General features: G+C 40.1%; 7 protein-coding genes and 2 long non-coding RNA genes across 23 annotated transcripts; 3 read left to right on the forward strand and 6 right to left on the reverse strand.

The window, feature by feature from the left end:
* Positions 1-2,944: 2,944 nt before the first annotated feature.
* LOC124877422 (chondroitin sulfate N-acetylgalactosaminyltransferase 1-like) lies at positions 2,945-28,975 on the forward strand. Of its 3 annotated transcripts, none has more exons than XM_047380569.1 (11): positions 2,945-3,074; positions 4,696-5,261; positions 5,354-5,454; positions 5,542-5,720; positions 13,765-13,981; positions 14,477-14,578; positions 16,018-16,199; positions 16,457-16,551; positions 16,636-16,717; positions 26,851-27,204; positions 28,775-28,975. In XM_047380569.1, exons 2-10 carry the CDS (start codon positions 4,899-4,901, stop codon positions 27,129-27,131), a joined length of 1,602 nt encoding a protein of 533 aa, XP_047236525.1. In that variant the 5' UTR covers positions 2,945-3,074; positions 4,696-4,898; the 3' UTR covers positions 27,132-27,204; positions 28,775-28,975. The 3 variants fall into 3 exon arrangements, with proteins under 3 accessions (XP_047236525.1, XP_047236527.1, XP_047236526.1); XM_047380571.1 differs by lacking the exon at positions 28,775-28,975 and adding an exon at positions 26,626-26,687 and having other exon boundaries at positions 26,851-26,970; XM_047380570.1 differs by lacking the exon at positions 28,775-28,975 and having other exon boundaries at positions 16,636-16,713; positions 26,851-27,070.
* A 2,995-nt stretch (positions 28,976-31,970) lies between these two features.
* Positions 31,971-42,587, forward strand: LOC124877421 (phospholipid phosphatase 1-like). Its single transcript, XM_047380568.1, has 7 exons — positions 31,971-32,089; positions 32,276-32,433; positions 35,300-35,451; positions 35,534-35,814; positions 38,543-38,600; positions 39,208-39,384; positions 42,081-42,587. Exons 1-7 carry the CDS (start codon positions 32,064-32,066, stop codon positions 42,204-42,206), a joined length of 978 nt encoding a protein of 325 aa, XP_047236524.1. The 5' UTR covers positions 31,971-32,063; the 3' UTR covers positions 42,207-42,587.
* A 7,507-nt stretch (positions 42,588-50,094) lies between these two features.
* LOC124878487 (ATP synthase subunit alpha, mitochondrial) lies at positions 50,095-55,947 on the reverse strand. Its single transcript, XM_047382448.1, has 11 exons — positions 55,793-55,947; positions 55,250-55,325; positions 53,835-54,004; positions 53,522-53,695; positions 52,895-53,061; positions 52,504-52,804; positions 52,183-52,407; positions 51,987-52,094; positions 51,757-51,901; positions 50,397-50,547; positions 50,095-50,301 (listed from the first exon to the last, which is right to left on the reverse strand). The coding sequence occupies exons 1-11, from the start codon at positions 55,850-55,852 to the stop codon at positions 50,223-50,225; spliced, it is 1,656 nt and encodes a 551-aa protein (XP_047238404.1). The 5' UTR covers positions 55,853-55,947; the 3' UTR covers positions 50,095-50,222.
* A 3,676-nt stretch (positions 55,948-59,623) lies between these two features.
* On the reverse strand, positions 59,624-61,531 carry LOC124877675. The gene is made up of 2 exons (XR_007040586.1): positions 60,862-61,531; positions 59,624-59,859 (listed from the first exon to the last, which is right to left on the reverse strand). It is a non-coding gene; the product is annotated as an uncharacterized LOC124877675 (long non-coding RNA).
* rnf165b (ring finger protein 165b) lies at positions 59,857-75,691 on the forward strand. 6 transcript variants are annotated; one of them, XM_047381073.1, is made up of 9 exons: positions 59,857-60,673; positions 61,539-65,739; positions 65,891-66,218; positions 66,344-66,475; positions 67,857-67,986; positions 68,163-68,267; positions 68,562-68,657; positions 69,154-69,257; positions 70,785-75,691. In XM_047381073.1, the coding sequence occupies exons 2-9, from the start codon at positions 65,667-65,669 to the stop codon at positions 70,900-70,902; spliced, it is 1,086 nt and encodes a 361-aa protein (XP_047237029.1). In that variant the 5' UTR covers positions 59,857-60,673; positions 61,539-65,666; the 3' UTR covers positions 70,903-75,691. The 6 variants fall into 6 exon arrangements, with proteins under 6 accessions (XP_047237029.1, XP_047237031.1, XP_047237030.1 ...); XM_047381075.1 differs by having other exon boundaries at positions 66,347-66,475; XM_047381074.1 differs by having other exon boundaries at positions 61,601-65,739.
* Positions 75,692-77,480: 1,789 nt separating this feature from the next.
* Positions 77,481-140,521, reverse strand: loxhd1b (lipoxygenase homology PLAT domains 1b). 6 transcript variants are annotated; one of them, XM_047380376.1, is made up of 43 exons: positions 139,818-140,521; positions 137,651-137,765; positions 137,476-137,487; positions 137,086-137,166; positions 136,771-136,955; positions 136,582-136,680; positions 136,325-136,473; positions 129,844-129,967; positions 129,502-129,611; positions 127,676-127,816; positions 127,460-127,595; positions 118,581-118,741; positions 118,418-118,504; positions 114,754-114,889; positions 114,510-114,664; positions 112,526-112,686; positions 106,208-106,284; positions 105,936-106,132; positions 105,584-105,776; positions 103,344-103,504; positions 102,923-103,247; positions 101,525-101,676; positions 98,360-98,493; positions 98,065-98,204; positions 97,859-97,963; positions 97,640-97,768; positions 97,369-97,533; positions 94,422-94,603; positions 94,218-94,334; positions 93,870-94,032; positions 89,106-89,260; positions 88,826-89,035; positions 87,540-87,666; positions 85,706-85,914; positions 85,278-85,463; positions 85,055-85,182; positions 84,198-84,315; positions 83,038-83,215; positions 82,693-82,878; positions 82,282-82,452; positions 82,067-82,199; positions 78,375-78,530; positions 77,481-78,298 (listed from the first exon to the last, which is right to left on the reverse strand). In XM_047380376.1, exons 1-43 carry the CDS (start codon positions 140,062-140,064, stop codon positions 77,818-77,820), a joined length of 6,777 nt encoding a protein of 2,258 aa, XP_047236332.1. In that variant the 5' UTR covers positions 140,065-140,521; the 3' UTR covers positions 77,481-77,817. The 6 variants fall into 6 exon arrangements, with proteins under 6 accessions (XP_047236332.1, XP_047236333.1, XP_047236334.1 ...); XM_047380377.1 differs by lacking the exon at positions 137,476-137,487 and adding an exon at positions 137,367-137,428 and having other exon boundaries at positions 139,818-139,844; XM_047380378.1 differs by lacking the exon at positions 139,818-140,521 and having other exon boundaries at positions 137,367-137,487; positions 137,651-137,767.
* A 7,539-nt stretch (positions 140,522-148,060) lies between these two features.
* LOC124877553 lies at positions 148,061-155,366 on the reverse strand. The gene is made up of 4 exons (XR_007040561.1): positions 155,248-155,366; positions 155,016-155,146; positions 148,376-148,491; positions 148,061-148,294 (listed from the first exon to the last, which is right to left on the reverse strand). It is a non-coding gene; the product is annotated as an uncharacterized LOC124877553 (long non-coding RNA).
* A 10,503-nt stretch (positions 155,367-165,869) lies between these two features.
* On the reverse strand, positions 165,870-179,582 carry ptger4a (prostaglandin E receptor 4 (subtype EP4) a). Of its 3 annotated transcripts, none has more exons than XR_007040823.1 (3): positions 178,387-179,580; positions 167,129-170,130; positions 165,870-166,949 (listed from the first exon to the last, which is right to left on the reverse strand). XR_007040823.1 is itself a non-coding variant. In XM_047382573.1 (3 exons), the coding sequence occupies exons 1-2, from the start codon at positions 179,161-179,163 to the stop codon at positions 169,558-169,560; spliced, it is 1,350 nt and encodes a 449-aa protein (XP_047238529.1). In that variant the 5' UTR covers positions 179,164-179,582; the 3' UTR covers positions 167,129-167,252; positions 169,521-169,557. The 3 variants fall into 3 exon arrangements, 2 of the variants coding, with proteins under 2 accessions (XP_047238528.1, XP_047238529.1); XM_047382573.1 differs by lacking the exon at positions 165,870-166,949 and having other exon boundaries at positions 167,129-167,252; positions 169,521-170,130; positions 178,387-179,582; XM_047382572.1 differs by having other exon boundaries at positions 165,870-170,130.
* Positions 179,583-197,653: 18,071 nt separating this feature from the next.
* On the reverse strand, positions 197,654-209,742 carry mrps27 (mitochondrial ribosomal protein S27). Its single transcript, XM_047382685.1, has 11 exons — positions 209,585-209,742; positions 209,329-209,406; positions 208,750-208,820; positions 208,612-208,670; positions 207,967-208,081; positions 207,242-207,320; positions 205,035-205,150; positions 204,816-204,918; positions 204,551-204,693; positions 199,830-199,991; positions 197,654-198,020 (listed from the first exon to the last, which is right to left on the reverse strand). Exons 1-11 carry the CDS (start codon positions 209,709-209,711, stop codon positions 197,772-197,774), a joined length of 1,302 nt encoding a protein of 433 aa, XP_047238641.1. The 5' UTR covers positions 209,712-209,742; the 3' UTR covers positions 197,654-197,771.
* Between the last annotated feature and the right edge of the window lie 7,186 nt (positions 209,743-216,928).

Here is a 216,928-nt window from a genome sequence, read left to right on the forward strand (position 1 = left end):
CACAAATGTGGCGACACTTGCAGGTGAAATCGTGCAACAAGATGTAGTTAACCTTTTGCACCTGCATGACCAATCATAAAAATACAAGTGTATAAAAGGTTACTCAGCACATAACGTTAAGATATTAATATAATTTTTACATTATGTCCCACATTATAAGAGGTTTGTTCTGACTGATGCTGTAAAACAACTAACCCTACCCATCATAAGAGACCTGCAAAGACCTGAGAGAAGAAAACACCTTTAAAATAATATCTTCACCTTTTTAAAACACATACGTTGCATTTGCTTGAAATGTCTGTCACCAACATTATAAATTAAACCTCTGCATGTTTTATTGGAGGGAAATACTATTTTTATTGACATTTGTATTTTGTTTTTATTAGTGTGAGCTCACATTAAAAGGCAGATGTGTGTGGCTTAGTGAATGACAAAGCTAATAAAGTTTTTTTTCTTCTTAGTTTTCTCTATTTTCTGATTGGGCACTGTTAGGATAAAACAGGATGGCTGGAGCGGCAGTTTGCTTCTTGTGCCGTGCCTCTATAGATCTGGTGGTGGAGCATTTCAGGTGACCAAAATGTATCAGATTTGCTTTGCCTCAACCTCCGAAGGAGCAAGGTTCTTCAGTACAGATGAAAATGTTGGAGCTATTTGCTTGAAGGCCAGTTTCTGGTTGGGACTCTATGCTCACTAAGCCATAGAAACCTCACTATTGCAGCAGCACACAGAATGCTGCGGTTGTCAGTTGTTTGACCGACAGGAGGCTGTGATGTCAGGTGTTTCACCCTTCCACGTCGTCCACAAGGTCATGCTAACAATGAGCTCCTCATAGATGCACCTCCCTTGTTGTTGACCGAGTATGCTCATGATAGGCCAGTGGATGATATTTAAATTACTTTTCAATAAAGAAAAATAAAGTTAATTTATTGGCTCTTTGTCAATTTGGCCAACCTTCTGTTTCTTTTTGTAGGAAAATACATGTTGGATATACTTGTATATTAACAGAAGTACAATAGCTTGTCATGAGGTCCGGACATTTAAAGGATCTTGTTCTATTGCTTGTTTCAGAAATGAAACATATAAAGATTTAGTTGAAAGTATTTTTTTCTTCCTGAGAAATCAGGTAGGCAAAAGAAAACATCTTATGGTCAAATTTTCCCAAGGATGAGTTTTTGGTTTTTTAAGAAAAGGCTATTTTTCTTTTTTTGAGAGAGTTTTGTAAAGTAAATTAATAAATTAATAAATAAATGCCCTAGTTTTCTTTTTCCTGCCTTTCAAAAACAACAAAAAATTTTATTTAAATTTTAGGGTAAAAAAAGTCTTACAGTCTTTGAAAATAAAATAAATAGCCTGGTTTTCCTTTTTTAAACTTGCATTTCAAAGAAAAAAAAGCAAACAAAGTTCTTTAAATGATGGGGGAAAAACTATCCTATAGTTTCATGTGCACAAGTATGCGCCTTAATTTGTGGTCCAAATAACAGACAGAAGTGCGGGAGCCACATAGTCCAATGAACAGAATGTAAAAACAGGACAGGACAGACTTACTGGTGGGACACAAAGACAGCAAGAAACAAGAAACCAGGACAGAGTAATGGAAGGAACCAACAATGAACAATGAAAACCAGGGAGATTAGATACTGAGGCAAGAGTGAAGAATGGAATTGGGACCAGGTGAGCTTAATCAGGGGAATGTGCAACAGCTGTGGAGGAGAGTGATGAGCAGGGGAACTGAGGGAAGGTGAATAATAAACACTGTGAGAAGAAAGAGGGTGCTAAAATAAAACACAAAGGAAATACAAGACTAACACTAACATAAGAGAATGAACTAAATTGGCACCAACAGTACCTCCCAAATTAGTAAGAAACTAAATACAAAGGAATGAACTAAAATGACATGAGCTAAACAATTATAATGAGCAAAGAAACAAACACACACAAATGAAAAACCAAACCCCTAACTCCCATGGACCCTGGCAGAATGAATGAATACATGAATAAATAACACGCCTGGTTTCCTTGCTTTGTAAATAAATAAATAAAAAACAGAAAAACTCTTTAAAAACTATGAAATATTTGTCCAATAGCGCCTTAAAAAATTAAAAACTGCTCTAAAAAAAAGCTTTCAAAGAAAAACCTTGCAAAAATGCTCCTTAAACTATAGGGAAATATATTTACTAACTAATAAACAAACTAACCAAATAGATAAATAACAAAATAGCCAATGCATTCAACAGAAAAAAGAACATTTGTTCAGCTTGAAAACGTTGTCAGGATAAAATGTTTTTGCTTTTCTGCCTTTTTTCATAGGATTTAAAAACAAATAAAACAGAATTTAAATAACATATGGAATTTGGTCAGATGTGGAAATTGTGTCAAAATTATTGTTTATTTAATTCCTCCCCCAAGACGTTTTAGGGCTCCCATACTTTCTGCATTCTGTGATCTAAAATATACTTTTAGGTCAGATTTTATTTCCTCTTGACTTTGATCCAAATTTATTTATGTAAAGTCACATTTCCAGGATTTAGTTTGTTATAATTATTATTAGTATTGCTGCATCTGCACTTTTTATTGCAGAGAAACATTAAGCAAGTGTATGGCTGATAGCAAGGACCATATGTAATGCATGCCCCACTAAATGTTCTTCCTACAAGATCTGACTAGGACCTAATTATTGCTTCAAAACAGATTGCAGATGAGAGAGAGAGAGAGAGAGAGAGAGAGAGAGAGAGAGAGCATTGCAGTATGAAGGACATTTCTGGTCATAGTTTGCTTCTAGCTAATTACAGTCTGAGTGAAACTAAAAGTGAATCAGGAATGAAAGCAGATGGTTTGGGATCTTCCAGAGATGAAGGAAGTGAGGAATGGAAAACAGGGAAAGAAGGGAATTGGAGAGGGAGGCGCTGGAAAAAGGTGGAGATTAAGAGGAGGGAGGATCATGTCACTTCAACCTTTACTTTTACAGAACTGCTTCATCATTTCCTTCTCAGCTGTACCTTTTACTCTATTAATTTCAAAGATAAGTTGTTTATGACTGTTGTTGTCCAAGTGTGACTTCTATTTCGGAGAAGTTGGTGAGTACAAATTATTTTCTCTCTGTCATTAATTAGAGGTTTGCAGAGTAAACACTTTGCTATGTTTCTATCTTTGCATGTTTCACTTATGTCATCATATGAGAGGGTGGTCCATGGTTTACTGCCTTGAAGTGTATTCAGTTTAGGTTTCTGGTTTCTTTAAACACTTAAAGCTTATTCTGAACAAATAAGGAAGAAACTTTAAAACCTTACAATTTCAGGAGAAAAGTATCGAAAACTATGAACTATTTGCAAGTGTTTCAGTCTGTCTATGACAGCATGAACACTTGTATGAATCCGTCTTCATCCACACACACAAACACACACACACACACACACACACACACACACACACATGCATACATATGAACGGCCTTTGGGGAAACATAGGCAAGTCTTTCATGAAAATGGCCATTACCTGAGCCATAAAGAACCAACTGTGTTGTGAATAAACTGATTGTGACAACACACACTCATACACCCACAGATGAGGTGCAGAAGCTTACAGAGAACTGCTTGTTTCTGTCCACCTTCAGCGTTGTGGCACGTCAGGTCAGGCTGTTTCTCTGCATGTTACAACAGCCAAACTCTAGCAGTCAGACTTACAATTAAGACACATACGGACATAATTAGTAGTTGTTTTTTTATTGCGACTTGAGATGAGAAGAAATGGCTTCACTGCAGACCTCCGTTCACCCTGTTTGTGTTGCTTTTTCTGTAGAGAGTTAAAGATTTATGCGAATTTTTACTTTTACTGGGGGTTCCTACACATATTTGAGTCACTATTTGTCACTTTTATATATATTTGTTTTTTGCGGCACTAGAGGCCTTTATTTTTCCATTTTTTCAATAGTAGGTAGACAGGAAAGAGGAGCAAAGAGAGGGGGAGACATTTGGCAAAGGTCGCCGGGTCCAGGACTCAAACCCAGGATAGCTCCACCAAGGACTGTAGCTTAACCCCTACAACACCAGCGCCGCCCAATTTGTCACTTTTAAAGCCTCAAATTTACGGAGTGTAGTATGGTATATATTTCTGCAGGAGACAGGCTTTAAATATGGAACCTGCAAAAGCTTACTTGATTGAAGAATAATGAATGGATGGTGGATGAACGGTCGAATAGATGGATGGTTAAACAGATGGTTGAATAGATGGATGGATGGATGGATGGATGGATGGATGGATGGATGGACGGACGGATGGATGGATGGACGGATGAATTGATGGATGGTTACACAGACGGTTGAATGGATGGATGGATGGATGGATGGATGGATGAATTGATGGATGGTTACACAGACGGTTGAATGGATGGATGGATGGATGGATGGATGGATGGATGGATGGATGGATGGATGGACGGATGGATGGATGGATGGACGGATGAATTGATGGATGGTTACACAGACGGTTGAATGGATGGATGGATGGATGGATGGATGGATGGATGGATGGATGAATTGATGGATGGTTACACAGACGATTGAATGGATGGATGGATGGATGGATGGATGGATGGATGAATTGATGGATGGTTACACAGACGGTTGGTTGAATGGATGTTAAACAGCAAACAGAATACTTTAAAAACTAAAAACATTTTTGTCATTTAATTAATTTCAGAACTCATCATGGATCATCACTCACCATGACGTAGATGTGATGAGCAGCCTCATGTGAAGATGTTGCCAACCAGGATGATACAAAAGGGCATAATGAAAAAACTAGTGGACTACAACAGCTGCACAGGAGCAATGACCTTTATGTTACAGATAGGTGTTTTCTATTCCTCTAAGTGTTTCTAAACATTTTAGAGACAATCCAGAATGTTCAGACGGTGGCTGCTGGCTCTGATGGCCCGTATCAGTCTCATCACATTGGGCCTCTGCTGCTTTCTGCTGCTCTTCTACCTCCTGGCCTGTAAACCTTCATCTCACAGCAAACACCCTTCTCTGCTGTGGTCTGGAGGAGCCACCAGTAAGGAGGGGTACATGGCCTTGCTGCAGGAGGGAGAAGACTCTCACAGACACTACATTAGCAGTCTGACGAAGCAGATAGCGGAGCTGAAGGAGGCTCTGGAGGAGAGGACTCAGCAGCTTCAGGAGTCCCTGGAGAAGGCTAAAAGTAAAGGGATTCTCCCTCAGGGTCTAGAGAGTCTTCACAAAACCCCAACAAAGTCTGACCTCAAGGTAAAAAAGCCCAAGTGAAGATGATTTGTAAATGTGAATTAATAACATAAGAAGGAAATATGTAATGTTATATACGGCGTGGTGTCCTTCAGGAGTTCTTCCGCTCCCAGCTGAACCAGGCTGAGGTGAATTCAGGTCTGGAGGTGCCCAATGAATATGCGCTTATCCCTTTCGACACATTCACCCTGCAGACGTGAGTACAGCTGTGCCGCCAGGGTCTTCATTAGAGCCACCCAAGCCCTGTCTATATAAAGAGTGAGGTGTTTGTGGTGCTGCTCAGGGTTTACCAGCTGGAAACGGGGCTGACGAAGCACCCGGCTGAGAGGCCCATGAGAAGAGACCACAGAGACGAGCTAATCGGGACAGTGGAGATGGCTCTGCATGTCCTCAATGGACCCCAGCAACAACCAGGCAACCCCAGGAGGAAACGCTCGTACTCCCCTTCAGACTTCATACAGGGTGAAAAACAGTTAGCTTCTTTTATTGGTTATAAATTTAAAACATTGGAATAAAACGGGAGACACAAGGAAAATGTGAAACACAACCAGACACATGCTGCAAGTTACTTTATACCTGCTTTCTCCTAGTTATCTGACTTGCAGTTATTAGTTAGAAGAAGAAATATTGCCATGTAAAAAAAGAAAACATTGCAAGTTTTCTTTTGTATTGAAACCAAATCTGATATTAAAAGTGGTGTCTGGTGAAGTTGTCATGATGCATGCATGCACTGATCTGATCCACTTGGTATATACAGAACAAAGACCGGCGGTTTTCAAATTGCAGAGTAACAGTGTCACAAAGTTATTCAGTTTCTACATAATAAACAGCAACATTTACAGTTTACAGCTTCAAAAGCACACATGCATGGGGAAAACATGCAAACTCCATGCAGAAAGACCCCAGGCTGGGTGTTGAACCCTGAACCATCGTGCTGCAAGGCAACAGTGCTACCAATGGGGATACCGTGCAGCCTGCTTGGGGTTCTGATTTCTATAAGTAGAACTCTCACTTTGTTTGGTATTAGGCGCTGTGGTTAGCACTGTTGCCTTGCAGGAAAATGGTCCTGGGTTTGAATCCATGATTTTTCTGCATGGAGTTTGCATGTTCTTCTCATGCATGCTTGGATTCTCTCTGGATCCTCTAGGTTCCTTTCAAAGTCCAAAAACATGACTGTTAGATTAATTGGACTCTAAAATGCTCTTAGGTATGAGTGTGTAGGTGCCTGGTTGTTTGTCCTGTGTGTTTCTGTGTTGCTCGGTGATTGGGTTTCATGGGTGTACCATGCTTTCGCCTAACTTCTGGTGGAGACAGGCCCCAGCATTTCTTTATTTTCTATAATCTGAGGCAACGCCTGGACAAAGTTTTGAAGTATATTGTTTTTAACCTTCAAAATTATTTGAACAACATTAAGGTCTGCTAATCCTGAAAACTTAAAGCTATTTATATTAAGAGGTCTGTTTTCAGTGGGAGCATGGTAGTCACTTTTGTGAACAATTTTCATTGAATTATTATTTAATTATTTTTTTATATGCATTTCTCCAAACTTCAGGACAGTAAGAAAGTAAGTGTTTTATACAATTTGCATAGAGAGTATATTACATTTGTAAAGACTTTTGTTTAAGTTATACTTGTAGATCAGATGTTATTTTAGGCTACAAGGATGACACAGCTGTTAGATGCCTTGCTTTGCATCGAGAAGGTCTGGGGTTTGAATCCCATGTGTGTGGGTGTTCTCTCCATTTATTCCACATCCTTCAACAGCCCAAAAACATACACGTGGTTTAATGGCCACTCTAAAACGACTTCTGATTGAAATTTTGTGTGGAGGCATTGTGTGTCTATTATTAATTTGGTAAGTTATTTAATATAATGAAACTAATGACCATAAGATAAGAAAGATGGTATCCTTATTAAATATTTGATTGCCGCACCAACAAGAAATATCTGTAGATTGCAATAAACTTCTGCATTTGCCAACAGTTAGTTTGGCCTATTCTATTTGAGCAAATGGCTCACAGTGAAGAGGATTCATCACCACATTTCAGTTTTTAGACATTTCTATGTGTTCAATACAACTTTTATATTGTCCCCATTTTCCACTTGATTAACCTTTAGTTGCATTTCCTCATCTGCCCAAGTCCTGAGGTTGGCTATAGTCATAATTTGCGGAGGAATTGCACTAAAGTTCAGATATACACATAGATGTCTCATATTGAGGGTTTATTGAAGGAAAAACTAAAAAATGCCAGGAACAGGCATGAGAGGAATTGGGAAGCTTCTGTCAGGAGCCAACAAAAGCAATGGCGACAGGCGTACCGGCAAACCGGCATGAAGGTTACAGATAACAGAAGGATCTGACAAGTGAAACAGACTCACTTTTAACTGATGTGGAGGTGATTAGTAGGGCAAAGGCTAGAAGAGACTAAAGCCATGGTTATATCTTCATGCACCAACTGTCTGTGTTTGGCCATAAAGATTGTCCCTTTGGCTTTTATACCTTTAGCTTGAGGCGCTGCATTTCTTTTCTTTAAATGAGAGGAGGTATACAGATAAAATTAGCTTTTTTCAAAAACTAGTAACAAAAGAAGTCTAAAGAGTAAGTGCATTTTTCATACAACTCTACCTACAAAATCTGACCATGTTTGTGTACTTTATAGCCATTTTACCAGTTATTAGTCATTGTGGAATATTTACTCCTGCTGTGTTCAGATTCAACCGCTTGTATGCTTGTAAAAAGGGAAGTTCTTTGCTGTTCTTCCAGTTTTCTGGTCCATGTTCACTATGATACCAAACTAAAGGTTAAAGAGAACTGTAAAACTGATTGAGGTTAAACAATCTGTCTAAGATTGTTATTCACGCTGGCAGTAATGACACCCGGTTACGTCAATCGGAGATCACGAAAGTTAGTGTTGCTTCGGTGTGTAAGTTTGCCAAAACAATGTCGTAATTTTCTCTGGTCCCCTCCCCGATCTGAACAGTGACGACATGTTTAGCCGCATGCTGTCATTCAACCGCTGGCTGTCTAGGTGGTGTCCAGAAAATAATGTGAGTTATATTGATAACTGGCGAACATTTTGGGGAAAACCGGGTCTGATCCGGAGAGATGGCATCCATCCCACTTTGGATAGAGCAGCTCTTCTTTCTAAAAATCTGGCCGAATTTATCAGTTCTCCAAAACTCTGACAACCCAGGGTTCAGACCAGGAAGCAGGGTCGTAGTTTAATACTCCTCTCTGCTGCTTCTGTACTGCTACCCACCCATTACCCTATTAAGACAGTGTCTCACCCATGGTCAAAATTGAATAGATTAAAAAATAATCTAAAAGGAGGACATTTTTCTCGACGAGAAGACAGGGATCGGGAGAGCCCACTTCCCTGGACGGGACATTTTTCTCCGGATACACGATGGACTCCTGGCAGAAGTGGAGGATTGTGTGTCTGTCGATAATGTCAGTCGAGGATGTGGAAGATGTGTATATAATTGGATGTTTGATATCAGGATTTCTGCTTTTTGGAGTCAGCGGTTACCTGGCATATCGAGAAATTCGGAGAATGTCAGCAGCTGTTCTGGCAATTGTAAGACTGCCTGGCATGTGTGATGGGATCTTCAGAGCGATCAACACTCAGACTGAGATGTTACGTGAGCTGAATCACAGACTGGATGTGATCCTTACAAAGGAGTCCCTGGAGAAGGCTAAAAGTAAAGGATCGCAGGCAGGTTGCGGTTCCTGGACTCAGGGGTGAAATGGGATAAATCTTGGAGAAAGTTGTTCGCTTGGATCTGGCAGAAAGACCAGGAATTTGGCTGTTTGGATTCGCCTTTGAGAAGCACCAGCGAGACTCTCAAGGCTGACGGAAAATTAAGAGTCAGCCTAACCCAAATAATTATTGTTTTTCTGAATCTGGCTCCCCTGCACGGCCTTGATGGCTGGCTATCTTCAACTTCTCCTGGAAGTTATGTAAACATGACGCTCTGCTCCCTCTGCCCCCTCCCTTCCCTGAGGACATCTGTGGACCTGCTCAGAACTTGGCCGGTTGATGTACATTCCAACGAACCATCAAGGACAATGGCCTCTGTGACAGTGCTTCATGAACTTACTTGCACACACACACATGCTCAAGATAAACATATGCACCCCCTCACACCACCTTCACTGTTCCCAGCATGATGTTGTTTTGTCAACTTGTTGCTTCTTTGTGCTGAGGTTTTTTGCAATCTCAAACTGTATCCTGCTAAGGATAAAGTGTGAAATATGATTTTTTCCCCCCTCTACTTACCTAATGTGGCCTCTTTTCTCATCTAGCAAGGGCAGCCCCTGTGAGTGGACAGCAAAGCCTCGGTGACCCGTACCCCCATTGTCTTGTGTCATGATGTATGTTTGGATGGGTTGTACTGGAATTCTAATTTTCCCTCGGGGATCAATAAAGGATCTTTGAATTGAATTGAATTGAAATCAGGAAAATCTCATAAAAATAAACACAATTCAGACCGAAAAGAAAAATAAAACAATTAAATGTGGCATACTGAACATAAGATCTCTCTCTTCAAAGACATTGCTAGTTAGTGATCTGATTTGTGACAATCAGATTGATTTATTTTGCCTCACAGAAACCTGGCTGCAGCAAGAGGATTATGTTACTATAAATGAGTCAACTGCTACTAATTATTTAAATTTTCACATTCCTCGAAATACTGGGCGAGGAGGAGGAGTAGCAACCATCTTTCAGTCCAATTTACTGATTAGTCCCAGACCAATCAATAGCTGCACCTCTTTTGAATATTTAATCCTTAGTTTTCCTCATCCAAATTGCAAAGCACTAAAACCACTTCTGTTTGTTGTTTTGTACCGTCCACCAGGCCCTTACTCTCAATTTTTAGATCAGTTTTCAGACCTTTTATCTGATTTAGTGTTAAATACAGATAAAGTTATTATAGTGGGGGGTTTTAACATTCATGTTGACACTGAAAGTGATAGCCTAAATATAGCGTTTAATGTTATCTTAGACTCAGTTGGCTTTGCTCAAAACATTGACAAACCTACCCACCTTTGTCTTCATTCTCTGGACCTTGTGCTGACATATGGCATTGAGTGTAAAGACATAACAATATTTTCTCATAACCCTGTCCTGTCTGACCATTTCTTAATAACCTTTGAGTTTAATTTAACCGAGTACTCCACACCTGAAAGAAAATTTCATTATAGTAGATCATTATCAGGCGATGCTGTAACAACCTTTAAAGAATCTGTTCCACTTTTAATTTCCTCATTATCACTGAAGAGCACAATGGAGGGCAATAATTCTGTTTCTGCCCCTTCACAAATTGATTCTTTTGTTCATAGTGTTTCTTCATCATTGCGTGATGCATTCGACAATGCAGCCCCTTTGAAAAAGAAGGTAATCATTCATAGGAGGCTAGCTCCTTGGTTTAATTCAGAGCTGCGCACTTTAAAGCACAATGTTAGAAAATTGGAGAGAAAATGGCGCTCTACACACCTAGAGGATTCCTACTTAAACTGGAAATATAGCCTACTGTTGTATAAAAAGACACATCGCCAAGCTAGAACAGCTTATTTCTCATCATTAATAGAAGAGAACAAGAATAATCCTAGGTTTCTCTTTAGTACAGTTGCTAAACTTACACAGAGTCATAGCTCTGTTGAGCCATCCATTCCCTTAGCTCTTAGCAGTCATGACTTTATGGGATTCTTCTTAAATAAAATTGATTCTATTAAAAAGAAAATCTTTGATATACTCCCGAAGATGATTACTTCATCCTCAGCAAGTGAGACAACATTGGAAATAACTGCAGAACCTGATTTGTGTTTGGACTGTTTTGATCCTGTGGAGCTTCCTGAGTTATCGGAAATATTTGCTTCATCTAAACCTTCAACTTGTATGTTAGACCCAATCCCATCCAAATTATTTAAGGAAGTGTTCCCTCTGATTACCAGCTCCATTTTAGATATGATTAATTTATCCTTAGTAAATGGATATGTACCACAAGCTTTTAGGGTAACTGTATTTAAACCTTTACTTAAGAAACCTTCGCTTGATCGAGATGACTTAAAAAAATTACAGACCTATATCCAATCTTCTTATCTAAAATTCTTGAGAAAATAGTTGCTAATCAAATGTGTGAGCATTTACACAGCAATGACCTGTTTGAAGAGTTTCAGTCAGGTTTCAGAGCTCATCATAGCACTGAAACAGCTCTGCTGAAAGTCACTAATGATATTCTTATGGCCTCAGATAATGGACTTGTGTCTGTACTTGTCCTCTTAGATCTCAGTGCTGCATTTGATACAGTCGATCACAAAATTCTCTTAGACAGGCTGGAATATGCTGTAGGGATCAGGGGAACAGTGCTGGTTTAAATCTTATCTGTCTGACAGATTCCAGTTTGTTCATGTAAATGATAAATCATCTTTAAACTCCAGGGTTAATTGTGGAGTACCACAGGGTTCAGTACTTGGGCCAATTCTCTTTACTATATATATGCTTCCAATAGGTCAAATTATCAGGCAGCATAGGATACATTTTCACTGTTATGCTGATGATACTCAGTTTACTTATCCATAAATCCTGATGAGCCCAATCATTTAGATAGACTACAAGCATGTCTTGAAGATAAAAAAACTTGGATGACTTTAAATATTTTGCTTCTAAATTCAGACAAGACAGAAGTTGTCGTCTTTGGACCGGAGCACTTCGTTCTCAGACTCCAGGTTTACTGGTGGTTCCTAGAGTCTCTAGAAGTAGAATGGGAGGCAGATCCTTTAGTTATCAGCTCCTCTCCTGTGGAACCAGCTCCCGGTTTTGGTCCGTGAGGCAGACACCCTGTCTACTTTTAAGGCTAGGCTTAAAACTTTCCTTTTTGATAAAGCTTATAGTTAGAGTGGCTTAGTTTATCCTGAGCTATCTTCCTTATTTTTTACCTCCGTCTTCTTCCCTCCCTGTTGGATGGATTAAGGGGGAGTCAGGTTTAGCCTAAACCGGCTCAGTTATGGTTGAGGTGCAAACACACCCTCTATTTCTGCTACCTGTATGACCCCTTCTCTTTTCTAATGGTTGTGATCAGTCTGACAGAGAGAGGTATCCCAATCCTTGTACTTTTTAGTATAACAATGACCATCAGTGGGACCCTTTGTGGGGTGCCTTGAGATGACATTGTTGTAAATAAGTGCCGTTTAACTAAATAATCTGAACTGAAACTATCTGTGTAGTTATGCTGCTATAGGCTTAGGCTGCTGGAGGACATAACGACCACTTTCACCCTCTTCGCTACATTCTCACACTACTCTCCAATTTGCATTATTTGCTGTTATTTCAGCTTTTAACCTTGTTCTCTCTTTTCTCTTCCTAGAAGCTACACCTGGCCTGACTCTGTGTCTACCTGTGACACATTTCTGGAGGGGGGCATCATCCGAGCTTCTGCTGGCAACAACTTAATGCTCACCCTCTACCGATGATCCACATGGCCCTGTCTTTTAGTGTTTAACCCTTTCTCTCTCCTAGACATGGCGATTGACTGAGCTTAACTGTAACTAATTATATTTGCTCTCTTTCAGACTCTAACCTTGAAAACTGGCTCAGAGTGTATCTGTTCTTTCTTTCTAGGTGAAACGACTAAAGGAGCTACATCCATTAACATTTACTTTTCCTTCCCATAGAAAGTACTCCTGTGCTTCTGTGTTCTTTGTGTGTCTCTGCTCTGTTCTCTCAAACCCCCAGTCGGTCATGGCAGATGGCCGCTCACACTGAGCCTGGTTCTGCTGGAGGTTTCTTCCTGTTAAAAGGGAGTTTTTCCTCTCCACTGTCGCTACATGCATGCTCAGTATGAGGGATTGCAGCAAAGTCAACGCCAGTGACTGTCCACTGTCTCTACATGCTCATCCGGGAGGAGTGAATGCTGCAAGTCACTGACTGGAAGCAATCTGCTGGGTTTCCTTAGACAGAAAAACTTTTTATCCAATTTGAATAAATAACTGAATCTGACTGTACTGTTCAATGGTTAGGATTAATTGGAATGTATGTACCTGACTGTTGTGAAGTGCCTTGAGACAACATGTGTTGTGAATTGGCGCTATATAAATAAAACTGAATTGAATTGAATTGAATTGAATCGAATCGTGACTATTATGCAAGGATGAATACGCATTTTAGGGGAACCAACAAATCTTTGTTGATTAAACAAAAATAATTCCTTTTTCAAAGTTGTATTTATTTATTACATACTAAAGGCATGCTGGTATAAATCGGACATATATACATTTTTGAATGACTTTTTAGGAGAAATTAGGCTTTAATGGTACAAACAAATCTGTCTGGATCTGTAGAATCCAATTTGGTCTAAACTGAATTCAAACCATTCATTCCAGTCATACAATCAGATCCAGTCACATACAGTTAGATTCGATCCTGTGCTATACAGTTAAACTCAGTTGATTTTTCATAGCCTTTAGGTGAAAAGTGATCTAAGGATATTCTCTTTTCTGACCCAGGGTTGACTCGCACAGAAAGGAGCAGAGGGACTGTCTATGAGCTGATGTTCAAAGATGACAGCCCACAGGATTTCGCTCAGCTCGTCCTTTTCAGGCCATTTGGGCCTTTGATGAAGGTGAAGAGTGACAGTGTGAATACAGCCAGCATTATCATCAACATAATCGTCCCGCTCTCCGGGAGGGTTTATGCCTTCAGGCAGTTTGTCAACAACTTCAGGTAACATCTAGAGGTGGACGAACAGAGCTCTGGTTCTAAACTGTTGATCTTAGAGACAAGTCTCCAAAATCTTGGTGAAAGCTCATCTTTAAAACCTCTGGAATCATAAAAACAGAATGAATGAAAAAATTATTTAGTGAAAAATAGTTTAAACGATGTGGAGGGCCACTAGCCACAACCTAATTAAGCTGGATACAGTTGAATTTAACAAAGCAAAGCAATAATTTCAACTAAATGCGACAATTATTTATTCATTCACATGTTTCTTTGCCCTTCATTCATGCTGATTTTTTATTTTCTGTAAATCTCTCCCGGATCCCTTCCACCATCCCTCTAAATATGACCAATTGTTAATAAAAGTCATGAAATTGCGGCAATAGTTTTTGGTTTTGGTGTGCCACTCCAAGATTATAAACGTAGCCTCGATCTGGCCATCCATATTTTCCAACCACGTGGTTTAAATATGTGCTTATTTTGCTTGTGTGTTTTGTTCAGAGAAGTTTGCATCCAACAAGACGGCCAGGTTCACCTCACTGTGGTCTACTTTGGTCGGGATCAGATTGACCAGGTGAAGGCTGTGCTAGATCAGACCACCAGGTAACGCAAATACTGTCACAGAGACTGAATGTGACTAAGAACCTTCTATCAGCTCCATGTTTGAGAGTATTTAGTGCTTTTCCCATAAGAAAACACCAGAAACTAAATCTAACAGGCAGAAATGAGCAGCTGGTCTCTGGCAGCTTATTTACTAGTTAAGCAGAACAGTACACCAGTGACATGGGTGTCTAGCTTGTTTAGTTTATAATAAAATCAAACATTATTTCAGAGACAGTTGCAATAAGTGCATTTCAGGCTGTAGAACATTGAAAGGCAGGACTGTGCAAAAGTATCCTGTTGCCCATCATTTCATATTTCTTTCCAAGGAGACAGGTTCCAGCTCTTTTTTAATTACTTCTGGTTTCTGGAGGTCTTTCAATGTTTTTCTTTCGACTTTTCTGACTTTCTTTGATTATTTTTCTTTCAGTCCTGACCGTTTTTAGAAGACCGTTTTTATTCCTGTTCGTGTTTTCTCAATGATACTGCTTTCTGTCACTGTTCATCAACTGTTATTTAGGCTTGAAACTTCTTTTGTCCTCCATCTGAGTGACAAATCACCCAAAATTCAAAAGTCAGAAAGCCTCAGATAAAGCCTCGATAAAGATTTAAATGGAGGTCTGGGGCATTTATTGCAATGATGATACAAATGCAAAGTGGTCTAAAACGTTTGCACAAAATTGCTACAATTTAATCTTTGGACCGAAGTACCCTTCAAAGTACCCCAAGGTCAAAATATCTAAATTCTAATAACAATAAAAAAATAATTTCTGGTGCATAGCTTTACTTAGAATTTGTTTGCCTAATTGTTTTACAAATAATTTTTTTTAAAAAACAACTAAAACTGCCAACAGCATCCAGCATGAAAATCCTGCATGAGATCCTGACCTTTAAAGCCTCAAAATATGTGATTTGGACTCACCGAGACATTACACACACCAGTCAGCATCTTTACTGGAACTTTAAATTAGGCACTGATATTAAACACTATGGTTATAGAAAGAGCTGCGATACACGGGAAAAATTACAGAATAACACCCACCTTTGCTCTTCTATAAATGTGACAATCCTATTGCACTACATTTGACGGGCATTACCCAACATACTAGTAATACTAATAAAAATAGAAAATAAATCATTATCAAGTTGTCTGAAGTCGAAATGAAATCAAAAGATAAACCTGATTTTATTTTGGGTTTCCCAACATGAGGGATTTTCTAAAATGTACAGAAACAAGACCATAAATTAAAAAAGCATGTTATTCAATGTTTTTAGTCTTCCCTTACAGAAATTTCTCCATGCTGAACTGTGTATATCATGTTGGCATTCAGAAACTAATTAAAAAGAAAGAGAAAACACGAGTATGAGAAAAAAGCCAAACTTAGCAGCTGGGTAATTAAGAAGAGATGACAGTGGTCCATTGTTCTGCTTCTGTGTCTCAGGGAGACTCGGTTCAGAGGTTTCACCCTGATCCAGATGAATGAGGAGTTTTCTCGTGGCCGAGGCCTTGATGTGGGTGCCAGGGCCTGGAGACAACGGCAGAACGTCTTGCTCTTCTTCTGTGATGTTGACATCCACTTCACAGCAGACTTCTTGACTTCTTGTCGTTTGAATGCAGAAGCTGGTGAGAAGGTCCCGAAAGCAATTTTTTCTTTTTGAAATCCCAATTTTTCTTTGTCTGAGTTTCTTCTGGGGACTTGCACTTCTGAACACGTTCTCGTGATTTTATCCTTATTAAATAACCTGTAAAAAAACCACATCCCTTCACTCTGCCTTACAGCTTTAATTAGGTCAATGCTTTTCCCAATTTAGCACTATGTAGATGGGGTTTCTTACTGACTGCTTAATCTTGTCACGTTATTGCATCGCTCATTCTTTTAGGTAAAAAAGTGTACTACCCTGTGCTCTTCAGCCAGTACAACCCATCCATCATCTACAGTAATCACACACTCCTACCTTCTATAAAACAACAGCTGGTGGGTAAATGAAACATGTTTCTGGTTCTAATGGGAGAATATAATCATATTGAGGCTGACTTCAGGCTTTTCCTTCTGTTTCAGGTGATAAAAAAGGAAAATGGATTCTGGCGGGACTTTGGATTTGGCATGACATGCCAGTACAGATCCGATTTCATTAACGTTGGTAATATAGGCACAGATTTTCATGGAATACTTACTTTGAAGAAATAATACTGTTAGATACCTGCTAAATGTAACTGTTCCATCAACATCTGCTAATTTGAAAAAAAGGAGTAAAACAAAATGTATTTTATTTTAAAAACTGTTTAGATCAAAACAGCAAGAAGACCAACTAGTGAGTAAAAATTAAACAGGCCTATTTACAGTTTCATTGACTACACAAAAATACTACTGTCTGTGATATGTTGATAAAACTCTAAATTTCAGTCCATCAAGTGGCAGATATATCAGGTCTCTCTTTAATATTAACTTATGTTTAATCTTAAAAGCAGGCATCCCTCCCCATGTCTTTTATTCTCTCTGTCTGTCCCTGTCTCAGTGTGTTCAAAACATTTATACAGCGACACACCAACATTTCTACTTACAAATGTGCTGTCACTCTTGCCTTTTCCCTATTTGCTCCAAAACCATCAAGGACAGGAGCTTCTCCTGCTCTCCTCTGCAGACACTTGTGTTGGATTTGTGCTTCACAAATGTTTGTTGAGCTGCTTTCATTTTCAAGATATTAATAAAAGTTTAAGGGTAGATATTCAACGGTCAGCCAGGCTCCTGAACGTTACCTAACTCCAACAAAAAATTGTGTTAATGGTTTCTGCTGCAAAAGTTTAATTTATAATACATTAAAGTATAAAAGAAAACAGGAAAACAATTGGGAAGTGCCTTTACTCTGTAACCACCAGGGGGGGCTGTAATCATTGGATGACCTTTATTCTTTAATAGCTCCAAAATTACAAGACTTATGTATCAAAAACAGCACAAACCACTGACACCATTTTTGTTTGAGTTGGGTAATGTTATGGAGTCTGGATGACCTTTGATGACCCATCTTTAACTTTTGTTAATCTATTTGAAATGAAAGTGACATAAACGGTTGACACACTTTTTTGGTTAAAATTAAAAAACTTCAGTCAGGTTTGTAAGAATCTGCCAGCTACAACGTCATTAGCCAGGTCCTCTTGCTATGATGCGCGTCACTGGTCACCATGGCAACATGTTCCCTGGGTAGTGCATAAGTCCGGGTTGCAAAAAAACTATATATAAAATATAAATAAAATTAATAGAATCTGTCATAATACACAAACATTTTATTCAAACCCATGTCATGTAGTTCCAACTATAAAAAAATATGTACCAATCTGCAAATTTAGAGTGAAAGGAAGAACAAATCCCTGGTTCTCATCAAAACTATATGCCCTAAAATGTGAAAGGGATGCTGCGCAGGCAAAAGCCAGGCAATCTTAATCTCAGGAAGATTGGCCTGAGTACTATCTTTTAAAAACAAACAGAATTTCTGGTAGGTGATTAAATCTACCCACATGAAACAAGCATAAATGATCCACCCCTGACTATCAATGATGGTAGTCATCTGGTCACAGATGAGACCACAGATGAGACAGCAATTGTTGACTGCTACTTTGTTTTGTTTGATTACTTGTTTGACCAGACAAGACAATCTGATTTAGGAGAACAGGATTTCCAGTCAGTACCTCCCCCCTCTGCCCCTGAGGGTTGCATCTTCACTGCTCTTACTGTGTCTGAGGTCTGTAGAGCTTTCAAAAACATCGACACAAGCAAACCTGGAGGTCCTTATAAACTTGATCCATCTTTTCTCAAGGTTACTGCAGATATCATCACAGAACCATAAACTTTTATCTTCAGTCTGTCTTTTACCAAGAATGTGATTCCTAAAATCTGGAAGTCGGCTTTTGTTCTTCCTCTACTGAAAAGTGGTGATTGCTGTGTTGTTGATTAGAGCGCAATATCTAAGTTATGTGTCCTAGGAAAGATCTTGGAAAAACAAGTTTGTGAGCAACTTCTTTTTGGTATGAATGATGTTTTGTCAATTCAGACCATCAGTCTGGATGTAGGAAGCAGCACAATATGACTACAGCTTCTGTCTAAGTGGTGAATGATATCATCGAGTCTTTATGCCTGGTTCACACTGCAGGATTTTTATGCCGATTTTTTGCCCCGATCTTCCCCTTCCGACATGCCCCGATTATGCTGATGGCTCTTAAAATAATCTTATGAGATAATCCTGCTGTGTGATGTGTTAAGAGTGATCTAGTCTGTTCCGAAGGACGTCGGGGCGGCCCCGACTTAAAATCTGAGATATTCAACTTGTTGGATTGTTATGGGGTAAGATTACTGTAAAAAACCGTATGCTTAGGTGTCCAAATTTGTAAATTTAGGTTAATAAACATGAATAAATTTAAGATTTGTATTTGTGCCTTGTCAACTTATACATAAAAGTGACATCAAATCTGTGATCTCACATTCTCACATCTATGAGAATACAAGTTTAGATGTTACGAATACAAGTTACAAAGTCACAAATCACAAATTTACGAGTACGAATCTACGGAGCCTTGTCAGCGGGTAAGAAAAAACAAATTCGCGCTCATGCTTTACAAAACTTTGCTCTCAGATTTGCAATCTGTGCGCACAGATTACTAAACTGTGCTCTCAGTTTCTGCAAGCCGTGAGCACAGATTACACAGTGACATTTGTCGAGAGTTTGGATGCATGGCACACACCTGCGAGTACGTTCAGTGGCTCTGTTGTCATATATTTAAAGCACTGCCACGTTTTAATCAGCACACTTCACTGTTTGTAATATGACTTTATTTTTGTTACACTAAGGCCACGTCCAAACTCTCGACAAATTTCACTGAGTAATCTGCGTGCATGGATTGCAAAACGGAGCGCACAGTTTATCAAACTGTGCAGACGGATTGCAGAAACCGAAAGAACAGTCTTGTAATCTGAGCACACAGATTGCAAAACTGAGAGCACAGTTTAGTAAGGCGTGAGCATGGATTTCCACCGGCTTTTTAGCTGCTGTTACTTGCCAGCATCCATTCGAATCAAAAATTTACAAGTACAAATCTAAAAGCTATTTTTTTTTATCCACGTCTTAAATCCAAGAGGGCAGCAAAAAAACATTACCTCCTTCCAGTCTTTCTTCTTTCCTTTCAAAATAAAACCCTCTGATCTGTACTGCTCTTAACATGAAGTAATAAAAATAACAGGCAAATCAACAAACATGGGTTACATATCACCCCTTGAGAACATTCCCCAGGCCTCCAAAAGGTAATATATATGACAAGTGATATGTGAGCCCAGGTTCCCTTTGCAAGTCCAGCGCAGATTGGACTCGGTAAGGCCCTTTCCAGTAAGTAGCAAGCTTCACACGATCCTCTGTTGGATTATGTAACCATACCAGGACCCCTTAGCATATGGCTGGTGGCAAATCACTCTATTATGGTACAGCTTTTGCTTGTCATGAGCCTCAGCACCTCCCTACCTGACACCAAAAAATGCAGATTGACCAGCTGACTCGACAGCAACACAGCAACTGGAACACGAACTTCCTGACCATGCGTTAGGCAGTATAGCGTGTGTTTGGTGGATGCATGAACAGATGTGTTATAAGCAAAATCCAGCTCTTTCAGATAAGCGTCTCACTCACCACCAAGGGCGAGCAACGATTTGGCAAGCTGGTCAATGAGTGCGCAATTAAACGTTGAACCATCCTGTCAGACCTGGGATTAAAAAGTGCAGTGTGTGTCTTCTTAATCCCCAGAAGCTGACACAGTCTTTGGACCATCTCAACTTCGAACTGGCGACCCTGATCACTATGGATTGCCTCAGAAATAACGTGCACCAGCACATAGTCTTCAAACAAACTGTGCTACTGAAAGAGCTGTTTGATTCGGGAGAGCATACAGATTTACAAATTTGGTAAAGTAGTCTGCTACAACCAACATATACCTGTTACTCTTAGAACTTCCTGGCAGTTCCAGAATGTCAGTGGCCACTCTCTGAAATGGCCTGGTGGCTTGAACACCCCCCATTGGGTCCTTCTGCTTAGGTACTGGGGCATTTCGGGTTTGACATGGAATGCACTGTTCACACCACCGTAGAATGTCTTTGAACATGAAGGGCCAATAACAAGTTTGCCCATTCCCATACCCGTTCCACTGAGAAATGGACTGATGCAAAACCCCCATGCAGATGCTGTAGTACATTAGAAACAAGTGAAGAGGGAATGAAAATCTGACAGAGAGCATCGCTAGTGAAGGGAGAGTTCACTGCCCTGCAGAGTATTCCATTAATAACAGATAGGCAATGGTACTTCGTCCATAATTTTCAAAGTCCTCAGGAGCTGGCTTCTTAGGTGGTTGGAAACTGCTCCGCTCAATCCAATCCAATACCTGACTAGGAATACCTAGGAACCACCATCTCTGAGGACCTGAGATGGTCCTCACACATAGACACTGTTTGGAAGAAGGCCGAACAGCAGAGACTGTACTTCCTGAGGCAACTCAAGAAGTACAACCTTCCACAGGAGCTGCTGGTTATCTTCTACACTGCCATCATTCAGTCTGTCCTGTCTTCATCCATCTTAGTGTGGTTTGGCTCATCCACAAAACAGGACAGGTCCAGACTACAACGAATAATCGGGGCTCACTTTCCCTCCATCCAGGACTTATACAGGTCTAGGGTCAGGAAAAGAGCTGCTAAAATCTCTGCAGACCCCACACACCCTGCACATAAACTGTTCAAAGCTTTACCTTCAGGCCGTCACTACAGAGCACTGTTCACTGAAACCAGCCGCCACAGAGACAGTTTCTTCCCCCAGGATGTTTCTCTGATGAACAATAGAGTACCAAACAACCTCATACTGAAGTTGCAAATGCACCTTTGTATATATGAATACAGAACCTTGCGAAAGTATTCGGCCCCCTTGAACTTTTCAACCTCTTTCCACATTTCAGGCTTCAAACATAAAGATTTAAAACTCTAATTTTTTGTGAAGAATCAACAACAAGTGGGACACAATCGTGAAGTGGAATGAAATTTATTGGATGTGTCAAACTTGTTTAACAAATAAAAAACTGAAAGTGGGGCGTGCAATATTATTCGGCCCCTTTACTTTCAGTGCAGCAAACTCACTCCAGAAGTTCAGTGAGGATCTCTGAAGGATCCAATGTTGTCCCAAATGACTGATGATGATAAATAGAATCCACCTGTGTGTAATCAAGTCTCCGTATAAATGCACCTCCTCTGTGATAGACTCAGGGTTCTGTTCAAAGCGCTGAGAGCATCATGAAGACCAAGGAACACACCAGGCAGGTCCGAGATACTGTTGTGGAGAAGTTTAAAGCCGGATTTGGATACAAAAAAGATTTGCACTGTGCAAGCAATCATATTGAAATGGAAGGAGTATTCGACCACTGCAAATCTACCAAGACCCGGCCGTCCCTCTAAACTTTCATCTCGAACAAGGAGAAGACTGATCAGAGATGCAGCCAAGAGGCCCATGATCACTCTGGATGAACTGCAGAGATCTACAGCTGAGGTGGGAGAGTCTGTCCATAGGACAATAATCAGTCGTACACTGCACAAATCTGGCCTTTATGGAAGAGTGGCAAGAAGAAAGCTATTTCCCAAAGATATCCATAAAAAGACTTGTTTAAAGTTTGCCACAAGCCACCTGGGAGACACACCAAACATGTGGAAGAAGGTGCACTGTTGAGATGAAACCAAAATCGAACTGTTTGGCCACAATGCAAAACGATATGTTTAGCGTAAAAGCAACACAGCTCATCACCCTGAACACACCATCCCCACTGTCAAACATGGTGGTGGCAGTATCATGGTTTGGGCCTGCGTTTCGTCAGGTGGGACAGGGAAGATGGTCAAAATTGATGGGAAGATGGATGGGCCAAATACAGGACCATTCTGGAAGAAAACCTGTTGGGGTCTGCAAAGACCTGAGACTGGGACGGAGATTTATTTTCCAACAAGACAATGATCCAAAACATGAAGCCAAATCTACAATGGAATGGTTTACAAATAAACGTATCCAGATGTTGGAATGGCCAAGTCAAAGTCCAGACCAATCGAGAATCTGTGGAAAGAGCTGAAGACTGCTGTTCACGAATGCTCTCCATCCAACCTCACTGAGCTTGAGCTGTTTTGTAAGGAAGAATGGGCAAGAATTTCAGTCTCTCAATGTGCAAAACTGATAGAGACAAACCCCAAGCGACTTGCAGCTGTAATTGCAGCAAAGGGTGGCGCTACAAAGTATTAACGCAAGGGGGGCAAATAATATTGCACGCCCCACTTTTCAGTTTTTTATTTGTTAAACAAGTTTGACACATGAAATAAACTTCATTCCACGTCACGATTGTGTCCCACTTGTTGTTGATTCTTCACAAAAAATTTGAGTTTTATATCTTTATGTTTGAAGCTTGAACTGTGGCAAAAGGTTGAAAAGTTCAAGGGGGCCGAATACTTTCGCAAGGCACTGTATATATTTAAGGACATAAAGATCTATGCATAAATATATCTTATAACACATTAAAAAAAAACAAGAGAGCAAAGTGTACTGGAGTCAAATTCCTTGTTTGTATGTATGAACTTGGCAATAAAGCTGATTCTGATTCTGACTAATATCAGGATCGGCACGCTGCTGCTCCTTTAACTCATCTGGTGGTAGTACATGCATGGAGGACAAATCAAGGGCTTCACTGTCCCCCTCGGTGCAATGCTCCTCTTTAATATGTTCAGAGGTCTGAGGGTTCACAGTGGAACCTCTGGACCCTCTGTTCAAGTCAACGACATGCACCTGTATGGTTGCATCTTGTATGTTTATGCCTGCCCCCCTGGGCTCTGGGATCTGAGGGTGCCGTGAGAGTGCATCAGCATTAGCATGCTGTTGCCCACCCTTGTGTTGTATTGTCCAGTTGTAAGGGTCTAATTCCAAAACCCATCTCACCCTAAGTCCTGTGGGATCCTTGTCAATAGACATGTTGTGCAGGCCCAGCAGAGGCATGTGATCAGATATAATCACAAAAGCAGCTGATCCCACATAATGTCTAAATTGGCGTATGGCCCACACTATGGTCCACAACTCTTTGTCGAATGTGGAGCAGCGCCTTTCTGTGGAAGTTAGCGACTGGCTAGGAGATTCTACCACCCTCTTTAGTCCATCCCTGTCTTGGACAATAACTGCCACCATTGCTTCATTGGGGGCATCAGTGTACACTTTAAAGGGAATGTTAAAGTCATGGACTGTAAAATCGGTGCAGATGAGAGGACCCCTTTTAGGTACTCAAAAGCTGCATTACAGTCATCTGAAAGGTGTTTCTTTGTAGGTGAGGCGGTGCAATGGAGATGCACGCTGGGCAAAGTCCTTAACAAAGCATCTGTAGTAGGAGCACAGGCCTACAAATGCTATCACTTCTGTTGGATTTTGCGGAGTGGGCCATGTCCTAACTTTTTCTGTGTTCTGGGGATCAGGCTGTAAGCTGTGTCGAGAAACTCCACGTCCCAGAAACATTATATGATCTTGAGCTAGGTGACATTGTTTTGAATTCAGCCTAAAGGCAAGCTGACTGAATTCTGGAGAAAACTTTGCATAGACTTGAAGGTGGCACTGTAAATCAACACATCAAGATACACCATCCACACCTGCCATGGAAGTCCTCTCAGTACCAGCTCCATCATGCGCTGAAAAGTTGCAGGTGCATTGGTGAGACCTATTGGCATCGAGCGCCACTGATAAAGGCCCCAGCCCGGGGGTGTTTTTTGCTAGGTCCTTCTCAGCAATCTGCCAATAGCCATTAGAAAAATACAAGGTACTAAGCCTGCTAGTGCATCCACGATCTCATCCTCTCTTGGGAAGGGATGTGAGTCTTTCACAGTTATGCTGTTCAGGTGACGATAATCAATGCAGAATCTCCATTCACCATTTCTCTTTTTACAAAGACAACAGGTGATGCCCAGGGGCTGCAGCTCTCTTCAATTACTCCGTCAGCCACCAGAGCAGCCAGTCTCTCCCTTCAATGTGTTGGAGATCTCCTGATATTCTACCAGCAGTGCAGTGAGTTGTGCTTTCTGCTGCTAATTTGCGGGAGTATCCTCCCATAATACAACAGGCAAATCACTAGATAAAATGATGGGGAGAGTCTCAGTTGCAATACGTGAGAGGGGCACAATTTATGAATAAAATACACTTTGTCTCAATACAACGTCCTGCTGAAATCTGTTTGTGTGTGGTGTGTTGTGCTCGCCGTGCGGCTGGACACCACACACTGTAGGAGCGAACCTGTTATACCTACGATTTTTTATTGTCATATGTGGGGTCTCTCAGGATTTCAAATCAGCCAACAATTTGAAAATCCTGCCGTGTGAACCAGGCATTAGATTGTAGGAAATGTTGTACTACACAGTTGATCGATCTGTCAAAAGTATATCACACAGTAGATCTGAATATTCTTTTACAGTGATAGGAATAAGGGTGTTAAAGCAAATGGCGTTACTAACCCCGTTACTTTTTTCAGTAACGAGTAATCAAACGAATTACGTTTTTCAGCATTACAACGCCAGAACCCATCGACAATTAAATTGGGCACGGTATAAACTAAAGCTCTTATCATCAGTCGTGGCTAACAGCGACAGGAACTACGTTTTTTTTTTTCTTTGGTGAAGGGAGGACCAAAGGGCGAGACAATTCATTCATTGTAAGCCAATCAGAAGCAGTGTTCAGTTTACACACAAACTGCAAATGCACACAGCAGCCCTGCTCAGGCAAACTAGCAGATGTAAGTTGCAGCAATGGTGGGTCTGGAGGGAAAGATTGCGAAGTGGAAGTACAGACACTACTTTATTCTCCTTGAGGTAAAAGACAAGAACGTACATGTGAGGTAAATATTAAATGTTTGGTGTAAGTAAGCTACTTGTCTATGTAATTCCACTTTATGCAACTGGCTTCTGAAACCTTAGAAAAAATCTAAATTCTTAGACATATTTAAACCTAAAAAAAAGTCACGCAATAGTTGCTTTCCCTGTTAACTAGTTGCTTTTATAGTGGAGTAACTCAGGTACTAACTTAGTAACTAGTAACTAAAAAAGTAAGTAATTACTTTTTTTAATGTAACATGCCCAACACTCTTTTAACAAGGCCTTTGCAAATAGGCTCATCTGGCCTGGCTGTTAGTTGGGTCAAGAATTATCTGTTTGAAAGATGCAGCATATACAAATGGCAGGATCATGCTCCTCACTTCTCCCTATACCTAAGAGTGTATACTGGGAATGCTTCCCACTTACCTGAATGCTTTAATGAATACACCCCAGCCCCGATGTGGACTCTGCTCCCAGGCTTCTTATCATATCTTTGTTCCCAGAGTTAGAACAAAACTGGGTAAGGGTAACCTGTAACCTGCAATGATTTTCAGCAAGAGTCCAAACTGACAGAGCTAATGACCCTTGGTGAGCCAAAAGCACCACTGAAGGATCACAAAGCAGGGAGCTATTAACTGCATTTGCTTTTGAGCCAGTCATGTTTTCATTCGTTGATTTTTTTTAAAATTATTTTATATTTTGATGGTTTAAAACTGGGCTGGCGCAGTTGGTAGCACTGTTGCCTTGCAGCAAGAAGGTCCTGGGTTCAACTCCAGGGGACTTTCTACATGGACTTTGTATGTTCTCCCTGTGCATGTGTGCGTTCTCGCCGGGTACTCCAGCTTCCTCCCACAGTCCAAAAACATGACTGTTAGGTTAATTGGTCTCTCTCAATTGCCTTTAGGTGTGAATGGGTGTGTGCATGGTTGCTTGTACTGTGTGTCTTTGTGTTGCTCTGTGATGGATTGGAAACCTGTCCAGGCTGTACCCTGCCTCTCGCCCGTAGACTTCTGGAGATAGGCACCAGCTCCCCCGTGACCCTGTACGAAAGAAACGGGTATAGAAAATGGATTGATGGTTGGTTTAAAACTATATGAATGTATGTCACTGTATGAATCCAATTGTTGATATTTGTAAATTGTGCTGCTGTCTTGCCAGATCCCTCTTGGAAAAGAGATTTTAAATCTCAGTGAGGTTTATCTGGATAAATGAAGGTTTATGTATGTCCTACAAAATGTATAAAAATATATTTATATTTTATAATTTGATTTAATTATTTCTATTTTATAATTTAACATCACTAAGTATATTTTCTTCTCTGGAATATATATTTAAAGCGCTAAATTATTCTAATCTTCCTGCTACCTGTCCACGGACTCACAGGTGGGTTTGACCGCAGCATCAGAGGCTGGGGGCTGGAGGACGTCCACCTGTACAGGAAGTACCTCCACAGCAAGCTGATGGTGGTTCGAGCTCCGTCCCGAGGCCTTTTCCATCTGTGGCATGAGAAGAGCTGTGCAGATGAGCTTCCTCCAGACAAGTACAAGATGTGTATGCAAACCAAAGCCATGAGCGAGGCCTCGCACGGCCAACTGGGGGAGCTCTTATTCAAAGAGGAGATAGAGCTCCATCTGAACTCCCAGAAAAAGATCAAAGAGATCTGATGAGGACCATCAGACAACAGGAAGCTGTAATCAAATGTGTTTCAGTAAAGTAGAATTTGGAATTAATGTTGTACAGGTCCTTCTCAAAAAATTAGCATATTGTGATAAAGTTCATTATTTTCCATAATGTCATGATAAAAATTTAATATTCATATATTTTAGATTCATTGCACACTAACTGAAATATTTCAGGTCTTTTATTGTCTTAATACGGATGATTTTGGCATACAGCTCATGAAAACCCAAAATTCCTATCTCACAAAATTAGCATATCATTAAAAGGGTCTCTAAACGAGCTATGAACCTAATCATCTGAATCAACGAGTTAACTCTAAACACCTGCAAAAGATTCCTGAGGCCTTTAAAACTCCCAGCCTGGTTCATCACTCAAAACCCCAATCATGGGTAAGACTGCCAACCTGACTGCTGTCCAGAAGGCCACTATTGACACCCTCAAGCAAGAGGGTAAGACACAGAAAGACATTTCTGAACGAATAGGCTGTTCCCAGAGTGCTGTATCAAGGCACCTCAGTGGGAAATCTGTGGGAAGGAAAAAGAGTGGCAGAAAACGCTGCACAACGAGAAGAGGTGACCGGACCCTGAGGAAGATTGTGGAGAAGGGCCGATTCCAGACCTTGGGGGACCTGCGGAAGCAGTGGACTGAGTCTGGAGTAGAAACATCCAGAACCACCGTGCACAGGCGTGTGCAGGAAATGGGCTACAGGTGCCGCATTCCCCAGACCTGGGCTACAGAGAAGCAGCACTGGACTGTTGCTCAGTGGTCCAAAGTACTTTTTTCGGATGAAAGCAAATTCTGCATGTCATTCGGAAATCAAGGTGCCAGAGTCTGGAGGAAGACTGGGGAGAAGGAAATGCCAAAATGCCAGAAGTCCAGTGTCAAGTACCCACAGTCAGTGATGGTCTGGGGTGCCGTGTCAGCTGCTGGTGTTGGTCCACTGTGTTTTATCAAGGGCAGGGTCAATGCAGCTAGCTATCAGGAGATTTTGGAGCACTTCATGCTTCCATCTGCTGAAAAGCTTTATGGAGATGAGGATTTCGTTTTTCAGCACGACCTGGCACCTGCTCACAGTGCCAAAACCACTGGTAAATGGTTTACTGACCATGGTATCACTGTGCTCAATTGGCCTGCCAACTCTCCTGACCTGAACCCCATAGAGAATCTGTGGGATATTGTGAAGAGAATGTTGAGAGACTCAAGACCCAACACTCTGGATGAGCTAAAGGCCGCTATCGAAGCATCCTGGGCCTCCATAAGACCTCAGCAGTGCCACAGGCTGATTGCCTCCATGCCACGCCGCATTGAAGCAGTCATTTCTGCAAAAGGATTCCCGACCAAGTATTGAGTGCATAACTGTACATGATTATTTGAAGGTTGATGTTTTTTGTATTAAAAACACTTTTCTTTTATTGGTCGGATGAAATATGCTAATTTTGTGAGATAGGAATTTTGGGTTTTCATGAGCTGTATGCCAAAATCATCCGTATTAAGACAATAAAAGACCTGAAATATTTCAGTTAGTGTGCAATGAATCTAAAATATATGAATGTTAAATTTTCATCATTACATTATAGAAAGTAATGAACTTTATCACAATATGCTAATTTTTTGAGAAGGACCTATATGTTAGAGTCCCTAAACCTTTGTTTTTCCTAATAAAAAGTAAAACGCTACACAGATTTTTATTTACTGTGTTAGGAGAAGAAGTGGCTTACTATAGGTTTCTACTTCTTTCCATTCCTTTGAGTAGGTGAATATTGTATATTAGTACATATTGCTATCTGTAGTTACGTTCAATAAAAATTTTAAATGAAATGAAATGAAAGTGTTATTCCTGTTATGGTTTGTGAGATATAGGACCCCAGAATGCAGACCAGAAGGCAGCATGACGGTAAGTGCAAAAGATTTAATAACAAAAAACTCACTCACTACAGGAGGCAGGAGCAAAACAAACGGGCAGGCAAGACAGGCATGGCATGATCAAAAAAACAAGACTTGAGCATGAAAAATGTTTCTGCGAAGAACAACTGAACAGGAGTGTATATGTGTAGTAAACCAGGTGGAGCTAGGAGACAGATTAGTTTGGGAAGGTGAACCGAATAAACTTAATTGACAGACAGAACAAAACGTGGCTGCGGCAAAAACAGACTCTCGAACACAAACTAACAGAAACTAGAAAAAACATGAAGCAAAAGCATAACCAGATCCGAAAACCAAACTTGACAAAACATGAACAAGACGACAAAGCTAAAGCATGACCAGGAAAAACAGAAGCATGATTCAAAACCTTAACTGTGAAAAACATAAGAAAAAAAACCAAAAACCAAACAACCCCAAATCATAACAATTCCTTTATTATCTCCTTAGACTTGAACTAGATGCATTCTTATTGTAACAGCAGGATTTCTAGAAGAAAGGATTATACAAAAGGCATGAATCATTCAACAACTTTCAGAATGCTTCTGAAATATATAAATTTTTACTATCAGTGTTTCACAAGTCTAAACATCTGCAGTGTTTCCCCTAGAACCTGCTGTATTTCTGCATTATAAAACAGAAATGTCAGTAAAAACTGGTTGTTTCTCTGGGCTGTTTTATTTGCACATCCAATAGAGCGTCATTCCCTCTGTCTTGTCTTTTACAACATCACAGTGGGGCAGATAAGAAATCGATCTGAAGGCCTGCATTAAAAACTAGACAAGCAAAACGACAATTTCTCTCTTTTCAGCACTGGTGAGACCAAAATGTGTGGTATTATCATTTATATTGACAATACGATGTCAGACATAGAAGCTGGTGAAAAAAACTTGGAAAAAAAAGTAAATCAAGTGACGCATCAAACAAAGGAAGCAAAACCAACCACAATAAGCAAAGTGCTCGAGCTTTTACAAAATTTAAAAAGGAAGTGGCTATAGATATGTTGCAGAAGAGCTGAAGAGTATTGAGGAAAATACAGAAAACCTTTTAGCTTTTAACGGTTTTTCCTCAAGCTCATAATATTTTTGGGTTATTTACAATCCGTTTTGGTGGAATTTCTTAAAACTTAGTTCAAATACATAAATGAATAAATTACATTTTTAGCTGTATTTTATTTTTAAAAATAAGGCTAAAATCCTCACAAAAAAGTTTTGAAAAAAAAAAAAAAAAACATAATTAAAAATCAAAAAATATTTATTTTGTACATTTTATACATAAAACAACACAATCTGCTCTCTATTTAAGATACAATCATAACAGAAAAACACACAGTATAGCAAAAGGCATATCCACACAATGTAGTACATTGTTTCTTTTATTAGCTTTATGCAGTGTACACTGAATGCACATTGTAAAACACAACATTTATAAAGAATATAAATGTTACAATCAAAGCACGGAGATGTCTACCTTAAACAATAACATTAATTAAAACAATATCTATTTTGTAACCAACAGCAGACACACATCTGATCAACATGTTCCATTAATAGGGATTGATGCCTTAATTCCGCAGCAGAGGGAGGGAGGAGCACACCTGAATCAGCCGACTGCTGACGTAGCGACAATGTTGGCACCCGATTTGCTAGTGACTCATATTTACTTTTCTTCTTCCTGAGATGCCTTCAAAGACAGCTTGGAAAGTCAAAGAGAAGAAACGGGAAGCTCCCATGAACATGAACATGCTGAAGCGAAAACTTAGGAAAACATCCTCTGATTGTGTGAATATAATTTCACTAAATAGCGATGATTATATGATAGTTTATTATATAAGTTATTATATAAAACATTTTATTATAAGTTATATATATAATGCATGTTAATTTATACACATAATTTAGTGTCACTCTGCAAACTGATTTAAAATGCACTCATAGTTGAGCTGTTGTATGTGATTTAAAACATGTAAAGTATACCTACAGATGCATGTATATGTAATATAAATATGAAACGCCCTAATATTAAAATGTAGTATTTACAAATGTAACTAGTGTGTGAGTAAATCAATAATTATCATAGCAATTCTTTTCTTCTACAAAATATAAATGAATGAAATGAATACACTTCATTACAAAGGAACATCATCCCAGTGTGTTATCTGTTAATATATTCAAAGAAGATGTGCTACTGGAGGACGATTACTTTTAAGCATTTTAAGAGTGTTATAAGAGAGGTGTAACACTATTATGCATATTAAATAAAATGGTTGAAAATATTGAATACTTAAAACATTCACAAGAGTTATATGTTACTTTGATGAATTTTATATTTGAGAAACACCTATATTATATTATATTATATTATTTTATATTATATTATATTATATTATATTATATTATATTATATTATATTATATTATATTATATTATATTATATTATATTATATTATATTATATTATATACACCTTACTCCTTGCAGGGTCGAGTGGGGCTATATTATATTATTTTATATTTTATTACCATTAATAACTAGTTATATATTATTTGTTATTAATGCATCTGTTTTTGCTATAATACCTACTATAATCACCAAAATGCAGTTAATCAATAAATTAGAACATATTCAAACATGTAATAATTGAAATAAAATGTATATTTTGTGATAATCTTTTAAATAATGGAAAAAACATATATTTACTCAGTTGACATACAAATTTACATACATAGGTCTACTTACATATTCTTAACACTATTTAGATATTTCTTCATAATTTTAATTTATGACTGACACATTGAAGTGAGCGTTACAAGTTGTTTTCTAAGTGAATTGCGCCACTTTTAGACCTCCATACCCAGGCCCTAAATGAGTGACCTTCAGGTTTCCGAGCTGCCCGTGAAGGCATCGTTAATCAGAGCGCTCTCGGAGAGGCTGGATAAATGTGTCATATGCTGACAGGAAGGTATTTTCTAATGAGCTGAAGGAATCCCGCTGAGGTATGATGGTCGGTGAGCAGCAGGAAGGGTGAGCGGCTCTTCACCTTGTCTGTTACTGATTTTAGTTTTAGCTTCACCCCCAGGTAATCAGCCTTAGAGGGCATGTTAAAGTCCCCCTTTTTCCTCCCCTTAAACGCTCCGTGGTAGATTTACAGCAGCTCGGACGCTTCCAGAGACAATGACAGTGCTGTGTTGTAACTGTGTGCTGGAATAGAGACACATGTGCGGCAGAAAGGCTGCGCCTCGTCTCCCCACCTGAAAGCAGCAACCTCAGGGAAGCTTTAACTGAAAACAGAAACCCAAGAGGAGCGAAGATGTTTGAAGCCTCAGGAATTCCTCTCATCCTGCTCGATCTCGCCTGCCTTGTACTCGGTAAGTAAACTTTTCCCTGACTGGGTCTTCAAACATGAATAACACCTCTTCAAAGTTTCAGAGCTGAATTAAAGAGCTTGTGCTGGAAGATACATTTAGTGTAAAATTATTCTAAGGTTATTTGCATACAAGCTATTTGTATACTCGAAAGGAGGTTTGCGGTTTCAGGAGTCAGACAGGAAGATGGAAAAAGTCCCACCCTGTATGTTTTCTTTTCTTTCTCTCCCTCTCAGATATGTATTTTGAGCTCCCTGTATGGAATATGATCATAGCAAAGGCATGCTGCAGAAGTAATTATAGAAATAAAACAAACGGGCCTTGGCAGACAGGGTTTTAGTTTTTATATGATCAGACTTGAGAGCTCCAGAAAGCTTTCCCCGACGATGTTCCTGGCTGCTTAGTCACTGTCTTGTGGTTGGCTGTGCTGCTGACTGTTCACTGCTCCTCACTTTTTCCCCTACAAGCTCACGCTAGTTCCCTTTAGGTACTTATTTGGACTCTAAAATGCAGTGTGAAGATGAGTAATGCATACCACTTTACAGCAAAAGTGCCTAGATTAGAATAGAATAACTTTATTGTGTCCGTAGGGAAATTGGTCTTGCTGCCCAGTGGAAAACATATAAAACATTACACACCAGTGTAACCAGTCACTCTACATTACAAGAAACAATCCAACTAAGAATTACACAATCAATCACTTTTTAAATTTGAGTGCACTTCCGTATTTTTCTGTGTTACAACCTTCACACTTCAATGAGTTTTATTGAGATTTTAGGACCAGCATGGAGTGGTGCATAATTGTAAGGTGAAAGGAAAAGGATAAAAGGGTTTTATACAAGTCAACATTTAAAAAGTGTTGTTTATATGTATTCAGACCCTTTTTCTTTGATATCTCTAAATACAATGTAGTGCAGCATTTGCCTTCAGAAGTTGCCTAACCAGAAATGTGGTCCATCTGTGTGTCATTTAATCTGATTATAAATGCAGCTGTACTGAGAACAAAGAGAACAAACAGCATCCTGAAGACCAAGGAGTACAGCAGGCAGCTGTGGAGACATTAAATCAGTTATTGAATTTTTTTTTTTTTTTTTACCAATGCAGTACAATACCACATAAAACTAAGAAGTCTCTAATTACTTTTAAAGTTTGCATCAAGAAGCCAGACTATCCTGTATTAAGGTGGTCTTCAGCAGCAGTGCTTCAGGCTTACAAAGTTTTTCTTTGGTCTTGGTCTGCTTTTTAAAACTCATTCAGCCATTTTCATTATAACACATTTTGTTTAAGGAGCAGAACTTTGACCAGTGGACCATTTGGGCTCAAAGAGACTTAACTTTAGGGCTAACCCTATGTTGTCTCTGAACAAAACACACGTTGAAGGGCTTTTTTATTTTTCAAGATTTCTGATCTTTTTAAAAGGGCCTTAGAAATTCTTGTTTTTTATTTATCTTTTACCAGCAGCCTGTGACAAAACATATTTGTGACAATTTAAGCGGAATCTATGAAACCAAAAACTGTATGATTGGAAAAAAAATTAAAAAGTATTTTAGCTCCAGCAAGGTGATTCCCAAAGAACCAGAAGTTTTTTTTTTTTAAGGCGCACACTATAGGGAATGGTGTCAGGTACAGTATATTGTGCGCATCGAAAGAGCTGCAAAGGCCTTTTGTAAGGGGTGAGTGAAGAAAAGCCTGGTCAATCCTGTAATGGTAATTGGTTCCAAATTTGTTCTGTTGTAACAGAACATTAAGTTGCCTGAGGTGTTGTAACCAAACGGCTCAGGCAGTGTGGTTGAGTCATTATGAAACATTTGGCAATGCAGAAGTTTTGCAATGACTACACCTGATAACTGATTACGTTTTTTTTCTTGTCAGGAGAATGTAATTTTCTGTCGATGTCACAAGCATTGATTAAAGCTGAGTGGCTCTTGCACCGTAGATGCCCTCGGGTCTGTATGATAATCAGTGGATGTGAGCAGCACCATGCAAGTGCATTCACAATCCAGCTCACAATACCTGCACGGAGAAAGCGGTGCTGCGTGCAACTGATTAAAATGACATTTAGCTTTCTTATAAAGCAACTTAAGTTTGGTGACCTGAGACCTTGCTTCTGGCACCAATGTTCTGTTTGGTGGCAAAAGATTGGCAAAGAGAACAATGCAAAATTACATTCTGTAAGGTTTGGATTATGGGATATCAAGCTGTGAAAATATGAAACTGACATCTTTAACAAGTATTCATAAGAAATGTCCACCAACAAAGCATGTCCCGTACTTTTCTCAGAGAAAGGGGCTAAAGGAATAGCAACAAATGACCATCTAGATGTGTTTAATATTGCACTTTGACACATCATGCTAATACTCAGGCGTGTACTGAAGCAAGTTTGACTCTTACATCGTTTGGGTGAGTTAGTTAAAATACAACAAAATCTCAAAATGACAGTTTTGATTCAAAATGGCCGACTTCCTGTAGGTCCAGGGCATTTAAAAAAAAAAAAAAGAAACTTTAAAAAAGTTTTTGGTTTGTCCGACCTAACAAGTTATACATTTATTTATACCAGGTTTCGTAGGTGAACGAGTCAGAGGGGCTGCAGTTTAGGGGTTGCTATTTAGTCGTTTCATCACGCCCCTTTTTTTCCGACTCCTCTTTTTTTGACTCCTTTGAATTTTCAGCAAAATTTATTGATTTGTGCATGTTTAGTCCCATCAAAAGTCATGTAATTTATCAAATTAGCCCACCTTTTGTGCTCATGCACAATTAGAAAGGTTGCTCATCAGTTGTGGGAATTTACTAATTTTGAATAAATTAAAATCTCACTAATCTCACTAAAACCTGATCTGTTACTTATCTGCCCGGCTTTTCATTTTCACAGTTGGACTTCCGTTTTTCATTCTTACCCCTAAACACAACCCCTTCAAGCGGGGTTTCTTCTGCAACGATGAGTCCATCAGATATCCATTTAAAGAGGACACCATATCCTACCAGCTGCTCGGAGGAGTCATGATTCCCTTCACTATCATAGTTGTAAGACAATTTATTTTAGGTTTAAGATTAAAATCCTTTTCCTGTTATGCCTTCCATCATTGCTTGTTTTCTTCCATCCTAGCTCACCTGCGGTGAGTTTTTATCAGTTTACCTGTCTCGCATCAAGAATCGGCCTTTGGGAAAGAAATGGGTGTTGTGCGTCTATAAAGCTTTGGGAAGCTGCTTGTTTGGAGCTGCTGCCAGTCAGTCTCTGACTGACATTACCAAATACTCCATCGGCCGACTGCGCCCGCACTTCCTGGCTGTATGCCAACCAGACTGGGATCGGATCAGCTGTAAAACAGGAGGATACATAGAGAACTTCACCTGCACTGGAGACAATTTTCTGGTGGCCGAAGCCAGGTGAGGTTTCACCTCTGAATCTTATCTGACTGAATGAGATTCATAAAAATACTGGTATGGTTGCAAAGTATTTTCAGTTCTAAAGATTTTAAAGTTGTAAATTCTTAAAATGGTTAGAGCTTCTTAAAAGTAGACATAAAATTAGTTTTGTGGTGAAAGAATTGGCTAGGTCTGGTTTTTATTATTCTCAGTGGTCTTTAGCCTCATTGAATCCAGTTGAGTTGTTTTTTTTTTAATTTTGTTTTTGGGAACAAAAACAGTAACTTCTGTTTTTTCTAAATCGAGCTTGATGAAATTGTGAGCCATTCATTCATGGGTATTTGGGACATTGACTCGGTCACTGTAATGGAAGGTGGTGGTAATAATAGATATTATAAAGTTTAATTGTAAGAAATGTGGTAGTTCATGATGAGAGCCTGGAGAATCATGTAAATATCAAATGAAAGTGGCCCGCGAATTAAGCCGTGAGGATCCCCATGCCTGATTTATTTTTATTTTTTTCCCCAAAGGACCACAGCGCATACAAAATCATTTGTGTACATTTTGGTAATTTGACAAACCATGGCCATATGAGATAAACCTTGCAATACGTTCCTTGGAGAAATTGCAGTTTGGAAACTGCAATTTGAATCGCAAACTAACAGATGATGAAATAATTATCCCGATTTATTCTTCAAAGAATATTTGCCTAACCCTTAATCACAAATCAAGAGCTCACCAAAAATCTTTCTGCTCTAATAAGCAGAGAAAAAGAATCAGGTTCTTCAGTATTTGCCCTGCCAATCACCGATCGAGGGCGATCGAGGTTGGAAATTGGCAGATTTCAATCACTGGCTTATTGGTTGGTGCATATCTATAAAAAATATATGGTAATCAATAGTGTTCTAAAAAATAAACTTCAAAATCTTAAATGTCTGGTTTTTTTTACCTATCAATCAAAGCTATGTTGGTAGATGTTAGTTATATTGTGCATGATTATTGGTAACTTTATTAGTTTGAGACGGTGAGAATTTGCTAGCTTAAGTGGTTCTCTGCTTTTTTAAATCATGACATGGTGTAATGACAAAGCCCCTGAAAAGCTAACATAAACTCACAAATAACTTCTTCCACAATTATTGGCACTTCTGTGTCACAGGTTCAAAGATAGATATGTGAATGTCATATAGGAGTACATTTTGATTACACAAGAGATTAGACTGTAAACTAGGTGGTTAGGGGGTCAGTTACCAGCCCTGAAATGTAGTTTTGTCATAATATGCTGTATTGCCATAATATTTTACCATAGCAGGCATGCAGTGTTTGTGTAAAACAAACAGTGAAAAAAAGCAGCTAAAAACATATTTTAGAACTGGTTTTACTGCTGACCATCTGGAATAGTGTAAACTTCATCGGGGATCTGGACTTTACCCGAGGACGCTGTCAACGTCACAGCGACTGTTTTTCAGATGAGATGCAGCGTCAGCGCACACAAACACACACACACTCTTGTTTTACTATATGTTGTGAGGACCTTGCATTGACTCTCATTGACTTCCATTGAATTTCATTCATTTTCAACCCTTTCTATGGCCTAACCCTGACCCTACAACCATACCAAACCATTACCAGGAAACATACCATGGGCGCTTGCTTGCTCTACTGCTACACCACACAATGTCCCGGGGACATGAATTTTACCATAAGTCTTTAACCCATTGAAAAAAAACCTTCAGACATGTAAATTAGCATAGTCACAATAATCTGGCATAAGGATTTAGAAATCGTTTGAGTCGGCTTCACATTAATTTAAGAGTGAAATTGAAGTTTTAACTGATCAGAAACTTTGTCAAGTAGAAGGAAAGTCTGGACTGTTTCTTTTTTCTCAGATTTTAATGTGAAATCTGTTGGATTGATTGGAGTTTATAAATAGCTAAATTAATTTTCTGCTACCCGTCAGTGGGAATATACACATCTTAAAAGGTGGGAAATATACCAGTTGCATTTCAAATTGTATCTGAAAATAATTGACATTGACAGTTTAACTCAACTTCGCTTTAATATAGTGTTCAAAAATCATGTCCAATGGGGCTTCTGTATAGGAAGCTCTTGCTATGCTTCTTTATTTCTTCTCTCTATGTAGAAATACATGTTTAACACTGAGGTTCATTTGAGTCGAAACAAAAAATGACTTTCTAATAGCAATGGACACATTTTGCTTTGTAGAGCTGATCTGGGAAACAAATTTGATTTGCCTACACCCAAATGTGGAAATGAAGTCAAAGGACTCTGATCCAGGTGATAAAGGTTGTGTAGACAATCGGCAGCAGAGGGTGCCGCAGCAATTAAACCAGCCAGGTAGAAGGGCGGGACAGATCAGTAAAAGGCGTTTGTTTCAGAATGGTTAAGTAGCAAAGACATTTTTCAAATAGAAAAAACTAAGTAATTGGAGACCTTCTAAACAAACTGCATGGACATGGAGGCATAATGGTATTTATGCAAGAGGAAACTGGTTATGGTTGGCAGCTGGCCATCTTACTCCAAAACACCTCTTTCCACTTATCACACCAGGGTAAAAACACAAACTTCAGGTAATCAGTCAGAATCTGAGGGCTTGACAACAAACTCGCACTGCTTTCGTTCAGCTATAATCACAATAAAACAAGTTTAAGTGAAAATATTGTTTTGTTTCCACTGCAGAATGTGTATTTAAAGAAAAATAATTAAACTAAAATCTTTTTTTCTTTTATAGAGTGTCCTTTTCTTCTGGCCATGCGTCCTTCTCCATGTACTGCATGCTGTTCCTTGTAGTAAGTACATATTATTTTAAAAGCTTTAGCATCCAAACAAATTTTAGTCATTATGCAGCTTTGCAGCCCTCTAACTTCAGTTTGGGCATAGAATACATTTAATAACCCTTGAAAATGATCATTATCATATGAAGGTAAGCGTTACCTAACCTAAGAGCTCTAACTTAGGTATACAAGTTTATTGAAACAAATGCAAGCCCAGATTTTGATTTGATTAGCTAAATATATGTGGCCCTGACTTTATATAGTTCTAGGACTACTTACAGTCATGATCATGGCCCTGATTAGAAAACGATGGCACACAGATACTAAGATAATGCCCAAAGAAGTTATCTTCAAGTCTGAACAGAGCTTGAACTGCATGTTCACATATCAAGACTTAAAAGTGCCAGGTGTATCTTAGTTTTTTTTAAATTTCTATTTTATTTGAACACTTTTAAGCATAATTGTTTTCCTTTTTTTAAATTAATTTCTTTCTTTTTTTTTATTCCTATCAAAAAAACACTAGTCAAATTGCTTTTGGCCTGTAACACAAATATTGATCTTAACTGTGGAATTTGTACAGAAATGTGTAACTGTACATTTTTCTTTCCCTTGACTGCTGCAGCTGTACCTTCAAGCCAGAATGAGGTCTAAGTGGGCACGGCTTCTGCGTCCCACCATCCAGTTCTTCCTGATTACCACGGCGGTGTATGTTGGTCTGACCCGCGTGTCTGACTACAAACATCACTGGAGTGACGTGTGCGCTGGCCTCCTGCAGGGCGGTTTGGTGGCTGTTTTCACAGTAAGTTTCCTATAATGTGGTTAAAGGATCGTTTGTAGTGCTATGATCTCGATATATTTATCCCGTCTAACATCTACTTTTAGACGGATTTGCCATGAGATTTTTCTTACATTTATAGTTTGCGAGAATGGAATTACTGCATCAAGCCTCCTTGACATATTTCAAATACTTGTATTTGGGTTTAAGGCTGATATTTTCATGTGGAATACACCTAAACAAGAGAAGGAACCCTTGATCATAAGACTGCCCAAAAGATGATGGTTCCATGACATAATCTGCTGTTCTCTTGATGCTCCAATCATTATATGTAGTAGTACAATGTGTAAAAGAAGTATGGAATGCATCACCAATGAATATATTATCAAAAGAGCAATACCAGTCCAATCTAGTACACACATGTACAGAAATCTAACCAGAGATGTCCACTATATGTAATGAAATGGAATGACAGGAACAAGTATTGAACATATGAAGACAGGGAGGTTCAAAAAGACATGGAAGGTCATGAAACTACCTGCTTCAGAAAGACCTGTAATTAGAAAGTACAATGTTTCACAGAAAACCGTAAGTAATGCTTAACCATCATTGCCTCTGTGCATGGTCCCTATATGCAAGACTCCACGGCTGAAGAAAAAGCATCTTGCGGTGTGTTTAGTTTGCTGAAAAACATTTAGTCAAGCCAAAAGCCATTGCATATCACCCAAAAACAGCATCCCAACAGTGAATTTAGGAGGTGGGGGCATTATGGCATGGGACTGTTTTTCATTATGCATCACTGGCAGAGTTCATATGACTAAAGAGAGAATGAATGAAAAATTGTTCTTAGACAATATAATACTATCTGTCATGATGCCAAAGATAAAACATGGGGGGCATTTCAGCAAGACCATGTTCCCAAATGAACAGTGTAGTAAACTCTCAATTGGCTTCCGAAAAAGGAAATAAGCTCTTTGAATGGCTCTGGTTATTATCTGACTTGAATCCTAGTTACTTAGTTATGGAAATAACTAAAGGTCTGGGTTCATTGAAGTGCTTCACTGAAATTTGAGGGTCTGAAGACTGTTTGTGTGGAAGACTGACTAGGTTCTCAATACAGGAGGAGTTTTCACCAACAAAGGCTTTTGTATGATGTATTGTATTTCTTTACAAAAGAAAATTCAATACTTTTCTCCTGCGTTATTCCATTTTCTTAAACATAGGTTAATCTATGGACATCTATAGTTTGATTTCTTTGTATGTAAGAACTAAATGGGTTGTTATAAACATCTGGTAAGAATTTCATGTCATTAGCGCTTTATTTATACATTTACTTGGTCATGTTTCCTATACTTATTTTAATTGCTTAATATATCTAGTTTGGCATAAGTTAAGGTTGGCATTCAAGATGATTTTCTTCAGGCTACATTTCTCCATTGAAGATGACGTATCACCACTGTCCTACCGAATTCTAACAAAACCTTGAGCAGATCTTGATCTGATTGTTGTAGTTTCAGCAATATCATCTGGAGTTTTTGGCATTTGATACACATGTGTATCTGCCCCTTTCCTAATTGGCCAAGTTGTACTTCTGCAGTTCAGTTTGTCCACATGACATTTTATACTGGCTATGTATGAACTCATGGCTACCTTGGGAGCACTGCATGCAATGTTAGATAACTAGAAATCTGTTTAGGTTAGCAGTTTCTCATCCCTGAAATAAAAACCGCAGGCTTTAAAGTAGATACCATGTTACTTGAGGAAAACATTATTTGTTTTTAGATACTTTACGTTTCAAGCCATACAACTCTAACCATGCTGTAACATTAAGCTTGGAGTTTGTTCATTTATTCGCAATGAGTTACATGTTGATAGTATGCATTGAAATTGGTGTCATCTGCATACATTTGATACAAAAAGAACAATCATTTAAAAGATATGAAATATGAATGGTAGTCTAAGGATAGATCCTTGTGGAACACTTTTAGACAGCTTCATAGCAGATGTTCCATGGTTTTTCTATGTGGGCATCTTGCATTGGATTTGAAATTAACAGGCACTCAGGAGTAGGGTTGCACGATATATCGGCATTAACATCGGTATCGGCCGATTTTAGTCATTTTTTAAAAATATATCATATCGGTCTGATTAGTAAAACTGGGCCGATATTAAAAACCAATATTTACCACCATCTTGTTGCTGTTTGTGCGTGTATTTCAGAAGAGGGAGGGGTGGCGGTCGGCCATGTGGTATTTGTTTAGGCATGTGGCAGTCATGCAATGCAGGACAGTAGGGTAATAGGTTCCAACTGTCTCAAATAGGAATCAGAACCACAATTAATGAAAATGGGCTATTAGAGAAATATTCAAAAAGTAATACACATTTAGAGATTTGAGCATGTTTTATGAAGAGCTAAATCTGTTTATGAAATTGCACCGACCTAGAGAAATATCAGCACATAAGTATGGATATGAAATGGGTACAGTATGGATGCAGGTTAGGACAAAGTCATTTTTTTCCTTGCAAATACAGTAAAATCGTTTTTCCTTTCTCATACTGTGAGTTATACTGGCCCATACCAGTATAACTCACAGTTATACTGGTTCAGTTATTCTAATTTGTTGAATACAAATTTTAAGAAATCAATCAATTTGATTTATTCACATTGCAATTGTAGCTACATAGTTTAATGTGCCTCCCATTTTGTCTGTCATCTGCAGGTGTTCTGTGTCTCCAACTTCTTTTCACAGCCAGTGGAACCAGTGGTCACGCAGGAGGAAGAAGCCCCTCACACCAGCTTACAGGAAAACCCCAACAATGGTAACCACTACGGCAGCACTGAATGACGCTGGTGACTCAGAGACGTTACTCTGCTCAGCCTCCATTGCAAAAGGACCTTAGAATGGACCTAAAACCCATAAATAAACAGCAAGTCTTACAAATTACTTGCTGCCTGTTGGGATGCAGGTCCTGCGTCTGCTTTGTTTACATGGGGCCATTTCCTGCTACCTGGTGTAGCTTCAGCTGCAGACACAAGTGCACAACGCAGGATACTTGTTGCATATACTTGTCTGATTTGCCACCTTGAATAAAAATTCCTATTTTTGAAGAATACAGGTCCTTCTCAAAATATTAGCATATTGTGATAAAGTTCATTATTTTCCATAATGTAATGATGACAATTTAACATTCATATATTTTAGATTCATTGCACACTAACTGAAATATTTCAGGTCTTTTATTGTCTTAATACGGATGATTTTGGCATACAGCTCATGAAATCCCAAAATTCCTATCTCACAAAATTAGCATATTTCATCCGACCAATAAAAGAAAAGTGTTTTTAATACAAAAAACGTCAACCTTCAAATAATCATGTACAGTTATGCACTCAATACTTGGTCGGGAATCCTTTTGCAGAAATGACTGCTTCAATGCGGCGTGGCATGGAGGCAATCAGCCTGTGGCACTGCTGAGGTCTTATGGAGGCCCAGGATGCTTCGATAGCGACCTTTAGCTCATCCAGAGTGTTGGGTCTTGAGTCTCTCAACGTTCTCTTCACAATATCCCACAGATTCTCTATGGGGTTCAGGTCAGGAGAGTTGGCAGGCCAATTGAGCACAGTGATACCATGGTCAGTAAACCATTTACCAGTGGTTTTGGCACTGTGAGCAGGTGCCAGGTCATGCTGAAAAATGAAATCTTCATCTCCATAAAGCTTTTCAGCAGATGGAAGCATGAAGTGCTCCAAAATATCCTGATAGCTAGCTGCATTGACCCTGCCCTTGATAAAACACAGTGGACCAACACCAGCAGCTGACACGGCACCCCAGACCATCACTGACTGTGGGTACTTGACACTGGACTTCTGGCATTTCCTTCTCCACAGTCTTCCTCCAGACTCTGGCACCTTGATTTCTGAATGACATGCAGAATTTGCTTTCATCTGAAAAAAGTACTTTGGACCACTGAGCAACAGTCCAGTGCTGCTTCTCTGTAGCCCAGGTCAGGCGCTTCTGCCGCTGTTTCTGGTTCAAAAGTGGCTTGACCTGGGGAATGAGGCACCTGTAGCCCATTTCCTGCACACGCCTGTGCATGGTGGCTCTGGATGTTTCTACTCCAGACTCAGTCCACTGCTTCCGCAGGTCCCCCAACGTCTGGAATCGGCCCTTCTCCACAATCTTCCTCAGGGTCCGGTCACCTCTTCTCGTTGTGCAGCGTTTTCTGCCACACTTTTTCCTTCCCACAGACTTCCCACTGAGGTGCCTTGATACAGCACTCTGGGAACAGCCTATTCGTTCAGAAATTTCTTTCTGTGTCTTACCCTCTTGCTTGAGGGTGTCAATAGTGGCCTTCTGGACAGCAGTCAGGTCGGCAGTCTTACCCATGGTTGGGGTTTTGAGTGATGAACCAGGCTGGGAGTTTTAAAGGCCTCAGGAATCTTTTGCAGGTGTTTAGAGTTAACTTGTTGATTCAGATGATTAGGTTCATAGCTCGTTTAGAGACCCTTTTAATGATATGCTAATTTTGTGAGATAGGAATTTTGGGTTTTCATGAGCTGTATGCCAAAATCATCCGTATTAAGACAATAAAAGACCTGAAATATTTCAGTTAGTGTGCAATGAATCTAAAATATATGAATGTTAAATTTTCATCATTACATTATGAAAAATAGTGAACTTTATCACAATATGCTAATATTTTGAGAAGGACCTGTATAATGAGCCTCTATATCCACGCTCCAAGCAGGCTTGTAGAGGTCAGGTGGTACCTGTTCATGAGGACTGTCTTATAAACAGAAACTTAATTCCAAAATAATATATTTTAAATTGATTTCTGCCTTAGATTTATGCTGCTGTCAGCTTCTTCCCTAATGTAATTTTTTATATGTAAGATACAATCTTTTTTGTGGAAAACTGCTGATATTTTTGTTCGTAAGTTTTAAAATATGTTTTTCAGAGAAATAAAGTGGCTTTTGCTATCTTGATACAAAGCGAATTGTGTTTGTTTGTTTTTTTGGAAAATACAGAGCTGATGGTGTAAAGTAACTGCAGAATAGAATCTGATCATGCCTAAGTAAGTGGGAGGACTGTGATTGTAAGTAATGGAACAATTCAGGAAAGATTCAGACACTAGACTGTTGCGATAATTTACCCAAGTAAACATTTCATGTGGTCGGTCCATAATTCAGGTATGTCAGAAAGCTTATATCGCATAAAGTTTTGATTGCTTTCACCAACTTATTTCTAGACCATTTTGCCAAAAAAGTTGGATTATATTTTCTTGCTGCATTATTGTGTAGAGGAGAAATTATGCATTGTTTTAAAAATTTTTTTAAAGATTGACTGTGGCCTGTATTTGTAATCAGCTCTCTTTACTCTAATGCCCCCCAAACAAAATCCAGTGCAAAGAGTTGCCTTCCGAAGTCACCTGGTTAGCAAATAGTCAAACTGTGTGTGACTTACCAGAACACGCCATCCCTGTGATGACACACGGCAGTGACAGCATCATCCTGTGGGAAAGCCTTTCTTCAACAGGCACAAACAAGCTGGTCGGGGTCTATATGAAGGTAGATGCAGCTAATTTTCAGAAGTGAAACCTGTTGGAGGCTACTACACACTTCAGTGGACATTTGACCCTAAACATACAGACACAGGGTGTTTAACTGAAGCAGAGAAGCAATGTCAGCAGTATTGTTTCTGTGTCGAAAGGGTAGGAAAATATACCAGTTATCTGGCATAACAGCAACCTTCAACAATCATCTCATCTTAAACATGAATAAGAAGGAGATGATTGTAGATCTTAAGAGAAACAGGAAAAGGCCAATCACTATTTGGGAAAAGAAGTAGAGGAGTATAAATACCTCAGTGTTCACCTGGACAACAGACTGGAGTGGAGATGCAACCGTGAAGCCGTCTAAGAAGGGACAAAGCAGGCTGTACTCTTTGAGGAAGCTTAGGACCTTTGGTGTTTGCAGCAAGATCCTGCATGTCTTCTATAAATCTGTTGTGGAGAGTGTGATCTCTGCCATGATCTGCTGGGGAAGCAGCATCAGAGCCAGGGACTTAAAAAAGCTCAACAAGCTGATAAAAAAGGCTGGTTCTGTTCTGGGGACTTCTCTGGAACCTCTGGAGGTCATTGTGGAAAGAAGGATTCTTCATAAAATACAGGAGATCCTTCTTGCCCACAGTCATCGGGATCTACAGCGGCTCTTTGAAGAAACCTGCATAATATGAGCTACAACATTTAATTTCCCTTAATAATCAATAAGCATTTTTTAATTGAATTGGGCAAGTTTTCTATTGCTTTTATGCATGTGCATGCAATGGAGAGCTTGTTCCTCGCTGCTCTTTGCTGAGAATAGGGAGACCATTATGCACTTCATTTAATCCCACACCAGAATTTACAATATTTCTTCCATTATGACTGGTTTAGGGGACAGCAGAAGGAGAGGCTAGGCCAGGGTGCCAATCATGCAAGAACTGCTGCTGGTTGTTTTGCCAGAAGATATATGAAAAGTCTTGCAAGGGGCTGACACAGAACCTGAGAAATACAGAATGACAAGCTTTTACCTAGTGGCCTTTTGGAAATCCCCTTGTTACTAAAATACTGTCAGAATCACTTCAGGTAAAGAATTGTAACAGACCGCTTGCAACATCCCATTGAAATTTATTTCTTTGCTTTCTTGTGTACACAACACTGGTTCACATATTCAACTGATCATGCTGGACATGAAAATGTCTTGCAACTTATGACGTTGAACATGAACTAATGAGGTGCATATTTGAAATTAATCTCATCGTGTTTTTTGACTAACTTCTGACTCCCCTGCTGGGACATTTGATTGAAAAGTTAATAAATAATTCTGCTCTATCTAGCAGTGTTCTTTAAAAATAAATTCCTTTTTAAACATTTTAAGAAAACACAGATCTGCTGTGTGGGTGGGCCACGCAAAGAAATAGCTGGGGTGAAATATTGCTTTAAATACATTACCCTGAAATTCTTCTATCAATTGAAACCCATTGGAATGATCAGGAGCTATCCATTTCCAAATCTAATTTACTGCTGAAAATCTACCCATCTTCTGATCTGTCATTGTTTGTTATCATCTTGTCTTTCAGCAGCACAGAGCTCTCTCTTATTGTCACGCTGACGCCAACAATAGTCCCCAGTGAAAGAAGCTCCACTTGCTCTCTGTCACATGTCTGACTTTACCTCACCAGGCAACCATGGTGCTGCAGAACCACGCGACTCAGAACACAGCGTGTTCTCCATGACATTAAGTTTCAGATGAATGAACAGAAAGACAACGGAGTCTTGTTCTCAAAAAGGCGTTGGGAAGAGTAGTGAGAACATATGAGCAGGATCACTGAGAATGGGCAAACTTTTTTTTTGTGGCCCCTGACAATTCTGGAATGGAGCACATCTGGCCTCCAAGCACAGGCGGTTAATGCAGGACACTTTTTTTTATCTTTTAGGAGGACATTTTGACAGACAGATCACATTTTCTTAAAATAAAAAAATTATATTAGGTGCAACAAAATAATTATTTTTCACTTATGCATACATGTTAATTTCATAGTAAATAGAACCACTAACATGCAGCAACTTTTACTTGGAAGCCGACTCCCTCCCCCATTAATAGAGCAAGAGTGACCCGTGTCTCATTCTTGTTTCTTTGCCAGTGCTTTTCCCCTAAAATAATCTGTTCCTCTTCCATGACCCCAGTGTATCTGCCTCACCAGTGTGCTATCCACTAACCCTAACCTCACAGGACTCATACCTAAACCTAAAGAACTTTGGAAACACTATACGGTGTAATACATGTAGCGCCCATAGTGTAACACCAGTGCTGTCACCAGTGGAACAGATTATTTCAGGGGAGCAGAATTTCACAAATGCTGCACGGTGGCACAGTTGGTAGCACTGTTGCCTTGCAGCAAGAAGGTCCTGGGTTCAATTCCCAGCCTGGGGTCTTTCTGCATGGAGTTTGCATGTTCTCCCTGTGCATGCGTGGGTTCTCACCGGGTACTCCGGCTTCCTCCCACAGTCCAAAGACATGCCTGTTAGGTTAATTGGTAACTCTAAATTGCCCTTAGGTGTATGAATGAGTGTGTGCATGGTTGTTTGTGTGTTGCCCTGCGATGGACTGGCGACCTGTCCAGGGTGTACCCTGCCTCTCGCCCATAGACTGCTGGAGATAAGCACCAGCTCCCCCGCGACCCGCTATGGAATAAGCGGTAGAAAATGACTGACAGAATTTCACATAATTTAACAGAGAGCTTCACTGCTTCCTAGAAGTTTTATCGCTTCAACTGATCCTCCCGTGTGAGACAGAAATCTGACACCAGTTAGTCAAGTTGCTTCTGGGCTCATTTGCATAAAAACGGTGACTGGGAGTTTACAGGAGGTGGAGGCTCTCTGCTGACTGCAGACAGGAGATCACTTACAGCCGGCCCAGCCCATCACACAACACAGAGCGGAGGGGACAAGGAGATGAAAAAACTTCTGTCTTTTAGCATATTTGATCTGAAGGGGTAAGGCATTTGTCTGGAGGGGGGTGGTGGCCCCTCTTGCCCCTGCGTATAGACGGCCCTGTTCTGACTTAAGACAAAAAAAAATCTTCTAGCCCAAAAAAGACAGCAATCAACTGAAAAAAAATTGGAGACTGTATGCCTGTCATATATATAACACATTCCCAAAAGACACTATGTTTTATACCGACAAAGATTTACAGATCACTTTCATACAAAAATCCCCCGAATATTATGTGGTTTCCAAAGCTGAAACCATATAATATAGAACGTAATAAATACTGCAGCTATTGTGACCAAATTATGTTTATTTTCTTCCAAATGTGGTTGGGAAAATCACATTCTCATAAGATAATTAAAAAGTTCAATTTAATAAAGTTTTTTTCACAAAACAAGAAGGAAACTATTTAATCAAGTGAAAGATTTATAGGATTAGAAAAAGCAGGTATTACCTTTCTTTTGTATTTTATATTCAAATATTATTTTTAGTTAGAAATTGAAGACCCTTGTTAGTGGTAGAAAACAAAAACTTCAGCTAAAAGCTGAGAAGGTCCATTTAATAGATATCTAAGGTCACCTATTGGACATGAAGGGAACTGCACAGGAACTCTTCAGCACAAATTTTTAAATGTCAAGGTTAAAAGATTACTCAAAAACAAGTTTACTGAAAGTAAATCGAGGAAAAACAGTAAAATAAAAATTTAGGAGAAAAATATCATTATTATACATGCTTTTTTTTTTTTTTTTTACTCAAAGTAGTTTTTTGAACTAACAAAAATGCACAAAACAAAAGTCCACCCCATCCAACTCAGGGAAACTAATACATCAAATGGTTGCTACTGGTCTGTTGCCTGTACATCTCTGATCTGCCACACCCCAAAGGTGATTTGGTGACTGTTGAGGCCACTGGAGAACAGTTAAACCACGTAGAAGATTATTTGAGCATTGTCATCACCAATTCTAACCCTACTATCTGAATGTCGCAGCTAAAATTGAGGCTCGTCAGAACTGGTAAAGTTTTGTTTCTCTCAGTTATTGTCCAACTTTGAGGAGCCTTGTGAGGTTTTCTGCTCCCTATCCATGCATGGTGGATCCAGACCTGATGCTCTGCATACTTTTGCTGTAAAAAGGGATTATTTGAGCTTCTGTTGACTCCACCCACCCATTCTCTGAACTGGATATTATCACACTCTCTGTAAATCCAAGAAATGGTTGAGAAAATCCCAGGACTCCAACCCATCTGGTGTGTTCAGTCACTTGAATCCCCCTTATTCAGATGCTCAGTTTGATCTTCAACAAGTCCATCCATCTTTCATCTAAAGCCACTTGTCCTTGTAGGGTTGTGGGGAGCTGGTGCCTAACTCCAGTAGATATTAGGCAGGGTAAACTCTTGCCAGTCCATCACAGGGAGACACACACAAAGGCAAAGAGACCTGTTATCCTTACAGTGATGTTTTTGGACTGTGTAAGGAAGCTGGAGTACCAGGAGAGACCCCACATGCATGGGGAGAACATGCAAACTCCATGGAAAAAGAATCCCCAGGCTGGGGTCCAAACCCAGGGCCTTCATTCTGCAATACACTGCTACCAACTCTTCCAGTATGCAACCCTCATTAAGTCTATATGCCTAAATCATGCCTGATGTTTTTTTTTTTTTTTGCAACGTCGATAATCTAGGTGTTCCTAGACTAGCAATGCATTTCCCAAAAAAAAAAAAAGCTTGCTAAAAAAGCCTATTCTGTCCATCTCATTTGGCCATTTATCTAAATAAGGTACCTTGTTCTCATCTCATAACAGGCAAAAATAAATTTCATTTGAGTTCTTTCAAAAACATATGATCTAGAATAAATCTAGGTAAAGCCAAAACATTTTATACAGCCTGCAAAGAAAAGACAGGACAATATTTTCTGACAGTGTCACAGCATTTATTACTACTGTATCAAACATTTGTAACCCTTCAATTCATCCACAGGCCAACTGGGGTTTACAGCTCCTATAGTGACACCAGTCAAAATTTATTTAAACCCTTTCTTCTGGTCTATCTGAATATAGCTCTAACTTATTGCAGTTAAATGTTTTATGAATGTGGAACACCAGAAACAAACATTCACAATCTCACGTGATGAGTTGATGGTTGGCCCACCTGAATTAAAATCTGCTGCAGTCAAGCACACAACCAGAAGAGTTGCACAGCACTGCAGAAGGTTGTAAAATTTTATTTGGAGAAATCTGTACATGGAGGTTTTGGCCTTCAGTGTGTTCACATCTATAAGCGTTATTAGGACATAGACAAGTAGCTCAACTGAGGATAAAGAGAAGTGCAATCCATTACTCAAAACTGGACAGGAAGTTCAATACAATCTGTTTCAGTTTAGCATCTGATGCCTCCGAGATCTTGCCATCAACCCTGGAAGATGAACAAAAAAAAAAAAAAAGTCCAGTTAATCAAACCATTAAAAAAAAAAAAAAAAAAAACAAGACAGAGGAGAAGTTTTGTCTTACTTAATTGCAGCGAGCAGGTCTTGTTGCTGACTGAGGATGTGCTGCAGGAAAGCCTTCTCAAACCTTGTGATCTTGCTTGGCTCCATCTTGTCCAGGTGTCCTCTGACACCAGCGTAGATGACGGCTACCTGCTCCTCAATGGCCATGGGAGCTACAGGGGAGAGCCCGGTACATAAATCAGTGCAGAACTTCTACTTAAAGGGATAGATCAGGATTTAATTGGGTTGGTGTTAAAAAGTCACAACAAGTTAATCTTACCAGCGTTAGATAACTCGTGGGTGTCCTCATTTAATATGAAACCAGAATAGATGAACCCTGAAGCTGAACCTAAAGGCTAGCCTAAGAGGAATCCAAACCTTTTCCGGTAAATTTTTTAACTCGTCATACTGGTCTGTATTTTAAATCAAGAAAAACTAAATGTTAAATTAAGGAGGAGCGGCATGTTTGAGGTGTGTGGTTTATCCAGACTATTTTTGCGCTGCCACAGTACACGTCTATGTAATAATGCAACAAAAATACACAGGGACTCAATTTAGACTCCTACAACAACTACATTTTCAGCCAAAGGCTCCTACTGAATAAAGAAAACTTATGTGAAGGCTAAATTAGAGCATATAAAACAAATATATAAAAATGGCCGACAGGTGAATGGCCATCAGTGGCGACCCGTTTGGGCCCAGGTTCCTTTGTGTGCAGTGTGGGTGTAAAGGTTAAACTGAAGGTGTAGTTAGGAGGCAAATTTAACCTTGATCCAATTAATTGACCTTTGCATTGGGTGGATAATTATAGAGCCGGTGATCATTACACAGGAAGTGAAGGTAGGAGGCTGTGCGCCACCGATGATCTTCCTTCTATTGAGGAGTTTCTCATCAGAGTAACTGATATGGAGGTAGAGTGCTGTAAAAACCAATAAAATTATATACACTCTGCTTTTACACAGCCGTAGATTTTAATCAGTTACTCTGATAGGAAACGTTTCACACAGGAAGATCATTGGCAGCTCACCACCGCTATCGCAGTTATTATCGGTTTAATTTTATTAAGTAATAAGCAGTTTCTGTGTCAATAACTGACAAATGCAAACATGAAGGTAAAATAATTACTAAGTAGCATTTGCATATACCACGCTGACAGTTTTAAGACTCAAGTCATTTTCGGACGGTAAAACTCCACTTTGGTTTTAGCCCCCGTCAGGCTAACAGACAGCTGCAGCCTCTGGGCCTAAATAATCTGGATTTATACTAAATAGAGAAGCCAAGAGTGTCATGTACTCAAGGAAAGATATTAACAGTTTATCATCTTTTTAAGGAATCCTGAACGACCCCTTTAGGAGATATAAGCTGTACACATCAACACTCACAGTACTGTCCCTGCTTGAGAAGCTCAGTGAGCCTGACGCCCCTGTTGAGAAGCTGCTGGGTGGCAGCGTCCAGATCAGAACCGAACTGTGCGAAGGCAGCCACCTCACGGTACTGAGCCAACTCCAGCTTCATCGTACCAGCCACCTACAAGGAAGGCAAGCTGAATTTAGTGGATTCAATTCTGCTTTAAACATAATGAGGGCAAATTCTAACCCCAAACTGGACCAACCTGCTTCATGGCTCTGGTTTGGGCAGCAGAACCCACTCTGGACACAGACAGACCCACATTGATGGCTGGGCGGATACCCTTGTAGAACAGCTCAGTCTCCAAGAAGATCTGCCATAAACAGGATGATACAAAATGAAACAAGGCAACAGCAACAAAGAGTATTTAATGAACAGCTTTAATAAAACCAGTTACCGACCTGTCCGTCTGTGATGGAGATCACGTTTGTGGGGATGTATGCAGACACGTCTCCGGCCTGGGTCTCAATGACAGGCAAGGCAGTGAGGGATCCACCACCAAAGTTGTCGTTCATCTTGGCTGCCCTCTCCAGCAGACGTGAGTGCAGGTAGAACACATCACCAGGGTACGCTTCACGACCCGGAGGACGACGCAGCAGCAGAGACATCTGACGGTAGGCAACAGCCTAAGGGGAGAGTTTAGTAGAAAAATGTGTCCATATGCAACATTTTTTGGGGGTAAAAACATTTGAGAGTTTAAGACTGGGGCAATCTGAGCTCACCTGCTTGGACAGATCATCATAGATGATCAGGGCGTGTTTGCCGTTGTCTCTGAAGTATTCTCCCATGGAGCAGCCAGAGTAGGGGGCGAGGTACTGCAGAGGAGCAGCATCTGAGGCGGTAGCAGAGACCACGATGGTGTACTTCATGGCATTAGCGTCGGTCAGCCTCTTCACCAGCTGAGCCACAGTGGACCTCTTCTGGCCAATAGCAACATAGATACAGTACAGCTTCTTCTTCTCATCAGTTCCATCATTGAAGCGCTTCTGGTTGATGATGGTGTCAATAGCAATGGCCGTTTTGCTGAAGTAAGATTTAATGCCGTTTACAAACATCAAAAAGGAACTGCATTTTCTCTAAAGTCAATAAATCTAGCACTCTGAATGCAATTACCCAGTCTGCCTGTCACCAATGATCAGCTCACGCTGGCCTCGACCAATGGGCACCAGGCTGTCCACAGCCTTGATTCCAGTCTGCATGGGCTCCCTCACAGAAATACGAGGGATGATACCAGGAGCCTTCAGACCCACACGCCTACGGATCTTGGAGCCCAACGGACCCTGAAAAGAGAACCATGCAGCTTTATTTATGTTTCTGGTATAAATTTAAGATAGAACTTATGAATATTAGAGATGACTGATCAATGGGCCAGAGATTGAAACCAGCAACTTCCCTCTAACTGGAAAGTCAAATGCTGGGAAGAAAAGAGCTGCTTTCACCTTTTCAAGATATGCATCAAAAACCTAAGAACTTCATCACCTTTTAGTTTATAAAACACGGAAATCTTTAAAACATGTTTGATTTTAACAATAAAATATATATATTTTGATAATGCTGTAATTCCTTTTCTGCTCAAGAGAAAAACAAGCAGAAACTGCTTTTGGTTAGGAAAAATCTGATCAGTGCATTCCTAATGTACGAAATTTTTAAGAAAACTGTTTTTAAAAAATATCTTATGTAGGATACTCGATTATTTTACTTTCTGCTTTATAATTTCTTCCATCCAAAACTTCAGCTAACCTTTCCATCAATGGCATTTCCCAGAGCATCGACCACACGGCCGAGCAGCTCCTCGCCCACAGGAACATCCACAATGGCTCCGGTTCTTTTCACAATGTCACCCTCCTTGATCAGCTTGTCGTTACCGAACACCACGACACCAACGTTGTCAGGCTCCAAATTCAAAGACATGCCCTAGAAAGAAGATTTTTTTATTAGTAATAAGCTTCATGGTTTCTGCTTCTTTTGAATCAAGGCAACACCTGACCACAACCAGAAAGCAACTTTAACATGAGTTTCACTGTTTTTGAAACTCATTTTTTAACAGACATACTTTGAGGCCAGAGGAGAATTCCACCATTTCTTCGGCCTGGACATTCCTCAGCCCGTACACTCTGGCGATACCGTCACCGATGGACAGCACACGACCCGTCTCCTCCAGGTTAGCAGAAGTGTCAGCACCCAGGATCTTCTCCTCCAGGATTGAAGAGACCTCAGCTGTGCCTTTGAATGAATAAGAGAAACATACAGTGTTGCAGGTTTTTAAGACGGAGGTAGTAGTTTTCCTCAGAAAGAAAATTTCAAATTCTGTAAAAAATCTAAGATTTAGCACCTTTTGACTATTAATAAAAAAAAATAAAAAATGTTGACAGATTATTTGATGACCAAAATAATCGTTAGTTGCAGCCCTAGTTTAGATGGTGTTAAAGAACCTATATACAAAAAGAAAATAGTCTCTTTAAGATCTAGATTTCAAAGATTGGAAATACTTTCTCCCAATTTCAGAATTCATCTATAAGATTTTTTTAAGAAGCTGAAAATGTCTTTTTGCTTCATGATTTAATATTCTCTGATGCCGTTTTTAAAATGGCAAAACTCTATCCCACAATAGCATAAGGCTCTTCTGAATGAATAAAAGACCGTTACGAAATAATTGACATGATTTATTCTGACCACTCAAAAGAGATGATTTGTTGAATGTTCCCAATAAAAAAAGTTTGATGTATTTTTTATTATTCTTGTGATTTTTGGAGACCCAAAAAATCATACAAATTTCTTCTAAACTTTAGCTTTTAATATGATGTAGCCTAGAACTACATACATGACCTCGGCATCATCTGAAAGCTCCTTAAAGTTCTTCTCAAAAACTTTGATTGGATTCAATAGTACTACCTCTTAGTGAACTTACAAACAAATACAACAACCACAAGGGAACCCTGTCTGATGCAGCTCTACTATTTACACATCGAAGCGTATGCCATTAAACTTCATCTGATCTTCTTCAGGGTGCAGATAAATTGTGGGAATTCTTAAAATTAATGTTGGGGGGGGAAAACCCCCCCAGATTTTTCTGCCTTTGACCTCGTTGGTTGCTGATCAGTCCGATTAAGAGAAAACTGGCCACCTCCAATGTTCCGATTGATTGGTATATCTCTATTATAGGGCAACGTTTACAAGACATTTTACGATTTAGAGAGGCAATGTTTCTGGTAACTATCCAAAACATGTGTTTTGGTTATAGTGTAGCTCAATCTCACGTTCCTGCCATAAATAACATAATGACAACGCTATTGTAATGTTTAATAATAGATCAAGTCTAACAGGAATACATAGTGATGCTTACTGAACAGTTCATATACAGGAGCTTTGAGACAAAAACATGAATCAAGAGTTTGTGCAGGTATACATAAATTATGAAGAAGAGCTGACAAACATATTGAAGGACAAAACGGCGTTTGGTTGTCTCACCTGTCTTCTGCAGCCATGGTCTCTGTGTGTGGATGTGGCTGACCCCAACGCAGGCGGCCGGGAGCGTCTTTGACACCTGAAGTCAAGGACAGGCGGATGTTTTTACTCGTCCAAAGCAAACCATACGACATTCTGACAGATGTTAGTGCTGACATTAAAAACCTATGAGCTGCGCAGGTTAAAAACTGCGCATCGAAGAGGACATGCGCCGTCAGGCTTCCTGACCTTCAAGCGTGGCTCAATGAGCAGTTAGCGCGGCGTTAGCTTGGATGCTAACTTTAGCCGCAGCAGGACGAACACCGCGTCTTTGCAAGGACAACTCGATAAAGCATGTTTAGCTCAGTAATATCAACACCACAAGGCTAAATTATTACCGACAGCTGACTGCTTCCGTTTAGAGATACTTTTATAGGCTGGTGGTGTATAAGCTAGCGGCCTGTAGCGGTAAGATCACCCTTCACTTTCACAAAGCTCACAAAATAATACCGAAAATGTTTGGTGCTACTACTACAGTATCTGTTTGTTGTTTAATGAAATACTTACAAATCCAGCTCTCTTAGGCAGGCTCCTGACCAAAGCTGCTGCAACTCTCACGGATAACATTTTGTCGTGTTGCTAATGACCTGTCCTCCACTGAGCGGCTCCGACCTGCCTGAGTGAATGTAATGGATGAGTGAACGCTTCTTCAATGTTTTGCATCGATGTCAATTTGCCTGGTTTACCGCTCAACTCTGCCCCCTACCGTCAAGGAATTCTTCTTCTTCTTCTTCTGTGTTGTTTTTTGGCAGTTGGCAAATAACTTGAAGATGTGCATTACCGCCACCGACTGGTATGGAGTGTGGTTCTTCATGGTTTTAAATCTTATTTACTATTACAACAATCAAATTTTATTTATTAATTTAGTGCTTTTGAAAAATCTAATTATAATTTGAATATGTTTGCTACCTAAACTTCTTTGCAAAGTATCTCTCAATATAAAATTTTCTTTAATACCTACAAATTCTCTCCTTAAAATTGTTCTTTCTTGTTCATATTTCTGACACTTCAATATTACATGTTCTATTGTTTCCTCCTCTCCACAATAATCACATTTTCCTGTATTATGTTTCTTTATCTTGAACAATGTAGAATTAAATCCTGTATGTCCTAGTCTTAATCTTGTAATTAATCTTTCCTCTTTTCTACTCCTTCTTCCTGTTCTTACTTCTCCTACTATCTTGTTGATTCTGTAAAACCATCTTCCTTTCTTTTCTTCATCCCACCTTTTTTGCCACTCTTTCCTGATTCTCTGTTTAATTATATTTCTTGCCTCTGACCTACTAATATTTATTATAAAGCTAATGTTGTTTTGTGTTGCCTTCTTTGCCATCCTGTCCGCCATCTCATTCCCTCCAACTCCTACATGTGCTGGTACCCATAAAAACACTAATATTAATCCCATTCTTTGTATTCTAAATAAAGTAAGTTTTATTTCCAACAAAATGTCTGGTCTACCCTCTGAATGATTATGTTTTAAACTTAATAATGCTGAACTTGAGTCTGAACAAATGATTGTTTTTAATGGTTTTATATCCTCCACCCACTGCACTGCTAACAATATTGCTAATAATTCTCCTGAATATACTGATAATCCATCTGTAATTCTTTTTCCTACTTTTATTTTAAATTCTGGTATTACAAATGCTACTCCTATTTTTTCATCTGTTTTTGATGCGTCTGTGTAAATCTGGACATAATGATAGTAATTGTTTATATATTCCTGTATTATACTTGAATCTAATCTACATTTTGGATCCTTTTTCTTTTCCATCAATGCCATATCCACCACTGCTTCTGGTAACAGCCACGGTGGCACTACTGGCAAAGGCAACATTAAACTTATTTCTTTTTCATATATTTGAAATTCTTCTGCTATATTATTGATAATCCAACCAAAACTCTTAACTTGTTTTTTTTCTTTTTCCCAGCATGGTTTTAAAATATCACGTGTGGGATGATCCGGATTATTGCTTTGTAAGTTTATCCAGTAATTTATTGCTAACTGTTTCCTTCTTAGATCTAATGGCATCTCTCCCATCTCTACCTGAAGTGCTGCTATTGGACTGGTTCTAATTGCTCTTGTACAAATTCTTAAAGCTTGATGTTGTATATTGTCTAATTTTATAAGATGAGTGTTTGCTGCTGATCCATAAATTATACTTCCATAATCAATATTTGATCTAATTAATCCTGTATAAATTCTTTTTAATGATGTTCGATCTGCTCCCCAATCAATACCAGCCATACATCTCATAATGTTTAATATTTTTTTGCCGTCAAGGAATTGACAGTGGGCCGTTTCTCTACCCTGCTCAGTAAAAAGATTATTTTAACTACAAGAATGTCAAGAATGATTTGTGTATAGTTAAAAAAACATATCATAAATGACTTAATTAAATTAAGTTTTATTTACATTTATTCATTTGGCGTCTAATTTACAACAAAATGGCACCTTGAGGCACTTCATAAAACAAATGGGCCCTATTCAACCAAACATATGCAGGTCAGACAAGGGAAAGGAAACATTTATGATGGATAAATGTTAAAATTTCTCTTCATCAGAGTAAAACTTTCAGCCACTTAAAAGATTTTCACATGAACTTTCTTTTAACAAGACAGTGAGGTTGTTTTCTTTCAAATTTTGAAATATTCTTCATTGTCCCTTTAATAGGGAAATTCAGGTGAACCAGCAGCATGCAGATTACCACGAAGATTAATTTTGGAAACAACAAAATCAGAATAAGAGACTGTTCAGTACGGGCATATTTACAACATATGAAAAGGATGTTGTACAGTTATTATATAAAATAACATTAAAATGAAAAGAAATGTGTAACTAAGGAGTGTAATTTAAAAAATGTACAACATTTCCAGGTATATTTGCATAAAAAACAGCAGACCATTTACAAGAAATGAAGAAACTTTGCAAATAGTATACAACTTACATAGCCATATTTGCAGGTTTTTTTTACAGAAAGATGAAAAGGAAATAATGACCTTCTTCATGGTTTGATTTATTTGTTAAGCTTGAAAGTGAGAAACCTTTCTGAATGGATTAATCTATCATACAGTCACAGTGAAAGATTAAAATTAACAAAATTTTATCAAAGTTAGGCAATAATTAACATAAAAACATCTATCCAACAACTTGTGCTAGATGAAAACAGCTGGTACTATGCCGGAGAGGCAAAGGTCAAACAGAGGTTGTGCCGAGATTCCCCTGTCTACTGAGCAAATAAATGGATCGCTCAGAACTGCAGATACAAGAACCCAGTCTGGTTTATTAGAAGAACAGGACTAAAAGTAAGGTATTTTCTCATCAGTTTATCTAAGGCTGTTTTCTTGCTTCGGAACCTGCCAAACACTAAAGTCTTTCTTCCTTCCTTTCTTTCTTTCTTTTTCAATACCTTCAACCTCTCCCCTTTTTTCCTCTGATTTAGGTCAGTTATGAAGAGTTCAAAATGATGCGCAAAACCCTGGATTTGCATTTTAGAGAGAGAGTAAGACCTTGATAGAATGGGATAGATCCATTACCTGGCAATAGTCTGAATGTTTATTATTTGTTCCTTTTGTAATTTATTTTAAAATTGTTTTATGTTTTAGAATTGATTTGAAGCTGCTCTTACTGGTATTTAAAACTCTCATTGGCCTTAGCCCATTCTATTTCAGATTTTATTTTGTCCTACAGGCTCTTCAGATCTCTCAGGTCTTCTGTTGATACCTAATGCGGTGTTTCCCTTACTATGGCCCTAAACTGTGGAACAGCTTTGCTGAAAACCTGAAAGTTGGGATATTTTTAAAAGCAAACTAAAGATACATGTATTGAGTCTGACTGGGACTGATAAGAATTTTTAGTGCATAAATATTTTTAAAAAGTCAAAATGACCACTGTGCTTACCTTGACTAGTCACAACAACATTGCAAAATTACTGTATGCAATATAAACATCGCAAAGAACCGCTTGGATTTTTTTCCTGTGGCTGGATAGACTGCGGGTTATCTGAGGTCTATGCTTAGAATGAGCCCAAAGCAGAAATACATTAATAGTATTTAGTTAATTATTTCCTTATCATTTATAGTCATATCCTCATTGCGACATTAACCAAAATTATCACATATTTTCTACCTACGAAAAGCATAGTCAAATCAATTCTAATTATATCAGAGTGCAAAGTCAATGCTAATTAGTAAAAAGTTACAATTTATGACTTATAAGATCTTACGAATTTGTAAATAATTATACAGGATTCTTATTTTAATAATAATTTAATCATTTCTGATGATTATGTATGAACTGGTTTTGCTTTTCATAAACACACTGTAACCTCAGGTTGATCACCGTATAGCAGCCTTTATTTTTTACTGTGATTGTTTGCAAACAAAACAATACATTTTCCCCTCCTACTTGACTTTACCAAGTCTATAATGCTTGCAAGGAGTGTGATCCCATACATCCATTCATTTTTTATATCCGCTTCTTCAGGACAGGGTCACAGGAGAGCTGGTACCTATCAACGGTCTGTGGACGAGAAGCAGAAAACACCCCGGACAGGTCGCCAGTCCATTGATACCTAAGGGCAAAATAAAGAGACCATTTAACCTAGTCAGGTTGTTGGACTGTGGGAGGAAGCCAGAATACCCGGAGAACATGCAAACTCCTTGCAGAAAGACCCAGGCCGGGTGTCAAACCCAGAACCTTCTTGCTGGAAGGCAACGGTGCTACCAACTATGACACAGTGCAGCCTGCTTGGGGATCTGATTTCTATAACTAGAACTCTTTCATACTGATCCAGAAGGGAGGTCAGCTTTGCCCAACCTTCTTACATATCTCAACCACAAACATCCATTGTTTACCAGACTGATGTTCATTAGCAAATCCATGTCTGTGGTTTCCTTCACTGAAGAAATACAAGTCGTGCAAATGAGTAAATGGATTTCCCAATTAAATGCATTTCCTTTTCTAGACACTTGATACTACTCCGGCATCTTAGATTTGCACATTCTGGTCTTATTTTGTTTAATACATTTTGTTTTAGAGTCACAATCATGGAAATGACGATGAAATGTCAGGTTCGGACAGGATAACCTTGAGATACCTCCAGCTGCAGTAGAGCGCTGCAACATCGCCCTCTTTTGCTCCGGACTAAAAATGACATGTCTGCTTTTGTCAGCGACAACCAACCCAGTCTGACAGTCGCTGGTTCGCCTGTAGTATTTGCCAGCGAGCCAGTCAGCCAGCCGCCTGAATGTAGATCCGCATGGGCTGCTACCACTGTTCCATCTCTCTAAAAAACCCGGCGGAATCATAAGATACGGATCCCAGGATGGTGTTAGTGCATGTAGGATATCTGGTTCTTCCCGTATTCGGCTCAGTAAGAAACAGAGGTACGTTATTAGTATTCACATCGATCCAAAACATGTGCCCTGTTAATCTTAATATTCACTGCAGCTGTTGGCTAGCCGTCGCGCTAGCTCCTGTTAGCTTAAAATGAACGGGTAAGCTTTTCTTGACAGCGAACCGAACCGTGCCGGTACTTTCATCATTTAGGTCGTTGCAGATCAGCGAAACTTACCGAACGATGTTATTTTGTCTGAGATAACTCTGTGGCTTAAAATAGATAAGAAATGCCCTTGCTATAGATAAGCTAGCTGTCTCGTTGGCTCTGGCTATACCCTGGAACGGAAACATTTGCTACAAAGGTTTCCACATACTTCGAGAGTGCGGCTCGAAATGCGTTAGATCTGAAGCACGTTTCTGCACAACCAGCTGCGTCTTATAAAGCTTTTTTTTTTTTTCAGCTGCTTATACAATTTGTACGGGTATCACGACCAAAATGGTCGTGTATTTGCAGTGTGAAAATACCGCAAAATAGACGTAGCCTCTCCAGCCAGTCAGCTTATCTGTGCCTGGATGATGTCATTTGAAGATCATCCGCTCCTGCCGGCGCTAACAGATTTTTACACCGCGATTCGGCTAATTGCTACCATTGTTAATTGGTCAGCGTACAAATCAATGCGTGGAGACAGCATAGCTATCCGATCAATCAACCCTGTCCGCCGTTTCTTTTGATTTGCTAATTGGCAACCCAGCAGCTGCTTGTCTGGACCTGCAGAGCTGCAAACATACACCCAAATCTGCGGTCATAGTGGTGAAGCATTTATAAAGCTACAGTGTAACATTAATTTTACAACAGTGGCATCAGTGATTTCATTGTGCTTTTATTTCTGTTCTTATTTCCCTGTTTCATAGTATGGAGGCTGGCTCTACATTCTGCATTTATCAGATCTTTGTCGTCCCCCCCCATTGTGTAGCTAATGATCATCTGCTGCTGTGTGGTGTGGCGTGGCCTCTGCCTGTTCTCTGCATTTAGCTGTATTGTGAATCCCTTCTTCATTTCCTCTTTCCATCAGAAGACGACATTGGTATTAAAAGCACCCTTCCCAAGATGTATTCAGCCATAGACTGTTTCATGTTAAGCAGACTAAAACTATCGCTAACACCTAGAACAGAGCACCTTGTTTTGTCTTTTTTTCTGTCAAATTGCTGTAGCACTAAGCATTTTAGTTCCTTTCTAGATATCAGTTGAATGTCATTGTGTACCTCCCATCCAGTCTTGTTAGACAACATGCTGTAAATTCCTGTAAAGTGGATACATTTTGCATGATCTCAAGTACTGCACTTGCATCATTGAACACCAGAATTTGGCTCATCCTTCTCTTCACACAAGGTGCAATGTACATTATCAAACCGACCTACTGATTGACAAGAAACAAAGCAAATATGCTAATTGGAAACATGTGCATGCAATTTTTTTCCTGCTATGTGACTTAAGGTACACTGCACCTGCACACAACAACCTACCATAACTGTCTCCATTTTTTGTGTAATATTTTTGTTCCCCTTTGCAAAATTTCAAGCTTTGAATCACACTGAATCGTCAGGACCCACTGTGGGTGTATTCAATTATTTAAATATGAAGTTGGAAAACAGGCTCACTGGTGGTTCATCACTTTCCAATTTACCCCACTAACATAGAACCAAAATGCTATCCATTTCACAGGGATGCCTATATTTTCCTGCACTGCTAAAGAGATCCTCTTATTAGTAATAACGTCTTTATTGTTTGGTTGTGGTCTCTCTTTACCTTTTGTTCTGATAATAGTACTTTCAGTGCATGGTCACATTTATGATTCATAATTATTTTTGTTATTTTTTTTCCTACATTGACTAGTAAAAATCCAATGTAATCTTTCTGTAGTAAAGATGTACCCTTGCTGTACTGAAATCATGTGCTGTAGCCAACACGTCTGCTCATTGGATGCTGCTTTTGTTCTTTTTTTAACCCTATATGGAGCATGGTGGGCCTTGCCTTCAATCTATGTTGTTTAGTTTTGTTGCATGGTTTGATACTATTATTACAAACAAACAATTAAAAAAAGAAAAAAAAAATACACAAATTTCACATATACTAATATTTTTCAATAAAGAATATAGTGTTTATCCTAACCTTCAGTGTGCTTCTTGCTGATTTCCATTTATCCCTCCCCCCATCCCCCCTTTGCCATGTCCCTACCAGCCCCCCTCCCCTCCACCCCATCCCCTCAACCACCTCCTCTCCTGCTATGACAAAGATAGACAATTTCCACGCTTCCTCCATCACAGGGCCTGAATGAGTCTATCTGCTGTCATTCATGGTGATCGTTTTCACTGAGCCGCTTGAAAATGCAGTGTGCTTTTTGCAGTCTAGACTCGACCCACGGCAGCGAGTTCAACCTCTTGTCTGCCTGGGCGTACTGATATACGACTAAGAAACAAAGATGTACTTTCCAGAGGGCTACATTGCTTATGTTATTTTAAACTCAAGCTGCATTTTTTTTAAAGCTGGCTGTCAGTAAATGCAATGTAGACCTTGCCTGTTTCATATTAACTTTCTCAAAAACGTCTGTGTTTTCTAAAAGAAGAAACATGTAATTTCTAGTAAGTGCAAACTTTCATTTTTCTTTGTTAATATCAAGAAAGAGGCAGTATATTTAAATCCTGCTCCACTACGGGCAAACGGAAGCTGAAATTATCCTAATCAAAGCTAAAATTATTGCTGCAATTTGTACTGATTCAAAAATGGGTTTCTTTACTTTAGGCAGAGAATTAAAACCTTATTGTGTCTCAACATAAGCTAGCCTGCAGACAGCAGTCTGTTCCCTGCAGCTGCCAAATAGCTGTGGTGGGAGAGCTGGAAAAAGGCATTTAAACTATTTCCTCTTAACTCCTGAATGGAATAACAATATAGTCATACTGGAAGTGTAACACAAAGAAGATAGGACAGATTCTATTAAAGGACACTTGCAGTGTGGAAAATCAGTATTGATCATGTTAATGTTTTTCATGGTAAAAATATTTTAAATTTAGTTACTGACATGAAGTTTACACCAAATGTCTATAACAACCCACGTAATCCAAATTTTCAAAGAAATCTAAATAAACCAGCCCATATCTTAAGGTGAGCATCAGGAACAGTGGCGGTTCTTGCACGAATTGTGCCCTAGGCAAGCATCACCTTCTGCTGCTCCCCAACCAATAAGAATGCAGGAAATCTATGTTCTGAGGTGGGAAAGCAGCTCAAGGCGCTACTGACAGAAGTTATTTTTTATCTAGTATTTTTATACCTCCTCTTTCTAATGCTGCCTTGAGAAACTGCCCATATAGCCTATAGTAAAAACTGCCACTGCCCAGGAAACAACTATTGAACCTTAATTTATTGAAGGGTATGACAGTAATGACGTCTTCAAGACACCTCAGTTATGTAAATAATAGTGACATTCTTAGGGGGTGACATTTCCCATTTTTCCTCTGAATTTCTTCAAATCTTGAATGTTCTTTTGGCTTTCGTGTACTCTCCAATTGCATGTCATTTCTGTAAATTTTCAATTGGAGTCAAGTAAAAGCTGAACCTTGCTATGTTAATATTGTTAAACATGCCAAAGATATTACTTCCTCACTTTCCTCACCCCTCTTTCTCATCTGTTATGATGTTTTCAGCACTCTGACCTTTATCATCTATGTCAGATTAGGGCATTTACTGCAGTGTGACACATCATTCAACGCTAAATATATTATTGCATACAGCCGGGAATTCCTGACACTGGGTATAATGATGAAGAAATTGGAATATATTGTGCTGCTCTAATTCAAGCCAGGTAATAGACTGGACTATTGAATGGCAGCTTTTTTTTTTTTTAGAAAGCCATTTATTGTTTTGATGGCTGTGTATCTACGATTATTTTGCTTAAAAATCCACTCACATTTTATTTTCAGTTTCTTTTCAAGTAAGTAAAAAATGTATCTGTTCATCCTTCCTTTATTAATGTGAAGTCTGCCAGTGCTACATGCGAAAAAACAAACCAGACTATGTTCTTTTATTGACTTGCCCAAATGTTCTGCAGCCAACTCTGAGCTTCAGCACGTTTTTCTTCATCAGTGGAGTCTTGTGCAGTAAATGTGTATAGAAGCTATTGTTATTGAGGGCATTACTAATCGATTTCATGGAAAAACCGTTCCTGCTGATTGCTCTTGTTCAACTCCTCTGATTATTCATTTGACTTTGTAAGATAACTTTTGAGTGCTTACTGGAACATTCAGGATTTTAGAAATACCTCTGCAATTAATGCCATGAGTATTATTTTAAACATGATTGCAAGAGTTTTGAGAAAGCTCTTTGTTTTTACCCTAGCTTTGGCCATAGCTTGCTGATAAGCGTTTTTATTGGTCATCAATTAGGACTAAACCAGTGGTATTAATATATTATCCAATCAATGGGAAGGACTGAGTGACAGATTTTAGCTGTGATGGCATGTGGTGTTTCTGGACCCTGGTTTGTAAATTTTTCAATACTTATTCGCTGTGTCATTCCACTTTTTTTTAATGCACAATTTATTTTAAGGACTAATTTGTTTTAGCTTTTTATGTGTGGATTACTTGGGTTGTTACTAAAATTTGGTGTGAGTTTCATGTCAATAGGCCAATTAGAAATATATTTCTTGAGGAAAAACATCATATTTAATAGTTATTTTTCCTACTGTGCATTTACAGCAGTCTTTACCTGGGTAAGTTTAGTAGAAATATTCTAAAAGGATTACAGTGAGATTGGCACAGAAATACTTGATTGTATTTCCAGAGGGTCACATTGAGACAGACAGGTAATGATGTTTTATTGAGTTCGCTAACCTGATGTCTGATGCAGAATTTATGCAAACTGAAGACCTGACTTGTACACCAGTAGAGTTCGTCTCTTCCCCTCTCTGAATCAGAAGGTCAGGAGTTGATAACAAGAGCCGGCAGTAGAGTTAAAGAACGGCTCGCGTTTTCTGTGCAGGACCAAAAATGGGTCGTCATTTTCATGGTACTTGTGGTAACCATCATTTTTCTGCCCACCCAGAAGTATTTTTCACCCTAGGTAAGACGTAGGGCTTCATTAACATGCTATATCATACACACATGCACACACACACACACACACACACATTGTGACACCACATTTTACCCACAATTATTTCCAAGTTGTTTCTTCCTTTTGACTCCTGACAAGTTCTCCATCTCCTCCACAGGATCCCATTTTAATCGGCAGCAGCAGCAACAGCAGCAGCACAGCCATGCTACCTCTTGCAGGCACTTCCAGTTAGGTCCTCAGGCCCCGCTGCCCATGGACTTCCCAATGCCCCATCCAGGGCAGCCGCAGTCAGGCATAAACCCCCACCTGGCCCCTCCTGGCCACCAGCACGGTCCTCCGCTCCACCCACCTCTCAACCCTCTGCCCACTCCGCAATTCCAGGATATCCCCGGCCCTCCTTTCCTACCTCAGGCATTACACCAGCAATACCTTCTCCAGCAGCAGATCCTCGAGGCTCAGCACAGACACATTCTGCCACCCTCCAGGTATCTACAGAATCTTTTGGAACAAAATAAAAACAATGGATTCTGAGCGTAAGAGAGAGACTACATGAATTATATGGCCTTTTTTTCCCCTAGGATGCTTTCAAATGCTTGGTTGTTTGTTTTAGTAGACGCACCCCAGAGAGAGTCCCTCACCAGCCTCACAGACTGCGACCAGGCTATGAGTTTGGTCCCCCTCTCCATGTCCCCCCTCAGCCTGTGGTACAGCAGCCTCGCTACCTGGCTGAAGGCACAGACTGGTGAGCAGCGCATTACTTAGTTTGCTTAAAAGGTTTAAAAACAATGTAAGGTAAGGCAGATTTATTTGAATATCACCATTTACTGCCTGAGTAAAGATGTCTAAAAATCCTGAAAAATAAATGGTTGTTATGGAGACTTGGTTGTTCCAGGGTTGTTCTAATTATAAATAGTTAGGTAAAGAGCTTTTTGAAGCTATTTACTGATGTACGAAGATCAACACACATATATGAAGGGCATGTTCTCTTGTCTTTCCCATTTAGAAGAGTAGCTAGAAAAAAATCATTTATATTTGTTCCTCATTAATAGAGTAAGTAGCTACTAATTAAAAGTTGGTAGAGATTCTGTTTAAAAAAAGTATAAATATTTATTTTGTTGCAATTATTTAACCAATAATTGAGTTTTTCCCCCACCAATAAACCTACTTAGAGTAGAGAGTTTTTTTTTCTAAATTGTGTGGTTTCAGATTGAGCTACTACAAAAAACTATTTATTTGATGGCCCTTTGAACATGATTAAAAATGTAAGTTACTGTAACTCAAGAGTGCTTTACTGAAAAAAGATAAATTATATTAAACCATTACCAATTACACCTTTCGGATTAAAAATATCAGATCTTTACCAAACTTTCCCCATTACACTTTGTTACCTCAGTGTTTATTAATTATTTATTCATTTCTTTATAACATTTTAGCCATTACTTTAATGTGTTTTACCACGTTCAGCCATCTTTCTATTACCTCTGACTAGAGCTGCATGTACTGTCTGTTAAGTCGTAGCTGTCATCACGGTTATCAGCATGTGCAACATTAGGATTGCAGGAAATTGCTTGGAAGCAATAATTGGTTGGCTGTATTTGATCTTGGCCAGCCAGCAATGTATTAGGGGGAGGTGGATTCACGACCCTTTGTGCCCACATCTGATCTAAACAAGATGCTAGTCTTGTACACATGTCCATCTTGATCACACCACTTGAAAAGGAAATTATTAATCTTTATTAGTTTTTCCATGGTTTAATAAAGGTTAAATATATAAATAAATAAAAAAACAAACGTCACACGTGAGGTGCAAATATCTTGATGACAAAAAAGAAAGCAAGTTGTGAGGAAAATGTGGGATAATTGCGATCGATATATCTATCTGAATAATATTGGATTCATGTTTTTCCAGTATCATGCAGCCCTATTCCTTTAGGTATCTGTTCTCTTTTTTGAGTCAAATTCTGTAACAATCAATTTAAACTGAAATATTTGAACTTCTTTCATTATATTTTAATATATCACAAACAGTGTGTGGAAATATAATTTTAATCACAAGTGCTTGAGACCTATGAAATATAGAGTTGGTTGCCGGTAGTGGATTTTGCTTTTTCTTTTTTCTTCAGGGATCTCAGTGTGGACGCTGGGCTGGCCCCTCACCAGTACCACATCCACCCGCTGCCGCAGCACTATCAGCACTACTTGACCTCCCCGAGGATGCACCACTTCCCCAGAAACAATGCCTCAACGCAAGTGGTGAGAACCCCCTCCCCCCGGTCTCTGTGCAATAAATCACGTCCGTCTCTATGAACCTTTGCAGATTGTCCGTTTGGTTTCTGAGCTTACTTGTCGAAGCTCGGCGGCCGGGTAGGACCCAGGTCTGATTTCGGCTGTGGAGCTGATGCCAGCTCCTTTTATCTGTCACTTTTTAGGTCGTCCATGAGATCAGAAACTACCCATATCCCCAGTTGCACTTGCTGGCTCTGCAGAGTCTCAACCCCTCCCGGCACGCCTCTGCCGTCAGAGAGAGCTATGAGGTCTGTGTAGCTTTTTCCTCTTCCTCTCTTCCACAGATACACTCTACAGTAATTAATCACTGTTTTTTCTGTAACCAATAAGCTGGACAGGCTTCAGTTTGTAACAGATTTTCTTGTTTTTAATTATTCTGTTTTTTATATACTTTAAACATTACAGATGCCTTTAATCTCATGTAATTCATTTTCCTTTGACAAAACTTTTCTGGTGCACACCTTTGCATTTAATACTTTTTTGTTACTGTCTTTGCTTATTTTGTTTATAATAATCATCCATTTTCAAATGTTTCTTCATAGGAGCTTTTGCAGCTGGAGGACAGACTGGGCAGCGTGAATCGTGGAGCCATCCAAACCACCATTGAGAGATTCACTTTCCCCCACAAGTACAAAAAGGTAAGACTGGAGGCTTTCTACAATCTTTTTGGTGGTACTGACGAAGCACTGGGACAGAAATAAGTCAAGCGAGATGTGAAAGAAGGGAATAGCAATGAAAGAAAGGCAGTGCAGTTGGTCGGAAGGATCAAAGAGTGAAGACGAGGATGGACAGAAAAGGTCACAACTCTTACAGTAGTTCAAAGGTCAACCCAATTTCTGTTTGAAATTTAATGAGACGAAGCTGCAGCATTCATAATTTAAGGCGAGGGGGATGAGTCATCCAGCTGTCTGCATATATGAGCGTGAAGTGAATTTAAAGAAACGTCTACACTGAGTCTGACCCAAATGCTGTGGGAAAAGTGTCAGAATATTAGATTTTTTTCTTCTCAGGGAGCTATGATAAGGTGACTTAAAGAAAAACAAATCCTGGCTGACTCGGACACCCCTGTGGCATCAATACTGCATCCTTGAAAAAATTAAAGTCTGTTTGTGTGTTCCTTCCTTTGCTTTGCAGAGAATACCGCAAGACCTGAAGATGTGTCTGGATGACGAGGAGCTGGACACAGATGAAAAGTGCACCATTTGTCTGTCGATGCTGGAAGACGGAGAGGATGTAAGGTACAGGGGGGGGGGGGGGGGGGGGGGGGGGGGGGGGGTGCTTGGCTTTTACTGCACAAAAATGGGTGTTTGGACTTTTAAAAATTCCTTCATGCCATTCATTCCATCTCTGTTTTTTGTAGCTTTCATATTTAAAACAAGATAATGGTTTTCATTGTTTATTTATACTTTAAAAATGAACACAAAGGATGGGTAACCCTGGAAATTAAAGACAGAAGGATGGAATTATGACATGGAAAATCATTAGGAATCCTGTAAAAAAACACTAATATGGTTTTATTAGTTTGTGCTTTAATGCAGACTGAAGTATCTCTGCAAACATTTTGCATTGTTTTTCAAAGGTGCCTCACTTACCTTAATGATGAATGGCTGCTAAGTACTTTGTAAGCTTGTCATTTGTATGTGAATTGTTACCAGGTGAAAATCTGCATCAAGGTTAAATATTTTATTTTTATATATTCATATTGGGTTTCACATCATACCTTCAACAATGAGGTGGAGAAAGACTGTAGTTTACAGCCCTCAGACCTTATTGATATTCAAACTGGATACAGCAGTCAGGTGGTCTGAGCAGTTTTTAAGCCTAAATTGGTTCTGCCACCCAGCTTCAAAGTATCAGGTATTAAAATCCCATCACAGGATTTCTTTTTCTTTTTTTATGGCATCATGTCTTGAAAATGCTGCCCACAGGCAACATAAGCATTTCTTGTGATGTGTGTCCAGTAGGAAAGTGACACTGCAGTTATTTTGCTTTTTAAAAGACAAAAGAGAGGCACATCTTACTACATGTATGAAACTTTATTTCGTTGTATTTCTAAGAAAATTGAGTTTATTTTTAACTATACTCTCCAAGCATCTCAGAACATCTTTAATTGGGTATTTCCTGGTGGTCAGTTTTTTTTCTTTAAATACAGCCAGAATGTATTCAAAATTAGACTTTTTTAGCCCATATAAGCTGTCCAAGGATTTGCTCATACAATCCAAACAATTTTTCAACGCACATTTAGATTTCAGATGAATGTTCCAACTCTATTTTTCACAGGGCCTGAATAATGGAGCAACTTCTCCCCCATTTTAAATGTAGGGAACCAAACGTTTTTTTTATTTTGCTTCCCTATGTTTAAGTTTAAAGCTAAAGTTGAATCCCACCCTCCTTCACCCCTGAGTTGGCTTGATCCAGCTTACCATGCCTGAAGTAGTGACATGCAACACACGCTTGTTGCACCCCACAACCAGCAGAGACCAGCGACTGTTTTCAAACAAAACCCACTTCCAAGCTCCTTGAATTGGGTTATTGTTTAACATATAAGTTTCATTGAAACTTGAGCTTTAAAAGGGAGGAGTTCTTGCTCTCTAAGCCACAAAGGGGATATGCCATACATTGTTCGATCTATACGAGGACCGTGTACCGAGTGGGGGGGGGGGCTTTGCATGATGTTTTCTGAACTTGCTCCCCATTTCTGGACATCATAATCACACACCCATGCTGTTCTTCATGTCCTGACTCTGTGTTTCTGCTCTCTTTAGGAGATTACCCTGCATGCACCTTTTTCACCAGGCCTGTGTGGATCAGTGGCTAGCCACCAGCAGGAAATGCCCCATTTGCAGAGTGGACATCGAGACCCAGCTGACGCCTGACAGTTGATGGCTCCTGTCGACGCCTGCAGCTTTAGACGTGGTCTTGTTATTTCTCCATCGTCTCCCCCAGTCCCTGGGGAAGTCCTGCCAAACACCCTTCTTCCCTACTGCATCACTCAAAGAGCCTGCCTTCTGAGACAGTCGTGACAGAGGGATCAACAAAGCACACTCAACGTACAACACAACGAGAGACTGGGCGGTTGATGCACAGGTGGCTGGACTGAACTGAAGGTCAGTTCAAGGGAGTTTGCTGGATGTGAAGGGTAGGAGCAGAGACACGTATGGACAGATGTGCTGAGGCTTCACACAACTCTGTCAGATCGTGTACTCCCACATACATTTCTTCATACAGATGCCGAGAGAGGATGCTCTTGACTGCCAACTTCCCAAGCTCAGTGTGGTGTTTTAGGGCCATTTCTCTGCCAGTATATCCAAGCCCTCTCTGCCCTCTCCCTTCTAGGCCTGTGAAAAATCCTTTAAGCTGCACTCTGCCCAAGCCCTGACTCAGCACATCTGTACAGAACATTGTCAAATGATTAGCATGAGGTTGTTTGGTGTGAACTCTTGTAGCTGAACGCTTGTGGTGTAATGGAGTATAGTACTGAATAAGTATTTACAGAGTAACAGTGTTGTGTAGCAAGCAAAAAGCCTTTTGGAGAAATATGTTTGTTAAAAATAATCCCGCAGAGAGCATGAATACGACTCTATTGAGTATTCAGCAACAAGAGAAAGAGCTAACAAAAACAAAAACAAACAAAAAAAGGCCAAATATCCCTCATTCTTGTCTAACATGGTTTTGGATTAACAGTTAGTAGACGCCATCAGAGTTGATGCTGAACCCGCTAACTGCAGGCATGGCTTTCAGTGATGTGCATAGTGTCGTAGCGGGGCCTCTATAACCTAGAGCGGAGGCCTCGGATGTGCATGCTGTATGGCAGGCTTGGGCTGCGTCGTTAATATTGTGGAGCAAGTAGAAACAGGAACTGTGTCTGTGCATGTGAACCGTATATTCTGATCATTCATAGAGGAGGACAAGAATGCACCCAATCGCCCCACACCCATCCCTCACCCTGTTACTCATCCTGAGTAGACCATGCTTGCCTTTAGACGCTGATCTCACACTAGCGTGGAATTTCTCTCCTAATCACCATGGTTAGGATTCAAAGATCTGCCGATGAATCTGGGTCTAATGGCAACTCCTCTCCATAGCCTCCGTCGTGAAAAGGCATGGGCCGGTAGATTCTCACGGTATAATAATAGTAAGGAAAAATGTCATGGTTTCTTGGTTTAAAAAACGTTTAAAACAATCTAATTGTTTTTATTCAAGAACATAAATGCGACTACTATTTCAACTGCTGCTATTGTCACATACTCCCATAGTATAATTATAATAACTAATAATATTTTTTTATGAAATTGAGCTATTGTGATGCACATATGCATGTAAACACGGAGAGTGAGTGAACACACATGTGTAGACATTCACTCATCTCCTGAAGTAGTCAAGAATGTTCAGATTCAATTTAAAAACCGGGCCAGTACGCCATTTAAAAGATATTAACATAACTAAACAGCCATAATTTAAAAACCAGTGTAAAATATTTTACTCTTTGTTTGACTTGTCCATATTGTGCTTTCTGGCATAAATAGGAAGCTGTGCAGCAGACGTGTTGCGCCTCATCTAATAACGCCTGTCAACAGTTCCCTTTAAAACACTTTGGCCTCATTTTGCTGAAGTGCATCGAGACAGGACAAGTTACTGGACTCCAAAAAAATCTATTTGATGATGTTTGCAAACCCCATAAATTATAGAATGACTGGGAATGTTACATGTGCAGTTGGAACTATTTCGTCACCATTGGTTTCATGGGAGCATCAGTAAATGTGTGTTTCACTGTGAAATTAAACACATTTACTGTGTACCTTTTAGTAGAACAGTTGCACTAATAAATGGCACTAGTGTAGCACAGCCAGCGTATTTATAGAAGAATATTAGTTTCCGAGGGTCTAACTGTGTGCAGTGATAGATTTATTGACAAAAAGCGTTTGAATTTTTAATTCGTTTTATTTTCAATTTGATCATTTTTCCACAAATATTTACTGTAGTGCACTACAGTTGCTTTTTGCATCTCTGCTACTTAATTTCAGTACATCTCACTGATCCTTAATAAAAGCTAACTTCCTGACTAAGTGACTGCATCCGTACCAAATGAGGTTGTTGTCATGTCTGGGGTTTTCACTAATTGGATAATTTCTTGATGCATCTCAACTCTTTGCTGCTCATTTCATAGACAAGCCTACTTTTTTAACCTGGAGAAAGGTTTAAGAGAATTCCTACTCTATGCTCAAACATCGCCATCCCTGGCATCTCAGAGAAATGGGTTCAAACCTCAGGTATGGTACGATAAACATTTTTTGTTGTATTGAAACCGTGACTTTTCAAAAAGCGTTATATACCGTAAAACCAGAAACCTTCCCATGCCTGCTCATGTCTTGATGGCACTCACAAGAGGCTGATGATGCAGTGCCTGAGTCTTGCCATTTGAGTAACATTTCTATTTCTTATTACCAGAACCTTATTGCCTATCAAACAAGCACATGTGATTACTATATACAGGTAAATCACCTCTGTTATGTATCAGCTCCTTGCATTTCAATCGTAGTTGCTCTGGCTGTTTGAAAACGTATAAAGAAAAGACTGTGTGGTGTTACAGGGAATATCCGAACTAGTCTGCCTGTGAATTGTGCTAGAATGTGTACGATTGTCCCCCACCAGCTCTCCCTCATGGTGATTGTGTATGGTTTTGCTAGAACTGTGAGATGTTCAGTGATAGAAGCTGTTTCTCTGTATCATGCATGAACCATGTTGGCATATTTCACTTGAAGGAAGGTGAAGGGAGGAAAAAGCCATCCATTTGAAAAATACCAAACAACTGTTGTTAACATTAGTTTTATTTTGTCTTTTTTCTTCCATTTCTTTTCTTTTTTCTTTTAATCGTATGTTTTCTTGTTTTGTTTTTTGCTCACCTGCCAATTGGGACATGGTACTAATAATACACCAAATCTTGTCCATTTTAACCATCATGAAAAAGAAGCGGCAATGCTGCAAAAACATATTTATTGTCGTTCCAATGTAGCTTGTGTTTTGTAAATGCACTATAATATGGCGTTGCCTGATATTTTGTTTTGGTGGTGTGGGTACTTCTCGTCTGAGGTTTTGTGTTCTCTTTTAGTTCCAAGTATTTTCATGCTTCCTTGTGTAATATTGGAAGGTAACTTGACTGTTTGTGTTGCATTTTAATTTTATTTTATTTACATATGTAACCTCCATCCAAAAAAAAAAAAAGACAAACACATGAAAATGGAGGTTTTGCTAGTCCACATAGAATGCTGTGATTAAAGATGCCTTAAGTATTTAACAATCATTATTTATTACTAACTGTAGCTAGCTAGCTATTGTGGTGGAATATTTAATGTCTCTGTCTCATAACTTTGCAATTTAATCAATATATTTATTTAAAATAACACAAAATATAAATAAAAAAAAATACCTCATTATGCATTGGTTGGTGGGGATGCTTGTGCATGCCGTCTGTGTTTTCTTTTTCAAAGGACGAAAATTAGAAAAGGTGAATGAGGGACTAACCAGCATGGTGCTGTTGATCTAGATTACATTCCATTTATGTCATTTATTGATTTTATTGTTGAATGTTTAAACATCAGATTTTTCTTTTCTTATATCACTCCTGCTTCCATCCACCACAGATGTCAGGGTACAACCCTGTTTGTCTTAGCTTGCTTTTGCTTTGCTCATAATAATCTGTGATACTTTATTTGACCTTATAATGATAACCGTCATGATATCCCTCATATTGACATGTTGTTTTAGTGCTTATAATTTAGAAACCGCATCCGTTGGATTATCTGTTACTATGTATTGCTGGGAGATGCTTCGTGTGGGATTTCTGGGACTTATCTTACATGCTACCTTGAGCCATTGATCTTTTGAGCAAACTTCTGGTGTACTGTGGTTTTACAATATAGATGTTTCACACCTTGGTATGATAAGCTAACTGCGTTTTTCGGTGTGCATTTCTTATTAATACTCTACTAATCTTGCAAATTATTCTAACATGTATTGGATCGGAATGAAGCTGACTGGTCTTACTATTATTTCATTTCGTGCTCTCACTGGCCTTACCCCGTGCCCTCCACCGCGTACCCCGGTAACTCCAGACTGAACTGGACAGTAGCCATAGTATTAACTCAAGCTGATGAACCGGAATGAACAGTAGAACTCAAAGCACAAGCTTTTTAATGCATGTCCTTCTCAGGTTTTCCTATGTGTATGTGGGAGTAGCTCTGTAGACGTGTTTATTATGATGCTGTACCTTCTTGAATATTTCAGATGTTTCTTTGCTGCTGATAAAAATGTTGATTTTTAACCTGCCAGTGAAAAAGGGAAGTGGCCATCTTTGTACAACATACTGCTGTTTTGCTGTAACCGCGCAATGTTTTATGATCTTGAGTATTTTATAGAAATGTAGAAGTATGTATCAATAATATGAAAGCAATAGCTAAATCTTAATGAAGAATAACATGATCAGTGAATATTGTGGAAAATCTTTAGATTCACTCTGGGTGGATTTTGTACTGTATTTATTACTAATGATGATGCAAAAAGTTGCATAGCTTAACCCAAACTGTTCTGTCTCTTTTTTATTTATTGTCTTGTATATGATCTTTTTGTATGTGTTTTTCAAATAAACTGCCGAAAATGCTGACAACTAATCAAACATGTGATGTTTTTTGGTTCCTTTTTTGTAAAATGAAAATCTGATTAAGCACAATTTCTAAGCAACAAATTATTAAATTTTACTTACATGTTTCTTATGACTGGAAGTAATAATAAACGTTTGGAGCGGCCTAGCCAAAGTCCCAACTTGAATCTGATGGAGAATATATATTCACATATTAATATTATTGTCTCCCCACATGACAATTTAACAACGTTCTCACAACTCTTATAGTGTTTTAAATGATAGAACTGTGTGGTTACTTTATCAGATTCACAAGTACACTGTAAACAACACAACATACCAAAAATCTTTAAAGTGGCAGGAAGAAGTGTGTTCACTTGTAAAGTTGTTCTACACATTACAATTTATGGGTGAGTTTTGAGCTTTTAGATCAAAATCAACAAATTAAAGTCATCCTACATTAGAAAGTTCTGTAAGAATGACAATTTGTCAATTTATCACAGTCCTGCACCTAAACATCCTTAATCTTTGCATAACATTTCCTATGCCTACATTTGTGCACATTGTAAGAACAGGCTGGAGTCTCTTTTCCATTGCATTTTATCCATGTCCATATAATGATTGCTAATTTGAATAAAAAAAAGAAAAAGATAAAATATTTGGCAAGAATAACTTATTTACAATTCACAACTAAAATGTATAGTGAAAGAGGGGTTCTGTCAGTTGCTTATTGGCAGTCAGTATCGTAAGCCCAACGTTATTTTTATTCAACCAAGAATACAATAGGTCAGTTTCAGCTGATGCACTTCTTCTTTTTGTTCTGATGTTAAATAAGAGAGGCATCTCTCAAAACTTAATAAAACAATGTAAAAGATACCAGCATTGTTTTTATCTGTTTTATTTACATTTTTGTTGAAAATAATTTATATCGTTCTCAATGATCAGTGGAAAACTCAATTGGTATTATTGTAATCAAACTCTTCTTATAACTGCACAGTGGGGCAGTTGGTAGCTGCCCCACTGTGTCTTGCAACAGGAAGGTCCTGGGTTCAAATCCCAGCCAGGGGTCTTTCTGCATGGAGTTATTCATTTAATATAAACAACATGGTTTTTGGCTCATTTTGATAACTCACTCAGGCCCCATTGGATCAAAATGAAGCTCACAAACATTTTCCCATTCAATTAAGACTATAAAATGGAAATTAAAGTTGTCCCTAGAAAGTGACTGTAGTACTACACAAGTAGAAATCTCAGCAACCCAGTTGTCAAGTTGGATGACTGACACCTCCATCGAGCAATCAGAGTCAGGAGAGGAAAGCACACCAACTTTTATAAAATTATAATGAGCCAGAAGGAAGAAAATACCAAGGATAGTGTCTTAGGAAGAGAACACTCTTCCTTCTAAAACCCTCTTTGTCTCTACGTAAGCAAATGGGACCTTTGTAATTTCATGTAGAGCTAACAGTCATAGGAAGATAACTTTTGATGACATAAGAAAAAACGCTATGATCTTTATCTACTAACCTGCTGAGTTACCACATGGATGGAAGAAAAATCTTTGTAATAAGAGGAGTGTTTTTGTTACATGACCACACAATTTCCTTTGCTTTCAATCGTGTTTAATTTAGTAGACAGTGCTTGGTGGAGGCTTTTAGCTGAGTTTCTCCCTGGTATTTGCATATGCTGGATGTGGGGATTGGTCTTTCCACTTTTCAGAAAATTTAATCCTTACTCTACGCATCTCACTGCAGCCCCCTGGAGAACGGGCTGTCATGCCACATGTTAAGTAAAAAAACCAAAAAACAGAAACCTGAGACTTCAAGGATTATTTATCAATTACAATTTTTATTAAAAAACAAACATTTTTCCAGTTTGTGCTGAGTGGATTTTTTTGGGGTGTGTGCAATTCCTCATTTGTGCAGCAACTTCGATGTGAAGAAAAAAAGCAAAAAACATGAATCAAAGCATGAATTAAATGTTTATTTGGTTGTGTTATTTACTCTATTTATTTGACTTATCTATAGTTTCTCATTAAGTTTTAAGAGGTAAGGTCTCATCATTTGGCACAAAGAGTTACCTTGATCTATGGTAACTGCAACCTTTTTATAAGACACTGGATGTAAAAACAATATGAGTACAAAGGAGCACCCCATCTGTGCTTTCTAATATCTTGGATAAAGCACTCTCTGTATCTGGCCATCAGCCTTTTTAGCATCCAGCCACTTTCCACACTGGAAGATTGTTGTGACAGAGTTAGCCGTGTTGGTCACCTCGACACACTCTAAAAACCACCCACAGTTCCACTTGCTGCCGTCGTGCTCCACTTTGACCCTCAGCAGCTCCCCGAGGTCCAGCATCTCCACAACGAACCGGTCCATTTGCCCTCGCTCAAAAAGGTTACGGAACTTCTGCTTTAGGTGACGCCTGCCGGAGTCCCCGTTGACTCCATAGATGGTGATGAAAACATTTGCATCGGTTCCGGCCCCTTTGACATCCCCGGTGATGATGATGACTTCATACTTGACGGGGACCAGTTTGCGAACTTTGCTTGCAAAGCTCTCTATGGATTTATAGCACTCGAATGTCTGGAACTGGTCCTTTTTGGCTGCCAGAGGGATTTGGGCGTCACAGTGAAAGAAATACCTAACAAAAAGAGAGTCATCAAAGGCCTTTTTTCTTTTTACATAACATAACGTAGGTTATGTGAGATTCCACTCACTTGTTTCCCAGCTCCTTTTCTGTCACCACCACCTCCAAAATGTGCCAGAAGACTTCTTTCTTCACCTTCTTTGCATCCTTTGTTATGTGGCCGAGGCAGATGCTGGCGATTTCCCCCAAGTGTTTGGACGAGAACTCAAACGTGTCAGTGGCACCGCTGTGAAAGTTAGCAGAAATTAGTAACTCTTTGGGGACTTTGTGCAGAGGGAGATTGTGTACAACAAAAAAGATTAATAAAGTGAGAGATTTTTCTGTTGTGCGCACTGGGATTATCTCTTCTGAGAAAAGAGACTTGGGAGAGGAGAAAGAGATGCTAGAAGATAAAAGAGGGCAGAAAATGAAAGCATGAATGAGGGGAGATTATGTAAGGCCACATACATTCACACTTCTTTAACATTTTCACATTTGCTGTTAAAACCACAAATCACTATGTATTAAACTGGGATTTTAAGTGATTGACCAACAAAGAAGTGAAATTATGACAAATAAATATCTGAAAATTGAGGTGTCTATTTGTATCCAGCTCTCTTTATTCTGATACCCCCAAACTTAAATCCACTAATGAAATGATCTTCAAGTATTATCACAATACTTTTTTCTGTATTGAATGTTTTCAATAATAATCAAAATATGGTTTTAAATTTATAGGACTAATTTCTGTTTTAATACAAGCTTAAAGAACAAATTTACTCGTACTCGTCGTCTTCCGCTTCATCCGGGACTGGGTCGCGTGGGCAGCACACTCAATATAGACACCCAGGCGTCCCTCTCCCCAGACACCTCCTCCAGCTCCTCCGGGGGGGCCCAAGGCATTCCCAGGCTACCCGAGAGACATAGTCCCTCCAGCGTGTCCTGGGGCGTCCCCTGGGCCTAGTCCCAGTGGGCCGTGCCTGGAACACCACCCAAGGAAGGCGTCCAGGAGGCATCTGGTATAGAATCCCGAGCCACCTCAACTGGCTCCTCTCAATGTGGAGGAGCAGCGAAGAGGACAAGCCACCCTTTTCCAGTTGAGAACCATGGCCTCGGACTTGGAGGAGCTGGGAACTGCCCCAGCCATGCTGTAGGTCTTGGCTAGAGGGGACCAGCAGGACCACGTCATCTACAAAAAGAAGAGACGAAATCCACTGGTTCCCAAACCAGACCCCTTCGGCCCTTGGCTGCGTCTAGAAATCCTGTCCATAAAAGTTATGAAAAAGACCGGTGACAAAGGGCAGCCCTGCCAGAGTCCAACATACACTTGGAACAGGTCTGACTTAGCAGTGGCAATGTGGACCAAACTCCTGCACCGCTTGTACAGAGACCGGATGGTCCCTAATAAAGGGCCCCCAACTCCATACTCCTGGAGCATTATCCACAGGGCACCATGAGGGACAGTCGAATGCCTTCTTCAGGTCCACAAAACACATGTGGACTGGTTGGAGAAACTCGTATAAACCCTCGAGTACCCTGTAGAGGGTATAGAGCTGGTCCAGTGTTCCACAGCCGGGACGAAAACCCTACTGCTCCTCCTGAAGCCGAGGTTCGACTATCGGCCGGGCTCTCCTCTCCAATACCCTGGCGTAGGCCTTACCACAAGCCAACAACAGCCAATAGGACTCCTACTTCAGCTTGAGCATCCCTTACTGCCGTTGTCCACCACCGGGTTCGGGGTTTGCCACCGCAACAGGCACAGCAGACCTTATGGCCACAGCTACGGGGAGCACCATAGACAATAGATGTGGAGAACACGGTCCACTTAGACTCTAAGTCTCCAACATCCCCCGGAATCTGGTCAAAGCTCTCCCGGAGGTCGGAGTTGAATATATCCCTGGCCGAGAGCTCTGCCAGACGTTCCCAGCAGACCCTCACTATGCGCTTTAGCCTGCTAAGTCTGTCCGGCTTTCTCCTCTTCCAGTGGGTCCAACTCATCACCAGGTGGTGATCAATGGACAGCTCAGCCCTCTCTTCACCCGAGTGTCCAAAACATGCATCTGAAGGTCTGACGACACGACAACAGTGTTGATCATCGACCTCCAACCTAGGGTGTCCTGCCAAGTGCACTGATGGACACCCTTATGCTTGAACACGATGTTCATTATGGACAATCCGTGACTAGCACAGAAGTCCAATAACGAAACACCACTCAGATTCAGATCAGGGAGGCCATTCCTCCCGATCATGCCTCTCCAGGTGGGTGTTGAAGTCCCCCAGCAGAATAATGGAGGCCCTGGGAGGGGCACTATCCAGCACCCCCGACAGGGACGCCAAGAAGGCCGGGTACTCCGCACTATCGCCCGGCCCGAAGGCTGAAACGACAGAGACCTGTCCCCAACCCGAAGGCGCAAGGATGTGACCCTCTCATCCACTGGGGTAAACCCCAACACGAGATGGCTGAGCTGGGGGGCAACAAGCAAACCCACCCCGGCCTCTTCCCGTGGGCCACTCCAGAGTAGAAGAGAGTCCAGCCCCTCTCGAGGAGATGGGTTCCAGAGCCCACGCTGTGTGTGGAGGTGAGCCTGACTATTTCTAGTCGATATCTCTCGACCTCCCACACAAGCTCAGGCTCCTTCCCCTCCAGTGAGGTGACATTCCACGTCCCTAGAGCCAGCCTAAGCATCCGGGGATTGGGCCGCCGAGGTCTCCACCTTTGTCCGCCGCCCAATTCTCTTTGCACTGGTCCCTCTTGGTTCCCCCTGCAGGTGGTGGGCCCACTGGGGGGTGGCCTCGCGTCTCTCGTTCAGGCTTAGCCCAGCTGGGTCCTGCGAGGAGCAACCCAGCCACCAGGCCTGGTTCCGCCATACCGAGTGACGTCATATGCCTCGATTTTGTGGTCCTCATGAAGGTGTCTTAAACCGCTCTTTGTCTGACCCGTCATCTATAGCCTGTTTGCCATGGGAGACCCTGCCAGGGGCATTTAAGCCCCAGACAACATAGCCTCTAAGATCATTTGAGCACTCAAACACCTCCACCACGTTAAGGTGATGGTTCAAGCTGGGGGAAGAAATTTAATAAAACTTTAATAATAACTAATTAGATTTAGTTTCAAAACACTGAATTCCCTGAATTTGCCCTGCGATGGACTGGCAACCTGTCCAGGGTGTACCCTGCCTCTCGCCCATAGACTGCTGGAGATAGGCACCAGCTCCCCCGCGACCCACTATGGAATAAGCGGTAGAAAATGACTGACTGACTGACTGACACTGAATTCCCCTAAGAATTGCTGGACTTTATTTATTATTACGACACTTTCTCAACTAACAATATATTGACGTACAAATCCCATTTGCAGTACTGTTTAAAATTTTAAATATGTTTGAGTACAACCAGAAAATAAAGCAAATCAAATTCATGGTACTGTTTGCAATCTGTTCTCCATCTTGTAAAAATGTCTGTTAGACCACATGTAATATCTGTCTTACTGAACCGTAAGCTTACCTTTATCATTGTTATCAACATTTGCTGTTTCTCAATTAATTATTGAAATAGTTTTATTGCCCAGCACTAATGCCTGCCACACTTTTTTGATACATATTTGTAAATAAACCTTTAAAAACCGTGTATACTTTTGATTCCACTTCAAGATTGTGAGCTACTTTGTGTTGGTCTATCACACAAAATCCAGATAAAATGAATTGAAGTTTGTGGCTGTACTTGTGGCTACAAGTATTAAAACTAGTTCTGCAGGGTACAGTATAAGTGTTCTTAATGTCTTGCCTTAAAAACTTCTTTTTCTTATTTTCCAGAATGAACTCCTTGGATCGAGCTTTTCGTCCCTCCAACACAATCCAGGCGTTTTCTGAGGTAGAGGCATCATCTGTGTTAGCAGTTGTGGTGGAAATTTCATATTCTGTGACAAGACAGAAACAGTCATCATTTCTCACGTGGCTGTAATAAGCACCTGTCGGTATAAATTTTTTTTTTACACTAACTGGTTTTGTCGCTGAGGTCTATAGAGTCATTGTTGGCACAAGCCAGCTCCCTAATAATTTGCCCGTCATCTTCATTTTTAGCCAGCCAGCGGTCGCAGGGGAACCTGAAGGTCTGGTCCATGGCCTCGTCTTTCACGTCAATGTACTCTAAGTGCCACCCGGGCGCCGGGCCTGTTTACAGCAGAGTCATTAAAACTTACACAGGTCTTAGCATTTCTTTTGTTAGCTGAAGACATTTCTATATAGTATTTCAATCAAGAATTTTGATGCATTCAACAATGCTTCTCTAAATGGTTTAAACAAAAACAGGTTGTACAGGCCTAGAAATGCATAAAAAGTTTTAGTTGTGCATAAAACATTGTATGTAATATATTAATCTAATATTACACCCAGCAGGCTTCCTCTTCTCACCTTTGTTGTCATGCCACACTCGGACTTTGGACAGCTCACCCAGACTGAGGATGTCTGGAAACCTAAACACGTCCTTCATTTTCCGCTCAAACTTGTTCCTGTTGGTGTTCTCCTTCAGAGGCAATGTCCCAGTGTCACCGTACTCCCCAAATACAATCAAAAACACATTGGCATCGGTACCGCCACCTGAAATTTTGCACCAAATTTCCAAAAACAGTGTCATAGGAACATGAAATTTAAGATGTTGCACAAAAAACTATCTAGAACTTAGAGGCCAGCATGGCATTACTGGTACTAATTTAAAAAAACTCAAAAGCAATACTGTCTAAAACTCATGCAACATACCTCCGACATCGCTGGTCTGCACTGTGATGATGTACGTTGTTCTTTCTACCATCTCCTCATCATCCACGACTGCTGACAGTTCACACACCTTTGTCCTTTTTGGCCCTTGAGTCTTGGACAGCCAGTTCTCGTAGGTGAACAGATACTCCTCCTCAGTGGTCAGGTTCCGCATGAGGACCTAAAAGTGAGCATTGAATAATCAAGTGAGTAAATAACAAGAAAAAGAACCCCAGCATCGCAGGATTGGATTTAAAGGAAGCTAATGTCAACAACGTTTGAGATGGACAACCTTAGAAAATAACTTAACTGCAGATTCGGCCCCTAAATGTTTGTAAATGTTGCTTTAAAAATGTTTTTGCCCTCAAAATTCTTCTCTATTTGCTTTTTTGTCACTCCTGAATGATTTAGATAATCAACTAGCTATCCAAACCAACCTGGAACAATGTGAACATGTAACTTCCCTCCTTATTACTAATGAAGCTGTGATTAACCACATTTTTACTGACTGCCTGACCTGTACAATCACTAAATCACTTAAACAGGACATGTCTGACAATATGAAGTAGGAAAAAAACATCTCATAAGGCCCTGATCTAAAAGAATTCAAGAACGGAGAAAAAACAACGCCATTGAGATCCTTCAGTCAGGGTTCAAGTCTATTCTAATGCTTTGGAACTCCAGTGAACCACAGGGAGAAACAGGATCCATAATGGAGAAACTATGGAACAGTGTTAAATCTTCCCAGGGGTGACCCACCTACTAAAAGAACCAATAACATCTAAATCACTGAATATGAAGGTTTTGAAATGGCCTAGTCAAAATCTGGACTTCTGACTGAGATTCTGTGGCTCGATCTTAAACAGGCGGTTCATAGTCAACGCCCCCAATATGACTGAATTAAACAATTTCTCCGAAGAAGAGACGACCAACAGTCCACCACAATGATGTAGTTGACTTATTGCCAGTTATCACAAACACTTGATATTAAAATGTGTTTTGATGATCTGAAACATTTAAATGTTACCAGAAAACCCCACTCCGGAATAAATCAGTTTGAATTATGATAGCAAACATTGTGTGCCAGATAAAATCAACTTTATGACCCCATCACTTTCTTTTATTTCAATTTTAGCCAAGGACACAAACGGTTTTTACATTACCCTGTCAAGAAACCAGTCTGGGCGGCTCCCAGTGCCATCGATCCGAACTCTGATTTTCTTTAGAGGAGCTATGTCATCTATCTCCAGGGTAAACATGTCTTCTTGGTCTCGTTCAAATCTGCATTGAATGAAAAACAAACACAAACTCTCAGAAAGATAGTTGGTAAAAATAAAATAGAATAAAATCACTAATGTACATAATTAGACGGAGTTTGAATGAGCAAAGGTTGAACTTAGTTTAAGGTTTTGATGACCTGCAGGCTGACATGTAAAGATCCAGTGTATCATTGTAAAAAATGCAGACTTTAAACATGTTGGGGTGGCCCCGGCTTGGCCCACCTTTATTACACTGTAACATCATTGGTTCACTGTTTCAAGAGGTATTTGAAATATGAGAGAAAGTCTTCCTGCCAATAATATTGGGTGGAGATTTGTTGCAAGTAAAAGATACATTTGTCTGAAACTCAGTTTCTCAAAGGGAATTCTTTGGTTGTGTCTTTCATCTTTTTCAAATTCTGCTCTTCTGTCTGAATTTGTCACAACTAAGCTTTGGTTTGTTCTATTGTGACTTCTGAGATTTCTTCTGAAAGTTTTAAGAAACTTTATAAAGGACTATTATGAAGTCAAAGATAACGGTGCTCAGACATTTCACAATAACAAATTGCATTACCTCAGCTTGGACAAAGTAAAGCATCAGGGGACTTTTTATTATGCAAACACCAAAAGGAAAGAAACCAGTAGATATTTGTAGGAACAATTTAGCTTTTTCTAATAAGACAGAGAATCAAAGTCTTTCCGTTTCTCCCTCATTCCTTTAATTATAGAGAGTTGTATTAGAGGATCATTATTGGACTGACCTATCCCGGTTTTTCGGCAGTAATATTTCCTCTGTGCCCCCGTTGGCCCCGTACACAGTCAGAAAAATGTTTGTATCAGTCCCTGCATACTGAGTGTCTCCTGTGACCACCGTGACTGAATAAATAACCTGCAAAAATACAGAGAAAAACAGGCATGCATGAGAGGAATTCTTTTTTCAGGAATGCTTTCCAAAAGATCATTATTTTTGGTACGATGACTCACTTTGCGGATAATGTTGATCGTGTTGGAGTCCAGCACATTTAACAGTCTGACAGTCAAACCATCGCCCCTGTCTTTGGCCAGCCAGCACTTACATGGAAAGATGTACTTGATACCTTTGGTTGGCACAGCAACCGACAGCTCATCAACCAACCAGCAGCTCTCCGGTGTGACACCGTTATGGCCGAGCTGAGCAGCAGCAAGGGAGAAATAAAAAAGAGAAGGCAGAGACAGGGAAAAATGAGTTGAAAATTCAGAAATCATTTGATTTTGTTTGATCAACGTACCATGAATTGCAGCTAGAGTTAATTATTCCTGAGCTGGAAACTCATTATTTGTAATCTATAACATCACTGTATCTGAGAAGGCAGCAGCAGCAGAGGAGAGACAACTTTACAGATTTAGCTACAGACTCTCTCCCAGATTCTCACTTCCACCCTCTTGATCTCTCCAACGTCAGCTCCATAACACACAAAGTGCTCCATGCCGCCCGCCGTGAAGGATTTCTTCCCTTCTGCCAGGTCCAGCCACAGACGGTCCGTCTCGGCATCATTTGGGCCGATGATGATGACATAAACCCTGGCTGTGGTGCTCGCGTCCCGGTCAATCCCAGTGGACAACGTGAAATGATAAGAGATGACTGCATGAGGGAGAACATTGGATTAAATATTTCCCTTCCTTGTTTTAAAATTGAGTTACTTAAAAGACATAATGTGATATTTTACAAAAGCTCTTTCTAAGAGCTCTTTCCAAATCAGGATAAATGTTTTAACTTTATTTTTTAATAAATTATTAATAATATTAATACTTATAATGTATGTGAGTTATTACTAATAATTCAAGGCCCAGCTTTGTAATGTTTTATTTATCCTAAGAGCATCTATTCCTGTTTCAAATATACGGTTGAAACCAGATATTTACATACAATGAATAAAAAGACACATCCTTTGTTTCCCACTGTTTGGCATGACTAAACCTTTCCTTTTTAGGACAGTTAGGATTAACAAAACTTTTCCTTAATGGCAGAATAATAAGAAAAAGAGATGCTTAATGGATGGGGAAGCCCATGTGATGATGCCAAGGCTTTGTAAGTTTCTGTTAATCTACGACATTTGAAGTAAGTAGATGTCTTTCAAGACAAAACCTCCTGCGTTGTGTAAAATCATAGGGGAACCTAATTAAATAAGGCAAGGTATCAGGAAGAGAATTGTGGACCTCCACTAGTCTGGTTCGTCCTTGGGTACAATTTCCAGATGCCTGAATATGCCACATTCATCCGTTCAAACAATTATATACAAGTATAAACACCAAATGAATGTCCAAACAGCATACTGTTAATGAAGGGGGCAAGTTCTCTGTTCCTGAGTTGTACCGTGTGAAATGTGTATAAACCCCAAAACAAAAATAGAAGACCTTGTGGAGACGCTGGCTGAAGCTGGTTAGAGCGCCTTATGATCCACAGTGAAAGTGTGGTACTGATACGGGCTGGTGGGCCACTCAGTGAGAAAGACCCCATCACTCCAAAAGCAACATAAAAAGCCAGGTTACATTTTGCCAATGCACTCAGGGAAAAATAACTTAATTTTTGGAGGCATTTTATGTGGTCTGATGTAACTAAAATTGTAGAATGTAGCACCTCACAGGATGGAGCGCATAATGAGAAAAGAACATTTTGTGGAAATATTAAAGCAGCATTTTAAGATAAGTCAGGAGGTTAAAGCCTGGGTGCAAATGACCCAAAGCATAGTGTCAAGGCAGCCCACCAAGCACAGGAGCAGTCTCCAGAGTCTGCACAAAGGATAAGATCACAGCAGCATGCGTTCCCATTGAAAATTAATTTGCCTCTTGCAGATATTAAATAAATATTCAGTTTATATATCATGGGGCTGTAAGCATCATAAAGATAGTCTAATCTTAGCTGAAGCTCAGGTGCCACAGTAATCCCATTTTCATTAGTTGTTAAATGCCACCACCTGCTCTGCACACCTGTTCTGGACTCATGCCTCTCTTCTCCTCAGCATTTTTGTCATTTCCCAAAGGGATCTGCAATCCTAGACTGTTTAAAGATCCTCAGAAGCCATCTTCATAATGCAGCTTTATTTACCTTTTCATAAACATCACGCATTTCCCAATTTTTTTACATAGATATGTGCAACCTATGGATGATGTGGGCCACTTATTTCTGCGAGTTTGATCAGATGAGGCTTACTGCTGGTGTCATAGCTATTTTTACTTGATGTAAACAATTTTTAGTGGTTTGCTTACTTGGACCTTCTTCGGCCACAGACACCTTTTTCTTCTTTTTCTTCTTGTTGGCATTTTTATCGAGTCCTTGTCTGGACTGGGCCATCTTCACGAAATATGGATCAGTACTTTTTTCACCCTCATATCCCTGTATCGGACACACAACGAACAAATTATGGTAATGCAAAGCAAAACAGAAGAACATTGTGTAAGAAGGAAAATGCTCATTTAAAAAATACTGTACTGCTTCTTACATTGACTTTCACTTTTAAACCACAGCAGACTTTAGAAACCCAAGAAAATTTTATAACATAAGTTGTATTTAATCTCTTTCTACATTGAAGGCTTTAGGCGAATAAACCCATAGCTGTTTGGGGCAATCATTGATGAAGAAAAAAATAAAAATAAAACAAACAAACAACAACAAAAAAAACAAAAAAACAGAACTTATTTTAAAGCTAATTTCAATTATGTTAACATGTGATTTTAATGGTTTAACAGATGGGCGGATGGGGATTTGTGGTAGATCTGCTCCGATCTCCTCTGTGTGTGGGGGGGCAGGTCTGTGCCTCCTCACACCCGCTACTGAATATTATGATTAAACACTCAAGCGTGCTCACTCATACATCCACAGGTGTTTGGATTTAGGTGTTTACAGATACACAGATATATAGATGTATATCATATTGACCTGTGGCTGCCACCGCATTCATCTTGTATTAATTGGTACCATATTCTTTTCCGTGACGTTGTTGTCATATACAGTATGCATTTGTTGTTTGTTGCTGTGGTTTTCTCTCTCTTTCTGCAAAAGCCTTAATGCTTCATTCATTCATTCATTCATTCATTCATTCATTCATTCATTCATTCATTCATCTTGTATAATGCTTATTGCATAATGCTTCAGTGAAACTAAATCTGTTTCTGCTTGACAATAATTCTGAGTGATACTCTGCCAGACAGGAAACAAACAAAAAGAGGACCATGTCTGGACATATCCATGTGAGACTGGGACATGTTCAGAGATGTGATAATCTGGCGCGGTTATTGTAACAGACAAAAAAAAAAAGGAAATTTAGCTGACTGAAAACCAATTAGGCTTACTTGAAAAAAAAAAGCTCACTAAACGTGACGAGGTACTAAAACACACCGCTTTACTTCAGCTGCTGAAGTAAAGCAGCAGCAATAGCAATGTACAAATAAATTAGGTTGCGAAGACATAACCGGACATTTCTTAGGATAATATTAAACTCTGAATCATCCTGTCTTTAGTCATTCTTGTTGACTAAAGACAAAATTTAACAAACCTTGACGTAGAAGATTCTATCTATCTGTTTGTCTTCTTTCTTTTTTGACAGCCAGCGCTCACACAGGAACATGTAAACTTCCTCTGTTTCCACATCATACACCTCCACCTGGTCCAGGTACCAATGTGCTCCCACCATAGTGTTGTCATGACGAATTCGAATCTTAAACACCTGCCCCAGGTCCACAGCCTCAATTGTAAACCTGTCCACCTGAAGAACAGGGAAATTACAGAGTTTAATGTGTACACCGGCGGGAAAAGACATCAAACTTTACGAATACCTCTCCTCTCTCGAACATGTTCTTGTTATTCTCTGATTTGGCAAGTTTGCGTTCCCCGGTGTCTCCCAGGTCTCCGTAGATGGTGAGAAAAACATTGGCATCAGTTCCTGCGCCGTACCTGTCACCTGTCCGCACAGATACGTTGTATGTGTGAGCTGTGAAGGAGAAGAATCAAACTTTGAATCATGTGGACTCAACGCTTCTTTGCACCAAGGTATGCAACTACAAAAGTACACACTCCTGTGTGTATTTAATGTGATACAAATCACATTTGTTTACACAGACTACACAGACGAGTTGCAGCTTGACAACACTTTCTAGCCATCAATAAACTTCTGGCATAACTTTGGGTGGATATATGTTTTTTTAAGGGGTTTCCATTAGATGCCATTACTTGGTACCAGTCCCTTTTTTAGCAACTACTCGGTCGGGTTTCCAAGCGAGTCAAGTTGATCTGAAAATGTGACGCCAGGATAATATTCCCAAACACACATCAGAACTTAAGCTTCTGGAATGGGCCGACCTCAACCATATTGAAAATTCATGCTTTATGCTTAATAGTCAAGTCTGTGCCAGGAAGCCAGACAATTTCAATTAGCTTTCAACCTTCTCGATCACCTTGGGATGAATTAGAGTGGAAGCTGCAATTTTGGTTTTCTCATCTAACTATGAACACACTCCTAAACCTTGTGTAAGATATTTAGAGAATATTTAAATGTGTTATTGCTGGCAAGGATGGTCCATCAACAAATTGGTCCTTATGGATTAAGAATAGGATGTCATCAAAGTTCATGTACATGTAAAAGTAGACAGTTAAATACTTTTGGCAATATAGTATATATCTGTGAATTAGGTTTTTCTACACCTACACAATGGAAGTCTAAACATCGCTCTGCTCTTACTGACACACATTTGGAAGAGTTGCTTTCAGTAGCCAAAACAGAGTACTAAGGACAATTGTGGAAAATAAAGCCTGTCGGGTGTCCCAGTAAGCCTTAGTGACTGATGTCCTGCTAAAGTAGGAAAAATAACTCACAAAAACTTTTTGAGTGAGCAAAGTATTATGAAGCAAATCTTTCAATCGCTGTTGATGTGCTCAGAGGTGAGGAAGTAGCCAAAATGTGTATTTAAGTAATAGCAGCACTGCTTCAAAGTTTTTATATTCAACTGAAAGTAAAAAAAAATGTCATCCAAAGAATTACTCAAGTAATAGTAAAAAAAAGTATTCAGAAAAAAGCACTAAGTACTTGAGTAGTGCTTATCTGATTGAGTAGTTTAATCTGATTTAATTTATAAAAATTATGTAATCCTACAGACAAAATATAAAATTATGTGTAGGTACTTAAAATAATTTAAAACAAAATCACATTATTGCCTTGCCCTCGCGGTGAGGGTGCTTGGAGTGGGACAGTGTGGATGTGTCTTCATCGGCTTATTAGGGGTGGAGCTCATCTGTGGGGGTGTGCCCCTGTGGGGAGCGAATTCATGGCATTTGGGTTTGGGGCCATGGGTTCCACATCTGTGTCCTGTTGGGGGTGGCCCTGTGGGGAAATTCATGTGGGAGTCCATGGGGGGTGGGAGACTCATGGGGTTGAGATCGGAATTCATTGGAGGATTGGAACTGTTTCGTTCTGAGACAGCTTTGGTTGACGGGCTCGTTTGGACCAGGTGGACCCCTCTTTTGTTCATGGCACCCTCTCCGGATGGGGACGGGGGTCGTTGGGTGCTGGGCTCGGAGCAGGGGGTCAGGTCTGGACCGAGGTTGTTTGGGTTCAGATGGCCCCTCATCAAATGTGGGGGCTATTTCCTCCCTGCCACACTTGCTGCCAGTGGCTCGTGCCTCTGCCCGCTGGTGAATTGGTGGTTTTTCGGAGTCTGGGGCTGAGTGCTTTGGTGTGTGTCGGCTCATTCCCGGTCGCTGCTTGCCAGGGTCTGGACCCCATGGCTTTGACAGTCCTCTGCTTGGGGGTGAGGTGCCCTGGGGTCTCTGGGTTCATGGCTGGATCTACTCCCGCATAGACGACTGCCGATGGGCCTGTGGAGCTTATAGCTGCAGCTCTCTGGGGCTTCTACATTGTGGCTGCTGGGTGGTCTCCCGGGGCTCTCCTCTGCTCTTCTCTGAGGGGTTGCGGTAGTGGTCCTCTCTGGGTTTTAGTCCTCCGGGGGTCTTTGGATGTCTGTGGCTTGGATCTCCTCTGTATCTGTCTTGGGTCCAGGGGGGCTAGTCTGTGGGTCCTCACACTCGCTATTGCATATTTTTATGGAGAAACATTATATACACAAGCGCACTCACACTTACACCCACAGGTTTTGGATTCAGGTGCTAACAGACAGATGTTCTATATTGAGCTGCAGTTTCCAGTAAATACATCTTGCATTCATTAGTACTGTGCACTTTTTGGTAACAATGCTGTTTTTATATATGCGTTTCAGTACTTGTGAATGTAAATCTGTTGGACTTCTTCTTGGCACTCAGACAACAATTCTGATTTCTACTCTGCTGTACAGGACATATAAAAATAGAATTACTCAAGTAATAGTAAAAAATATATTGAGTAAAAAGGCCCGAAGTACTTAAGTAGTGCTTATCTGATTGAGTAGTTTAATCTCATTTAATTTGTAAATGAAGTAATCCTACAGACAAAATATAAAATTATGTGCAGGTACTTAATAAATAATAATAAAACTACTTTTAGTGACAATATCTACTGATTACTGCATGTTCACCTGACCTCCAAATGGCACAGCCAAGAAATTAAGTGATTAATTAGCATTTTATTGCATGACACAGGAATTAATACATCAAAAAAAAAAAAAAATTATATTTGGTTCCGAAACCTTTGTTTGCAATTACAGATCAATTCTTCACTAAGTAAGCACACACTGCAGCAGGGATTTTGGAACACTCCTCTATCCCGATTTTTTTCTGGTTCTTCAGGTGTCGGGCCTGTCGCTGGGCAATATGGACTTTCAGCTCCTTCCAAAGATTTTCGATTGGGTTCAGGTTTGGAGACTAGTTAGGTCACTCCAGGACCTTGAGATGCTTCTTACAGAGCAACTCCTTACTCCTCCTGGCTGTGTGCTTCGGGTCGTTGTCATGCTGGTAGACCCTGCCACGCGACCCATCTTCAGTGCCCTTACTGAGGGAAGGAGGTTGTTGGCCAAGATCTCGAGATACATCGCCCCATCCATCCTCCCCTCGATACGGTGCAGTCGTCCCGTTCCCTTTGCAGAAAAGCATCCCCAAAGAATGATGTTTCCATCTCCAGGCTTCATGGTAGGGATGGTGTTCTTGGGGTTGTTCCCATCCTCCTTCTTCCTCCAAACAGGGCGATCGGAGTTTAGACCACAAAACTCTATTTTTGTCTCATCAGACCACAGGACCTTCTCTCATTCGTTTCTTAGGATCATCCAGATGGTCGTTGGCAAACTTCAGACGGGCCTGGACCTTGCGTGCGCTGCAGCATTTTAATCCGTGGCGGCATAGTTTTACTAATGATCTTCTTTGAAACTATGGTTCCAGCTCTCTTCAGGTCATTAACTAGGTCCTGCTGTGTAGTTCTGGGCTGATCCCTCACCTTTTTCATGATCATTGATGCCCGACGAGATGAGATCTTGCATGAAGCCCCAGACAGAGGGAGATTGACCATCATTTTGAACTTCTTCCATTTTCTTATAATTGCGCCAACAGTTGTTGCCTTCTCACCAAGCTGCTTCGCTATTTTCCTGTAGCCCATCCCAGCCTTGTGCAGGTCTACTATATTATCCCTGAAGTCCTTACACAGCTCTCTGGTCTTGGACATTGTGGAGTTTGTTTGATTGAGTGTGTAGACAGGTGTTTTTTTATACAGATAACAAGTTCAAACAGGTGCAGTTAATACAGGTAATGAGTGGAGAACAGGAGGGCTTCTTAAAGAAGAACTAACAGGCCTGCGAGAGCCGGGATTCTTATCGGTTATTAGGTGATCAAATACTGATGTCATGCAATAAAATGCTAATTAATTACTTAAAAATCACATAATGTGATTTTCTGGATTTTTATTATAAATTCCACCACTCACATTTGAAGAGTACCTATGATAAAAATTAAAGACTTCTACAAGCTTAGCAAGCAGGAAAACCTGCAAAATCGGCGGTGTATCAAATACTTGTTCTCCCCACTGTGATAACATTAGAACAATGAAGCTTAAGTCTCACCGGACGTCTGTATGTGTCTGGCGTGTTTTTTTTTTTTTTTAAACATGTTTGTTCATCATTCAGTGTAGTAACTCAAGGTGTGTGCCGTAGCCAGAAAGTAAGAGTAGCATTACTTCAAAATAGTATTACTCAAGTAGAAATAAAGAGAATGGTGCAGTAGGACTACTTTTAGAGGTTTTTTTTCAAAACGTTACTTAAGTAAATGTAACTGAGCAAATCTAAGTTGTTGCTACCCACCTCTGAATGTGTGGCTCTTTGAAGTGATAAAGGATTTTATTGGGTTCTTTATACTAAACTAGTTTGCCTCCCCTGCTCTACAAGGATTTATCATAAACATGAACATTTCCTCTTTTAATTCATTCTATAAATTGTAATTATGAACATTTTATTTTTGACCATTTTGAGACCCCTTTGAGTATGCAGTGTGTTTTAAAAGACTTTCACAACTGATGTTGATGTAAATGTAACAAAATGTATTTACATAGAGATCGATACCTCAAGGATGAAGTGAAGATTTTAAGTAAAAAACAAAATCCACTTTATCCTCTAAATCTGAGTAAAACTTACTCTCCAGAGCATCCTCCACCTCAGTTTCAGTTGTCTTTAGCGTCCCATCCCTGAGGAGCTTCTGTGTGATGATGTCAGAGGCGACCAGCTCCCTCACCGTCTCCCCATCATCTTCGGACTTGGCCAGCCAGCGTTCGCATGGAAATATCGTGGTGTCTGAACCCTGTCATTATTCACAGACAAATGGGCCCAGTCTAACATGAAGGTCAGTAAATATGACTCTGAGAGGAGTATGCCCCAAAAATTTTATAGTTCTAATCTGCTAATAATTTAATTGGTCTTTAGAGAAAGAAACTCTAAATCATTAAATTATCTATGCAAGTGTAGTCTCAAGTGGATATTCAGTACCTTCCCTTTCCGTAGCTGTCGCCTTATCTCCACCCTGTCAAGATGCCATCCTGGGTTTGTGCCTCTGTTGTCGTGTCCAATCCTGATTTTCTCTATCACATCACCGATGTCCTCCAGCTGAGACAAGAACAGCTGATTGTTTACAAACCAACAGCAAGACAGCAAGTAATAAATGATCTTTGTTCTAAAATCCAACTTGCTCACCTCAACAATAAACATGTCCTCTGCTCCTCTTTCAAAGTACAGCCGTCGCTCTCTCTTGTTGACACACAGGTGCTTCTGCAGAGTGCACACCCCGTTTTGTCCATACAAGACAATAAACACATCAGCGTCTGTCCCCGCTGCAAACACATCACTGGTGTATATCTTGATCTCATAAGGCACAACTAGGAAAAAGAAACAAGGAGGTGATTAGATGCATGTGATGTGATATGTAAAACTTGACACTTTGATAGTTTCTCATGTTTAGATCTAAAGAGGTGAAAATGATTTATATGAAAATGAAAGGAAAGTTGGACTGAAAACGTAACTAACAATGTTTAGATGGCACAGTCAAAGGCCACTCTAAACAAATACGTTTTTAATCTTGATTTAAAGCAACTTAGGGTTTCAGTACTTTTACAGCTTTCTGGGAGTTTATTCCAGGTTAGAGGAGCATAAGAACTGCTTCTCCATGTTTGGTTCTGGTTCTGCAGAGTAGATTTGAGCCAGAAGACCTGAGAGGTCTGGGTGGTTGATACACTGACAACATGTCTGTAATGTATTTTGGTGTTAAGCCATTCAGTGATTTATAGACTAACAGAAGTATTTTAAAGTCTATTCTCTGAGCTACAGGGAGCCAGCGTAGGGACTTTAGAACCGGGGTGACGTGCTCCACTTTCTTAGTTCTAGTGAGGACGCGGGCAGCAGCGTTCTGGATCAACTGCAGCTGTCTGATCGACTTTTTAGGCAGACCTGTGAAGACACTGTTGCAGTAATCAATTCTACTAAAGATGAACGCATGAATTAGTTTTTCAAGGTCCTGCTGAGACATTAGTCCTTTAATCCTGGAGATGTTCTTTAGGTGATAGAAGGCTGACCTTGTTACTGTCTTTATGTGCCTCTGAAGGTTCAGGTCTGAGTCCATCACTATACCCAGGTTTCGAGCCTGACTGGTGGTTTCTAGCTGTATTAACTGAAGCTGTGGGCTAACTTTTAAACGCTCTTCCTTTGGTCCAAAGGTTATTAGTACAGTTTTGTTTTGATTCAGCTGAAGAAAATTTAGGCCCATCCATGCATTGATTTCTTCTAAGCATTTACCCAGCGGTTGAATGGGTTCATGGTCACGTATAGCTGTGTGTCATCTTACGTTGTTGTTTATTAAAATCTGAGTTAGGGGGAGCATGTAGATATTGAATAGGAGGGGCCCTAAGATGGACCCTTGGGGAACGCCACATGTGATTTTTGTGGTTTCTGATGTAAACTTACCTACTGACACAAAAGGGTCCCTGTCCTTCAAGTAGGATTTAAACCAATTGAGTGATGTACCACAAATGCCGACCCAGTTTTCCAGGCGCTCTAATAAAATGGAGTGATCAACAGTGTCGAATGCTGCACTAAGGTCCAATAATACCAGCACTGTGGTTCTTCCACAGTCTGCTTTTATACGGATGCCATTGAACACCTTGACAAGAGCAGTTTCTGTACTGTGGTGAGCAGAAAGCCTGACTGGAAGACATCGAAGCGGTTGGTCGTTGTTAGGAAGTTGTTCAACTGCTGAAACACAGCTTTTTCAATAATCTTACTGATGAAGGGGAGGTTTGATATAGGCCTGTAGTTCTGTAGTAGCAGCTTGTCCAAGTTGCTCTTTTTCAATAGAGGTTTGATAATTGCTGTTTTCAGGGCCTTGGGGAAAACACCTGAAAAAATTGACGTGTTTATTATTTGTGTTAAATCAGATGTTATTACAGTCAAAGCTTTCTTAAGGAAAGCTGTGGATAAAACATCAAGACAGCAGGAAGAAGAGCTTATTTGCTGTACGATTTCTTCTAAGAGTTTGCAGTTTATTTGGTGAAATTGGGAAATTTTGTCAAAATCAGTTCTAGTTGGAGACAACATTGGTACTGGAGTTGATGTGGATGTGCTGACTGCCCCTCTGATCTTTTGGGTTTTTTCAGTGAAGAAGTTAGCAAATTCATTGCAGGCCCTGGTAGAGTGGAGTTCAGATGCTACAGTTACAGGAGGGTTTGTTAACCTGTCGACCGTGGCAAATAATGCAAGAGCATTGTTAATGTTTTTGCTGATGATCTCAGAAAAGAAAGATTCCCTTGCATTTTTCAGTTGTAGGTTATATCTGCATAGTCTCTCTTTATAGATAATATAGTCAACCTGGAGTCCAGTCTTTCGCCACCTGCGTTCAGCTTTTCGACACTCCTTTTTTTCACTTCTGACTGGTGGAGCACTTCTCCATTTAGACATTTTCTTCCCAGAAACGACTTTCAGTTTAATTGGAGCAATTGAATCAATGATGTCCGAGATTTTATAATGAACGTTATCTACCAGCTCATCTACAGTGCTACAGGGTAAAGTGGAGGTAGAAGAGTAACTCTGGTTAAAGGTTTCAGCAGCACCGTCCTTAAAGATGCGTTTTCTTATTGTACATGTTGAGTCAAACCAAAATTTCTAAGAGTTTCACATAGTTCTATTGCACTTCTGTCTTCAGGATTGTCCATGTGAATGTTGAAGTCTTCCACAATAATTAAACAGTCATAATAAACACATATCACAGCTAAAAGCTAATTTAATTAACTGGAAAAGTTTGTTTTGGACTTAGGAGGCCTGTAAATATTCAAGAGAATATGTATAAGAACTAGTTTTGTAATGAGAGTATAAACAAAGTTTTGAATACTTTATAGCTTTTAATTAAACTTACTGACATAAATATAGTTTGTGAATAACTTTGACCTGCCCAGATAGGACTTTTTCATTTGTAAGTTTGTTGTTTTCTCTCTTATACTTGTATTAGTATGCTGTTTATTCAGGTTGTCAACCCAGCCCTTAACAGATTTTACTGCCTTTTTCCCATTTGGTAAAGTATTTTTTTACTTCCGCACATTTGCAAAAAACTACTCCCACTAAAGTATTTATTAGTATTACTTACTAGTTTACTTACATGGAGTGTAAATTTCAGTCTGTAAGTCAGCAGGATAGAGATCCCTAACAATCGCACCATCATCCTCTCCTTCATCCAACCAGCGGCCACATGGGAATCGTAGTCTCTGTCCCTGAGAGGGGGCATCAATCTCAACCCAGTCCAAGAACCAACCAGATGAACCTCCTGTTGAAAAAAAGTATCACATATTTTCTCATAATTTATCCTCATGTTAACAATCTATTTTATTCTATTTTATTTTGTTTAACAAAGGATTTTTTCTTTGACTCACCTGAGTTGTCGTGTCCAATCCGAAGCTTCTCCAGGTCGCCCAAGTCTACTGCCTCCACAATGAACTCATTGATCATCCCCTGTTCAAACTTGTTCTTATAGTTTTTACAAGCCTTTAGGTTGATGAGCCCTAAATCAACAAGAGTTTCAGATCCCAGTTAACCTTTAATCAGGATCATCTGGGCTGCCACAGCAATGCTGGGACTGCGATCTGTCTCACCCGTATCGTCTTTTTCACCGAACAGGATGGCAAACACGTTGGCATCAGTTCCAGCATATTTCTTTTCCCCAGTTTTTATTTTAATAGTATAGGTAGTAGACATGGCTGTAAAACCAAATGACATCTCAGAGGTTAAAATCATATTATACTAACTTATACATGCTGCTAATACCAGACTTCTGTTGATTAAAGAAAAGGAACTTTACATTTTTGCTCCAGTCCCAGAGTGGCACCGGCCCCCTCCTCATCCTGCTTCATAAAGGCCTCGTCAACAGGAACCAGCTCCCTTGCTATCTGCCCGTCATCTTCATCCACTGCAAGCCAGCGGTTACAAGGGAAGTAATACCTACAGAACCCCCAAAATACACTAATCAGAGCTACAACTCAAAGATGAGAGTGCATTTTTCTTAGTTTTACTGCTGCATAAAACTGTTAATTTTTACAGTTGTACCATATCTTTAGTCACAAACAGAGAAAAATGCATTTAAACGTTACACGTACGTTATATCTTCCTTCGTGTCCACTATCTCAACTCGATCCAGGTACCAGGCTGAGTAAGGCTGTGTATTGTCATGACGGATTCGTAGCTTCTTCAAAGTGCCCAAATCAATAGCTGTCACAATGAAAACATCTTCCTGCAAAATTACAGAAGAGACATGTCTTTTTTCAGTTAGATTTTTGGGTACATCATTCTCAGTTTATGAAGGGGGATCCCAAGGAGTTCTCCAGGCAGAATAATCATTTAGTCCCTGCAGTGAGTTCTGGGTCTTCCATGGGGTCCAGTAAGTTTTGGAAATATTTTTACTTTCCTCACCATTCTCACTGTGAGGTGGTGGCAAGATAAACTCAGGTTCGCATTTAGCCTTGTTAGTCAAGGTTCCTATTGTTTTAAACATTTTAATTATTGCCCTGATAGTAGATTTGTGAAAGGACCAGTAACTAGTTGGTTAAAGATATTTACTGAGTTATTAAAAAACAGCAGTCTTTCCTATTTTGAGGAGTGGTAAGAGGAATGGACCACTGTGTCAAATTATATTTCATTGAAGGTTTGTCCATAGCTGCATGCTAGAGCATTGGTTATCGCTGTTGCCTGTTAGCAAGATGGTCCTGGGTTCAAATTACATCCTCGAGTCTTTCTGTATGGAATTTCCATTCTCTCCGAGTGCAAATGCGGGTTCCCCCTGGGTACTCCAACTTCCTCCCACAGTCCAAGGACATGACTGTTAAGTTTATTGGTTACTCTAAATAAATTGCCCTTAGGTATGAGTCACTAATTGTGACACAGGGTTATTTGTAAAAAAAAACAACAACTCTATTTCACTAAAATATAACTTTTTAAAGGTTGTTTTTTTAATGTTCAGTGTGAAACTGTCCTGCTCCGATAAAAGACAAAATTGTTTTTATGGGTTTTTACACATCTTTACCAGGGCGATCCCAATAAATTTTGAGGGGCCCCTGAAGACATCTGATGTACTGAAAGTGTAAATCGAGGACATCAGAGGCTCAGCAGTTCAGAGCCTCATTTGTCACAAGCATTATTCCGTCTTGTGAGTTGTGTGAAATAAAAGCAGGCCAGTTTAACAAAAAGACCCATAATAATTGCAGGTTGTTGTTTGGCTTTGTTTTGCTGAAATGGGAAAGGGCTCTGCATACAAAAGAGATTGTCTAGGTGGCAGTGGATGTTCTCAGACACCTACACATCTTTCATTATTAATAGCCCCTTGTGTAAGTTACCCATGTGCTTTACACCTGGCATTTCATCATGAATGCTGGGTTTTTAATCAACAACTTTGTGATTCTTTCTGTTTCATGGGTAAAACATTAACCTCACAAACATGACTTTCTCTTAAAATGTCTTCAGAAATATTTTATGAACTGGTTTCTGTCAGATATTTATGCATATTTATTTCTTGTAAGTTTATCAATGAAAGAATGACAAGAATGGCAGTAAAAATTGACTATTCCTGTTTGATTTGTGGGTTAGAAATACCGAACTAAACGCGTTTGTCACCAGCTGTAACATAGAGATGAATAATTCACAGGTATGGATGAAGTGGGGAGTAAAAGTAGGACAGGTTGAATGACATGGAGTACTCCTCGGAGCTCCTCTCAGTCACAGCTGGCTCGCCTGCAAGAGATCCTGTAATCATAGCAGAATACACTCCTACCCACACCTCAGTGCAAGGCTCAAGTTGCCTGGAAGTCATTGGGTTTTTCAGTAAGAGCTGAAAAAACTGGTGCAGCCCTGATGGAAATAAATGGGAGTGATTTTGGGTTGTCTAGTGTTGGAATGAGAATAAATACTTTTATGAACTATGATGTTAACCTGTCAAATAGTTGTTCTTAAAGTTCACACAGGTCTATAATCATATTTTAGAGACAAAAAACCAAAAAATCTTAAAAGAAGGCAACATAAATAAATCAAAATCTACCTTTTTATGGGTGTTTTAAGCAGACAAGTAATTTTAAAACAAATTTTTCTGGAAAAAGAATAGACTTTTGAGTCGCGTCCACTAAAACAAATAAGGACTACCATATGTGGAAGATCATGTGTCTATAATGGCACTGTATGAAAATCTCTGAAGGTAATTACTCAACGGACTGTTTTCTTGACAAAAATTACCTTTCTAATGGGAATATGTTAAATAGATGTGCAGCCGCTTATTGGTGACAGAGAAAAACGAATGTAGGAAGCTCTGTTTTCTCAAAGACAATCTACACAGCAAACATGGGTGAGAGGATGGAGTTCACCTTACTCACAAAAACAGTCACCATCAGACACATTTTTTTGCAACAGGAGCATGAAACAATTCAAAACTTAGATTTAGTGGAGGGAAAAACTTGAATCTAACAAAAAACAACACAACACAGTTTATGCCATGCCTGCTGCAGAAAGCTTGATAATGGTCAACAGCCAGGTCAAAGTACAAGATTTTCAGGAAAATGCTTTTTTTATTTTAATGAAAATTTTTATTTCTAACCCAAATGAAAAGAGAAAATTTGACCGCACACAATGTGTTTGTTTTGGGTAAATTACCTGCAGATGGAGTCATAGAGTTTGAATTTTGACACCAAATCACTGTAGTACTGCCAAAGCCTCATGAGCAAAATGTGGACTGTGCATCTGGATAAAAGTGAGACCCACACATCCACTACATGAATTGTTAATAAAAAGTTTGGCTATTCTGGATTCCAGGAATTATTTTAGTGTTTTGAATTTCAGTTTGTTTCAGACTGGCTCAAGTGCTTTTATATCCCTTCATAGAGTGCAGGTTTGTTAGGTCTCCAGACTACTGCTGACTTCTTACTGCTGGATGAATAAATATAAAAACAAAAAACTCTATGAAGGTGATAACTTGCCATCACTTGTGTAGTGCAGACTTTGCTATCACCGCTTCTGTCTTGGTCAGGCATTGATGTCCATCGATCAGACTTCCAAATGTAATGTTATCCTTCTTTTGCAACTTTTTGCTGTATTCTTGGCTGCCTTGAGTTCACTTTTTTGTCTTTCACTCTTTTTTAAAACATGTTTAATTTAGGTCATTGCAAGGAATATAACTACTGTGAGTTACCATTCTGAACACAACTGAGAAGGAGAACTTGGAAAAATATATGCCCTTTAAAGTTAACAAAGTAGTTGGTCAAGCTTCGTTGAACCCATCTTACCTGCCCTCGCTCAAATTTGTTGAGGTTGTCAGAATTACTCAGGGGGCGCTCACCGGTGTCTCCATTTTCCCCATAAATATTAATATAGACGTTGGCATCTGTCCCAGCTCCCATCATGTCACCCGTGAAGACACACACTTCATAGGTGTTGACTGTCAGACAAAGCAAGGGATGAATTATTCACACCTTCTCGAAACTGTCGCATATGTTGGCAAGGATACTGTGTCAAATCAAACTGTGCAAATCACACATCAGTTCAAGATGCAAATGTGCCCTAAATGGTATAAATAGTTTGAGCTAAAAAAAAATCTAAATGTCTAAAGCAACACATCAGATGTTAGCAACATTTAATGAAGGCTGGTGCTTTCAGAGAAATAGGCATTTGTTAGTACTGACAATAATGATTCTTTTATAAATTAACATGAAAAATGTATTTTGTTTTACTTATTACAGATTGTCTGTGGTTACACTTTCATATTTGTAAGTAAAATAAAATGTAACTATTATTCAGTTTATTGTATGCGGTCTAGTTTATCTGCTTGAATCACAGTTGGTACATCTGTCGATAATTTTACTTTCCTGACTTCACTGAAGACTTGATAAAAGGCAGCAGCTGCACAGCAAAGAGAATAATGAAAGTAGCTGCATGCTCAGCAAAAGCACTGTTTGATGCTTGTTTTAGTGCTGCCACAGTTCAGTTGAATACGTGTATGAAAAGTATTGATTTTATCAATGGTAACAAAAGCAGACGAGCAAAGGAAATCCAATAGAATATCTATTGTTTTAAATTAGTCATTTTTGCAAGTGCAGAACATTTTAATGGTGGATTTCACCTCAGATGTCTACATTTTTAGGTAAGAAGAAAGTCATTATGCTTACATACTAAGTGTTGTAAAAAATAATTTGAGGATGATGCTTGTGCAACAGGAAATAAAGCTGGATGTGGCTTTGTTAAAGCGACACAACATTAAAACCTGCCAGAATCTGGATAGTCTCTGCAGGTTTTTGGATTGGTCTACTGGGGTGCATCAAGAACTGATTGCCCTTCAACCTTGGCGTGATGGAGCGTGAGAGTTCCCAGACATGCACTAAACTTCTGTAAGAACATGGCGATGGCACCATGTCAGGGTCCTATGTGTGCAGTGGAGGAGACTGGTATCAGCAGCAGAAACGTAGGAGGTCAAAAAGAGGCCATGGCTCCACAGCACCAAGTGGCACGCTCATGCTGTGGAATGAACTAGAAACCCCCTCACCAGCATTCTGTCAAATTGCCGATAAGCAGATGAAATACTGATAATGTTTCCTCCTCTACATAGTCAAGACTTAACATGAACTTAAAGGTTGAAGTTTACCAATCAAATGTTCATCGTCTCTTTATGTTTTTGGTCTGCTCCGTACCTTCTAGATCCTCCTCTGCATCCTCAGGCAGGAGCTCTACCACAAGCTCTCCATCCTCCTCACCGCTGCTCAGCCAGCGTGAACAGGGAAAATGGTACGTGAGTACCACCTCCTGCATCTCCTCTCCTCCATCTTCCTCCTCGTCCTCTTCGTCTTTCTTCTTTTTTTTCTTCTTTTTTTTGTCTTCTTTTTTCTTTTCTTTGGGGACCAGGACCATTATCAGATGTTTAACATCGACTGCCTCGAGGAACCAGCCAGATCCAATCCCGGAGCCATCGTGACCTATACGTATTTTGAAGATCTTTCCCACATCTTTGGCCTCAAACTGTTAAGATGTTAGAAAGCTTTTGCATTAAATGTGAGTTTGTTTTCTCTGGTAATCATCTTGAGACACTGAGAAGATAAAATACAACTTTGATACCTTAAATATTTCAGTTGTGTTCCGCTCAAAGTTGTTGGATTTGTTTTGAAGAGTGATAATTTCTGTCTTGCCCTTCTCCCCATAAATCTGGATGAACACTCTGGCGTTAGTGCCGGCAAACATCACATCTCCGGTTACTACTGTTATCTCATAGTTCATCACTAGAAATCAAAATGATAAGTAAAAAAAGAACAAACAAGTGAGTTATAGGTCAGTAATAGGATCCCTGCGTGTATTACATTTATTCAATTTTGTGTAATTAATGCATAAAACTTGATGCATAATGCATAATGTTTGACAAAGAAAGGATTTTCAATAATTTAATTCTGAAAATCAGTAACTAATGAAAAAGGAGGCCAAAATAGCTTAATAAGATTCAGATTTTTATATTATACTTCAAATAAAATAAATGATAAAGATGTGCACATTCCAGCTGACATGTTATCAGAAAATTGTAGAAGTGTTATTAACTGCGTTCACCCAGTGTTGGTCCAGGATGTTTGTAAGGCTATACTGTTTGTACTCAGATGAAACCAATAAAAAAAGAAACCACAAAATAATTTCTCTGTGATTATACAGGTCCTTCTCAAAATATTAGCATATTGTGATAAAGTTCATTATTTTCCATAATGTCATGATGAAAATTTAACATTCATATATTTTAGATTCATTGCACACTAACTGAAATATTTCAGGTCTTTTATTGTCTTAATACGGATGATTTTGGCATACAGCTCATGAAAACCCAAAATTCCTATCTCACAAAATTAGCATATTTCATCCGACCAATAAAAGAAAAGTGTTTTTAATACAAAAAACGTCAACCTTCAAATAATCATGTACAGTTATGCACTCAATACTTGGTCGGGAATCCTTTGGCAGAAATGACTGCTTCAATGCGGCGTGGCATGGAGGCAATCAGCCTGTGGCACTGCTGAGGTCTTATGGAGGCCCAGGATGCTTCGATAGCGGCCTTTAGCTCATCCAGAGTGTTGGGTCTTGAGTCTCTCAACGTTCTCTTCACAATATCCCACAGATTCTCTATGGGGTTCAGGTCAGGAGAGTTGGCAGGCCAATTGAGCACAGTGATACCATGGTCAGTAAACAATTTACCAGTGGTTTTGGCACTGTGAGCAGGTGCCAGGTCGTGCTGAAAAATGAAATCTTCATCTCCATAAAGCTTTTCAGCAGATGGAAGCATGAAGTGCTCCAAAATCTCCTGATAGCTAGCTGCATTGACCCTGCCCTTGATAAAACACAGTGGACCAACACCAGCAGCTGACACGGCACCCCAGACCATCACTGACTGTGGGTACTTGACACCGGACTTCTGGCATTTTGGCATTTCCTTCTCCCCAGTCTTCCTCCAGACTCTGGCACCTTGATTTCCGAATGACATGCAGAATTTGCTTTCATCCGAAAAAAGTACTTTGGACCACTTAGCAACAGTCCAGTGCTGCTTCTCTGTAGCCCAGGTCTGGGTAATGCGGCACCTGTAGCCCATTTCCTGCACACACCTGTGCACGGTGGCTCTGGATGTTTCTACTCCAGACTCAGTCCACTGCTTCCGCAGGTCCTCCAAGGTCTGGAATCGGCCCTTCTCCACAATCTTCCTCAGGGTCCGGTCACCTCTTCTCGTTGTGCAGCGTTTTCTGCCACACTTTTTCCTTCCCACAGACTTCCCACTGAGGTGCCTTGATACAGCACTCTGGGAACAGCCTATTTGTTCAGAAATTTCTTTCTGTGTCTTACCCTCTTGCTTGAGGGTGTCAATAGTGGCCTTCTGGACAGCAGTCAGGTCGGCAGTCTTACCCATGATTGGGGTTTTGAGTGATGAACCAGGCTGAGAGTTTTAAAGGCCTCAGGAATCTTTTGCAGGTGTTTAGAGTTAACTCGTTGATTCAGATGATTAGGTTCATAGCTCGTTTAGAGACCCTTTTAATGATATGCTAATTTTGTGAGATAGGAATTTTGGGTTTTCATGAGCTGTATGCCAAAATCATCCGTATTAAGACAATAAAAGACCTGAAATATTTCAGTTAGTGTGCAATGAATCTAAAATATATGAATGTTAAATTTTCATCATGACATTATGGAAAATAATGAACTTTATCACAATATGCTAATATTTTGAGAAGGACCTGTATTTGTTTGTGATTCAGGCAATTAAAACATCGCTCTTGGAGATACAAATTTTAGTTTTTTTATTAAAAACATGACTGGGTAAGGGTGTCACCTACATTGTTCAATGTCCAGGATCTCGCTTGGGTAAATCTCTACCTCTGTTTTCCCATCAGCCTCGTCTTTGCAAAGCCAGCGGTGACTGGGGAACATGTAATTTTTTCCATGGACTGGAACCATAATTTGAACGCTGTCCAGGAACCAACCTGCACGCAGGCCTTTATTAGTGTGACCAATCAGCAGACGGTTGATCTGAAAATGACCAAGAAAATGAGACTAGTTTAAACGGGTTGCACCACTCAGGTACCTTAAGGTACCACAAAGGCAGAATTATTTTAGTCTAAAAATGTTGTATCTAAGACTTCAAAATATCACAAGAGCATAACTTTCATTAACACCAAATGGGAGAACCTGTCCAATATCAAAAGTTTCCACTGGGAAGATGTCAATGCGGCCCGTCTCAAAATAATTCCCCAAGTTGTTGGTAGAATCCACCAGCAGCAACTTGCCGGTGTCTCCCTTGTCTCCATAAAGCTTGACAAACACATTGGAGTCTGAGCTTCCTCCGGGAATGTCGCCCGTCTTCACTGAGATCTGATAGCTGATATCTGACACACAACATCAATGTGAATTTCAGCGACATAATAAAATGCTCAATAAGTGCACGGCCTCATCCGACTTACTGTACAGGCGCTGTCCATCTAAGAACGGCACTAATTCTCTGGTGATCTGTCCATCATCCTCGTTGCGGTCTAGCCACCTACAAAGCAGCACATAAAGAGAATGAAACTTCTCATCTCAGGTTCTGATAACTGCTTATTGTGCACACAGAACATTTAATAAGCAGCAGCTGCTTCTTAATGTTTTTATTAATCAGAGACTAATGAGACAGCAGCACAATGTAAGAAATTATACAAACGAATATCAAGGGCTATAGTTATTAATAACATTAAATGGGAATAATTTTAAATTTAAACCACAGTTACAATGTTGATGTCAGATAGGATCTATTACATTTCTCAAACTACTGTAATATGAATACATATACGTTTTTAGCATGATCCTAAATCAAATAAATAAATAGATCGTCTGGATCAGCTTTGTCAACACAACCAGTTTTTCCACTTCTGCTGAGACATGTCACAGATGGTCGTGTCTGAATTAGACATCAGCAGCATGAATCTTCGTGCATCACCTCTCATGTGTCACTAATGTTTTCTGGCACAATTTGGCTCTCCTAATGCCTATGTCATACTTTAGAATAAAGTTGCAGACATTGTTTTGTTTTAAATAAAAGCTTTGTCTTACTTCTCTGGTAAAAAAAATCTCTTTATGGTTTTAAATTGTTCCCATTGTTAACAACAACCTGCCCAGGGACTACACGTAGAAATTAGCTTTTACTGCTATAACCTGGTACCGTGCATTTTCCTTTGTTAAGGACAATGAAATGTTGTACATTGTCTCTGTAAAAATAAATTCGGTCATCATCATCATCATCATTTCATTACTATGTTAATTTTATGAATGACAAATCTATTTAGAGCAGAAATTGGTTCAGCAAATGAGTGAAAAGTAGGGATTTGTTTTTCCAACAGCACCACAAGATCTCAAGCAAGCAAGGGCAGCATCCCACTTTTGTGTGTCTCAGGGTTAAAGGAAATAGGAGTGTGGAATCCATATCATCAGAAACACATACCCCTATATAATGCTCAGGCAAAAGTATTTCAACCTCTCTGGGGTATCGGTACCTGGCCCTGGGAGTATAGAGTATGTATGGGGAGTGTGGGTGAATGTATGACATCCATTGTTGTGTGTCTTTACGTTGGGTGTGTGGTTGTGATTGTTTTATGTGTACGCATGAGGGTGGAGGGTGGAAGGTACACCTGGCCTGGCTCTGTGTCTACCTGTGACACCTTTCTGGAGGGGGGAATCGTCCGAGCTTCTGCTGGCAACAACTTAATGCTCACCCTCTACAGATGATCCACATGGCCCTGTCTTTCAGTGTTTAACCCTTTCTCTCTCCTAGACATGGCGATTGACTGAGCTTAACGGTAACAAACTCTATGTGCTCTCTTTCAGACTCTAACCTTGAAAACTGGCTCAAAGTTTATCTGTTCTTTCTTTCTAGAAGAAACGACTAAAGGAGCTACATCCATTAACATTTACTTTTCCTTCCCATAGAAAGTACTCCTGGATCAGTGCTTCTTTGTTCTCTTTGTGCCTCTGCTCTGTTCTCTCTAACCCCCAGTCGGTCGTGGCAGATGGCCGCTCACACTGAGCCTGGTTCTGCTGGAGGTTTCTTCCTGTTAAAAGGGAGTTTTTCCTTTCCACTGTCGCTACATGCATGCTCAGTATGAGGGATTGCTGCAAAGTCAACGCCAATGACTGTCCACTGTCTCTACATGCTCATCCAGGAGGAGGGAATGCTGCAAGTCACTGACTGGATGCAATCTGCTGGGTTTCCTTAGATAGAAAAACTTTTTATCCAATTTGAATAAAAAGCTAACTCCGACTGCACTGTTCAATGGTTAGGATTAATTGGAATGTATGAACCTGACTGTTGTGAAGTGCCTTGAGACAACATGTGTTGTGAATTGGTGCTATATAAATAAAATTGAATTGAATTGAATTTAAATGTGTGACTGCAACTGTGTACGCCTATTTTGGGTCAGGTTTGGTCTTGGGCTGCTCCCTCTCTTGGATCAGCTTAGCCACCCCATCAAATGTGGGCCAATAGTATATTGGTGGTTCTCGGTGTCCAGGACTGGGTGCTTTGGTGTGTGCCAGCTCAGTCCTGGTGGCTGATTGCCAGGGCCTAGGCCCCTTGGCTCTGTTGGGCTTCTTCTGGGGTGTGATGTTTCCCGAGGTCTCAGGTCTCTGGGTTCATGGCTGGATCTGCTTCCTTAGATGGCTGCCGACAGGGCCTGTGGGCTTGTAGCTGCAGCGCCTTGGGGCTTCTGCACTGTAACTGCTGGGTGGTTCCCCTGGAGCTCTCCTCTGCTCTTCTCTTCTCTGGGTGTTGCGGTAGTTGCAGGCTGGTCCTCCTGGGGTTCCACTGCTCAGGGGGCCCTTTGGATGTCTGGGGCTCATATCCCATCCATGTCTGTCTCAGGTCCAAGGGGGCAAGTCTGTGGCTGCCCCCCTGACAAGAACCAAAACAAAAAACTACCAGAACTGAGCGGGCGGAGGGGACTCAGTAGGAGGGCAGGAGCAAAGAGAAAAAAAGAGTTCATGAGGAAGGCCGGAAGACTCTCAGGAAGGAGCACCAACAAAAGACCACCTTCGAGCAGGACAACACCCCTTAACTTACAGTCAGAGCTACAATAGAAGGATTTGGAACAAATCATATTTATGTGTTCGCCCCTGAAAGACTAATGCAGTGAATCGGCCTCTAAGCAGCCATGTTAGAGTATGTATCCCACTACTGCCTGTTAATGCAAATTCTACACATTCTGAACACCGCCATAATTACTATCTAGGGGAGTGGTGGCCTAGTGGTTAGAGTGGAGGGAATTTGCATCCCAGAGAGGCCACAAGTACCCTGGTTCGAACCCCACATCCTGCCACATTCCAATTAATCCTAATTATGCCACTCCAGATCCCGGAGTAAGACACTTAGCCCCTCAATGCTCCCAGGTCGCCGTACAATGGCAGCCCACTGCTCCCTAAGGGATGGGTTAAATGCAGAGGACAGTTTCTCCATTGTGAGATCAATAAAAGTCTCTCTTTATATATATAAATTTGCACATACTAATTTCTATTATTTATGTACATCTCAAAAAAGTAGAATATTGTGTAAAAGTGCAATATTTTTTGCCAGTCACCTCAGAAAGTGACACTCATATATTATGTATGTAAGAATTATGATTGTTGATTAATTCATATTTATCAAGAATTATAATTTAAAATCATAATTTGAAAAAAAAAAGAATTTCATTACTTAAGAATCAAAATCATGATGTCCTCTGGTGTTGTAATTATGGCTCAAGGCCCTTGATAATTACAATTATTAAATTCTCAGTAATAATTGATAACTGTTACTTGATGTCACTGTTTAATCAACTGCTTCACCGAAGGTGGGGGAACATTTACCTTATTTTGACTGACAAATCACTCTTGCTCAAAATACACACAAACGCTTTCTCTTTATCTACGTGAATATCTATTAAATCAACAGCCCTGATACACCTCGCTATTCTGATTCAATAATCTTCACCTAATCAAGCATGCAAACATTCTACACAAAAGGGATAGAATAACTAACTAAACAAGATAAAACAACATTGAGTGTCTATGAAAGTCAAACCAGCAGTTATGGCAAAAACAAGGGAAAATATGGTGCTGAGCGAAGCTTTGGGAGCAGCCTCCACCAGACTGCAGTCATAAAACCCCCAAAGTTGGAGCTCAGTGAAACACAAAGGGTCATAAAACTTTTAGGCGGCAACCAGTGAAAAAACACTAAGAGTGAAGACAATGAAACAGTGAGTGTTCCACCATGAGGTTCTAGCAGTCCAACTTTAAGTTCACCTGAGTCTGCGCTCAGGTGTTCAAACACAGTGAGACACGCACAGCTTCAAAGCGCGGTGGCTTTCAGAGTACAACAACAATCAAAGTTTCAATAAGACATGGCATGCAGATACAACTTTGAACACATCGGACTATAAATGGCGATTCTAAATCGCTCTAAAATTCTACTCTATTCTGCCCAAGCTATTTCTAATAGAAATAAAAACATAACGGGATTACTTGGTGGTGTCTGCTCTGGAGCAGAGGAGAGGGGGGAGTTTATTACGCATCCGTAACAAACTCAAAGACGGCCGGCCTTCCTCCTTTGGCAAAAGGGGAAAAATATGACGGACCATCAGCAGTTGACTGGAACAAAACCAAAGAGGAAGATTTCGTCTCCTTGGAAAACCTCCGTGGGTTTTTCTTGGGTTACGTGTTAAATCCACGCCTTCGATTGGTAAAGTAAAGTCTACTGGTCTTCTTATCCCAGAAAACTCTTCTCATGAGTTTGGCCAGTGAGGAGCATTAATGAAAACTCACGTGTGGTTTCTTCTCCGGAATGATGCGCATCCGTTGCGTGGTTTCCAGCGGGAGAAAAGCAAAGGTGGGGCGTCTTCCGTGCCTTTATATAGCCCACTGTGACATCAGAGCTGCAACGCCCCTTCCTATCAGCTGCAATTCCTACTGGGAGTTGTGGTAGCAGACCATACTGGGGTGCATAGTAGCAGGTGACACTGGGAGGTATAGTAGCGAACAAATGGTCCAACATATAGAATTATTGCACATAAAGTGATATATTTCAAGCCTTTGTTTCTTGTAATCTTATGATTGTGCCTTACAGATACTGAAAACCCAAAATTCAGTGTCTCAGAAAATTAGAATACTCTGAAAAAGTTCATTATTGGAGACTCATAGTGTCACACCCTAATCAGCTAATTTACTCAAAACATCTGCAAAGGTTTCCTGAGGTTTTAAATGGTCTCTCAGTCTGGGTCATAGGCTACACAATCATAGGGAAGACTGCTGACTTAACAGAGTCATTGACCCTCTCCACAAAGAGGGTAAGCCACAAAAGTTCATTTCTATAGAAGCTCGTTGTTCACAGAGTGCTGTATCCAAACACTAGCGAAATCCATTCAAGAATAAGAATGTGGGGAAGCTTCTCAAGGACTGGACTGAGGCTGGAGTCAGTGCATCAAGTCTCACCACACAGAGACAAATGGGCTTCAAACGTTGCATTCCTTGTGTCAAGCCACTCCTGAACCCGAGACAATGTCAGAAGCGTCTAACCTGGGCTAAGGAGAAAAGGAACTGGACTGATGCACGATGGTCCAAAGTACTGTTTTCAAATAAAAGTAAATTCTGCATTTCATTTGGAAACCAAGGTCCCAGAGTCTGGAGGAAGAGTGGAGAGGCCCAGAATCCGTATTGCTTGAAGTCCAGTGTGAAGTTTCCACAGTCAGTGGACTTGGCACTTGCCCACACTGCCAGAAGTAGCAAAACCTAGTTCAAACCCCCTGACCCCATAGAAGCCCAAGAAAATCTCAGGGCTGTTGTCAAGAGGAAGATGAGAGACACCAGACACAACAATGCATGTTACCTGAAGGCAGCTATCAAAGCAATCTGGTCTTCCATTACACCTTTGCAGTGGCACAGGCTGACTGCCTCTATGCCACGGTGCATTGATGCAGTATTTCATGCAAGAGGAGGCCCAGCCCAGTATTGGTTGCAAAGAAATGGGCATACTTTCCAGAAGCCTGACATTTGTGCTTAAAAAAATCTTTTTTTGATTGATCTAATATTCTACTTCTACGACACAAAATTTCGGTTCTCTTTACCTGTAAGCCATAATCATCAAAATTACAAGATATAAAAGCTTGAAATTAGAATGGCCCTGTCAAAACAACCTGATTGGACAAAACCAACGTCAACAAGTTTGAGAAAAGAAACACGGGTACATTCTACACATTATCTTAAAATTAAACCGTCATGGAGTGTTAAACAATGTGCACACAAGGGTCTGCAATGACTGATGACCAAAACAAAAAACTGTTCTTCACACTCTCCATCTACTATAACTTTTTTGCAAAGAAGTGCTGGCAAATACTTTGGTCTCTAGATATGCAAAGCTGTTAGTGAAATACTCCAAAAGCAGGTTCAATGTCAGGAAATAACTAATAACTTGTGGACTAAATATAAATGCACCATAAATTGCGAAACATATGAAAACCATGTATAATTTTTCTTCCACTTCACAATTTTTTGCTACCCTGTATTGCCCTATTGAGTAAAATCCCAACAAAACACATTTAAACTCGTGGTTGTAACCTGACAGTATGTAAAACGTTTAAGTCGTAATAACACTTTTGCAAGGCACCGTAATTATCCATCCATGAATATGTATAGCACTTTATCAAGTCTGAGAACGCCGAAGAGCTTTATACTACAATCAGTCATTTACCCATTCATACACACATTCACACACTATATATTACCTGTTGCAGAGGAATTCTAGAGCTTTGGCTTCTGCCTTTCCTTCTTCCCTTACAATCACTTTGTCGAGAAACCAGCCGCAGCTGCCGCCTTTTCCATCATGTCCAATCCTCAACCTGCGTATCTGCCCAATGGTCACCGCCTCAACTATAAACTCATCCATCTGGAAGGACAACACAACAGCAACATAATGTGGATGGATTTTATTATTTTTTAACAAATTATTAAACTATAAATCATTCAAATGAGCAATAGTATAGGACAGACAATTTCTGCAACTGGTTAACGTTTCTGTGGTTTATTTAAGACAAGCGGCAGCGACCATTTCAATACAAAGAGCCATTTTTGTCCTGGCTTTTAGTAAAAAATGATTTTAATATATATATATATATATATTTTTTTTTATTTGGTCAACGGTAATCAATTCAATTCAATTGAATTCAATTGTTTTCATATAGCGCCAATTCACAACACATGTCATCTCAAGGCACTTTACAAAGTCAATTCAATTGAATCTTTCAGATTTCAAGTCAGGTACATACATGCCAATTAATCCTAACTATCAAACAGTGCAGTTATTGAGTTTATTATTCAAACTGATTAAAAGGTTTTTCTATCTAAGGAAACCCAGCAGATTGCATCGACTTGCAGGGACTTGCAGCATTCACTCCTCCTGGATGAGCATGTAGTGACAGTAGACAGCCACTTGCATTGACTTTGCAGCATTCGCATACTAAGCATGCATGTAGCGACAGTGGAGAGGAAAACTCCCTTTAAACTGCAAGAAACCTCCAGCAGAACCAGTCTCAGTGTGAGTGGCCATCAGCCATGACCAACTGGGGGTTGAATCTGTTTAAACTGACTGACACTGCTGAGAAGTTTGGAACTATTGAGAGCTACATGAACCACGTGACCGCCTATCGGCGAGTTCAAAGAGTGTCGTAACTCTCTCTTTCTATGGCGCTGGATTCACCATACACCATTGGACGCGTCAGATGGCTGTTTGGACATCAGCTGATTTTTCTCCAGCATCTGTAAGGTTTTCATCCTGCTTGACGCTGTTTCGGGTAAGTAGTTCAGTTTAGTGTAGATCAAGTTAATGTGTGTACCTTACTGCTGTTGAAAAACGCTGACCTAACATTTAGGTTTGGTCCACATTTCTTTAATCATAGTCACTGTAGCTGCAGGAAAAACCTATAACAGGCTTCAGAGATGGCTGGGAGTCCTCCCTGTTTTGTTTTGATGTCGCATTGTGTTAGGCGATGCACTGCAGCGTTGTAGGCTGCATTTGAATATTCTGCATGTATTTGTTTGGTATGCATGCCTACCGAATCCAAAAGGCTGTACCGAATATTTTGGGTAAGAAATTTGTGTACTGATACACCCCTAATAATTACCATATAAGATGTATGTGTTTTACAGCTAAATTAAAAAACAGAATAACAATGAAAGCACTTGCCTCAAGTTGTTAAAATGCTGAATCAGTGTTAAGAGCTTGCTTTTATCAAATACAACTTATTTTATTCATCTATTTTGTGTTTATGTTCACTTAAGTAAAATCCTAGAGACAAGCAAAACAATGTTATTTAGTTGTATTAATTTAACATCAAAATCGCAATCAATATATCTGATTAAAACAAAACAAACACAAGCATTTTATTTTACTGAAAATTCTATGCTTCTGGTTTGGAGCCTAAAATATATTGCTTATTCCACTAGTCTCACTCTCTTGTGGAGTTTCTATGTAGGTACTGACCCAAACCACACAGAAAAATTGCCTTTACTAAAATGTATACCAAAAACACGCTGCTCAGTTTTACACAGTGTTAGCCCAAAATTATGACGAGCCACTGTGGAGGGCCTAAGGAGCCATGCGCAGGTCCGGAGCCGCAGACCCCTTATTTAGGCTCAGTGTGACCCTTTTATGCAGATTGTTTGACATTTTGTAATGATTTAATCTCTAAATGATTTGTAGAATGTACCCACGTTTCCTTTCTCAAACTTGTTGACGTTGTTTTTGCAGTTGATCAGCTGCCGCTCTCCTGTGTCCCCCTGGTCTCCAATAAGGTTGATGAATATGGATGCATCTGTGCCGCTACCGCCAACATTACCCGTGCAGACTGTCAGCCGGTATTTAAGCACTGCAGAACAGAACATCACTGATGATCATTAAAAAAATTGTATAAATAAGCAGTTTTTTGTATGTGTTTGTATTTGTGTAAAGACATGCCAGGCAGTGGCTCAGCAATCAGCTCTCCACAGGCAGGAAGCTCCCTCACAACTTCGTTGTCATCTTCGTTAATGTCCAGCCACCGCTCACATGGAAATGTGTACTTCTCCTTTGTTAATGTCTTCATCAAAGTCGCCTAAAATAAATTAGACTGAGCTTTGTTGCTATAGTTTAAAATAGGGTATACACATAGAGATTGTCAATATTATTGATGGTTCAATATATTCAGTGCTAAAAAAATAATTTATTCATCGATACTCATTTGCGTTAAAATTACCCATGCACATTTGCCCCAATTGTCAGGTTTCTTTCGGCTGCAACAACAGAGACACTCAGCTCTTCCCCTCCCTGCAGCCTGACCCTGACCAAAACAGTGAGCTGCTGCTGAAGTTTTAAACTCTGCTAACATGGCAAGTACTGTAGAGTAAAAAGTTTTTATTAGCTAAAGTTTATGCTAGCTTTTATAGTTTAGTAAGTTTCAGCATGCTATTTAGTTTTGATTATTTTTTAAGACATGAAAAGACTTTGTGACTGTGTCTATACTGCTTTTAGTGAGTGGTTGCAAGGATGAGGAAGTTAGCTCTGCTCTTAGTGAGATGAGGCATTTTCCGTTCTCTATGTGATATAATTTAAGCTTACTGATGAACATATCTTCTAAGAGTGTTTAAGGATAAACAGACACGAGTAGAGGTAGAAATTCTTCTACATTCAGACTACCGGAAAAAGCATGACTGTGCAGCAGATAAGCAGAAGGTTATCTATAGAAGTTGACTGCTGGGAGAATAGGAGGAGGGCCTGAACATCTGATGCAGAATCAATGACAGCTTTGAGTGTCGGAGCGCAGGACGAGACACTAAACACCACAATGGGTGTTACAGCTAGTAGACTTGGCCACACCCCCACTTTAGTCATCAGATAGACACATTTATCAGACTGCATAATGCTAAGATCAGTCACCTTTTTCATTTGTTGAGCTGGCTCATACACCTGCGAGTGACACTGATTCCAGTGGAGTGAAAAAGGTCATTTGTATGCATACATCTTATGTTAATCTACTCTTTTCTGTTTTATTCAATATAGCTTGAATTTGGGCCTAAGCCAGGGTGTTGGAAAGGAGAGTCTGGCTTTTGATAGTCTAACCTTGGCTCCAGCAGGAGGAGTGTGGTTTTTTCCCGGTAGTGGAACACTAGATGAACTCTACATCCTCTACAGGGTTCTCGAGGGTTTGTGGGAGTTTGCCCAACCGGACCACGTGTGTTTTGTGGACCTGACCAGTAGAAGGCATTCAATGCTCTGTGGGGGCGCTCTCTGTACAAGTGTAGCAGGAGTTTGGTTCGCATTGCCAACACTAAGTCAGCTGTCCTTTATCACCAGTCCTGTTCATAACTTTCATGGACAGGATTTCTATGCGCAGCCAAGGGCCAGAAGAGGTCTGGTTTGGGGATCAGTGGATTTTGCTTCTTCTTTTTGCAGATGACGTGGTCCTGCTGGCCTCTTCTACCCAAGACCTACAGCATGCACTGGGGCGGTTCACAGCCAAGTGTGAAGCAGCTGGGATAAAGATCAGCTCCTCCAAGTCCATGGCCTTGGTTCTTGACCAGAAATGCTGGCTTCTCCTCTTCAGGTTGGAGGGGAGGTCCTGCCTCAAATGGAGGAGTTCAAGTATCTCGGGGTCTTGTTCACGAGTGAGGGGAAAATGGAGCGTGAATCGACAGACGAATCGGTGTGGCCGCAGCAAATATGAGGACGCTACTGTGATCTGTTGTAGTGAAGAGAGAACTGAGCTGAAAGCGAAGCTGTCAATTTACCGGTCCGTCTACGTTCCTACCCTCGCCTATGGCCATGAAATTTGGGTCACGGCCAAAAGAACGAGATCCCATATAAAAGCAGCTGAAATGAGCTTCCTCTGCAAGGTGTCCGGGCACTTCCTTAGAGATAGGGTGAGGAGCTTGGTCATCCGGGAGGAGCTCTAAGCAGAGCCACTGCTCCTCTACATCGAGAGGAGTCCGTTGAGGTGGCTCTGGCATCTGTATCAGATGCCTACAGGCCACCTTCCCCGGGAGATATTCCGGGCAAATCCCACCAGGAGGAGTCCCAGGGGACTATATTTCTCGGCTGGCCTTGGAACACCTTGGGCTCCCCCCAGAGGAGCTGGAGGAGCATCTCTACTAAGTGCGCTGCCCCCTGAGACCTGGTCCCAGATAAAGCCAAAGACGACGAGTACAAGCTTGCATTTAATGAAACTTGGTGTGATTGTGTTAAATCAAGTGAAGTCTTCTTTAAAGATCAGTTGAACACGCAGTTAAGAAAAAAGCTGAAGTAAATTCTTTCTGAACAGTACAGCCAGAAAAAAAACGAACGTTTTTCAGACGTACTTCACGGAGTCAGACTGAGAGGAAATGCAAAACGATGACACATGCTAGTTGCTCTAACGCTACAAGCTAATGCTATGACACTGATATTAGAGAGCAAATGGTTGGCAAAGGTCCTGTATCTGCAACACGGAAGTAGTAAACCTCCCAGAAGACAAACGCTAGCGCAGTCTGTTTAAATATTTGCTTCACGGATACAGACAACTCAACATCCACTTCCAGGTGTGCAGTTCTGCATCACATAACGCTCTCTGTGCTGGTGCGGTACCAATTAACGCTAGAAAATGTTAAACAGCTGACGGCTCAATCAGCTGCTAAATAGGGAAGCAACAAAACAAACCTGTACCCCCTCTCTATTACCCCTCCTTTAGTTGTAAATGCATTGGATGCTAATGTGGCTAATAATGACACATTATGTTGACGCCAGATTGAAGCTTACAATTACGGGAGAAAAAGTAAGAACCTGTAGCAACTTTCCCTGATGCTGTAGATGATCACTGAAGAAAATGTCATGAGAAAGTACCAGGAAGACAGAAATGTTACAGGGATGCTCATACATTCAGTTGCATTAGCCAGATCATTGTTTATACTGTAAAAAATATGTTTTGTATGCGCCAGATCCATCTTTATTTTGAAACACTATTTAGAATGATCCTTTATTGATCCCTCAATAGGAAACATTTGTGTCAAAAGCAAATTGATAGGGTGACACACAGTGACACACTAAAGATGAGGAATTATAAGAGAAAAATAAAATAATTGCAGAACTTAATCAAAGGTGCACACTTCCATAAAGGATATTAACACCTATACTGTTATCTTCTATCTGTCTACTATTTTGCCAAAAAGCAAAGGGACACTTTTAAATTATATACTTTTTTAAACAAGGGGTGAACTGTCCCCTAGTTATTTGTTTTGCTCTGACTAAGGAGGTTAAAATATTGTCTAACTAAAAAGAACGATGCTTTCAGAAAATGTTGCCGTGTTGTCAAGTATTTTTTAGGTATCCGTATCTAGTTTGAAATTTTTGTATTGTGACAACCCTAATACATGTGGGTTGAAATATCAACTGAACAGTGCAATAGGCGAGTAGAGTAATTTAGAAATAATAAAAGAGATAAATACTAGGGCCATAAGGTATCTTTTTAGGGTATGATGCTTAAGATGTTGCTCATCCTTGAAAAGATATGGACTAAAACAGAAAATCTTATCATAAAAATAAGATACAAACATACATTAATGTTCAGAAATGCTATAAAATGAGCTGGATAATTAGATTTGAAAAATATCACCTTGCTCAAATGCCATCCTGCAAAAGGACTTCCCTTCTCTTGCCAGATACGGAGTTTGGTCAATTTTCCCAAATCAGGCAGCTCAACCTGTAGGATAATAACATTATCTGTCACCTGTCTTGCAAATTTAAATCTATTTATTGTTAAATTATCTCATACTTACCATGAACCTGTCAACCTGACCCTGTTCAAAGTTGTCAGACTTGTTGTCCAGTCTAATCTCGTCTGATTTGCCCTTCTCTCCATAAACCTGAAAAGAGATATCTGCATCGGTGCCAGCATTGGGCAGGTCCGTAGTCCAAATCCACAAGGACCAGGGGTGCTCTGGAGACCGACAAAAATGAAAGAAAACAAATTTCTGTTATTAAATATATTTACATAAGTAAGAATTAGTAGGACTGCAGTTACATAAAATGTTTGACATGGAAGTGAAAAGGTCAAACAAAACTTTCATTCTGCAACAGACATCATAGTGGAAGAATAAGAAATAGTCTCTGAAGTTCAGGGTTCCTACATATCACTGAAAAATTGGGAAAAGTGTGAAATTAGATTTTTTTCATTTTCCAATAGTGAATAAGTATGGAAAAAATAAAATGTAATGTAGAAAAATAGTTGTGTTTTTATATATTATTGCATGCATCAGAGTTATGTTTTCTGCAAAGTCTCATTGATCATTTTTGCTTTTGAGTTACTGACAGAAGCTCCAGCATTCGTTAAAATAGTTTTGAAAAGGACAATGTTGCAGTTATGTTTGGCCTCTAGATGATCTACATCAGGAGTTTACATTGAATCTGTGGTTAAAGTTTTGAAATGTCTTTTCTTGTTGCCGCAGATCACTAACTGTTATTAGTGTTGGGTGATTCAGTCCAGCTACAAATCTACAAATCTCAGATAAATCTATGCGTAATAGATTTTGAAATAGAGCAGATTTAACTTAAATAACCCTTTACTTTATGGAGCCCAACATTAGCATCGTGTTGTTTCAAGAGTTGTGAAACCTGAGATAAATTTTTTGTACTCAGATGTCCAGAATGGAGACAAAACCTTAGAATGGAAAAGTTAGGAATTATGAAATGAAAAGTTTGTAGATATGCTGGAAATTCATGTTTCAAAAGACTATCTTTCTAAGAATTAAAGTGAAAGACACCTGCAGGAACAGAAAGAAAAAGTGGTTGTGAAAATCCCAGACAGTCATGGTGTGAAACAGCAGAAGACTACAATACTCGGTGGAATAAGAGCTGGAAAAGTACACCTAAATTCAACCGTCTACATGTATATTCTACACTTTTGTTCAGCTTTTGTGATAAACTTAAAACAACAACAAATAAATATTCAAAATATTCCACGTTATGTTATTTTAATTACTTGAATGTTTTCTGCTTTAATAAAAGGGACTAATCATGCAATGATTTTATGTCACAATTTTTCTGCACAGCTATGCTTCTCAATTATGAATGCCCAGAAATCATCATTTCTGTTGCTGAAACTAAGTAGGACATATCTCTTTCCCTTCACCTGCCTAGAAAGAGTTGAACACATAAACTCAAACCTTCTAGGGCAAGTATAAGTCAACAGTTTTCCAAGATACTTTGGGGTAAGTTATTCTCGACTGCTTTTGCTCCTTTGATGTTTCAGCAGAGCCCAGGAGAGGGCATTTTTTGCTTGTTAAAATATCCTCTCAGGGCAGAGATTCCACTGCTGAAGTGAGTGCTGTGGACAGCTCCCAGCTGGGAAACAGGGTGACCATGAAGGAACATGAAGCCATACAGAAATGGAAAACTCATTTTACAAGGTAAGGTGAAGCAAACTTTAATATAAACCGTAATGTTATATCCACATTTGTAAGTCGCTTTGGATACAAGTGTCTGCTGAATGCATAAACAAAAAACAAATATAATCCTGCTAAATATTTTGTTATAGCCATTGCCAGACATTTAAGATATATTTAACCATATTTAACAAGTAAAGCATTGCTTTAAATTATGTTGCATAGTTTTTAAAGCCAAGACCTACAGCATGTGCTGGGGCGGTTCGCAGTGTGAAGCGGCTGGGATGAGGATCAGCTCCTCCAAGTCCGAGGCCATGGTTCTCGACCGGAAAAGGGTGGCTTTTCCTCTTCAGGTTGGAGGGGAGTTCCTGCCTCAAGTGGAGGAGTTTAAGTATCTCGGGGTCTTGTTCACGAGTGAGGGAAGAATGGAGCGGGAGATCGACAGACGGATCGGTGCGGCTGCCACAGTAATGGGGGCACTGTGCCGGTCCGTTGTGGTGAAGAGAGAGCTGAGCCAAAAAGCGAAGCTCTCGATTTACCTGTCAGTCTACGTTCCTACCCTCACCTATGGCCATGAACTTTGGGTCATGACCGAAAAAACGAGATCCCAAATACAAACGCCTGAATTGAGCTTCCTCCGTAGGGTGGCAAGGCTCTCCCTTAGAGATAGGGTGAGGCGCTCGGCCATCCGGGAGGGGCTCGGAGTAGAGCCGCTGCTCCTCCACATCGAGAGGAGCCAGTTAAGGTGGGCATCTATACCGGATGCCTCCTGGACGCCTTCCTCAGGAGGTGTTCCAGGCACGTCCCACCGGGAGGAGGCCCAGGGGACGGCCCAGGACATGCTGGAGGGACTATGTCTCTCGGCTGGCCTGGGAACGCCTTGGGCTCCCCCCGGAGGAGCTGGAGGAGGTGTCTGGGGAGAGGGATGTCTGGGCGTCTCTGCTGAGTCTGCTGCCCCCACGACCCGGTCCCGGATAAAGCAAAAGACGACGAGTACGAGTGCGAGTGCGAGTACGAGTGCGAGCGCGAGTACGAGTACGAGTGCGAGCGCGAGTGCGAGTGCGAGTACGAGTACGAGTGCGAGTGCGAGTGCGAGTACGAGTACGAGTGCGAGTACGAGTACGAGTGCGAGTACGAGTACGAGTGCGAGTACGAGCTTTTAAAGATAAAGCCCGTCTAAAAATCTGGTCTTTATGTAATATATGGTCTAAAACTGATTAGAACTTACCTCTAGTGTACAGAACCCCACATCACAGGTTCCACAAGGTTTTTGTCCATCATGTATTTAATCATGTATTTAATCACATCAGATATTGAGGGGCTTGTGCTTAAATAAAAATTAAAGTGGGCAGGTGAAGAAAAATAGTTGAAGTGACTTATCTTGCTGATGTTAAAACACAATTTTTAACCTGTCATAACCTGTATTTAATGTTTTACATTTTTCATAGATTTAGAAATGAAACAAATGGGAGCTTTGTAACAGGTTGCTAGTAACAAAGTGTGTAAATATCCAATATAGAGAGCAAATATAGTTTACAGACAGAAAATTGTCAGGTCTATAAAATAAATCATAAGTAACATATCTGTGTTTTTTTTTAAAGCAGTAACTTTGACCTCTTAAACCCGCTAGGCCACGCCCATTTTTGGCGGCCAAGGTAAAACTAAACCAATTTTTTTTTCCTGAAATGTATCGCAAGAGGAGGCTTAATCTTCACAAAACAATTCCTGAAATGAGTTTTGCACAAATACCTTTTAGTTTTACAGCAACTTAAACACAGGCAATGACGTTTTAAGGTCCCTCAGTCATTGCTGACTCTTTAAACAAAACGGTACAAAAAACACCTTTCTCTTTGCAGCACCGCCACATCACATATCATAACAAACTAGAGACACTCACCTTTCTAACAAGGCATAACTTGTCTTTCTAGCACCTTCTGGTGATGTAAGTTGCTCACATATTACAGTCTGCTTGTTGCTGTCCGCCGGCTGCTAACTTGCGCGCTACTCCGTTAGCTTCCAGTTATGTTTGCAAATGTACATTTTGATGATACACAGAGTAAATGTCATAACCAAAGGCTATGTCATATGTCATATGCAGAAGGACTCCAACAATGGAAATTAGCACTTTTATTTTACCAGAGTCCCTTTTATTTCCTTTTTATGAGGTGAAAAACACATTTGGGAAAGTTTTGGCACCCTTTGGCTAACTGACATTTCCGCCTGGCACATTGCCCTCTAAAGCTTTTGTGGAACATATACGCCTCAACTTATTCAGTCCAAATTTGCTGCAGTTATAGTGAAGATGTGGATGAATGCAACCTGGGGGTTCTCCTAGGAATTCCTAGGAAATTTTCATTTACAAAAAACGTTTGGCGAGGCTCAAACATTTTTATTTTTTTCTTTGTTTAATCACAATTAAATCAGACGTAGTAACAGTTACAATAGTGGTTCCACTGGAAAAATATTATTTTATGTCTTACCATTACGCAAGTACCACAAGTACCAAACGTTTGCATGTAGACCTTATAACAGTGGAGCTATACTTGATTTATTTAAGGTATGCAATTTCAGGCGGAAAATGCTCTAAAACCTCTTAGGACTTAACAGGTTAAAATGCACTTTTCTGATACCAAAAAGCATCTTTAGGACCATGCCTCTTTAAAACAGAAAGGCACTATCATATATGGATAAGTTATTTGGAACCGTAAACCACATCTGCTGTTGTGGTAAACAGAAAATCCTTTGTTTTCTAATGACAATATGTTGAAAAGATCGGTGGCTACTTATTGTAAACAAAAGAAAAAAGGATGGAATGAGCGTTTTTACTCTCTTCAAAGATCCTTTGCAGGAGAAGTGGCTGAGCTTTGTGAAACAAAATAGGTGAAGAGGACAGAATTCTCATCATCTTCCAAAAAACGTCTATCAGTTAAAATTATTTTTTAGCTTCAAGGGAGCCGAAGACATAACACAGTTGTTCTTTGTGAGCATAAGGTTTCTTAAGCAGGGAAATGTTTCGTTTTACTCTGCTTCAAGATGGCGCCGCAGATGGTCGCCTCGGCGTGTTGGTGCGCATTGCTTTGTTTTGTTTTTTGCTTTCAAACGGTCTTCTGTGATGGTACCCGGAGCTCTCTCACCAGAGAAGAACTCATGAACATCAGGGCTACTACACCAGAGGAGTTATTTCCCACCTTTCTGCCTACTGCTCTGGAATATTTTGACATTCTGGTCAAAGGTGCGCTCACCTTTGCTCACGCGGTGAAACGCCGGAAGAGAGGGAAACGGGCTGGGGTGCTGGTACGTCTTCGCCAGCGTGGACTACGAACACCGTTACCTGGAATATTTATCTCTAACATGCGCTCACTTCCCAACAGAATTGAGGAACTACAACTGCTGTTGGGGAAAAACAGGGACTTTTATTCATCGGCAGTTTTGTGCTTCACGGAAACGTGGCTGTGTGGATTAATACCGGACTCTGCGCTGCAGCTGGCAGGATTCCAGCTCTACAGAGTGGACAGAGACACGGAACTCTCCGGCAAAGCGAAAGGTGGAGGAATCTGTTTTTACCTCAACAGTGGTTGGTGCAACGACGTGACAGTGATTCAGCAGCACTGTTCTCCAGACCTGGAAGCCTTCATCATAAACTGTAAGCCTTTCTATTCCCCCTGTGAGTTCGGTTCGTTCATCCTGGTCGGTGATTACATCCCGCCGCAAGCTAACGTGCAGGTCGCACAGCTCATGCTCGCCGACCAGATACTGAGTGTGGAGCGGACCAACCCGGACTCCTTAGTTATCGTCGTTGGCGACTTTAACAAAGGTAATCTCACCCACGAACTCCCCAAATATAGACAGTTTATTAAATGTCCGACCAGAGAGGACAACATTCTGGATCACTGTTACACCACCATCAGAGACGCTTATCACGCCGTCCCACGTGCTGCACTGGGCCATCCGACCACATTATGGTCCACCTGATTCCTGCATACAGGCAGAAACTAAAGCTCTGCAAACCTGTTGTGAGGACGACAAGGAAGTGGAGCAGTGAGGCTGTGGAGAATCTCCAGGCGTGTTTAGGCTGTACAGACTGGGATGTGTTCAGGACTACTACCAACAGTCTGGACGAGTACACAGAGGCTGTGACTTCCTACATCAGCTTCTGTGAGGACAGCTGTGTACCATCATGCACCAGGGTGAGTTACAACAACGACAAACCTGGTTCACAGCCAAACTCAGAAAGTTAAGACTGGATAAGGAAGAGGCCTTCAGGAGTGGGAACAAAGACATATACAGAGAGATGAAGTACAAGTTTGGCAAGGCAGTGAAAGAGGCCAAACGACTGTACTCTGAGAAGCTCCAAAACCAGTTCTCAGCCAACGACTCTGCGTCTGTGTGGAAAGGGCTCAGGCAGATCACCAACAACATGCCGAAAGCCCCCCACTCCATCAACGACCGACGCCTCGCCAACGACCTGAACGAGTTCTACTGCCGCTTTGAAAGACGAAGGAACAGTCCTGCAACCATCCCCCACGACGCCCCCCAACACCTGTAGCCACAATCCACCTACCCCCACTTCCCCAACCTCAAGAGGGGCCTTGGCACCTCCAACCCCCACCCTGAAGTTCCCCCCCACCAGCCCCCTACCCACGCCGGGGACGGGGATGGCTCTTTCCATCCAGGAGAGGGACGTCAACAAACTCTTCAGGAGACAGAACCCCCAGAAAGCTGCTGGACCAGATTCTGTCTCACCAGCCAGCCTGAAGCACTGCACTGATCAGCTGTCTCCAGTCTTCACAGACATTTTTAACACCTCACTGGAGACATGTCATGTGCCAGCCTGCTTCAAGTCCTCCACCATCATCCCTGTTCCCAAGAAGCCAAGGACCACAGGGCTTAATGACTTCAGACCCGTCGCCCTGACCTCTGTGGTGATGAAGCCCTTTGAGCGCCCTGTGCTCTCATACCTAAAAGACATCACCGACCCCCTCCTGGACCCCCTGCAGTTTGCCAACAGAGCCAACAGGTCTGTAGATGATGCAGTCAACCTAGCCCTTCACTTCATCCTCCGGCACCTGGACTCCACAGGAACCTACGCCAGGATCCTGTTTGTGGATTTCAGCTCTGCCTTCAACACCATCGTCCCAGTTCTGCTCCAGGAGAAGCTCTCGCAGCTGAGTGTGCCCGACTCCACCTGCAGGTGGATTACTGACTTCCTGTCTGACAGGAAGCAGTACGTGAGGCTGGGGAAGCACGTCTCTGATTCCCTGACCATCAGCACTGGTTCCCCCCAAGGCTGTGTTCTCTCTCCTCTGCTCTTTTCCCTGTACACCAACAGCTGCACCTCCAGTCACCAGTCTGTCAAGCTTCTGAAGTTTGCGGACGACACCACCCTGATCGGACTCATCTCTGATGGTGACGAGTCCGCGTACAGATGGGAGGTGGACCATCTGTTGGACTGGTGCAGCCAGAACACCCTTGAGCTCAACGCTCTAAAGACAGTGGAGATGGTTGTGGACTTCAGGCAGAACCCAGCCCCACCTGCCCCCATCACCCTCTGTGACTCCACAATTGACACTGTGGAATCTTTCCGCTTCCTGGGAACCATCATCTCCCAGGATCTCAAGTGGGAGCCAAACATCAGTTCCCTCATCAAGAAAGCCCAGCAGAGGATGTTCTTCCTGTGGCAGCTGAAGAAATTCAACCTGCCATAGACTATGATGGTGCACTTCTACACAGCCATCATTGAGTCCATCCTCACCTCCTCCATCACCATCTGGTACGCCGCTGCTACAGCCAAGGATAAGGGCAGGCTGCAGCGTGTCATTCGGTCTGCTGAGAAGGTGATTGGCTGCAGTCTACTGTCGCTCCAGGAACTGTACACCTCCAGGACCCTGAAGCGGGCAGGGAAGATTCTGGCTGATCCCTCCCACCCCGGTCACAGACTCTTTGAGACTCTCCCCTCTGGCAGGAGGCTGCGGTCCTTCCGGACCAAAACCTCACGCCACAAGAACAGTTTTTTCCCATCTGCCACCAGCCTTGTTAACAAAGCCCGGAAACCACCCTGACACTCTCTCTTTCCCCCACACCCCCCTTTTTTGCTGATAGGACACTTGTAACTCGCAACTCTATGCGTTACATTAACGTTCAGCTTGGACTCTTGCTTTACTTGCACTGCCATACTTGCACACTGATCATCTGCACTGTTGTATTGCTCTCACACCCAATACTGCTCTATATTTACTCTCACTCACTTAAAACTGTGCACATATATTTATATTATATTGTAGATATGTTTATACTGTTTAATTTGTATTGTATTGCACCGACTACGCCAAAACAAATTCCTTGTATGTCCAAAAACGTACTTGGCAATAAAGCTTTTCTGATTCTGATTCTTATTGTTACTTTGTATGTGTCCTTTGTCAGCACTTAAGATCTCCGTCCGTCCATCCATCCATCCATCCATCCATCCATCCATCCATCCATCCATCCATCCATCCATCCATCTTCTACACCTGCTTTATCTTTCTTAGTGTCCGATACATCAGGAATCAGTATTTTAATTTCCTTTCCCTTATTAGGTCTTCAAACTAATGCTCTCAGACCTGATTTCCTAGTCTTCACTGGACACGTCAATCAAGATGTAAATCTTCAACTTACAATGGAGGTCAAGCCTTTGCCATCACTACTATTCTCTAAGGTGGCCATTATGTTATGTTCTGGTGTTATATACGTAGGATTATGCTTTCGCAACATTAGTGGGTGCTTTCTTCTCACCTAGTCTTTTTCCTACTTTTTCTTTACCTATTTCTCAATTTGGAATATGTTAAGAAATAAACAAGCCTGAACACAACTGCAAAGAAAAAGTTGTAAAAATTATGATATATACTGTTCAAAGATTCTTACCTCCTCAGATGTCTGCTATGTGTTGACACAATCTGGTTCATCCTTTGAGGCTAAGAAGCCATTTCATCAAAATATGATTTATAAGTCAAAGTTAAATGACTTAAACCAATGAAAAATGGTTTCAAATGGACAGCTACTGGAGGGAAAATAACTAAAAGAAACAGCCGAAGTCCAAAGAAAGGCTTTTAAAAACTTCACATCAGAAAGTATAAAGCAAATGTTGATCAATACCATTTTAAAATATTACAATGAAGACAGGCTTTTTGGATGCAAACAATATAGAATTTATGAAAAGAATTACTCAAGACTTTTCCACACTACTATATGTGAAAAGACTGTTGTTGACAGGCTATATTAAATCACATTAAACTCACTTTTCTGCCTCCTTTGCCTGAGAGAGACCATCTCATACAGCTCTCTTTCTATCAGCCCGTCCCCCTCCTTCTCATCCAGCCATTTACCACATGGAAAGGTCTGCCCCATTCCCGTGAAAGGACAGTACACAACAACCTGTGGAAGGACTTGATTCAGCTGAGCTAATTCACAGTAAACCATCATCTGTAGTGTTTACACGCGAGTGTGTACTTTACCTTCTCACAGTACCATCCGGCGCTAACTCCATCATTGTCGTGTCCAATCGTAACTCTGCTAAGAGGACTGAGGAGCGCAGCAATTTCAACATTAAAGATGTCTGTTAAACCACGCTCAAATTTTCCTCCTTCCAGAAATACCTGCAGGAACAGGAAACAGATTTTACTTTTTATTAAAATACCTAGTGAGAGGCTGGAATTTTAAAGAAAAACACAATTGGAAAAGAAATGTGATGTGGAGCAAGTAGGGACTGTACATGTGTGTGTAATATTGCTTATTCCTGAGCAATATCATTTTTGTACACCTTTTCTGTCCAGTTTTTCTGTCTAAAATCCATCTGTGCATTACTGTTCATGTATTCACCAAATACTCATCTACTTTTACTTATTTACTTTATTATGTACATACCTTGCAAAGGTATTCAAACCCCCTAAACATTTACACATTTTGTCTTGTTACAGCCACAAACTTCAACATCCATAAAATCAGGGTACGCAACACACCTTCTAACAAACAATGGCCAAATCAGATGCTGCACAGCTAAAGGGCAAACTTTGCTTTTACAAACTTCAGTATATTTTATTAGGATTTTATGAGACTATAGCTATAGACTATAGAACCATAGCTAGTGGTGGAGTCTGTTGACAGGACAACTATTAGTTGTACAATTGATAAATTGGGTTTTTATATAAAACTGGCAAGAGGAAAGCCAATACTAAAAGAAGGCTGTAATAAGTCTGCCCTGAAGTTTGTGCAAGCCATGTCGGGGACAGACAAAAGTGGCTGAAGGTGCTTTGATTGGATGAGACCACAACTTCTCCAGATGCAAACCAACCTGTGTGGTGGAAAACTAAAGCTGCACATCACCTCCCATGGTGAGAAATGGTTGTGGCAACATCATGCTGGGTGTTTTGCCTTTCTTCAGCAAGGACTGGACAGTTTGTAAGAGTTTATAGATGAATACAGAGCAATCCTGGAAAAAAAACTGTTAGAGATTGTATAGGACTTCAAGCTGGAGGAAGCCTAGCCCCTCCAAAAGACCTTAAACATCACAAACAACTAGAGCTACAGTACATGGGTGAAATTGTGAATGGCCTGCACTTGTATAGCACTTTATCAAGTCCAAGGACTCCAAAGCTCTTTACACAACAATCAGTCATTCACCCATTCATACACATATTCACACACTGACAGTGATAAGCTACAGTTGCCGTGGGGCAGAAGTGGGGCTGCCATACAATCTGTGCCACCTGGCCCTCTGACCACCATCAGCAAGCAATACGGGTCTTCCCCAAGGACACAACGACTGAGGTGGATGGAATGACAGTTCGAACTGGCAGCCCACTGGACAAACCCCTACCCATTCAAAGTCCAGATAGAAATGTTACTGAGAACAGGAGACAGACTTTAGAATTGCTCTTCACAGACGCTCTCCATCCAGTCTCATTGAGGTTGAGCTATGTTGCAAAGAAGAATGAAGAAACCTTTAGTCTCTAGACTGCAGCTGTAATAATGAGCTAAATACCCATGGACATTACACTTTACAGTTTTGTTTAAAATTTTGAAAAGCATGTATCATTTTCTTTTTACTTCACAATTATGCCCATAACATGTTGGACTATGATGTAAAATCCCAATAAAATACAAAGTGTGTAGTTATGTGACAAAATGTTCAAGGGGAAGGGATTATTTTGCAAAGTGTTGTAGCTGTAAAGCACAAAAGACAATAGTGTCTGATTTCATTTAACACTGCTTTGTAAAAAAAGCGAACACTGCTGTTCTGTTCATCATTTGGCATCCGTCTCTGTTTGGGTTTTCCCGTTACCTTTCCACTGTTCCTCAGGCCTTTCGTGCCATGCATCACTATGTGGATTTTGGAGTTAGTCCCTGCACTTCGGATGTTTCCTGTCACAATCTGAACGTTGTAGATGATACCTGCGGGATTCAGTTACTTGTTACTTTATCACATCTAAGGTCAGTGAGCCACTTAGGTTCACTGCACCCAGGTCTGAGGGGGGTGAGCAGGAACAAGATTACTTAGATGTAAACATCAACTGCCTAAGCTATTTAATAATTATTACAAGGTTATCTGGAAAGCTTTGTATTCGGTTTTAACATTTTCACTGAATGCATTCTTTCTTGCTTTAAATGTTGTTTTTGTCATCACCTGTTGGCTGGTTTGCGCCCACCAAAATGTCCCTCTGAATCTTCCCGTCATCTTCATCCAAGGCAAACCAGCGATTAACGGGGAATTCATACACTACTTTGTTTCCCATATCATCCAAAATCACCTGCAGAACAAACCAAAAAAGATTCAGTATTTTTACCTGTTTGCCACAACTCTAACACTAATACGTTCTAGCAGATACTACAAGCATTAAGCAGAAAAAATATGATGGCATTTTATCACACTTTTATGTGCCATTACAGTTTCATTTCATACAAAATTGTATTTTCATTTTGGTATAGATCAGGTATTCCTCTGCATGAGTTACACATTTATTGATTTCCTGATAAAGATACACGGCCTGGCCAGAAAAAAAGTCGCCACCTGGATTTAACTAAGCAAATAGGTACGAGCCTCCCATTGGATAATTACTACATGGTCGATTATGTTTCAGATGGCAACAACTTATTTAACCCCAACTGGTGCACTGAGTTGCTTCTCATTTCTTAAACAACCATGTCGAAAGACACATCCCGTGGTTTGTAGAAAAGATGTCAGTCTGTTTCAGAGGGGTCAAATCACTGGCATGCATCAAGCAGAGAAAACATCTAAGGAGATTGCAGAAACTACCAAAATTCTTGTGACTGCACCGGGGCGGCTGGCGGGTTGTGCTTGGCCTGGAGCGGTTGGCCTGCATCCCTCTCGTGGACTGGTGGGCTGGGGCTGCTGGCGTTGTCTGGGGCGGTTGAGCGGGCTTGGAGGTGTGCTGCTCTGCTGGCTGTCGTGTCCGAGGGGGGATCGGGGTGGTGGGCTGGGGGTGGCGTGGAGGGGCTGCAGCCTGTGGGGTGGAGAGGTTATGTCCACTTCTAGGGCGTGGGGTCACCGGCGTTTGGATCGGCTGGGCGGCGATGGTGGAGCTGAGCTGGATAGTGTTTCTCCCTGGGCAGTCGTTGCAATGGCAGTGATGTAGTGTTTTTTGTGGCTGAGGGGGGCGTGGTGGGGGACACTGGCCCTGGGTGCCTGCCGCTGACCAGGGACCTCTTGGTGGATGAGTTTGTCCTGTCATGTTGCGGGGTCGGGGGTCCTGTTGTGGGTGCGGTGCTCGGTCGGGTCTGCCCTGTTGCGCCAGTGGGCGGGGGTAGCATTGTGCGGGGCCCTTGCCTTGCCATTGCGGCGCGCTGTGTGGTGGGGGAGCGGGTGCGGCGGGGGCTTGCCCTGTGTGGGTGTGGCTTCATCGGCTTCTCGGCCATGGAGTTCACCTGTGGGGGTGTGCCAATGTGGGGGAGGAGATTCGAGGGGGGATGTGTTCGATATTGGTGTCCTTGTTGGAGGTGGCCCTGTGCGGAGGTTTTTGTTGGGGTTCACTGGGGGTGGGAGACTCATGGGGTTGGGATCGGAGCTCATTGGGGGGTTGGGACCGCTCCATCCTGGGGTGGCTCTGGTTGGTGGGCTGCTTTGAGCCATGTGGACCCCTGTTTTGTACATAGCCCCCTCTCCGGAGGTGGATGGGGGTTGTTGGGGACTGGGTTCGGGGCGGGGGAGTGGGAGCCCATATTATGGGGGGCCTATTTCCTCCACGCCACACTACCTACCGGTGGTTGGAGTCTCTGCCCGCTGGTGTACTTGTGGTTCTCGGTGTCTGGGGCCGGGTGCTGTGGTGTGTGCTTTGGGGGGCCTTTGGATGTCTGTGGCTCGGATCTCCTCAGTGTCTGTCCAGGGACCATGGGGCAGGTCTGTGGGTCCTCACACTCGCTATTGCATATTTTTGTGGAGAAACCTTGTATACAAAAGCGCGTCCACACCCATACTCACAGGGGTTAAGCTTCAGGTGTTGACAGATACACAGATGTTCTATATTGGGCTGCACCTCTCACTAAGTACATTTTACATTCATAATTACCGTGTACTATTTTGTAAAAAAAAAAAGAAACAGCTGCAGGTGTATAAGCAAGCAGGGTGTAATCTTGTATTCTCTTCATCCTTCTTTCTCTCCTCCACTCTTTCCTCCTTTTCTCCCATTTTTCCCTTTTGCCCCATCTCTCTCTTTTTTGAGCTTCTTTTTTCCTTTTCATTTCAGTCTCCGTGTCCGTAACAATTGAAATATTCCCAAATAAGTTTATGATAAAGTTTATTTTATAAATATCAAGCAGAGCTTTAAAGCATTAGCTGTGATGCTCTGCTTGTGAAAGTAAATCTGTTGGGCAATTTCTTGACACTCAGACAACAATTCTGAGCGATACTCTGCCATCCAGAAGGTTGGTTTTATTCAGCCTAGGTTAGTTCCAAGACTAAGTCAACTTCACTTCCAGATTCTTCAAGATAATCCTTGGTTCTCAAACATAGACATTACATGGTAATGTTGCATCACTCTTTCGGTCATGATTTCAACCATCTTTAATCAACTTGTTTATATTGTACAAAGCCCATTAGTCTTCGTTATTCTTTAATTCTGCTTGGTAGTTAGTTTGATTGTTTTAGCATAGTAAAGAGTTTGTTGGGCTGGTATTCACAGGACAACCCTTAACATACCGAAATATTATTTGATACAATATTAAGGTATTAATATTAAAAAATATATTCAGATTCATAGTCACAACAATGCCTAGAGCCTACTCTACAAGCCTGTGGGGGCAGTGCTATGATCTGGGGTTGCTGCAGGTGGTCAGGTCTGGGTCCAACAACAGTATGTGTTCAAAGACTGAGGTCAGCTGACTACCTGAATATACTGAATGACCAGGTTATTCCATCAATGAGTTTTTTATTCCCTGATGGCACGGGCATATTCCAAGATGACAATGCCAGGATTCATCAGGCTCAAATTGTGAAAGAGTGGTTCAGGGGGCATGAGACATCATTCTCACACATGGATTGGCCACCACAGAGTCCAGACCTTAACCCCATTGAGAATCTTTGGGATGTGTTGGGGAAGGCTTTGCACAGCGGCCAGACTCTACCATCATCAATGCAAGATCTTGGTGAAAAATTAATAGAACACTGGGTGGAAATAAATCTTGTGACATGGCAGAAGCTTATCGAAACAATGCCACAGCGAATGCGTGAAGTAATTAAAGCTAAAGGCGGTCCAACGAAATATTAGAGTGTGTGACCTTTTTTTTTTTTTGGTGGCAACTTTTTTTTTGGCCAGGCAGTGTATAAAATAAATGTATCGATTGTTGGACACAGAAAGATCCAACCCTTAATTTGAGTACATTCACTGACCAAAGTGACAAGGAACATTTAAATTAAACATTTAAAGTAATCAATGACTTCATGTTTCCCAAAAGGTTTGAATAGGTACTCTTCAAAGTGGGAAAGATAACAGAACATTTGTAGGATTTACACATCTTAACCAGAGATAACAATGTGGAGGGTGCTGTGCAATTTAAAGTACCGAAAGAGAACATAGTATGGGCTGGGTTTCCAGTAAAGAGTCTTTGTTTAAAGCCTAACTGAAAAAGAAGGAGGCTGTCAAGTGCCACAGATTAAATTAAAAATACAGGTCTGGGGAAAGTCATTCACCCTGTTTGTGTCATTGTTTGGGAGATCTAGTGCATGTGTTTTCAATGTGGATAAGAGAGAGTAGATCTTCAGAGCAACACAAAAGCAAACACATCGCCAGGAGTGATACGAGAGTTTGGAGGCATCTAGAAATTGCAGCATCTGGCTGCCATATTCAGTAACATCCGTGGTAGAGCCTCATTTTTTCTGTAGACGAATACATCTGTTTGTATAATTTAAGACAACATTTGTCTACAGGTGCCTAAGGTATGGTGGATCAGACAAATGAAACAAAAATTAAATATTAAAAGCCAAACCACAGCAATACAAGCTGCAACACAACATCAAAAGCCACAAGATACCTAATTCATTTGTGATAAATAAATAAATATATCAGTGGAAATAAAGTTTAATATAAAATTTGCACAAATTATGACGGTGTGTGGTATTTGCTTTATGCCCTGCTAATTTTATGGGCTTTAAAAAAAAACTAAAGACAGAACAGATTTTAGCAGCTCAGATCGTGCTAATATATTTTTAGCTAAGACTGCTTCACATACTCCTCTTGGTATGCAAATTTGATTTAACTGGTAGACTTTAGTGTCACTCGTCCCTGCAGTAACAAACAAATCTAATGACTCATCTTTCTGTGTGTTGTAAGGCTATCCCTTAATGAGGCATGGTTTTCATTTACACAGAGCCTAGGATGACGACATGCGTGTCTTGTATGTGTCCATGTACACGCCAGTTTGAGTGAACTCATCTCTCACAAGCGCACACTGTACTGCATGCGTCTGAAGAGCAGAGATAGGAAGCCCAGATAAGGAAGACTGAAATGGAAATGAGGAGATCCAGTGTCCTAAGTACCACTGAGGAGGTAGAACCAAGAAAAATGAACAAGCACAGGCTGGAATGTTGTTCTAGAACAAATTAAATATATCTGTTTTTATTTTTAATACTTCAAATAGATAGAAATAATAATTTCCCTGCCTTACAGCCATTTAAATTCTGTTTACAGTTTGGCAAGATCAATGTGGGAGGGAAGACTTTTCAGCATGGGTGTTGTGTATTTTAAACTGTACATAAATAGGAAGTGTAGGATTGTGAGATTTGTTTTATTTCCATTTTATTTCAATTCAACTCAGTTTTTTTATTTATGTATATATATACAAAGACACACACATATATGTATATATATATATATATAAATATATATATATATATATATATATGTGTTTATATATATACGGTATACCGATATATATATATATATATATATATATATATATATATATATGTGTGTTTATATATGTGTTTATATATATATATACATATAAAGTACAGACCAAAAGTTTGGACACACCTTCTCATTCAAAGAGTTTTCTTTATTTTCATGACTATAAATATTGTAGCTTCACACTGAAGGCATCAAAACTATGAATTAACACATGTGGAATTATATACTGAACAAAAAAGTGTGAAACAACTGAAAATATGTCTTATATTCTCGGTTCTTCAAAGTAGCCACCTTTTGCTTTGATTACTGCTCCGCACACTCTTGGCATTCTGGTGATGAGCTTCAAGAGGTAGTCACCTGAAATGGTTTTCCAACAGGTCTTGAAGGAGTTCCCAGAGATGCTTAGCACTTGTTGGCCCTTTTGCCTTCATTCTGCGGTCCAGCTCACCCAAAACCATCTTGATTGGGTTCAGGTCCAGTGACTGTGGAGGCCAGGTCATCTGGTGCAGCACCACATCACTCTCCTTCTTGGTCAAATAGCCCTTACACAGCCTGGAGGTGCGTTTGGGGTCATTGTCCTGTTGAAAAATAAATGATGGTCCAACTAAACGCAAACCGGATGGAATAGCATGCTGCAGCAAGATGCTGTGGTAGCCATGCTGGTTCAGAATGCCTTCAATTTTGAATAAATCCCCAACAGTGTCACCAGCAAAGCACCCCCACACCATCACACCTCCTCCTCCATGCTTCACGGTGGGAACCAGGCATGTAGAGTCCATCCGTTCACCTCTTCCGTGCTGCACAAAGACACGGTGGTTGGAACCAAAGATCTCAAACTTGGACTCATCAGACCAAAGCACAGATTTCCACTGGTCTAATGTCCATTCCTTGTGTTCTTTAGTCCAAACAAGTCTCTTCTGCTTGTTGCCTGTCCTCAGCAGTGGTTTCCTAGCAGCTATTTTACCATGAAGGCCGGATTCACACAGTCTCCTCTTAACAGTTGTTCTAGAGATGTGTCTGCTGCTAGAACTCTGTGTGGCATTGACCTGTTCTCTAATCTGAGCTGCTGTTAACCTGCGATTTCTGAGGCTGGTGACTCGGATGAACTTATCGTCCGCAGCAGAGGTGACTCTTGGTCTTCCTTTCCTGGGGCGCTCCTCATGTGAGCCAGTTTCTTTGTAACGATTGATGGTTTTTGCGACTGCACTTGGGGACACTTTCAAAGTTTTCCCAATTGTTCGGAGTGACTGACCTTCATTTCTTAAAATAATGATGGCCACTCGTTTTTCTTTAATTAGCTGCTTTTTTCTTGCCATAATACAAATTCTAACAGTCTATTCAGTAGGACTATCAGCTGTGTACTGTATCCACCTCCTGCACAACACAACTGATGGTCCCAACCCCATTTGTAAGGCTTGAAATCCCACTTATTAAACCTGACAGGGCACACCTGTGAAGTGAGAACCATTTCAGGTGACTACCTCTTGAAGCTCATCAACAGAATACCAAGAGTGTGCGTAGCAGTAATCAAAGCAAAAGGTGGCTACTTTGAAGAACCTAGAATATAAGACATATTTTCAGTTGTTTCACACTTTTTTGTTCAGTATATAATTCCACATGTGTTAATTCATAGTTTTGATGCCTTCAGTATATATATATATATATATATATATATATATATATATATATATATATATATATATATATATACACACTATATATATAACCCATGTATATTTTTCTCACCTTCTCCACAAACCATCCTGCTGAGGAGCCTTTGTTGTTATGGCCGATGGTGATCTTCCTAATTTTGCCCAAGTTTGGCGCCTGAATGGTAAACTTGTCCTCTGTGCCTTTTTCAAAGTTATTTTTGTCACTGTCGAGGCGCCTCTCCCCTGAAATGAAAGAAATAGTGCACTTTATTGGTGGATTTCTACATTTGCTGCATCAAAATTTCCACCCAGTTTGAGAAAAAAGTAACTTGTTTGGCAGCATGCCTTTACCTGTGTCCCCAAACTCGCCAAAAATATTGATGAAGACGTCCGCATCAGTTCCGCTTGCTTTCATATCCGCAGTAAAAACGCTAACAACGTATTTATTATCTGGGAAACCAAATCAAAGAAAACATTTAAAGAATAATCTCTGGACATCTTTTCTGTTTTGTGTTTTTTTTGTAAAGAATCAGTTCTTACATTTGGGCATGTCCATTTGGTCCATGCTGGCCAGGAGATCTCTCACATAAAGGCCATCTCCCTCCTCTCTGCTAAGCCAGTTGTTACAAACAAAGTAAAACCTCAGATGAGGGCGAATCACATCTGTGATGACCACTCTGTCCAGGAACCAGCTAGCGTTCATGCCTGTGTTGTCATGCTCAATCCTGGACAATCAGTAAAACGTCCACCAAAGAAATCAACTCATAAGTCCAACTCTGTCTCACCCAAATGGTTTTAATCTATTCAGTATATCTAAAACGACCAAACAGAGAGAAGCAATTATGTCTTTCCTACCTTATTTTTTTCAGGTATCCAACATTGTGAGTTCTAATTCTAAAGATATCAGTTTTGGACCTTTCAAATGCGGTTCGACTCCTGGAAAAAAAAAAAAAAAAATGTATATATATATTTGAGCATTTTAACATTTAGATGCTCTCATTATAATATTTTTTATAGTGGAAAAACAATTAACTACAAAATAAATGCTAAAGAATCAAACAGAAAGGGCATTATTGAGAGAGATGATGAGAAGATTTCACATGAACTCCTAATAAAGTAAACTAAAATAAGCAAACCTTGCAAAGATTGAACAAAACCCATGCAAAGGATTAACACCAATCACTGCACTCAGTCTGCTCTGTAAAACAAATATTTTTTTCCATGCAGATTAGGAAAAATACATACTTCTTCTCTGTGCTGTGAAAGTGGAGGAAAAACATGGGGTTTTAGTTCATCAAGCAAGAAATTTCTTCATCAACTATCAGTTTAGGAATCAATACTAGAGTAAAATGTTTGATTTTATCTTCATTACACACATAGATAGGTTTATGAATCTGAATATTTTCTGAACTGAATTTACTTGCTGGCCAGGTGAATTTTGGGAGTGATGCCATACTCTCCAAAAAGAATGATGAACACGTTGGCGTCAGTACCTGCTCCTCTCTCATCCCCCGTAATGGTCACCACCTCATACACTGCAGGGTTTAATAAGAAATAATTTAATTTTTGTAATTACATGAAGCTAGGGATATTCTTTCAGCCAATAAAGCTTCAAAGTCATGTTACAATACTTCTTAAGGTCCTGGATACTTATGTTTAACTCCGTAAATTTCATTAGAGAGGCCAGTAAAGCACTGTACAGAGCAAAACTCCTGGGTGATTCCTCGATTTTTTGTTTTTTCAACCAGGCAGCAAGACTTTCTTGAGCAAATGTTGTCTTTACATAACACACAATTTAGCTAAGAACTTATTTTAAATGAGATATTCGAGCACTTTTAATCAACACCTTGTCACAAAGATACCATTTATTCCCATGTTTTTGGTTGAATCTAAGGATGATGCATATTTCAGGTATTTATTGAATCTTTTGCCTATTTTCAAATACTGTTCATCTGCTGTTGACCATTTTTTAGGGCACTTTATCTGTTGTTCTGTAATATGGACATCCTCTTATACACCCCAAATATAAAGCTGAGCGTTTTGAGAATAGTAGGAGATGTTTGTATGGTAGAGACTTTTATTTTAAAGTCAAAAAGGAAGCAGTTCTTGATTTGTTGCCCTCAATTATTCTATAATGAAAGAACCTCACATGAAACCTTTATTCTATCTGTGGAAACAACAAGGGAGGATTTAGACCTTCTTAGATTGAGACAAGTATGAAGACAACAATATATGGTTTAATCAATGTCTGGATCAGTGGAAGCAAAGAATAAAAGCAATGAAGTTTTAATATTTGACTTTAAATGTTTTGCACACTACTGTTGAATGTTCATTGTGACATTTACAACCAACACATGTTTTACAATAAAATAGGATTTGTATCAGATTGGAGGATTTTCAGATTACTGCTCTTACTTTGATTCAAAACACCAGATCACATGTAATTTTCTTCATTACCTACTGGAGGGCATTTTAACTGGGATGGACAACAATTTAAAATTTATGGAGCATACTCACAAATGTTTTCACAGGTGCTAAATCTGGGTTAACATGAGTTTGCAGAAGCTGCTAATTCTGAAACAAGAAGCTGAAACAGATCTGCTTCTGAAATACCTCCACTGAGCAAAGAGCACCTCCTTGCACCCGTATTAGATTATGTTAAGGTTTACCTCAAACACATTCACTCATTTTCATGAAGTCACATTTTGAGATTTGATATTACCTTCTTTTATTTTAAAACTATATCTTCCTATCCCATGATATTCATTTATGCTTATCCAAATTAAAGCTGGAGCAAATTGCTTGGGATTTTTGAATACCAGAACTGCATGCTTTATCCAGATTGTGCGAAAAATACCGTCTGCTGAAAGCTGTTAATAAAGGAGAAGAAAAACATAAATTAAGTGATCTGCTGCATTGATGTGTTTAAGGTAGAGTTCTTCTTTTACTCTTGTGAGGTGTGCTTGAAGTTTTACAAATAATTTTTTCCGATCAAATAAATTGACTAAATATTACTTAATATCATGTTGTTGCTGTTTTAATGATTGTGGAACAGATGCTTCGCAATCATAGGTTCAGAACTCATACAAATGAACTCTGTAAAGAAGTTAAATGCAAAAAGTAAAGGAAACTGCACCTCTTTCTTAATTTCCTATTCCCTTTTAAAACAGGTGTTGAAACTAGTCAGTGTGTTTCTCAGTATTAGTGAGAAAATGTTTGTGTTTGTTAAGCTCGGTTTGCTTTAACATCATAAGGGCCGCTTTTGATGGATGTAACATGCCACCTTGTAATGCTAAGTGTCGTGTAGATAAGGTTTGATGATAACATGCGATCACCTCTACCACATCTATCAGTGTAAGGTTACTGTGAACATTAAACTAATCTACCGACACATGACAGAAGATGCTCAGATGACTAAAGGCAATCAAAGGTTCTCCTCTCCTTTGAGGGTCAAATGTCTCAGACACACATCAAATTGTCCTTTATTCATATGTAACTATTCCTGTAAATAGCGATATTTTATCTGAGTAAGTCCTTTAGACATTTTAACCTACATTTGACAAGTTGAAATAAAAAGTTTGCATCACCTTTCTTTTTATGGTATTCGTCCTCATAGTTCTCCATTTTCTCTGGCTCATAGTTGCGGAGTTCATTCTCATAGATTTCAACATAGTTTTCAATCTTTTTTTTCTTCCCTTTTGTCTTCTTTGTGCCTTCATCACTTTCACCTCTCTCTGAGCCTTTTTTCTTCTTGTCTTTCTTTTTCTTTTTCACGTCCTCCTCATCCACAGCGACCTGATCGACACCTTTTTTGTTTTTGCTTTTTGATCCCATCTTGTCTTGGACAGAGAACTTCTTTGAGCCTCTCTCAGTTGTCTCAATCACATCAAGGAGTTTTTCTCTTTTCCTTCCACCCAGGGACTTATTTCTTTGTAGCCCAACTCATCTCCTCTTTAGTGTATACCTCTTCATTCTTTTCTCCTCTCTTCTTGGTGCTCCTTACTTCATGCTTTGTTTAACCTTCATTGCATTCCTCAAACTTATTCTTCAGTCTTCCTGCGTTCTTTGATCCACCTACCTACTTACCTTTCTTCTTTGGTTCGGGTTCCTGATCCTCTTGAGTCCTCGTCATCTGCATCTTCGGTTTCCCCCTCTGCTCTTTGACACGTTTTTTTTTTTCTTTTTAGCGGGCATCTTTAATTTATTCCCTACCTTGTAACTGATTCCAGGGTGTTCCGGTGAAACCTGATTAAGCTGACCTGTGGCTGCAGGGGAGTGATGGGCTGGCAGCAAGAGCCAGAGGCAGAGCGTACGAGGGGGGGGGGGGGTCCTTTACAACGACGAATGGCATGAGGTCACCTGATCAGAGGAGGGAACCCTCACAGGAAAGGGTGGGGTTGGGCAGCCAATCGTTTTGTGGACTGAAAGAACAGTGAGAAAAAACATGCAACTAATCACCAGACAAGGAAAGAAAGGAAATTTATCAGTGAATTTATGAGAATGCTTTTATCTGAAGATTTAAATTATTATGTTTCTTTATGTATTTATTTCTTGATCATGTTCAAATCTGATTTGCTGAATGACTGCAAGAAGAATGAATTTACATTTTCATTGGTCAGTGCCAGAACTTTGAGATTGTTTCAAGATTTAGTTTGTTTTTTGTGTTTGCTCTGTGTTGGCAGTTTTCTGTTTTTGATTCATCAAAGCCTTCTTGTGTCAGTAACGTCCTTTGTGGTTTGTGTCTTTTTTCACCACCAAAATAAACCAAAATACAATTCAATTGTGTCATATTCACACATCTTAGTTAACAAACCTGCTTGTAAATATAAAACTTAAATATTTTTTTATTAAAATGTATGCAGTTCCATATAGGACATGTTGTCCCATCACAGGGCAGACACAGACAATAATACACACAATATGGTCAGCGTAGAATAATAAATTATAACCATAAACTACAATCAGCATCATAAACATTTTTCTTCCTTTTTGTGGTCTTATTAACAATCTAATGGCTTAATATGGCAGATAATGTTAATTGTTTATATTTTTGTCAAGATTTAAACACATTTTAGATTTATTTGAAATTTGAAAGTAGATAAATTTACTAGGGAAAGTATCTTTAAGTAAATAATTGGTCAGATGTATTTTTTTTTATTTGATCTTGTCATCGTTTTCTTTAAGGCCGACTTGACCCACATGCAGAGAGAACACTCAAACAGAGAGGCGTGGATTTGATGATTTAATTACACAATTTTCAGAGAAATCCGTCAGAGTGGCGTGGCTGGAGGTCAGGCTGAAAAGGAAACGCCAGACGGTGAGTGGTGGCCAAGGTAAGAATAGCAATACAATGGGCTTAGCTCACAGTTCAGGCGGGGATGGATCCATCCCGGGGGAGAGAGATGCGAGTCTGGGGCTGTACTGCTGCGCAGGAAGGCAACGTGGTCTGATGGTCCAGAGGGGTCTCGTGGGAGAGTGGGCAGGTCGAACTCGATTAGACTGGAGGGTACACAAGAGCGGCTGCCCGGCAAACGTGATCCAGGGGAAAAATCCAGATTTGTTGTAGGTGGTTCCAAGAGGATCTCCAGCATGGAGCTCAGTTTACAGGCCTAGGAATCAAGGAAACAGAACAGGCAATTAGTCAGAGAACTACTGTTCAGGATTACAAGGTACGGCCAGGTGATCACTACCGCAGTGGTCAAAGCACTCAGGCGTAGAAGTGCTGGGGAGCCGCCCTCATATAGTCCTCCAGCTGATGAGGCAACGATGTGCACCTGTCAGGAACTCGGGACCCGGCTCCTGCGCCCTTAGTGGTGGAAGAAAGTAAACAGCAGGCAGGATGAAGAGCAGACTCTGACACCTCCTCCCCCTCAACGGCCGCCACCCGGCAGCCCGGACAAACAGGCCTGAGAAGCCCAGAAGTCCTGAATGAGGGCCAGGTCCAGAATAAACGATCGGGGAACCCAGGAGCGATCCTCGGACCGTAATCCTCCCAGTCAACGAGGAACTGCCACCCCCTACCTCGTCGACGGGAGGCCACGATCTGGCGAACAGAATAGGCAGGGTGGCCCCGGAAATCCCGGGCGGGTGGAGGGGGCTCAGCTGGAGGGCAGAGCATACTGGTTTGGACTGGTTTGGTCTGGGACACATGAAAAACGGGGTGAATCCGGAAACTGGCAGGCATGCGAAGGCGGACGGAGGTAGGATTTATTAGAGACTCGATGGTGTACGGGCCGATGAACCTGGGAGAGTTTTCGGGACTGGGACTTGAGGTGAACGTCCCGTGTGGACAGCCACACCTGCTGGCCCGGGCGGTAGGTCAGTGCAGGGACACGCCGCCGGTCAGCATAACGTTTATTCTGGACTGCTGTCCGGTGGAGAGCTCTTGACGTACCGTCCCAGATGCGCCTGCTCCTCCGGATATACTGTTGTACTGACGTTACTGCGATCTCCCTCTTGTCAGATGGGAATAAGGGCGGCTGGTACCCCAATGAGACCTCAAATCCAGTTGCTGCAGAAACGTGAGAGTTGTGCGAATACTCAATCCATGGCAAGTAGGTGCTCCACTCCGAGGGATTGGAGGATGTAACGCAGCCTCCAGTTCTTGATTTAGCCTCTCCACCTGCCCATTCGTCTGCGGGTGAAAACCGGATGTCAGTGAGACTTTTGCTCCTAGAGCTGTACAAAACTCCTTCCAGAGCCGGGCGGTGAACTGGGGGCCCCGATCGGGCACCACGTCCTGAGGTATGCCGTGGAGCCGGAACACATGCTTCACCAGGAGCCTGGAGGTCTGGAACGCTGAAGGCAACTTCCTAAGAGGGACGAGATGGCAGGTTTTAGAGAATCTATCCACAATGGTCAAAATGGCGGTCATACCGTGGGATGTTAGGGTTAGGGCGATGTGGGACCAAGATCGATGGGGAATGATCAGCGGTTGCAGAAGACCCGCAGGCGGTTGGTTAGATGTCTTGTTCCGGGCACAGACCGGGCAGGCGGAAATGTACTCTCTGATGTCACGGTGCAGAGCAGGCCACCAGAAGCGCCTAGTGATATGGTCTGACTGATCCCGGGATGCACGCCGAATCTTGAGGAGTGGAATCAGGTAATCAGCTGGGACCGCACAGCAGTGGGGATGAACATGCGGTTAGGTGGTCCAGTGCCCGGGCCCGGGCCCGGGTTGGCAAGAAGGGCTTGCCGCACGCAGTCTTCAATCTCCCAGGTCACGGGCTGGCAGTACAGTTGGTGGGGAGAATTGGTGCGGCCTGCCTCTCAGAGTCATCGGAGGCAAACTGGCGGGACAAGGCGTCAGATTTAATGTTCTTGGTTCCAGGTCTGAAAGAGATTAACAGACTAAAGCGGGAAAAGAAGAGTGACCAGCGTGACTGACGGGGATTTAAATGTCTGGCAGACTGGAGGTAAGACAGATTCTTATGGTCAGTCCAAACCAGCACGGGGTGCTCTGAACCCTCTAACCAGTGCCGCCACTCCTCCAGGGCGAGCTTGATGGCGAGCAGCTCCCTGTCTCCAACATCATAATTCCTCTCAGCTGCCGTCAAGCGACGGGAGAAGAAGGCGCAGGGGTGGAGTTTGCCATCCAGGCTCTGACGCTGAGACAGCACCGCTCCCACTCCCATGTCCGAAGCATCCACCTCCAGTGTGAAATGTTTCTCTGGGTCGGGGTTGACGAGGACCAGGGCTTTGGCGAACCGGCTCTTTAGCTCGTTGAAAGCCGCTCCGGCTTCGGGCCCCCAGGCGAAGGGGATCTTGGTGGACGTCAAGGCCGTCAAGGGACTGGTGTAGTCCTGAATAAACTTTCTATAAAAATTTGCAAACCCTAGGAAACTTTGTAATTGTTGGACAACTTGTTTGCTGAATATTGGACCGTGTGCACGTTGCTGGACGCCACCAGACCTCCTGGCGTTTTCGGCCATTTTGTATCCAGGACAGTCCGTTTCTACAGATCCCGTCGGCCCCTGCGGCTGATAAGACAGGAGCGTCATAGCCCTGAGGCCACAGTCAACTATATAACAGAGGATGAGACGACCCACCATTTGCCTTCAGCTGGAGACCGTGACACGGTCACCAACATCTGAAGCATCACCTGGAGAAGGGTCCCGAGTGAATTTAATTTATTCTCCTTCGTTGGCCAACGCAAAATTCATAACTGAGGTTTCTGGAGTTAGAATACCAGAAATTTCACTTTGCCGATCGAAGACATGAGTTTAACATGTAACTAATTAAAAAACACTTAGTTTCAAGGAGACGAATCACCACCTTGTTTTCTGTTCTAGTCGACTGTGATGGTCAGATCATATTTTTCCTTTCGCCAAGGAGGCCAGAGGACAAAGATTGACCGCTTTTCCTGAAGTTAACTGTGGATGCACAGTAACTTCCAACTTCCACCCCACTCTCTCTCAACCCCGCTCAGAAGGAAGACAACGACAAGTAAAACCCATCCTTTATTGTATTTCTTTCTTAAAAAGTCTGGGCAGAGTACAGGAGGTTTTAGTGCGATGAGATTCGCTATTTAATCTAATGTGTTCTGAATGATATGTGCATGTAACCTTTTTATTGAAACTTTGATGTGCCGTGTTGGATGCCTGGAAGCCGCTGCGCTACCCAACTTTGTGTGTGTTTTGCGGGGTATTGAACACCTGAGAGCAAGCGTAGGTGCGCTGTGAGACTGGACTGTTATAATAACCTATTGGTGAAATTCCCCATTTTCTTTGTCTTCAACCTTACTGCTTACTAGCTTGCCGCCAAACGTTTTATAACCCTTTGTCTGCTCACCTTGCCCAGCGTTGGGGTAGGTTTTATGACTGAGTATAACTGAGTTACAGTTGAAGCTGCGCCCCAACCTCCGCTCACCACCACATCCCTTTGTCATATTATCATTTTTGCCATAACTGCTGGTTGGATCCCTGCTGTTTTACTTTATTTTGTTTAGTTAGATATTTTACCCCTTTTGTGCAGAACTTTGCATGTTTGAGTAGGTGAAGATTATTAAATCGGAAGAGTGGATGTATCAGGGCTGTGATTTAATAAATGTTCACATAGATAAACGCCAGCGTTTTGTGTTTATTTTGTGCAAGAGATGTTCGTCAGTCAAGATAAGGTTGAAGTTCCACATGTTTCGGCAGAAATGGTCGATTAAACAGTGACATCTCTGGTAATAGTTATTAATTATTACTGAGTATTTAACGGTTGTAATTATCAAAGGCGTTGAGCCACAATTACAACACCAGAAGACATCTCTGGTTTCGATTCATAAATGAGGATTTTGGTTAAGAAATTAATTTAGTTAAATTATGATTTTTAATTATAATTATTGATAAAGATTAATTAATCAATAATCATAATTCTAACATAATTGTTTCCGAGTGGTGGGGACTGGCCAGTTCTCAATGGCCTTAACCTTGTCTGGATCGCCATGAACCTGCCCACTCTCGAGAACAAATTCCAAAAAACTGATGGAAGACTGGTGGAACTGGCACTTCTCCGCCTTGACAAAAAGCTGGTTCTCTAGGAGGCGCTACAGCAACAGGTGGAGATGTTAGCGGTGCTCAGCGGCGGTCCTGGAATAAATCAAAATGTCATCCAGGTATACGAAAACAAAACTATTCAAAAAGTCCCGTAGCACATTGTTTACTAGAGTCTGAAATACTGCATGTGCATTGCATAAACCAAAAGGCATTACCAGGTATTCAAAATGCCCCATGCATTTTGAATGCAGTCTTCCACTCATCCCCCTGGCGGATCCGGACTAAGTGGTAAGCATTTCTAAGATCGAGTTTAGTAAAAATGGTTGCTCCATGAACGGGCTCGAAAGCTGAGGACAGCAAGGGTAACGGGTATTTATTCTTTACTGTTATGGCGTTTCAGACCCTATAATCGATGCAAGGGCGAAGGGAACCATCCTTCTTGCCGACAAAAAAGAAACCGGCTCCGAGAGGAGACGAGGACAGCTGAATTATGTTGGCTGCGAGGGATGTAATTCTCCATTGCCCCCCTCTCCGGCCGAGAGATCTTGTACAACCGGCTGGAGGGCAATGGAGCGCCCGGTAGGAGGTCAATAGCGCAGTCATAGGGGCGGTGAGCCGGGAGGGACGAGGCCCGTGATTTACTAAACACCGAACTAAGGTCGTGGTATTCATGCGGAACCCCGGTGAGATCCGGCAGTTCCTCCTCCTATCCCTCCACAAGATGTCTAGGGGTGATGGCTGACTGTAAAACAGGTAGAAACGCATTGGTTAGACCAGGATTCTATTCTTAGATCTGCCCAATTTAGATGGGGTTTATGTGTCTGAAGCCATGGGAAACCCAGAACCAACGAGGCCTGGGAGATGGGGTAAACAAACAGAGCGATGCACTGTCTATGGTTTCCAGACAGGACCAGCACGAGTGGTTCAGTTTTATGAGTAATACTATGGAGCGTCTGGCCGTCTAAGGCGCGGCATAGTTAAAGCCTCAGTTCTTATGTGCATTTGTCTGACTAAACCCAGGTCGATCAGGTCTAACTCGTACCCCGAATCTAACAGAGCAGTCAAGGGAATGGTGTGGCGGTTAACAACTAGGGTGGCTGGCAGCATGAATCGGGAGGGCAAACTAGATTCTCGGTTCGCCGGGCGCCCCCTCACAACCAGCGAACTCGCCCTTTTGGTTGGACCGGACATGATATCAGATGCTCTGGGGAGCCACAGTAGAAACACTGGCTGGCCTCCCTGCGGCGTTGCCGCTCTTCATCAGAAAGCCGCGCCCTACCCAACTGCATGGGTTCGGGCTCGGGCTGGCTTAGTGTCTGCACCGGTTGAGCCAAAAATGGGGGAGGAGAAGCGGGATGCACTCTAGCAGTGGTCCGCTTCATACGGGCTCATCTCCTCTCCCTCATCATGGTGTTCAGGCATACGGCTAGAGCGATATACTCATCTAAATCATCAGGCTCGTCTAGAAGAGTGACCTCGTCTTTTAAAGCTTCGTCAAGGGTCTGAAAGAAAGTTGATTTTAGGGTGCTGGAATTCCATCCAGATGCTACTGCCAGAGTACAAAAATCTATTGTGAATTCAGTTAGGGGACGGTTATGCTATCTCAGCGCCCGTAAACGACGAGCCACGCTAGAACGGTCCATATCTATATCAAAAGTTAATCTGAAATCTTTAATAAACTCATCATAGGTGCAGCCAAAGTGGTTGTGATTAGCGAACTTTGCCTCCGCCCACCGCAATGCTCTGCCGGTCAGTAAACCTAACACAAAGGAAATCTTATCGTCGACGTGGGGAAACGACTATGGGGACCTATTGAACATCAGCGAGCACTGTAACAGAAAACCCCGGCAGCTTTCAACCTCCCCGGAAAATTTCTCCGGACTGGGGGACGCTATATCGCGGCTATGTGGTAACTGCTGGGTCTCCGGAGGAGCCACAGCGCCCTCCGGGGGCGAGGCGGGCAGAACTCCCAGAAAGTGCTGCATTAAGGCTGTGATCTGCTCAAGTTGCTGACTGACCTGTCGCTGCTGGTCGAGGAGGGAGCGGAGGGTCGAACCGTGATCCTGGATTAGGTGTCCGTGTTCCGACACGGTTCTCTGGAACGTCTCCGCTGGGTCCGGCTGGCCTGAGTGTTGTCATTGTTTTCTTTAAGGCCGACTTGACCCACATGCAGAGAGAACACTCAAACAGAGAAGCGTGGATTCGATGATTTATTTACACAATTTTAGAGAAATCAGTCAGAGAATGGCATGGCCGGAGGTCAGGCTGAAAAGGAAACGGCAGACGGTGAGTGGTGGCCAAGGTAAGAATAGCAATACAATGGGCTTAGCTCGCAGTTCAGGCGGGGATGGATCCATCCGGGGGGAGAGAGATAGCGAGTCTGGGGCTGTACTGCTGCGCAGGAAGGCAATGTGGTCTGATGGTCCAGAGGGGTCTCGTGGGAGAGCGGGCAGGTCGAACTCGATTAGACTGGAGGGTACACAAGAGCGGCTGCCCGGCAAACGTGATCCAGGGGAAAAATCCAGATTTGTTGTAGGTGGTTCCAAGAGGATCTCCAGCGTGGAGCTCAGCAGTTTACAGGCCTGGGAATCAAGGAAACAAAACAGGCAATTAGTCAGAGAACTACTGTTCAGGATTACAAGGTATGGCCAGGTGATCACTACCGCAGTGGTCAAAGCACTCAGGCGTAGAAGTGCTGGCGAGCCACCCTCATATAGTCCTCCAGCTGATGAGGCAACGATGTGCACCTGTCAGGAACTCGGGACCCGGCTCCTGCGCCCTTAGTGGTGGAAGAAAGTAAACAGCAGGCAGGATGAAGAGCAGACTCTGACAGATCTTAGTGATCAGGCAAGGAGTTGTGAAGTGGAGATAACTTAAAAAGAAGTGCCATGTGATATTTTTATTGTTGTCCACACTTTTTAAACTGAAATTCCTAAGGAAGGTGTAGAAAATTATATTTCAATTAATTCATTTAACAAAAAAAAGAAAAACATGTCTAAAAAATGTAAAAGGCTTAAAGCAAAGATCTAAAGCAAATTACTTTACTTTGAAAAACTGCAAGTTTTTTTGCAGCAAAAACAAAATGAAGCATCTTAAGCCAAATAAACAGTTTTAGATCAATAAAATAAAATGGGAGTTTGCAAATAAGAGAAAAAAATGCCTTTTGTGCTTGTTTTGTACGCAGCTTCACTATAACCAGGAGAGGGAGACATTGTCAATCCATTTTGTTCACACGCTTACAAATATTTACCAGAGAATGAATACAGGTTGCATCAACCAGAAGTTTAGACTTATCGGAACAAACACGTGGTTGTCCATTAATTCACCCAAAATATTTATTTTTTCCCTCTGCACCTGTCACACATTAAAAGGTGTGTTTGATGAAACATGGAGTCTGTGTAAACACTAAAGTGAAAACTTGTTTTTATGTACAGTTTCTGGGTGCTGAGCAGAAGCTCTCAGAAAGGGAAAAACATCAAAGATTAAAACAGTAAAAAATTACTGCAAACTGTTTGAGCTTGGTGGCGCTTTTTAACCACAACGTTTTTCACAATTATAGCTGCTGTCTACTGCAGCAAAGAGCTGGCAATGAATTACACCGTGATCCCGTCTTCATTTTCTCTCTGGCGAAGTGTTTCTGTCTTAGGCTTTTGGCAAAGTTTCTGTTGGCAGTACAGTAAACGTTTTGACTGGCACGATGAGCTCCTTTGTGGTGAAACCCTGGATCCTTTTCCTTTCCCTTGTCTTTCACCTTCTGTTTCTCTCACACTTCCTCTCCGTTTGTGACTTTCTGCCTCCAGTGTTCATAACTCTGAATTTTACGGCCGATGTTCACTCTAAAGGCACACAATAAATGTTTTATACCCACAGTTACTGTTGCAATTCATCAGTACAGAATGATTTAAAACCCAACATTTGTTTCTAAAGCTTCACCGTGTTCCAGTTCTTGTTTGAGTATTTTATTGGGACTTAGTTTACACCTCATCATTTATTTAAAGAACTATGTTCCTCACTTGTTAATGTGTAAAGAAAGACAATCAGTTTTTGCAATAGTATTTTATAAAACGTATGACCAAATTAATGTTCAGAACCAGATGTCATATTATAAGACTCCCTGACAAGGAAAAACAATCAGCTGCAGATCAGTTGAGGTTATAAAACCATAAAAACAGAGTATAGAGGAGCACAAGTGCACATTGCTGTGTGACCTTTAATGCTGGAAGTCAGAATGTGTTTGTAAGATGCATATCAGCAATCTGTGCAGGAAAAAAAAGACTGTTCAATTCTCTTTGAGGAATGTTGTCCTGCAAATCCAAACAAGCTGGCTGCATTCAATCAATCCAGATTTCCATATCTGTGAGACAGTGAAGGAAGAAGTTTATACAACACAGAAGCAGATAGGTTATCGTGATTATCCACAGGGGCCTGATGTTGGAGTTCATATGCAGCGTTTATCGCCTTTTTCTTTGACCATAGATTCAAAGGGTTTCGTCTTCAAAGCTCGTTATCACCATCTCTTGATCATTAAAGCAAACTGCAGCTACTGATCCCGAGATTGGATTTGTCCTTTCGTCTTTGGTTCAGAAACGTTTGTGGTCAAGATGTTTCTGTAATATGAAGTAAGACAGTTGCATTAAAAGGACTGGACTGATTTCAAGCACGTCTCCTCACTAAACGGAGACTTTTCAGATAATCTTTTTATAACTTTCTTTAAAGTCAGAAGTATACCTACACTAAGATGTCTATGCCTTTAAACAATTTTGGAAATCCCAGATGATGATGGTGTCATGTCTTTGTAAGCTACTGATAGATTAATTCACAACACTTGAGGTAACTGGAGAAACAAGTGGATATATTGTAAGACACATCACAAACACGGTGCTTCCTTCTGTTTCATTTCGGGAATATCAACAGAGATCAGCCAAGATATCAGAGAATTATGGACATCCACCAGTCTGGTTCATCGTTGGGTACAATTTCCAGATGCCGGAAAATGCCGATTTCATCTGTTCAAAAACCCCACCATTCAGGAAGGAGGTTCTGTGTCTGAGATATGAACATGTTGTGGTGTGAAATTTCAGTATGAACTCCAGAACAAAATGCATTATGCAAAGTGAAGCTCGCAGTGAAGCATCATCTCAAGACATCATCCCGCAAGTTAAACCTTGGGATCAGATTGGTTTTTAAATTGGATAATGACTCTCAGTATGTCAATGTTTTGAAGTGCATCAAAAAAAGTTAGATGCGGTGGTTTGGATGTCTGATCAGGATACCTCCTGTGTGCCTCCCATTGGAGTTTTATTTCACACATCCCACTGGGAGGAGACTGCATGGCAAACATAAAGTTTGCTGGAGGGATTGTACATTAGTTCAGGCCCAGGAACAGCTTGGGATCCGTCAGAATGAGATAGAAGGTGTTGCTGAGAAGAGTATTGTTTGGATTTCTCTCCTGACAACGTGACTGCTCTCAGATTAGCTAAAGACAACAGACAGATGGTAATACACTTTGGTTTGTCTGTTATTAGGGCCATTGCCAAATGTGTGGCTTTCAGTCTTCCACAGAACATGTCAGCAGGTTAAATGGCAATTTAGATCTGTTCAATCGGATCGATTACGGCAATTACACAGAGACATAAAGAGGACCAAGCATGCTGACAGTTTTACGAACAAAATGACCTGTTTTAATTAAGTAAACATGCCTGGGGGCGATTGCTGCACCCAAAAACATCTGGGTACAAAACAACAATGCACATAACGAAGGTTTGAAAACCATGCTATCTCTGTGCAGCTGGGACCATAATAAGCTTAAGTTCAAGTGCTTATCCATATGGCACTGCGACAATTCGATAAAACTCAAAGATCAATAAGCAACTTAGGAGAACAGCAAATACAAATGTAGCCTATTTATGCAGTTAGGGAAGGTTTTCTTATCAAGAAGAAATATGAAGGTAATCTGAAATCTGGGAAATGAGACATGTTGCAGTTTACAAGAACTGAGTCAGAATCATCAATAAAAAGCTAAAGGTTAATAAGGTAATTCAGAATCTATACAAATGTCTTCATATAACATCAAAAACCTAAACTCAAGTCATTACACCTTAGTAAGTGCAAAACAAAAGGTAAATTTACAAACAAGAGGTAGAGTGAGCAACTTCAGCCATGATGCCACTCGCAAATAGTGTCTGACTGAACACAAATGACCCTGACTGACCCCGATTTATTTTTCTGACATAAAGATGAAGAAGCAATGCAAACTCCCGTGGGAGTTGAAAATGTCTCATGTGTGATTCTGACTTCAGATGCTTTTATAGCCCTATGATTATGAGCTTAATTGCTTTCCCAAAGCGTAAATGTTTATTTTCTGGCTCGTTTTGAAGGAACTTTGTAAAAGAAGGGCTATGGCTCCACGAAACTGAAGACACTCAGCAGTTACTCTCAAAATAAACACACAGGGGGGTCTGAAGACTTACGCAGGAAGCACATAGGAAATGAGTTAGAAATAAATTGTCACAGCAGTACTGGAGAGGAGCTCAGGAGCTGTCATCTTTCACAACTGAGAGCCTCAGCATCCGCAACTGTACGGAGATTATGTTTCACACCGGGATCACAGTGTAGCAAAACATAAACATCGATTTATTTCACCAGGATGAGATAGTTTGTTACCTCTCACAGCAGAGTGTATGAGGGGTTATTATGCAACACCTATAGAGGTCAACAACTGCTTTTGCCTGGCTGGAGAGCCTTTCGCTAGCCTGAGTTGATGAAATCTTGTACAAATAACACCAAGACATGTGTTTTTACTGTGGATTTAAGAGCTGCATATAGCATGCAATGTTGAGTGAAATACTTTTACTGTTTTTAGTCTGTTTCATTGCGTAAATGACTTAAAAACAAAACAGGAGCATATAAATGACACACAAACAAGTACCTGTTGGTTATTTTAAATTCAAGATCATGTTGCTGTAAGAAAAAGTATTTTCCTCCTAACAGATTTCTTCTGTTTTAATTTTTTGTCACAATTAAATGCTTTAGTTCATGAAACAAAGATTAATATAAGACAAAGATAACTGGAATAATACCAGAAATACTGGAAAATCGTAAAGCAGAATGTCTGACCTTCAGTTTGTGTCCTCAAACTGAAGCATATTTGGGTTTTACAGTAGGATCACAAGCACACCACCAAGTCCACCTCTGAGTGACTCAAAAACCACAAAATGAAGATTTAGGAGTGGCCTAGTCAAAGTCAGGAATTACATCTGGTTGAGATGCTGTGGCATGATGCTCAAGGACCCTCCAATGTGGCTGATATTAAACAATTCTGTAAAGAAAAGTGGGTCAAAATTCCTCCACAGCGATGTGGATAAGTCATTGCCTGTTACGGCAAATGTTTGTGGTTGCTGTTGCCCATAATGTGAACCATTTTGTTAGATTTAGGGGGAAATCACTTAGATAAGATAATAAGATTTAATAAGATAATAAGAGAAGAAAGAAAACACTGGTTGTTTTCAGTCAACTGGAATTGAGAGGTGTGCAAGGCAGTCTAAGGTTTTGCAGTACCAGACTTTGGTGTGTGTTGGCGTCAGATTCTGATGTTCAGCGGTGCAGGAATCAGGCGTGCAACACTGCAGGACATCGACAACAGTGTCCTGGACTGTGAAAATGAGGATGTTGGATGTGGCTGGAAATGGTGGTCTATGTGATTAAAAAAATAATTGTGGTGGAAGACATCTTGCTCAAGCCAGTAAGGTAAGCAGCAGATGAGAAGGACGTAGGAGAATGGACTGGGTGACTGATTTCACCAGGTAGACAGTTTCCAACCAGACACAGTGAAAGGCTCAACCTGATGATCAGCAGTCCAGAACGGCTGGCTTACGTCCGGCACAGACTGAGGCACTGACACCATGAACCTGGATTCGAACTGGACAGGGAAAACTTTTAGATTTTGTGCCTATGACAAAAATAGAGATTTGGATAATTAAGTCTGCAGAAGTGACATGACAAACAATCTTCTTCTGACACTAGTGGAACCACAAAATGCAGCAGTAGGCTTTGCACAGGTAGACTTATTATCCTTAATCTAGCATTCAGATGGATCCATGGTTCACTGGACTTTCTGAAGCGCAGTCATGAGATCAAGAACTAAAATTATGTCCACCACCGATGGTAAGATGTTTCATGAATCTGTGGCAGAAGAGCCAGTTTTAGGCACACATGAGGCAGCTGAGCAAGCTGAATATTTACCTCTCCAGCTGTGTGAAATAACCTGTTAGGAAAACTGGATGACAGAAACAAAAACATCAGGAACCATCCCAACAAAAAGCATGAAACAGAAACTGGTGCTGGATGCGGGCAATAAGCAAGCAGATATACTGGGATGCGTCATTAGTGTGTCCAAACTGCTGACCTAATTAGGAGACTGGTGGCGCGTGCGGAGGTAGTAACCGGAGCAACTGAGGACATCTCCATATGTGGGACATAAATGCTTAGAAAATCCTTATAAAAGCTAAATCCAACCAGTAAATTGCGGATGTGGATTTCAGGGAAGGAAATCTGTTTCAGATTAGCAGGAAATACCAGGCTAACCTTAGCAGTTGTTGTTGTTTTCTCTACCGTACTGCCAGTTGTCCTCGCAACACCCCTAACAGTCACAGCAGTGAGTGGCTGAATCTGTTTCTATGTGTTTCTTTGTACTTTTTTAAAGCAAAATTGTTGGCTTTCCAGACTGACTAAAAGAATAACAGAATAATTAGAAGAATAAATTAAAGGACAATAAAATGAAATTTTGGCGATAAAGACTTGAAATAAAGACTTTGGCATTTTTTCTCTGATGTTTAATTCTTCTAGCCCACCGGACGGCAGCACATAAATTTTAATATTAAGTTAGTTTTAGTGGGAAAAAAATGCATATTTAGTTGCATATTTGGAGAATTATTCATTTTGTTTTGGCTGTTTCACAATAAGTGTCTCTGTTACACAGCGGTTGTCAGAGCAAACATGAACAGATCTACAATAACTTCTTTTTCCACATCTGCATTTGTTCACTTCATTCTGTCTGTGGTGGCTTTCAGGCCTGCCGAGTAAGCACACTTGTTCACTGTTCCCGGTTGCTGTTCAAGTACTTACACCCCAATGGATCAGCACACCAACAGTTAGGGTTACTGGTCTCTGTACTGGAAAGGAGCAAAAATACAACTCCAAAATTACACAAAGATGAAAACTAAGAATAACAGGCAGTACAATGCTATAAAGGTAAAGATAAAATCAAGCTATCATTAACAGTAAAAAATGCTGTAAAAATATTACCTTATTTTTTGCTTAGGAGGAGGCAGTCTATGGATCTAAAACAGGTCCACTGCTGATGGTGGTCAGAGGGCTCTGTGACGCCGATTGTATGGCAGCCTCACTTCTGTCAGTCTGTCCCAGGGCGGCTGTGGCTACAATGTGTGTATGAATGGGTGAATGACTGATTGTAGTGTAAAGCGCTTCAGGGTCTCTGAGGACATGATACACTGCTATACAAGTGCAGGCCATTTACCATATTGTTTTTTTTGTACATCTTGCACTTTATTTTATCCATCCGTCCAGTGCCTCTACCTGCTTATCCGTGCAGGCAGGGACTGGTGCTTATCTCCAGTGGTCATTGGGTGAGAGGAGGCGATACACCCTGGACAGGTCACCGATCGACATAGACAGACAGAGGACAAACAATCATGCATGCACTCACTCATAACTAAAGGCATTTTACAGAGAACAACCAACCTCACCATCATGCTTTTGGACCGAGGAAAGAAGACAGAGTTCACGAACGAGAGAACATGCAAACTCCATGCAGAATGACCCCAGACCTGGGATTTAAACGCAAAAAACCCCACAGCCCACATTTTTTAACCTCTGCAAAATCTTACTGTTTAATTTCTTGTTTATGTTGTTTCTTTGCATATTCTAAGCCTTGCTTTTTTTATTGTATTATAACTTTAATGATGTTTTAAATGTAATCATTTTCTTTCTTTAAGTGTATATTTTGATTGATTCGTGGGACATTTATGTTTTGGCATAGTTTTCAATTAAAATGTGAAATGTATAAAAACCTTAAAATATTGTCACATTGCACTGAACAATGTGCAAGATCCAACCTTTAATTCGAGTACATTCAGGGTTTGAAGAGGGGGGTCACATGTTAAGGAATTAGTGGCACCCCTAACAGTTGTTATAAAAGATTTGTAACTAAGATACTTCTGTAATCAGGACTTTATTTTATTAAGTTAATCAGGGTTTCTTAAAACTTCTAATTAGTAATCCATACATGGCTTCCTGATTCCTGATTCAAGGATCCACGTTTATGCTAGCAGTGACTAAGATAGTAATAAAAAAGCTCACTTTTTGAGAACTACAACAAAAAGTGTTATCTTAGGGGTCACAGATTCTTCCGAAGAACCAGCTGTTTGGGAGGCAGGCCAGAACAAAGTATTTTCTGTGCTACCATCACAAATATAATGTAGAGTTTGCTAAACCTTACCAGAACTTTAACTGGTATCGTGTGCTTTCATCAGATAAAATTAACAATTGCCTTTTTGGCAACAAACACTCCAGCTTGATTTGATATGTGTACACACAATAAATACGCATGAAAGACTTTCATCCCTCTTGTTAAGCATGTTGGAGGATCTGTAATGCTGCGGACCTTTTTCTTGTCCAAAAGACCTGGGAACCTTTTTAAAAGCTCCTGGCATCAGGAACTCTTATAATACCAGGCAATTTTAAATAGAAATCTGGTGGACTCTGCCAGGAAACTGAAAACAGGTCATCACTGGGTCTCAAATCATGATAATCCAAAACATATGGCCAAATAAAAAACATCCACCTGCCTGTATGGTATTCTCAGCCTCCAGACACCAATGCAACAAAGAACCTGAAAGGTAAGCAGAAGAGAGTATCATTGGCAGAAATAACGAGGAATGGGGTAGGATGGGGATCAATAGAGGATTCTATATTTTTAAACAATAGAAAAATTAAAATGCAAAAAGAAAATCCACCATTCATCTGCCTGTAAAGCCCAACTGACCTCCAGCAATTAGCTACTTTAAACAAAAGACATGCCATACATTTTATTTACTTCCACTTCTTCATAGAATAAACCTCATTGAAACTAACAACCTTTCTGGGTAAATATTCTTTAGCAGCAAGCACGTGTTCTTACCTGTTAGCAGTTAAAGCTAACAAAAGAAGCTGATAGCTTAGCACCAGAATCAAACACACACCTTTAAAATACAGTCAATAAAAGGGTTAAAATGCAAAAGTTATGATCAATCTTCTGTGTTTATAATCACCCTTTAAATAAAGTTTTTCTTAACTTTCAAAACACACAAACACAGAACACAAAACTGAGCACGTGTGCTGCAAATAGCCTGCTAGCACCAAGATAGCTGAGTTCAACACAAACAAAACCAAACTTCAGAAAATGAAAAATGTTCAGATCATTTCATCCTAAATCTCTTCTCTCTGCCCAACCCCTAACCTCGTAGGAACCGTGCTGAGGAGGAGTTGTCCGAGCGACGACGACGTTTGAAGGAACTCTGGGAACAAAAGGTTAGCTACAGCTAACCTCCAGCGGCTCGCTCTGTCCGCTGACCACCCTGTACGTGAACTGCCGTAACCATGGTGATGCGTTCCGTTGTCCTTGCTTTGGGAAACTGCTCCACTCGGCGTCATTCTGGGAACTAATCTCTGTAAATCTCAGAGAGAAAAGTCAAGCCACGCTTGTACCTTAATTATCCAGTTTATGAATGAATCTACCGGATACACGAACAGTGATTCATTCGTACTTAACTTATTGCATATGGTCGATGATTGTATGACACTCTCGGATCCAGTTGAAGAGTTATATCTGTTTGCCAGCAAAGAGACATTAGCACGCTGTCTCTCTGTCCAGGCCCCTGGGTGACCCATGTAGAAGAGATCGGTTCCTTGGGAAGGGGGGCAGCGGCTACCCCCCCTTCCTCAGTTGCTGGAAGTCGGTTAAATGCAATTTATTTTGAAAGTTCCAGAAAAGTCTGTACCGGATTTTATTGTTGTAATCCATGGCGATGGGTCCCAACAAGTTGAATCTAGTGACAGCCTGCCGTGTAATGCCATATAAATCAAAACTAGAGTAAAAGACAGGACCCAGGACTCTGGATGATCTAGAGAGATCATGCAAAGAGGGATGGTCAAAGATCCCTACCTGTGGACCCTCCAACCTTCTGCAAGGTTATACTGGAAGACTAGCTGCTGTCCTGTTGGAAAAGAGACGTTGTAAAAAGTATCAGTATCATGATTTTTGTGAAGGTTGCTGCATCTGCTTCTACTCCCACTAATTAATATAAAACAGACATAAACACACAAGCAGAGCATTTATTATGATTAATAGCCGCTGTTCTGTTCATAGGCTTAGATTTTTTCCATTTTGAAGTCAATCATTTCCTAAACAATTTCAGAGTCATCTAAAGAGAAGATTTATAAGAGTTTCTGTTGGTTTATCTATGCAAATTTAATGATCCCATCAGTCAATCATGTCTCTGAAAAACGTCAGTACCTTTGAGAAGAATTTCCCAAAGAGGCGACCAGCTCACAGGGACAACCAACCTAGAGGTTTCATACAGCGAGCAAAAAACAACCTCAGTGACTCATGACTAAAGATGAGTCAAATAGTGAAAATTAATTAAAAACATAAGTTGACATGTGAAAACCACTTACAATAAAACCATCTGCTTCTAAACACCATATTGTGATGAACACTTGCAATACCACATCCTCTACTACGTTGAGTAAGTAATTTAGATTGAGGGTTTGTGAAAATTAACAATCAGTCGGATCAGTGTCTGGGATACTTTTCATTGAGGTTTTCAGATTTTGTGAAACAGAAACATTAAATCTATTCAAAACAAAGTGATAAACAATGAAATTTGACAGAAGCAAAGAGAGAACAGCATCAGGTTCCAATGAGTTTAACTGTGTCTCATAACATAGCATTATTATTTGTTACATTCATATTTCAAATTCTAAACTTGAAATATGTGAAAAAAGTCATTTTCATTTTTAAAACATATTTTCAAAGAATCCTGAAGATTTTGTCATTGCAGGTTTGCAAATTGTGTTTTTCTTTTCTTTTTAGAAAACCTCCGACAGTATTTATATTATGAGAAGCAGTGTAATGATGAGCATTCACTGAAACTCTGTATCCAGGTGATGTTTATTCGGAAATAAATGATTAATGGTGCTTAGGTTTACAAGGGGAACTCTAGGTTTTTAAACGAGCAACTGATTAACAGAAAAATATGGAGAAACGGTTATATTTGGTGGTTAAATAATTAAATGATCTGCCAAGACTTCCCAGAAGTGAGGCCAAAGAGCTCGCAGCAAAAATGCCAGTGTGGGCTGGGAAACAGCTGGCTTCCAGCATACGTGGACATTTGAGAGGAGCTCGTCCTTATGGACCTGAAATGTGTGTGAGACTGCTTAATGTCACATCCTGTGCTTAAACCAGGTGCAAACAACTTCATTCCCATAATTAGCTGTCCAGGTCTGGTAAGGTGTCAGTGAGAGATCAGGACATTTTCCTGCACCAATCCATTATATGTATCTGCTTAATCCTGTTCAGGCCTTATTCCTGTCACAGCAATTTAATAGAAAGAAAATACACTCTGGACAGGTCATCAGTCACTCTGTGGAGAAACTAACAGAGACAATCACGCACACAGGCACTGACATACCTAGGAACAATTCAGAATCACCAAATAAACCAAACAAGCATGTTTTAGAGGTCCGACAGAAAACTGCAGTACCCAGAGAAAACATACACAGGGGCCAATCTTCACACCAAGTGGCCCTAGCCAAGATTCAAATTGGAGACCTTCTATAGCTGGAGAGCAGCATGAAATTTATTTCCAAGTGGTAATTATTCATTTTTAATTTGTAATTAAAGAAGCAATTTAATTTTTTAAGTGTAGCTGCCGGTGGAAGTTTTTAATATGGTTCAAATGACTCACGGTCTAGGGTGTCATCCCCCCGAGAGCCAAAAAGATTAGCCCGTCTGTTAGTTGCACCCATAATGAGTTTATTTTTGCTTATTTGCATGTCCAGTCAATGTGGTGGAGGAGTGGTGTTTGGCAACCATCAGGTCATTGGTCAGAAACATGAAGTTGGCATGTTTACCACACTGACAAAGGCTGCAGTGTGAAGGAAATTTGAGGACTTCTCAGGAGTTCTGAACTTGAGTTCTGGTGGGGTATGACAGGTCCTGCCCAGAGGGAACGTGGTTCTTCTTCTCACCACCTCAAGTGAAAGGGCAAATTTCTCTGCGGAGTATATACAGGCCATGATTCTCAGATTTTGATTTGGTGTTAACCTACAGGGCTCTTTCACTGTTTTGTGTTTTTAAGGTATCTGGACTATAATTGATCATATCTAGTCCAAAACCTAAAATACTGCCACTAGTTTAAACTGCAATATCCCACACTAAGCAGAGATTATTAGAAGCCAGGACATCTGCATCGGGGACTGTTAGAGACCATTCAAGGGGAAACAATCCTGCTCTACCCACTGCACAACACAGCACCCCTGAAGCTTGGATGGAAGTGTTGTTGTGATAGTGACTAATTTAGATTGAGGGACCGGTGAAAGCTGAAAACCAGAGACAGGTTTGCATTACAGACCAATTTAACACAATGTTAGATTTATAATATGTAAATAAAATTGCTAAAGGCGTCCTCGCTGTACGTTGCATTACTTAATGCCACTGTCATGACATTTTACTAATAAACTGAGCATTAGACATTCTTTTTATCAACTGCTACAACTATTGTCAAACTGTTCAATATTTTTTAATTCTTTATGATTCTGATAAGAATGAAGGTGCTCCACATTGGCTGGGGGAGACCAGGTAGTACAAGAATGAGGTCTTCAGTCAGCACACTGTCTATGCAAGGATCGCCACCGGTGTCTGTGTTATGGGTAGTCCGTACATTAGACAGTCGACAGCAATCAAATCAGTCTAAATTTGGAGAATTAGACAGGAACCTTTATGGTGGTGTTAAGCTAACGTCTTCAGGTTCATTCCCATTTTAAACTACTGAAACCTAGAAAATGTAATAGCAGGTCAAATAAAAGCATTGCTATATTTTGGATTTTAAACACTATTGTATAAGATGGTTATTTGCTCTAAACAGTCTGCGGTCCATTCCATATTGTTTTGTGTAAAACATGCTGGCAAATTTTAAGGGTAAGGACAAAACCTGCGCTGCTATCACAGTAAGTTGTATGGAGGGGTTGGGATATTTTTCTATCATCAACCACACATAACTTTTCTTGTGTGCTTGTTTGTTGGAAATAGGAGCAAATGTTATACTGGGTTTTTGTTAAAAAATTCAAGAATACAGTGAATATCCATGAACTGATCAGAATATGTCACATCTTCCGATGCCGGAGCAGCGACCCACCTCTTTCTGCATCGAGTTTAGCTTAGAAATGCCCCATAAATAAATGTTAGGCAGACAAACATTCAATGAACATACTTGCAGACACAGTCCGTCACGTCACGTACGAAGCGACAAAAGGGCCGAGTGACACAGACCTGCTTTAGCAGGAAAAGAAAGATGTGCTCTAAGCTCACTGGCTAATGGCTGTTATTAAGCAAATTAGCTCACAATCGCTTCATTCAGTCCTTTCATAATAAATGACAAATCAAAATAATCACTCTCAGCCATTTCTGTTAAATATTATAATCATTAATGACAAGGTTTAGAAGCATGCTTTAAATACCAGCACTGCTCCAGGTGACTCAGTTATGTTTTTTGTTTATATTAGCATGCATTGGTAAATGATCAATTAAATTAAAGAAAGGCACTAAATATAAACTCCTTCATGTCAACATGAACATCCTCTTAATTGCTCCTGGTCTGTCTACTAAATAAATCTTTGCTGTATCCTGGCTGTAGTTCTCTTTATTGCTTACTGTTTTGCAGAGAGCCATCAGGCTGTGTGCACAGCTGGGTTGCCTTCCTCATAATATATTTGCTCTTTTTTTCTGCAAAACATGGGCAGTAACTGTTGTCAAAATCCTGTTTCTAGTTCATAAATACATAATATTGAAAGAGTTTCATAGAGTGGACTTAAGGCCTTTAAACCTTTAAGACAAAGTGTCTTCATATCCACCAAAACATAGCAAAAAGAGGTAATACTAAATTTTTATGAACATGTTTGTAGCCTAACTTATTTTTTGTGTTACTTCTATGAAACTCAGAACTGAAAGTAAATAAAAAATGCAAGACCAAGACGAGAGGCAGCTATATGTATATAATTGCTAATTAAAGCCAATAACAACACTCACCCATACTAGAGTGCTTATTTGTAAAGTAACTGCTTTTAGTTGATGTTGCTGTCTTAAACTTTTACCTATGTGTGTTTTCTTTTTGTTTTATTATAGTCTTGCATGTAGGTGGGCTAGATGAGATATTTGTCTTTAAATATACCAGCTTGTATACCTGGTTAGATTTGAACTTCCTAAATTAGTTCTAGGTCTAAAGCAAACTTCCTCTTTAACATTAGATTATCATAAACAATAAATATCTTTTCATTCATTCACAAATAAAACAGTGAAAAATAATTTAATGTTCCTCCTGTATACAGACACTTACAGAAACACAGGATGACACACGTGCTCACATCTGTAACAGATGCCTTTATTGTCATTGGACGCTCTTGCTGACTGTACAAACACTTCCCACCAAAAGAAGAAAAAACATATAAATCAAATGAGATTCTGCAAGAATGCGGTTATTTCCCACTTTAAAAAGAGAGATGATGAAATATTTTGAAGGATGCATCATGTTTGTTTGAAACTCTGTTTAACAGGTCACCTCATGTGGTTAACTTTTTCCTATTTGCTTGGCTTACATAACAGAGCAGTTCAAAGTTACCAGTCAGGATCCTATGTCATGGGAACTTGCTGATGTGCATGATTCTGCTTTAAAAACTTTGAAACAACTCACTCTACATGCTGTATATTTATGCTGGATTTGACACAGTCAGGAAATAAATGATCCTTTAGGACTAAACTATGAGCTGAGAACTGATAGTCCTATAAGACTCATCAAAATGTTTATTTGGATCTAATCTATGATCATATATATACTTAGGACAAAAAGTAAGGAAATATGTGTTTGGCTGATTTTTTTCCTTGTTCTAAAATGCTATAACTCACAACTGACAATAAAAATTGTATACTGTTGGAAAGCCTGTTTATCCCTCCTTATAAAGTGTCACATCTGTAAGGACAATATGTTTATAGGTTGAGCAGCAGATTTTAGTACGTGGGTTCTGCAATGAAAAATACTTTCTGCCAACATGAAACAGCTTGTTCTACAATTGCCTCTAGTTTTGGACTTCTGGCGCCCGAGGTCCTGAAAATCAGGTTCCTGATTGGCAAATGATTGGCCTCCTGTAACACCTGTCCCTGTGTTGCTTAGTCACTTTTGGCTTTGTATATCTTGTTTTTTGGCTGTTTATTCATGTTCGATGTAATTATTTTTTACCTGATCTTTGTGTTCTCCCCGTATTTACTTGTGTTATGTCATTTCTCCACTCTGCTCCCACAGTTAATTCTCCATGACAACTTTTCAAAATTAGTAGTTAGTCTCACCTGTTTCCTCTGTTTAGCTGCTGACTTGATGTGAATTGGAAGAATTTGAATGTAATCCTCCTCCTGTATTGTTCAGGTGGAATACACCAGTACCACCACCATGGTTAAGAATTGTTCTTAGGTTATATGACACCGACGTCTGACCAGAACTGAATGTTAATTATCTGTCTTTGCAAAAAACACAAGCAAACAATCCCCAAATATTCATAACTTCATGAATGCAATGTAGATTTGTTTAGTTTATGAGGCAATTCTTACTTCAGCCTGTCTCACAAATTCCAGAAGTCCAATACGTCAAGGTATTAGACTGAATATTGTTTGTTTAACTCTCTTACAACAAAAACTGCACCTAATAACATCATCCAGAAATAGTGTCAAAAGAAAGCGACAGATACCTGGAAAAATATAACCAAATCCAATTAGGGGTATATTTGTATTTCTCTGGAGACAAACTATCCACTTTTCAATGTTAATATTTATCATTAGATGTGGCTTGGCTGCTCCTGAATGACATTAGCTTTCTCTTTTCATGGATATCTAATGGAAAACAGGCTGTTCTTCAAACTAATATGAGAGACAGCTCTACTTCCGAAGATTCTGTTTTCACTCCAGATTACATTTCAGTCCTATTTCCTCCCCATTACCAGACAGATCTGTCACAGGCTCTGAGACATTTATCAGGTCCTGTATTATCTCTAGTTCTGTTTTGGCATATTTCCAGGCCGGGATTGTTTTGTGTCCTTTCCAACAGTGTGTGACAGCGTACGTGTTGAAGCAGCAGCAGGTGCTGTTTATCAGTTAGCTGACAGTGAACAGCCTGTTTTTAAGGGTGCCCATTGATGTAAAGCAGATGCCCAGCTTTGTGAAGCATCACCACCTCAAGCCCAGGAACATGATGTATGTCTTGGATCTTTAAACATTTTGCGACATTACAACCATCTTATCAGCTTATTGTTCTCTGTAGGTGTTTTATGTGATGGACCAACAAAAACTGGTGCATAGTCTCAAAGTATGAGTTATTCATGGTTTTTAATTTATTTTAGAAAATAATTCAAAATAAATGTGAGAAATGTGATGATCATGTGTCATTGGCTCCCTTCACTCTAATATACTTAAATGAAGTCAAGCACAACCAATTGCCTTCATAAGTTGCCTAATTTCTAAATAGTCTAAAGCAATTTATCATGCACTCCACAAACCTGATAGTTATGGAAGATTGGCCAGAAGAAAGCCATTGTTGGAAGAAAGCGTTAAGAAGTCATGTTTTAAGTTTGCCACAACCCATGTAGGGGGTGCAGCAAATGTGGAAGAAGGATCTTCTAGTCAGAGACAGAAACTGAACTTTTTAGCATACATGCAAAACTAATACTGGATGCACCATTCCCATGGTAAGAAATGATGATGGCAGCAGGGATTACTTTTCTTCAACAGAGGAAGTGCTCAGAGTTGATGGGAAGATGGACAGAGCTAAATAAAGGGAAGTCCTGGAAGGAAACCTGTTAGAAGCTGCAAAAGCCTTGAGACTGGGAGGAGGTTCACCTTCTAGCAGGACAATGAACCTAAACATAAAGCGTTACAATGGAATGGCTTAGATCACAGCATTTTGTGTTTGTTTTAGAATGGCCCAATCAAAGTCCAAACCTAAATCTAAATGAGAATCTGTGGGACTAAACTTGAGTAGTTTTTAAAAGAAGAAACTTTTAGTTGATTTTGCAAATGCAAGCCACACTTTTTCAATTTTTATTTGTAAAAATTTTGAAAACAACCCACATCACAATTGTGCACTACTTTGTTTTGGTGTATCACATAAAACGTCAGTAAAATACTTTGAAGTTTATGGTTGTAACAGGGTAAATTTGAAAATGGTTAAAGGACTAACAATACTTGTTCAACATACTGTAAAATACAGTATGTACAGCTGGTATAAACCTGACTAAGATCAGTGGAATATTCACAAAGACGTCACATTTCAAGTTTTATGATTGTACATTAGTAAATGTTGTTAGATTTGTGCGAAACCTGAAGAGTAAACATGATCTATGAGCCAAGGTTCTTACAGCACAGTGTCCTGATATTGTAAGATCCCCTTTTCAATGTTTAATTAAATTGTTGAATAAAGTTCCCAGAGTTTAATAGATAGGCTGACCTTGCCTTTGCTTTAACCACTGGATTGCTTGTTCAATCTGATCTGCAGTGAATTGGAAGATAAGAAGTGTTTATTATTTGAGAAGAGAGGCTCTCTCTGCCTGTTCTTCTTCCTCAGATTTCTTTCCATTATTAGAAGCTCTTTGCTTGCTTTGTTTCTCTGTGTGTCCAGCATTAGCTATCTTCGACACATTACTGATATAATGTAGCTTTAAACCTGAGAGTAATCTAATGACAATGTGCACTTTTTTATTTTTCTGTGAATTTTAAGAGTGATTTGTTTGAGGTAAGGCCATAAGATGATTTTAGCACATCTACAAAGTACAAAAACCTGATGCTCATGATGCAAGTTCTTCTTTATATTGATGACATACAGTATGCCTGAAGGTCACAGACCATGTTTTTGTGAAACAACAGAATTGAAAGTAATTTGCATTGCATCAATAAATGTACATATACCTATTAATTACACAAATTATTACACAAATGTTCTGTGTCATTAACACTGAATCATGTTTGCATAAAAAAACAATAATCACCTTACAATTTTACAAACAAAACATCAAAAATTGAAGTTAATAAATTAACTGATGAAATAAATAAAACAAATCTTGCTGAACAGGGCACTTGTATGTCACATTCCAATCAAATCATAGCAGTTTTCACAAAAGCAAGCATTACAAAAACAAGAATAATGGGAATGCAGTTTTATCAGTAGGCAACCATTTGAGACAAGTTAACATTAGGCAGTAAAAATGTTCATTCTGAGCCACAAAGCTGATAATGCTTAATCATAATAGCTGATTTTAACAGCAGTTTGAAAAGTAACACGACAGCAGAAGGTGTCAACTTACATAGAAAAAAATTAAAGCGATAGTTTGGGTTGTTTTTGAAATATATTCTGTTGAATAATTATCAGCAGTCAGTATCTTACTGTAGCAGACCTCCATTTAAACAACCTCAGTTTAGAGAAAGCAGTTCTGTCTGATAGCTCAGGTAATAAATTCTAAGAGAGGACCCTGTTCTAAAGGAACTTTCAATCTACTGCCACAGTCAAACTATTGTCTTTTTAAACATTTGATTCTGCTTGAAGCTGCTTTAACAGCATGCCAGTCCAACCTGCTTTCTTAATATATCAGCTAATCATAATTTATCCACTTGGGGGGCACTTATGAGATGTCCAGACATTTATTGAATAAGGAGGAAAAAATACTTCATTTGTTCTGACATATTCAGCAAATAGAGAAGTGTATATTTTGCACCTGTTATAAAAATAAACACAAGGTGTACAAAAACATGAGGGCTGCATAATACTAGTACTTAAAGCACCAGTAGGTCACTATGTCCTGACAGCACGAAACCAAGCTCCTCTGACTCTTCCCAGTGGTCCTACTGCTATTTGCAGAAATACACAGCTCCTGGTGAGAAAAAAATAACAATCAGAGCCAGGAGGAATGTTTTACGCGCTGCTCACCCCCACCACCACACACATCACGTACCGTTGTTCAAGCTCAAGATTGCCTGTGTGCAGTAGCTGTGCAAATAGTATGGGCAGGTCATAGTCAATGTAAAGCATATCAGTGATGTTTTCTCTTACCAATGAATGTGCCATAGCTGTTTGTCCGCCTTCATCGGTTGCCCTGCTTCCTAGCCTGGAGGTTCATGACAGGCTCCGCTGTGGAGGGAGGGGTGTAGCACAGCAGAGAGCAAGGGGGAGGAACCTGTAAGGTGTTCATATTCAAATTTTCAGGCTAAGTTCACGTTTTTTTTTAGAACTCCTGACTGCAGCTTTACTTAAGAGACAGAATAGTCAGAACTTCATGTTTTACAACATGCACTTCTTTATCCGTGTTTAGAACTCCTTAAAACCAACATTTTTCTCTACGTCAGTATATGTGGCAAGACCAGAAACAGTTGTATAGTGGCATTAAAACAATTACAATCTCAAAGGTTTTACAGCTGTTCTGATAATATAATGCATCACTGCATTACTTTTGCATCCGAAAATCACTCTGAGTGTATTGGGTACAGTGTGTAAGATAAAGGATTCAAGATGGCGCTCAGCCACCAATAGCTTTGCTCTGAATTTTTGTTTTTATGTTGGTGATATATTAACTATTTATGACTATATTTTATGTTTTTGTGTCTTTTTATTCACTTCTCATTAGAGAACAGATTTTCACTTTAAAATGCAATGACAAAAAAGGAATTACATTAAAGTGTTTCAAATGAGACATTATTTCTAATGAACAGCAGAAAAACAAGACCTCCTACTCAAAAATCATGTAATGCAAAAATAATGCCAGAGTAAATAGTTTTAAAAGTGGATCATACGCCATTTTAAGATTGTTTTAAGTTATCAAAAATCTGATTTTGGAACTGGTCAAAGTCAAAATAGCAGTTAGTTTGACTTTTCGACAGAACGTCTGTCTATTTCTCCAAACTGAGACGACTCTGAACACGGTCTGCTGTAGGTAAGATTGATGATCGATGACAGCTCCACTGAAGCCCCCATTACATAAGCCAAACTACCGCTTTAAAACTTTGACAGATTACCAAAGCTGCTCTGAGGATGATTTATGGAAACATTATGTGTTTGAATTAGAAATTGCAGCATAAGGTTTTAAGAGATTGTTTTGTATTTAACTTACATTAATATATAAATATTTTACAGATTCTAAGCAAAATATGCACATTTATTTGTACCAAAACTTGTATTTATTTATTTTTTCCCATTTTGAATGTTTGGAAACAGAATAAATATGTTACCTGCAAAATATTTTGATGCGTGAACAGATATTTTTTAGCTTTTTGGCTATTTAATACATGACAAATGCGTACACCAGCAGCTAATGTTTACAAATGATTTTCTTTTAATAAACTGTACGAATTTTAATACTTTGACTTTTTGAGATTTAGTCTTGAATAAGCATCAATAGAGTTTGTTTTAGAGAATCAGTCTATCCATTGCAGCACATACCAATGTTTACTACCAGGACTTCACTGCTGTAAAAGTCCTGGGAGTAAACAATATCTTGTGACCCACTTTTTTTGAATTGCTAGCCACATTTACTTTGGAGGACACAGTTCCTCCAGTAAATGCACACAGTCGCTGATATATACATTTCCTTCAGTGATTGCTGCAGGACATCTCTCACAGAATATAAGCCTGCATTCAGAGTTTGTTATCACTGAGGTAGCTGAGTGCTCACGATCATAAACATACAAGAGTAGACGTCACAGGCCGCCATAATGTGAGTGGCATTTTTGTGGCAAAAGGAAAATTTGTTTAAGCCAGTTTAATTAACTTTCAACAACAATATTATTGTTCTTCTTATGATAATAATAATGATAATCATCATCATCATAATAATTATGGTATTTTCTATTATTATAGTTTTTTATAATTATTAAATTAACATGTAAAACAAGGTCAAAGACTCTTACATCCACCCCTTAATATTTTTTGACAAAGCCAAATAGCTAAATATATTTTTTAAATGGTTAAAATGATTTAAGCTAAATTACCCAGATTACATAGTGGTTTTGGATATTTTCAGAGCTAAATTAAGTCCATTTCAAACAGACTATGTTTCGTCGTTCATGTATACTCACCTACTTTGATGTACAGATATTGTTCAATTTTAGCATCAGAGCTCAACAACATCAGTGCTAAAATGAATGTACATAATATTATATATAATATATATGAAACATATTTATACATTTTTGTGCTTCTCTTATTGGACTTGTATTGTTTTGCAAGGTGAAAATGCCACCCACAATATGGCAGACATAACTTTTGCGGTGCCACAAGCCAACTACAAAGCGTCTGTTCTTCTATGGCTATGTTTACGATAACAGATCTTTCTCACTGCATGTGTCATATTAACAAAATATTAGTTTATCATTATTTTTGTGTTCCCACTCCTTTTTTAAGGAATTTACATCTCCTCTGATGGAGAAGTAACTCTGACGGGCTGCCTTACTAAGAAAATATGAGAAATCTCCTGATGTAGAAAGGAGTCAGATGCATTTCTCCTCCACTGTCTCTGTATTCAGCGTCACCCGGAGTGCTGGATCTTTTGTGCATGGCACTGTTGATAAATCTGTAATCGTGTTTGTTCCTTCTTCCATTTGAGCCTCCGTGCTGCCCTTCTCAGAAGAGTAAGAGGCTTGTGAGTTTCGGACTGAAGATGGTGGCGAAACACACAGTTTGTCTTCCTTTGGACGGTTTCCATTGTCTCGCTCACTTTCCTCTGGCACGTAGAAGAAAGTCTGAGAATTACTCTTAATGTTTTGCAGGTCATGGGACACCAAGGAGGGAGTGTCCTGGCTGGAGATGACCGAGGAGAGGTGATGAGCGTCTCTACAGGGAAAATTTCCCCTTCTCTGTTGCCTTCTTCTTGCTCCAATTTTACAAAACAGACACTTGATTTTCTCAATAAGTTTAAGGAGAACAGCTTTACGCAGAAGGATATAGATCCAAGGGTCCAGAATAGGGTTGAAGGATGCGAAGCGTATTGCCCGGAGGTCTGGGTTCTTGTCCAGGCGCAGCTCCACTGGCGTCTTATAAAGCTGGTTCAGAAACACCTGAGCCTGCAACGGAGAAACAGAAGTTGGCAGCTACATTGAAGTTTTAGATGTGCTTGAATCTAGACTACCTTGCCAAAGTAGTGTGACATTTTTCACATTTTGCTATGTTACAATCACTTCTTGCATTTTTCTGGGATCTTATGTGATAGGGCAACAAAGTAAAACACATAATTGTGAAGTTTAAGGAAAATGATACCTGATATCTGCAAGTTTTTTTACAAATAATAATCTGAAAAGTGTGTCATGCATTTGTATTCACCCCCCTTTTACTTTGAAACCTAGAAAAAAAATACTATGCAAATGCCTTTATCTGTCACCTACTTAGCAATTAGACTCCACCTGTTCAGTCTCAGAGAAAACTGTACTGTTCTGTGAAAGTCTCAGAAGTTAGAAAATATTAGCAAGGAAACAGCAACACAAAGACCAAGGACAACAGAAACAGGTCAGGGTAAAAGTTGTGAAACAATTTAAAGCATGGTGTAACTGCAGACATACGGAGACACAGCTATCTACCTCAACTGACAGGCCAGGCAAGTGTGCAGTCCTTGAAGCAGCCATCCTGGGTTCGAGTCCCGGACCTGGCGACATTTGCCGAATGTCTCCAACCTCTCTCTACCCCTCTTTCCTGTCTGCCTACTATAAAAAATAAAGACCACTAGTGCCAAAGAAATGTCTTTAAGAAGAAAGAACGCCATGTAGGTCAGTGTTGAAGTAATGGTAGATGGAATTAAATATGGGACAAACCCAAATAAAAAAAAACTTGTTGGAGGCATCAAAAGTCTTGAAACTAGGGCAAAGTTTCACATTCCAGCAAGACTGTGGGCCTGAAGATATGACTAGAGCTATAATGGAGGTCAAAGTATTTTCAGCATTTTCAAGTGTTGGAATGGCCCAATCAAAGTCCTCACATAAATCAAATTGAGAATCTGTAAAAATACTTGAGAAATGCTGTTCACAGATGCTTTCTATCCAATCAGACTGAGTTTCAGTTATTTTGCAAACAAGAATGGGCAAAAACTTCATTCTCTAGAAACTAGTAGACGTATCCCATAATACTTGCAGCTGTAGTGTCAGTGAAAGGTGGCTCAACAAAGTAATGAGGCAGGGAGACTGAACACATCACCATCTTCAGATTGTTTTTTCGTAAAAGCAAATTCAGAACAATGTATCATTTTCCTTCCCCTTCAGAATCAGGCTGGTGTTGATGAATCACCTAAAATCCACTTTAAAGTTGATGGATGTTTATGGTTTTTACACGACAAATGTGACAAATCTAAACTTTATGAATACTTTTACAAAGCACTATATTTTGGAAGCTCCTGATTAATTAATTATTTTCATAAAAACTATAATTTGTATTTAAATAATATACTTACATTTTTGCTAAACTTTGTAGTAATATTTTATTAAAGGTACAAATGTGTTTGTTGTAAATATGTTAACATTTATTCCTAGATGTATTATTTTACACATAAATTGTTGCATGATCTAGGATTAACAACCTAATATCAAACACCCCACTGTGCATTGATGACAAAACCTTCCAGACTTATTGTATATACTGCGCATTTTGTCATTTACTTGCGAAAAAATAAGATCTGAAATATACATAAGTCACAAAAATGTGTCTGGGATATACTTCTGTACATAAGTTCATTTTCTCTCACAGACAGTCTACCAAATGTCATGAATCTCTACTGAATAGCCTACACAGCCCATACAGCATATTGTGTATTGAGTTTTAGATGATCACATGAATCTACAGTACAATGATTGTTTAGGTTGTGCAACAGGAACTCATGACATATGCCACATAAATTCATGCATAAAATCATTTACAGCTATGCATTAGCAAAGGATCACAAATGCCTTATTCCATTTACCCACATCATAAATTGCCACCAATTTTAACATATGGGTCAAAACGTAGACCTGCACCAATACATAAAGGGACCAAAATTGAGATCACTTTAGGAAATATAAAGGAACGCAAAGATAATAATTCATCAATTTAATTAGATTTGAATAACTTTACCAGATTAAATGGGCTCTCACTGGATCTCAGTGGCATGATGTGTGGGTTGGAGGCAGCATAGTGAGAAAAGAATTTAATGAAATCAAAAACAAAACTTGCAGCTTGGCACAAGGAGAGTAGGATGTGGAGCACAGGTAGAAGAGCTAGCATGCAAAACGAGAAGGGTAACGGAGCAACAAGGAAAAAGTCACTGGTAAAGCTTGCCAGCAGGTCTACCGGGATGCAAGGTGAACCCATGGAGAACCTTATCAAAAGGTTGACCAAGATGCATCAAGAACCCACAGAGAACCTTAAGATTGGGACCAGGATGCATAGAAAAACCACAGAGAAGGACCACAGGAACCCTTAGAGGAGCTCTAGAGAGAGATGCTGGGGGCACAGGATCTCTCGACGGAGCTCTGGAGAATGGCGTGGAAGTCTGGAAGACCTTTCAATGGAGATTGGGATCAGGACTCAAAGCGGGTCCACTGGAGCACCTTCGTCAGAGAACTCAGGAACAGAAACATGAAACGGGTCCACCTGGACACCCTCCTCAGAAAACCTGGCAACAGGGACATGAGGTGGGTCTGCCTGGACATCCTCATCTGAGAATTCAGAATCAGGAACACGAGGTAGGTCCATTTGGACTGGATTAGGAACGTGAGGCAGGACACCGTCTACCCCCTGGAGAACTCTGGATCAAGATCAGATGGTGTAGATGGCAACAATAATGATGACGGAGCAACAGGTGCAGATAATGGCAATAATTATGATGATAATGGAAGTGAAGGTGGAGATGGCTACAAAGATGATGATGATGGGACAATCACCAGTACAGTGAAAGACTAATGCAAATGCTGAAGAATTAGGGCCTGCTATAGCTACTGACGAAGGCAAGGAAACTATTGATACTGACAAAGATATGAGAACCACTGCTGCGGCAGACGAGGACGTAGGAACCTCTGCGGCTGCTATAAGTGGTGCAGAAGAATTCTGGGTCTGAGAGCGCTGAGGACAAGACTGTATGTACTCAGATACTCAGAGACATCGATGAGTGGTCTCTGATGGTCAAAAGCCCAAAGCTCATGGGTTTGGGTTCTGAAGGTGACGTGGAGCAAGCTCTGGGGCAACATGCTCTGAACAGGAGGGGAAGTGTTAGCATGACTCTCCGGGACAGAATTCAAGGCGTTGGCTGGACCCTCTGGGATAGGATTCAAGGCGTTGGCTGGACCCTCTGGGACAGGATTCAAGGCGTCAGCTGGACCCTCCAGGACAGGATTCAAGACGTCGCTCAGACCCTCCAGGACAGGGGTGGAGGCGTTGAGCAGGCCCTCGGTGGCAGGAGCATGAAGCTTCTCAGTGACTGCATCATCTGTGGCGAGCAGAGGCAGAACCAGCAAGAGACGCCGAGACAGGTGGCAGTGGAGGAGGTTGGAACTAGGGCGCACAAAGCATGGTTGCCATAACAGGTGACCACTGGGACCTTAGAGCTGAAGATCTCAGCCAAAGCTCTTCAGAGGTCAGTCTCAATACCTTCTGATGTAAGGTCACAGCGAGGATAAAAACTTTCCCATTCCTTCAGCCTGCTCTTCAAATAACTGGCAACTTCTAAATGCCACCACAGTGAACTAGGTGTACAAAGCAGTTGCTGGTAAACATCAGCAATAAGACTTAACATTTTAAAACTCCTGCCCACTTGGTCAAAATCATGGCTGGATTTTTCTATCATGCTGTGTGGGTTGGGTGTAGGACCAAAGAGCACACAGGAACTTGGCAGCATAGTGAGTGGAGAATTTAATAAAGGAAAAGACAGAAAAATTACAGCATGGCATTATGCCACATCTTCTGCTCTCGGTGGGGTCAGACGCTTTTCCACTCTCTCCTTGATCCTCCCCCATTTTTTACACTGCTTCAGCTTTTTGTCTATGTTTTTCTTAGAGCCTCTGTTTACATATCCTCCTAATTTTCATTATGGATTTGGTCAGCTGGTCTCTCAACGCAATCGATCAAATTTTCTCGACGGGAAGACAGGGTAAATGGGAACCCTCTTGTCCAGACGGGACGTTCTTCTCCGGATACGCAATGGATTCCTGGCAGCAGTGGAAGATTGTGTGCCAGACAACAATGTCAGTCGAGGATGTGGAAGATTTGTACATAACAGGATTTTGGCTTTTTGGAGTTGGCGATTACCTGGCTTATAGAAAGATTTGTAAAACATCGGCACCTGTTCAAAGCTCTCCAAGGCTGCCTGGATGTTTGAAGGGATCTTTAGAGCTCTCAGCACTCAGACTTATATGTTAAGAGAACGGAATTGCAAGCTGGACGCGATTCTTGAACAGAATCGCAGGCTGGCTGCGATTCCCGGACTCACAGGTGATATGATTTAATCTTGGAGAAAGTTGTTTGCTCAGGATGTACTGAAAGTACCAGAAATTTGGCTATTTGAATTTGAAATTGAGAATGCCAGTAAGACTTTGAAGGCAGGTGGAAAATCACAGCCAGCCTGAACAAAAACATTTATTGTTTGTCTAATTTAGGTGCCCCGATATGGCCTTCACAGGCTTCTTATCAAAACATTGCTCCTGGATGTTCTGTAAATATGACGCTCTGCCCCAGCAACCCCCCTCATCTGTGAACTGAACTGTATGGCTGTTTGATAAAACTTCAATCTCTTTTTCAAGGACAATGGCACCTTCGTCAGTGTTGACAGTCTAATTCTTTGCACACATGATCACACTTAAATATTGGCACCCTCACGAGTCCACCATGCCCCTGCAAAATCTTTGCTTATGTGTGTTGCTTTCCCATGCTCCTTATTTTTTACCTAAATGTTGATTTGATTTCTTCATTTCTTCTCCTTTTTATAGATTTTTAGATTTACCAAATTCTTAGTTATGGATTCAAATTCTTAGTTATGGATTTGGTCAGCTGGTCTCTCAATGCAATTGATAAAATTTTCTCGAGGAGAAGACAGGGTGAAGGACAGCCCAACTTGTCCGGACTGGACGTTTTTCTCTGGATACACAATGGACTCCTGGCAGAAGTGGAGGATTGTGTGTTTGTCGATAATGTCAGTCGAGGATGTGGAAAATGTGTATATAATTGGATGTTTGATATCAGGATTTCTGCTTTTTGGAGTCAGCGGTTACCTGGCATATCGAGAAATTTGGAGAGTGTCAGCAGCTGTTCTGGCTATTGTGAGGCTGCCTGGCATGTGTGATGGGATCTTCAGGGAGATCAGTACTCAGACTGAGATGTTACGTGAGCTGAATCGCAGACTGGATGTGATCCTTATATAGGATCGCAGGCAGGTTGCGGTTCCTGGACTCAGGGGTGAAATGGGATAAATCTTGGAGAAAGTTGTTCGCTCGAATCTGGCGAAAGACCAGGAATTTGGCTGTTTGGATTCGCCTTTGAGAAGCACCAGCGAGACTCTCAAGGCTGACGGAAAATTAAGAGTCAGCCTAACCCAAATAATTATTGTTTTTCTGAATCTGGCTCCCCTGCACGGCCTTGATGGCTGGCTATCTTCAACTTCTCCTGGAAGTTATGTAAACATGACGCTCTGCTCCCTCTGCTCCCTCCCTTCCCTGAGGACATCTGTGGACCTGCTCAGAACTTTGTGGCCGGTTGATGAACATTCCAATGTACCATCAAGGACAATGGCCTCTGTGACAGTGCTTCATGGACTTCACACCGCCTTCACCCGGCATGATGTTGTTTTGTAAACTTGTTGCTTCTTTGTGCTGAGGATTTTTGCAATCTCAAACTGTATCCTGCTAAGAATAAAGTGTGAAATATTATTTTTTCCTTTACTTTCCTAATGTGGTCTCTTTTCTCATCTAGCAAGGGCAGCGCCTGTGAGTGGGCAGCAAAGCCTTGGTGACCCGTCCCCCCTTGTCTTGTGTCATGATGTCTGTTTGGATGCGTTGTACTGGAATTCTATTTTCCCCTCGGGGATCAATAAAGTATCTTTGAATTGAATTGAATTGAATTGAAAGGAAAATACTAGTTTCTTAAAAATTTGAACAAAAGCTGTTTTTACACCAGAGACTCAGCTTCCTTAGTCAGAACTCAATGATTGCTTAGTTAAATTTCAAAGGATGCAAATGACTGTTATTATGGGAGTACAACTGCATTATACCAGTGAACCCAAGGATTATTTTCTCTTAGCACAAGATGCTTTCCCCTACATAGAGGACTTAATGATATAATTACCCCTTTAGAAAGATTAGTTTAGAACCAGCTCTTACCAGTAAAACCCAAAGGATTATTAATGTTATCTGTATCATTGTAATGTTGGCCAGAGATTTTTAGATTTCTCAGAAGGATTCATAGATTTTTAGATTTCTTAGAAGGATTGTAGTATCATTTGATTTGTTTTTCTCTGTTTATTTTCTTTGTGATTGTATTGTAATTGTATGTACAGCGCTTTGAGTGTCTCGTTACTGAAAAGCGCTATATAAATAAACTTACCTTACCTTACCTTACCTTACCTTATGAGATCAGGACATTGAGCATGGAGAGAGCAAAAAGCAGAACAATGTGGTAAAAACAGCCATTGTAACAGGGTACATGGAAGTACAAAACAAGAATCCAACGAAGAACAATGAGAACCAGAAAACGTTTATATTAAGGGAGGTGTGGTGCAGCTGAGGCAGAATGTAAGCAGGGAGACTGGAAGAAGGTGACTAATTAATGCAGAAAACTTGAGCAAGAAAACACTTAAAGAGGGATACAAACTTTGAAATATAGAGAATAAACTAAAATACACAAGGAACAGAACGCAGAAATAAACTAAGAAACTCAAAATACATAAATTAAATAATAAGACAAAAACTACTTGAGATTTATTGAACACAGATGATGAATGGTATACAGCAAGACCTCAGAAGAGATGAAAACACAAACACAAATGAAAACAAAAACCCAAACACCTGTGGATTGTGACACTGAGTGCTGATTTAGACAAAGTTTATCATGACATATTGACTGATAGACTGGAAAAGTGGGTGGTATCTTGTTAAACTGGTTTAGATTTTAGTTGGCAGATAAGTACTAATTGGCACCACTTTGTAATTAAAGATCACATGAGGGGTTGTTATGATCCTTTTGGTGTTTTGGTTTTCATTTGTGTTTGGTTTCATCACTACCTGTTCATTGTGTTCCTTATTTTTGCCATATTCTATTATTTGTCTGTGTTCATTAGTGTTAGTTAGTTCTTGCATAATTAGTTAATTTCTTTACACTATCTGTGTATTCTATTCAATACCTATTTATCCACCCCCAGCACAAATTATAGATTATAACATGATCTTCTTTATAAATATACAGTATGCTCATGGCACAAAATATTTTTGTGTTACCACATGCACACACTCTACAGTCACAAAGCAACTTGATCATGATAAAAATAAGTAGATTGGTCACTTCTTTCAACTCAATGCCAATTAAATATAAGTTATTTTTTATTAACCCAATCAAAACTCAACTAGTTTCAATGAGGTAAAAAATCTGAGCATACAAAAAACCTTGGTCTTATTGTGAACTTGGACCTAAATTCTAACATTCACGTACATTTCTATTAAAAAATAACCCTGATGTTCTTAAAAACAATACCAGTAAAAATGGATTCCTGTCTAAACTGGAGACGGAAAAGCTGGTGCATGCTTTTACTTTTAGGTTAGACTGTTTTGGTAGTGTTTACTCAGTGTTCACGGGATCAATACTAAATAAGGGGAGGCAGCATTTAGTTTCTCACTTCCTGAATATCTGAGATGTACAGAAACTGTAATGCTCTCTTGAATCAGGACTGGAAACCTTTTCTGCATCCTTCCCATGAAGAGCAAAGATTGTTTTCTTTGTATGTGATGCTTAATTTTTACTGTTATACCTTTAATGTATGTCTTTTCTTTAGTTACTTATCTTGTTAATTCCCTGTTAATGTATTTTCGTGTAAAGCACCTCGAATTACCAGTCATATGAATGGCGCTTTAAACCCAAACTTGCTTTCGGTTGGTTCCCACATATATTTCAAATAATGTAAAAACAAATAGGAGCGGTGTAAAAATAATAAAGGGATCTAAACAATGTATGTGGTTATTTAAAGACCTAAATAAATGAACAAAAACATACTTATCCATGAATTTATTCGGATATGAGCAACTTGTTCATACAATTATTTGAAATGGCAGTGCGTAATCGTGCGTAATGGTTACTAGCAGGAGGACGGCTCCAGTACTTACTACAAGTGGAATGGAGCAGATGAGCACTACCGCCGATGTGCCTATGAGCAGAATGACCATCTGAATCTCTGCACCGGCCAGACGCCCGAAGCTGCGTGCTCTCCTCCGTGGGTCTATGTTGCGCCCCGCGTCCGTTCCCAGCGACATCCTGCGCACGAAGCGCCGGTGCATCCGCATCAGAGCCACGCACACCAGGACGTTGCAGATGACAGTGGCGAGAATGAGAAGAGAACTAAACCCGCCGTACATGTAAGAGTAGGCGGCATCGCTGGTCTTGTTGCTCCGCCACTCTAAGAAGCACCAGGTTTTTGGGTACTGCTTCTTCACCTGTCCGAAGCCGACGATCGGCAGAGCGCAGAAGAACGCGTTGGAGATATATATGGCCACCAGGGTCAGTCCGGCCAGCTTCTGGTCCACATAGTCGTTGTAGAAGTAGGCATGGTTTATGGCGATGTATCTCTCCACAGACATGGCACAGATGATGCTGAGCCCCGCCAGGGAGAAGAAGAGCATGGTGAAGCCAAAGTATTTGCACAGCGGGTCCTCTCCGGGCCACGACCCCTTCACGTAGGTGGCAATAGTGACCGGGCTGGCCAGCAGTGTGCCCAGGAGGTCCGTCACCGCCAGGCCACACACGAGCGTGTAAAACGTGGTTTCCTTCTGCTCTCTGCGAGTTTTACACAGAACCACGATGGCGATGACATTCCCGACCACTCCGAATATGAACATAACAGACGGGATGGTCGGAACCATGGTCCTCATCGGCGGATTATTCATTGTTGCGTCCAGACGCGCTTTCAGCGGAAGCTCCTCTTAAGGCCAGTATTTCCAGCCCGAAACTCTAAACTTGTTTGCAGTTGAACACAACGCGAACAGCATTGTCAAAACAAGACAGAAGCTGTTTGCATCTTATCTGAAAACTTTCCACCCTATGCAGAGCATCTTCTCCCTGCTGCGACTGTCACCTACGCTTCACTGGGGTTTTCTCGGCAAATCCTGAAACTGGGCAAAGAAGGCGGGTTTCTGTCAGAAGGACACAGAGGTAAATGGAGCCAAGAGACACAAATCGGTTCATTGAAATAAAGATCTGCCTTCCAGCCTTCTGCAAAGTTCAGTCCCTCCCCTTGATTTCAGTTTTTCTCATCATCTGCGTGGTCACCAGGGAATACCTTAGATACATTCTGATGAGGTTAATCAAAACTCACTGATAATTATATAAAATGCTTTAGTTACAGTAGATTATACTAGTTAATGCTACATTATTTGCCCTACAACACGTTACAGATTCACTGGTAACCCTGGTAAGGATGTGTAAACAACCTTAAAATAAATGATTTTCTTCAGTGTCAACATCTTAGATGGAATAGCGTCAGAAAAATCTACTTTTTAATTTGAGTACATTTAATCGGTACAGAAACACATGTCACACAAAGAAATATTTGTTCTTAAACAAAATAATTGGGGCCAAAAATTAGTGGCACCCCCTAAAATAAATGCAACTGATTCATTTATAAATACCCTCTTTACTTTTAAAGATGATCCAACTATAGGATCATTTTATTAGATATCCATGACTTCTTGTTTCCCTGTGGTAAAATATGACCTGACTCTTTGCCACTCTTCAAAATGGGAAAGAGAAGAGAACTTTTCATATAGGTAAGTGTAGAAGTGTCGGCAAAACTACAACACAAGCATGAGTTTGAATTAACTGTGGATTTTCTTTAACCCACACATGGTCAAAGTCAAACGTACAAGCTCAAATATATGCATACATTTCCTGTAAGATTTGGTAAAATATCTCTCAAGAAGTGACACTTTTTGTAGCCATAAGCAAGGTCCAGGTATAATTCTGGCTGGATGTTTGCCCACTTTCATCACGTAATGGTAGTTTAGTTATTTTTGGAGATTCTATTTATTTTGTTAGTATTTATTTAATGAGTTGCATAGTTTTTTATTATTTATTTTGTTTTTAAGAGCAGAACAGGTACTTCACAGCAACAACATCCATAATATGAATTCAGAGAAACACATTTCTATGAATAGAACAGTATTTGTAATTTGTATAAAATTTTTTTTTCAATGTTTACTATTTAGAACAATGAACAGTTGCTGAGGGAAAGATTCAGGGGCAGATCTACAAGGGGGCAAGGTAGGGTAGGAGGGAGTGACTGCCCCTCTGTTGTAGAGCCTTGCACCCCCCACCCCCCCACCCCGCCCAGCCCCGCTGCCCCCTACTTTTATGTCCCTTAAATACTTGTAATTACTATAGGTCAACATAAGTTTGCAATCAATAAAATGTCTGCTGAAGTGACCGACGTTCACCACGTAATACGTTTATTAATCGTTTGATGAATCGTGTGTGATTTGTAAGAGCGTTGACATATTTCCCTTGTTAGTTTAGCTTACACTAAGCATGATAACAGTTAATGAAAAGTTTATCTATGAAAAAAAATTGTCTGGTTTGCTTTTTTTAGGGACTGCAGTTTCCCTGACAGCTCAAAAATTGAGGCATAAGAAGGCAGAAGTGACTGTGAGATTTGAGGAGGGAAGAATGATAGATAGACCAGGAGGGTCACAGGTGCACTGAAAAGTGCAACAGGTGAAGACATTAGTGAAAATGAGAGGATCCAGCTGGACCACCTGGTATGGATTTATTCTCAGTATAAATTCCAGTGCAGAGATATTAGATTTTTCAATGAATAACAAATCTGCACACATCTACAGGTGTCTTATGAAGTTAGAGAGTCCAGGCTTTATAGATGTAGTTAATTTATGTTATAGTTTTATGTTATAATAAAATCAAATCATACAACTCAGAAACTGTATTAGATCATTCTAATTGCCACTATATATGTTTTTAGATCAACAAACTTCAATGAAGAGCTCCAGCATTGCCACCCTGCGTAGACCTTTTGCCCCTTCTTTGCCCCCGCATGTAAAATTTTCTAGATCCACCACTGGAAAGATTATTCTGATTATTAACTGTAGCACTGTTTCCTTGTTGCAGTTTCAGATATATCTGTGATTACCAACTTATCGCACGGTCTGTAATTTGTCTGATCCTGCTGTAATGCCTTGGCATAATTCAACCCAGCTTTTCATGTTTTTAATTTAATTTTACTGCTTGGCCCACCTTAATTTTTCGAAATAGGATTGATTATTGGGCTTAATCTAAAAATGGTTTTAAGAAAGTTTCCATGGTGGTGCAGTGGTTGGTGCTGCTGTCTTAGAGCAATAAAGTCCTGAGTTCAAATCACTGGCGTAACCTTTTTGTGTGGACTCTGTATGTTCTCTCAGTGGATAAATTAATAAATTCATCCAAAAACGTAATATAAGATGTGGGTAAAAAAAGCACTGGAATAAAAAAAAAAACAATATTACAGAGACTGTCAAGATCTGCAGAACTGCTGCATCATCTGCTTTAACTGCCAAGAGTGGTCGTCAGGCAGACTGGTGATGGGTCCAGTCTAACCAGCTAACACCACCATGCCTCCACTCACAGTACAACCTGTACCATCACCATCATTCTAACCAAGAGCACTGAGAAGAAGGAAAAATATTTTGAACACGTGCAGAAATCAATCAAATATAAAAACTACTGTAAGTGGTATAAACAGATCAGTACCACTTTAAGCAATAAAGGTGATTGTTATCCTCATCACTGGTTGTTTCACTCTTAAGCATCCACATTGGAATCCATCATGGCTTTTGAATCATTGTTCATATCAGTCTGTACCCCTTATAGCTGGATCACTCTCTTTGTCAGTGTTGTATTCCCTCAGGGAAAATGTGAGCCAGACTAGATGAAAATGCCTCATAATCTACATCGGAATCTGTTAAAAGTTGCGCATCCATCATTGTCTTTTTGAAAGCTAACAAATCCTCCTGAAACATGCCTCTTTGTTTCAATCCTGGTTGTTTTATTATTATTATTGCCATACAACCCACCTGTGACATCAGGTGACCCAGCTGGGTTTTTCTTAGCCTGCATTTTTAAAATTGTAATTTCTTTGTAAAATATATTTTGTTCAACTTTTTTTTTCTATTATATCATTTGTTAGCTAGATTAGTTGTAAAGTAGTACTATTGATCTGTTCTCTCTGAATTCAAATTTTGCAGTTGCAACATTTACAGTATTTGACATAAATCTGCTAAACTATGTAAAACATTCACTCAATCCACCACTACAGGCTCAGTCTCTCCTGTTGGCTGGAACAGAACATATTAAATTTCAAGGAACCAAGACCTTGAGTCCGGCTGCCTGACGTCATCCCACTAGACTGACCCTGCTCAATTTAAAAACACACTTCTTGTTTTCTTTGTTGTCACTTTTAGGCATTAACTCAGAAGCAGGGGAAGCCCCTTGCAATCATGGGCGTTTCCAAGCCTTGAAAAAGTATTTTTTTTCCTCTCGAAGAGTACAATTCATAGCTGATTGTGTATAACTGGCCTTAACATCCCATGTTATATAAGACTGTTTGCCTAGATACCGTATAGAGAAATATTACTCTTTGCTGTCTCTGTACTTGTATGTGAAATCTCAGACCTTACAGAATGTGCTGTAAGTAGATTTAAGAGATTAGTCTTCATATGAATGTGCTTTTCCAGGATTTGTTTGTAGTAGTCAGATAACCAGCTGAGTATTTTATGCACTGCAAATCAAAGTAATGACCACAAGCTTGGCTAAAGAATCAGTTTTCTTTCATACTTATTGTAGACACACAATTGTACACTAATGCGGACTTTTTTATTATTCAGCCAGTTTTTTTGCAGAACGTTGTGTTCTAAAAAAAGCAAAGAAAATAATACCTTCCAAACACACAATTTGTACTTTTGCTTTTATTCACCAGCCAAACAATTACGCCAATGTGTTGTGGAAATTATTTGTTGTATGCGTGTATTTCTTTGCCCTAACAGTTGGTGGAAAACAGGCCATTGTTTGTTTCTTGTTTTGGATTTCTCCTTGTTATTTAGGACATGAAACAATAGCAATAGAAAAACTGTGATAGGTCAGGTGTTTGAGGCACTTACCACAGTAATTTTGCATTTTACTTAGATAATTTACTTTACTTTTCAGGTAAAAATGCCTTTTGTACCTTATATCCACCCATAAGGGGTTGCACAAGGCCCTTTTAAAAAATGCTACTTGAGGAGAAACAAAACATCTCTGGATGCGTACAGACACGTTTTTAGTACAGGGGAGAAGTTTAAAATAAATTTTCTCCATTTCAGGATTAACCCCGATGAATGAGTGCAAGAATGAGCTATTTACACACCCATGTACAGTATTTCATAAGTAAAAGGGCTAAATGGGTAAAATTGATTATTAGCCAGTGAAACACCATGCACTTATGCCTTTTAGGTTGACAAGAAATGTCTATTGATGTATTTAAGCGTCAGTTCAAACTTATAACTTTATGAGAATTTTTACTGTCATTTATCTGTGTGAAGTGAACCTACCTTCTGTTTCACTTACAGTACAAAAATGTTCTACCAGTTTTGGAAATTTGCTTGCTTCCTTTTTCCTGTCCTTTTGTGCTGCTGGAATTACTTCTTAGATCTCTCTTTATCTTTTTCCCTTTTTCTGATAGTGTGCTAGTTCAGTTCCACTCATGTTAATTCGTCTCCCTCCCTCAGCTTCCCTGCCTTTATTCTCCCATAGCTGCTCCACATTTTCTCTGATTAGCCCATCTGTTTCTTTTGTCATTCTCCACACTTCCCTCAGTATATAAGCTTACTGGTTGTCATTAGACGTTGCTGAATTCTTCCGTTATGCTGTCCGTTTGTCTGTCCGCTCCATGCCCATTTTGACTACCCTTTAGTCCGCTCATACTCCATGTCCTGCTCTCCATGTTTAAGACCAACCTGTAAGTTCTCCTTTCAATTATTAAAAAACTCTGTTCACTTCAGTCAGTCTCTGCATTTGAGTTTAAAACATGACACATCCATGATTTGTTTTACGTATTTTGTATGCACAACAGGGTAGTAATGAGTTATATTTTCATTTGTTACATTTACTTGATTAACGTAAAAATACTTTAACTATACCACACATTTTACCTAAACTTGAGCAACGCTATTGTGAAGTAGCACTATTCTAACTTGAGTCAAATTCTTCACCACTGTACCCATCTGTTTATTGTCAGGGGTTCTTTAAATATCTCTTGCAAATATGAGTCCCTTTGAGAAAGGCCGCCAGTGTGATTTCTTTAATATTTTGGTTTTGGTATAAAAGCTGCATAAAATACAAGATTTGATTTAAATTCAGAAGGTTTATTGGTTTCATAATAAAAAGTCAGGTGGTAGTGGTGTCCATGAAATACCAGATTACCAGATCCTTGTACCTCTCCTAGCAGTCCTGGTACAACTTCAAAGGTGAGGTTGTGCCAAAAACATGTTTAACTCTTTGTCTCTGAAGATCCCTACTATACATGTGTGAAGGTGCTTCCTCTTACAGTGGATGGATAAGTGTTAAATTTAAACACATACAACAGAGTACAGTGCTGGCTTTAGGAGAAATCAACATGATCCTTGAACACATTTTTAGCTCATTTAGTGATTTTTAAGAGGGTGTTGTCAATTGTGGATGCCTACAATATGTTAAAACTGTAAAAGAGTAAGAAGTAAGCCTAATGTCCAGCAGCTGTGTGCATTCAACTACAGAATCGACATAAGTTATGTTACATGCACATGTAACCATTCCCATTTCCACTTCGGTAGCAGAACATAACATGTGAGCAACTAGCGTGCTTGGATCATAGCATTATACAACTCTGTAATGTTTGCAAACTTTTATTTAGAGTAAAGTCAGCTTAACATTTTGAGTATTATAACGAGTACATAACGAGTATTCCAGCATATGTGAACATAGGCACCCATTGTAATAAAAAGTTTTGGGACCACAATAATTTAAAATACCTTAAGAATAAATCAATTACTACCAATAAACATGTAGGGGTTGCCATGAAAATGTATTATCTTTTATAAATGTTAAAAAAATAGTTAATTTAATTCTGACGTTTAAGTGGAGATAGAAACATTTATTTTACCTATAAAAAAAAAAACAGCACATTTAACAAATCTTAAATTAGGTTCTATATTAAAAGAAATATATTAAAAAGCAACATTAGAGCATTTATAGCAAATTGCTGCTTTCACACTTCCAATTAGTTTTTTTTTTTTCATTACAATTGCACAATTATGTCAAATAACATCCATCTCTCAGTAATTGTTGCTTCAATTTATTTAAGTTACTGAAACAAAAACAGTTTTTACACTAAACATAAAACTGTTTTTTTTTTTAAGAACATGTGGCTCAGACATAAATGCCTGGCTCTGTAATAATCTTTGTAACTTTGACTTCTTTTCTGCCTTAAACAACAACAAAGAACTATAAAACCTCATCATGAGTGTGGTATGGAGTTAAAGGAACTCACACCACTGAAATATCGCTAGGAAGCCTGGAGAACTATTGCTTAACATCAGGAAAAACTGGCTCCTTAGAAACCAAAAAAATAAAGAGTTGCTCAGGTCTTTGAACAACCCCACCAACTCCCACTACACGTCCCACCCCCAGCCTGGACCGGCTGAACATGTTCAGCTCCCTTCATACTTCACCTCTCCTAATGTTACTGACTATTGTTGTTCTCTGCTGTAAATAAAGCTGAAGGCTCATTTGATTTTACCAAAAGCACAATGTGAATGTTTTTTTCTGCTCACAAAGCAAAATAAAAATAAGGGAGAAAAAAAAATCAGAAAAAGAACTTAAGGTAAAATATGAAAAATGGTCTGAAATGTGTTTACAAGAAATACAAATTCTTTAAGGAAAAAAATTAGATAAAATAATAAACAGAGATCTAAGAGGACTGATTCCAAATCTATCTATCTATCTATCTATCTATCTATCTATCTATCTATCTATCTATCTATCTATCTATCTATCTATCTATCTATCTATCTATCTATCTATCTATCTATCTATCTATCTATCTATCTATCTATCTATCTATCTATCTATCTATCTATCTATCTATCTATCTATCTATCTATCTATCTATCTATCTATCTATCTATCTATCTATCTATCTATCTATCTATCTATCTATCTATCTGTCTATCTGTCTGTCTGTCTGTCTGTCCGTCCGTCCGTCCGTCCGTCCGTCCGTCCGTCCGTCCGTCCGTCTATATGTACATATATATAACTCATAACCTAGAGAGAGAGATGCAGTCATATTTAATAAATTAGAATATTAGAAAATGCATTCTGATGAGGCTCGTTTGTCAGATTAAAAGTAACTTTTGAAAATAATTTTTAGTCAGTCAGTCAGTCATTTTCTACCGCTTATTCCATAGTGGGTCGCGGGGGAGCTGGTGCCTATCTCCAGCAGTCTATGGGCGAGAGGCAGGGTATACCCTGGACAGGTCGCCAGTCCATCGCAGGGCAACACACAAACAAACATGCACACACTCATTCATACACCTAAGGGCAATTTAGAGTGACCAATTAACCTAACAGGCATGTCTTTGGACTGTGGGAGGAAGCCGGAGTACCCGGTGAGAACCCACGCATGCACGGGGAGAACATGCAAACTCCATGCAGAAAGACCCCAGGCCGGGAATTGAACCCAGGACCTTCTTGCTGCAAGGCAACAATGCTACCAACTGCCCCACCGTGCAGCCCGGTGGGGCTGCACGGTGGGGCTTCAATTCCTGACCAGGGGTTCAATTCCTGACCAGGGGTCTTTCTGCATGGAGTTTGCATGTTCTCCCCGTGCATGCATGGGTTCTCACCGGGTACTCCGGCTTCCTCCCACAGTCCAAAGACATGCCTGTTAGGTTAATTGGTCACTCTAAATTGCCCTTAGGTGTATGAATGAGTGTGTGCATGGTTGTTTGTGTGTTGCCCTGCGATGGACTGGCGACCTGTCCAGGGTGTACCCTGCCTCTCGCCCATAGACTGCTGGAGATAGGCACCAGCTACCCTGTGACCCACTATGGAATAAGCGGTAGAAAATGACTGACTGACTGACTGTATTCAAGTGTTTCTAACAAATAATTTTTAAGCAAGTATTAAACAGACTTTTAATTAAACCTCCATTTCTGTCATAAAAATATTTTTTTAATGGTCTAAACAAATCTTAAATGTTGTGTATTTTTTAGCTGTAAGCAGAAAAGCATCATAATTAGCAGAAACAAAAGCTAGAAAACATCAGTCTGTGTTTAAATATTCTATATATTGCCTTTCAATCAGTAAATTGAGTTACTTAAATAAGTGAACTTTTCAATATTCAAAATATCAAATACGACTGCATCTTCAGAAATGAGACTAGCCTCATAAAATGAAGTGAATTGTTGAATTGGCACTTTGAAACATAGCAGTTAACACTTCGTTTTCATTATAGTAACCATTCCCAGCACCCCACAATAAGTCCTGGCGTATTAGACAGCTGTCCTTGTGGACAATTTTCCTCCAGTTTGTTTTGAATATAAAGTTTGGATAGAGTCGGGTTGTGTTTATTCTGTGGTCTGGAAGATTTATAGATAACATCCGCTTGCAATCTGTCTCAACATAACAAAGTTTCGGCGCACAGGATCAAATGTAAACTGTTTGATTCGGTACTGGTTTGTCAGCAAGAAAACAGAAACTGGATGTTGTCTGAAAATTTTAAGGCTCCTCTAAAGAAAACTGTATATACATTTGCTCAGACTCTCAGTAAAGGTGTTCAATTTATTTGCATTCAGTTTGTTACATATATAAATGTAATGTAATTTAAATTGGACAATATTAAGTCAGTATTTTGGATAGTTATTGACAGATCAGGCATCAGGGCTCGTTGTTCAAAAGCTGGGTTTGTAGTTTTCCATTTAGTAGACAAGGAATAGGGTTGTGCATTTTATACATTTATTTGTCTATGAGGAAAAGATTTTGCCTTTAGAGTAGTGTGACTCATGTATCGACAGTGAGATTGCAGAATTACAAGAAGCTGTCCTAAAATGTTAGCAAACTCAAATAACACAGATACATCTGCTGAAATATGTTACCTGCTAAAAATTGAATTATGATTGTTCCTCGGTTTTTCCTACCTTACATATAAAAACGTGAGCATTCAACCACTAATCTTCACAGCGTGCGTTTGCACCTGCAAGAACAGGGTGGAAACCAGAAATACGTGCTCTGATGTGTGATGCCCAGATGAGTGTTTTTGCCCATTACCTGCAACAGATTCTGCTGAGTAGTTTAATTTTTAGACAAGACTAGACAGACACTATGGTTTGTGTTTTGTGTTCACAAATTAATTAAAAAGCAAAAATACAATCCACAGTGCTCCAAAAACCTACAATTTCTGCGACAGAGCCAAAATTTCCTGCCAGACTTCTGAAGACGCCATCAGCCAAATGTCTGTGTTTTCCTGGTTGTTCTGGATTTGTAGAGCACAGGGTCACAGCCACATGAACTAACTTGCATTGCAGTGAAATGAAACAAAACATGTTTACAAACTATGTTAAAGTCTCAATTCATTCTGAAACTTTGTGGCTGGAACATGAATGAGCTGATTAAACAAGATGCTGTTAGTCATTTGTTAGTCATGTGAAGGGATGCACCCTTTTCCCATATTTATGCATCATCTGCAACAAAACAGGTTGCAATTTCTTTCTAATCTCTTAATGAGAAACTGCAGTCTAGTTATTGAATCACTAACAATTTGGAGCTTTGGGGTTCTTTCTCAGTTAATGGTTACATCCATAATGCTGAAAATCAACAGTTCTTCCAGTTTTTCCTACCACTCACAACTCATAAAGGCACTGACTGTCGTTTTGAAATATGTCACATACAGCAAAATTATGTGAAATTGAAACTTTAACAATAACAACCCAAAAAACATATGCGTATGATCTTATCTGAAAAACGAGATTTGGGTTTTCCAGCATTTGCTCTCAAAAAATGATGATTCCTGGATGAAACTGCTGTGAACCTCCTCACCTTCTTTCATTACTTATCTCCTGTTTATTGGAAACCTTTTTTAACTACTTAGTTTACCTTTTTTTTCACACGACGCTGCAATATGTTGCACATCCTCCAGTGTGAAATGTGGAACATTTTGGGTTGTGTTGCGGGTACCACGGACATCAGCGTCTTCTGATCTAACCACGTTGAGGATGGTGCACAACCTTTTGTTTTGTATTTTAAGCACTGAATGCATTAGGATAGCCTGCGTAAGAATCAAGATGCAGATATAAATCATGCTTGGCCTCCTCGGTTCCGCACACAATCCGTGGTCTCGACACATCAACTTGGACGATGTCAATGACAAAAGCGGTGGTGGTGGTGGGGGGGTCATAGTTGCAGGTTTATTGTGGAACCATGACCTAACAGGGCTACAGTTAAGGGGATCCTAAGGCATTCCCAGTGGGACGTGCCTGGAAAACCTTCAAAGGGGGACTTTCAAGAGGCATCCTGATCAGGTAACTGAACCACCTCAGGTAATACCTTTCAATGAGGAGGAGTTCCACCAGATGATCATGCTCTTCACCTTTTCACTAAGGCTGAGGCTTGCAACCATAAAGAGGAAGCTTATCTCAGCTGCTTGCACCTGGTATCTCGTGATAGCTTGTTCTGAAAATGTAATAACTAATCAGCAAATGTCAATTTTATTATATGACATTAAGGACAAAATGCAGATTAGAAGAAAAATATTGCAGTTTGCCAAAGATTTCACACAGTTAGATGATTTATGATGATTATAATACAAATATGTTGTAATAAATCCCACTTCAGCCTGAAGAATTGGGCTGCAGTACTATATTTAACCAATGGGACAGCTGGGATTTATCCTACCATGCAGTTACATCAATCCTAAACACTCAGACAGATAGTTTATTTATCACAGCATCTGATCAGCAGTAATGTGCTTAAAAATGTTGTGGAATCTAATGAAAAAAATGCTATAAGAAAAATGCTCAAGGTAAGTAAAATGGTCAAGTCTTTTCGTTTTGTTTTTGTGTGAGCAACATTGTGCAGAAAGTGTGATTCGATTTTGTGTTTTCTGGTTAAATAGCTGCTTTAAAGGAATATATGCTAAAAAGTATCAGTATCTTTGAGTGAAACTGTTTTTAAGAAACTGGTTTTTAATGTTCTCAAACGAACCTCTGAGGCCTTCACATAACAGTTTGATTTATAGTGAGAATAAATTACACACATGTTGAACAATAGGTGACTTCAGAAGGCTAATTGCCTGTTGTAATGTGTGAGTGACAGTGTAAAGGGGCCGAATACATATGCATGCCACACCTCATAGATTTTTATTTGTAAAACTTTGAAAACCATTGGAGATTTTATTTAAGTTTAACAGTCCTGTGCAACCTTTTGTCTATCACTTAAAATCCAAATAAAATCGTATTTTGTGGTTATAATGTGGCAATAGTTTTGCAAGGCACTGTAAATTAAAGACATTTGTGACAATAAGAATATCTCCTTCACTATTTTCAAATACGGCTTCTTTAATAGTATTAAAAAAAATAAAAAAAACTTCAGGAGAAAATGTCAGAAGTTAAATAGCTATTCCACAGAGGGCAATTTTTAGCATCAAATCCTAAATTCATGAAACCATATCGGTATTTAGACTCCTGTGGAAATTAGATGTGTTGTGTCCAAATCACGATCGGGTACACCAAAAGAAACAGCACCATCAGATGTTTAAAACACCAAGCTCTGTTCTCTGAAATAGAAAAACAACCTGATCACAGATGCCAACTTTGCTAAATAAAGAACATAAAACTATTTAAATATGTTTTCAGTGGATGATTAATGGTCTCCAAACTACTTCACAAAAGGAGAAATAGCACCAAGTCCTGGAGTGTCCAAAAGCTCAATTTATACCTTTGAATCTGTGCAAAATACTGTTCATTGTAAACGCACATTAATTAAAAAAGAAAAGAATATAACTAACTGCATATATTTCTAGTTTTGTTTCAATAAAGCATGACCTGAGAGAAACCTAACTTAACCTAACCTATATGGCCTTTGCTTTCCTATGATATGGTCTGAAGAAGACCCTAGTAGATAGCTGCTTAGCCTCCAACATACTGGTCCTTCTCAAAATATTAGCATATTGTGATAAAGTTAATTATTTTCCATAATGTCATGATGAAAATTTAACATTCATATATTTTAGATTCATTGCACACTAACTGAAATATTTCAGGTCTTTTATTGTCTTAATACGGATGATTTTGGCATACAGCTCATGAAAACCCAAAATTCCTATCTCACAAAATTAGCATATTTCATCCGACCAATAAAAGAAAATTGTTTTTAATACAAAAAACGTCAACCTTCAAATAATCATGTACAGTTATGCACTCAATACTTGGTCAGGAATCCTTTTGCAGAAATGACTGCTTCAATGCGGCGTGGCATGGAGGCAATCAGCCTGTGGCACTGCTGAGGTCTTATGGAGGCCCAGGATGCTTCGATAGCGGCCTTTAGCTCATCCAGAGTGTTGGGTCTTGAGTCTCTCAACGTTCTCTTCACAATATCCCACAGATTCTCTATGGGGTTCAGGTCAGGAGAGTTGGCAGGCCAATTGAGCACAGTGATACCATGGTCAGTAAACCATTTACCAGTGGTTTTGGCACTGTGAGCAGGTGCCAGGTCGTGCTGAAAAATGAAATCTTCATCTCCATAAAGCTTTTCAGCAGATGGAAGCATGAAGTGCTCCAAAATCTCCTGATAGCTAGCTGCAATGACCCTGCCCTTGATAAAACACAGTGGACCAACACCAGCAGCTGACACGGCACCCCAGACCATCACTGACTGTGGGTACTTGACACTGGACTTCTGGCATTTTGGCATTTCCTTCTCCCCAGTCTTCCTCCAGACTCTGGCACCTTGATTTCCGAATGACCACTGAGCAACAGTCCAGTGCTGCTTCTCTGTAGCCCAGGTCAGGCGCTTCTGCCGCTGTTTCTGGTTCAAAAGTGGCTTGACCTGGGGAATGCGGCACCTGTAGCCCATTTCCTGCACACGCCTGTGCACGGTGGCTCTGGATGTTTCTACTCCAGACTCAGTCCACTGCTTCCGCAGGTCCCCCAAGGTCTGGAATCGGCCCTTCTCCACAATCTTCCTCAGGGTCCGGTCACCTCTTCTCGTTGTGCAGCGTTTTCTGCCACACTTTTTCCTTCCCACAGACTTCCCACTGAGGTGCCTTGATACAGCACTCTGGGAACAGCCTATTCGTTCAGAAATGTCTTTCTGTGTCTTACCCTCTTGCTTGAGGGTGTCAATAGTGGCTTTCTGGACAGCAGTCAGGTCGGCAGTCTTACCCATGATTGGGGTTTTGAGTGATGAACCAGGCTGGGAGTTTTAAAGGCCTCAGGAATCTTTTGCAGGTGTTTAGAGTTAACTCGTTGATTCAGATGATTAGGTTCATAGCTCGTTTAGAGATCCTTTTAATGATAAGCTAATTTTGTGAGATAGGAATTTTGGGTTTTAATGAGCTGTATGCCATAATCATCCATATTAAGACAATAAAAGACCTGAAATATTTCAGTTAGTGTGCAATGAATCTAAAATATATGAATGTTAAATTTTCATCATGACATTATGGAAAATAATGAACTTTATCACAATATGCTAATATTTTGAGAAGGACCTGTACATTGTTGAAGGTATAGTTTAGATTTCTTAAGGGGGATTTTGTTAAGAGGTTATGATCATAGTGAAAAGGTCTAATTGGTTAAACAAAAATTATTTTTTTAACAAATGGCCAGTAAAACCACTGCCAGGACAAAATTCGACTTCTTAATGCACGTTATGTGTCGCCGTCCTGAGAAATTATCTGTTACGAAAGTAGTGCAGAGTAGAAATGTATTGGATATTATATCTGTTGAAGTTAACACGTTTATTTTGATTGTAACTCTCCTATGAGATAGCTAAGCAGCTGTCACATTGATTCTTATCCTGCTACATATTGTAGCGTATCTAAATATGCTAAATATGGTTCTCTCTGTAAATATTTGAGTGACATTTTTTGAAGCATGAAGTCTTCTCAATTATATGAAGCACGTTTGTCGTTTATGCCGATAAAGGATGTAAATGTACGGTAAGCTCCTGCTTAAGGAAAGATTAACCTATTGATCATGTGACCAACGTATTTACATAATTTTTCTCATACTTAGTAACTGCCTGACCATCTGGGAATGAAAGTTTAATCTTCTATAAACAAGCTATGAGCAGCACCAAGTGATCAAATGTTCATTAGCTGAAAAACCCAGATGATAGGGTCAAGTCTGCAAAACTTAGTGAATCTTCATCAGCGCAGACAGACATACAGGGGTTGGACAATGAAACTGAAACACCTGTCATTTTAGTGTGGGAGGTTTCATGGCTAAATTGGACCAGCCTGGTAGCCAGTCTTCATTGATTGCACATTGCACCAGTAAGAGCAGAGAGTTAAGGTTCAATTAGCAGGGTAAGAGCACAGTTTTGCTCAAAATATTGAAATGCACACAACATTATGGGTGACATTCCAGAGTTCAAAAGAGGACAAATTGTTGGTGCACGACTTGCTGGCGCATCTGTGACCAAGACAGCAAGTCTTTGTGATGTTTCAAGAGCCACGGTATCCAGGGTAATGTCAGCATACCACCAAGAAGGACGAACCACATCCAACAGGATTAACTGTGGACGCAAGAGGAAGCTGTCTTAAAGGGATGTTCGGGTGCTAACCCGGATTGTATCCAAAAAACATAAAACCACGGCTGCCCAAATCACGGCAGAATTAAATGTGCACCTCAACTCTCCTGTTTCTACCAGAACTGTCCGTCGGGAGCTCCACAGAGTCAATATATACGGCCGGGCTGCTATAGCCAAACCTTTGGTCACTCATGCCAATGCCAAACGTTGGTTTCAATGGTGCAAGGAGCGCAAATCTTGGGCTGTGGAGAATGTGAAACATGTATTGTTCTCTGATGAGTCCACCTTTACTGTTTTCCCCACATCTGGGAGAGTTACGGTGTGGAGAAGCCCCAAAGAAGCGTACCACCCAGACTGTTGCATGTCCAGAGTGAAGCATGGGGGTGGATCAGTGATGATTTGGGCTGCCATATCATGGCATTCCCTTGGTCCAATACCTGTGCTAGATGGGCGCGTCACTGCCAAGGACTACCGAACCATTCTTGAGGACCATGTGCACCCAATGGTTCAAACATTGTATCCTGAAGGCGGTGCCGTGTATCAGGATGACAATGCACCAATACACACAGCAAGACTGGTGAAAGATTGGTTTGATGAACATGAAAGTGAAGTTGAACATCTCCCATGGCCTGCACAGTCACCAGATCTAAATATTATTGAGCCACTTTGGGTTGTTTTGGAGGAGCGAGTCAGGAAACGTTTTCCTCCACCAGTATCACGTAGTGACCTGGTCACTATCCTGCAAGAAGAATGGCTTAAAATCCCTCTGACCACTGTGCAGGACTTGTATATGTCATTCCCAAGACGAATTAACGCTGTATTGGCCGCAAAAGGAGGCCCTACACCATACTAATAAATTATTGTGGTCTAAAACCAGGTGTTTCAGTTTCATTGTCCAACCCCTGTATATATTGGAGCGTTGATGCATGTGTGTGGCACAAGTGGGATCCAAACTCTATCATTTAATGGAAACATGAATTGTCTACAACACGTCAATTTCTTGAATGCATAAAATCTTTCAATTAGCCCTCCAGCAAAACACGAGACTTTCCAGTTTAATATTAAATAAAAAACACCTCAGCAAGTGCTCATTAGCAGATGATGAAGCAACAGGCAAATGGATCAGACAGCACATAAATCTAATTCAGCATTTCTCACGCCCTTCTCCGTAATTTATTACTTCACCAGGTGATCAATTTGTCAGCATTAGACCAGATGAAATGGCAAGCATAGCCTCCAAACAAATGGATAAATTAAACATTTGAATTTACTTATCTTGTCAAAATTTGAGAAATGAAGAATGCAGGCTGAAAAAAAAGATTTATAGTCATCTTTCATGAGGGAAAATGTCAGAGGGAAGTCTAAAGAGCAACTCAAGGAGCAGCATTTTGTTATCTGCTTTAATAAGTGGGATAAAGTTGCACTTTGGTCTAATAACACAGATAAAAGTCAGAGCTATGAATCAAAAATAGGACTCGAATTCTGTTGACTCAACAGGAAAGATCTCATGAAAAAGATAAGATTAAAGATATGGTTTTTATTCACATCACATAAAAACTGCAGCCTAAAAAGATAAAAACCTAGATGTGTGGTTAAAAAAGAGCAAACAGAAGAAATACAGCAAAAGATTCAGATGAACATCCTGTTCAGTAACAGCACAAAATAAGCTGCAAAGATAAAAATGAGAATGTGCTGGCTTCCTTATTTGTTTCCCAAAGTTAAAGTGCCCTGGTTCCACAAAAAGGGTTTCCTGGCAGAGATAAAGTGTTTGTACATTAGGAGTTGTTCTGTAGCCCGAAAACATCTAATGCATTTTCTCTTTCAGATTCGGTTATATTGACACATCTCCACCAACATCCTTATTCCATCCATCAAAACACACACATGGGTCTCCTAAAACACTCTGCGCATCAGTGCCAGTAATGTGAATGTCAAACTATGTCTCCCTTGGTTGACTGCATCTGCAGCATGAACACACGCAGCTCAGATGATGGTAAAATACCCACTGAGACATGACCAACTAATTTAAAACCTTATGTAAATGGAAAAATACGCTAGAACTCTAAGAATCAGATCAGACACAAACAGAAGAATTTATGAGGATTCTCTTAAAGGGAACAATTTAGCTACAATTTATCATCTACAACTTTTGGAAAACAGGCAAATCCTCTCCTTCTCTCATGTCAGCTGATCACCTGCTTCTCAGTGTGCCGGAGACTAGGTTCAGGGGGAGATGCCTTTTAGGGTGCAGCTCCTAAGAAGCAAATAACTTATGCCTTTTCCATTGCTGTGGAGTTTCCCTGCAGAAATGGGTGGTTTCTGAACCCCCACCAACAGTATCTGCTTTGCTGTCAAGGAGGAAATGCTAATGGTATTTTTATTTTCTGCATGAAGGGATGCAAATGTGCAGGTTTTTACAGAGCACTGAAAATTAAGCATGACACTCTGTGGATACATTTAACATGGCACAAAGCTCTGTGGACATCTGTTAATGAACAAAGTCAAAAGGAATCATGCACACAGACCACTGACCACACAGAGGGCCTAAATCCTGGTTAATTGTATTATAATCCCACCTATCTGCTGCTTGCCTTTTTTTCCTGCCTCAAATCAGCAAACATGATGGCAGGACTTCTGACATTGTGAATTAAGACTGCAGCCTAAAAATCAATGAAAACGTTCACATTCTTACAGAAACCAAAAGTACGGTTAGGTGTGCCTGTACCAACGTTCCCAGGGCATAGATATGTCTATATGCCATTGCTCCACCATGATAAAGAATCAAGATCTTCTCACAGAAGCAAGTTTCAGAAAGCAGTTTGAAAAAATGTTTAATTATATTCAAACTGCCTCAGCAAGACTTTAATAATGAAGAAATGTTTCTCAGAAACACATTAAAGACTGCATGAACAATAGTTCTTGTTTCAGTATTTTGAACTGTCCATTCATCCAGGACTGCATACCAAGCACTTTCCCAAGATCATGCTCTGAATACTGAATAGAGGCTACATAATGTGGAATGAACACATTGTGTGCACCACCACAACACCATTTTCTTCTCCCAAAATCCATTATTTCCTAACAGAGTCCAAACATCTGAGTTTGGCCGGTTCTGTTAGTGCATTAACTGATGCTGCACGCTCATGCTGCATTGTTAACTTGTTAAATTGGGAGAGGAATTTTATGTCTTTTCTAGGAGTGATCAGGAGCTAAACTGCTGGAGTCAATGTTTTTCTTTGTCAACAAAAAGATTTTCAGGTTATAAATGCATTCCTTTCCAGGCAAAGAATTTGGTTTTCTCAAGATAAAAATCAAGCAATTCTTCTGTTCAAATACCCCTTTTATCCTCCCCTGGGAGAAAACTTCCAAGCAGGACCAGGCCAGAAAAAAACCCAAAAAGGCAAAACAGGGACAATGCAGACAGAAAGGAAAAGCAGAGGAGTCGGGGTGGGGCATGATTGACCACACCTGCTATCCATACCTTTTGTCGACATTTAGTTGCCAAACAGGCTTATATAACTCATGTCTGCATACCTTGCTGTGACATCTCAAAAAAAAAAGTCTTAGACTGACTTTCTAGTACAACTCAAAAATCAAATTTATTTTAACATTTATAAACAACTCATATATACAACAGTAACTAGTAACACATGGATGTTAATATTATTGTATGCATGATGTTGTACAGTCTCTAAGCTTGCTGCTCTGCAGCCTTGGCGGCTAATCGTTCTCGTCTCTCCTGCTCAACTTTCTCCCTCAGATCCTTCTCCCTCTGGATCAGCTGCCTCTTCTCAGCCTCCCAGGCCTTCAGCCTGCTCTGGTACTGCTCCACGTCCGGTTCCTCTGCAGAGGCCAGGTTCTCCAGGCCCAGCATGGTCACTAAAGCTTGGAAAGAGGTGGGGTCCACTTTACCCCGAGACTCCAACTGGCTGCTCAGCTCCTGATGAGCAAAGGAACGGTTAGAAAAGCAGTTTAACGCCATACCAGCAACAACGGCTGCTCTATGGCAACAAGACATCATAAACAGATTGATTAAATCTGATTAAACAAAATCCACAGATGTATGTTTTATTAATAACATTATTTTCCAAACTATATTGCCAGTAAAGTTGTGTCTGGAGCAGAAAAAAGTAGCAGAAATAGATCTCATCACTAAATCTTTGTTATAGACTCACTCAAATGCAATAAAAAGGGGAAATGTTTTTTACAAAAAAAAATCTGAAAATCAATAAATGAGCTCAGAAGATAAGAGGAAATTGCAGGAAATGGCAACACGTTGCCAGCAAATACATATGGTTGCTGCATAATTCTTCTTTGTTTTCCAATTTTGAGTCTGTATTCTAAACACTTGTAAACCACTGCAGCGTTACTGTACATGGGCATAAATGTACTTATCTTGGTCTTTTAATGGAGAATTTGAACTCTCTCTTTTTCACATTGAATATGAAACAACACACAACTGCAGCCAAACTTTTGGTGTAAATCTAGCTGAATATTTGACAACCTTTCTTAGCAGAAATGGTAAAGTGCATTTACATGACTTTGTTTCCTGACTCTGCTTTTAGGCGTAGTCCATACATTTTCAACAGGGCTGAGGTGAAGGCTTAGCTGAGGTCATTCCAGCAGCTTAACGTTAGCCTTCTAACACTGAAAAAGAATTGTACGTACAACATCCTCCTGTACATTTCAACAAAAAGACGTAGTATCCATCTTGCTTACATTGAATAAAAACTTTGTACAGAGCAGGTCTTTACACTGTAAAAACAGTCTTTCTCCTGGTCCTCTGGATCCACTGTCCTTCATGTTTCAGATGAGTCTCTGTTCCTGCACACCTAATTTAAATGACTACATTACCTCTTAACATGCTTCAATTGCTGCAGAAGCCTTTTAATCTCCAGATCAGGAGTGTGAAGGACACAGCTAAAACATGCAGGTCAGTGCACCCTGAACACCAGAATTGAGAACCACTGCTGTAAAAACTCATTTGTATGGACCAGATCCTTAACTGTTTGTACTGAATCTAATATTTTAATATCTGTTTAGCGGAGACACTGTCCAAAAAGGGGCCACCGGATGAGTTGTTGCCACAAATAACTACATGTTCTCTTTCTACAAATGATACACTTTGGCCTGTCTTTCTGCGTTTAACCCTGTCTCTGTACTATTTTTTATCCTATAGACTGTATGACTAGTGTAGAGCTTATCTGTTTCTCTCTTAGATGAAGCCACAAAAGGAGCTACTGCCAATAACCCTATACTTTTTCCTAAGCATAGAAAGTACTCCGGGATCAGTTTTGTGGGGTTTGTTTGTTTTTCTGTCCTGTCTCCTGAAACCCTCAGTTGGTTGCTGTACATTACCGCTCATCAAGCAATGTTCTGCTTCAGGATTCTTCCAGTGAAGCATTTATACAAACAATATCGAAAACATTGATTATGTTCCTTCCACTTCACAATTATGCATTATAAACACTAAAGTTTGTAGATTTCTGTTAAAGCCGATACCAATGGAAACAATTCTTCAAAGCAGAAGAGTTTAAGATTCAAATTATATAGAAATGTTTTGCAAAAACAACAAAAATAAGCCCTCACACAGGGCAGGTGTGTTCTACTAACTCAGCATTCTCTAGAAAAACCTGAGTCACAAACATAGACATAACAGGAAACGGTGTTTGCTGGCCTGCACCCGGCGAGGAAAGCTCATGTAAATTCGGCCGCAGCGACAAACAAAAGCAGCACAACAAACACCCACCCTGAATCTGCTGACATAGTGAGGAAGGTTAGCCTTCTCAGCCTCGTCATCTTCATCTACGCCTTCCTCCTTCCCATTTTCCTCTCCATCAGACTCCTCTCCAGAGCTATCTGCATCAGAGGTCGAAGACAGCTCCTGCAGCATGTGGCTCACGCAGTCAAGCTGAAAAATATTATACATTTTTGAGTGTTGCTTATCATATCCTGAAAATGCTGAATTTTTTTTCAACCCATTTATTAAACAAACCTTTTTCAAAACTGAAATTTCTAAACTGAACAGACATGTACTGATGCTAAAAGGCCTGAGAATTACTTGACGGCTCACGTCTTAATTTTAGAGAAAGCTGTGACCTGAGGCAGCGGTCAGGAGAACCTGAGCTGTAATACATCCTCTCTGTCTCACTGCATTATCCTCTCAGTCTACGTTATTGCCCTGCCACTGTCAGACACTGCCTGTTTGGTTCCTGCACCAGTGATTCTCATGGACACCTTCGGTACTCCGGGCTCTTTAGAAATCTCATTAAACGTGGACTAAGCTAGGCTATTGAACTGGTCGGTGCCGGTCAGATTAGAGGAAACATGACCAGCTGTGCATGAATGCATAAGTGTAAAAATAGACACAGCAATATGACAGCATGTGGCTTTGACCTCAGAAGATGAAACCTGTCTGGAGATAAATCGCAGGCTGCCTGCTCTCTGCAACGCATTGCTGACACTGTGCAGAAATGGTTTTAATCTCTGTTGTGTAAACTCTTGGATTTAAAGCAATAACTGAAATAGGTTTGATATATACATCACATGAAATGGATAAGATGGTAGGACATAGTTATTTAGGCTTCTGTGTTTCTCCACCTTGATGTTCTCTGTATGCAGAATCTGCTGACTGTGCTTAACTGAAAAAAACTCGAAGACATAAAATATTTGTTAAACGTTGTTAACATCTGAAATGATTTGGGATGTTGATCTTTTTTGTGAATAAGAACATAAAGATTTGACATTTAACCTCATCCAACTGTTTTTCACCAAGTCCCCTAAAGTTTCAGACAGGCCTTTTAGATTAGCCAAAACAACTATGTAACAAACTAACCTGAGTCTTCAAACTATAAATGTTTTTATGTGTTGTTCACTAACGATAAAGTATTGTCTGAGTATCAATATGTCAGAATAACTACATTAATAAATAGCTAATTTAGAAAATCTTATTAAAAAATCCATAATTAGATAACACTCTTGATCTCTTCATAAGTGTAAAGAATATGACATTTCTGAATAACTGTTTTTCTTGTTGGCCGTCTAGCATGACATGGATCACATTGTTCCAAAGTCTCTTTCTGATAGGCTGATCAGGACCTCTTGATGACTCTTCTCCAGAAGCTGCTGGCTTCTGAGACTCAGAGTGAAACACAACTAGATCCAGCGAGACGTTTTGTCTGACCCAGTAAGTCAGGTGAACTTTTTAGATAAATGTTTTTATCAAAACACATGTTTTTTTTTTAAGTTCTGTGTGAAGTTCGTGCAAAGTCTGCTTTTCTTCCATGCTTTGTTCACACATGTTCAGTGTCAGTACAGTTTTTAAAAGGCAATTCCGCACATCGCAAAAAGCATTTACCAGGAGAGACAAGTACATTTAGCATTTTTAGGGGTGACCTGTGAGCAGACAGAGCAGTTGACAGCCCCTCCAGCCCAGACAGAAATGCTGCGCCAGAGAAGGGCAACAGAGATGCAAGTGGTTTCAAGAAAGTAAACACCTGTCCTACAGAATGCACCATCTTTTCTTGTGCTATCGCTGGCGTTCCGGTGCAAGGTGTTATAATGACACCTTGAACTTGTGCTTTGAAAACCCATTATCAACTTAAAATTAGGAATAAGAACTCAAAATTAAGATGAAAGCAAGTTTAAACAAGTAGGGACTTCGCTGGGCTGCTGCAGGGAACGTGGAGAACTCATGGCGGATCGCTTTAATTTTGTAGTCTTGTCCATCCATCCAGTCCATGTTAGTAAAGCCTTTATGTCTTTATATCTTGGGTATATGGGTAAATATGACGCGTATCTTCTGAAAGTCATAAGTGCTGCTCTACAACTGGGCTCTTTATGGATATAATCAAACATCTTCACCTGGTAGAGAAAATAATTCAGTCCATGTGTCTAATGGGAGAAGGACGATGAAAAGAAAAAGGTGTTCTTAGCTTGCCAGTACGACAGACAATTAACGAGTCTTACTTGCCATGTATAAGTGCAAAGATATCATTTACTTGATGCTATTGGTGTATTACAAGCGGGTGAAATGAGCTTCCTCCACAGGGTGGCCTGACACTCCCATAGAGATGGGATGAGGAGCTCGAACATGCAGGAGGAGCTTGGAGTAGAGCCGCTGCTCCTCCACATCAAGAGGAGTCAGCTGAGGTGGCTCGGGCATCTGTTTCGGATGCCTCCTGGACGCCTTCCCCAGGAAGTGTTTCAAGCACGTCTCACTGGGAGGAGGCCCAGGGGACGGCCCAGGACACGATGGAGATCCCATGTCTCTCGGCTGGTCTGGTAACACCTCTGGTCTCGCCCAGAGGAGCTGGAGGAGGTGTCTGGGTAGAGGGAAGTCTAGGTGTCTCTACTTAGTCTGCTGCCCCTGTGACCGGTCTTTAATTTTTTTTCTCCCTGTAGCAGTAAAGCAAAATTAGTGATACATTTGTATTTCTATTAGTTTGTTTTCATGTTTCTTTTTAGCTAATTAAACCATTAGGCTTTAGTCTGATTACTTATTAATAAATTCTTAATTACATTAAATACCGGTTCCTGGGGGTGGGAGGGGTTCTATATAATCTTTGCAATTATTTCAGCGATGTTAAATAAATCTTAATCTCAGGATTACACAGAATCTCTTTGCTTCATTAGTTGTGCGATAAGGAAGAATTGATCTTTCTGAGAAAATGGTAATAGATAATCATCATTAGACTGATATTTATCTGTATTAGTATAGTTTAACATGCCTTTATAACGGCTACAACCGTTTTTCAATGCCTGTGATAATTCTGGTAGCTTGGCTCAGAATATTGTCCAACTATCACATCCTGAAATCCCTGTTTGTCTAAGTGCGTCCTTTTCCCCCCTGATAACCATTCATCAGATTAAACTTGGCAGGTGCGTTGCTGAGATTACAAGGAAGTGTGGCGGCGAGTGTGCATTCATTTTGCGGAGTTGATTATGATGTTCTGTCAAAAAGTTTTCTGTGTTATGCTTTCACAACAGCGAATGGCTATTTATGAAGAAAGTCAGGGAACACTCCCACAGGCAGATTCTTGTGGGAAAAGATAAAAAGACTGTTCTAGCAACAGATCATTCACCTTCTGAGCACATTTTTATTTGTATATTTAGTATCTGATCTACTCCCCTGGGTCACATTGGTTTCATTTATGTTAATCAGCAGTCATTTGTGTAACTCAGTTACCAGAAATAAAAGGTGTCAGTCTTTTGTAAAAAGAAAGAGCAGTTTTTTCCAAGGCCCTATGTTTCAGGACATAATTATCTGGTTCCAGCAAATAAAATGATATAAATCTTCTGTACACAAAAAAAAGCAATAAATGGGTGGCGAAACTTGGTCAAAGGCTCATGGAACCACCTTAAACAACATTAACTGGAAGTAGTCCTTTTAAAATTGGACTTTCTCCGTCTCTCACATTGTTTGAGAGATTTTGGCCCAGTCTTCTTTACAACACTACTTATATTCATTGAAATGTTCTGACATGTTTCTATACAGCTTTCTTATGGTCTGGCAACAGTATTCAGTTGGGCTGAGATCTGACCTTTTACTGGACCGTTGAAACATGTCGATTCACTTCCTTTTAACCCTTCTCTTGTGGATTTGTTGCTGTGTCTGAGATAACTGTCCTGTTGATACCTTTGTTGGGGTCAAGCTTTAGCCATTTCTTTTGTTGTTGCAAGTTTGTTTGCTTTACATTATTAGGGTTGCCCTCACTGTGCATAAAACGTGCTCCATAACTGATTAATTTATCTTTAAGACAGAAATACTTATGAACGACTTACTGATTGACAAGGACTACAATCCTGAGGCTGCAAAACAAGCCCTAGTCCTTACCCCTCCACCACCATGCTTAACATCCAGTATGAAGTGTTTGTGCTAATAATCTGTTTTGTGCAAAAAACATGCCACAAGTTTTGTGATTCATATGGATGTTACCCTACATCCTGCTCCAAGTTGCCCCTTTTTAGGGAGAAGATGCATCTCTTGGGAACCCTTTCAGACAGGCAGTACTTGTTCAGTCTTTTTCCAATCGTACTCTTATGAGCTTTAACGGTGAAGTTGCTAACTCAGGCCTAAATTGTAGCCATTATTTACATGATTAGAAAGATGGTGTCCTTTCTTATTACCATGACTACATAAACATATTTTTTTAACAGGAAAAATAACTTTTAACACTTTATGTATATATTTTAGTAATTTTGTCATAAATTCCAAAAAAGGAAAACTTAGCCCAAAATGAGTGACAAACAAGATATAAAAGAGTAAGTTAATCAGGCATTGTTAATCTGTCAGACATTAATAGGTTTGAGGTTATTTCTTCCTGCACAAGTTAAAGTTCAAGAAATTTATAACCAAACTAAGACAAAGTCCATGGCCTCTGCAGGATGCTTTCTCCCTTTTATGATGCTCTTCACTGAAACATTTTCACAAAGCAAATGAATTGCTTCTGTGATTTTCTATATTCTTACTGTGTCTTTAGACAGCTTGATGTCACCAGACGCTGCAGAAACTCTTTCCATCACAGCCAGCGCTCGTCCCAGATACCCTCGAACCCACGATAGAGGCATGCCCTTAAATACGGCGTGTATGCCCTTTAAAATCTCCACCTTGCCTGGATGAGATCGAAGAGGGAAAACAAATGAGACAAGATGATAATGAAAGAGTGTTGGAGGAATTGATCAAAGCCGAAATGAGAAACTCAAGGATTGTTGGTAAAGAAAGCCAAATACATACCGAGGAGAGCATTGCCAAGCAGCTGTGCACTGAGGCCGACAGTGTTGTCCTGCTTTAGCCCACAGATGAGGAGTGACGCCCCCATAGTTCGCTCCTCTGACACCTGGGCACAAATATAAAAAGAAAAAACAATTTGAAATGTTTACCACATTTAATAACAAAGCAAATGTACTGAATATAAAGCATAAAAGTATTGCGAGATTATGAGTCGTCACTTACCGAGAGTTGGGGTCTGGTTGCAAGAAAACAGCCTAGAGCATTCAGAGACAGGATCTGGGTGGAGGGAAGGTCAAAGGCCTCCTGAAGCATCACCTCTTCCACCACAGAGCATGCACCTGCACAATCAAAACGTCAAATGCCAATTTTCCTTATTTGTTGTAGAATGTTCTGAAAGATAGTTTTTGCATATTCCCTGTGCGACTCAGAACTACTGCATTTTCACTGTGTTTTTAAGGATGTATTGAAAGAGATTACAGGTTTAAAAACCACCCGAAATAAATAAAAAAACTAAAAAACATGCTAATTTGTGCAATCGTGACGAAATCGTGTATTAGTCTGAATGTTTTTCTTCCAAACAAATGTCATAAACCAAACCCGAGGTAAGCCAAGTTGTCTTTTCAGCGCAACACATACGCCTGACTAATTAAAAAAACAAAAACAAAAAAACAGAACAAAATAATAACTCCTAATAAGCTGCAGTTGTGGAAGCACTGGGAATTCATGACTGGGAATAAGAAGCAGCTGGTGACAATTTAGCCCTGGAGCAGAAGGGGTACAACCCCATAAAAGTAGTGAAAAGGCAACAGTAGTGTAAAGGGAAGCCTCATAAAAAAAGCTGCGTTTATTTTTTCATATCGTTACATTTTTCTTATTGGCAGAGAAACTTATCTGACCGAAAAATCATAAAAACGAACATGTTTTTGTAAAATGTCAACATTTTTATGTTAATACTTACTGTCCCAGTGAGACATTTAGATCCACTCATCATTATCGTTAATGTCATATTGCTTATGATCTTAATGCGATTTATTGTATTACCATTATTTACAAGTGGTTCTTTTTCGGGTGTCTAATGATAATACAACAGGCAGCTTTAATGAATTTTTTAAAGAAAAATAGAGCACAAAACCTTAAATTTATTGTGGATTTTATCTGAACCACACAGAGTCAAAATTATATGTACTGTCAATCTCAATGTCCTGCTAGAAGACCCAATTCAACCCAATTCTCAATCACCTACCTGTTGATTTGCAATAGAGTACAATTATTTGGAAGTCCTACTCCTAATCAGTACCACTGGCAACAAAACAGTCCCTCAGCATGACACTGCCACCCCCATGTTCAACATACAGTACATCTTGTCAGTAGCCTCATCCACAAAGCAGTTCAGTAATAAACCCACAAAGACAAGCCTCTTTCTGAGCTGCTTCAAACACAGGCAGCAAAAAGGTGTCTTAATCACACTATGTAGTGTTTTGTGAAAGGGTTAGGGTTTATAAGCTGATAAACGTTTTCTCCAGAGGACATTTGACTTCTCTGGTTGGTGCATCGATTAAAGCCCAAAATATTGACATTTGAGCCCATAATGAGTGCTTTTGTCTGTAACTGTATCTGACAGGTTTGAAAGTCAAAATGAACATAGTCGCATAACAAATGTCATATTAATCAGCTGGAACATTTTCAGCAACACATAAAATATCATATTTTATGATATATGATTTTTGCTCACTGAACCGGATTTCATCATAATAACTTTTATCATAATAAAGAACAGACACACATCTACTTTTTAAATATGCCCATTAAACCTGTGGTTAACGCAAAAAACAAATCAGCCAATAATATTAACGCAACCTAATGTATTTAGATACGTTTGATTTAGTGAAGATGATTTGAAGTCCAAATCGACCATTAGGATGGGAAAAAAAATGTCTTTAAATGACAAAAGTACAATGCTTGGTGCCAGATGGGAGTATTTCAGAAACTGCTGATCTACACACAACCACCTGTGGGATTTATGGAGAATGAGAATAGAAAATACCATCAGTTAAACTAGTTAAATTAACATTAAATCTAATTCCAATATTAAAATCACCAAACATAAGTTTAAAAAGCGATAATGGTTTATGTAGAAAACCACAAAACCTATCAACTGATGTAAATCCAGATCTCCCGATCAGACTAGCAGTTCTTAAGTTGTACAACAAACAAGCATGGATATAGGAGGAAAAAAAGTCTTCATGATGAAGTATTGTTGACAGTCTACTGGTTTTACACATAGGAATAATCTTGCTTCCCATGTACTCGGGTCCATGGGTCAAAATGCACGTTTCAAATCTGATTAGGCTCATTTTTATAGTCCGAGTGTATTTTTCACAGCAAGTGAACAGAAATATGACCACAAGATAAATTTTTAGGAAACTTACTTTTAAAGTCTTCATCCTTAATGTAGGAATCCAACAGGAGGTTGAAGGTGAAGTCATCTGGAAATATTCCATATTGGATCTGCACACACATTTTTAGAAATATAATGTGTTTATGGTGTTGTTGCCCTAAATGGATTAGTAGTAGTTTGGGTTTAACCTAGGGCTGAAATAATTAATATAACTAATTGTGATTAATCGATTATTGAAATAATCGTCAGCTAATTCTGTAAAACAGTCTCCAATTAAGCACCTTTTGCTATCCTATTATTAATCGGGTAATCGAAAAAAAAAAAAAAAACACCTGTTAGTTGGAGCCCTAGTTTAAGGCTACTTAAGCAATAATGGCTACATCATGGCTTGAGGGTGTAATAAACTGATTAATTTAATTTGATTAAAGCAAGCAAATAAAAACAAAAAAAGCTATTTAAATAAAAGTCCCTAAGAGAAAAAAATGGAGTAGATCGACATCCGTGACATTAAGATTTCTCATCCCACTGAGGCAGTCAAGACACAGCAGCTCATTCATACACAGAATATATCCTGGGCTGAAAAGGTCAAACACGACGGGAATTACACGTACTGCTAAAAGCTGTTTGAAAATGCTCTGGTTTACTCTGATCTGATTACCTCCAATTATAAACATGAGTATTATCTAAACTCAAAGTATTCTTATGAATCTACATCTCTACAGTTTTCCAGGGAATTAAACGTAATCCTATTTATACCTTGTTTTTTAGAGTGTGAAGAGCCTTATCTCTGGCCCCGTATTTCAGACACTGTCTGATCCAGGTGTGAATGGTCCAGTCTCGCAAGTACCAAAAGTTTGGACTGTGGCGAAACCTTGGGGAAAAAATAAAAATAAAAAATCTATATAGATTATATATATATATAGATATATATAGATTTATACAGAAAGAGAAAAGAGTCAGATTCAGCAGATTTGGATCATCAACTACAACACCTTTATCCTGAACACTTCCTTGGAAAAATAAAAGGTAAGATTCCAAGCAGAGGTAAAGCTACTAGAAATAATCTACAAATTTCCCAAAGAAGGAAAACTGTTTTATTTCCCACCCTATAATGAAAATAAATGTTCACTGAAAGAGGGTCTGATTGGAAAACATGCTAAACTGAGTAATCACATGAATGGGAGCAAATTCCAGAAGTAGGAGTAAACAGGAAAGATCTGGAGATGCCCTGAACAAAGAGGACCATGTGATTGAATATAAACTAAAACAGACAAACCAAACAGACAATTCAATCCAAGGAAAACACAGAAGTTGGTACCACAAAAAGAAAGAAATACAAGGAAGCAGCAGATATTCAGCAGATAGGATGATGCAGAAGAAAGAAAAAAAGATTCCTCATACTTGTACAGGTAGTACTCTGCTTGATCAACTTCCTCTCTGCACGATATGTTGTCAACAAACTGAAACAGAGAACAGATACTGAGCATCTCGTGTTACCATAAAAATAAACCAATGTGACCAAAATTAGATGCAGCTTACCCGTGAGATGGTCAGAGAGCTGACCGGGAGGTTTCTGTCATATGTTCGGTCCATCAGATTGGCCAGCACAGCTGTGAAGTAATCAGCATCAAAAAATACCATTGTGTGATTAATGATCTCAGAAATGAACAGATTATCAGCAAAACACACCTGTCAACCACAGCCTAAAGAGTGCAAAACATAAGTGATATAATGGCTGATGTTATTTATGATTTTATCTTTTTACAAGCCGTAGAGGTGAGGGGTCAAATTATTTAAGATTGTGTTGGGTTATCAAAACGCTACTGGGCTGCACTGCCACCCGGTGTTCACCTAGTGCCATTACAGTAACAATGAATACAGGACTGGCAGAGGGTTATTAGTCGTTTTAGATATGTAGGAGTTATGCTCATCATGTGTAAACGCCTCAACGCTCTCTCGCTTTTACATAAGAGTCCTAATTTGACGTGTTTTCAGAGTAAAATAATGCTCTCTCTATGAATTGGGGTGCCAACTAAAACCTGCTGACAACTCCTGTTAACCTGGTTTTCAGGCCGAGTCTTTAACGACCCGAAATGTGTGAACACCGCTGAGTCTTACCAAGGTTCTGGGGGTCCTTCTCTCTTTCATCCCACAGCTTGGTGTCTGTGTAAGCTGCGGAGAGCAACCGTCGTCTTGCTGTGAAGACAAACAGTTCACCGATGAAACACGTTAGCTAACAAACAGGTGACATTCGGCTTCTCCTGCTTTAATATGTTATACGTTGCCCTAGGGGATCAACTAACATATGTTAAACCCAAACATAAAGTCACATCATCATATACTCTAATTGCAGTAGACAACAACGAACGTTTACCTGTAAAAGAATGGGCTAAACCTTTAACTTTGACTGCTGCAGTTACACACCGCTTCAACACGGAGGCCGCCATCTTGGACCGTACCATTTGGTACAGACGCGGAGGGAGAGTTGACATTTTAAGCATGGGTTACACCAAAGGTTTCTGGCATACTGAAAGTCAGGAATAACCAAAAGGCTACTTTATTTAGAAAAACTGCTGTAGAATGGGAGATTTTGCTCTCTTTCCTCCCTGTACACCACCGGGTCCGTTTCTCTTCAATTCCGAGACCCAACCAGTAAAACCAGCAAAGTATTTACCTTGTGAAATAATGAGAAATGGTTAAGTATAAAATCAAGATTTTATGCCAAAATGATCAGGGCAGACATATTCAACTAGGGCAGCAAAGAGATGATTAGAAAAAGCCACAGAATCATACATTCATAACAAAACAGAATTCACAAATTAGCGTAGTAAATCTTTACATATAACATTTAAATAAGAATGTTACATCAGACCAATTAAAAAAAATTGTATCACTGAAATGTGGGTTTAATTAAAAGTATGTTTAATACCTGCTTAAAGGTTATGATTTTCAAAAAGGTACTTTTATTCTGACCAAGCCTCATCAGAATGCCTATAGATGATAGATAGATAGATAGATAGATAGATAGATAGATAGATAGATAGATAGATAGATAGATAGATAGATAGATAGATAGATAGATAGATAGATAGATAGATAGATAGATAGATAGATAGATAGATAGATAGATAGATAGATATAGATAGTGTGGAAATATAAATGCCTTATCATTAGTAGCTAAAGCTAAGATATATTTAGGATTTGCTCCTTATAGATTGATTATTATTAGGAGTTTTTAGTTATGCTTTTGAGAGTTAGAAAAATCCTTAAACAGTTGCTTCTAATGTGGTCACACAATGAGTGTTTATTATTCAAGGTTAAAGCTTTCAGGTGTTTTCTGTCTGTATCGTGAGAAGCTGGCAGTGGATTAGGGAGGCATGGTACTCCTCTCACTGAAGATTCCTGAAGACGTGTGGGAAACAATTCTTTAATTAAATGATGAAATGTATCTCTGTTTCTTTGATACTGTTGCTGGGGAGACATCCACAGACAGAATGATTGTGTATGTGTACTGCATAGCAGCGTGGGGTATAAAATGTAATGTGACGCACCCCTAGTGAGACAACACACAGACGTTTCCAGGTACCAGTGTAAGTGTGTGTCTCCCTCTCTGAATTCAGATTGGTTTTAATAAACTTGTGGAAACGTACAACTGATCTCTGACTGAGGAATGTCCTTTGGGGTGCCAAATAAAAGAGTCGGGGAGAGGTGAGGAGTAATGTAAGAATTAACTGACGGCCAGTAAAGTTTTCCTACCTCAACCATAGAGATAGAGATAGATACCAGCATACCACACCATTAAAATGGTATGTCTTGTTGAACATGTGGCCCAAGTTGCAAAAATACAGAGGCAGCCCGGGTCAGAGTTAATTGTATAAATGTGAATATAATAAGTCATAGCAGTGGGTATCTCTCTAGAGAAGAGAAGAAGAATGGGTATTGATGATAGGGTAGAGAACAGTTGGTATGTTACTGGTTAGGTTTAGGGTCAAGGTCAAAGATCCCAAAGTGGAGTTGTCAGCAAAGAGGAAGATATAATAGGAAACTATTCAGGTAGGGGAAAAGCAAAGTGGTGGGTCAAGTAAAGTATGGTAGTTAGTTTGGTATTTGATCTCTCAGTCTCTTTCTTACTTTTGTAGAGCACCAGCTTCTCCAGATGAACAATGGATGGAGTGACAGATGCAGGTAAGGGAACCATGTAGGTAATTCCAGCATCTGAAGGTAGGAGCTCCAGAACATCTACAACAGGACCTTCAAGATTCACACAGAAAGAATTAAAATCAGACTTAGCACGGGAATACAACAAGAGAACCTGATTACCACAAGTATGATGGAGAATCAGCAACCAGAGAAGATGAGGGCAGAATTTAAACACCCAGATGTTAATTGAAGGTGTGCCTCCTCACAGAGGAGACATGGTGCACAAGAACCGGAGGGAAGAGCGAAGACAAAAGCAACAAACATCCCCAGCATCATGACATAAAAATCAACTGCAGTTTCACCAGTCTTGAAAACTCAAAAGTCCTGAAATTAATATATTAGTCATGAAGAAATTAATATATTAGTCAGGAATTAAGTGATTTATTCATGCATGACTTCTACATTATGAACTCCTTATCATACTTGTTTTTTAATTAAACAAAATAGTTTCAGAATATATGCAATTATGTCCGAAAAGCCATTCATTTATTAGGCATTTGAAAGCAGAGAAATCTCAGTAAAGGGCCAGTAGAGGGCGCTCTCTTTATACGGGGAGAGAGCAGATCAGCAGACATTCTGTCAATGGGCTTCAACTAGTTCTGAAACTCTCTATTTAAAATATTGCAAGTTCTATTGTTAAGTACACTGCATTAGGCTTCTAATTTCAAACATTTGTCTAAAAGACTAAAAGCTTTTACAACTGTGCAAAAACCAAGCGATGCCTTTTCATTTTTTAATGTAAAGCGTAAAATCTTTTGTCCTGTGCATATGTGTTGCTGACCTATCAGCTGTCTGTTATTGAGCCAATGTTTTTCATCTCCATAAATACCCCAGCAGGAAAGCTAACTATTATTACAGTAAGCCTACTGGCTGTGGGTCAAAGGAGGTGACAGGTTGAGACTAGGATGGGGGCGGTTTTAATAAACAAAACATGGAAGACATTTTAGCATCATGTTGATTTCTCACGGACAAGCAAAACCGGAAGCTTGTACCTGAAATGTATTGTCAGAGTGCATTTCAGGTTTGTAGAGATATACAATTCAGTTTAAATCTTAGATGTTTTTTTTAATGTTTCAGTGAAAAACCAAACCTGCTTCAAACTTGTTTGTTCTCTGTCATCATTCACCCAAAGGCCACCCTATTTATCTCTGTGTTCCAGTAAAGTGAAGAATTCAGAAGTATTTGTTTTCAATACCTCTCTCTGCTTCCTTTTTTCACACCACATCCATGGTGCTGAATGGCATGACTGCACGCAGGTGAGGAAAAAGCAATGTGATTTTAAAGGTGCATTGTTTAACACGTGGCAGTACACAATGCGCCTGAGAAACTGCTGTAGCTGTGGCTTACTTTTTTCTGTCCTCGAAGCTGCAGCTTGGCTCAGCATTGATGATGTGCAGAGCCACTGTTTTCTATAACAACACCCGCCGTCCAGGTGGATTAGCTATCACTAGAATTACAGAATAAAACAAATACAGCTTAAAAACTCTGCACTGCAATATACAAACTATTCTAATAGTATTCTTTCAGTTTTACTGAAGTAGGCTAATATCAATCAGAAAACAATTATGTAATATCACATTTATGCTATTAGGGCTACACAATATATTGCAAATGTATCATTATCACTGTATGCACTATACATATTGCGATGAATGGTATAATTATGATATAATAATAATATATATATGTATTAATACTGTTAGCCACTTATATTAGTACCATGCACTTAGGCCCCTCCCCCTGGTATATATATTTGGGGACACTTGTTTGATGCAGCATAAGAGGACTTAGAAGTCCTGCATACAAGTACAGCATACATTGGGTGCTTTTCTATAATCTCAAGTCAGTCTGGCCATTGTTATCTGATGTCAGACATCAATGAGATATTTTCATTCACATAACAATTGCTTAATGGGCATTACCTCTTTCTGAGGCCATTCTCTGTAAACCCGAGAAATGGTTGTGCCTGATAATTCTAGTAGATCATTAGTTTCTGAAAAAATTAGTCCATCGATCTGGCAACAACAAATCATGGAGCGTTTACGGTTCCCCAGATCCCCTTTATGTATCTTTCTGATGCTCAGTTTTTGCTTCGCAAAGTTGTCCTCACCTTGTCTGGGTGACTAACTGCATTAAGTGTTATTGAGTAGTCATGTGATTGGCTGATTTGTATTAACAAGTAATTGAAGAGACTTGTGACTGTTTGGTATAAAATTATAAATGTTTAAAGGATACATAGCAAGCATGCATGTATTACAAGTAATGCCAAATTTATGATATAAGCACTACATTGAAATAGAAAGTAAAAAACAAAAACAGGCAATCAGTTCTACAGTCTTATCTGAATTTTAACTAGTCATTTTTAGTTTCTGTGTGTCCAATATTTTATTGTTTATATTTTTAATTACATTTTATCCATCCATTGTCTTATCCCTCCAGGGTCCCAGGCGGGCTGGTATTTGTCTACAGCGGTCATTGTGCCAGAGGTAGCATCAGGATAGATCTCCAGCCCATCAGAAAGCAACACAAGGACTAACCGGAATGGCAACCATATACACACACTCATTACTAAGGGGCAAATTTGGAATAACCATTTAATCTAACACTCCACATGTTTTTGGAATGTGGGAGTAAGATAGAGTACCCAGAGAGAACCCATGCATGCACGAGGAGAACATGCACACTCCATGCAGAAAGACCCCAGGTCGGGATTCGAACCCAGGAACCTCTAGCTACAAAGCAGCAGCGCTAACATCCCTGTGCAACCCTCTTTACATCCTATATTTTTTTGTAATGAGAACTGTTTATGTTGGTGCTGTTTTGGGATACCCTGATCTTGGCCAGGACATTCTTGCAAACGTGTCCTTAACTCATAAATATCTTTCCTGATAATGCAAAAATAATGTACAAGTAAGGAAAATCCTCAAAAGATTTTACCAATCCTAAATTGAAAACACAATACTTATGTTATGCTGTTGGTTAGTAGCATTAATGGGAAATCATTATCCATCACAATGTGCTGCCGTATACCCAAATGCTAAAAATTTTATTCAAAATGTGTCAGGTTTCTGCAGCCTTAAGCTAATAGTATAATTAAAAGGTAATGAAGCTTTATTGGTTTTCACAATGCTTGGCTAAAATTACCAGTTGTTTGAAAAATTATTTGCAAAACTGTTTAAACACTTCATCTCAGTGGCTAAAAGAAGATAACATCATGTAAAGTATGCACCAGAAGGCTTTTATTCAGTTTCAATTCAGTTTATTTATATAGTGCCAATTTACAACACATGTTGTCTCAAGGCACTTCACAAAGTCAGGTACATACATTCCAATTAATCCTAACCATTGAACAGTGCAGTCAGAGTTAGTTATTTATTCAAATTGGACAAAAAGCTTTTCTATCTAAGGAAACCCAGCAGATTGCATCGAGTCAGTGACTTGTAGCATTCACTCATCCTGGATGAGCATGTAGAGACAGTGGAGAGGAAAAACTCCCTTTTAACAGGAGGGTGAAAGTGGTCATTATGTCCTCCAGAAGCCTTAGCCTATAGCAGCATAACTACAGAGATAGATTCAGTTTCAGTTTATTTATTTATATATTTATTTTTATCAGGCAGGTTTTACATATTCCAGTTTTTATGTTTCTTTCTTTATTTGACTTCTTTATCAGAGAAATATACAAAGTTAACTTCTTAAAATCCACCGTTTCCTACGAATTATGCACATCATAGCTCCAGTTGATAAATTGCACAGTTCTGGTGGTGTTTAATGTGTGATCACGATATTAGATTAAAATACTACAATTATTACTTCTTTGTGCCTCAAATCCCTACTTCTACTTACTTGTTCTATTCCAGTTAACCACTCTGGCTTTACCTCTTACCACATAGTATATTCGAGCCTTTGAATCTGGTAGCAGTTAGGACACACTTCTATTTCCTCCATCAGCTATTTACTCCTGTTTCTGTCTCTAGCAGATTATGGGCATGAAAGTTTTTAAAGGCAAATTTAAGGATGGTGTGTTGTGTAGTTTTGCAGATGTATCCCAGAGGTTCTCCTTGGGTCTGTCTCACCTCTGTCATTACTATTAAAGTCAGACACCAATAAAATCTTTATTTCCACGTTTTGTCTCCCTCCACCTAGCCAGTAGAAGGCATGCCTTAATCCCGGTCTTTTACAGAAATCCTTAATTTCTAACTACCAGTAAGAATACCACTGGTAGGAAATTTAAAACCATCCATGCTAGCTTAATTTGCACTTGCTTCACGCTTATTTACTTACTTTTGCAAATCTATAATTGCATTGTTGATTCCTGTAACAAGTGCCTTGCAACCTTCATATATTTTAATCTTGCCTGTTGGTACAGTGTTTTTGGCAGGTCTACTGCAACAGCAATCAGAATCAGAATCAGAATCAGCTTTATTGCCAAGTTCGTACATACAAACAAGGAATTTGACTCCGGTACACTTTGCTCTTTGGTTTTGTTTTTGTATTACAGAATATACATATTTACAATGTACAATATACACATATCTAATAAAAAAGGTGCATTTGCAACATCTGTATGCTGTTGTTCTGTACTCTATTAAATGTTCAACAGAGAAACAGCCTGGGGGAAGAAACTGTCTCTGTGGCGGCTGGTTTTAGTGAACAGTGCTCTTTAGCAGCGACCTGAAGATAAAGCTCTGAACAGTTTATGTGCAGGGTGTGTGGGGTCTGCAGAGATTTTAGCAGCTCTTTTCTTGACCCTAGACCTGTATAAGTCCTGGATGGAGGGAAGGTCAGCTCTGATGATTCTCTCTGCAGTCCTGATTATTTGTTGCAGTCTGGACCTGTCCTGTTTTGTGGATGAGCCAAACCACACTGAGATGGATGAAGACAGGACAGACTGAATGATGGCAGTGTAGAAGATAACCAGCAGCTCTTGTGGAAGGTTGAACTTCTTGAGTTGCCTCAGGAAGTTCAGTCTCTGCTGGGCCTTCTTTTGAACAGTGTCTATGTGTGAAGACCATCTCAGGTCCTCAGAGATGGTGGTTCCTAAGAACCTGAAGTGGTCCACGGCCGATACAGTGTTGTTGAGGATGGTGAGGGGGTGTATGGGGGTGGTGTTCTTTGAAAGTCCACCACCATTTCCACAGTGCTTACAGTACTATCTGTAAGCTTTGATCTATTACCCCTTATTGCTATTTTCAACCTCTCAGAGGACTTCAAAGATTTTCCTTCTGATCAGTTTTTTCTCTGTTATGTAGGGTGACATATTCTTCAGTTGGTAGCACTGTTGCCTTGCAGCAAGAAGGTCCTTGGTTTGAATCTTGGCCTGGGGGCTTTCTGCATAGAGTTTGCATGTTCTTCCTGTGCATGGTACTCTGGCTTCCATCCACAGTCCAAAAACATGACGGTTAGGTTAACTGGTTGCTCTAAATGCATGCGTGTGTTAGTCTAGGGTGTACCAGGCATTTATATATATATATATATATATATAAATATATATAAATATATATAAATATATATAAATATA

This window comes from Girardinichthys multiradiatus, chromosome 12 (genome assembly GCF_021462225.1).
Source record: "Girardinichthys multiradiatus isolate DD_20200921_A chromosome 12, DD_fGirMul_XY1, whole genome shotgun sequence".
Taxonomy (NCBI): Eukaryota; Metazoa; Chordata; class Actinopteri; order Cyprinodontiformes; family Goodeidae; genus Girardinichthys; species Girardinichthys multiradiatus.

What these genes read in the sequence shown, in the direction of transcription:
- ptger4a (XM_047382572.1), bottom strand. Translation starts at nt 179,163, where the DNA reads ATGAATAATCCGCCGATGAGGACCATGGTTCCGACCATCCCGTCTGTT. An exon ending in TCTGCTCCATTCCACTTGTA is followed by an intron (nt 170,131 to 178,386) that starts GTAAGTACTGGA and finishes TCTCCGTTGCAG; the next exon opens with GCTCAGGTGTTTCTGAACCA.
- loxhd1b (XM_047380376.1), bottom strand. Translation starts at nt 140,064, where the DNA reads ATGGGATCAAAAAGCAAAAACAAAAAAGGTGTCGATCAGGTCGCTGTG. An exon ending in CCAAATGGACATGCCCAAAT is followed by an intron (nt 136,681 to 136,770) that starts GTAAGAACTGAT and finishes TTGGTTTCCCAG; the next exon opens with ATAATAAATACGTTGTTAGC. An exon ending in GACTGAAATTTACACTCCAT is followed by an intron (nt 94,604 to 97,368) that starts GTAAGTAAACTA and finishes TCTTTTTCCTAG; the next exon opens with TTGTGCCTTATGAGATCAAG.
- LOC124877421 (XM_047380568.1), top strand. Translation starts at nt 32,064, where the DNA reads ATGATGGTCGGTGAGCAGCAGGAAGG. An exon ending in GTCGGTGAGCAGCAGGAAGG is followed by an intron (nt 32,090 to 32,275) that starts GTGAGCGGCTCT and finishes GTGCTGGAATAG; the next exon opens with AGACACATGTGCGGCAGAAA. An exon ending in ACTGCATGCTGTTCCTTGTA is followed by an intron (nt 38,601 to 39,207) that starts GTAAGTACATAT and finishes TGACTGCTGCAG; the next exon opens with CTGTACCTTCAAGCCAGAAT.
- rnf165b (XM_047381073.1), top strand. Translation starts at nt 65,667, where the DNA reads ATGGGTCGTCATTTTCATGGTACTTGTGGTAACCATCATTTTTCTGCC. An exon ending in CTGGCTGAAGGCACAGACTG is followed by an intron (nt 66,476 to 67,856) that starts GTGAGCAGCGCA and finishes TTTTTTCTTCAG; the next exon opens with GGATCTCAGTGTGGACGCTG. An exon ending in ACAATGCCTCAACGCAAGTG is followed by an intron (nt 67,987 to 68,162) that starts GTGAGAACCCCC and finishes GTCACTTTTTAG; the next exon opens with GTCGTCCATGAGATCAGAAA.
- LOC124878487 (XM_047382448.1), bottom strand. Translation starts at nt 55,852, where the DNA reads ATGTTATCCGTGAGAGTTGCAGCAGCTTTGGTCAGGAGCCTGCCTAAG. An exon ending in ACCATGGCTGCAGAAGACAG is followed by an intron (nt 54,005 to 55,249) that starts GTGAGACAACCA and finishes ATTCATTCAAAG; the next exon opens with GCACAGCTGAGGTCTCTTCA. An exon ending in GACCTGCTCGCTGCAATTAA is followed by an intron (nt 50,302 to 50,396) that starts GTAAGACAAAAC and finishes TTCATCTTCCAG; the next exon opens with GGTTGATGGCAAGATCTCGG.
- mrps27 (XM_047382685.1), bottom strand. Translation starts at nt 209,711, where the DNA reads ATGCTTAAAATGTCAACTCTCCCTCCGCGTCTGTACCAAATGGTACGG. An exon ending in GAAGGACCCCCAGAACCTTG is followed by an intron (nt 208,821 to 209,328) that starts GTAAGACTCAGC and finishes ATTACTTCACAG; the next exon opens with CTGTGCTGGCCAATCTGATG. An exon ending in GCTCTCTGACCATCTCACGG is followed by an intron (nt 208,671 to 208,749) that starts GTAAGCTGCATC and finishes TCTCTGTTTCAG; the next exon opens with TTTGTTGACAACATATCGTG.
- LOC124877422 (XM_047380569.1), top strand. Translation starts at nt 4,899, where the DNA reads ATGTTCAGACGGTGGCTGCTGGCTCTGATGGCCCGTATCAGTCTCATC. An exon ending in GACACATTCACCCTGCAGAC is followed by an intron (nt 5,455 to 5,541) that starts GTGAGTACAGCT and finishes GGTGCTGCTCAG; the next exon opens with GGTTTACCAGCTGGAAACGG. An exon ending in GTGCTAGATCAGACCACCAG is followed by an intron (nt 14,579 to 16,017) that starts GTAACGCAAATA and finishes TCTGTGTCTCAG; the next exon opens with GGAGACTCGGTTCAGAGGTT.